Raw genomic sequence first — 212826 nt, 5'->3', positions numbered from 1 at the left:
TAGGATTCACATCGTTCTTCTTTCTGCAAGTCCTAGTACACCGCCAGACTTAGCCCCTCACCAACTGCGGTGCGTGGTACCTTACAGACACACGGTAGGAAATGGCCCAACGCACAGATGCAATGTTTCAAGGGAGGAAAACTTCACTTTGATCCAGGCAGTATTTGTGCCCCAAGACGTGAGTTCTGGTTATTCTGATTTCAGCTCCTACAACAGTGAGTGTTAGGACTGATTGGGCTAATAACTGATTTCAGGAGAAGAGAAGAGACTCCTGGAGCACACTGTGTCTGACTCCTAAGCAGGCCTTTGCTGACATATTATTTAAATAACTTAGGAAAAGTGAAGGGCTCGCCAATTCACCAGCGCCTCTGGTCTCCAGGCGTGTAAATGTATTTTTCAGCATCTCACATGTAATGTTCTGAGGCTTCAGGCCGACTTCTCTGGCAAATCATTTAACATCCATGTGTCTCAGGTTCTTCCACAATAAAATGTGAAAGCAAAGCTGGTCTCTAGGGCATCTGCCAGTTCCAGATTTCTGGGCTCCTGCAATTCCCTGTGTATGAACTCTTGTCTGTGGATGGAGTATTGGAGTCACACTTTTTTCTGCACCGGTGCAAAGATTTAAACACAGATTTTCATCACCATCATCATCACCCCAGTGATTTTTACAGAGTGTGCTAAGAATTATTCCTATTTCTATTCCTAATTCTCATTATAATTCTTAGAACAGGCATTATTATCTCCAAAATGCTGATGAAGAACTGGCACTAGTTTCAAGAGTGATCCAATACTGGTGACTAATTTGGGGTTGCTGTAGGAGCGCTGCAGTATGTAGAATATTTTCAGAGTTGATTCACTCAAAAAGGTTTTTGTTTGTTTGCTTGCTTTGCTTTTTGCTTAATTCTTTCTCTTTATTTAAGACTGCTTCCTCAGGCTAGATTCCCAAGAGAATAATTGTATTTTTTTTCAAAGACAGGAAGGTTCAACTCCTTTTCAAGGCAACACAAATCTCACTCCATCTTGCAGGTAGCTCCCGAACTTACCTTCCTACCCACAGAATGGGCCACTTACTCCTTGGTGTCATTTCTGGACCCTGTGCACATTCCTGTCACAGCACCTCTAACATTTTCTCAAATTGAATCACTACATGCCTATCTCTCCTTACCAGAGTCTACCTGTGAATCCCTAAGCCAATTACTTTTATATTTATCGAGAGAGAATTTTTAAATCTTTGTTCCATCAGTTCAATAGCACTTGATATATAATAAGCACATAAAAAATCTTGACTGAATGAATGAAGCGTTGATAAATTAGCTTTCACAGTATTGTGTAGATTTAAACTACAAGCAAAAAGTGTGTGTGTTCTATCTTTTCTACATTTGCATCAGAGTGGAGGGCTGCCGGGGAAAATTCCCTAAAGCATGCTTCCTTTTCCTGGGCACCACACTCTATGAAATATTCCTGTAAGTACTCTCACTTTTAGTTCAGGAAATTCTCTCTGGTCTACTTACTCTCAACCATCTAGCCCTGATGCGATTTCCAGGGTTTCTGCTTCATCCTGATCCTGTGTTCTCCTTCTTCACCTGTCTCCTCACTACTGACAGCTAGTTGGATGGTTAAGTATTGCTCTAGTTTCCACTGACAAGAGATGGAAATGGTTACCATGTTCTCTGGCTTTATACCATTGTATCTTGATTGATCAACATTAGCATTTGTTTAGTTATTGGTTCTAAAAATACTCCTCTTGTCCCTCCTTTTTCCTACCTACTTGTGATGGTTAATTTTACATGTTAACTTGATTGGGCTGTGGGATATCCAGGTATCTGAAGAAACGTTATTTCTGATTGTGTCTATGAGGGTGTTTCTGGGAGACATTAGCATTTGAGTTGGTGGATTGAGTAAAGCAGAAGGCCCTCCCCAGTGTGGGTGGCCATCATGCAACCTGTCAAGGGCCTGAACAGAACAAAAGGCAGAGGAAGGCTGGATGTGCCCTCCCTCTGCCTGAGTGCTTGAGTTGAGACATTGATTTTCTCCTGCTCTCAATGCTCCAGGTTCTCGGGACTTCAGACTATGCCACCAGCTTTCCTGGGTCTCCCACATGCAGACAGCAGATTATGGGACCTCTCACCCTCCATAATTGAGCCAGTTCCTCACAATAAATCTCTTTCTAGAAGATATATATATATATATATAATCTCAGAAACAGAACCAATGGGATTGTATATATAATCTGTTTCCCTGGAGAACCTCCATTAGAAGTAGAATACCTATTTTTATTTCCTCTATTGGATTCATCTAAACTTATCTTCCCATCAGTACTTTTTTCTTAGTTTATACCCTTCATTTGTTGAGGAGAACGTCTTCAAGTAACTTTATAAGAAGAGTACATGGGAGGCAGATTTTCAATATACTGGTATAGTTGAGTATGTTTATTATTGGGTTGAGCATTTGAATGAGCATTCCGTTCTAAATTGAAAATAATTTCCCTCATACTTCAAAAACATTGATCCACTTCCTTTTAGCATCACCGTTATTGTTGAAAATTTTGATGTCAAGCTGGGTCTCATCTATTTGCATGTGACCTCCCTCCTACTGCTCCAGTCATGCTCCCACTGCTGGAAACTTCATGATCTCACATCCAGAATTGCACATAAGAATATCATTCTGTGTACAACCTAAGTGTGTATAATGACTCACTAATCCTGTTTGGCAAACAATAGGCTCTTTTTTTATACGAAATTTGTGAGTCTGTGGTGTCTCAAATGTCACTATCTGAGTGACACTTTCCCTGACCACCCAGCTGAAGTTGCAGACCTGCCCCAGTATTCAGTCTGTCTTCCTTCCCTGCCTTGATTTTGTCCAGAGCGCATACCAGTCTCAAAAACACTGAATAATTACTTTACCTTTTTTCCCCTCTTCCATCACTAGAATGTAAACTCCAAGAGTGCACAGATTTTGCCTTTTTTTATTCACTACTATATGTCAAGAACTCTGCCCAGCATTGAGTGGGTATTTAATAAGCACTTGTTAAATAAATTGTTTCATATTTAAGAAAGAAGCAGTAAAAGCTGCATCTGCATGTGAAGGGCTTGTCAACTGGCTTCTTCAGTTTAGATTGGGTGTATGGGCTGCTGCCCATGAGGAGAGCCACCCATCACACTGGGAACTCTCAGGGGGGAGGTTAGAGAAGAAGTTACACTGGGGAGCAAATACCCAAGTTCTTTCCAGAGGGTTCGTTCTGAAAACCAATTGAGATACCAATTTTTATTTAGAGTTATGAATAAATATCTTTAAAAATATGTGGGAGGAGGCTGCACAGCAAGAAAGAGAGAATAGAAATCAGAAGTAACTCCACTTAAATAGATGGTAGGTTTATTGGTGATAATTTTTTCTTTGTATTTTTCAATACCTTTCAGATTTTTGTATATGTTATAGAACTTACAGAAATTAAAAAAAATACGTTGACAAGATGCCCTAGTAAGGTTTACCCCGTGATTGCTGTGTCATGTGAACTGCTTGTGTGTGTATCTATTCAGTACTTCCTCTTCATTCCAAGTTTCATTCCAAGCCGATCCCTCTTCCTTCCTCATTCCAAGCTGATTCTTCTCTTCAGCTCTCTTCATGTCCCTTTACCTCTTTAACCATTAGAAATACCATTTTAATTTAGACATAGGTTTATTTAGAACTCTTATATTTGATAGAGTTTTTAGCATTTCTGCTACTTAGGCAACAAAGCCTGATTTCTATCACTAACATTTTTTTCTTTTTTAGCAAAGTGAAATCTTAAACTCTCTTCATAAACTTGTAAAAATAAAAGCCAAACTTAAATATGTCCCTTTCTCTTAAAGAAAAAAAAAAATGGGGAGTGGGGATAAGTATAAACGACTGCATGTATGACTGTGTTTCTTGGAGAAAGGAGAACAAATTTGGAAACAGACAGAAGGGTGCATGTTTCAAAATGAAAGAAAAAACATCCTGAAATACCAATAAAATCCACTTTTAATTTCCAAAGTTTGATCAGTTTCTTTTTTTTTTTTTTAAACCTTTTACTTCTCTATCTTATTTATTATCCAACTCCCCCATTAGTATATAAGTACTATGAGGGCAGGGGTTTTTGACTGTTTTTTTAACTACTGTATCCCCAGTGCCCAGAACCGCATAGTAGATGTTCAATAAATACTTCTCAAATGTATAAAATAATTGTTTTTAAAAATTATTTTGATTGCTGGGTATGGAATAAACTGGAAGGTAACCAGAGTGGAGTGTAAAGGAGCCTAATGCAATAATCTGGGCAAGAGGTAACAGGGTTTAGACTAGAGTGATGGCAGGAGGACAGTTTGGGGGATGTGTCTTGGAGGGAGAGCTGACAGGTTAGACAATGAAGTTATTCTTACAGATTGGGAGAAGGGAGATCATCACTGTTTCTGGCTGAGCAATGGGTGTTGTCATTTACTGACAGAGAAGACTGGAGCAAACAGGTTGTGTGCGGAAGAAGAAAGGGGAGGTTACGAAAACTGGTAGTTACCTGTTTTCCTTGCTTTCTCTGTAGTGCTTAACATTCAGATAATACCTGTTCAGCTATGAAAATCTTAACACAGTGACAAGTCAATTCACCTACGACCAGAGCACCCAGAGCTCTTGGATACTGTTGGAGAGTCACTCAAGGAAACAGAAACTTCATCACAGGGTTTAAAAAATAAAAAAGATTAGTGAACTGATAATGAAAACAAATTCCAAAACACCAAATTCTGCCAGAGGCTCTACTAGCATGGTGGTTACAGCGAGACGTCGGTGTTACGTCTACACTTTGTGTCTTCAGCAGGGAAACATGAGTTAAAATCAGGGTGTGGGGAACCAGGCAGGCATAGACTGACTCACACGCCACCACTTCTTAGCTGTGTGGTCTTTGGTTAAGTTACTTAAACCTCTGCGGGTTCCTCAGCTGTTCAAGAGAAAGCATTCTATCTTAACTGAGGTAATTATTTTAACTCAGAGAGTTGTGAATGTTCAAAGAGAACGTGTAAAGTGAAGGGCTGAGCATCATCCCTGCCACACAACCCAGTAAGTGGTGGCAGCTACTACGACGCCCGTGGGTAAGCGCACGCGGATTTCAGAGGCAGCTCCAACTGAGAGGGCTACGAGCTTACGCTCTAGGCGTCTACCCTGGGAAGGCTTAGGGAACCCTAACTCACCGCAAAGACATTTCAGCCTTTCTAAGATCCAGGGCAAAGCTCTGGTCTAAGGGGATACAAAACCACGGAACTCTGAGGACACCAACTATTGAAGAAGTACCAGGCCCACGGCTTGGAGGACAGTCCCTCGCCCTGGCAAACTTCCCCACACCTCACCCAGACTGACAGAATCAGTCTGTTCCCAGGAAATGCAGCCCTGCCTCCCGACCCGGCGCCCAGGTACATCCTGAGTCCGTCGTTGTGCAAATGAAGCTCCCGGCGCAGACCGGGACCCTCCAGGTGACGGCGTCGCCGAGGGGACCCGCGGGAGTGCAGGGCCTTCGATGTGGGGACCCTGGCCTGCAGGCCTCGGGGCGCTTCTGGAAGCGGGGACCCCGGGCGAGGGGGCTGGTGGACGGACGGAGTCCTGGTCGAGGGGTGGGATTACCCGGATGCCACTGTCGCCTGGATGGTCCCTGCGGCGTCCCGGGCGGAGTCGGTGCAGGACTCCCCCCGGCCGCTGCCTCGGAAACCGGCGGAGCCCGGCGGGAAGGGTCGTCGGCCCCGCGTGGGGACGGGGAGCCGCGGCGACCCCGCGGCGGGGACGGCGAGGCCCGGCGGCCGCGGTGCCCTGAGGGCGAGCGGGGCCGGCGGGCCCGTGTCCGCGACGAGGAGGAGCCGGAGGACGGCGGAGAGCTGCGGCGACCGGGCTGAGGGCGAGCCGGGGCTGCGGCCGGTGCGCGGAGCCGGAGGGGCGGGCGCCGCGGCGGTACACGGCTCCGGGGGCCGCGGCCGCGGCGGCAGCTCGGACCCGGGGCACCCTGGGCGCGGTCCCCGGCGCTCCGCCGCCCCCGCAGCCGGAGCGGCCGCCTCCCTCTGCCCCGCGCCGCCTCCGGGGCCCGGCGGAGCGCGCCCCCGCGGCTGGCGGTCGGAGGGCGCGGGCACGCGCCTGGCACCTCCCCACCTCCCTCCGGGGCTCCCCGCGCCTCCTCTCAGGCGGCGGCCGCAAGAGCCGGAAGTGGGGGGGAGCGCGGAAGGCGGCGCGCGGCCCGGCGAGCGGAGCCAAAGTTGGATCAATTTCCTGAAGAGCGGACTGAACACTGCACCTCAAATACACGTAGACTCACACATATACAGTACATCTTATAAAAAACAAAAAAGTATTAAAGACGCAAATAATGATCCCAACTGAAATCCCCTGCCCTAAATTCTAGAGATACGTTCTCTAGGATGAATTCTATACTTTTACTGAAAAACTATATAGTGAACATTTACAAATCATTACATTTCTTTAAAATCAGATTTTTTCAGAATCATCAATGTACCATAATCTACCATTCCAATACAATTTTTCATGTAACTTATTTCCAGTTTTTGTTATTATAAATAGAAAGTAAAGAACATCTCTGTGCGAAAAGCATTGTTCACATATCTTTTTCATTTCTAATGACGGCTTTCCTGAAGAAAAATCCCTGGCCAATTGACCAGAGGTTTTTAGTCTCCAGAAACTTACCACCAAATACCTACCTAGGAAGCTAGTGACCGGACACTCCCCCCGCCCCCCCCAGTTATCTGACAGTAGCCACCACCTAAATACGGTTAAAGTGATGCTGAGATTTGTGAGATTATCAGAAATGTGAACTTTCCTCCATCTTTATTGACCATTGGTAATTTCTAAGTGACTTATGCCTTTTTATCCATTTTTTTCTATAGAAGTGTTAGTATTTTTCTTACAAATTTATTAAAACTCTAGGAAAAATGTTACTTCTTTGCCTATCAGTGGCAAACATTTTCCCAACCTTTTCATTTCAATGTTTCCCATGATATTCTTTTTACTTTAAGAAATGAGAGTTTTGATATAGTGTTTAAAACTTTATGTCATCAATTCTATCAATCTTGTCCTTTGCTCAAAGTTTCCTTCTAAACTGAAAAAGATGATATATATGTATATGTATAACTGAATCACTTTTCTGTACACTTGAAACATTGTACATCAACTATACTTCAATTAAAAAATAAAGAATTAAAAGACCCTTCTCCTGAGAGTCATTTTTATTTGTTTCTAATATTTGTGTTGTTCTATTTGCTATATACATTGTTTTATACAGAAATCACTGGAATTGCTTAGTGTGTGTGACATAGGGGATAAGCTAAGGACCTAGCCTCATGTTTTCGTATTCCATTTATTGTGTGATCCATTCCTTCCTTTGTTTTGTAACGTTGCCTTTACAGTATCTCCAGCCATTGTACCTTTGAGGGTGCTTTCTTTTTTGAGGGCTAGTCTCTTTTATTGATCCATACCTGTGCACATGCCACTCTTTACAGTTGCTTTGTGAGCTATCTTCTAATGAGTAGTAAAATAGTAAAATGAATTCACCCTCACCTGTCCTCATTAGCTTTCCTTTCCAAATTTTCTTTTGCTATTTTTATATATTTATTCTTTGAGCAAAACTCCCAAGAAAAATCCCATTGAGAGTAGCCTCCCAGAGGAGGGCCTAGGAGTTGAACAGATTTTCCACCAGTCAGTCGCCTGTTCCCAGCATGGGGCTTCCTCCCCACCTTCCACAGCCCCAGTGTCTCTCAGCACCCCTCTTCTTAGAGGTCTGCCAGGAAAATGAGTACATTTCTCAGTGGCATTTCCTCTGCTAGGACTTAGGGCACCACTCCATTGTCTCCTTTATCCTCCATCAACCAACAGTTTGCTGGCTTCTTTTGCTCACATTTTTATTTTTTCACTTTAGTGGGTTTCCTATAGTGAGATAAGATAACTTTGTACATTGAATCTACCACTTTAAACTGGAAATTGGATTTGTTTGCTTTGGGTGGGGTATACAGCATCCTCACTTACACTGTCTCATATATTTCTCACAAAAATTTTTTAAAGATGGCTCCTATGATTGGAATTTCACAGCTAAGCAAATGGGATTTCATGAGGGAAATTAACCTACCTACGATCACACAGCTGGTAAGTGGGGACCCCAGGATTTGAAGGCAAGTCTATAAGGAACATTAGTAATAATAAGAATAATTCAAGGAAGGCTAACACCTATCTAGCTCTAACATGTGGAAGGCAGGATAATGGCCCTCAAAGATGCCCGTATTCTAATCCCTGGAACTTGTGAATGTGTTATGACGTCTGGTGAAAAAGAATTAAGACTGCAGACGGATAGAATTATTTGCTAACCAAGTAATCAGCAAGGGGGATTATTGTGGGCTATTTGGGTGGGCCTAACTCTGCTTAGCTACAAAATGCCAGCTGTCCCTAAGCTCCAATTGCTTACTACTCAACAACAGTCCATGTACAAAATAGAACTATGCCCAGACTGGCAGAGAAGCCCTGGACAATACTGCAGATTCAAGAATTGTCAGGACTATTCTAATGCCTTTCAGCCAAAAATGCTTCAATTCGTTATAATTTCTGAGTATATACTTTTAGAATCAAAGTTTTAAATTTGTTTAGTTCTGTGTGCCTGTGTGTATTCACAGCAATCCAGGCTCTTTATCTACAGTCTGTAAAAACAATATTGAATTCTAATGCCTCAGTGATCTGCCAGTATGATTTGTAAAGCCAGGTCATGTCCCTCCTGGCAAAAAAGGCCCTGATAGCCACTCACTGAAAACTGTTTACCACGGAGGGAAAATTCTGACATGATCCCCCCACCGCCAGCCTCTTTCTCCTGATGTTGACATTCCCTTCACTGTCCTCCAGTCACAGAGGCCTTTATTAAGCACTTATTATGTGCTCTATGCCAAGTGCTTTAGATGCATTATCTTATTTAATATTCATAATAGTGCTAGGAAACAGATATTATTGTCATTTTATAGATAAATAAATTCATATTCAGAAATCATGAACCTTGATTGAGGTGACATAAACACTGAGTGTTGGCGCCACCTGTTTAACTCTCTATGTACTGATTCAACCCCAAGATACACATCTTCCCTGAATTCAACTATATGTTCAACTGCCTTATTGATCTCTCCACTTGAATGTCAAATAGGTATCTTAAATTTAACACACTCAATAATCCAAATCAGAAATTTTGTGTTGGTAAGGATGTGGAGAAAAGGAACTCCTTATGTACTCTTGGTAGGAATGTAAATTGGTGCAGCCACTGTAGAAAAAGGTATAGAGGTTCCTCAAAAAAATTAAAAATAGAACTATCATGATCCAGCAATTCCAGAAGAAACAAAAGCACTAATTTGAAAAGATACATGCACCCCAATTTCACAGTAGCACTATTGACAATAGCCAAGATATGGAAGCTACTCAAATGCCCATCAACAGACAAATGGATAAAGAAGAAGTGGTACATATATATAACGGAATATTACTCAGCCATAAAAAGGAATGAAATTTTACCATTTGTAGCAATGTGGATGGACCTAGAGAATATTATTCTTAAATATTGAAATAAGCCAGAGAAAGACAAATATGATATGATACCATTTATATATAGAATATAAAAATTAATGCAAATGAATATATATATAAAACTAAAACAGACTCATAGACATAGGGGGAAAAGACATATGATTACCAAAGGGGCAGAAGAGGGACAAATTAAGAGTATGGAATTAATGGATACAAACAGCTATACATAAAATAGACAAATACAAAGTTCTGCTGTGTAGCACAAAGAATGATACCCCATATTTTATAGTAACCTATAATGGACTATAATCTTCAAAAATCAACTAAACCACTTAGCTGTGCATCTGACATTAATGCAATATTGTAAATCAATCATACTTCAATATTTTACAAAAAGACATGGACCAAAAAAGAAAAAAAAGAAAAAAGAATTTTTTGTTTCCCCTTTTTATCCCCATCTTCCCAACATCAGTCAATGGCACCACCCAGTTGCCAAAAACAAAAGCTTGGGTGTCATCTTTCATTTCTCTCCTTTCCTCAAAACCAACATTCAGTTTCTCAGCACCTCCTGCCTGGCTTCAGTCCAAAACATAACCTCAATCTGCCCACTTCTCTCATCTCCATTGCTACTAGCCTAATCTGAGCCATCTTCAACTCCCACCTGAGATAAGAGCTTCCCCATCGGACTCCCTGTATCTACACAGCTGTCCATCCCATGGTGTCTGTCACCGTCTCTAGGAAAAGTCACCACTCACTCCTTAAACCCACCCCAGGACTTCTTCCTGTTACACTTAGAGCCAAAGTCCACCACAGCCTTCAAAATTATACTTGATCTGGCATCCCTGCCAGTGTTCTACCCTCATTGTTGTTGTCTTTGTTGTTATTGTTGCTGCTGTTGTTAGGGAAGGGGAACCCAACAACAGAGAGCTGTGTCACTCACACTCCTTAATACATGGTGCCAAATCATCTTTGTTACACATGATCCACACTTGTTTGTTAGTTGGTTGGCTTACTTCCTTTTGCCCAAATCCCCCTTTGCAATTCCTCTCCTTAAGGGAAGCAACTATTCTAATATGTTTTTTTCTGTGTTATTATAAATTGTATATTGCTGTTTTGTATACATATATTGTTAATTTATGTAAATGATACTGTGTAATAAGTCACATTCTGCTTCATACGTTTTTCACTCAGTGTCATGTTTGGAAGATCCATTTATGTTGCATGTTGCCTCTAGTCTGTGTCTTCTAACTGCTGTGTAGTAGTCTCTGGTGCATCTGTCACCTTTTGAAACATCATCCCCTGAGGAGTGGACCCCCAGGCTAGCCTGGCTCCTGCTCCCCAGCACCACAAACAGTAAACATCCCATTACTGGGAACTTACCTGAGAATTGCTTTGCAATAGATATCAGAGTGGAGTTGCTGGTAAACTGCACTGCCAAGTTGCTATCCAGAAGGCTCTCACTCTATGTTCCCCCCAGCAATGCATAACAGGGCCATAAATCCCCTGCCCTGTGTCCCTGCCAGCCTAGGTATAATCTTGCTTTCTGAATTTCATCCCTCAAATAGAGGAAAGTTTATGATAGCTAATGACTTTGAGCATCTTTTCTGTGTCATAGAACTTTAGGTTTCCTCTTCTGTAATTTGCCTGTACATAGCCTTCACCAATTTTTTTTCCACTAGGATTATGTTTTTCTTGCTAATTTTGCAAGAGCTCCCTGTAAATTCTGCGTATAGTCTCTTGATCAATGTTAGACAATGAAAATATTTTCTCCCAAACTATCATCTGTCTGTTAACTTTATCAGTGTCATTTCCTGTTGAATTAGTTCTTTACTTTGATAAAACTGAAGTTATCTTTTCTGTTTTTCTTTATGGTTTGTGCTTCTGAAGTTTTTAGGAACTCCTTTCTTACAGCCAAGATGCAAGTAATCAGGGCTTTTTGTTTTTCCCTTCCAACGCTTGCAGCTCTTTTTTCCTCTCTTATTCCTTGGAAACGACCTCCAGTTTATGTTACACAGTAGCAATGATAATGAGTATCCTTCTCGTGTTCCCAATTATAAAGACACTATATCTTCAGTTTTCCCAGAAGTACAGTGTTTGTTGTGGGTTTTCAGTTAAAGTGAGTCCCTTCAGTCCTTGTTTCCTGATAGGCTTACCATAAATGTGTATTGACTTCTTTATGTTTTATCAAGTGATTTTTCTTCATCAATTGAGATTAGTAATATTTGAATAAATATTTATAAATATTTTAACATTTTTATAGTATTCTGATGTGATGAATTAGGTTGATAAACTTTTCTCATGTTAAACCATCCTTTCACTCCAAGATAAAATGGATAATTAATCTTTCAAATAGAGTTTGGCATCTATCATCACAAGTGAAATAGACCTATCATTTACTTTTGAGTATTTTTTTAACATTTTTTTATTGAGTTATAGTCATTTTACAATGTTGTGTCAAATTCCAGTGTAGAGTACAATTTTTCAGTTATATATGAACATACATATATTCATTGTCACATTTTTTCACTGTGAGCTACCACAAGATTTTGTATGTATTTCCCTGTGCTATACAGTATAATCTTGTTTATCTATTCTACATATGCCTGTCAGTATCTACAAATTTTGAAATCCCAGTCTGTCCCTTCCCATCCCCTGCCCCCTTGGCAACCACAAGTTTGTATTTTATGTCTATGAAGCTATTTCTGTTTTGTATTCATGTTTCTTTTCTTTTTTTTTTTTTTTTGGTTCCACATATGAGCGATCTCATATGGTATTTTACTTTCTCTTTCTGGCTTACTTCACTTAGAGTGACATTCTCCAGGAGCGTCCATGTTGCTGCAGATGGCGTTATGGTGTCCTTTTTTTATGGCTGAATAGTATTCCATTGTATAAATATACCACTTCTTCTTCATCCAGTCATCTGTTGATGGACATTTAGGCTGTTTCCATGTCTTTGCTATTGTAAATAGTGCTGCTATGAACATCGAGGTGCAGGTATCTTTTTGAAGTAGGGTTCCTTCTGGATATATGCCCAGGAGTGAGATTCCTGAGTCATTCCTAGTCTTTTGAGGCATCTCCATACTGTTTTCCACAGTGGCTGCACCAAACTGCAGTCCCACCAGCAGTGTAGGAGGGTTCCCTTTTCTCCGCAGCCTCTCCAGCATTTGTCATTTGTGGACTTTTGAATGATGGCCATTCTCGCTGGTGTGAGGTGATACCTCATCGTAGTTTTGATTTGTCTTTTGAGTACTTTTTGTGTCATCCTTATCTGCCTGTGAAGTCATTGCAGTGGCCTCACAGAATAATCTGGGCAACTCATTTCCTGTGTTCTATAAGTACTTTTACAAGACAGAAATTGACTACTCCTTGAGATGTTAGTAACACTAATGTGTAAAACAGTCTGTACTTGAAATTTGAGGGGATGGTTTGTCTTTTAGAAACCATTTCAGCTAGTAATTACTGATATTTAAGTATTAAGTATTATTGGAATTTAACTGGAATAGTTAAGTTCTCCATTTCTTCTCTGCCAACTTTGACATCCTGTGATTTCTTGGCATCTGTCTATTATATATAGGTTTTCTAATGCTATTAGATATTACTCTTTATTTTTTAAAATCTTTGTTGAGGCTGACATTTTTGCTTTTTAGTTTTGATTCTTATTTATATTCTCTCTTTTATCTTGTATTAAGTAAACATTTTACTGAAGTAAAACATATGCACAGAAAATTATATATCAAAAGTGTGTAGCTCTATGAATTTTTGTGGGGTACATACCTAGGAATAGAAACGGTGGATCAAGCATACATATGTACAAAAAACACTTGTACAAAAATTATTACAGCAACATAATTTGTAACCACCAAAAGTGAAAATAACCTAAATATTAATCAATGATAGGCTAGATAAAGACACCTTAGTGTGCTTATACCATGGAATACTATGCAGCAATAAAAATGTAAACTCCTCCTACTCACACAAACATGGAAAAATACACAAACATAAGGTTCGACCAAATAAACCAAACCCAAAGGGGTACATATTATATGACTTCAGTTATGTAACATTTAAAATAGACAAAACTAAAGTACGGTTATGGGAGTCAGAATACTGGTTAGCTTTGGGGGGTCAGGGACTCGGAAGGGCTTCAGGTAGGACTCTGGGGTGCTGATAGTGTTCTGTATCTTTTTTTTTTTTTTTCTTTTTTTCCCCACCTACATCTTCCATTATTCTAAGTACCACAGAGGACTAAGAGAGAGGACTACGGCAGTCAGGAGTACCCAAAGCATGCATGTCAATTTAAAGACACTGTCAAAAGGCAAATGCCCTCAGCTGCGGGACCTGGTCATGCGCTGCACCACCCTACACGCAAGTCGTGCCCATGACCGCAGCAGCCGCTCGCAGCCACTCCAGCCTGCAGAATGAGCGGAGAGCGGGCCTGGCCGCCTTGGCCCTGTGCCCTGCCATCCACGCCTCCTCCCCAGGCACGTATCTCCCTAGCAGCCCCGCCCCCTGCCCGGCCTCCCGCCCGAGGGACTGATAACCTGCCCCCGCCCAGGACCCCCTTGGCCTCGGCCAGGAGCCCTAGGGGCTGCTCGTCGCTCGCAGCCCCTTCTCCACTGATCCCGTCGGCGGCGGTGGCGGCCGCCGCAACGAGGAGACCACAGGCGCCGAAGCGCTTCGCGCTGGGGGCCCCGCCGCCCTGTGCATCCGCCCGCCCTCCAGCGAAAGCAGCGGCGGTGGGGGCGGCCGCAGAGGCGGTGGCGGGTCCTCCGCCCCCTCCCCCGCCCCCGCCGGAACCCCCCACGCGTACATCACCCAACAATGGCCGCCGGGCAAGGCCGAGGGGGGCCTGCCTCGCCCACCGCCTCCGGCACCGCGGGGCGCACTCGGGCCCCATGTTCCGGCCCCGGCAGCCGCCCCTCTGCCTCCCAGCTGCGGCGGCAGCCCCGAACCCGACCCCGGAATCTAGGCCCCTGATCTGGCCTGGCCTCGGGCGGTGGCCTCCTCCCGGCCCCATCCAAGCCCCATCCAAGCCGGGAGGAACAAGACCTGCCGCCTCCTTCACCCTCTGCCAGTGACGAGGGACCGCAACCTCTGCCTGAGAACTACTGATCTATATCTTGATCTGGGTAGTATTTACAGACGTGTGTTCACTTTGTAAAATTCCGCGAACTATGTGCACTTATGATTTATGCACGTTTCTATGTGTAAAAGTGCTGAACGGGATACAGATGAATATAACGTGATGAATAAAAAGCACAATATTTATGAAGTTATAATACCATTAGCTTTCTTACACCTAATAAAGTAGGAGTTACATACAGCAAACCTTTTAGAACCTATTTAAAATGTAATTAGAGTGGGAGACATCAGTACACTTCTTTTAGACTCAGAGAACCTGGTACTCAAAAATAAAGACAAGGAGAGATTGAATAATGTATCAACAAATTCAAATTAATAAATCTTTAGAATAATTTTGGAAACCTCCAGTGGAAAAGACAGTCTTCATATACCAAAAAGTATTTACAGAAATCAGTAACAGACATATCCAAAAAGTAAACAGTATAAATTAAGGTTATTAATAACCCAATAAAATTAAGAATAAATAATAAAATTTTGACCAAAAGTAGAAAACATTAAGTACTTGGAAAGTAAGAAATATATTTCTAAATAGACATTAGGTCAAGAAGAGTTCAAACTAAAATGATAAACTCTATAGAAAGCAATGAAAAAGGAGGACACTTCCCACGTGAACTTATGGGCCAAAGATGTACTCCAAGCTAAAAAATAATCGTAATGGTCATAATGCTTTAATTTAAGTAAGAAAGGTAAAAGACAGAGGGAGGGTATAGCTCAAGTGGTAGAGTGCATACCTGGTTCAATCCCCAGGAACTCCATCAAAAAGTAATTAAGTAAATAAACCTAATTACCTCCACTCCCACCCCTAAAAAAAGAGATGAAAGATGAAGAAATTTGCTATCTATCTAGGAAATTTTAGAAAGATTAGTAAACTTTTTTTTTTTTTTTTGCAATTTAGGAAGAGAGAATTTATGGAGATAAAAATTGAACCTGACGAGAAAAAAAATTTAGTACAATAATTAGTGAATCCAAATGCTTGTATTTAAAAACAACAATAAAATACATAACCTAGTGCAAACTTGATTAAGAAAATAGAAGAAAAATGAAAAATATGAATACTTAGGAATGAGTAAAGAGACAAATTACAAAATAAGAGAGTTTTTTTTAATTGTAAGACAGAATTATATGAAGCTCCATGGCAACAAATTTGCAAATCTAGAGGAAATGGGTCATTTCTCAGTAAAATATAAATGACCAAAATTAACCTAGGAAGGAGATATGAAAAATTTTGAATAAACCAATTACCACGGAAGACATTGGAAAATTCAAAAAGACCTTTCACTAAAAATGTTACCTACTGGTTTTATAGCTGAAATCTAAATAACCTTTAAAGAGCATATAGTTACTATGTCATTTAAATGATTCTAAGCCAGAGAGAAAAATCCAGAAGCTCCTGATTCATTTGACAAAGCCCACTCAACTTTACTGCACAAAGTTTTACACCAGAACTTTGTAAAGAAGAAATAGATAACTGTAATCTCTTTTCCGAAAAGCAAATAGAATCTAGCAGTGTAACTAAAGAATAAAACAACACGGATAATTACGATTTATTCAAAGAGTGCAAAGGCTGCTGTGTATTAGGAAATCTATCAAAGTAATCTGTTAGAGCAACAGGGGAAAAATCGGATCATACAAAAGATGCTTAAAAAGACACAATGAATTCAGTAATCATTCCTATAATGAGCCAGGTAAGGGGTGTAACTTCCAGAATGCCCGAGTGAGCAGTTCAGAAAATACTATCCCCAGAAAACGGTGATAAAACTTGACAAAATTGTCAAGAAAAACTATTATTTCAAACTATACAAATTAACCAAAACACACAACAAATTAAAGAGTATGATTTACTCCTGTTCACAACATTCCATGTTGTGAAATCTCTTTAGTCTGATATTAATGTAGAATTCTTTACATCGGTGTTTTTTATCTTCTATCCTATTTGTAACTTTATATGCAAAGTGGATTGCTTGTAGAAACCTCTTATGTCATTTACATGTAATGCTATGAGTAATATTAGATTTAAACACACTCTTTTGCTGTTTGTTTTCTCTCTGCCCCATCTATCCTTTGTTCCATTTTTCTCCCTTTCTACTTAAAAATTTGTTAGTATTCCATTTTACCCACTATTAGCTTAGTAGATACAGCCCCTTTTTCTTTTGTAGCAGTTGTTCTACAATTTATAAGATACATATTTATCATTGTCTACCTTCAAATAATTTTATAACACTTCCTATATATTTTGAGAACCTTATAACAGGATACTTCTCCCCTCAAAAAACTGCATTATTGTCTCATATTTTAGTTCTACGTATGTTGTAAACCTAACAACATATGCTTGCTTTCTCTAAACAAATACCTTTTAAAGAGATTTTAAAAGTGCGGAAAATGTGTCTTATGTTTAATCACAGATTAGCATTTTCAGTGCTCTTTATTCTTTGGTGTAGATCCAAGTTTCTTCTGGTTTCACATTCTGTCTGAAGAATTTCTTTGTACATTTGAACATTATTTGTAGCATAGGCCTGCTGGCAATAAATTTTCTCAGTTTTTATTCACCTTTGAAAAGTCTGTACTTAAATTTCATTTTTGAAGATGTTTGTAGTTTATTGAATTCGAGATTGGCACTGTTTTCTTTCAGTGCTTTAAAGATACCACCTCATTGTCCTCTGGCTCTGACCAGAAGTCTGCTGTCTGCCGTATTTTTATTTTCCTCTCTGTTATTGTGTCCTCCCTCACCCCTACCTGCATTTATGATTTTCTTCTTATAGCTAGTTCTTTTCAACAATTTGATCATGATGTGTCTTGGTGTGATTTCTTTGTTCTTTCTTTGTGGTTCATTGGGCTTCTTACATTTGCAAGTTGAGAGTATTCATCAAATTCAGACTTTTTTTCAGCCATTATTTCTTCAAATATTTTTTCTCTCTCCTCTCCCATTCCAGGATTCCAGTTACACATATTTTAACTGCTTGATATGATCTCACAACATTGATGTTCCATTCAGTTTGTCCTCAGGTTTTTCCCCTTCTGCATTTTATTTGATGTTATGTCTTTTCCCTGTGGTGTCTCAGCTACTGTTAATCCCATTCAGTGTAATTTACAATTCAGGTATTGCACTGAGAAAAATAAAGTAGGGAAGGGAGATAGAATCCAGATGGATATTTTAACTATGGTCATCAGGGAAAATCTTATTATTATGGTGAGATTCAAGCAATGTCCTGAAGGAGGTGAGGTCAAGAGATTCAAGCCTTCAGCATCCTCCAAATCTTTTTCTATTATACCTTTAGCACTTTTTTCTACTTAACTTGTTCTTTTCCCTAATACAGTAAGGGTAGTTTTCCTCTGTCTTCTGTATGCTCCTTTTTGTCTCAGAGTCTGCTTAATTATTGTCTTTCACGTTTGTCTCTCTCTTGCCTTCTTTCCCTTATTATTGATTTCTTGTGGCTTCTGGTTCTATAATGGTTTTATTTTATTCTTTCATCCTTTCCAAAGCTTTGACTACTCACTCATCAGCTCCTTCCTTCATATTTTGAATACTTTCCTCTCCTTTAATTTCTTATTTCTAGGGACCACATTTTCTTTAACTTAGTTGATAATTAAGGGGAAACATATTCCATGGCATGTCTGCATCTGGTGAATATCCATCACCTGAGTTTTGCTTGTCAAGTACTTTTTATTTTCTTTGTGGCTGTTTTCTGATTATTACTCAATTTTGAATGGGACCAGTTCCTTCTGGATCAATTCATTAGGAAAGGCTGTGCAGGGAGGGTTCGTGAACTGAGTAGTGAACAAAAGGCAGCTTGGGCTTAGGACTTCCTCACTCTTTCATACCATATACATGTACACAGTGCATGTTCTCAAAGTCTAACGTTCTAGAACCACTTTTGGGATAAGCAGAAAGTTTGCTTGTCTCCTATATGCAATGTTGTTTTGGTATGGTAATTTAGTGTTTATTGTTCCTGATTATTTTCTTTATCTAGTATCAGCAGCAGCTGAGCTCATTTTCACTTATGCTCATTCACTCATTTACCCCATTAAACTGATAGCCTCTTGTAGCAATGGTAGGTCCACACAGACTTTCATTTAGCCTTGCATCTCCTGCCTCTCTATGGTGCTAGACCGGGTTTGGGATACTCCCAAAAGCCCACCTCCACCCTGCCAGACCTACTGATACAAGAAAGTAAATATGGTCTGGCCCTCAACGTGGCCAGCTTCTTAGAAGTCCGTGTGCTCCTCAAGACCTGCCAAGGCATGTGCCCATTCTGGCCAAGTCCCTGTGATTGGTCCACATATCACCACAGTTGACAGGTGTCCCTCATAGACTGTTGCTCCCTGGCATTGCTCCTCCCTTATCTGATGCTCTTCTCTGTGAGGTGCTATTGTTGTTTTGGACTTGCTGGTTTCTTTTTATTTTAATATTTTTAAATTGAGTTATAGTCATTTTACAATGTTGTGTCAAATTCCAGTGTAGAGCACAATTTTTCAGTTATACATGAACATACATATGTTCATTGTCACATTTTCTTCACTGTGAGCTACCACAAGATCTTGTATATATTTCCCTGTGCTGTACAGTGTAATCTTGTTTATCTATTCTGCATATGCTGGTCAGTATCTACAAATTTTGAATTCCAAGTCTGTCCCTCCCCCCCAACCCTTGGCAAGCACAAGTTTGTATTCCATGTCTATGAGTCTGTTTCTGTTTTGTATTTATGGTTTTTTGTTTTTTGTTTTTTTTAGACTCCACATATAAGCGATCTCATATGGTATTTTTCTTTCTCTTTCTGGCTTACTTCACTTAGAGTGACATTCTCCAGGGACATCCATGTTGCTGCAAATGGCATTATGTTGTCATTTTTATGGCTGAATAGTATTCCATTGTATAAATATACATCTTTATCCAGTCATCTGTCAATGGACATTTAGGCTGTTTCCATGTCTTGGCTATTGTAAATAGTGCTGCTCTGAACATTGGGGTGTAGGTGTCTTTTTGAAGTAGGGTTCCTTCTGGATATATGCCCACAAGCAGGATGACTGGGTCATATGTTAAGTCTATTCCTAGTCTTCTGAGGCATCTCCATACTGTTTTCCACAGTGGCTGCATCACTGTGAAGAGAAGAGTGAAACAGAAAAGCCTTGATCCCAATCTTTAATTGGTGGTCTCCAGATTTCAACTCAATAAATATTTACTGAACACCACAAGGAATAAGATGGTGTGTTTAATGCCAGGGAGGGTAAGAAGATGGAGGTAGAAAACCATAGCAAATGTCTGAAAAACACAAGCAATCCCATTCTTTTGGACACAAGCATAAGGAAACAAATCCGCATCTGTCCCTGTAGTGCGAATAGGAGCATTGCTTCAGCAGAAAAGTCTCTGCAACTTTGCTCTATGTGCAATAGTCCTATTCATGTGCAGGGCACCCTCAAGACTGCCCTAATATTACAATGCTTGGAATTATTAATAAATGATGCTGAACCATCCAAATAATTGTAGTAACTAATATTCAATGTGTTCTTTGGTCAGTGCTTTCATTCAGAACCATGTGGGTCACTTAACAAAATAGAATTTTATGACAAAAAAAGATCAAATTAGAAGAAACAGTTCTCTGAAGTGGCTCCTTGCCTAGCTAATAATGTGACTGTGCCCTGCAGACTTAAAGTAATTGTTCTGTGGTAATTACGCCAAAAAAGACTTGGTGTCTCTTCAGGATACCAGGTGAAAAATAAGTGGGATCAGGGGCTTTGGGGACCCTGATGCTCCTGTAGGGGAGAAGTGGATTTAAACACAACTAAGCAGGAAGTGGGGTTGGCCACTTTTATTCTCCTTAAATCTGGGGATACTGAAACCAAAAATTAAACTGCAAGATGTCATGAGGTTAAATTGCTTCTCTCTTCTTCCCCAAACCATGATAAAACCCCTTCACCTCAAAGAGTAAGTAAATGACTCTCAAAGCATTTGCTCATTCATTGCCCCCTCCAGCTGCCTGTCCATCCCCTTTTCTTTGACTCCTCTGTGTTTCCCCAGGAAGCATATTTTGCTCAGTCTCTGGGTTCTGGGGAGAAGCCAATGAAACGCTGACCTGCTATTTGTAAAACAGATCTTACAAGGTGAACAGTAGGCATTTTTCCTCTTTCTGAATCTTGTGGGGTGTCCTACAGATGGATTAGCCATGGGAGCCCTTGAATTGGAGAGGAACCTGGGATGAAAAGCCTTAAGCTCTGCTGGTCTAACATCAGATATTGGCTTTCAAAAATATAAGTAAACTTGGCAAAGTTGTGATAGATGGTTCTGGACTGGAAAAAGCTACATGTAAGCAGATTTCTAGAGAATATATTTGATTACATTAGCAATAATAGTTAGATGGATCTTACCGGGAGAGATGGAAGGAAGAGAATTATGGAGCTAAAGCCTCTTCTAGGAATAATGGTTCTCTGAAATGTGGTCCCCTGGCCAGCAGCATCAGCATCACCTGGAAACTTGTTAGAAATGCCAATTGTCAGTCCTCACTTCAGACCTGGTGAATCAGAAATTTTGCAGGTTGGACCCAAGAATCTGTTTTAACAAGCTATCCAGGTGATTCTGTTGTATGTTATAATTTGAGAATCAATGCACCAGGGGAAGAAAACGAACTCAAGGTGTAGATATGTAGTTTTCAAATTTCTTTATCTAGCATCCAAATCATCTGGGGAGCTCAAGGTGTAGATATGTAGTTTTCAAATTTCTTTATCTAGCATCCAAATCATCTGGGGAGCAAAGATTACCAGGCCCTACTCTAAACTAGAGTTCCTGATTCAGTAGGGCCAGTTGGGGTGGAAGATACTTTGCATGCTAACATGTTCCTAGGTGATGCTGATGCTGGTGGACCAGGAACCACACTTTGAGAACCACTGGTCTACATAAAAGATTTGAGTAAAGGCAAGACTTCAGGTTAGAAAAGGATTTTCTGGAGAGAAGATTTGAGGGTGGGTGGGGGATGGGAGAAGAGGTACGACTACATTCACGTGTCAATGATTTACACTGAGAATGGCTCTGTCTGCTTTGTGCTCTGGGGAGGCAGCAAAGCCTAGCGAGTCAGGGATTGTACTTTGCTCACCAAGTTTCCTGCTGCCCATGCTTGAGAATGGCAGGAAATTAGCAGAAAAGGCCAGCAGTCCAGAAAGCGCCAGGGAGACATTCTTCCAAGGGGCCTGCATGAATCAAGGCCCAAGCACCAACCATAGTGGTCACACGTCAGTAGACACCTGCGGGGAGAGATGAGTTCATCAGGCAGATTCCCCTCCTTGGACCCTGACAAGTTAGCACCTCAGAAGCCTCCAGAACTGAACCAGAATTGAGGGAAAGGGCTGACATGTCCAAATGGACTTAGATTGTTCTCACCACCACGTAGGAAGAGGGCCAGGGCCATCCCTGAAAGGGTGAGGGATCCTGGGAATAACAACAAAGACATGGCATTTGAAAGGGTCCATGCTGTTAGTGTCTTTCATAGGCTCTTTGAGAGACTGTTAAAGACAGAAAATTTGAAATTTAGTTTCAATGATGCTTCATCAACATGGGTAAGGGCTTGCCTGTGACAAGCCCTCAAGCTTGGGCCTGAAATGACCGCCTCAGTTGCCTGACCCAAGGGACTGGCCTGGTGGAGGCATAAAACAGAAATTAAGTTGGGTTCTGGGGCATAAAATGACTAATTATGAAGAAACAATTGATAAAACTCAAACTGAGGGACATTCTACCAAACAGCTGGCTTGTACATTCAAATGTGTATTGCACATTAGATTATGGAATTGTGACAACAGTTTCCTAAATTTGAACAAAAATGAATCTGAATTTGTCTATGGATGTAGCAGGTCCAAATCACAATCCACAGACCAGTATAGTGAAGTTCATAATTCATCACAAAGAACTTACACACCAAGAATAGAAATTGTTTCTTTTTCATTTTTAAAAATCATTTTAGAACTTTCAAGAGTCCATGGTTGAGTTCCTTCTCTGGGTGGCTGGCAGGCTGTTCTCAGAGTGGGCTGTGCTGGATCTGTCCAGGGCAGGTGTGGAATATCACACAGTCTTGATCTCAACTTTCCCCCGGGTGATAAGAGACACAGAGTTTACTGCTGACATCTGAGACAGGAAGAGCAGCTTCATGAAATACCTTTCAGAGTAACTGCTCTTTGATTTCTCTTCTTGTGTGATCTTTCTTGCTTCTGAAATTCTACAGTGCTTGCAATCTGAACCAAGCACCCGAACACTTGATTTTATCCAGCCTGGTGTTTTCCCCAGTTGTTTTGTGTATGTATCATTCATCTCCCAACACAGTAACCTCTTCAACGCAGGAACTGTGTCTTCCATTACTTTTTTATCCTGAATAGCATTGCCCTGTACCAGACTCCTGTAAGCACAGAAGGAATATTGGTCAGTTTATCCACAGAAAGAATGAATGAATAAATTAATGGCAGTGCACATTTCTCCTATTATGCTAATTAAATAATAAAAAACAGCTCCCCCCAGAAACATGTCTGTTGGATTTGAGAGAATTTGAGTAAATTATTTACTAAAAAACGTAAGAATTCTCCATCTGTATATAAGTTGTAATTTGCATAATTAATGGTTGTCTGTATATTCCTTTCAACTCCTAGTTAGACAATTACAGCGTGCCTCATTCTTAGGACCAGTGATGATGCATCTGTAAGCTTACTCACTGCTTATCTCAAGTGGGCTGTTGGACTAAGCCAGGCTAGACTGTGAAATAAGCAAAATCTAGCTCTGCCGCCCCTCCTTCCTCTGGCTGTGCACACCCTCCTAAAGTATCTCCTATCCCCACTCTCCATCTTCTTCCTAACTAGTAGTCAACCAATTAAATAGCTGGAAAGAGCTAAAGTATTACCCCTCTATAGGACTATTTGTCTTTTAGCAAAAAAGTCATTAAGCATTAGCTTTTAGAACCTAAAAAAGTTATCTCTAACTGTACACTTTCATATATTGAAAAGCCAGTGGGAGAGAGATTCAGGGATCAGGTTCCTTAAATCTCCCCTTCTAGGAAGAACCCCATTTTACCTATGCATGAAGCAGTGCCCATTTCTTTTTCTTTCTTTTTTTTTTTTTTTTTTGGTTCTCCATTGTAAGATTTCCTTTCCTTTTTTTTAAATTGAAGTATAATCAGTTACAATGTGTCAATTTTTGGTGTACAGCACGGTGTCCCAGTCATGCATATACATACATATATTTGTTTTCTATTTTATTTTTCATTAAAGTTTATTACATGATACTGAATATAGTTCCCTGTGCTATGCAGAAGTTTGTTCTTTATTTTTACATATAGTGGTTGATATCTGCAATTCTCAAACTCCCAAATTTATCTCCTCCCACCCTCTTTACCCCAGTAACCCATAAGATTGTTCACTATGTCTGCGACTCTGTTTTGTAGATGAGTTCATTAGTGTCTTCTTTTCTTTCTTTTTTTTTCAGATTCCACATGAGTGATAACATATGGCATTTTTCTTTCTCTTTCTGGCTTACTTCACTTAAAATGATGATCTCCAGGTCCATGCATGTTGCTGCAAATGGCATGATTTTGTTCTATTTTACTTACTTATTTTCTAATGGAGGCACTGGGGATTGAACACAGGACCTCGTGCATGTGAAGCACACACTCTATCAGTGAGCTTTACCCTCCCCTGAGGCTTGCTTCTTTTAGGGGCGGGTCCTGCTCTTCCTGGACCCTTCTGTAAAGATACCTGTTTTACTGGGATGATCCCCGGTAGAGCAACCTGGATGGGGGAAGGGATGCTAGAGGGTGGGCAGTAAACAGGAGGCAGGCTCCGAGCCCCCTGCTGCCCAGGCCTGTGTCCGTGAGACAGTCGTGCTCTGCCGGCACCTGCTGGGCTGGCGCTGTGTGCCCTTTGCTCTACTAGGTGTGGATGCTGCCAGGACCCCCTGCTGACTTACCCAGAGGAGCTGGGTGGGCAGGAGAGGGGGCCACAGCTAGAAGACTTCCTGCACTCACCTGAGGCTGTCTGTACCCATGTGAGAAAGGTCACCCCCAGGAATAACCTTGGACAGGGCTGCAAGTTAGCCTTGCCTGGGAGGGACAACCCAGCAGTGCACTGTCCCTGAGGACCACCGCCCACCATGAGTCTCGCCTCCAAGCCAGGGATGGTCTGCCTGCCCCTTCCCTGGAAGCTCCAGCTGGCTTCATTGGTGGTTGATTTGGAAATGGATGCTAGGCTTGCCTGCCCTGGGGTATGTTTGAATCAGGCAGGAGGCAGTGGCCGCCTGCCAGATTTTTGGCTTGATTCACTCGTCACCCACAGTCCTAATCCCAGAGGCCATGTCAGAAAGGGGCATGGGCGCTGCTGGGCGCCCTAGACCCACCCTGTGCCCCAGTCAGCCTGAGGGAAAGATCAAAGCTGGGCTTCAGCGGGTGCTTTTGTGCTGTCTCCTTTTGGAAGGAATCTTGGCAGAGATTGTGTGTTGCCTCCAGGCACCAGGATATGATTCACACCTTGATATAATTGTCTCACCGTTTGCCTGGATGGTTGCCTTTATTTTCATAGGAAAGATCAAGGGTGTCTGTGGCTCAGGAGTTGTCAGGTCAGAACATCGGGCCCAAGTGGGATGGGCTCCTTGGCGCCACCTAGTGTCAGGCACAGCCGTCGGTGAGGAGAATGCTCACAAACGGGGATTCGCCCACCTCCTACTTAAATTCTTGGGTCCTGGCACGATGGGAGTAGAGAGAGCACTTTTCTTTCTTCCTAAAGATAATAGTCAAGTGGCAGTGACTGAGCTGGCATGAGTGAAATAATGCTACATGGTAGTGAGCACGAAGAGCTCGTGTGGAACACACCGGATCATCCTGAGAGTTTAGAGCTGGGGCCATGGGTGTGAGAGGATGAACAAGACATGGACAGATGGAGGAGGAAATGCAGAGTGAGGGGGTGAGTGCAAGTGGGGTGATCAGTTTACAGCAGTGGCTGAAGGGGAAACCAAGATAAGACTGGAAAGGAAGATGGGCGCCTTGAATGCTGGAAGATATAGTTTGAAGTTCACCTTAAAGTTCTGGGGATACTTGAAAACTTTCAGCAGGGAAGTGACAGGTTGAAAAGGGTGGGTTGGAATATTGACATGGTCAGATCCCACCTGTGACAACCATGCAGGGCCAGCACTGCTCGAAGGAATGCAGAACAAACCAGGAGCAGAGACACATGTGAAACAGGCAGGCCAGGGAGCTGTTGAATGCCTTTCCAAGGCTGGGTGAGTTCAGGCTAAAACCCACCTCTCTGATTGTGGCAGCCAGCTCTCCTCCCTGGGGCCTGGAGGTTTCAACATCAGAGCTCTGCAGCCACACAGCCAGCCCAGCTTGGGGGTGAACTTCTTCAGAAGCTGGAGTTATTAGGCTGAGAATGGAACCAGGAGGCTGACTCCTGGATTTCTGGCTTGCCCTGGGGTGTTTTTGACCCTCCATCCCCAGAGGCAGCCTTCCAGGCCACAAGAGAGGCGCCCACAGCTTCCAGCCATCTCTAGTCTGGCAGGAGCTGCCCCAGGCTCTTGGCTTTACCCTTCCTCCCACAGGGCTTAGCTGGGTGCTGAGTTTGTGGAAAATGTGCTTCCTGAAGCTGGGGCTTCCCCGTGGAGCTTGACAGCAACAGGCACCCCCGGCCTCAGCCTGAGGGGTGACTCTGCGGGGGCGGCCATGTGTCTCAGGAACTCATGGCAGCTGCTCCCTCCTCAGGTGGGCAGTGAGGGGGCAGCTGTGTGGCCCCTTCCACTCCTTCAAGCATCACTCAGAGGAAGATGATTCCCCTCCAGTGGAAGGCAGGATAAAGAAGGGACTGCAGAGGGGGTCATACACGCCTCAGTACCCTCTGGGCGCTGAAGTCCTGGCCTAGCTCTGGGAACGGGGCTGCCACAGTCAGGGCGGCAGAAGGCAAAACAGAGGGCAGCATGTGGCCCCTGGCAAGGGGGATCCCAATCCCCTCACCGGAGGTCTCTGCCATATCTGCACAGGGAGAGGGTAGTGGCCCAGAGGGGAGTGTGGTGTGTGTGTGTGTGTGTGTGTGTGTGTGTGTGTGTGTGTGTGTGTGTGTGTGTGTGTGTGTGTGTGTGTGTGTGGTTTGAGCCTACATGGAGCCTCACGCTGAGACACTGCATTTCTGCTGGCAGAGTTTCCTGCTCCAGATGACTTCCTGCCCCAGATTCACCATGGAGACTGCTTGGAATTTGGTCCCACACTTTCCAAATTCAGGACGAGATCTGGCAAAGGTTCCCTCCCTTTACCTCCCATCCTCTCACTTCTCAGGGAGGAAGCCACCTGACCAGCCAGCCCTCCTCCCCTTCTCTCTAGGGAGACCCAGGCTGGGATCTGCATGACCTGTCAGATTTGAATTAAAGCAGTTTGCCCTCTGTACCTGGGAGAGGGGAATGGGGGGCAGCTGCTGCCCAGGAGGATAGGGTTGGGAAGGGGCAACCCAGAGGACTGGAGGCTGGCAGGGAAGGGTTTGGCCTGAAAATCAAGGTGTTAAAAATGGCTGGTAATTCATGCACTTGGCTCATTCTTCCCAAGGCTTGGCTGCAGGCCTCTGTTTCCTCAACTTAGAAAGTTAGAATCTTGCAGTTCCTGACTCTCTGACTGATGAGGGCTCCTGAGTTGGCTGTTGGAGGAAGGGTGGGAGGGAGCAGGAGATGGGCAGACTGCCTCCTCCCTCCCAGTTAATAGCCACTTGCTCCTCAGGCCTCCAGCTCCAGCCCCTCCCCCAGAGGCTCAGGTGCAAGTTTGCATGTCCACCAGCTCCCTTGTCTCCTCTAGGGAAGTTGGGTCCTGCTGGGATTTTTCCAGCCAGGTCACCTTACAGGCCACCAGCCCATCTGGTCACCAGGCTGCCTCCCTTTTAGCAGCTGTCAGGGCCCCCTTCAGGGTCAGGGGTGGTGGTATCCCAGGGACCGAAAGACAGCGGGGGTGGGGACAGGGAAGCCTTGATAAGTTCACCGCCTCTGGGCTGCTCCCCTGCCCCCCCACCCTACCCCCGGCTCACTTCCTCAGATCCTGAAGTCCCCCCCAGCTTTAGGGTACCCGAGTGAGGAAGAGATTTGGGCCAAGGCGGGATTGAGATCGGGCCCAGGACACAAGGCTCTCCGCAGTTGTTGGAAAGGGATTCCCTGTGCTGAGAATCACTTCCCGCTCCGATCTCACCAGGTTTCTGAGAGGCTGAGTGACTTGCCTCAAGGGACACAGCTGGGAGCGCGGGGACGCCGACGTCCCGGTCACCGCTGTTCCCACCGCCAGCACGTGCGGCTCCGCTTCCTTCCGCGCTCCTGTCTGGTTGCTGCCGCCCCCCACCCTCACCCTCCGCCCGGTTTCGTTTTGGCGGCGGGAGGGCAGACCGGCTGCTGGACCGAGGGCGGGACCTCCCCAGGCGGGGGTCCCCGCTCCTAGGCTGGGGGCGCGAAGGGCAGCTAAGCGGGGCCTCTTCCTGGTCGGCACTGGGGCCCCCCAGCCCCCCGCCCCCCGCTCACCTGCGCACCGCGCCCCCGGTCCCCCCTGCCCCTTCCCGACTCCGGCTCGGGGTGTCCCGGGGCCGCGCCCAGCCGCCCGCCCGCCTGCCCGGGAGCGGCGCGGCCGAGGCGGCGTGCAGGGGCCGGCCTGGGGCCACGCGGGGCTGGCGGGGCGTCTTCGCCGTGGAGCCGCTCGGCGGCCGGGGTGAGTCGCCCACCCCCGGGCCCACCGGGGCCTCTGCCCCGGCGCCGACTCCCGCGCCCCGGCCCGGGTCTGCGCTCCCCTCCCCGCCCCGCCCCCACAACAGCCCGCCCGAGGCCCCAGACCTCCCCGCGCCCCCCTCACCGCCTCCCTTCGGAAGGGCGGTTGGATCGCGCCTTGCACGTTGGGCACTCATGGCGTTAAACCGGCCATCGCCACTATCTCCCTTCCTCCGGGTCCACTCCCCTCTAATTCCCAGTCTGGATGCTTCCCGCCCCCCGGCCCCTGCCCCAGCCTGCAGTCCCGAAAAGTTCCCCCGGCGGCGGCGGACCCCTTGCCAAAGGAGCCGCGCAGGGCTGGGCTTCCTGGCCCACTTCCTTCCGCAGACGGGCCTGGTTTGGCACCCAGCTCTCCTCCCGCGGGCGGGCTGGCAGACGAAGGCAGCCCTCCATCCTCTCCAGGTTCAGTTTCTGCATGTTTACAATCGGGGCATCCAGATCGTAGCAGAGCCTGGGCAGGGGGCTTGTACTATTTTATTCTTTTTTTATCGCAGTTTAGGACCCCCCCCCCCTTTTTTTCTCCATTTCACGTAAATATAATCGTGCTTTGGAGAATGGATGTGGGCTGGTGAAACTTACAAGTCACTGGTTTATGTCAGAAAGTCATTAATTCACTTGTTTATGCTTTCTTGTCATTAGAATAGTCATGTATTCTACTTAAGACATAGATGTCAAACACCTGGTAGAAGCGCCAACAAGTTCTCCTAACATGCTCATCGCAGATGTTGCTAATCGAGCATGGCCCGCCTTTCCTTCTCCACACCAGGCTCCAGGCAGCCGTCGCCATCGCCCGGTGCTGGCATGCAAGATCAAACCCTCCCGCCACTGCTGTTCTTCCTAATAACAAAATACCTAGGAAGCAGTAATTTATCAGAATATTATTTGAAGTCAGAGCAAATGACCCGTTACCAAAAAATACAAGGAGGAAATAAAATAACACAAGTGAAAATAAATTAGAAGGAAGGACTTATAAAAAGAAGTGGGAAAGTCAAGGGGAGAGGATGGACAGGGTTCCATGTAGTTAATGTCAGAACTTAATTACATCAACCGCATTCAGTTGTTTAAAAAAAAAGGAAAAAGAAAGAAAGAAAGGAGGAGGGAAGGGAGGAAGAAATGGGGGACGTTTCTGGAGGGAGTGTCACATGAGGGAGGGATGAGTGATGTTAGACAGTGTCCTTATTTCTGTGACAGATGCAGCAATTAAATTCATAAGGCTGCCCCTCAGTAAACGCCGAGGGCATAAGCCTTAGGCATAATTCAACGAAGGCAGTTTTATAGTGGGTCAACATAATGTGTTCTAATTTGATACCAAAAAAAGAACCTAGACCACTGAGACACGTGAGTGGGTAATCCCAAAGGGAACTGAGTGGTTTTGCAGAATATTTCCTACATTTGGGATATTACTGCCAACCCATTACACAGTACATACAACTTTGCTAACTCACTACAGAGTATAACTTTCTAATGACTATAATACCACGAACTAGTATCATCCTTGGGTAAGCCCTGATAAAATATTACCCTTCCTCTCTCCCTTTTAAGTCACTTTTAGAGTGCACCAGAAACTTCTGTCACTGCCTTCCCTCACAACATTGCTATGTCCTACAATAAGGCATTTCTGAATTGGTTATATGTTAGAAGAGCTGCTTCTTGCAAACATGTGAAGCATATTAAACTGACAATGCCTTTCTTCGCCGTGGTGTGACACATGCTGGTGCTGTGTCCGCCAACATGGCAGCGGTAGTTCCAGTTGCTTCCCAATCAAGAACGGCTTCTGACATAACTCAGTGGATGGTGCTCCATGAATATGCCTTGAATAAATAAATATCAAAGACCCTCTTATGTTTTTTTAAATTTATTTTTATTGAGTTAGAGACAGTTTACAATGCTCTGTCAATTTCTGGCATACGGCACAATTTTTCAGTCATACATGAATATATACATATATATATTATTTTCATATTCTATTTCCCTGTGAACTACTACAAGGTCTTGAATTAATTTCCCTGTGCTGTACAGTATTCACTTGTTTATCTATTATGTATATACCTGTCAGTATCTACAAATCTTGAACTCATAGTCTGTCCCTTCCCACCCTCCTCCCTCCTGGCAACCGCAAGTTTGTATTCCATGTCTGTGAGTCTGTTTCTGTTTTACATTTAAGTTCATTTATCTTCTTTTGTTTTTTGTGTTTTTTTAGATTCCACAAATGAGTGATTATCATATGGCATTTTTCTTTCTCTTTCTGGCTTACTTCACTTAGAATGACATTCTCCAGGGACACCCATGTTGCTGCAAATGGCATTGGGTTGTCATTTTTATGGCTGAGTAATATTTCATTGTATAAGTATACCACCACTTCTTTATCCAGTCATCTGTCAGTGGACATTTAGGCTGTTTCCATGTCTTGGCCATTGTAAATGCTGCTGCTGTGAACATGGGGGTGCAGGTGTCATTTTGGATTAGGGTTCCCTCTGGATATGTGCCCAGGAGCGGGATTCCTGGGTTACATGGTAAGTCTATTCCTAGTCTTTTGAGGAATCGCCATACTGTTTTCCACAGTGGCTGCACCAAACTGCATTCCCACCAGCAGTGTAGGAGGGTTCCCCTTTCTCCACAGCCTCTCCAGCATGTCATTTGTGAACTTTTGAATGATGGCCATACTGACTGGTGTGAGGTGATACCTCATTGTAGTTTTGATTTGCATTCTCTGATAAATAGCATTGAGCATTTTTTCATATGCCTACTGGTCATTTGTATGTCTTCATTGGAGAATTGCTTGTTTAGGTCTTCTGCCCATTTTTGGATTTTTTTTTCTTATTAACTTATATGAGCTTTTTATATATTCTGGAGATCAAGCCTTTGTCAACTTTCATCTTTTGCAAAACTTTTCACCCTTTCTGTAGAGTGTTTTTGTTTTGCTTGTGGTTTCCTTTGCTGTGTAAAATCTTTTAAGTTTATTTAGGTCTCATTTTTTATTTTTGATTTTATTTCTCTTTCTTGAATAGACTGCCCTGGGAGATCATTGCTGAGATGTATGTGAGATAATGTTTTGCCTATGTTTTCTTCTAGGAGGTTTATTGTGTCTTATGTTTATGTCTTTAATCCATTTTGAGTTTATTTTAGTGTATGGTATGAAGAAGTGATCTAGCTTCACTGATTTATATTCTGCTGTCCAGTTTTCCCAACACCATTTTTTGAAGAGACTGTCTTTATTCCATTGTGTATGTTTTTGCCTCCTTTGTCAAATACTAATTGACCAAAAGTTTGTGGGTTCATTTCTGGGCTCTCTGTTCTGTTCCATTGATCCATATGTCTGTTTTTGTACCAGTCCCATGCTGTTTTGATGACTGTAGCTCTGTAGTATAGTCTGAAGTCTGGAAGGGTTATTCCTCCAGCCTCATTCTTTTTCTTCAGTAATGCTTTGGCAATTCTGGGTCTTTTGTGATTCCATATAAATTTCATTATGATTTGTTCTAGTTCTGTGAAATATGCCCTGGGTAATTTGACAGAGATTGCATTAAATCTGTAGATTGCCTTGGGAAGTATGACCATTTTATCAATATTGATTCTTCCAATCCAGGAGCAGAGGATATCTTTCCATTTTTAAAGTCTTCCTTAATTTCCTTAATCAATGTTTTGTAGTTCTCCATGTATAAGTCTTTTGCCTTCTTGGTTAGATTTATTCTTAGGTATTTTATTACTTTGGGTGCTATTTTAAAAGGGATTGTTTCTTTACTTTCTTTTCCCATTGATTTGTCATTAACATAAAGAAATGCAACTGATTTTTGTACATTAGTCTTGAATCCTGCTACCTTGCTGAATTCTTTTATTAGTTCTAGTAGTTTTTGTGTGGAACTTTTAGGGTTTTCTATATATAGTATCATGCAATCTGCATATAGACACAATTTTAACTCTTCTTTTCCAATTTGGATCCCCTTTATTTCTTTTTCTTCCCTGACTGCTGTGGCTTGGACTTCCAAGAGTAAGTTGAATAGAAGTGGTGAGAGTGGACAACCTGTCTTATCCCAGATTTTAGTGGGATGGTTTTCAGTTTTTCACCATTGAGTACTGTGCTGGCTGTACTTTGTCATAAATAGCTTTTATTATGTTGAGATACGTTCCCTCTATACCCACGTTAGTAAGAGTTTTTATCATGAATCGGTGTTGAATTTTATCAAATGTTTTTTCTACAGCTATTGAGATGATCACGTGGTTTTTGTCCTTTCTCTTGTTGATGTGGTGTAAACATTCATTGATTGTGTATGTTGAACCATCCTTGTATTCCTAGGTTGAACCCAACTTAAATGGATAAAGAACCTTTACAAAAAACCTACAATTAAAACCATTTCTTATGATCAAAGACTGAATGCTTTCTCCCTAAGACTGGGAGCAAGGCAAGGATGTTTACTCTTATAATGCTTATTCCTTATAGTACTGGAAATTATCGACGCTGCAAAAGGCAAGGAAAAGTCATACCAGTTCTAAAGGAAGAAATAAAATAAAATTATTGCTATTACAGGTGACGTGAGTATCTACGTAGATGGAGATAATCCAAAAAAATCTGCAAAAACTTCTAGAACTGATAAATGAGTTCAGTAACATTGCAATAATAGCATTCAGAAATCAACTGCACTTGTAAATAATAAAAACAAATATTCGTAACACATAGTTTAAAAATGAAACACCAGTTGTAATTACTGAACAAAAGGAAGTACTTAGGTGTAAATCTAATAAAATACTTACCGAATCTGTACGCTAGAAACTGTAAAGTGCCGATGAAAGAGACCAAGAGGTGCTAAAGAAATGAAAGTCACTGTTTTTATGATTTGGAAGCCTCAACACAGTAAAGATGCCTGTTTTCCTTAAACTACTCATAGATTCAAGGCAATTCTTTTGGAAATCTCAGCAAGCTTTCTCTTTTTGTTTTGTTTTGTTTATATGTATATTACTAATAGGATTTACTTTTTTAGAGCAGTTTCAGTTTCACACCAGCAGTGAGCAGAAAATACAGAGAGTCCCCACGTAGCCCTCCCCACCCACACGTGTATACTCCCCTCCCCTCAAGGTCCCCCATCAGTGTGGCATATTCAGTGCAATCGATGAGCCAACATGGGCACATTATTATCAACCAAAGTCCACAGTTTACAGTAGGGCTCACTCCTGATGGTGGACGTTCTATAGGTTTTGACAGATGCATAATGACACGTAGCCACCACTGTAGATCACACAGAATAATTCCATTGCCCTAGAAATCCCTTGTGCTCCACCTGTTCATCCCTCCCTCCCTCTCCCCAAAGTCCTGGAAACCGCCATCTTTTCATTGTTTCTGTATCTGTGCCATTTCCAGAATGTCATTTGGTTGGAATCGTACAGTTGGTAGCCTTTTCAGACTGGCTTCTTTCATTTAGTAATATGTCTTTTAAGTTTCTTCCATGTCTTCCATGGCTTGATAGCTCATTTCTTTTTTTTTTCCCTGCACATATATTTCTTTAATTTACATGTATGTACTGTTCATTGTTTCTAAGAATGTGTAGAGCTTTAGCTTTTCTAACTTACATAGTTATCAGAGAAATAAAGCCAACCAGAAAATAAGAATTAATTCAGAAAGATACATACACCCTACTATTACAGCAGCATTATTTATAGTTGCCAAGATGAGGAAGCATCTTAAGTGCACACCAATATTTGAACAGATAATGAAGATGCAGCATATATATATGTAATGGAATACAGCTCACCCATAAGTAAGAAGGATATTTTGCCATTTGTGGCCCTTCATTCCCTTTTTTTTTTTTTTTTTTTTTTGGTTCAAAAACCAGAATTTTATGACTGGCATAAACATTTCCATTACATCACAAACAATAAAATACCTAGAAATAAACTTAACCAAGGGGGTTACCTATACTCAAAAACTGAAATGACACAAGGAAATGTAAAGATTTCTTGTGCTCTTGGTTTGGAAGAATCAACACTATCTAAATGGCCACACTGCCCAAAGCAACCCACAGATTCAACGCAACCCCCATCAAAATACTCGTGACATTCCTCACAGAACTAGAACAAATAATTCCAAAATTTTTATGGAACCGCAAAATCCCTGAACAGACAAAGCAATCTTTTGTAGGTCTTTTTTTTTCTCTTTCTTTTTGTTCTCTTTTCTTATGGTTTGATGACTAGAGAAGGTCCTTTACCATTTTTTTGTAAAGTTGGTTTAGTGGTGCTGAAATGTTTTAGCTTTTGTTTATCTGTGAAGCTTGTGATTTCTCCATCAATGTACACCTTAAACTTTAAAAACTTAAAAAAAGAGAGAGAAAGAATGGACTTCAGTTAATAATGTATCACTATTGGCTCACCAGTTGCGACAAATGGGCCATAGTAATATAAGATCTTAATATTAGGGGAAACTGGTTGAGGGGGCTATGGGACCTCTTTGCATTGTCTTTGCAACTTTTTCATAAATGTAAAATGATTCTAAAATAAAAAGTTTATTTAAATAAAAATAAAAAATAAAATGTACTGAAAATCATTGAATTGTCCCTTGTAATAAGTGAACTTCATGGTATATAAATCATACCTCAATAAGCTGTTTAAAAAGTTAATAAAGTCACAATGGGATCAGGGCTGGGCTCAGGCAGGGTCAAAGCCAGGGTCAGGGAAGGGTCAGGGCCCAGGCTCAGGGGCCAGACTCAGGGCTGGGTCAGACCAGGGTCAGGCCAGGGTCAGGTGGGGGTCAGCAGCCTTGGAAATGGGCTTGGAGGCGTGGATCCCCAAAGGCTGAGGCCAACCTGGGGCCCTCCTCTGGCTGCTGCTGCTGCCGCCCACAGCCACCCTGGAGCTGTGAGGGCCCTCCCCCAGGGCCTCGGCTGCCCCGGCTGCCCCGGCCGCGCTCCAGATGTGGGGAGGCCGGTGGAGGGTGGTGCGCTGACTCCCGATGGGCAGCGCTGTGCTCCTGGAGCCGCAGGTGCATTGGGCCTTCAGGGTGGGGCTCAAACGGGCTACACAAGAGGGTCTCAGGGGGGCGTGGCTATGACCGGGGCCTGGGTGCCCTGAGTCACTGAATCTCATCTTCTCTCTGCCCTTCCCTCCAACCAGGCAGCCCAGAGACCCCCTCAACACAGGCGAGTCAGAGGCCCCCACCGTGGGGCCTCTGGGTGGGCACCTCCCCAGGACCTTCGTGGGGCTGTGGAATGGGGCAGGTAGCAGGGTCCGGCCCTGAGGCTGGGAGGCTGGCTGGAGGAAAGCACCAGGACTGCTGAATAAGTGGCCCTTAGTGTGGGCCTGGGGGTCTCACTTCCCTGGGAGCCCTGGGAGCACAGGCCCTAGGCCGGGAGGCCCACTCTCATGGGGCCGGGGCGCAGCCCTGCCCTCCCAAGTGTGGGTCCTAGAGCCAGGGCTGTCTTCATTAGCCCTCTCCCACTTTTAGAAATGGAGGGTCCTGAGTCAGAGAGGGGCAGTGACTTTCCTCAGGTCACACAGATACACAGACTTCTGCCTGTGAACCTATTTCCCTGAGATACTGGGATGACATGGAGGGGGCACGAGCCCTTAGCAGCCATGACCTTGAGCAAGTAATATTGGCAAGCTACGAGGCCTGTAGTTCTTTGACCTGCAGAGCAGGCCCTGAGGTGTGCTAAGTGAGGGATGCGATGGCTGTGATGGTCCAGCCCTTGGCAGGCTCACTCAGGGATGTCTGTCACCCTGGAGATGCTGCTGTCACCTGCTGTGGCTACCCTTGTTCCCCCTGCCCTGCCCACCGGGCCACTGAGCCCTCATCCCCACAGGGCTTGCTCAGTTGTGCTCTGATGTCCAGTTCTCAGTGGCACCCTGGCATTGTGGCCAGGCCTCTGGACACTTGGCCTTGGGTTCCCATCTACGAAGTGGACGGGACCTCCCTGGTAGTGGCACCTGGGGCACTACCGGTGTCTCTGTCATAGGAGACAGGGGCATCTCCACAGTGTGCGGGAAGCCCAAGGTGACAGGGAGGATGTACGGCAGCTGGGACACGGTGGCGGGCCCGAGGCCGTGGCAAGCCCGCCCGCTGGGCCAGGGCTCGCGTGTCTGTGGGGCCGCCCTCATCAGCTCCCGCTGGCTGTTTGCTGCTGCCCACTGCCTTCTCAAGTGCGTTCTCCTACGGTGCCAGCAGAGGTGCTGGCAGGGGAGGGGTGTGCAGGGGAAGGGGAGAAAGGGGGTGATGGGCATCCCACAGCAGTCCTCTGGGGCAGTCTGTGGCCTTCAAATGCACATCATCCCTGCCTTTGACCTGTGCGCCCTCCACCTGGACTGTCCTCCTCGCTCGCTTGTCTGATCCTCCTCATGCTGTGCCCTCAGCCCTCGTGCCCGTCCCCCCACACAGATGTGCCTGAGGAGAGTGGCAGTGTCGGTCCTGGCTGCCGTGTGGTGTGGACCAGCCTCAGACCACAGCTGCTTCTCAGTGTCCCCACATTCCTGGCTGTCAGCCTCTAGGCGGGGAACTGGAACTGCGTGTATGGCCAGCAGCTGGGCCACTCTTCTTACCTGTGCAAAGTGACTTCCCAGGAGGAGCTGTGGTCACTGGTGTGAGTGGGGGGGCCCCTGCTGCCAGGCTGCATAGGCGGGAGATGGGGCTCCCTGGAGTGACAGGAGTCTAACTCACTGCCCCTCCTGGGCCTGGCTCCGTGCTCAGCTTCTGAATGGATGAGGAGCGGTCTCCAGGGAGCAGGGGCATCATAGCCCAGGTCCAGGTGCTGGAGCTTTGACAACCCAGAGTCCTGTCATGCCTAGTCTGTGCCACGCCCCATGCACACCTCTCTGTGGCATCGGGGGCAGCAAGGCCCCACCTCACCCTGTCCCCACCCTGTCAGAAGAGAAAGCCCAACATGGGTGAGAAGGGCAGACTGCACGGTGGGGGGGGGGGGAGGTCAGGAGAAGCCCTGCGTGCCAGTGGAGAGGGAGGGGCTTGCTGGAAGGGGGCAGGGGGGAGGGTGTCCGGGTGGACGAGCCACGCATGCAAGCTCAGGGAGGTGGGAATTTTCACCACCTGTGTTCAGGGAACAAGGCAAGGTTCCATTTCCTGTCCTCATTTGCTCATTTAACAAATCTTTTGTGAGTGCTTATAACTAGTGGACAAGCAGCCCTTGGGCAGGAAGATGTTTAAAGAAAGGAGGGGTCGGGAAAAGTGCGGGGCCAGAAGGTGGAATGTGGGGAACCCTGGGAAGGGTGAAGTCAGAGCTGAGACTGAACCAGAACTCCTCCTGTGTACAAGCACAAGGCCTTCATTTGATGACCCCCCCTTCCCCGCCATCCAGCGCTAAGATTAAATGCTCCTCCAATTCTAGGGTGTGATGGAGAAGCCATATGCTGAGGTTGTAAGTAGAGTTTCAATTAGCCTCAGGAAAGAAGGGCTCCTGACCATTAAAAATGGGGAGGCAAAAGCTGCCTGGCATCATGTGGGTTAGAGGGGTCCAGAGGGATGTGGGCAGTTAGATGAGGATTCAGGGGAAGAGAATTAGCTCACACTCAGACATGATGGTGACAATGTGCCTTTCCTCCTCCAGAAAATCTCACATCCTGGAGAACTACCAGGGTTTGTTAGGAAACCCCCAGCTGTACCAGCACACCAGGCGCACCCAGAAGATATCTGTGAGCCATATTATCATATACCCAGACCCTGATAAGTGTCATCCCTCTGGGAGTGACATAGCCATGTTGCAGCTGCTCTTTCCTGTGAACTTCACCTCCTGCGTCATATATAGTACCGGAAGTCCTAGCCACAGCAATCAGACAAGAAAAGGAAAAGACATAGAAATTGAAAGGGAAGAAGTAAAACTGTCCTTATTTTCAAATGACATCACAATATATAGAGAAAACCCTAAAGTATCTATCAAAATATTAGAAGTAATAAACAAATTCAGTAAAGTTTTTAGGATACAAGATTAATATACAGAAATCTGTTGCTTTTCTATACACTAATAATGAGCTCTCAGGAAGAGAAATTAACGAAAATGTCCAATTACAGTTGCATTAAAAATAATAAAATACATAAGAATAAACTAGAAAAGTGAAAGACCTATGCTCTAAAAACTATAAAATATTGATGAAGGAATTTGAAAATGATAACAGAGAAATGGAAAGATATCCTATGCTCTTGGAATGGAAGAATTAGTATTGTTAAAATATCCATTCTACCCAAAGCAATCTACAGATTGAATGTAATCTCTATTTAAACACCCATGATATGTTTCCCATAACTAGAAGAAATAATTCTAAAATGTATAGAGAACCATAAAAGGTCACAAATTGCCAAAGCAATTTTGAAAAACAGAAAGTGCAAAGCTGGGGCTATCATTCTCCCCGACTTCAGACTATAATACAAAGCTACAGTAATCAAAAGAACATGGTACTGGCACAAAAACAGACACAAATCAATGAAACAGAAATAAATCCAGGCAGTGATGATCAATTAATCTACAACAAAGGAAGCAAGAATGTACAATGGAGAAAAGATAGTTTCTTCAATAAGTAGTGCTGGGGAAACTGGAAAGGGGCATATAAAGGAATGAGATTAGACCACTGCCCCCACACCATGTACAAAAAATAAACTCAAAATGGATTAAAGACCTAAATGTAAGAACTGAAATAATAAAATTCCTAAAAGAGAACATATGCAGCACATACTCTGAAATAAATTTAGAGCAATAATTTTTGGGATCTGTCTCCTAAGGCAAAATAAATAAAAGCAAAATAAACAAATGGGATCTAATCAAACTTGAAAGTTTTTGCACAGTAAAGAAAAATGTTAACAAAACATAAAAGACAACCTATTGAATGAGAGAAAATCTTTGCAAACAATTTGACTGATAAGGGGTTAATATCTAACATATATAAACAGCTCATAAAACCCAATATAAAAAAAACCCACTTAAAAAATGAGCAAAATATCTGAATATACTTTTTCCAAAGAAGAAATGCAGATGGCCAACAGGCACATGAAAAGATTCTCAGCATCACAGAGCATCAATCATCTGTCAGAATGGCTATCATCAAAAACAAAAAATTAATGCTGGTGAAGATGTGAAGAAAAGGGAACGTGTACACTCTTAGAAGGAATGTAAATTGGTGCAGCAACTGTGGAAAACAGCATGGAGGTTCCTCAGAAAACTGAAAATAGAACTAATGCACGGTCCAGCAATTCCACTCCTGGGTGTACGTCCAAAGAAAACAAAACAGCTAATTCCAGAAGATACATGCACCTCCATGTTTACAGCAGCATTACTTAAGGGAGCCAAGACACAGAAGCTCTCCAAACACCCCTCTACTCGTGACTGTGCGGAGAAGCCGTAACAGCAGTGCAGTTCTGCTGTTTGCAGCAACATGGACGGACCTAGGGAGTGTTACGCTTAGTGAGATAAGTCAGACAGAGAAACACGAATGCCCTATGTTATCACTTACATGTGGCATCTAAAAACCAAATGAATACATATAACAAAACAGAAATGGACTCAGATACATGGAGGATACACTAGTGGTCACCAGTGGGGTGAAGGAAGGCAGGTGAGGCAAGGTTGGAATATGAGATAAAGAGATACCAATTACTATGTATAAAATACATAAATAACAAGGTTATATTGATCACCACATGGAAATATATCCATTATTTTGTAATAATTCTTAATGGATATATTATGTAAAATATTGAATCACTATGCTGTACACTTTAATATAATATTGCAAATCAACTATATTTCAATTAAAAAATAAAACAAAGTTCACCTTAAAAAGGCAGGAAAACACAGGTTCTCTATTAGTTACCTAGGGTTGCTGTAGTAAAGTACCATCAACCAGGTGACTTTCAACAACAGAAATTTATTTTTTCACATTTCTGGAGGCTAGAAATCTGAAATTAGGATGTGCACATGGCCATGTTCTTGCTCTGAGGGCTCCGGGGGAGAGTTTTTTGCATCCTTTCTCTTAGGTTCTGTTGTAGCTGACAGTCCTTGGTCTTTTAGGCTTGTAGATATATCACTCCAAACTTTGCACCCATCTTGACATGGACTTCTCCCTGTGTGTCTGTGTCTCTTTTCTTTTCATAAGAACACCAGCCATAATGGATTAAAAGTCTGCTTTGCTTCAGCATAACTTCATCTTAACTAAACCTGCAATGGTCCTACTTCCAAATAAGGTCACATTCTGAGGTTCTGAGGACATGAACTTTGGCAGGATATTAAGAACAAGTTGTATCTCTCAACCTGTTCCTTGACTCAAAATCATTGAGAAAAGCAGGTACCACAAATTTAGTGGCTTAAAACAATACAATTCTATTGATCAGAAGTCAGCATGGGCTCAACAGGGTTTACTGTGTAGGGTCTCACAGACCAAATTCAAGTTGCCATCCAGTCCGGGCTATTATCTGGAGGGTCTGGGAAAGAATCTGCTTTCAAGTCATTCAGGTTGTTAGCAAATACTGCAGAGTAGTGGAAAGGAAATTCTCTCCTGGAATTAAAAAGGAAGATTAAACTTAATTTCACTTGGGGTATTGTCAAAAGCAGAGATTGAGTAAGAACACGTATATAGGTAATTTGCTGGAAAAAATCCCAGATAGTGGAAAGGAGGCCTCTGGGAGATCTGCTATGGAATGAATCTTTGTGTGCCCCCAAAATTCATATTCTAAAGCCTAATATCCAATGTGATACTATTTGCAGTTAGGTCCCCTGGGAGATGATTATGTCATAGGGCAGAACTCTCATGAGTGGGACCAATGTCCTCTTTAAAGAGACCCATGTTATCTCTCTGGTTCTTTTTCCACCACGTGAGGGCACAAGAGAAGATGATTATCAATGAAGCAGGAAGTGGGTCCTCACCAAACACAAAATCTTTGAGTGCCTTGATTTTTGGCCTTCCCGGCCTCCAGAGCTGTGAGAAATAAATGTTTGTCATTTAAGCCACCCAGCCTATGGCTGTTTGTTATACCAGCCGAATCAGACTTGCGACAAGAATGATGGAAGGAGTAAAGACTGAGGGCAACTAAAACTTGATCCCATGGGAACCTTCAGAGGAACTTATAGAGTGTCTCTTCCAGTTGCTTGTGTGAGAGCCACCAGGAGAGATGCTTACCCATTGGCTGTGATAGGGCTGCTTTTCAGGGAAGTAAATCTCCCCACAACCACTTCCAGATTGTGACGGTGCTTCTGTGCTTGACAGTGGGCTGCGGTCTCTGATATCAGTCTCTCTTTGCAATCTATTTTTGCATTTATCTTTGTTTCTAGCAATCTATCAATGTTTCTAGAAACATACAGTTTTATTAATCTATAAAATATTTAACCTTGGCTTTGTTATATTTTTCTAATTTTATTTTTAAAATGATGAATTCCTGTCTTTAGGACACTTTAAGGTCCACACAGGGAAAATGAGGAGAATGTACAGATACTGTCCATATACCCCCACAGATGCATAACATATTCTGTTATCAGTATTCACCACCAGAGTGGTACAATTGTTACTATTGATGAACCTGCACTGAAACATTAAAATCACTCAAAGTTCACAGTTCATATTACCATTTACTCTTGGTGTTGTATATTCTATGGCTTTGCACAAATGTATAGTGAAATATGTCATACAGAGTATTTCCAATGCCCTAAAAATCCTCTGTTCTCCACCTAGTCATCCCTCCCCTCTGCCGAGCCCTGGAGCCCACTGCTATTTTTACTCTCTCCATAGTTTTGCCTTTTCCAAAATGTCATATAGTTGGAATTGTGGGGTAAGTAGCCTTTTTAGATTGGCTTCTTTCACTTAGTAATATGCATTTAAGGTCCTTCCATGGCTTGGCATCTCATTTGTTTAGTGTTGAATAATATTCCACTGTCTGGATATACCATGATTTATTATTTACTCACCTATTAGAAGACATCTTGGTTGCTTCCAAGTTTTGGCAGTTATGAATAAAGCTGCTTTAAATGTCTGCATGTAAGTTTTTGTGTAGATATAAGTTTTCAAATTCTTTGGCTAAATACAATTTCTGGATTGGATAAGAGCGTTTAGTTTTATAAGAAATTGTCAGACTATCTTCCAAAGTGGCTACAGCATTTTATACTCCCACCAGCAATGGATGAGATTTCCTGTTACTCTGCATCATCTTTGTTAGTATTTAATATTTCCAGTGTTACAGATTTTGGCCATTTTAATAGCTGTGTAGTGTCTGTAACTGATGTTTTAATTTGCATTTTCATGATGACTTATGATGTGGAGCATCTTTTCATGTGTTTATTTGTCATCTGTTCATTTTCTTTAGTGAGTTATCTGTTCAGGTCTTTGGCCCATTTTAAAAATTGGGTTGTCTGTTTTTGTATTTTAGGATTTTAAGAGTTCTTTGTATATTTTGGATAACAGTCCTTTATCAGATGTGTCTTTTACAAATATTTTCTCCCAATCTGTTGCTTGTATCCTTGTTTTCTTGGCCTTGTCTATTGCAAAACAGAAGTCACTCAGCAATAGAAATTTAATACAAGTAGTTATCCAATTGAAACAAATATGCTTGTTGTTGAAATGAGGGATTTCTTCCCAATTCCTGATGCTTCTTTCTATGCAGTCTCCTGTAGTTGTAACACATTTCTTTCTTTCAACCTCATTCACTGCTCTCCCACAGAGGTGTGGGTTGGGGATGACCTATGTTATTGGTGAGTTTTGAAGGAAAAGCTGACAGGTATGTCCCAGTTCCTTTCTTTCCACTTCCTCTTAGAAGTGATCTGCCCCACGGTTCTTCTCTATTTCTCCAGTGGCAGGTCCCTACCATGCGGTCATTTGTCCCCCCAACTTCAAAGCAGTGCATTATGGGGCCCATTTTTCTGCACCCTCATCAGTACTGGATACTAGTGCACATCTGGGACTCTGCCATTGTATAGGCAACATCTGGGTCTTGCTCTTTTAAATGTATTAGAATGAATTGGATTTATCATGTGTATTTTTGATTGAAATTCTTCTTTCATCCTTATCTAGTCCTATCTTTTGACCATATTTCTTTCAGTGTTTATATTTTACTTGTTGACGTGGATGATCTATTTTACATATTAATAATATTATTTTTTCTCTCATATACTCCCAATAGTTTTTGATATACAGAAGTTGAACATTTTACATAGTTAAATGTATTATCTCACTATTTCTTCTTCTCCTTTACTTCCTTCTTCTTCTTTTTTGTATTCAAGTTATTTGCCGTTAAAAGATGAGTTAGTCATCATACTTTTCTGGGATTTTATTGTCCATATTTAACTCTTTAATTCAAGTAGAATTTATTTTATAATCTATTGTGAGCTAAGTAGGTATTTTTGTAAACACTTTAAGTAACAACACTTGTTTGTAAAGCTATATTTACTACATGTTAATTTATTAAATATTTAGAGTTTATTTCAAACCTGTTTTTTCTGTTCTGTTCAATTATAATACTTTTATTTGAAAATGTTAGCCAGATGATAAAGCCCAGTATATCAGCTTTTAAAATCATAGCCTTTATTTCAAAGGTAAAGTGGACAAACATGTGTTAGGCTCCTCTGCGGTTTCAAGCCACTTCACATGAGACAGACGTCAGAGGCAAAGCCAGTGAGCACAGTGACACAAATGCAAAAAGTGATAGAGTTGTCCTCAGTTGTCCTACTCCATACCCACTGCATCTCTCTGCCTCTCTGTACGGACACAGGGTCTCATAAAATTAACTCCAGCTCAGTTCAGTTTATCTCATCTCATCTCACTAACTTCATAGCATTTTCTCTGTCTTTCAGTTTTTCAAGGGGCCATGTCATCCTAATAGCCAGAGAAGTGGTGGAGAGAGATGGGAGATAAAGTAAGACAAATAAATGTTATATGAGAGTTGAGGAAGAAGGCCCTATAAACTCAAAAGATCCCCAATTAATCAACAGCGTGTACTCTAAGTCTGCAGACCAGCCTCTTGCCAAAGCCTGCTCACTAACCCGGGGCATCATTAGCACAAAGGCATATTGTTCCCCAAGCGGACAGTCCTCTGGGGCCTCCACTTCCCCTGGCATGCCCCCACTCCAGCCTGTAGATTTTCCTCTTAGTTATCATAATTCCCTTGGAACCCATCTGTCTCTGACCTACTATGGGAAGTTAACAAAGGCTCCTAAAATAATCTATGGCCAGAAGTGTTTCCTGAAAACTTGTTCCTGATCCTTCAAGCTCCCGATGAGCACTCACTGAGAGACCTGCTTCCATGAGATAAAAAGCCCGTAGAGACAGGCGGGTAATGGCCAAAGCCCAGGGTCCCTGAGGATGTTTCCAGGGCTCAGTCTCCATCTCCAAGTTCCAGAACCTTCTTTTTGCTTTTACCACAGACTTTCTGGGAGTAACTAATACACAGGAGAAAGATCGGAAAATTACTGAGCCAGAGTTCCAGGAGGTAGCCCTCCAGGGTGACTCCATTCTGGGCTGAGGAAGCACAGGCCCCTCCGCTAGACTGTCACGTCCGTCTCCGCTGTTTCCCTTGCTCCTTCTGCTGAGTGCTGTGCTGTGACAGACACCAAGTGCAGAGGATGACGTGTGAGGAATCAGAGTAGTGGACATGAAGTCCTCTTTTGGAAATCTTAGTGTTTCCACATTGCCATGTGTTTTAATATTGATAACTGATTGGCAAAGTGAATTTCTTATATATTAGCTTTCATCCCCACAATGGCCTCAGGAAATACACATCATGATCAACAATTTACTAGTGTGGACGCTGTGCCTGGGACACAAATCTTTGCACATAGATTCCTATGTACTGGGCCTTACGTTCTCTAGGAAGCATCTCCCAGGTGCGATTGCTCCATCTAAGGCTATGCCTGCTTTAAATGTCACTGGGTACTGTGCCAAGGTCTACTCTACTCTTACTTAGTGTAGACAACAATAAAACAGAGAGAGGACAACATGCGTGTGATGTCTTCCCTCCAGTGAGCAATCTCAGCAACACCCCTCCTCACCTCCCAGACGCAAGAGAATTCCAAAGGTCCTGACAGTATTTTTATACAGAGTCATCCTCAGCAGATCATAGACTCCATGGCTCTGGCCTTGAGAGCCGCTAGAGTCACAGAAGGAAACACTGGTGGGCAACGATAGGCCCACCTGTTCGGCTGCATCCCTTACCACTTTGCCTTTACCTCTTTCCTGTAGGAGATTCTCATCCCAGTTCTGGGTTTGCTCTCAGCTGTGGCAGATCTTTCCCATGCTTGTTTCCCACCTCAAGCACGTGCATCTCTTTCCTTCTCTACCCAAAGTCTTTCCCCGGTGTTCTAGGAACTTGCTCATCCCAATGTCAGGAGAAGTCTGTGAATGATTTAACACATCGCCACCCCGCCACGCCCCATGTCCAGGGAGCAACCCTCAATCAAGGAGGAATTGGAGTCAATCGATAAATATTGTATATCTAAGATCTCTCTGCCTAACCCTAAGAATTTAAGAATTTGTCCTTGGTTTTCCTCTAAAAGATTTATAGCTTTGCATTTACATTTCGATCGATAATCCATTTTGACTGATTTGAATTAGGTTTAAGGTTTTTTTTTCTTTTTCATATGGATACGCAGTTGCCTCAGTTCCATTTGTTGAAAGTTTATCCTTTCTCCATTAAACTGCTTTTGCAACTTTTCACAAAATCGATAGACCATATTTGAATGAGTCCATCTCTGGACTCACTATTCTGTTCCATTGATGTATGTCTATATCTTTACCAATACCATGATGTCTTTATTGCTCTGGTTTTTTAGTAATTCTTATAATCAAGTAGTATGTCCAATTTTATTTTCCTTTTTCAAAATTGTTTAAACTGTTCTAATCCTTTGCATTATAATGTTTTGCATTATAGAATCAGTCTATATCTAGCATAAATCTTGCTGAGATTTTTATTGAAATTGAATTAAATTTTAAGAATTGACACCTTCACAGTATTGATTCTTTCAATCCATGGACACAGTATTTATTTAGGTCTTCTTTTCTTTCATCATCAATTTGTGATTTTCAACAAACAAACCCTGCCCATATTATGTTGTATTTATTCCTGGGTATTTGATACTTTTGAAGTACTGTAAATGGCATTTTAAAAAATATCTGCTTCCAAATACATATTGCTAGTATGTAGAAATATGATTGATTTTTGTGTGTTGAACTTGTACCCTGTGGCTTGTTGAATGTATCAGTTCTAGGAAGCTTTCAGTAGGGTAGGTTCCTTGGGTTTTGTATGAATACATTCATGTCATCTGCTCATAGGCATAGTTTTATTTTTCCCTTTACAATCTGTGTGCCTTTCATTTATCTTTGTAACATTATTAATACTGGTGGCTGCTTATAGTATGATATTGAATAGGGTTGGTGAGAGAAGACATCCTTGATTTGTTGAACTCAATGAAAATATACTCAGCCTTTCACCATTAAATATGTCAAGTGAAAGTATTTTAAAATACCCTTTTTTATGTTGTGGAAGATTATTAAGAAATGTTCATCATGAATAGATGTCGAGTTCTATCATATCCTTGTTCTGCGTCACTTGGTGTTATGATGTGGCTTTTCTTTTGTCTGCTAATATTGTGCATTATGTTTATTGGTTTTCAATATTGAACTGTGTGAATTTCTTAGATAAACCCTGGTTTAATATTGTCTTAATATAGTTTTGGATTTAATTTGCTAATATTTTATTGAAGTTTTTGTATTTATATTCATGAAAGATATACATCTGTAGTTGTTTTAACACCTTTATTGTGGCATGATTCCTGTACAGGAAACTACACATATTTCAGATGTACAATTTGATGAATTTTGACAGAGGCAAACATCAATGAAGCCACTACCACAATCAAGATAGCTAACATTTCCATCACTCCCCAAGAGGTGCAAATTTTGAATTCCCAATATATCCCTTCCCAAAAGCTTTATCCTCTGATAACCATAAATTTGTTCTCTATGTCTGTGGGTCTGTTTCTGTTTTGTAGATGAGTTCATTTGGGTCCTTTAATATTCCACATATAAGTGCTATCATATGGCATTTTTCTTTCTGTTTCTGGCATACTTCACTTAGAGTGATGTTCTCCAGGTCCAGCCATGCTGCTACACATGGCATTATTTTATTCTTTATTATGGCTGAGTAGTATTCCATTGTGTGTATGTATGTATATGTATATAAATACCACATCTTCTTTATCCAGTCATCTGTCAATGGGTATTTGGGTTGTTTCCATGTCTTGGCTACTGTAAATAGTGCTGCTGTGAACATTGGGGGTGCATGCATCTTTTCAACATATACTTTTCTCCAGACATACGCCCGTGAGTGGGATTGCTTGATCATATGGCAAGTCTTTTTTAATTTTTTTGACTGCTCCCAATACTGTCCTCCATAATGGCTGCACCAATTTACATTCCCACCAACAGTATAAGAGGGTTCCTTTTTCTCCACTTCCTCTCCAGCATTTATCATTGGTGGAATTTTTAAAGGTGGTCATTCTGACTGACGTGAGGTGATATCTCATCGTAGTTTTGATTTGCATTTCTCTTACAATTAGTGATATTGAACATCTTTTCATGGGATTGTTGGCCATCTGGATGTCTTCTTTGGAGAAATGATTACTTAGGTCCTCTGTCCATTTTTTGATGGGGTTGCTTATTCTTTTATATTAAGCTGTATGTGTTGGTTGTATGTTTTGGAAATTAGTCCCTTGTCAGTCACAACATTTGCAAATATTTTCTTCCATTCTGTAGGTTGTCTTTTCATGTTATTTATGGTATCCTTAACTGTACAAAAGATTTTAAGTCTAATTAGATCCCATTTATTTATTTTTTGCTTTTATTTCCATTACTCTAGGAGCTGGTCATAAAAAATATTGCTGTGATTTGTGTCAAAGAGTGTTCTGCCTATGTTTTCCTCTAGAAATTGTATAGTATGCAGTGTTACATTCAAGTCTTTCATTCATTTTCAGTTTACTTTTGTACATGGTGAAGAGAATGTTCTAATTTCAGTCTTTTACAAGTAGCTGCCCAGTTTTCCCAGCACCACTTGTTGAAGAGACTGTCTTTTCTCCATTGTGTGTTGTTGCTTCCTTTGTCATAGATTGATTGACTGTAGGTGCAAGGGTTTATTTCTGGACTTTGTATTCTGTTCCATTGATCCAGGTGTCTGTTTTTGTGCCAGAACCATACTGTTTTGATTTCTGTAGCTTTGTATGATAGCCTGATGCCAGGGAGGGTGATTCTCCCAGCTCCATTCTCCTCTTTTAAGACTGTTTTGGCTATTTGGCATTTTTTGTGTTTCTTAACACAATTTATTTTTAACAATTTATTTTGCTCCAACTCTGTGAAAAATGTCATTCGTAATTTGATAGGGATTGCACTGAATCTGTATATTGCCTTGGGTATTATGGCCATTTTAACAATATTGATTTTTCCAATCCAAGAACATGCTATATCTTTCCATCACTTAAGTGAATTCAATTTCTTTCCTCAGTGTCTTATAGTTTTCAGAATACAGGTCCTTTGTCTACTTGGTTAGGTTTAGTCCTAAGTATTTTATATGTTTTAGTACAATGGTAAATGGTATTATTTCCTTAATTTGTTTTTTCCCATTTTTCAGTATTATTAGGTAGAATTGTTACAATTTGACTGCACATATACAATGTATTGCATGTAAATACATATACCCAAAATACTGCACCTTGTTTTTAAATTTACATATATGTATTTTTCATTGTTTGTAAGAAGGTTTAGAGCTTTAGCTATTTAAACTTACATAGTTATCAAAGGAATAAAGCCATCCACAAAATAAAAATTAATTGAAAAAGATAAATACACCTGCTATTGACAGCAACATTATTTTTATAATTGCCAATTATAATTACCAAGGTATGGAAGCGTTATAAATGCACATCAATAGATGAAGGGAAAAGAAGATGCGGCATATATATGTAATGGAATACAGATCACCCATAAGAATGAAAGGTATTTTGCCTTTTGCAGCCCTTCATTGACATTTTTTCCACTTCAAAAACCAGAATTTTATAACTGGCATAAACATTTCCATTGCATCAAAAGTACCTAGAAATAAACTTAACCAAGGAGGTTGCCTATACTTTGAAAACTATAAAACATTGATGAAGGGAGTTGAAGATGATACAAAGAAATGGAAATATATCTTATGCTTCTGGATTGGAAGAATCAACATTATCAAGATGGCTGTACTACCCTAAACAATCTACAGATTCAATGCAACCCCTGTCAAAGTACTCACAATATTTTTCACAGAACTAAAGCAAAAATTCCAAAATGTATATGAAACCATAAAAGACTCTAAACTGACAAGGCAATCTTTTGAAGGTCTTTTTTTCCCCCTTTCTTCTTTTTGTCCTTTTCTTATAGTTTGATGACAAGAGAAGTTTCTTTAACATTTGTTGTAAAGCTGGTTTGGTGCTGCTGAATTCTTTTAGCTTTTGTTTATCTGTGAAGCTTTTGAATTTGCCTTCAAAGCTGAATGAGAGCCTTGCTGGGCAGAGTATTCTTCGTTGTAGGTTTTTCTCTTTCACCACTTTACTTATATCTTGCCACTCTCTCCTGGCCTGTAGAGTTTCTGCTGAAAAATCAGCTGATGGCCTTATGGGAGTTCCCTTGTATATTATGTGTTGCTTTTCTCTTGCTAATTTTAATATTTTCTCTTTATCCTTAATTTTTGTCAGCTTGATGACTATGTGCCTTGGTGTATTCCTCTTTGGGTTTAGTATCTCTTCAAAAAATATCTCAGGTTCTTTCTCTCTCTCTTCTCTTTATGGTACCCCTATAATGTGAGTATTAGTAAGCGTCATGTTGTTCCAGAGTTCTCTTAAATAATTTCTTTTTCTGCTATTTTGTTGTTAGTGGATAGAAATGCCACTGATTTCTGTATATTAATTTTATATCCTGCAACATTACCAGATTCAGTGATGAGCTCTAGTAGTTTTCTGGTTGCTTCTTTAGGGTTGTCCATGTATAGTACCATGTCATCCACAAACAATGACAGTTTTACTTCTTCTTTATCGATTTGGATTCCCTTTATTTCTTTTTCTTCTCTGATAGCTATGGCTCGGGCTTCCAAAACTATGTTGAATATAAGTGGTGAGAGTGGGCATTGTTGTCCTGTTTCTGATGTTACAGGAAATGCTTTCAGCTTTTCATCATTAAGTATGATATTAGCTGTGTGTTTGTCATACATGGCCTTGATTATGTTGAGGTATGTTTCATCTGCACACCATTTCTGGATAGTTTTTATCACAAATGGATATTGACTTTTATCAAAAGCTTTTCTGCATCTATTGAGATAATCACACAGTTGTTATTCTTCAGTTTGTTAATGTGAGGTATCACATTGATTGATTTGTTGATATTGAAAAATCTTTGTATCCCAGGGATAAATCTCACTTAATCATGGCATATGATCCTTTTAGTGCATTGTTGGAGTCCATTTGTTAGTTTTTTGTTGAGGATTTTTGCATCTATACTCGTAAGTTATATTGGCCTGTGATTTTCTTGTTTTTTGGTATCTGTCTTGTTTTGGTATCAGGGTGAGTGTGGCCTCATAGAATGAATTTGGAATTGTTCCTTCCTCTTTAATTTTTTGGAATAGTTTCAGAAGGTTAGATGTTAACTCTTCTGTAAATTTATGTTAGAATTCACCTGTGAAGCCAGCTAGTCCTGGACCTTTGTTTGTGGATATTTTAAAATTACTGACTTAATTTGGTACCGGTAATTGGTCTACTCATATTTTCCATTTCTTTCTGATTCAGCCTTGGCAAATTGTACCTTTCTAAGAAATTGCCCATTTCTCCTAGGTTGTCCTTTTTGTTGGCATATAGTTGCTCATAGTAGCCTCTTACGAGCCCTTGTATTTCTGTGATATTGATTGTGACTTCTCCTTTTTTATTTTATTAATTTGGGCCCTCTCCCTTTTTTCTTGATGAGTCTAACTAAAGGTTTGTCAGTTTTATTCATCTTTTCAAAGAACCCATTTTAGTTTCATTGATTTTTTTTTTGTCTTTATTTCATTCATTTCTGCTCTGAATTTTATGATTTCTTTTCTTCTACTAACTTTGGGTTTTCTTTGCTCCTCTTTCTCTAGCTGCTTTACATTTAAGTTTAGGTTGTTTATTTGAGATTTTTCTTGTTTCCTGAGGTAGACTTGTATTGTTATAATCTTGCCTCTTAGAACTGCTTTTGCCGCATCTCAAAACCTGTGGATTGTTGTGTTTTCATTTTCATTGATCTCAAAGTATTTTCCAATTTTCTCTTTGATTTCTACAGTGATTCATTGATTGTGTAGTGGCATATTGTTTAGCCTCCACGTATTTGCAGTTTTTGCATTTTTTTTTCCTTGTAGTTGATTTCTGACCTTATAGCCTTGTGATCAGAAAAGGTTCTTAGTATGATTTTAATTTTCTTAAATTACTGAGGCTTCCTTTGTGATCCAATATGTGATTGATTCTGGAGTTTATTCCATGTGCATTTGAGAAGAATGTGTATTATGTTGCTTTCAATTAGAATGCTCTTAGATATTAATTAAGCCCATCTGGTCTAACGTGTCATTTGGGGTCTGTATTTCTTTACTGGCTTTCTGTCTGGATGTCCATTGATAAAAGTAGGTGTTAAGGTTCCTCACAATTATTGTGTTATTGTTGATTTCTCCTTTTATGTTCGTTAAAAATTGCCTTATATATTGAGGTGTTCCTTTGTTGGGTGCGTATATATTTACAGCTGTTATACCTTCTTGGATTGGTACCTTGAGTATTATGTAGAATCCTTTTGTGACTCTCATAACAGTCTTTATTTTAAGATCACTATTGTTAGATATAAGTATTGCTACTCCAGCTTTCTTTTGGTTTCCGTTTGTAAGGAATTTTTGTTTTCCCCTCCCCTCACTTTCAGCTTGCATGTGTCTCTAGGTCTGAAGCGGGTCTCTTGTACACAGCATACACATGCGTCTTCTTTTTGTATCCAGTCCGTCAGTCTATATTTTTTGGTCAGAGCAGTTAATCCCTTTATATTTAATGTAATTATCAATACGTATATTCTTATTACCATTTTGTTAATTGTGTTGGGTTAATCTCACAGATTCCACTCACATTAAAGTTTCTTAGGTCTTTTTCCCTTCAGTGAGGTTTTACATACCTTTGTATATAGTTAGATTCTTTAGTCACATTCTACATTCTATTCTGGGATACACTGATCTCCTAGCTATTTGTAACTTGTATACATCAATATTTGGTTTTTATGCTGTAAAGTTCTGTGGGTTTTGACATACATATAACATGTACCTGTTTTTAAAATATACAGATGGTTTCACCAAGCTAAAAAATCTTCAAAGCTTCACCTAGGAAACTGATCCCTTCCTCTTGTTCCCTGAACTCCTGGCAACCACTGATCTGTTTATAATATATATAGTTTTGCTTTATTCAGAATTCTATATAACTAGAATTGTACAGTATGTAGCCTTTTCCGATGGGTTTCTTTAACTTAGTGATATTCATTTAAGATACATTTGTGTATTTTCATGTCTTGATGGCTCATTCTCTTATTCAGTAATATTCCATTGTATGGATGTACCACTGTTTGCTTACCCATTCATGTACTCAAGGACATCCTGGTTGCTTTTAGTTTTTAATAGTATTGAGTAAAGCAGTTGTAAACGTTTAGGTGTTGAATTTTATATCTATATAGCTTTGAAATATTTAAATACCTAGGAGTGCAGTTGCTGGATTTTATGGTAATACAATGAACTTTGTAAAACACTGCTAAATTGTCTTCCAAAGTGGCTCTACCATTTTCCATTCCCAGCAGCATTGCATGAGAGTTCCTGTTACTCTGCATCCTCACCAACAACAGGTATTGTCAGTTTTTGGTTTAGTCTCTTTGAAAGCTGTGTAGAGGTAACCCATCAGTTTGTTAATTTTCATTCTCCTAATAACAAATGGTGTTGAACATCTTTTTACATGCTTATTTACTGTCTGAAAATCTTCAGTAGTTGTCTGTTCAGATCTCTTGTTCACTTTAAATCAGATTATGTTCTTATTGTTGAATTTTTTTGTAAATTTTGAATACAATATATATAATATATATTCTGCTATTGTTCAGTAAAGCATTCTGTAATTGTAAATTTTACCTTTTCAGTTAATGGTGATGCCCAGTTCTTCCACATCCCTGCTGGCTTTCTTTTTCTTAGTTGAATCCAGTAGTAATAGAGGAGAGTTGAAGTCTCTAATTATATTTGTAGGTTTGTTTATTTCTCCTTAACTCCACCCTCTTTATTCTGTGCATTTTAAAACTCTTTTGTTAGGTATATGTACATTTAGGGATCTACATTTTCTTGGTAAATTGATAAGTTTATTATGTAATGTTCTTATTCTTGGTAATTTTCATTCTTTGAAGTATACTTCTTTGTATTAATATATTCACTTCAGTTTTATTTTGATTAGTGTTTGTACGCTATATCATTTATCATTCTTTCATTTATAAACACTGATATTATATTTGACATTGGTTTCTTAAAAACCACATATAGTTTGACTATGTTTTATTTATTTGTAGGGATGTTTCTTTTATTTTGACAACTTCAGTATGTTTTATTGTGTTATAGATATATAAAGTTTATCCTCTTAACCATTTAAGTGTACAGTATAAAAGTGTTAACCAAATGCATATTGTTATGTAACACATCTCTAGAATTTTTTCATCCTACAAAACTCAAATTCTATACTCATTAGGAAGCTAACTTTCCTCTCCTGACAACCACCATTCTACTTTCTTTTTCTAAGAGTTTGGCTGCTCTAGATAACTCTTATAAGTAGAATCTTACTATATTTATTGTGAGAGTCTGTCTTTTAAATGGTGAGTTTAGGTCATTTAAAATTAATGTAATTATTGATATGTTTGGATTTAGATCTACCATTTTATTAAGTGATTTATGTGTTTTTCCTCTGTTTTTCCTTTGTTTCCCCAAATCCTGCCTTCATTTTGAGTTATTTGAATACTTTTATCATTCAACTTTATTGACTGTGTTTTTTTTATGTCTTGTATAAATAGTTTTTGATGGTTTCTTTGAAAATTACAGTTTACATATTTAACTTTTCACAGTCTCATTGAAATGAATACTTTTATCCTTAAGTGGAATTTTGTCTTAAAACCATGTGAATCTCTTTAACCCCTTTATTTTGTAGTTGTATTATATATTACAACTGTACACATTAAAAAACCTGCAGATAGTGTTGTTATTATTTTTTCTGCTTTCAACCATCAACTGCATTTCAAAGAACTTAAGAGAATAGCCTATTATATGTACCATGACAATGACCATTTCTCTTGCTTACTATCCCTAAGATACTATCATTTTCTGGTATCATTTCCCTTCAATCTGAAGAACTTCCTTTAGCAATTCCTTTAGGGCAAATCTGCTGGCAACAAATTCTCTTAGTTTTCCTTCATCTGAGAACACTTTCATTTCACCTTCATGCCTAGAGTCTTTTTTAATAAATATAGATTTTCAAGCTGACAGTTCTGTTCTTTCAGCAACTGAAAAATATGCCACTTCCTTCTGCAGTTTCTGGTTAGTCATTCAAATTGTTCTTCTCTTACAGGTAATATGCCATTTTTTCTGATTGATTTCAGTTTTTCTTTTACTTTAGTTTCAACAGTCTGATTATGATTGGTCTAAGCATGGAATTTCTTTGGGTTTATCCTGTTTAGGGATAGGTTTATGTGGTTTGCCACACTAAGGAAGTTTAGAGATGTTATATCTTGAATTATATTTTTTCAGTACTGAACTTGTTCTGCTGTCTTTCTGGGACTCTGATGGCAAGAATGTTATGCCTTTTGTTATTTTCTTACAGGTTCCTCTCGCTCTGTTAATTTGTCTTCAATATCTTTTTCCAGGTTAAATAGTTTCTATTGATCTATTTTTCAGTTTCACTGACAATTTCATCTGTTATGCACTTTATGCGTTTGAGCTCATTTAGTGAGTTTTATACTTCAGTTATTTTATTTTTCAGTTCAAATATTTCCTTTTGATTTTTTTTTTTAAAATTTAAGGAGCGATGAGAGCTTTGTTAGCACCCAGCAGACAGGCCAATGGGTGGGCTGACAGGCCAATGGTCAGGTGTTCGCACAGGCAGCAGGGGACACGTGGGAAGGTGAGCGTTCGTCAGGCAGGTAGGCAGGCAGGCAGGCAGCAAGCAGGAAGGATGCAGCTGGGGGCTGCCCTGTGAGGGGTGTGGCATTCCTCCAGCTGCTGCCTGCTGGGGCCTCAGTCTGTGGCTTAGAACTCGGTGTCCACCACTCAGGAAGCTGGCCTGCCTTAGTCAGGCATTGATGAAGACCGAAGCCTGGCCTCCTTTTGTAGCTGGATCTCCTTTAGTGCAAATATGGAAGAAGTGTCAGGAAGTTTGTGGATGCGCTTCCACAGGCTGAGGAAGAACAGAAGTTTCATGGCATCCTCTGCGGAGATACAATTGCGAACTTCAAGCTGCAGCAGCTTGGTGTGGAGGTAAGCCCCGCCTCTGTCAAGTCTGCAGCAAGGACAAGGGGACTGGGGATAGCAGTATGTCTTGAACTCTTCACTGGACAGGATGCCTGGCCACGTCTCCTCAGTTGGGGCTCCCAAGACGCGCAAGATGAACTGCAGCTGTTCCTCCACCGTGGAGCCCGGGAAGAAGGGCCGGCCCGTGGCCATCTCATAGAAGATGCAGCCCACACCCCACATGCCAGTCTGAGAGGAGTAGTCCGTGGACCTGAGCAGGATGTTGGGGGCCGGTACACAGCCTTACAACCTAATTGGAGTAGGTCCTCATTGGAACTGACTCGGCCCGGGCCAGCTTGAGCTCTCCTCTCTCGTTGATGAGCAGGTTCTGGGGCTTGACGTCTCGGTGTAGCACCTTCTGCCGGTGGCAGCAGGCCAGGCCGCGGATCAGCTGGAACAGGAAGAGTTTCGCATTGTGCCTGTTGATGACGTTCCCACAGCCATCTGGGTACTGCGTCAGGTCCCTGTCCGGGTACTCAAAGACAAGGGTGAGCGACTTCTCTGAGGATAATGTCGTGTGGCGGGATGATGCTGGCGTGTTTGAGGTCCTTGAGCAGGGACGCTTCCCAGAAGGCGGTGCAGGGCGCCCCCTCTTCGTGTTCAGTCTGATCTCCCTGGTGCCACAAGGTTGTCTGTGAGCTTGCTTTTGCCTTTGCAGACGGTGGCATATGTACCCTCTCCCATCTTGTCCAACTTGATGTAGGTCTCCAGTTTCCCAAAGTCGATCCCAGGCAGGCTGACACAGCGGAGGCGGCAGCCGAGGGGCTTGTCAAAGATGGGGATATTGGGGGTCAACTTCTCACGGTAGCCCTCGGGCAGCCGGGTGTCGGCTGGTAGTGATGGGCGCTTGTCGACGTTCTCCGTGGAGATCTTGCGCGGGAGTAGGGGGGTGGGGGATGGGGTGGGGGTTGCGCATGCGCACCCTCCCTGGTGACCGCACCTCATGCGAGGGCACGGCGGAAGCCTGGTCCCTCTCCCCGGCCGACCCCACCTTCCAGTCCTCGTGTATAATCTCTGGTGCGGAGCTGAGGGGCCCCGTCCAGAGCGAGGCTCCCCAGCGGCAGCTCGTGTGGGGGCCCCTCCACGTTCACCGCTGCCGCCGCCGCTCTCACCCAGGCCTGTCTGTTCAGGGGCACCATTGGCCTTGTCTACACCTCAGCGCCCTCGGAGTGTCACTGACAGCCGCCTTTTGATCTTCTTCAGCGGATCCGTGGCGACCGGCGGGGGCGCGCGAGCCACCTCAGCGCCGCGGGGCCGGCAGGGAGGCGCCTGGGGCGGCGGCCCGGGCTGAGGCCGCGCGACCTCCTTCTCCTGCTTCCCCTCCTGTTCGCCGCAGGCGCCCGTCCCAGGGGGTCTTCGGCCGTGGCTGCCGGGCCCGGGCCGCCGCCCGCTGAGGAGGAGGAGGAGGCGGCGGCAGCGGCGGCGGCGTCCCGCTCAGCCGGCCCTGAGCTCGGCCGCTGCGGGCGGCGGCCCCGGGCTCCTCGGCGCCGGCTCGAGTCGGAGAGCTCGCGGCGGCGCGCGGTTCAGGGCCGACCGCTGGCGGAGACGCGGCGGACCCCCTTCTGATCCTTCTTTATACCTCATTTCTGAGTCCTCCAACCTATGTATTAATTTTAGGAGTGCTTGCAATTTCTCGTTAGAATATTTTAAATAACTTACTATTTTAAAATCTTTGTCAGGTAATTCTAATAACTTTGTCATGTCAATGTTGATGTTTGTTGATCGTCTTTTCCCGTAAGAATTGAGAGTCTCCTGTTTCTTCAAATGCTGAGGAATTTTGGATTGCTATATCAGGCTTTCATACGCTGAGGGTTTTTTTTTTTTAATCCTTTGAATAAAGTTGGTATGTTTGTTTTGGCAAGAAATTTACCTGGTTAAATTCAGGCCACAGGTTTCAGCCCATCTTCCTTGGCTCTGGGTTGACTTTCAATTCAGTTTCAAAACCTTTGCAGAGCTATTCAGATCTGCCCCACTAGTGCACGTCCAGCGGCTGTCCGGGTCTGACCAGAAGTCTTTCTGATAATCAGGTTTTACAAGTCTTTATTACACTGATTAGCATCAGATCCAGCCATGCACACAAAGTTTGGGATTAAATTTCCTAAGATTATTTAAAAATTTACTGAGATTTCTTTCATGAGGTCTGCCCTCATCGTAACCTCCCCAGTACACTTCATGTCCCTGGAGTACTTCTCTCAGGTTCTGTATTCAGAAACACAGGGCCTTAGTTATTCTGTGCTGCTTACTTTTGGGACCAAGAGGTGACAGGACCAGAGGATGAAAAACAGGGTAACTTTACCAGGGATTTGGTGGTACTTTAAATTCTGGTCTTCTTTCCAATTCTCCTGATGTTATTCAGTTTGCAGGGTTCTCTAACAGCTGCTCTGTGCATTCTGTCTCAGAGCTGCACTCAGTGGTACAGACAGGGTGGAATGTGTTTTCTCCAGCTTACCTGGAACTGACTCCCACAATTATTTATTTACTTTTTATTTCTGCATATTACCTGCACCCAATCTTGGCCTTCTAGTTTCTGAATACTTCTGGTCTTGACTCATTTTCCTTCTTCCCCATTCAACGCCTAACACTCAGTCACTGTGTTATTAAATGACATTAATTCCTTTTATTTTGTAACTGCTTTGCCTAGCCTCACTCCAAGTGCAAAGGGCAGACTCACTGAGATTTGGGGGAAATGCCTGGTAACTACTGTCCTGCGTTGGTTAATTAGAACATCAACAAGATTACAAAGCAATATTTTATGATTTCCCATTGGCATGTTTCACAGAAAACATTTTCAAGTTGAAGTAAATAATGGAAAGAAGTACTCGCTAACAAATTAATTACCTGTTAATTTATCACTAGAGTGACTGGCAAGCTAGAAAATAAATTTATTACTTTTTATCTTAAGCTGAAGTACACAGAGAATTTCTGTGTGCAGCTCCTTACACGTGGTGTTCAAGGATGACAAGTTCCCTGTGTAGCAGCCCTGGGAAATTCTCTGGAAATGTTCCATCACAGTTTCCACTAGCTAGCTCTGCTTGTGGCCCTCAGAGCCAGCTACACACAAAGTAGGGAAATGTAAATAAACTTCCTCTTTCCTCTCTCTTCTGCCTCTTCAGGCTTTCTATCTGTGCTTCCTACAAACATCTCAATTCCAACAAGCCCCTCTCTTGAGCGTACTTCCTGCTAGATTTATTTAATTATATTCCACTTCATTTCTGGATGTAAAGCAGCTTATTATTTCCTCAGCTTCTTTTCCCTCACTGCTAATCTTCTTGAAAGACTGACATACTCCTCCCAGAAGAGAACTGGAATGATGTCAAAGGAATGAAATATTACATTGGTTCTCAAAGTGTGGTCCCTATACCAGTAGCAATACAGCACCTAGTAACTTGTTATAAAGGTAGATTCTTGAGTCCCACCTATAGAATCAGAAACTCTTCAGGTGCAGCCCCACAATCTGTGTTTTAACAAGCCCCCTAGGTGATACTGATGTACGCAAAATTTGGGAACCATTGTAAATAGGGAGTTAATAATTGCCTGGTACTGGTAGAATGAAGGGGAAGGGTGTGGTCCGCATGTGGGTTGCTTGTCAAATTGTGAGGACTTACTCAATTGGTTATTCCATGCTTGAAATAAGTCTTGTCACTAGCACCCAGAGTGGCTGTGCACAGTGCAGGAAGGGAAAGCGAAGTATAAATGGTGGGTGCGAAGGGCTGCCAGCGCCCCAAGTGTCTTTCACCTCTGCCTTCTCCATCTGGTGGCCTGCAGAGTGTTCTCCCCAGCTACTGTGAACACTTTGGCAATTATTCCAAGGGGCATTTTTCTAATAAAAACCCACTCATTGTTCCTCCAGGGTTTTTTTCTCCTTCAGTGGCCCTGGAAGCACTAGGCAAACACATTTTTAATGACCAGAATTCACAGATACGGTATTATCCTCCTCTCCATGTATGATTTCAGTAATCCACTGAGACTTCTTGGCTGGCTTTTTACAGTCCTTAACATCACATAAATTTTGATTCAGCCAAATAGGTTTCCTTAACATAATACAGTTATTTCAGTATTATAAGATAATCATAAATCTGAATCATTATGTCTTGTGACGGACACAGAATTATATGTTGCGCCATAATTTATAATTGAACAAAGTTGGTCCTTCTTAACAAAGCATTCTTTGATATCACTGAAATCATCAAGAGAAATAAGGAAATGGTGATTGGCTAAAGAAAACTTCTATTGTAAGAAAAAATCTTTCTTCAGAGAAATATTGAGCAAGTGGAATATATGTTCATGACAGTACTGACATTGATCCCAGCGATCCTACATTGGCGTTTCCATCTAAACATCATGAAAATACAGGATATAAAAGTGTGTGTGTGTGTGTGTGTGTGTATACACACATACACATATATAAATACATACACTACAATTCACTATCAATAGAAACACCAACCCCTGGAAAACACTCAATATTTTCTGGAAGTTTCCTCACTGTTATCAAACAAAAGATAAAGTTATTTGAACATTAGAGTCAGGGAGAAATTTCTGTAGTTAGCTTGTAAGTATCTATGCACTGTGCACTGTTCCTCCCATTAGAGTAGCAGGAAGAGTTTTACAATGGTTAATTTTTTTTCACAAATATATGCTCACAACTCAAAAGTTGATTATAATTGACCCTCAAATAATGCAGGAGTTAGGGGCACTAATCCTCCTTGCAGCCAAAAGTCTGTGTGTAACTCAGAGTTGGCCCTCCATATACTTGGTTCCTCCACATATGTGGTCCCGATTTGGTAGACTCAACCAACCTCAGGTCATTTGGTAATGTAGTATTTAACACTGAAAAAAAATCCCTGAATAAGTGGACTCATGCAGTTAAAATCCACAGTGTTCAAGGACTGACTGAATAATGCTTTGTTTTAGAAAATTGTCTTTATAAATAACAAACTTTGATTTCAGTTTTTGTAAGTACTTTATATTTTGAGAAAAATTATGTATTTGCTCATAATTTATATTAACATTTCCAGCTTGTTTTATCATTTATTTTTTCCATTTCTCTTTTTTGGGGGCTGTGATTTACCTTTACTGAAAAAACACAGTTGGTAAGTTTAAAGTTTGATGGGTTTGACAAATGTATACACCTATGTAACCACCACCTTAATTAAGATACACAGCATTTCTGCAACAAAAATTGTTTGCTTCTCTCTTTTCCCAGTTACTGCCTTTCACCCAGAGAGAAAAACCGCTGTTCTGGTTTTCATTATCTTATATTAATCTTGTCTTTCAAATTTTATATAACTGGAATTATATAATATGTACTCTTTGTGTCTAGCTTGTTTAACTCTCCACCTTTTGAGATTCCTCTGTGTTATTGTATATGTCAGTAGTTGATTTCACTTTATTACTAAGTAGCAATTAATTTCCACGACTAATGATTTTACCCACCTTTTCATATATATTTTGACATTCATTTATTTTCTATGTTGAAGTATTGATAGAAAAATATCCCCCATCTCTGTACTGGGCTGAGTGGTTTCTTACTGAATTATCAGTGTTCTTGATATGTTTTGGATATAAGTTCTGTATCAGATATGTGTTTTGGAAATATTCTCATGAAATCTCTGGCTTATCTTTATTTTCTTAAGAATTATTTGAAACAGGCTTAAAACAACAAAGATTAATTACTTCTCTATTCTGTGGTTTTGAAACCTTGGTGATTTTCCTCCTGGTCTTGCCTAGGGTCACTTCTGTGGCTCAACTGGAAATGAAACACCCAGAACAACCTCCTCACGTATCTAGAAGTTGACGCCATCACCATGTGTGCCCCAAGGAGGCCTCTCCTCTTCTAGAAAGCTAGTGCGAACTTCTGCAAAACTGGGAGGCCTCAAGATTCTAAGAGAGTGAAAACAGAAGGTATGATGCTTCTTAAGTCCCAGTATGAGAAGAAATGTAATATTAGTTGTGTTGCATTCCATATTTACTCCTTTTATGATTCCTTCTTCACTCCTGATATTTCAAGTTTCCTTCTGGTGTCACTTCCCTTCTGCCTGAAGAACTTCTTTTGGGAATTTTTAAGAGCAGGTCTACTGGCAACAAAATTTCTTAGTTTTCATTCATCTGAGAATGTCTTGATTTCACCTTTATTCTGGAAGGACAGCTTTGCTGGATGCAAAAATCTGGAGTAATATTTTTTTTTCTTTCATTGCTTTAAAAGTGTGCCACTTCCTTCTGGGTTCCATGGTTTCAATTGAGATAGCTACTGTTCTTCCTTGTAATTAGTTCATCTTTTCTCTTTTACTACTTTTGAGAGTTTCCCTTTATCTGTAGTTCTCAGTTTATTTCTGGTCTGTCTTGATAATGCATTTCTGTTTGGGGTTCACACAGCTCCTTGTACCTATAAATTTATGTTTTTTGCCAATGTGGGATGTTTTTAGCTATTATTTCTTTGAAAACTATTTCAGTCCCACATTTTTCTCTTTTCCTTTTGGGACTCTGCTGATACAAATGTTAATTTTTTTTTTTTCTTATTTTTCTATAGGTGAGTCCCTGTGATACTATTAACTTCTTTCAGTCTATTTTCTCTCTGTTTTTCAGTTTGGGTTATTTTCACTGTTCTGTTCTGTCTTCAAGTTCCGTTATTATTTTCCCTGTGATAGTAATTCTGAATATTGATTGTTGGCCTCTCTGGTGACTTTTTAATTTTGGTTAGTGTATTTTTCAGTTCTATAATTTCTATTTGGTTTTTTATATCCTCCATTTGTTTGCTTAGATTTTCTATGATAGATTAGAAAATCACTATTTATATTAATTGATTCAGGAAAGATCATCAGGAGATGCTAAAATTAATGGATAAATGCTTGAGGAAACAGGGTTTATACATAGTGTCAAAGTTTTGCCCCAGAAAACAATGGTTAATTACTTATTAATTGATAAAGTACTTACACATATCAATTAATAAATAAAAATACTTATTAATTAACTTCAAAGTGGAGTAACCTCGCTGACATCATCTTAGCCAAGTGATAAAAGTTAACATCATCAGTCAGAGACACATGAATATCATGGGTCTTTGTTATGTTGCACTGAAAAGACCACAGGTTGACTTCTCTAGTATTCTGGCCCAAAATGCATATGCTTAAACTGATCATACAATAATATAAAACAAACCTAAATCAAAGGAAATTATATGAGATGAATGACCAGAACTCTAAAAATGTTAAGATCATAAAAGATAATTAAATATCAGGGAAATCGTTCCAAATTAAAAGTAACTAAAAACTAAAAATAGATCAATATATGATCCTGAATTGGAGCCTGGAATGGAAACAGAAGGGTGAAAAGAGAAGCCCATGTTTGTTTGTTTTATTTGCTTTGTTTATTTGTTTTGTTTTTGCTATAAAGAACAAGGCTGGGAAATCAGAAAATCTGAATGCGTCTGGATTAGATGGTGGTATTGTATGAATACTAATAATGTCCTGATGTTAATGGCTGTGCTGTAAATAGGGGAGTGTGTTAGTCTCCTGGTACTGTCATAATTTACTGTCAAAATATTACAAATTGAGTGCCTTAAACAACAGAATTTTTTTTTCCAGAGGAAATGCTTCATTTTATTTTCACTCACAATTCCCCAAAAATGGTCAGTCCCTACCCCTCCCTCACCTTGATGTGGCCCCTCCTCCAACACCTTCACAAAACACTGACTTCCTCCCAGAGCTAAAATGAACACCTAGTCACCAATAACGGCTGTTCTCCACCCCGCCCACCGCCCCATCTGCCTGTATATCCACCTGCTCTGCGAACTTGGCCACCTTTTGGTTCCATCCCCCAAATGTAGTTCTCCAAGGTCACCTGGCTTGTTTGGCTTACATTTTATGGGCACCATTCTTAGAACTTTTCTTGGCTTAGTCCCCAGATGGTTCCCCTGTCCTCCTATGCATCGTCATTCTGCAGAGCTTCCTGGCCTCATTTCCCTGTTTGGGAGACTAAGTTTCCAAGCTCTCCCCTGCTCCCCAAATTCCATGTGGGGCTCTGTTCCTCAGCTGTTACATAAGGATGTACATGTTGACTGATGCCAAACATGCCTTGATTCTGGGGAGAGAAGAGGGGAGCCAATTCAGAATGGACAGGAGAGGAGACAAGGATCAAAGGGGAGAGAGAAAGGGGTGGTGGCAGGAGGGAGGGAGGGGTTTGATGGGAAGCTGGATGCAGTGGGATGACAGCGGGATGGACCCTCCCACCTCAGCCCCAGAAAGACTAGGGAGCCAGAGCGGAAGACCAGCGCCCCCTACCGCACAAAGCCCCTGCCTGGCTAGCTGTTCCGGGTCCCCTTGCTTCAAGCCTTGTACACTTAGATGAGCAGCCCCTTGACATACTGGATTTCCCACTCCGCCTACTCAGCCGTCTCCCTCAGCTCCCGGTTCCGCGCCTCCAGCCCCTGGCACCTGCCCTCCAGGGCCTCGCCCTCTGGGCGCTTCCTTGGCAGGCACCTCAGAGCCGCTGATGTGGTCTGGTTCCTCTCCTTTTGCTTGTGGTCCCCGTGGGCGGTGGCAGGATTGGGGTAGGGGGCTGGGCGAGAGGGTGGAGATGGACAAAGGGGTTGCGGGGATGGGGGCGGGGTTGCCAACCCAGAGTCCCCTGGCCCAGCCTCCCTGCAACAGTAGATGGCTAGCAAGTCAAGGGTATCCAGGGCTGGGGCCTGGGGGAGGTCAATGGTGAGAAGGGGAGGGGCGGTGGCAGCAGCGGTTTAGGACTTGGGGATGATGGTGGGAGGAGGAAGCATCAAGGAAGAAGTCTTCCATCTGCTCAAGTTCCATTATAGGAGGGAAGCGTAGCTTCCAGATCTGGGAAGATGAGGGCAAGGGGGCGCCAAAGGGGGAAGGGCTGTAAAGTCGACTAGCTTGGCCATCCAGTCAGAGAAGCCATCACCTACCAGGAGATCTCCCCCACCCGGAAGCCCGCCCTCCAGGGCTCCCCCAAGGACCTCATAGGGGCCCAGGTGGGGAGGGGCCGGGGAGTTTCCCATAGTATATGAGCCAGCCCAGCCCGCTTCCTGGGACCAGGGTCCTGTCCAGGTCCAGCCCCAGGGTCGCCAGGAGTGACATGGCTGTGGTGCGGGTGCTGGGCATGGATGGCAATGAAGGAGGCTGCGCCAAGAGCTGGGAGGAGATTCTGGAAGCTGCTCAGCTGGGCGAAAACAGGCACCAAGGCAAAAGTGGAGGACTCCATGGCTGCAGAAAGGAGAGGCAGCGGCGGCCTCAGGTGAAGAAAGAAGGCAGGATCCGCGAGCACAGGCACGCAAGCGTGGAGACTGGCCTGGGGCGCAGAGGGGCCGCCGCCGCAGAGCCATGGCCGGGGCTGTGCAGGCGGAGGCGGTGTCGTGGTAGCAGGAGGAGAGACCTTCATCTGAGGATGGGGAAGAGGCAGCCCCGGGGACTGGGGACAGATATAAACAACAGAAATTTTATTTTTCACGTTCTAGAGGCCAGAAGTCCAAGATTAAGTTCCCAGCAAGGCAGATTTCTCGTTGGACTTCTCTTCCTGTTTTGCAGACATTCACCTTCTTATTGTTCCCCCAACAAGGCCTTTCCTCAGTGAGCATGGACGCTCCTGCTCTCTTCCTCCTCTTATAAGGTGTCAGTCCTTTTGGATTCGGGTCCCACATTTATGCCCTCCTTTAATCTTAATCACCTTCTTAATGGCTGTGTTATCAAATGCAGGCACGCTGAGGGTTAGGGATTCAACATATGAACTTGGGGGAAACACAGTTGAACCCATTACAAAGTGTCCTTGGTTTTAGGAAATACACACTAAAATACTTATAAGTAAGAAGACAGCATGTTTGCTATATAATTTAGGGAAAAACTGGAGAGAATATTAAAATAAAAAGTGATAATACGTTAACAATTGGGGAACTGAGATGAACTGCATATACTTCTTTGTACAATACTTTCAACTTTACTGAAAGGTTTCAATTATTTCCACATAAAAAGGTAATGGAAAATGACACGCAGATTTCTCTCCATCCACTGCTTCTACCAAAAGTGATCCAATGAATTCAGATGCTCAGTCTTTTAGCTTTATTTTCATATACAAGCCATGAGCTTACAGAGGACAAGCAAGCCACAGTCTTACCAGTTTACCCCAGATTGCTGAGCAGAGAGTATAAAGCCAAGAGAATGGACTTAGTCTGGACTTAGTCATTGAACTCCTCCTCCCACAGTTACTTTTCTATCACAAATCAAACTTGGCTTTCTGAAGCTGGAGCAAACTAAAATGATACGATTTTCCATTGGGCTATTTCTCTGTTCTTGCACAAAATGCCCAGTCTTTTAACTTTGTAAGTCTTAGCTCGTGTGTATTCTCTAACTTCATGGTAATTTGTCAAGATTATCTTGGCCATTCTTGGTACTTAAACTTCTATACAAGTTTTAGAATCAGATTATTAATTTCCATAAAAAATACCTGCTGGAATTTTTATTGCAACTGCATTGAATCTGTAGATCAATTTAAAAAGAACTGACATCTTTACAATATTGAGTTTTTTTAATATGTGATTATACTGTGCTCTGCCACACTAATTGAGATAGTCTTTTATTTCAACAATGTGCTGCAGTGTTCTCTGTAGAGGTTTCACGTGTCTTTTACAGATTTATCCCTAGCTATTTGTTGTATTTTGATGAGACTATAACTAGTATTATTTGAAATTGTTATTTTGTAATTTTTTGTTGCTACATATAGAAATACAATTGGTTTCTGTATGTTATGTATCTGGCAACTTTGGTAAATTCATTCTTGGGTTTTCTTTATAAACAATAATATCATCTGTGGGGTTGAGAGTTTTATTTATTTCTGGTTTTATTACAGTGAGTAAGACCTTAATTATAAATTAAATAGAAGTGGTACTTGTCTCAGTCCTAATCTCAGGGGGAAGACTTCAGTATCTCATCATCAGATATGATGATTCCTTGAGATTTTTTTGTTATTGCTGTTACTATATTTCAGATTAAGGAAATTCACTTTTGTCCTTATTTTACTACGTGTTTCTTTAAAAAAATTTTTTTTATTGAGTTATAGTCAGTTTACACTGTTGTGTTGATTTCCAGTGCAGAGCACAATTTTTCAGTTAAACACGAACATACATATATTCACTGTCACATTCTTTTTCACTGTGAGCTACCACAAGATCTTGTATATATTTCCCTGTGCTATACAGTATAATCTTGTTTATCTATTCTACATATGCCTGCCAGTATCTACAAATTTCGAACTACCAGTCTGTCCCTTCCTACCCCCACCTCCCCGGTAACCACAAGTTTGTATTCTATGTCTATGAGTCTGTTTCTGTTTTGTATTTATGTTCATTTGTCTTTTTCTTTCTTTTTTCTTCTTCTTCACCTTCTTTTTTTTTTCTTTCTTTTTTTTTCTTTAGATTCCACATATAAGCGATCTCATATGGTATTTTTCTTTCTCTTTCTGGCTTACTTTACTTAGAATGACATTCTCTAGGAACATCCATGTTGCTGCAAATGGCATTATGTTGTCATTTTTATGGCTGAATAGTATTCCATTGTAGAAATATACCACATCTTCTTTATCCAGTCATCTGCTGATAGATATTTAGTCTGTTTCCATGTCTTGGCTATTGGAAGTAGTGCTGCTGTGAACATTGGGGTGCAGATGTCTTTTTGAAGTAGGGTTCCTTCTGGATATATGCCCAGGAGTGGGGTTCCTGGGTCATATGGTAAGTCTATTCCTAGTCTTTTGAGGAATCTCCATACTGTTTTCCACAGTGGCTGCACCAAGTGCATTCCCACCAGCAGCGTAGGAAGTTAGGGTTAGGGTTAGTCTTTTTATTAATGAAAAGGTGCTAAATTTTATGAGATTCTTCCCCCACATTTGCTATAATTATGTAGTTTTCTGCTCTTCTTTCTTAATATGGTAAATTATATTGATTGACTTTGAATCTTAAATCCACCTTTTACTCCTTGGACAAAGCTAACTTGTATTAATATTTAAAATATGCCTTTTTTGATATACCAATATTTTGTTTGAGGCTTTATGTTTCTATATTTATCACGTGGAGTATTTCATAATTTTCCTTTTTCTGGTAATATTCTTGTCAAGTCTGTTATTAAGACTACGATAAGACTTTTTTAAGGTCAGCATGTGATCAACTTTGGTAGATGTTCCATGTGCACTAGAGGATAAAACTACTCTATGACTGTTGGATGCAGTGTTCTATGTGTAAATGTTTAAATGTATGGTTTAAATATTCTATTGCATTACTGATATTTTTGTTCTGTCAGTTACTGAGAGAGATCTTTAAATCTCCATTTATGATTTTAGATTTAATTTTAACTTTGAGAGCTGTTGCTCAGTTTATTTTTAGGTAAATTTAGAATTTTATGTCTTCCTGTTAAATAAAATCAATAAATGGATTCACTGAAGTTGCAGGATACAAAATCAATATATGGAAATCTGCTGCATTACTATAGGCTAATGACAAAGTCAAATTGAGGGAAATTAAGAAAACAATCCCATTTACAATTTTATCAAAAAGGATAAAATACGTAGACTAAAATTATCCAAGGAGGTAAAAGACACTTTATATTTAAAACAATAAGACACTGATGAAAGAAACTAAAGAAGAGACAAGTAAATGAAAGTATATTTTGTGTCCATGGATTAGAAAATTACATTATTAAAATGTCCATAGTACTGAAAGCAATCTACATATTCAATGCAAACTTGATCAAAATCCCAATGGCATTTTTCACAGAAATAGAAAAAGCAATTCTAAACTTTGTGTGGAGCTATGAAAGACCTCAAATAATCAAAGTAGTCTTGACAAAGAAGAACAAAGCTGGAGGATCATGAGCCTTGATTTCAAATATACTATAAAGCTCTACTAATCAAAACAGTATGGAAAGGCAACCTACGGAATGAGAGAAAATAATTGGAAATCATGTATCTGATAAGGCGTTATATCCAAAATATATAAAGAACTCCTACAACTCAATAACAACAACAACAAACCCCCCAAATAATCAAATTTAAAGTGGGCAGAGGATCTGAACAGACATTTTGCCGAAGAATATGTACAATTAAACAACATGTACGTGAAAATATGCTCAACAACACTAATTATCAGGAAAATGCAAACCATAACCACAGTGAGATGCCACTCACACCTGTCAGAGTGGCTTTTATCAAAAAGACAGGAACTAGTATTGGCAACGATGTGGAAAAAAGGGAACACTTAGGCGCTGTTGGTGAGAACGTACATTGATACAACTACTATAAAAAACAGTATGGGGGTTCATTAAAAGATTAAAAATAAAATCACCATATGATCCAGGAATCCTACTTGTGGGTATATTTTCCAAAGAATTAAAATCAGGATCTAGAAGAGGTATCTGCAGCCCATGCTCACAGCAGCAGAATTCATGACAGCCCAGATATAGAAACCTCCTAAATGCCCATCCACAGAGGAATGAATAAAGAATGGGAGATATGTAGGTATGTGTAAATATACATGTAAATATGTGTATGTGTGTGTGTGTGTGTATGTGTATATATATATATATATACACAATGTGTATCTAATTGTGTATGTATGTATGTGTATATAAAGTGTATGTGTATATATATATGTGTAATATATAAAGTGTATGTGTGTGTGTGTGCATGTGTGTGTGTATGTGTGTGTGTTTATATATTTATATATATATATAAAATTAAGCCATGAAAAAGAATGAAATCTTGCCATTTGCAACAACATGAATGGACCTTAAGGAAATTATCCTAAGAAAAATTATTCAGATAGAGAAAAAAATCATATGATCTCACTTAAATGTATAATCTAAAATTTTAAAAAGAAGAAAAAACAAGCTTATAAATACAGAGTGGTGGTTGCCAGAAGCAGAGGGTAGGGGTGTGAGTGAAATGGCTTAAGGGAGTCAAAAGGTACAAACTTTCAAAACCTCCTACACTTTGATGGGAATGCAGTTTGGTGCAACCATTGTGGAAAACAGTATGGAGATTCCTCAAAAGACTCAAAATAGACTTACCATATGACCCAGCAAGGCAAGGCAATTTAAGACAAGACAAGACAAAAGACAAAACATCAACTGTAATGGCCAAGGTCAGTTCTGAGAAGTTGGACCTGCTTCCTTTGTTTGAGATTTCAGTGCAAAATAATAAATCATTTATGCCTGGTTGGAACAATTTACTTCCAAGTAAGAGTTTTGTTACAAAGTTCTGCTTTTCCTAAAGGAAGTAGGAGGGCTGACAAATGAAATGGAGGCAGAAGCTGCCACTCGCACCTTCACCAAACACCCCCTCCCCATGGTAAGTGTAACAAAAGCAGCAAAGTTGAATATTAAATAGTAAAGAAGAGCAGGGGCAGAGGTGGTCGATACGCACAGCCTCACTCGGGAAAGTGCCTGGTTCAACACCAGCCAAGATGCAGCAGCGTGCTCTCCTTGGTCCAAATTTCTTACGTCCATCCTTGCCACACAGTGCAGCTGTCACTCACGCTACAGCTCATGAAGCTTGACCTAAAAGCTCTGACAACCGGTCCTCGAATGCTGATCCTGTTGATGGAGAACCTTCCTGTCTTCTGGTTAAAATCCTACTCCACAGAGTTCCTGCTGAACTGCCGACAATAACATGACGACAGGATTCCCAAGGGCCAGCCTCCCACCTGACTCCCAGGGTAGTCTCCATTCCTGAAGCATCTCCAGCCACTGTCTATGTGCACTCACCCTGCAGGTCTCCAAAGATTCAGTTTTCCCCTAACCACTGAGGTCTCCTGGAGCACCTCCAAAGTAAACCCAGGACAAGACAGCACATCTGGGCCTAGGACAGCATCTCCAACATATCCTCCAGAATAATGGTTCCTCCTGGGCTGAAAGCTCACTGAGGAAGTACACTTGGGACGTCTGGCCACACTGACAGGATTTCCAACTTTGTAATTTTTTGAGCCTTTACTACACTTAACTTCATGTTAATATACAAAGTAAAGCAAAGCAAAACACAGTGCCTTTCATTAATTCAAGTGTTGTGTTTTGCTTTGTGGGTGTGATAACATGAACCCTCACGTCTCTGACACTTGTTGACAGACCAGACTGTGAAACCAACGTTTAGCGGCACACACTGTGGGAAATGCCGGTCTGACGGCAAGACGGTGGCCAAGAGGTCGAAGACCCAGGTCTGGCCCTATGTCTGAGTGTGTGACTTAGGGCAACTTTTATATGCTGTGTATCTCAGCTTTCTCATCTATAAAGTGGGGAAAATAACGCTTGTGCTAACTGCCTCATAGAGGAATTGCAATGGATAGAAATGCTTCAAAAAGCATAGAGTACACTTGTGAGATTTTAGGATGATGCCCAGGGTAGAAGGGCACGCTGCCTGAGAGCTGCAGGCTGCCCAAGCTTCCTAGCGAAGAACACAGCTGTCCCCGGTACCTTGGGAAGCCCAGGTGCTCTGTGAACCGTGAACTGTGCCCTCTTCTTCTCTGAAGGATGAAGGAGACGCAGGCTCTCCAAGCCAGGCCGGCTTACTCAGGACGAAGCAGGGCCTGTACAGGACCCTCTCCTGACATCTCACAGCAACAGCCCACATCAGTATCTTCAAAAATACACACGGCAGAGTTACTAGGGGAGAAGGGGCCCACTCAAATTTCATTCTCAGATCTCTTCCACCTCCTAAGTGCTTCTGGGAGAGGAAAGCAGGCAAGCAATGGACAGGAGGGAGAGAAGGGGAGGGGAAGATAGGAGAGTGTGGTAGGCTGATTTGCTCAGAAAACAGCAGAATGAAATAAATGACTATGTTTCCTGAGACACGGGTCAGGAAAACACTCCAGCCCTGGCCGTGACAGCACTACACTGTGTCAACTGCACTGTGAGTAGGGGGACAGTTTCCAGGGTCCTGGAAACAGAGCCTGGAGGACAGGAACCTGCACATGGGCTCTCCACATCAGCACATTGTGCAGCAGAACTAGTGCAGAACCAGACTGGGCAAAAATAGCATCAAGGACTGGACAGCTTATTTATATACAACATGTGACAATGAGTCTCAATTATGATGCCCCCCAAACCTCTGGTTCATTTTATTTGTAGCTAAAGTAAATAGTGACCTTTATTACCAGTTACGTGAAATCTACATGGTCAATTATTTCTTTAACAAGACAGTCTCAATGAATATAATGATGTCTCTTGATGGTGAAGGCACTGGGGTTTTTTATTTTCTAGCTGCATGTTGTCTTGTTTGCTGTTGTTAAAACAAAGAGCGTGTGTAACTTTTAAAATCAGAATGAAGCTGCTTCCCTGGTGGGGGGAGACCTATACTTACTCCTTTTTCATGCGTTCATTCAAAACATTGATTTCCTCCCAAGTGTGTGTAAGACACACACACACACACACATATAAATACTTACATAATCAAATAAGACGAAGTCACAAACGATATCCTAAGATTTTTGTTTTTCCAGGAAACAACAGCTCTTTTTCTTAAGCAGGAAGTGGAAAAAAACAATCATTTGATGGTAGTTTTACACAAAACCAGTAGAAAATAGTGGCTGAGGAACATGAGCCTGTTGTCAGACAAACCTGGATTCTAACCCACTGCTGGCACCTAGTGAACATGTGACCTTGGCTGCATCACAAACTCTCCATGATTTAATCACCTCCTCTGCAAAATGAGGATAATCATCATCACTTCAAAGGGGTTTTATAAGGATTAAAATGAGATAAACACACAAAGCACTTGCAAATACAAAATGTCAAGCCCACATCTAGCCTCTGACTCCAGGTAAGTCAAATGTCATGTGACCTCATGTTCCCACCCAGTACAAATTTGAAGAGAACACAGTTGTGGTATGTTTTTTAGGCAAAACACATCTAGGGTGCTGGGTCTTAATGCTTATCCAACCATTATTAGCAGAAGCAACAAGAGATGATGTCACTTGAAGGTGAAAGTCATCCAGGGCACAATCAAGCAAAATAAGTTCAGCCAGAAGCTCAAGGACCAGAGCAGGACTCAGCCATCTCACACACACACACACACACACACACACACACACACACACACACACACACACACACACACAGCGGTCTAGTTAGGCAACACAGGGGCCTTGCTGGGTTATGGCCTGAGCACCAACATTTTAGAGTCCATCAGGCGAGGGTGTTGGGAAAAATAAGAAAAAGATAGAAAATACAATCAAATCCTTGGGCACTTCCCTGGAGAAAGCAGAAAGGGAGCTGGGCTTTTCCAGGGTGTAGTAAATGGCTGGAGTGGACTGAGCACCACTGAAAACCTTAGCCGGGTTTTGTGACCCCCCTTCTTTATCTTGGGTAAACCCTGAAGACATAATGCTTGAAGGCAAAAAGGTGAACAAAAATAGAGTGCAACAGCCTTCACACTTGTTGCTGAAACACAGGTCCTTCACCTTTGAAAGACAATCATGAGAACTTGCGGAGGGCTGTCCTCGTATAATAGGACAAATTGTGTTTAAGTTGGGAAGCCAGCTGCTCCTTGATCAGTCATCCTTTTATCATCAACAGAACTTTAATTAGCCTCCCTCTGCTTCCTATGTTATGCCACAGATCTTAACTTTCACTTGTCTGGAACCAAACTGCAGTAAGTACACCCATAGTAAATAAAACAATGAGCTTTTCAGACAACATGCAACTAATTCTCATTAAGTTGACACTGGGCTATTCAAAATAGTGCCTAATTCACATCAACTATTTTCCCATAAATGACAATGTTCTATACTAAAATTTCAACAGAAACGGTCTCCCACCCACATCTTCTTGCATGTTTTCCAGTAAGAAGGTTTTCAATCTGTCTGGCTTCAATTTCCTGATTTTACTCACAAGTATGGGGCCATGTCAGGTCACGTGGTAACAATGCACAAATTTCAAAAACATAATGCTGACTTAAAAAAAAAAGTTGCTGAATGATACCCATTGACACCATTTACATAAATGTAAAGGGGATGTGACTATGTAGGATTTATGGACCCACACAGTAAGCCAAGCAGGGGGCAGGCTTCTCTAAGAAAAGGAGCCCCCAACACCCCACCTCTGGATCAGTGACTCTGGGAGGCAGGAAGGTTTCAAGCAAGATGGGGGATATTTGTTAAAACCACGTGGAGGCACGTGGTTACTCATTATATTCGCCTCTGTGCTTTTTAGATGTTGGGAATATTTCATAAAGTTGTTAAGAGAAAAACAAATGGAGGGTGACAGCAGCCAACAGGTGAGGAGAGTAGGCGCCCTATGCTTTCTGACCCCACCCAGGCACATGCCCACCTGAGAGCTGGGGTAGCAGGGCACATGCCACCCCCAAACTCATCCATTGAGAAAGGCTGAGTAACCGTACATGTGCCTCAAGGGCAGGGGCCCTGCTCCCTCATCTTGAATCTCCAAATGCTAAGGACCTGAAATGTGAATATTATTTGAGTCAATCAATATCTGTCAGAAGAGGATTTCTTGTGCTGCTATTTCCTAGCCCAATAATCAAGCACATTGGGTCAAGTTCCCTTTCCTGAAGGAATCTGAAAAGATGAGTGCGTTACCGCTCCAGACTAATGACCAGCCTGTTGAAAACTAAAACCCTAAAGCCCCTGGTGCAGAGGTTGGGATCCAGCAGGTAAGGAGTGGGGCCCAGACTCCCTGTATTAGGTCATAACAGTGAGAGGCACCAGGCTTGGGAACACTGGGACTAGCTCCACGCCCCACATTTCTTTCAGTTCTCATATTCTAAGAAAATCACTCACCTGTGTTATTCCATACAGATTCTGATTCAATACGAGGAGGGCAAAGTCCCAGAATATTCTTAACAAGTACCTCATCTGACAGGCAAGTTTGAGAAACGCTGTGTTAGGGTGTCTTGGGGTCATTAACACCAAATAATAAAAGGCAACTTATTAGTATGATTTTATTTAATAAGTAGTTAAGAAAGGATGTTTACAAATATAAGGCTATGGATAAGAGCCAGTTTGTTCTAAGATCAAACTTTAAATCATCATTGTTTTTCAGAAAGAAAAACAGAAGCATTGTTAGGGAATAAGGACGTGTCAACCTAACCTTTCAATTTTCTGGAACTTTCCACCCGTGCTTTCCTATTTAGTATGTAGCATTTCCTTTGGACACACACGCAGCCAACTTCACAATGCAGGCTTTACAAGATCACTGGCCCAGATACCAAAAAGCCAGCCAGAGACTCAGTGGGGGGAGCCCTGCTGCAGCCTGACTGCACCCACTTCCACGGCTCCTGCTTTGGCAGAGAAAGGGTAATCATGTCTTGTCAAAGACTGATGTCACCTCAAATTCCTTTACATTTCTAACAAGCCATCTGACGCAGGGTGGAGGTGGACTTCACACTTGCTCTGAAGAAATTAACAGTGGAATGTACTTTCATAGGATCAAAGGCTCTGCACACAGCGGAGCTGAGAGGAGGTCAAGTCAGCCTGACTCAGGTTAACGCAGAAGGAAAGGAGCGTGAAATCCCATCTGGCAAAACAGACCCCAGCAGCCAGTAGTTTCCAAGGGCTGAAGGCAAAATCTATATGACAGAGGTGCCTAGGTAAGTGTGAAACTATCCTGGCTGGTCCATCACATCAAGGTTCACACCACATCAAACATCTTTTGGAGGTGTTTAGTGCACACCTTTGACAAGTTCCATGTTTGAGATGAGGCCAATCCAAAAAGGGGCTCCTTTCAGGGTGTGCCCAAGTGATCTGTGAACTCTCCTCCGCATCCCACGGCCAAGGGCCAGTCTTCCACATATGCTGCATCCGCTTCTCCCCTAAATCCAAGGCTGCTGCTGTGATGTGAAGGTCTTTAAAGAATAAAAGTGGGAAAGCTCTCAGGATAAAAACTCAATTACAATCTATAAAGTTGTGAAATTAATCAATGAGGCCAGCTTTTTTTTTATCAATGAAATAGGAAACTTGTCTATTTTGTAAAACTGTCACACCTTGTGTGTGCACATGTACACGGAGTCATACTGGAAAATGGGTTTCTTACTAAGTATCAGGCTGGGGGAAAAAATAAGAAAGCCACGAAAACAGAAAGAAATGTAGTACTTCCCAGAGGACACGCTTCCCTCTCTAGGAAAGTCCTAATGATGAATCCGGTTAAAGCAGAGCACAGCTCTATCCCAGGGTCTCTGGAATCTCCCAAACCCTCAGGGAGCCCCCACTCTGCAGGCAACAGAGGGGCCTTCTTCCCTGCTCCTTGCAAGGTGGAATGAGTCATCGTCTGGACAGGGAAGACTATGGGCTGGGAAAGCGTGGTGTAGTAGCATGTTTTTTAACCAAGTAACTTCTGGGTGAGTTAGTTTCTTATCAAGAGAACAAACATGGTATGCCAAGCCTTCACAGAGTGTGATTTTAAAGAAATATTACTCAAGTCTCCATCTTTCCTTTGTGTGGGTGCAGAGTCAGCACAAGGAAACCGTGGCTCAGGCAAGTGAGAAAAAATGAATTTAGATTATGTTTACAAGCCAAGGAAAGGAGAAAAGAAGACATGCTGAACAAATCCTCTACTGGAAACATTGCTAAAGTGTTTTTAAACTGAAGATTATGCCACCACTTAGGATATTTTTCTTTACTATTTTGCCCAGCAGATTACAAAACTGCATCTAGGACTGAAATAGCAGATTGCCTCAAGAGCAAATGACAGTATTTGTACCAGAAGTGCTGGCAGCCAGCGGCACAGCTGGGTTTCTGCACAGCAATCTTCAAACTGGGGCTCCAAGAATAACCTCACCTACTGCACCAATGCTAAAGGGCTGAATCCAAAGTCAGAAGAGCTCATTATTCCATATTTTTTCCACCACCTCCTTCCCAAATGCACGTGTACCTGCCTGACCTCCTCTGCCTGGGGAAGGCTCAGAATGAAGAAGAAAAAGAGAGTGAGAGCAGGCCAGGGTGACAAGGGCCCCAGGCATTAGCAGGAGTGAATGGTCCATTATCCACAAGATGCAGAACACAAAAAAGATGGAAAACTCCAGATGAGCCAAACAGTTACTTATATGAATGGTTTTACTCTTCCCTGCAAATACAAATTAAAAAATATTTATCCAAATTTCATCTCCTCTCCAAGGCTGGGTGGGTACCTTCGTAAAATAACATCATTTTTATTAAAAGAGACTCAAGGATGGAGGGAGGAACTTGTAGTAACCTTAATAATTACTAGGATGGTCCCAAAGGCAGTCCTTCTGCACCTATAGCACAACTCACTAGACAAAAACCAAATCTCCTTTAAGTGCTTGAGGAAAACAGCCACCTTTAAACAAAGGTGCCAGCACTTCCTAGTCTGTACTCACTGACTGCCAATGACGATGCGCTGGTCTTCCCCGTGCCTCTGCAATTTCTACCAAACAGTCTGGAAAGGCAAATTAAACAGAAGTCTTTGCTTAAAGACACATTAATTATGAAACCCATCCAATTAAAGTGCTGTAGCGGGCATTCACGGCATCCCTTCCCTGTCTTTGAAAACGGCCAGGGCTTTGGCAGTGGAAATGGGTCTCTCTCTCTCTTTTTTAAAATTTTTTATTGAATTATAACAATTTTACAATGTTGCGTCAAATTCCAGTGTAGAGCACAATTTTTCTGTTATACATGAACATACACATATTCATTGCCACATTTTTTTTTGCTGTGAGCTACCACAAGATCTTGTATATATTTCCCTGTGCTGTACAGTGTAATCTTGTTTATCTATGCTGCATACGCCTGTCAGTATCTACAGATTTTGAACTCCCAGTCTCTGCCTCTGCTACGTAGGCTGACCTCCAAGCAAACCATAGGCTCTTCCATACCAAAGAGAATAAATGGACAAAGTTTTTCAGGTTAGGACAGTGCTTTTCAAACTACATAATGCAGAGTACAGAATACTGTATCATGTTCCATATCCCCACATCTCCCATGGCGCAGAAGGTCCAGAATCTCACAAACTAAATTCAATTAACAAAAGGCCAGGGGTTCAGGTAAACAGAAGCCTACATTCAAATAAATGTTAATTTAATCCTAGAGAAACCAAGAGTGGAGGATTAAGGGAACACTAACACTCCCACCCTTCCTCTCCAAACCATCAGTGTGCTCCTAAGACAGGCTCTGCTTATGACTCCCTGAACTATACTTCTCAGGAAGGTCAGGTGCGCCTGGAGAAAGGGCCTCTACCTTCATTACCACGCCTTGACTCAGCTGAATCTGGGTAAGCCAAGTGACGTCATGAGTAAAACAAAGCTCTCTGCCTTCCTTTTCATTTTTCACTGAGTTAGCTAAAATCCCAGTGAAAAATGAGCATGTTAAACCCTCCACAATCCTCACTAGCAGAAGCAAATAATGGTCACAGAATCCCAAAATCCAGGGGGAAAAAAACTTTTAAGCTTTGGAATAGATTTTCATCCTTATATTTGACTGAATGTACAAGATTTGGGGGGAAATTTACTCCAAGCCAGAAAGTCACCCCAAGAAGACCCCACTAAAAAAGACCTGGGAGGCAGTATGATTATTCCCATTAGTCATCAAATCTCCTCAACCCCCACTGGTAGAAGGCACCAGCCTAGTAAGAGCAGTCCTCAGCCAAACCCTCTCTGGAGAACTCAGAATGCACAAAGGAGCCTTCCTCAGTAAGACAAAGGGAGGCCCCTCATAGTGGAAATCCTGCTGATGCAAACAGCCCATCAGTCAGTCAGGGGAGATCATCAAGAAACCACTGCAAGAGTACCTGACACTAAAAGGAGCCTCAGACACTCCCATCCATTCTCAGAAACAGTTCCAGAGAAGTCTCATTAACTCTACACAAGAGACTGGCATGAAATTTACATTTTCTCCCCAGTCAAGGCCTTTCTCACCAACAAAGACGTGGAATAAAAAAAAAAAAATTACCTAAGCAGAGTTAGTATTATTTTTAGAAACAACTCTTCATTTCCATTTTAATTTACTTAAAATTCAAAACTTGCTAATAATAGAAAGTATTTCAGTATCATTAAAACTGGAAGTTGCTGCAAAATAAAATATGTATTTCAGAGTCAAACTCAAGGATCTTGTTGTAAAATATTTGGTCTTCATTACTCTCTCAGCATTCAAATTGTAAAAAGGAAACATGTTCCAGGCTGGTTAATTAACCAGTAACATAAGTCACATAACGAACGCTGCTGCGTCCTAAATAAATCAGAATAGATTAACAGAATCCTTTGAGTTTATTCTGTCTCAGAACACATTTCAAACCCACCAAGGTGGCTCTAACTGGAAGTTAAGAAAGAAGAAACGTGCTTCTGTGTGTCAGCAACAGAGGTTTGCAGGGGAGCCACTGTTCCCAGGTGAGGGGCCTGGCTGTTCTGAGCTGGCTGGAGTTGCTGCCAGACGCCTGGGGCTGGTCACCAGAGCATGACTGGACCAGACCAGAAGCAGAAGATGTTTGAGGGGAGCTTGGAAACAACAAGATGAGGACGCAAATACGAGCAATTTGGAAAGTGACAGGTCTTACTCTTTTGCTATAATCTGCAAGTGAGAAGTAAATTTTAGCAAAAGTCTGCAGTCCTGTCCCGTGGCAGCCTCTCTCCCCCTACTGCTTATGGCCCTTACCCAACTCCTCCTAGTGTCAGCGGTGTTCAACAACCCCTCCAGCAAGTCTGAAAATGTAACAGATTTGAAAACCATCATTTCTGTCCCAGAATGACTACTCGAGCACAGTGACAGAGAAGCAGCCTCCTCGGATAAACAAAAAACCTGTTTTCACAAAACAAGGGATTGGATTAGACTAGTAGCATCTAATAACATCTTAAGCTAAAAGATGCAAACTAAACACTATGAGAGGTATTTACACCAAGGCCTAAATGCCACAAACAGAGAAATCCTCTCCTTGCTGACTCCTGGGTCCCGTCTTACAAAATGACACCCGGCAGTTACTGTCCCTAAAAGAGCTTTCCTTCCAAAATGAACATTATCCAAATGCCCGCCACTTCCAGAGCAAAAGTAAAGCATTATGTCTAAAAAACAAAAAAAACCCTACATACCTTAATTTTAAAATAATGCTGTTGGAAAAACAGTGCCGACAGACTTGCTCCACACAGGATTTGCCAGCAACCTTCAGTTTGTGAGAAATGCGGTATACGCAAAGCACAGGAGAGCAAGGTGCACCTGTACTCCTCAGTGGGAACCTAGCAAGGGCTAGAACACAGAAACTCAAACCCAGAGGTAGTAAAATCTAAAGATGAACCAAAAGCAGCACAAACCCAGAACATTCAAAAGCCAAAGTTAAGTTTTCCACCTCCTCAGCAGAGGTTAATCCCAGCAGTCTCAAAGTCTAGATTTGTTACATTGGCTTAGATTTGCTGGGAATGAAGTGATGAGGATGAGGAGAGATGCTGAAATGCCAATCTAGTTTAAACACCACGCTGAGAACTGTACTAAGGCCTTCTGTGCAGTTTCTTTTTTTTTTTTTTTTAAAGAAAACCAAAGTGCTTTGGGGACTGGAATAGATTTAATTTAACTAAATGTTTTGCCTGGCATGTGACAATTTTTCATTTAACATTCCTCTTTATAAGTACTTAGCCCAGTAAAATCCTCTTTTACTTAATGTCCACTCCCTTCTTCCTTTTATTCCCTCTGGTTTTCACGGTGTTAGGTATTGCTAAAAACAGAATGCATAGATTCTAGAAGACCTCTGGAGGGCTGGAGCATGATTGGTGAAAGGAGGAAGAACAGAGGCCAAAAGGACTAGCAGTCTCAAGCAGAGAGCAGGACTACTCAGGGAGTTCATCAGAAGCCCACCACTTCCGCTCTGCAAATCCACTGAGGAGCACAGAGACCCTCTGCCAACAAGTAAGGAGAAGGGTTGCTGGTTCTATGTTCTTTCCTGAGGACAGCACGTAACTTAAAACTATGGAAAGGTTATTTGAAATGTTTGGTTGCGATAGCTCAGTAAATAAAGCTTTGCAAGCAGATTAAATGAAATAAAACATTAGCCTGAATTCTCACAAACTGGAATCTCCACCCACCACATTCACATGTGTTTCACCCCACCTCATGTAATTTTCACCCTGCTCCCATCTCCTCCTCCAACAGCCCTCAGATGACCAAACTGTGGACAAACTAATGTGAGAACCTGTGTACCTGCCATCCATTAAAAATATCTTTCTGTCTGTCTGTCTGTCTGTCTGTCTGTCTGTCTGTCTATCTATCTATCTATCTATCTATCTCAATCAAAACTCAGGTCACAGAGCTGCTTCCTGCCCACTGCACAATTTGTTTTGTGAACTAGACCTACATTGTCTTCCAGGGAGTTATCTTAATTTTTCTAAAGAAGCAGATCAATCTGTATTTCAAAGATCCATAACAAAGAACACTCTCTTTTAGAATGGCATTCAAAGCAGGGAAGAAGCAAGACTAAACCAGAAGCCTGCCCTGCTTACTACATTCCTCAGGAACATTTTCTGAATAGCTCCAATTCTGCAACTAGAACTGTAGCATCAGGTGACCCCTGCCTTGGATGTAAGTCCTAAAGGACTAAAACTCCGTTACTCTTGTTTGGCTTTCTGCAGTGCTTAGCACGGTCAAGAAACCAGACTTCTAATAACTGAAAAGAATCTAAGTTATTCCCTCCTTCTTCTCAATTTCAATAGTCCTATTTTCCAATTCCTTATATTACTTTACTGCTTAACAGGGATGGCAGACCCCTACTGTCTTGCCATGAAACATTAAATAAATATATAGGAGGCAATTCTGGGTCTCACATTATTAAACATAATAAAAGGCACATGGCTTATGATATTTCCAATCTAATAAGCAATCATGTCACAGCCTACATAGCAGCTATGTTTATAACACTTAACACTGATAAAATCCCAACTACACCTCAAGAAGAGAAGGCAGTATTTTGAATGAGATCATTTCAAATCCAAGACTCAAGGTGGAGAGGTACTGAACCTTGGGCCACACACATAACAGTGGTTAGAAAACAGTTTACTTCCAGGGTCTCAAACACCAGTGTACAAACATTCAAAGATGTTACTGTTTTCTGCCTAGGTAATAGTAAAAGGCTTATCAAGATGAGTAAACATCCTGCAAAGAAAAGCTATTACCACTGTACAGTGTGCTTTAAAAATATTTTAGTTCAAATCTGAACCCTAGCAATAAATAAGTAATACAAACTACTTGGACATTCCAACCTATGGGATGGTTCTAACTTAAACTACAGGTAAAGAAAACTGAAAATTTAACTTTTTGTTGTTTGCTACTTTTCCAAACAGCAATTTATTATATAAACAATCTTCTAGCATTCCAATAAAACTTACCTCAGTATAACAAAAATCCAGGATTTTGGATCCTTCTCTGACATCCTTATTTGCTCCTCAATTAGACGCTTCATAGGCTTTCAAGTGAAACTCAACAGTTGGTTCCGAGATCATTTACGCGTAGCTAGATCATTTACATGTGAGTGGCCCTGTCACCTTTATAGAGCACTGCCTATAATGAGGTCCCCTCAGACAAGGGCTCACTGGACAACAAGCCACAATTGGATAATACTAAAATGATCCAAGATTTCCTAATTCTCTGAATTTGGAGAGGATTTAGGGAAACCTCCTCCCTAAAAATGGGAGGATAATGAAAGGTAGTATTTCAAAAAGGAGCATCTTCTGTTTGAAGGGCCCCCAAGGAGCTGCACCATTATCAACCAAGCAGCAATATACATCCAAGTGCAGTCACAAGTTCACCTCCAAGTCCTTGGACGTGGAATCCGACTCCTCCTTGAACAGTTAATGACAGTGCACAAAAACCCCACGAGGGCCACCTCTATGCTCTTCTGGAGTTTCAGGAGGTCCATGAGGGCAGAAGGAGCTGAGCAGAAGGTAAGGCATAGGGTGGAGGAGGAAGAGAAGAAAGGGGGGTTGGTGCTAGAAGCAGGGGCAGAAGTGGCCCTGGGTCATGAAGAGCTGGTTGGAGAGGATGGAAATGGGCTGGGAGCATCTCTGGAGTGTTGGAATCCAGTGCCTTCATTTTGAGGGTGAGGAAACTGAGGCTGTGGTCACAAAGCCAGTAAGTGACAGGAATCAGGCCCAGGTTGCCTAAGCCCCACCGCTGAGAAGGCAAGATGCAAGGACAATAAATGAAGAGATTCGAACTGCATGGTGTGGAGCACCTTTCTCCGTGTTCACCTCACACTCCCCTCCAAGGAAGAACGCTGAATGAAAGCAGCAGAAAAGGGGTGCATGCTGGGGGAGGAGGAGGATATGATTAGTTAATGGGCTTCTATCTTCAATGATAGCTCCATCAGATGTATTTGTATTGGGCTCTGATTTTTATACTCTTAAGAGGCCAAGATCAATGCTTCTCCCCAGATAAAGGAACGCGCTACTAGCTTTGCATCACAAGTGGAGGAAACTGGAGTGATTACGAAGTTGAATAAGTAATAAGACACTGCTAGAAATGGTAAAAGACCCCTCTGATGCTACACAGCTGTGCTTGAGACTTCTGTTCTTTAGGGACTGGCTCTAAAAATATAAGATTATATCCTTGAAACAGGCTTTGCAGAGAAGGAAAAACCTCCATTCAGTAAGCTTAACCATTAACTTGGAGGGGGGTGAGTACCATAAAATCCAGTGCTTCTCATGTTAAACATGCACAGGAATCACCAGGGATCTCATCAAAATGCAGGTTCTGACTCCATATGCCTGGGATCAGGCCTGAGATTACAGCAAGCTCCCCAGCGATGCTGATACCACCAGCCCAGCCCATGGATCATACTTCAACCACAAGACCATTAAAAAAAAAAAAAGGTACAAAAGCCACATTTCAAGGTATGTTTATCTCACAACTTAGACTGCTGGCTACAAAAGAGTGACATGTGCGTCTTCTTCCTTCTGGTGAGTGACAGGCTCTGCAGAAATGGCAACATAACTTCTTTTCTGGGAGGGGGAGGGGTTCGAGTCTGCAGGTAAGCGTAACAGCACGCAGTACACGGCAGTGTGATTATTAAACGCAACAGGAGTTGCTCGGGGTTTGGGACCGGGAGGGGAAAAAACCTGTGCGTCTCACAACAAAGGGACAGTAAAGGCAGGAGTCAGGGAACCTGATGTAAGTCCTCTTGGGTGGCCAAATGGATGAAGTGTTCATTTTCATGAAAGCTAATCTTTCCCATTTGCACTCAAAATGGGCCCTGTGTTACTTTCCAGGAGTCCTGAGGCCTTTGTTCTGACAGCCCACAGGAAGGCCTGGAAAAGACCACGAGCAGGACTGCTCCAAGCCAGGCACACAATTATGTCTGCAATACCCGGCACCATTTCTTTCCACGGTCTCACATGCCTTAGTGGAAATGTAAGCTTTCTGAGGACTATCTTGTAGTCTTTCTGGGCTAGTCCAAATTTGAGGAATAAAATTTTAAAAACTAGCCTTAGGAAGCAATGTGGCTTTGAAAATCTTGACTCAAATACCTGACAGTCACTAGTGACATGACCTTGGATAAACTGCTTAAGATTTCTGCTTCCTTAAGTATAAAAGAGGATAACGGCCGCCTAGTGAGGGTCCAGTAAGCTCAGGTACTTTGAGTGCCTGGCAGCTCAGTGGCGGGCCCAGTAAGGTTCAACAGCAGGAGTATCACCCATACCATCAGGGCCACCTTCTCCAACTAAGCCAACCAACACCGGTCCTCACTACACTGAACAGACAGGCTACCGGGTAGGCCCTGTGCTCAGCAAGCCTACACTGCAAGCCAACAACACATAAAAGTCACACTCACTTTTTAAACATCGTTGATGAGTCTCAACTTCTACATACTCATCATCTAGGCACTGTGGTATTCAGGAGAGAAAGACCGTAATATACACAACCAGCCTCTTCACTATCCCCAGTGCCATCTCTTCACTAATCCTGTCTTCCCATCACATCTCCTCATCCTCATTCTGACAGCACAGCACCCCAAAGAGGAGGAAGAGAGCCTCACCTCTCATCCCATCTCCCCACTACATGTCCCTCCTGGGCCAACAGCAACTCATCTTCCCCAGCATAGTGTGAGAAGGAATGGCCTGCCCCCTCCCTGCCAGCTTAGTACCAACCACATGGAACGGCTACTTACCAAAAGCAAAACCCTGGAAGACCATTATTTACAAGTAAGTGCATATGATTAATGCTTTAATGTCCAGTCTTTCCATATATATTATTCCAATCAATCCCAACAATAACCCTGTGAAGTTTCTAGGGCTGCTATTCCTATTACCATCATTACAGATAAAGGCTCATGGAGTCTGATGTAGGACACAAGTTCATGGCCACTTTCTCTCATTATCTAAGACAGAGATCTCCCCAAGAAGTCGGTGGTGAGAACATTCCAGAATAATCCATGTAATTCAATTACACACATCTTTTTGATGGAGACCACTGGAGCCCATTTTATCAGCCTCAGCTGTTCTGCTCTAAGTTATCAGGATCTGTAAACCACACCCCACCATCGAGAGCCCTTCATCATACCCAGAACAAGGTCTTCTGTGTTGGAATGTAAATAGCAACGCTGAATCAAGGTTGAAGTCAAAACCCTACATTTTCCTCAGTGAAGGAAGGGTCCTGCACTAAGAAGAGCCTTCTCCTGAGCTTGGGAAAGTCTCTTTGGATGATTTAGAGCAAAGAGAAACTTGCCCAGGTGCTAGACACTAGGAGATCACACCAGGTGAAGTGCTGGACAGTTGTCCCTTTCCTTACCTACACCAGTGTGTTCTCAGCTCTCACTTAACCACGGTTTGTTTATCCATTAATCCAGTGACAGACATTTGAGTTGTATCCATTCTTGCTATGAGCACCTGTGTATGAGTTTTTGCATGGATCGTTGTTCTCATTTCTCTTTGGTGTATATCTAAAATTCAAAGTGATGTTAACTGTGTTAATGATATTTCAGCATTGCCAAACTTATTTCCAAAGAAGCCGCACCAATATGCATTCCCACCAGTGTAGAAGGGTGCCAATTTCTCCACATTCTTGCCAGAATCTGCTGCTTTCCATTTTAAAATTATAGTAATGACAGAAGGCGTGAAGTGGCATCTCACTTTGGTTTTGACTTGTATTTCCCTAATGACTAAAATCGCTGTGCACATTTTCATGTGCTTATTGGTTATTTGTGTATCATATTCAGAAAAATGTCCACTCGAGGCCTTTGCTCATTTCTATTTGGGTTATTTTCTATTATTCAGTTGTAAGTTACTTAACATTCCAGATATAAATTTCTTATCAGATTTACAATTTGCAAATATATTCTCCCACTTTGTGGATTATCTCTTCACTTTCTTGATTATGTCTTTGAAGCACAAAATGTTTAAATTTGATGTTCAATGTATTTGTTTTTCCTATCTTGCTTGGTCATGGTGTCATATATAAGGAGTCTTTGCCTAATGCAAGGTCACATAAATTGAACCCAATATTTTCTCCTAGGAGTTTTCTAATTTTATCTCTTAAACTTAGGTCTTTAATCCATTTTGAGATAATTTTTGTATATGCTGTGAGGTAGGGTACAAAATTATTTTTTTTTGCAAGGGGATTTTCATTGTCCCAGCACCAATGTTGAAAAAACTATATTTGCTCATTGAATTATCATGGTACTTTATTGAAGGCTGTTTGACTATAAATCTAAAGTCCTCTTTCTGGATTTTCAAATATGGAATCATTGAATAAAGATAATTTTACTTCTTCCTCTCTAATCTAATGTCTTTTATTTATTTTTCTTGCCTAATTTCTTTTGGGTTAAATCTTAAAAATAATTATGTTTTATGGTATATCTACCTAAAAACAGTTCCTCCAGATTTTGAGTAACATGAAAATTCAGAGTTCTGCTAAATCAAGTTAAATGATGGAAATTCACTGAATGTCTGGATCATTTTTAATGAAATAGAATAATGAAACATTAATTGCTATAGAAGTTATGTTTACCTACAAGAAGAGCAAAAGAGAGCAAGTGAGATAAAGAGGAGAGGGACAGAGACAGAGAACGAGAGAGAGGCTGTGACAAAGACAGAGATTGAGATCAAGAAAAGGAGAGACAAAGACAGGTGTAAGGAGAGACTTAGAGTTCAAGACAAAAAGACCAGCAAGGAAACTGCCAGGGTTGACAGTGAGAGGAAGCTGGAGAAACACGGTGCGTTAGCCAGCTCGTCCTGGCCTTGGGAAGGCCAGCATTGTCTCCCCAGTCCCAAGTACAGGGGAGATGCCTGCAGGAGAAATGACTCCTTTCTTTGACTGCAGATGGTGTATTTTCTGGCATTCTGTGTTCTTATTCAGAAAGAAAAGCATTATTCTTCATATAGACTAGAAACACCGCCAGAGGACAGCTGGAGCCTACCCCAAACTGGTGCTTGGTACCAGCACAGGTCTTTCTAATCCCACCAGCTTCTTGGTCTTTCTAGGTGGTTTGATGGGTTCTCCTGATATTGAGATGTCACTGCTTTAAATGATGTCCTAAACTTTATTGGAGTTGTTTTTGTTAGGATTTGAAGTCCTAAGAGGGTACTTGTGTATTTAACTAGGCAGGGACCCAGGGGGAAAATTGGGAGGAACTAGGTTGGCTGTCTTTTTGAACACTAAGCTTAAATTGGAAATATTATGTACATGTGATCAGAATGAACTTTTTGCTAGTGACATGAGAGATTGAGCCTGCTCATCTCTGAAGAAGAGGGACATTTGCTTTCTCCAGCCACAGGCATTCTCAGGCAATGGAGAACCTAGTGGAAGTGTCTGAGGATCAGTCCTCTTGATGGTTATTGGTTCTGCAGGGGATCCCACTATAGCAATTATGCTAATTCTGCTGGACAGTGGGCACCATAAGGTGGATTGCCTAGTGCTCTGAATCCCCATGCAGTTTCAGCCACAGAGAGGAACCAAGACAAGTAGGAGAGACCAACAGTGACTTCTTAGGGAACTAGACTCAGAAGCAGCACATTTGGATTCATCATTGGGCCCTGAGAACATTGTTCACATCATAACTGATTTAGGAGACAAAGTTAATAATTGGAAACTGTACCTCAAAGTTGGAACAGCTCCTGGAGAGGCTGGATCTCTGGCTGGCTTCCTGTGTGACTGCAATGAAGCCAGTTCTGGCAAGAGCTCAACTCTGAAATGCTAGGATGGAGTTTTTTTGACATTCCAAAACTGTAGATAAAACTGACTTGATAAGACATCTTTTCAAAATGCTGACCTTGAGAGAACAAAAGTATTCCTAGAAGAAAGACTGAAGTTATAACTCTTAACATGTCCTTGAAACGTACACACAGCCCCCTTCACTTGAGACTATAACCTTGGCTTAACTAGCATATAATGAAAGGGAAAGGGAGAAAAAAAAAAAAAAAAAAGAAGAAAAGAAGCTTTTTAAACTCAAGCAGGAAAACTGTAAGATCTCTGTTTGTGTCCACCTGGATGGATGTCTGTCTGTGCATGTGTTATAAATGATATGTCCCTACCTTCAGAGGGTGTCATCAAAAGTGAATTTGTAAAAGAACTTTATTTAATTGACTTAAAAAGTAAATGTTTACCAATCAAATATATATAAATGTCACTTAAGTCCAAATTTTGAAGGATCACATGATCTAAAATTAATCCTTAATGAGTAATAATTATATTTTAGACCAGATATTTTTTTAAAAAAAGGAAAAAAACCTATTGTGTCTGTTGGAGCTAAAATGTCCAAGCCTTGCATTAAATGCAGCCTCAGTATTTCCTTCATTAACTTTGACCCCATCTCTGTTCAAATGGTCAATTACTGCTCTGATTGACCAAGGAAGAGGCAATAGGCAAAGATGTTGGTTAAATCCAGTAGCGTCATTTTTTTATCTAGATATTGTCAGTTTTATAATTTGTTTGTCAAAGTAACATGCCGGTGTGCCTTCCACATTTAATATCCTCTCCAAGTCACTTTGATCAACTCTGACTCATAGATCACTTCCTAATTTTATTGAGACTTTGTTTCTCTGTTGGTTGGGTTGACAAGCCAGGGGGCATTTCTGAGAGTGGAGAGCTCAGACCTGAATGTTCTGTGGTCTTTACCAGAAAATAGACCCTCTGATTCTGCCAAACGCACATGTGCATCACCCATCAAGGTTCTCCCACTTGCTCAGTCAACGGGACAGCCCAGGCAGAGGTGGGAAAGAGAAAAAGAAAAGCAAACACAGGGATTCATCCAGAAACTCAGGCAGGAAACATGGTGATGCGAAAGGATGTTGAGGGGGTCTTTAAAGGTACCCTGGCAGAAAGGTGCAAGGCTTTGTGTTTGAGACTCCAAGTGAGTTTTACAACAGTAACATTTTTAACTGCCAATCAACAGCCTAGGGTAGTGGATCACAACTTTTGAGTTTCATGGATTTTAGGAATGTGGTTTGCATTGGGCAGTGACTTCTCCTCACCATTCTGGCCCAGCTCTCCCTTGAGGAGGAACAGAGAGAGGGAGCAGGGCAGACTCCTTCTAGTTGGTTTACTGGCTGGTGTCTCCTTTGCTGCTGCTGCCTGCTCCCTAAACTGCCCACCCAGCTGGACCACCAACCAGGGTGCCGTCATCCACATTGGCAACAGCTTCTGCCAGCCTTTCCTCCATGTCCTTCAGGTGCTGACTCGGTGGTGGCTGCACGTAGTCCTCGCTCAGACCTGGTCTCACGATCCCCACTCGCTGCTCCACTGCCCAGGACAGGTTCCGCTGGCACAAGTGGGTGGTGGCATGCCTGGCTCACCGGCTGGCAGATTCCTCATTTCTGAAATAGTCACTTCAACTCACCCGCAATCAAATATCAAATCTCTGCTCCTGAAGTAGGTACTCTGGAACCTGAAGCATATAGTTCATCACTCTGCCCATCACGCCATCCTGTTCTCCTGATTTGGTGCTGCCCCATTCTGATACAGGGAATGGGAAGAATGTAGAGATTGTCATTATTTTTTATGACACTAACAATACTAATAATAAAATTAAAATGTATAGGTATTTCTTTATTGAGATACACTGTTGGCTATAATATTTCTAAGCCAAGCTACCCAGCTCGTTCTAAAAATATCAACTCTTAAAAGCTCTTAAATCTATACATGAATAAGTGAATTATATGATGGCAATTTAAAAATGACGACATTAAGAAAAGAAGAAACAAGGGGATTAACTTGTTTTTACATGTAATGCAATCTTTCAGTGAGAATCTATATAGAAAATATGACTTATGTTTATCACTAGTTAAATTGAGCAGCACCCCAGTAATGGCCCTCATGCAGTCTTCCACTGCTTTGCCCATGTGATTCGTGATGTTCTGGTGAGGCAGAGGCTGACTGCCAGGTAAGTATTTTCTGTTCTCAGCACAGTTAAACTGCTTAATGAATTCTCCCTCTTTAAATATTCTAGGAAAATGTGAATTAGATAAATACATAAATAGAGCACCACTGCTTAAAATTTTCCTTCCTTCAGAACTTCCCTATATAAATGTTCTAGCTCTGGGGAATTTAAGTGGAATTACATATTTGGGGGGCCATTCTGTGCTAAATGAGTTTACAAAATATTTTTTCAGCTATGTATAATCCTATGTTAAAATACCCTTCACCCTGTGTTCTTTATGATACAGTAAACATCAAATTTCAGTTTTAAGTCAATAACTAAGTACAATAGTATAAATGTAAAATCTATATCAGAAACAGCTATTTTTTATGTAAAATAAACACAGCTGAGTTTGTGTCAATATATAAAGCTAGGATGCTCAAATCAGCACATTCAGACTCATTTCTTTACAATAAACCTATCAGGTCTGGCTGAAGCAAGTAATTTTTACAAAACCATTAATATAATATGCTCTCAAAATCATTCAGAGAAGGTAGAGTTAGGACACTCTGCTTATAATAAAATCTACACGTACTGAAGGTGATGTAGGTAAGCATTAATATAACAAAAAGGTCTGGGTTGGGATATTCTAACATGTGGGACATTCTGTACTTAACACTTATTTCAATGCACAGAAACAGAATTAACTATCTAAAGATTTAAGCTTTGAACCCTCAAAATTCTGACTAGGTAACTAAATGTTTACAGAGCAAAATATTTTGGGAAATTAAAATGCCATAGGCCTTGGGAGATTTCCTTGAACAAAAACATAATAAAGCCATCTGAAAATACCACTACTGATCATGATTAGTAATGTTTTTTTCTAACTTCAAAAAAGTTAAACCCAACTTTTATATGTATGCTTTACTTTTAAGAGAATGTGTCAAAGTCCTAATGAAAATGAGGAACTGATTCTTTTTCATCATGGGCTATGTCCTATATTCAGCATCCAGACACAATGTTAAAAAATTGTTAGTATCTTTTTACTTTTTTCTATGCTATTAATATCAAAAATTAGTAAAACATTTTTTCAGTAGTTTTTCATTACAGAGAATCAATACTTACAGAATTAAATCTCTGGTATGGGATGTGAGCTATGATAACTAAATAGCGTTTTAATAGTATAAACTGACAAGTTAAGAGAAGAAAGGTCATGAGAAAATAACCTTACATAATTTATTAAGAAAAAACTTCTGGCATTAAACTCTAAATATTTAGCAAGTAAGACTAACTCAACCCATAATTAGGAAATACTTACAGATGAAAGAAAGTATTTTTTAATAGCCAAATAAAGTAGGATTTTTAAATAATGCTTCTCAATCCCAGGAACTTCAATACCTGATGCTGCTGTGACTCATCCAAGGTTTTAAAGAACATAGCAGAAATAGAAGCAAGAATAAACAAATGGGACCTCATGGAACTTACAAGCTTCTGCACAGCAAAGGAAACCGTAAGTAAAACAAAAAGACAACCTACGGAATGGGAGAAAATTTTGGCAAATGAAACTGACAAAGGCTTGATCTCCAGAATATACAATCAGCTCATACGAGTTAATAAGAAAAAAACAAACACCCCAATCCAAAAATGGGCAGAAGACCTCAACAAGCAATTCTCCAAGGAAGACATACGAATGGTCAATTGGCACATGAAAAAATGTCCAATATTACTAATTATCAGAGAAATGCAAATCAAAACTACAATGAGGTATCACCTTACACCAGTCAGAATGGCCATCATTCAAAAGTCCACAAATGACAAATACTGGAGAGGCTGTGGAGAAAAGGGAACCCTCCTACACTGCTGGTGGGAATGCAGTTTGGTGCAGCCACTGTGGAAAACAGTATGGCGATTCCTCAAAAGGCTAGGAATAGACTTACCGTATGACCCAGGAATCCTGCTCCTGGGCGTATATCCAGAAGGAATCCTACTTCAAAAAGACACCTGCACCCCAATGTTCATAGCAGCAACAGCCTAAATGTCCATTGACAGATGACTGGATAAAGAAGATGTGGTATATTTATACAATGGACTACTATTCAGCCATAAATACCAACAACATAACGCCATTTGCAGCAACATGGATGTTCCTAGAGAATGTCATTCTAAGTGAAGCCAGAAAGAGAAAGAAAAATACCATATGATATCACTCACATGTGGAATCCAAAAAAAAAAAAAGCCAAATCATAAATACAAAAGAGAAACAGACTCATAGACATAGAATACAAATTTGTGGTTGCCAAGGGGGTGAGGGGTGGGAAGGGACAGACTGGGATTTCAAAATATAGAATGGATAAACAAGATTATACTGTATAGTACAGGGAAATATATACAAGATCTTATGGATGCTCACAGCGAAAAAAATGTGACAATGAATATATATATGTTCATGTATAGCTGAAAAATTGTGCTCTACACTGGAATTTGACACAAATTTGTAAAATGACTATAACTCAATTTTGAAAAGTTAAAAAAAATAAAGAACATAGCTAGCATTTCATGTGCTCTTGGGTACATTAAAAAACTGGGCATGGCACATTTAGTAGCCAAGCTCGTAACACTAGAAGAAAAGAGACTAAGTTAGGGGAACTAAAATACCTAGTGCATTCGTTTTTTGTTTGCGTAGTACCAAAACAAGCAAAAGGACACGCGGTGGGGTGGGGGTGGGTGGTGTCAAAGCATCGTCCATACAGATCACAATAAAAAAAAATGAGCAAACCAAATTATTAAAAACTTATTGATGCATAGTATGGGATTAGGCACAGTACATTAAAAATATAAATAAAACATGATCACTTTCAGTGTATTCCTTACATTATTACTAGTAAGCAAAAGTAATCTCAGCTACCTTTCATAATGCTTCTCATTCATAAAGGTTATAAATAATATCTAATTGGACATATTCCAAATGTCTAGATAATTCAGTCAAATCAAGATATTAAATCCATTATAGTATGTAAAAGACGATTCCAATCAAATCATACTACAATCAAATTTATCATTTGTACATGTAAAATTTGGGGTAAGAAAGAGCTGAAAAGATTCTTTAGCATAACACTCTTTTAAGCATCTGGAAGCTGAATCCTATTCTATCCTTATGAAAGACTACATCATCCAACTTCCCTCCATCCATGTATAATCAAGTCCCTTAAATAAATCAATCACATTTTAACTTATCACTGGCTATAACCTACACCGATGATAACAAAATCATAAATGTTTGGCTTTGCCAGTTAGAATTTTTTACTGAGAAAGAGGATGCATACGATTATCAAATACAAAAATAAGATCTTACCTAAGGCAAAGTGTGTTTAGAGGCCCGAGAGCTCTTCAAGCCACTTAACAAGTACTCAGTTTGACCAAATTCCACCACATCACTGAAGTGCTTCAAATCCTGAACAACAGTATATAACCACCAAGGAAACAGAAGTCCACTTCCTTGTAACTCTGAAGTAGCGTATTTAAATCTGTGGGCTTCCTGGGCTCTATTATCAGATGGCAACTGAAAGAAATGCTGTAAAACATTGGTAGTAGTAGGATAAGTTCGTGGTTCAAAATTGAGAACCAGGGTACTAATGTGTGTTCAGGACATTAAAAGGCTGGATAACACACAAAATTCTATCTAAGTGCAGTAAAACTGTACATAGCTGCCTACTTCTTTGTCTCCTTTTCCACATTTCAGTGCAGTAACTACATCTTGGTAGGGCTGAGTAGGTATTATCACAGTTTTTATCACTTGGGGTGGTGGTGCAGGAGCCTTAAAAACTCCATCATCTTTTTCATTTGGTTCCTTTGAAGACAGCCTCACCTATTAGTAAAGGTATTAAGTTAGCTGATCTAAATGAATATATAAAAATAGCAACATGTCATCTATTTGGTAAATTTAGCTTAATAATAATAACCCCCTCTCTCTGCTAAAGGTAGGAGGAGGCCTCTGAAAGGTCGTAAGGGATACTTTAAAAATTCCATGCACTACAAGGTAAGCCTCATGTATGTTTCATTCACAAAAGAACCACTCAGGAATTCCTTCTGGTCTTTTAAAACTTACATTTCATACAACTTGCTATTTGTCCCCAGGACCACTAGGAGGAATAAACAACCACAATTACACACATAAATAGCACTTATAAGCAGCTCAGGATGGACAGGAAAAGTACAACAAATGAACAAAAGAATTTTTAACTAGAGGCATCATAGTTTGGGCAGGAAAACATAGCCATCATATGCACAGTGATGGTTCTATACTAGCAACAGGAGTGTAATTTATCAACTTAAGAAGACAAGGAACTGTACATTATATTTTAGAATGATTTCTACCCCTATTTTGTTGTTAAACAGAACTCATTCTTTGACAGCTCCAGATGGCTGAGGTGTTACCATTAGTGAGAAGTATTAATGTATGGTCCTATCACTCATTCTGAAGAAAATAATTTGATAAGAATCTTTTTCAAATGTGTTTTGAATTGAAAGATATTACTGGAATGCAGGGGAAAGTTCTACTCTGAAAAGCAAATTAATCACTCAAAGCCACTTTAAGTTCAATGTAATTTATAATATAGCTCTTAATGTAAACATGAAATACACAATACTGCATTTCCATAAAGTGTGGGTTAGGAGTAAATACAGTCATTCAACATTTTTAAGGCTTTCATTTATAACCTAGTAATACCAGCATTTCTGTTATTCTGTCCACAATCTTCACTTTTCCAATGAATTAAACTAAAGCCACTAAATTTTAGAGAGGAAGTCAAAAATAAACTATTAGAAAAGCCAGAGACTCTCAAATTATGAGTGAAGAGAGCAACTGATTAATTAATTTACAATTCATTGCACAAACATGAAATTGTAAAGTACAGCTCACTTACTGTGACACTCTGAGGTTTTACTCTGGTGGCCCAGGTAGTTTTTCTAAGTCTGGATGGTTTCAATGTCCAACACTATACAGAGCTTTTGTAGGAGACTGGACAAATGAGAAAAAGATCAACTGTTTCCACCTTACTTTGCTTCCTGATAAAATTACTTCATTTTAAAAATTAAAAATTATAAAGAATAGTTGAAATACAGAAACACATGTCCTAGACAGAGGACAGACAGTACCTGGCCCCATAGCAGACATGGTGTCACTGGGCTTTTCTGCCACAAAATCAACATGAGCACTCGGCTAAAGGGATCCAGGTCCCAGCCTGTCTCCTAATGGCTTTATGTTCTGAGAATGTAGAAATGGTACAAACAAAACAGAGGGAAGGGGAAGGAGAGAACTGACATGTGATGCAACTAAAGTTTTAACTTTTCAGAAGTCACAGCTTCATCTATTTTATATTTATCTTAGGATACTGTAGCTTTTTTTTTTTTTTTGAGGTATAGTTGGCACACAACATTAGGTTAGTTTCAAATGTGCACCATAATTATTCCATACTTGTACAAATTGTGAAATAATCACCACAACAAGTCAGTTGAAGAGTCCAAGCTGGTACTGTTTGCCACTCAACAGGCCAATAATCGAGAGAGGAGTTGTTGGGACAAGGAATAGTGACTTTATCCAGAAAGCCAGCAGATGGAGATAATAGCAGACTAGTGTCCCCAAAAACCTTCTTACCCAAGTTTGAATTCAGGTTTCTTTTATACTGAAAGGGGAGGGGTTATGGTTGGTTGGGGCAAACCTCCTGGTGCCTGAATCCTTTGATCATTGCTGTAGATCTGGTCACAATATTCCTATAAATCTCCACAAGACAAATGTTATTCTCTCTTTTGCAGTTTTTTCCCCCTTTTTATATGAAAGGGAAGTTGTTCTTCTTTAAAGGTCAGAACCTTCAGAATAGGCTCTCCTGTACATTTCAAGCTGGAGGCAACATTCCTTCAGTGATTACTTTGTAGCAAAAGCAATAGAACACAAAGGTTAAAATCAAAGAAACAGATCAATATTGACTCAGGTTTGTTCTTTCCTATTTCAAATCTAGATGACAACTATCACCATACATACATAAACAATGTTTTTCTCTGATGAGAATTCTGAAGGTCAATTCTCAGCAAGTTTCAAATATGCAATCTATTATTATTAAGAATGGTCACCATGCTGCTTCTTACATCTCCATGAGTTATTTGTATTAAAACTGGAAGTTAGTGCTCCTCTTCACCTTCAAACAATTCACCACACTCACCTCCTGACTCTGGAATCACCAATCTGTTCTCTGTATCTATAAGCTTGGATCTTTTTTCTTAATTCCTCATATAAGTGAGATCCCCTAGTATTTGCCTTTTTCCAAGTTTTTTTTTTTTTTTTTTAGCATAATGCTCTCGAGGTCCTTCCTATTGTCACATGGCAAGATTTCATCCTTTTATTTGGCTGAATAATATTCCATTGTACACCTATATCACCATTTCTTTATCCACTTATCTGTCATTGAACACTTGGATAGTTTCTATACCTTAGCTGTTGTAAATAATGCTGCAGTGAGCATAGGGGTGCATATATCTTTTCAACTTAGTGTTTTCCTTATATGCATGACTGGGATATTGTATGGTACCCCAGCAACTGACACATTGTAACTGACTGTCATTCAATTTAAAAAAAAGTTAATGTTTTCCTTTTCTTTGGATAAACCCCAGAAGTGGATGGCTGCTTTGTATGGCAGTACTATTTTTAATTTTTTGAGAAAACTTCATTCTGTATTCCATAGTGACTGCATCAATTTACATTCCCATCAATAGTGCACAAGGCTTTCCTAACCTCAACATCCTCTCCAATATTTATTTTTTATATATCTAATAGCCATTGTATTTGGTGTGAGGTTATGTCTCATTGCAGTTTTCATTAGCATTTCCCTGATGATTAGTGATGTTGAGCTTCTTTTCATGTACCTATTGGCCACAGGTATATCTTAATATTTTTTTTTATAACACAGGGAAATATATTCAAGATCTTGTAGTAGCTCATGGTGAAAAAGAATATGAAAATGAATATATATATTCATGTATGACCGAAAAATTCTGCTGTACACCAGAAATTGACACAACATTGTAAACTGACTATAACTCAATAAAAAATTTATTTAGCCACTCTACCCATTTTTCATCATAGCACTTGTTTATTTTTTTGTTTTCTACTGACTTGTATGTTTTCTCATATATTTTGGATATTATCTGCATATCAGTTATGATTTTCAAACATTTTCTCCCTTTTGGATCAAGCTTTATTTATTTATTTATTTATTTATTTATTTATTTATTTATTTTCTTTATTTTTTAATTTATTTTTTTATTTATTTTTGATGGTTTCTTTGGCTGTGCAGAAGATTTTGCGTTTCATATAGTCCCATTTGTTTATTTTTGCTTTTGTTCCCTTTGCTCTGGAGGCAGATCCAAAAAAATTATTACCAATGCTCAGGTCAAGAAGCTGACTGCCTTTATTTTTCCCTAGGAGTTATATACTTTCAGATCTTACATTAAAGGCTTTAATCCATTTTCAGTAATTTTTGTGGATAGTGTAAGATGGTGGCCCTGTTTCCATTTTTTTGCTTGTGGCTGTCTAGCTTTCCCATCAGCATTTACTGAAGAGATTGTCCTTTCCCTATTGTATATTCTTAGCCATTATTTTGTAAATAGACTTAAGTAACTGATGATATATGCATAGGTTTATTCCTGAGCTCTGTATTCAGTTCCAGTCATCTGTGGGTTTGTGTTTATGCCAATGCCATACTGTTTTGATCACTATAGCTTTGTAATATACTTTGATATGAGGGAATGTGATGCCTCCAGCTTTGTTCTTCTTTCTCAAGATTGCTTTGGCTATTGGGTGTCTTTTGTGGTTCCATACAACTTTTAGGATGGTTTGTTCTATTTTTGTGAAGAATGTCATTGGATTTTATTAAAGATGGCATTAAGTCTATAGATTGCTTTGGGTATATGGGCAGTTTTAAAATATTAACTCTTCCAATCCATGTGGATGGAATATCTTCTGATTTATTCCAATTATTTTCAATTTCTCTCATTGATGACTTACATGTATTATGGATATTGTTCATCTGAACTTTAGTGCATTGTGCATCAGTTGAGATGAAACAAGTGACTGCTTGGATATTTTAATTCAATGGTTCCCTGTGTCCTTGAGAACCAGCTTTCCCAGTGAGGAAGAAAGGAGATATAGATGTAACAAAAAAGATTCAGTAAAAATCTTAGAGTTGACCAATTGAATTGATTGTACCTCTATCAACTATTGAGTATTTTATCACATATCTAACATCTGGCTCCAGCCAAAAGCAGGGGGGATTCCAATGTTCAGTAGTAAATATTCAATATCACTTCCCACTTTAAAAGAAACCAACATTTCTAGAGAAATGATTGATTCTAATCATGGGCAGGAAATATACAAGATAAGCTGGAAACATCTTAGCAAACCAGATATCAAGGGAGCATTCTGACAACTAGGGTCACATTAAAAGGACTTAAGAGTGAACCTGAAGAGGCCCCACCCGGTTGAAGATGAGTCAGTTTGAACATCAACAGATATAATAACTCAATGTATTAAACGCCATCAAATGTACTTTAAGCCTTGATTTCATCATGTTTTAAAAATTATTTCATCGTCTTTGCAGAATCATAGGAATCATCATTATCTTGATGATGGATAAATGAATGAAAATAAAGAACCATCTGACCTGCCTTTCCTCTATGAACTGTTTCAACGGGTGACCCAACAGTAGATGAAGGGAAATGTCTCTTTATAAAATTAAAGATGCTGACAAATGAAAAATAACTGGTGTGATCATTTTTCAGCTCCAAATGGATTGATGAATGTAAGCATAGAATATCATCCCTGCTCACATCTCAAAAAAGGCAAACAACCAGACGTTATGTGGCCCCTGATGAAGATGAAAGAGCACATATTACCTCGGGTCTCAGCAAACATCCTTACTCTGAGTCTGATCAAGCCTTGAAGACAGCTGGAAATCTGCAGGAAACGGAGAGAAGAGAGGGATGTGCTGAACTGTGTCATGAGTACACAGTCCGCAAAATCCATCCTGGAAAAAAACTATAGAGGGAAGGGCTTAGGATTTTCCATGGATACAGTTTTAGACAGAGAAAGGAATGGAGGAGGCACGTACAGACTAAAAGTGATTTAAAGACATCAACACAATGAGCAAGCCTCATCTATAGGGTCTAGAGAGGCACACTTGGGTGGTAAGAATAAAGAAACTCAAGGAGATTAATGACTGTAAAAATCAGGACAGTCAGTACTTTTGGAAATAGGGAGCTGGTTGAGATTGGGAAGGGGCAGAGGGAGGGTATTCAGGGTTGGCTAGAAAAGCACAATTTCTTGGCCTGGATGGAGGTTAAAAGAGTGTTCTTTTTTTGTGGCATACTTGATTTAACATATTATACTGGTTTCATGTGTATAAAATAGTTTCAAATTTTTATAGATTATACTCCATTTAAAGTTATTTAAAATTGGGGCATATTTCCTGTAGTATACAGTGTATCTCTGTAGTTGGCATACTTGTTCATTTATCTATCTGAAAATATTTATGCTGAGTGAAAGCAGCCAGTTACAGAAAGATGTCCCTCATATAAAACGCCGTGTTTTCTTTAGATGAACATTGTCAGGTTCCTACTGGACCATGTGTTGCAGAATAGAAATGATACGAATTCCTGGGCTAGAACCTAGGCATTGACCACATATTGTCTATCATCTTATCTGAATGCCTTTAGGCATGAAATGCATCATTTGGGGGAACTTGATTTTCTTATTTATCAAAATGAGAAGGATATCTATCTCAGTTTATTTCAAAAAAAAATGGGAATTTGATGAGATAATTAACATCAATGCCAGACAAAGAGTAGACAGTAAATGCTTAGGAAAACTTTTTTTGATGCAATATATAGAAAAAAACAAAAGCAACACACAAAAATTACTAGAGCTGATAAAAGAATATGGCTAGGTTGCAGGATACAGGAGTAACATACAGACATCAGTAACATTTCTTTACACTAATAATGAATTATTACAAAAAGAAAGTAAACAAACAATATCTTTTAAAATCACATTCAAAAACATAAAATACAACAAATAAATTTGACCAAGGAGGTGAAAGACTTAGATGCAGAGAACTAAAAAACATTGATTAAGGAAATTAAAGATGACTTAAAAATGGGAAAAATATCTCATGTTCTTGGATTGTAAGAAGCATTATTGTGAAAATGCCCATAGCACCCAAAGCAATGTACAGATTTAATGCAATCCCTATCAAATTACTCGTGACATTTTTCACAGAACTAGAACAAGTCATCCCTAAAAATCACATGGAATCACAAAAGACCCAGAATCACCAAAGCAATACTGAAGAAAAAGAACAAAGCTCAACAAATAAGTCTCCCTGCCTTTAGACAATACTACACAGCCACAGTAATCAAAAGAGCTGAGTATTGGGAGAAAACACAAATGGATCAATAGAACAAAATAGAGAGCCAGAAATAAACCCACAGAACTTTGGTCAATTAATCATTGACAAAAGAGACAGAAATACACAACAGAGGAAAAAAGACAGTCTCTTCAGCAAGTGGTGTTGGGAAAACTGAGTAGCAGAAGGGAAATCAATGAAGTTAGAACACTTCCTCACACCATACACAAAAATGAATTTAAAATGGCTTAAAGACTTCAATAAAAGACAAGACACAGCAAAAATCTTAGAAGAAAACATAGGCAAAATATTATCTGATGTACATCTCAGTAATGTTCTGCTAGGGCAGTCAACCCAAGCAATAGAAGTAAATGCAAAAATAAACAAATGGGACCTAATTAAACTTATAAGCTTTTGCACAAGCAAAGAAAACCATAAACAAAACTAAAAGACAACCTATAGAATGCGAGAAAATATTTGCAAGAGATGAGACTGACAAGGGCTTAATTTCCAGAATATATAAACAGCTCATACAACTTAATAATCAAAAACCAATAACCCGAACCCAAAGTGGACAGAATTCCTCACAAGCAGTTCTCCTATGAAGACATACAAATGGCCAATAAGCACATGAAAAAACGACAATGTTGCTAATTATCAGAGAAATACAAACCAAAACTACAGTGAGGTATCACCACAGCAGGCAGACTGATCATCATCCAAAAGTCCACAAATTATAAACACTGGAAAGGGTGTGGAGAAAATGGAACCTTCAAACCCTGCTGGTGTAGATGTAGTTTGGTGCAGCCATTGTGGAAAACAGTATGGAGATTCCTCAAAAACTAAAAATCGACTTACCATATGATCCAATAATCCCACTCCTGTGTATATATCTGGAGGGAATTATAATTTGCAAAGATATGCACCTCAGTGTTCATAAGAGCACTATATACAATAGTCAAGATATGGAAGCAATGTAAACGTTCATGGACAGATGACTGCATAAAGAAGTTGTGGTATTTATACAATGGAATACTACTCAGCCATAAAAAATAATGAAGTAATGTCATTTGCAGCAACATGGATAGACCTGGAAATTGTCATTCTAAGTGAAGTAAGCCACAAAGAAAGAGAACAATACCATAGGATATCATTTACATGTGGAATATAAAAAAAAGACAAATGAACTTATTTACAAAATAGAAACTGACTGACAGACATAGAAAACAAAATGGTTACCAAGGAGAGAATGGGATAGGGAGGGATAAATTAGGAGATTGAGATTTACAGATATTAACTAATATATATAAAATAGATAAATAATAAGTACATACTGTATAGTACAGGAAACTATATTCAATATCTTGGAGTAACTTATGGTTGAAAAGAATATGAAAATGAATATATGTATGTCCATGCATGACTGAAGTATTATGCTGTACACCAGAAATTGACACAACTTTGTAAACTGACTATATTTCAATTATACACACACACACACACACACACACATACAGAGAGACACACATACAAAAAATACACAAATGGGACCTAATTAAACTTAGAAGCCTTTGCATAGCAAAGGAAACCATAAATAAAACAGAACAACAACCTACAGAATGGGAGAAAATATTTGCAAATAATACAACTGACAAAGGTTTAGTTCAAGAATATATAAACCACTCATACAACTTAATAATAATAATAAAAAAACCTCACTCCACAAATGGGCAGAAGACCTAAAGAAGCAATTCTTCAGTGAAGACATAGAAATGAACAACAGGCACATAAAAATGCTCAGTAACACTAATTATCAGAGAAATACAAATCAAGACTACAATGAGGTATCACCTCACACCAGCCAGAGTGGCCATCATTCAAAAGTCCACAAACCATAAATTCTGGAGGGGGTGGGGAGAAAAGGGAACCCTCCTACAGTGTTGGTGGGAATAGAGTTTGGGGCAGCCATTATGGAAAACAAGATGGAGATTCCTCAGAAAACTAAAAATAGACTTACCACATGGAGGGAAATCTAATTCAAAAAGATGCATGCACCCCAAAGTTCATAACAGCACTACTTACAATAGCCAAGACATGGGAGCAACCTAAATGTCCATCCACAGATGATTGGATAAAGAAATTGTGGTATATTTATGCAATGGAACATAACTCAGCCATAGAAAGAATGCAATGCCATTTGCAGCAACACGGATGGACCTGAAAACTGTCACTGTAAGTAAGCTGGAAAGAGAAAGAAAAATACCATAGGGTATCACGCATATGTGGAATCTAAAAAAAGAAAAAGGAAGACACCAGTGAACACAGCTGTGAAACAAAAACAGACTCACAGATGTAGTAAACAATCCAATGGTTACCAGGTGGAAACTGGGTGGGAAGGGGTAAATGGGGAGTTGGAGATTTGCAAATGTTAACTACTACATATAGAAATAGATTTAAGAAAAAATCTTCTGTATGGCACAGGGAACAATACTCAATATCTTGTAGTTAAGTTTTATTGAAATGAATATGGAAACAAATAAATATATATATAACTGAAACATTATGCTTTACAACAAAAATGGATACATTGTAACTAACTATATTTGAATTAAATACATAAATGAATAAAATGCCATGTTATATACAGTGGAAGAAAGCAGATTGACTGAGGACAGGAGGAGGGAGGTATGGATTACAAATGGGCATGGAGAAACTTTGGAAGAAGATGGGTCTGTATTTTTCTCTTAATCAGGCTGATGCTTTTATAGGTATATACATATGTCAAAACTCATGGAAATGTACAGTTTAAATTAGTGCTGTGTTTTGTATCTCATCTGTCTACCCATGAAGCTGTGAATAAAGAATCACAGACTGAATGATTTGAAGCAGTATTTCCCCCACCTTTGCTGGTGTTAAGCAGCCCCAGTTGCCGTGGAAAATCCATATTCCTGGTCCTACTACTGAGCCCTCTGGAAAGCACCAGGTGAACTGTGCTTTCCACAAGAGTCCCAGGAACTCTCATGCTCAGAAAAGTCAGGAAACACCGGTGGAAACTAAGTGGTAGCAGAGAAGGAGCCTTCCTTGATCTTGACCAAATTATCATCAGGTGAAGCCAAATGAAGCTTTACCAGCAACAGCCAGGGGGAAACAGATCTTTGATTTCCTAGTGTTTCCCACAAGCACATGATCATTAACTACCATGTAACCAAGATTTGTCACCAGTCTCTCCTTGAAGGAAATTTCAAAGCGCCCCAGCATCTTATATCATTGGAGAACCTGGGAGAAAGCTAAGCCAATGGGGGAAGTGGCTCCCCCTGAGAACCAGGTTATTGCAATGATCCAATCAGGATCCCGCCTCCTATAGAAGAACATAAAGAGCTGTGCTTAACTTTTCATCTTGAAGGGTATTTGCTGGCTTCTGTTGTGAAAAAAGGTGACTTTAATGCCAGGTAAGGCAAACTAGAATTTTTTAATATTTATATAAATGTAGTGGTGTGATTGGAAGTCATTAAATTTTTTTTCTTAAAACTAGGTAGATTCAGGTATTTCTTTTGATATTCTTTTGAGTATTGCAGTTCCTCAGATGTGTTATGTATGCCCTATGTCAGTTTTTCTTTACATTTTAAATTAATTTGTGGTATTCTTTATATGAGATTGAGTTTAACTCTTTGTTTTATTGATGCTGAAAATGTATTCTTCTCTGTATCACTCAGTATAACTTTGTTGCTTATGTCTGTTTTCCTTTATGGCAGCTGTGCTTCCATTTTCTAAGAAAAAATATAAACACTTTTCTTTACTTAACAAGACTGAAATTACACAAAGCATGCACTCAACATAGGAACTGAAGTCAAATTTATGAACTTTGGAAATGGAGGAGAAATTTAATACACAAAACTTAAAATTACTAATTGGAAACAAACCAATTTTCTTGATGGGTACAAATAAATGTTGGTTTCTGCAAAAGGAATGTATTGTTTTTCTAACTGAAAATAGATGAACCCTGTAAAGGCAATCTTTAAAAGTTAGTTTATTATGACTAAGACAAGAAATACTGCAGCAAAAAAAAAAAAAAATCTAAAAAAGACAATGTACAATTTCATAGCTATAATTGGCCATGTTAGGCTATGTGAATAATTTTCTGGAAAACAAAAGTTACCAAAATTAAATCTAGAAAATATAAAAACTCTGTTAACAGTTCTCTTTCTTGAAAGAATTGTAAAAGTTGTCACACATTCACCTCAGGGTGGCCTGAGGAGCTGATGCCTTTGAGTTATTTGAAAGCTTGGCAACCATTTTACAAAGGTAGATTCTCCCCACCCCAGCATCCACTAGCTTCCCCAGGATCAAACTGGGGCTTGTTTAAGTTTAAAACATACAAGCAGAAATTCCTATAGACACAGAGCTTATTTAATTTATTTTTAGTAGTTTGTGTCCCTTAATATTTTACCCCTTCTTGTCCCACCCCCTTTCCTCTCACCACTAGTAACTAGTTTGTTCACTATATCTGTGAGGCTGTTTTGGTTTTACTATATATGTTCACTTGTTTTATATTTCTGATTCCACATATAAGTGATAACATCCAGTATTTATCTTCTCTGATCTATTTCTCTAAGCACAATATCATCTAGGTCATTCCACATCATTTCAAGTGGAAAAATGTCATGCTTTTTTATAACTGAGTAGTACTCAATCATTCATATACACACACACACACACACACAAATAAAATACATTATATATATGGTTTGTTTATTCATCTATTGCTGGACACTTAGGTTGCTTCCATTTTGGGGCTATTGTAAATAATGCTGTTATAAATATTGGGTTGCAACTATCTTTCTGAATTGGTGCTTTTCTAGTCTTCAAATATATATCCAGGTGTGGAATTTCTGGATCAAATGATTGTTACATATTTTGTTTTGAGGAAACTCCATGTTGTTTTGCATACAGGCTACAACAATTTAAATTCCCATCAACGCTGTACCAGGGCTCCCTTTACTCCACATCCTCATGAACATGTGTTTCTTGTGATCTTTTAAATGATGGCCATTCTAGCCAGTGTGAGGTGATACCTCATTGGGGTTTTGATGTGCATTTCTCAGATGATTAACAATGTTGAGCATCTTTCCATGTGCCTGTGGGCCATCTGTATGGCATCTTTGAAAAAAATGTCTATTCAGACCTTGTGCCCATTTTTTAATGAGACTGATATGTTTGTTTGTTTGGAATTGAGTTCTCTGAGTTCTTTACACATTTTGGATATTACCCCCAATCAGATGTGAATTGCAGTTATGTTCTCCCATTTGATACCCTGCCTTTTCTATTTGTGCATGGTTTCCTTTGCTTTGTAGAAGCATTCCAGTTTGATGTAGTCTCAGTTGTTAATTTTTACTTTAATTTCTCCTGCTTTTTGGACTCAGAGCCAACAATTAAAAACCAAATCTGATGTTAAGGAGCTCACTACCTAGTCTTTCTTGTTATATGGTTTCAGGCCTTCTATTCAAGGCTTGAACCCATTCTGACTTCTGTTCTCTGGATGATGTAACAGAGCAGTCCAGTGGGAGTCTTGTGCCTGTAGCCGTCCAGCTTTCCCCACGCTATTTATTGTAGAGACTGTCCTTTCAACTACTGTGCGTTTCAGGCTTCTTTATTGTAAATCTCTTGAACATACATGTGTGGGTTTATTTCCGGGCTCTGTATTCTGTTCCACTGATCTGTGCAACCGTTTCTATGCCAAAACCATACGGTTGAGTCACTACACTTTTGGTTCACTTTCTCCTTCTCTAAATTCCACCTGGAAAGCCAGCAGTGGGGCAGGGCTCCTGAGCACTTCAGGGGCCTCTTCCCATGGAGTCAACAGCAGGCTCTAGAGCCCTCTGGGCTCACCTACAAGGCAGCTGCAGGATGAGTCATGGGACTCGGGGCCTGGGGGCCTAGAGCCCCAGCTTCCTGCCACTTCCCAGGCAAGCACTGGGGCCCATGAGGCCTGGTCTCCTGGGGCTATGAAAAGGACCTTGGGGGAAGAAATGAGGGCCCAAGGCTGAGCAACCTCCAGCATTTGAGGGAAACCTGAAGGAGGGGACATCCAGGTAAAGAGCTCAATTGGTTCGGAGCCTATAGCTTTTGAAGGCTGGGCAGGGGGTGGTCCTTGGAAGAACAAACAGAGGCCAGTGTGGTTGACTGAGGGGCCAGGTGGGCTGCTGGCAGGAGGAGGGGCTTCAGGTCTGGCTGAGGATCAGGGCTTTTCTCCAAAGTGTCCCTGAGAGACTTCCTCTGTGTTAGCAGAGTGAGAGGAAGAGATGCTTTTTAAATACCCCTCCCTTGGATCAGAGGGTGTGATAAAGGGAAGCAAAGAACATGAATCTGGGACAGTGTCAGTGGTGGTCTGCACAGGGAGAGGGAGGGACATACAGAGGGGTGATGAATGCACTTGGTGTTGGGACCCAGGGACGGTGGAGGAGCTGACTGCATGTGGGGTAAGGAAGACCGAGGGGGCAGACACAGCCCTGGGTTCTGGTTTGAGCAGGTGGGGAGATGGAGTTCCTGCATGGATGGGGAAAGAGTGGGAAGAGAGTTCCAGAAGGCAGCTTGGGGCCACTTAAACCTTGGACACATGAGATTCAATCAGTTCTGATGCACTTCATTTATTTCATGGAAGTGTATTTGATTTACAATGCTGTAGAATAGCATACTGCTTCTGTTACACACATATACGTGCTTTCTCACATTCTTTTCCACTATAGGTTATTACAAGTTACTGGATACAGTTCCCTGTGCTCTGCAGTAGGTCCTTGTTGTTGATCAGTTTTGTATGTACTGCTGTGTATCTGTAATCCCACACTCCGGATTTCTCCCTCCCCACCACCATTCCCCCCAACCTCGGTAACCACAGATTGTTTTCTATGTCTGTGAGTCTGTTTCTGTTTCATAAATAACGGCATATTTATCACTTTTTTATATATTCCATATGTAAGTTATATATTTGCCTTTCACTGTCTGACTTACTTCCCTTAGTATGGTAACATCTACCTCTATTCCACTGAGTTGGAAATAACATTCTTCCATTCCCTGTTATGGCTGAGTAGCGTTCCATGGTGTATGTATACCACATTTTCCTCATCCATGCATCTGTTGGTAGACATTTACTTTGTTTCCAAGCCTTGGTTGTTGTAAATAGAGTTGCTATAAACATTGAGGTCTATGTCTGGGAAACCTAGAGATTATCATACTATGTGAATTAAGTCAGACAAAGACAAATATTATATGGTATAATTAGCATGAGGAATCTAAACAAATGACAAAAATGATACCATTTTATAATAAAGTCACTGGGAGAAACTGCTTCCCAGGGGGTTTCAAGCAAGCGGCGGTACACGGCTGATGAAAAATACTCTGCACCTGATGTCCTGGACTCTGTTTATATTGGGTTTGGACCTGGATAAAAGCTGACAGGCAGCCTACACCTTGGGGAGAGTCATTTAAGGACAGGAACATATAGGAAGCAGCAAATGACACTGACAAGCCTGTCTGGTGATGGCAGCCATTATCTGCCTGTCTGTCCCTGAGCCACTGTGCATCCAGCCAGAGAAGCCCAGCCTGCCAGGCTGTGTGCCCCATGAAGGGGACAGTCTCCCTGCCCCCAGCACTGCGGTACTGAGTGTGGGCAGTGGAGCCTGACTGTCTTTGAGTCTGTGATTCCATCTCCAGCCCCCGCTACTTGGATGGCCTTGACCTCCGAGCCAGGGGACTCAATACCTCTTATGGGGTTTGCTTTGGAAATTAGAAACTCAGACCTCAGGATGATCTTGTCCACCCCTCCCACATGCAGGCAGTTTTATCATGGCCACATAGAGAGTGAGCACTGGCTTAAAAGGCTGCACAAACACACACACACACAAACACATGAACATTGACATTAAATATGGGCTATGAGGTGGAACAAGAGAAAAACGTGCACAGGGGAGTTAGTAAAAGGAAGAAAAAGGGTGTTGGAGGCATCACCCACATGGGACACCTCTCCCCCATTTTTCAGGCCTTATTCCACATACGCCTGAGGACAGCCCTAGAAGTACCCGCTAGAATCACCCCCACTGTGCAGGGGGGGAGACAGACAGGCCTGGACAGACACCAGGACTTATCCAGGATGGAGAACAGGTAAGAATGAAGAGCTGAGTCTGGAAGACAGGTGATCTCCTCACCGCTGTGCACAGAGCCTCCCCGGGAGCCATGGGGAGGGCAGGGCTGCTGTAACTGTGGAAGAGGTGGGTTTGTGTGAAGGGGGTGAGCAGGCAGCAGCCCAGAGGGCTGTGTGTGGACGTGTTGTCTGAGGAGGGGTGTCAAGGAAGTGGGCCCCAGGAAGTGAAGTCACCTCTGTGACAAGAGACCCCCAACAGAAATGGAACCTGGTTACCAGGCACCCACATTCTAGTGATGGCCTCAGAGCCACCTCACTTGGCTGGAGACAGTTGACCGAGAAAGGTGTTCTCTGTGTCCTGATTTCCTGGGGCTTCTGTTTTAGGAAAACCTGGAGTGAGAGGTTTTTCAGATGCTGTAGACATTGGTTCAATCCTCAACCCAGATGCCTTTGTTTTTTAACCAGGAGGTCACCTAAGGTAACACAAGGTGGCCTGGAGCAGGCCAGTCCTGGCCTGGCCACCTCTGGGAGCCCTCCCTTGGCAGGCCCACTTGCCCTTGTCTCCATGTCAGGGAAGGGGGACTTGAGGGGAGGTGACCCCTCTGGGCTGGAACTGGTTGTTAAAGCCACTTGGAAACCTGGTGGTCCTGTCATGGCCACACCCAAGTACAGGGCTGGTGGGGGTAACAGAGGACTCCTGAGTGGCCTCTTATCTGTGCCAATGGGAATCCAAGGGCCTCAGTTCTCAGCTTTTTTGTCCCCGATAGAGGTCTGTGCAGAGAGTGGTGTGTGTGTGTCTGAAGTGGAGATGCCCTGTGGGTCTGAAAACCAGCCGAGAGAGCCAGACAGGGCTCTCAGGTTTCTGCCTGGCTGCTGGGCACTGTTTGCAGGACTCCACAGAGGAGATGGGACAGGACCTGGTCCATGGAGTCCCCTGCTCCATCTCCATGCAGGAGGGGCAGGTGCCCAACGACACCAACAAAGCCCAGGACGGGGTCAGGGTGAGTGTGAGGGAGCAGAGCTGCCCCGCTCCTCCCCTGGGCTCCCTCTTAGATACCTTTTGGCAAAGAAATCTGATTCCCCGTCTCTCTCACCCGCCCTCACAGCCCAGGCCCTGCCTTAGCAAGATGCGATGTCAATGTCCAAATATTAGTAGCAATCTCAGGAAGACACTCTAATAGAATTTCAGTTCATGTTAAGTCAACGTTGTTGCTACATTTCTCTACAGAATTTCCTGTTTTTACTTCATCCTCTCATGCCCATGTTGGGCTGACAATCCTGATCCCTCCCACCCCAGGATCTGCCTCTGTGTTCTCGTCTCTAGAATGGGATGCTTTCATAGTGGTCACAGGGATGATGTAGTTCATGCAGGGAGGTGCTGTCACTACTGTGCTGACATAATGTGAGAAACTGATGAATTTAATCATCACCCAATGGCACGTGGCCTGTTGATGCTGAGAACCTTTATTCTGCTGAGGGCTCTCCTCTCCCACCTCTTGGTCTAAGTTCCTGTAGCTTGGGAATTCAGTCTGAGCTGCAACCCCACCCCCTCTGAAGGTCCATGGAGCTGCCCTGACTCATGTCTCTCATCTTCTCCACACGAGAAGGAAGATCCGTCATCCAGGAGCAGGAATTTGCCCTGTACGGCATGGAGCAGCCACAGAGACAGGCTGGAAAAGCTTGTGGCAAACCTGGTGCCTGCTGTCCTGGGCGGTGACCTCTTCTACCTGCACATGTTCCTGGGCACCTATAGAGCTTTGGCCACAACCCAGGAGGTTCTGGACCTACTGTTCCAAAGGTGAGCATTGGGAAAATTGGGTGAGCAATGACCATGGGACATTGGTGATTCAAGCACCTACAAGCAGTGAAATGGGGTAATGTCACTCTACCAATCTGAGCCTGTTTGCCCCTATGTACACTGGGGTCAAGAGAGGATCAGGCCCTAGGAGAGTAGGAATAGAGGGGGTCCTTAATGGAACATGCTTTTGGGGGACCGGGCCCCTGGACAGGTCAGCTGGAGGGGCTGTGTTTGTGCTCATTGGTCATTTTCTGCTCCCCATGAGGAAGCCTCTGCCTCCTGTGTCACTGGGATTTTGGCTTAGGGTTGAAATGCTTTCCCATTTCAAAGATGACTTGTGAGTCCATTAGCTAGGAGAGTGAGAGCAGGGATCCCTGGGAGGAAGAAGTGGGGTCCCAGACCGACTCAGGCGTGTGTGATGTGGCTAGTTTGGGGTCATTAATTCCTCAAAAAAATAGCAAGGTCCACTAGGAACAGGAATTTTTCTAGGAACAACCATCACTTAATGGATCAAGTACACAAGAGCCCTGCCTCCAGGGCTTCCGTTCTCCCAGGAGTCACATGTCACACTAGACATCACATCTGGGTATTGTTCTCAGTACAGTCCTTGTGATGTCTTTCTGGCCTCATCTAGATATGGATGTGTCCTACCTTATAGTGATGAGGATGGTGGACCCCTGCACCAGCTGAAACAGTGAGTTTATCTGAATGAAGAGGGAGGGTCTCCCTTCCCCAAAACAATGTGGAGCTTTGGACTGTGAGGATGGGCAGGGCAGGCAGAACCATGGATCCCACACATTCTCTGATTCTGGCTTGAGAGCAGAAGTCTTAGGGCTTCTCCTAGCAAAGAAGAAAGACCCATAGAGCTGTGGATGGGGCTGTAGTGCTGTGAGGGGCATCTGAGAGGTCAGAGGTCAGAGTCAGCCCCTAAGTAAACCCACAGCCATCCCCTCTCCATCCCAGCCCTGCCCCCACCCCCTTCCTGGGACCCAGAACACAAGGGGTGGAGAGCATCCTGCCAACCATCTGGTGGAGCCTCAATGGTGAGGACTCAGCTGGTGTTCAGGGGACCCAGTGAGCCTCAGGGGACAGCTGAGCCCACCCTGTGGGAGGTGAGTGGCAGGGGCATGAGGGGACCCAGGCAGGGTCCCTGGAAGATTAGGCAGCAGGCAGGTGCAGGAGCTAAATTCTGGGGTGTGAGGAGGCCCACAGGAAGCCTGGGTGGCAGACACAACCTGTCTGTTCCCTCCTGGATCGGACACTCATAGAGCAGCTCCTGTGTTCCCAAGACGGCAGTGCCCAGAGCAGACAGCCTGCCTGTCCTCACAGAGGTGCCGTCCAGTGGGGAGGGGCTGGGAGATGGACAGAGCAGTGTGACAGGCATCCTCGAAAAGGTAGAGAGATAGTCATACCATTGACCAAAGGCTGTCCCTTCAGAAGGATTGTAGAAGCCCCTCTTCTGTGTCTAAGCCCACCTCTGCCCAGACTGCCAAGTGAGATGGGACATGGAGCAGAACTGGCCTCTGGATGGCCAGGAGCCAAGGGCAGAGTGGCCATGTCCCCGCAGGGCTGCCATGAAAGCACAGCATGGAAGGCAAGGCCAGGTCTGTCACTCTGCTTCCCCACTACTACCCCCAGGGCCATGTCCTCCATCCTGGGCACCTGGCTGCTCCAGCACCCAGAGGATTTCCACCAGCCTCCAGAATTTCCCTGCCTGAAGATGGTACTAGCTTACCTAGAGCTCAGCATGCCTGGCTCAGATCTGGAGCACCAGGCCCACCTTCTCCTGGCACAGCTGAAGCTCCCAGAGACAGAGGGTGATGGTGAGGAGGATGCAGGGTGAGTGATGTGGTGAGTGGAGAGGGGAAGGCTTTGGACCACGCAGGGCAGAGCCTCCCCAGGCTGGAACTGGCCCAGGAGCGATGTGGAGGCTCAGATCACTTTTCCCCTGGATTTCGGTCTGGGAAGTCTTCCTGGGAGTGGGACCCTGGTCTGAGACTTCACTGATTGGCAGTGAGAACTTTCCTGACTTTTGGGATACAAGTGAGAAAGCAGTCCAATTATTGATGAGAGTTTCCCTTCTCGGAGCCACAGCACCAGCTCAGAGCAAGCTCTGGAAGCACCTGGAGACGTAAAGCCTGCTGCACCTCTCCTGCCCAGGACAGCTCCAGAGCCAGAACAAGCTCAAGCCACAGCCCTTGCTCAAGTTTAAGGGCCAGATGAAGGGATATACCAACTCCAAATCCAGAGCCAGAGCCTGCTCCCGCCCCAGCTCTCATTTAAGTTCAAAGCCAGGAAAAGCACCTGCACAGGCTCCAATTCTAGAGGAGGTTCAGGCAACAGCTATCCTCCATCTCAGAGCCCGAAACATCAGGAAAAGCTGCTCGAGCACTTCCTCTACCACCTCAGCCAGCCGCCTGCCCGGCCTCACATCCAGAGCCTCAGCCAACCTCAGCAAGAGCTCCCCCACCGGCCCTGGGGCGCCACTGTGCTTTGGCCCAGCTGTGACCCCACAGGGTTATCCAGTTCTAGATCAGAGACCACAACACACCCAGTTCTCCTGGTTACTCAGGTGCTAGAGCCAGGTCCTCCCCGGATACACCTAGAGCTGCTACCCGATCAGCAAGGAGCTCCAGCACGCGCAGTGCCTTCGGGGCCGGGGGCTGAGCTGCCCCGGGTGCCAGCAGCAGCACTGGAGACGTCCTTCCCCTTCCCTGTAATTCCTTCTTTTTTAAAAAATAAATTTGTTTTTACCTTATATACACTAAATTATCCTGTGATACAAATTTACCTTTAACTTCGTATCTTTTAATATTTTAAATTCTACTTGTACATGGCATTAAGCATATTCACAATGTTATATAACCCCATTTAATATCTATTCCAGAACATTCTTATCAAAGAAAGAGCTGTAAGTATCAGTCTCTCCTGATTTCCCTCACCTTCAGTGCTGGGACAACCAATGTTCCTGATGTGTTTACGAATTTACAATCCCTGATTATTCTTATTGGTGATAACATATTGTTGTGGCCTGTTGTGTCTGACTGAGCAATATATGAGGAACCTGATTATCATGGTTTTTTGCTTTAAATACAAATTTTAAATATTAAAAATAAGGCTGGTCACCAAATTAAAGACAAGGCCTTGGATGTGTTCCTCCCAGCGGAATTTCCTAGCTGCAGCAGCGGCTCCCACTTGAGCTCATATGAGCAGAAAGAGTTGTAACAAAACATATCAGGTGCTCAAGGAAACTGCAGGAAGGTCAGAGCTTCAGGCCAGGTGGTTGGGAGCTGAGAACAGGCCCTCCCACCCCTCAGGCTTCCCTAGCAGTGACTCTGCCCCATCCCTGGTCCAGCCCCTTCAAGGAGGGCATCCCTGCCATTCAGCTTCTGCAGGGGAAGGAACTCTGCCTTTTGCTCCAAACCACAAATGGGATGGAAGGTGGGCCAACATGTCCATCAAAGTAACTTCAGGGGATCCCGTGGTCTGAGTAAGACAATGGTCAGCAACGTCCCTCCTCTCGCCCAGAGATGGAGCCCCCCATGCAGAGAACATAGGTCCTCACAAAAAGGAAATTCCAAGCTCTTCCTGGAGGAGGAAACACAGAAGCCCCTGATTAAACTGGGAGCAGATGAAGCAGAGATCCCAGGGCCCAGGGGAAGGGCTTCTTAGGCTGAGGCTCTACCCTGAGTCTTAGGAGCACAGGCTCTGTGTTGGTTTGTAGGAAGTGACAATGAATCATCACATCAGAGTCTCTTTGCAAAACCAAATCTGCCTCCAGAAAACTCCTTCAGTACAGATCCCCAAACATCCCTTTTCCACTTGGAGGCTGTGGACGTTTGAGATGTTGTGTAGCTCAGAAATAGGGAGAAGGATAGGGGAGGGGATATCTACAGAGCCAGGTCAGGGCAGCTCAGGTTGTCTGACTTCACAGGAGGAGACCACTCTAACTGGATGCCAATATTTCCCTAATAGAGCGGAAAACCGAGAATACCAGGGGCAATTGGGAGTTTTTTTCCTTTCTCATGGAAAAGAACTACGAGTGTAGATTTCATACTGTCAATAGCACATCACTGTAGCCAGAGATTATCTCTTTCTGCCCCTTTCAGCATTTTTAGCTGGTGTCCATCCTCAAGGCTGTCTCTTGGTCTGAAATGGCTGCTGGAGCACGGGACTTGATCCGCCACCATGCCTTCATCTCTGAGGCAGGAAGGAGGAAAGATGAAGGGCCAAACGACCAACTCAGATGTATCTACTCTATCTAAACAGCCTCCCCCAAGTCCACACAGTTCACACGATCCTTTTGCTCACTTCTAATCTGCCTGACGTTCATCTGGCCACTTTCAGTGACAAGAGACCTTAGGAAGTCAATCACTGACTTGGGAAAATTCTGTCCTCATTTAGACCATTTTTCTCTTAAGTAAAAAATGAAAGCCATGTGGTGATGACCAGGGCTGTTTGCTTACACTAAACACCAAGAAGAAGGGGAGGAGATGGAGTGATTTTCAAATGAGTTGGGTTTCAGTTACCCACCACAGAGGCCCTCTGCTTGGTGTTTCTTCATTCCCAGGGGAATTAGAGATGCAGTTTCTAACCAGGATTTTCTAGAGGCAAAGATGCTTTCATTTCCCAGGCAGGCGGCTGGAACCACAGTGGGGCTTTCATGTGCCTGTTCCTTGGAAGCAGCTCAGAGAAGATTCTCTTTTGTTCCCTGATGAGGTGGGCAGAGGTGAAGGATGGAAACTTTGGGGGAAGCAGTATGTCCAAATCGCTGGATCAAAATTGAGACCTGTCCAAAAAAATCTGTATCATCAAAAGTGGACCTATTTGACACCGACACTTTCAGCCTAGGGATATGTGGGCCATCAGGGTGATTATTAGTAAAAGTACTTCACACCCAATAAAACTCCACATGGTCAAATGTATTATTCACTGATAATTTATGCAAGGAAAATATACTACTGAACAATTTTGATATGTGCTGTTTGACTCAGGTCAGTTGACAGGGTCCAAATAATGATCACTAAGGAAATCTTACTAAGACAGACTCTATAGTCATTAAACTATGTTTTGGACAAGAAATCTTACCACGTATTTCCTTTATATTTGATCCCAAGTGAAATACTTTCAGTAAATGAAAAACATGGCTATCCCTGCAGCAGTTCTGAGGCTGGGAGCCGCCTCAGGCTCCCAGTTGCCAGTGCGCAGGCGGGAGCAGAGGCAGGTGTGAGGGCTGCGGAGAAGGGGATCAGCCGCTGAACTGTGTGGGTGCCTGGGAGGCCCTGGGTCCTGACAAGGGAAGATGAAGACTGAGTGGGTCACCAACTATGTGAGCCTTCCTGCGAGGGAGAAGCTCTGAGGCTTGTAAGGGCAGCTCTGCCTGTCGCTTCTCCCCACCCGCCTGCGCACCAGCAAGGGGCCCGACTCTCCAGCTACCAGGCCGTGATCCTACCCGGATTCTTGGTTCCGGGGCCGCTACCAGTCACAGCCCTTCCATCATCGGCAGGGTAAGGACCCCGGGCTGGGGCCACAAAGTCAGACATTGAGTGGAGGGCGCCCCACGCGCTCACAGCTCTCCCTCCAGGGTGCCCCTGGGGCATCCTGGGCAGCGGGACTGTCCTTGAGCGCACCTGCGGTGGACGTGCGGCGGGACCTGGCTCTGGTCTGCGGCTGCCTGGGGCCTGTATTCAGAGAGAACTTCTCAAAAGACTTAAGGAGTAGGATCAGCTCCAAAGGCTCCAGGTTACCTTTGAGCATTTTCCCTCTTTATTGACTGAAATGACAATTAACTGACTCTCAGAGCGCCCCCTGGAGGGAAATTGGTAGTGACATACTAACATCTAACCAAAATTAGAAAGACATTGGCAGCTTTTGATATTTTTGCATCTGGAGGGCCTCTTGAACTGTGTGTGTGTGTGTGTGTGTGTGTGTGTGTGTGTGTGTGTGTGTGTGTGTGTGTGTGTGTGTGTGTGTGTGTGTGTGTGTGTTACTCTTTTCCAGCAACAGGCCGTTTTTTGGTGAAGCAGGGTTGCTGTAAGTTCAATCAATGTTTAAAAATTCATTTTGAGCAGTTATCATAGACATTCAAATATTTGAAAATTCTAATTATTAAAATGCTTTGTAGCTTTTTGCTTTGAGGGGTCCTGTGGTAAATTATGCATGAGGAAGGGAAGCTTACGGAAGCAGGAGAAATGCTTATTTCATGACATTCTGCTGTGCACTGTTGCAATTTTGAATAACTAATTACAGGTGAATCTCAGATTGGCTCCAGAAAATGCATATTTTCTTTTGAGAATACTTTGCCATTTGTCCTCTGGATTTATATGTACTATTTTGTTGGTATAAATATGCCCAGTTAGCAGACTTCAAATTATAATAGCAGGTTGTTAAAACTAGGGATCTCTAATTTACAATGCTTTGTAAGACAGAGATTGGTTGTCTTTCTCTATTAAAATTTTTTCTTGAGGTACCAAACTTTCCACACAAAACACTCAGAAATGACTTTAAAAAAGAAAAAAAATGCACTGCCCTTTGTCTCTAGTAGTGAGGAAGCCAGCACATCATCTCACTGTTGAAGACAACGGCCTGCGATTGAAAGATGGGGATGGAGAACAGAAGAGTCTCCTGACCTAGAAGTGGCTGTGGCCTGTATTCACCAAGAGGTCACTCCCAGTCAATGAGTCTTTCCCAGGCAGCATGGGATTTTAATTACTGTCATCTGGGTTTAGTGAATTTTCAACAGAGGCACTTGCCAGTGATTGTGTTTTAGAAAGAGCCCTGCCTGTGAGGACCTAAGAGAGGCAGGGACATGTTCATCAGGCATTGACAACAGCAAAGGTGAGGCAAGAAGAACAAAAGAGAGCAAGTGAGAGAAAGAGGAGAGAGAGAAAAACAGAGAGACACTGTGACAAAGACAAAGACTGACAGGGAGCAAAAGAGACAAAGAGAGACTCAGAGATCAAGACAAAAAGACCAGCAAGGAAACTGCCAGGGTTGACAGTGAGAGGAAGGTGGAGAGAGAGAGTGTGTTAGCCAGCTCAATCTGGCCTTGGGAAGGCTAGCATTGTCTCCCCAGTCCTGGGTACAGGGGAGATGCCTGCAGAAGAAATGATTCCTTTCTTTGACTGCAGATGGTGTGTTTTCAAGAATTCTGTGTCCTTATTCAGAGAGAAAAGTATTATTCTTCAGATAGTGTAGAAACACCACCAGAGGACAGCTGGAGCCTACCCCAAACTGGAGCATGGTACCAGCACAGGTCTTTCTAACCTCACCTGCTTCTTTGTCTTTCTAGGTGCTTTGGTGAGTTCTCCTGATATCAAGATGTCATTGCTTTAAATAATGTCCTGAGTTATACTGGAGTTGTTTTTGTTGGGACTTGGAGACCTAAGAGGGTACTGGTATACTTCCTATGCAGGGACCTAGGGGGAAATTTGGAAGTGGGTTGGCTGTCCTTTTTCAGTATTAGGCTTAAACTGGAAAGATTATGTACATTTGGTCTGAACAAACTGTTTGCTAGTGACATGAGAGACTGAGACTGCTCGTCTCTGAAGAAAAGGGACATTTGCTTTTTCCAGCCACAAGGCGTTCTCAGCCAACTGAGAACCTACTGGAATGTCAGAGGGTTCATCCACTTAACGGTTAGTGGTTCTGCAGAGGATTCTGCTATAGCAATTATGTCAATTCTGCCAGACATAAGGTAGATCACCTCGTCCTCCAAATACCCCCAGCAGTTCCTGCCAGAGGGAGACAGATGAGAGAGTCCAACAGGCCCGAGTGAAACCTTGGGGAGCGAGATTCAGAAGCAGCACACTTTGGATCCATCACTTGACCCTCAGAAGGTTGTTCAGATCATAGCTGATTTAGGACAACAAGTTAATGACAGGAAACTATAGCTCAAAAGCTGAACAGCTCCTGGAGAGGCAGCCACTTGCTGGATCTCGGGCTGACTTCTTGTGTGATTGGAATGAAGCCAATGCTGGCAAAAACTCAACTCTGAAATGCCAGGATGAGTTCTTTTGACATCCCAAAACTGTTGAGAAAGCTGACATGGTAAGACATCTTTTCAAAATGCTGACCCTGAGAGAATAAAAGTATTCCTAAGGAGAAAAATTGAAGTTATAGCTCTTATCATGTCCTTGAAATTTATACACAGCCCCCATCACCTGAGATAACGGACTTGGCTTAATTAGCAGAACTTGGAAGGGGAAAGCAAAAACAAAAACAAAAAACAAAAGAAAGAGGCTTTTTAATTTTTTTCTTTTTATTGAGTTATAGTCAGTTTACAACGTTGTGTCAATTTCTGGTGTACAGCATAATTTTTCAGTTATACATTAATATACATATATCCATTTTCATATTCTTTTTCACCAAGAGCTACTAGAAGATCTTGAATATATTTCCCTGTGCTACACAGTATAAGCTTGTTTATCTATTTTATATATACCTCTCAGTATCTGCACATCTCAAACTCCCAGTCTATCCCTCCCACACCCCTCCCCCATGGCAACCACAAGTTTGTATCTATGTCTGTGAGTCTTTTTCTGTTTTATATTTGTCTTTTTTTTTTTTTTTTTTAGATTCCATATATGAGTGATATCATATGGTATTTTTCTTTCTCTGTCTGGCTTACTTCACTTAGAATGACATTCTCCAGAGACATCCATGTTGCCACAAATGGCATTATGTCATCATTTTTTATAACTGAATAGTATTCCATTATTTAAATATACCATGGTTTCCTTATCCAGTCATCTGTAGATGGACATTTAGGTTGTTTCCATGTCTTGGCTATTGTAAATAGTGCGTCTATGGACATTGGGTTGCAGATGTCTCTTTGAACTAGGATTCCTTCAGAATATATGCCCAGGAATGGGATTGCTGGGTCATATGGTAAGTCTATTTTTAATCTTTTCAGGAATCCCCATACTTTTTTCCCACAGTGGCTGCACCAAACTGCATTCCCACCAACAGTGTAGGAGCGTACTCTTTTCTCCAGACTTTCTCCAGCATTTATCATTTGTGGACTATTTAAAGAAGGCCATTCTGACTAGTGTGAGATAATACCTCATGGAAGTTTTCATTTGCATTTCTCTGGTAAGTATTGATATTGAGCATTTTTTCATGTGCTTATTGATCATTCATATGTCTTCATTGGAGAATTGCTTGTTTGGGTCTCCTGTCCATTTTTGAATTGGGTTGTTTGTTTTTTTTTCTTATTAAATCATATGAACTTTTTATATATTCTGGAGATCAAGCCCTTTTCATTTTCATCTTTTGCAAATATTTTCTCCCATTCTGGTTATCATTTTGTTTTGCTTACGGTTTCCTTTGCTGTGCAAAAGTTTGTAAGTTTAATTAGGTCCCATTTGTTTATTTTTGCTTTTATTTCTTTTGCTTGGGTAGAGTGCCCTAGGAGAACATTGCTGAGATAAATGTGAGATAATGCTTTGCCTAAGTTTTCTTCTAGGAGGTTTATTGTGTCTTGTCTTATCTTTAAGTCTTTAATCTATTTTGAGTTTATTTTTGTGAATGGTGTGAGGGAGTATTCTCACTTCATTGATTTACATGCTGCTGTCCAGTTTTCCCAAAACCATTTGCTGAAGAGACTGTCTTAATTCCACTAAATGTTCTTGCCTCCTTTGTCAAACATTATTTGACCAAAAGTTTGTGGGTTCATTTCTGGGCTCTCTATTCTGTTCCATTGATCCATATGTTTGTTTCTCAGATGTGCCAAAGGGACTCTTCTCCCCTGAACAGGAATTAGACTTGTGAGAAGAGGGACAAATCATGAGATTTCACACCACCTCACTAGGATGAGGGGTGATCACCTATGGGAGCCTGGGCGACTGCTGGCCTGAGAAGGGAAGCCACACAGACAGTAAAGAACAGCTTTTATTCTCAGGGATGCCACAGGAATTTTTCTCCCCTGAACCAAGGACTTAAGTCTTGTGAGAAAAGGTGCAAATCTTGCAAGATTTGACTCCAACTAAAGAGGATTCAGGGTGATCACCTGAGAGAAACTGGGCTGCAGCTGGCCTGAGAAGTGAAGGCATACAGACAGGAAAGGAAAGCTTTAACACTCAGGAGAGCCAAAGGGATTCCTCTTGCTTGAGTAGGGGACTCAGGCTCTCGAGAAAAGGGGCAGCTCTCCTGAGACCGCTGGGGCTTCTGAGAGGATGTGTGCTCACTGAGATGAGTCGGACTGGATTCACGATCATGTGAGAAGAAAATGCATCCTTACAAGATAGGTGCTGTCTCCGGAGCTATGAGTAACACCATCTGGGGATGGAGCCCTTTCATCCCTTCAGAAGAAGAACCGACCTGATTCCAATACGGGGAATGATTTTACGCCAAAGGAGAGGCCTGAATTCAGCAAGAAGAGGAGCAGATCTCACGAGACATGGCTTAACCTTAAGAGGCTTCAGGATGACCACCTGCGAGAGGCTGCGATACAGCGCGCACGAGAAGGGAAGATACACAGACAGTAAAGAAAAGCTTTTATTCTCCGGAGGGCCAAGGGATTACTCCCCCCTGGACAGGGGACTGGGTCTAGTGAGAAAAGGGGAAAATCTCGTGAAATTGCTGAGGCTTCTCTGAGACGATATGTGTTTACTGAGCCAAGGGAAGCTGGATTCACGCTCCTCTGAGTGAAAAGTCGTAGAGGATAGGATTTGGTCTCAGGAGTGAAAAAGGGCACCATCTGAAGATGGAGTCCGTTCTTCCCTCCAAATAAAGGACAGGCCTCATTTCCAATAAGGGACGTCACTTTCCCATATAGGAGCAGCAAGAATCCGTGTAAAAAGTGGCAACTCTCATGAGACTTGGCTCCACCTAAAGAGGATTCTTGGTGATCACCTGAGAGAGGCTGGGCTACTCCTCGCCCAAGTAGGTAAGGCATACAGACAGTAAAGAAAAGCTTTCATTCTAAGAGTGCCAAAGGGAGTTTATCTCCCATGATCTGGAGACTTACTCTCTTGAGAAAACTGGGGCCTCTGTCAAGATTTGGCTCCACACGATTAGGATTATTGGGGATCACCTGTCACAGACTGGGCTACTGCTCGCCTGAGAGGGCCAGCCATACAGAATGTAAAGAAATGCTATTATTCTCAAAAGGGCAGAAGGGATTCTCTCCCCAGATCAGGGGACACAGCCTCAGGAGAACAAGGGGCAAATCTCACGAGGTTTGGTTCCACCTAAAGATTATTCTTGGTGATCATCTGAGAGGCTAATTCTGGCCTGAGAAAGGAAGTCATACAGAGAGTGAAGTAAAGCTTTTATTCTCAGTGGCTCAAAAAGGTTTCTCTCTTCTGAACAGAAGACTCAGTCTTGAGAGAAAAGTGGAAAAACTCATGCAATTTTGCTCCACCTGATTAAGATTAGAGGCGATCACCTGTGAGATGCTGGGCTGCTTTTTGCTTGAGGAGGGACACCATACAGACAGTAAAGAAAATATTTTATTCTCAGGCAGGACAAAGGGAATTTTCTCCCCTGTACAGAGGACTTAGTCTCATGAGGAAAGGGGCAAATCTCAGGAGGTTTAGCTCCACTTGAAGATGATTCAGGGTCATAACCTAAGAGAGGCTGGGCTACTGCTCAGCTGACACTTTCCACTGCCGCCACTGAAACCTATGTACTGCTCTCCACAAAAGAGGCACATCAGTGTCACCCAGGGCTCTGTGACTTTTCTTCTGTCTGCCAGATTCTGTCAACCTGCCAGGCCTTGAGAGAATGCAGTACACCACCCCAGCCCTATTTCTTAAAATGTAGAAAGCTCTTGGTTTCCTCTACATAAAACCTCTTTTTAATGCCTTGATTGATTTAGAAAATGCCACAAAATGTGGAGAAGACAATGATGATCGCTTCTGACACCACCTCCACGTTGTCCCCCACCCTCCTGCAGCTAAAAGCTGCCACGTGGCCCTCTCTGAACAACTACATTGGCTGAAGCTCTGATCCCGGATGATAAAAAGATAAAGACCCCAGGAGAAAGACTTTTCCCTTCCCACTTCCCCATTCTTCCTTCAGACCTGGAATGTGGACAGCAGATCCAGAAGAAGCTGTGATGTGACCTTGAGAAGACAAGCATGAGACTGACAGCCTCACCCCAGATGGCAGTGCTGCCAGATGACAGCAGTCAGCATTTTCAGCCCTGGACACATGACACATGACACATGACACAGTTCAACCCTCTACTGGTTCAGCTCCTGCAGTAAACTTTTCAGTTATTAGTAACACAAATGCTAACTGTTAACCATCAATATGAAATGACTGTTTACCTTTTGATGTTTCTCTTCCTGTCATTTTCTCTATTCAGTTATAATTTTGACATACAAGCAGACAACAGGATCATACATGAAATTAATATTTTTTATTTTTTTATTATCTGTCTCCCCATAGAGGGATAAGACTCATGAAAACAAAGATAGGGTATATCTCATTTATGATTTTACTTCCTGTATCCAGAACAACGCTTGACACATCTCAGTGTTCAATAAATGTTAGTTAAATTAATGAATTAATTAGTAAATAAATGAACATTGTAATGTAAGCCCTTTCCTGGCTGTGAATTTATTTTCTGAAATCTTTTTTCCCCCCCTGATGACAGTTCTCTCCTATGCACACGTAATTATATATTTAACCAATCACTTGCTGGTAGATTTTTTAAGCTACTATAAAAGTACTCATATGTTCATTTTGGGTCTTATGCAATTATTTTTATGATAAATGATTAGAAAGTTATGCATAATTTAAATATTTTAATACATATTTCCAAGATTGTCTTTGAAAGCAGTTTTTTAGAACCAATTAATATTTCCAAGAGAAAACCATGACTGTTACTTTCTCTGTGTCTACACCAACATTAGGCATTATTAATTTCTAAAGTTTTTCATTTTGGTAAGTGAACAATTATGTCTCAAAGTTGTTTTAATGTGTGTTTCCTGATCACTGGAGTCACAGAGTGTTCTTTTGCCAGTCTGTGGCTCTTTGGCAGGGCTTTTCAGGTCCTAAGCTTCTAAAGGGGGGACCTGCATCTGCCATGGTCTATTGGAGGTGTGTGGCCACACATGGTTAAAGTGGGGTTGGCCAGTGTTCAGGGCCCTCGAAGAATTGTAGGGGAGGAAGCCAAGGGCTAGACCCCTGAAGCCCCTGAGATTCCAGGACTAGAACCACTGAGCTGGGACTCTTCTTTACTGGAAGCTGGACCACTTCCCTGGTCCCCTGCTAAGGGCCATGGTTGGACAGATACTTCTGGTGTGAGGTTCAGGCCCTAATGGCAGGAACTTGGGTAGCCCCAGATGGGGCTATGACTGCTGCTGGGGGCTGGCATGGGCCAGGGGAAGTTGATGTAAGGCCCTGAGCTACCTAGAAGGCTGTTAAGAACTTCTGAGAAGCCCAAGCAGGGTTAGAAGATGATGAAGGAGAAAGGGAGGGCCATTCCACGAAATAGAGGAAAAGGCACTGAGGCTCTTCAAGAATGAGGTGCGCTCATGCCCAGATCAGCCCTGTCTTCAGGACCACACAGCCAGCCACAGCCTGGAGCAGAGACCCCTGTGCACATCCTCATGGCCACACTCTACTTCAGCAGGTTACAAGTCCAGAAACACAACCCCCACACCCCATTTCCCCACTCCCCTAACACTCCCCCGAAACCCCACCAGATGACATCACCTCCCAGCCCAGCCCACTCCCTAAAGAAGGCCATGGTGGAACTTGTTAAAACATCTCCTGCACCCACCCTACGACCCTAAGCCAAGCCCTGCAACACAGCACAGTTGTTCCCATTTTACAGATGAGGAGATTGTGCACCAAGTCAAGACCATCTTCTAGTGCCTCCAGGCTGCACAAAGGGCAGTGAAAGAGCTACAGGAGCCCCACAGGGTTGGGAGCCTCCTGAAGGAGGATGCCAGGAGCTGTGCTGGCAGAGACAACAGTCTCCAGCCACCCATGCCCAGCATGCCAGGCCAGAGGGGATCCTGCCAGGGACACAGACCCAGACTTCCCAGGCTGGACCTACTACTCTGAGCAGGGACAGCATGGTGCAATGCTGCCCTATGCTGGCAGCCTGGGATCAGGCCCTGTTATGATGGGCATGAGAACCCCCAGGAGACAGGACCTGGTTGGGTAATACAGGCACCTTGACCTGGGTGGGGATTGCTGCAGGAAGCTGGGCAGTAGTTAGATCAGAAGCTGGGTAGGCCCTGATCTCAGTGAAAATGACAATACTGGTCATAATTTTCTATGAACTAGGCATGGCTTTAACACCTTACATACATTATTAACTCATTTATTCTTAATTCTTAATAGGGGAAACATGCTAATTATTCTCATTTGACAGAGGAGGAAACTGAGGTACTAGAAGTTTATGTAAGTTGCCCACCCAGGAAGTGACCAAGTAGGATTTGAACACAGGCAGTCTGACTCTACAACCCTTTGAACTATCTGCTTGTCAAAAATAGGAATAGGAGAGTCTTCTTTTATGTGTCCCAACATGGTGTCACTTTCTGTGATTTGTAGAGCCCACCTCACCCCCCAGCCACTGCTGCAGAAGAGCAGACATCCTATAGCCCTGATTATGAACCATTCTCTGCCTGGGTCACTTGGAAGGACCAAAACTCTGGATTTCACATGGGCCTGGGACTACTTTGAGCCTTCCATGGAAGTTAACAAGGTGAGGATCTTGGCAGAGCCCAGACTTTAAGGGAATGACCTAGATCTTCCTTGTCCAAGGCAACCCAAGATCCAGAGAAGGACAGCCAAGTGGGCCTTTGTGTAGAACACCTGTATGTGCAGTGTGCATCCTCTTAGCTGCAGACAGCTCTGGTCCTCCTCTACTCTTGCCCTGGTTACTGCAAAAGTTTCAAGCTCAGTCCTCTCCAAACCATAGGTCAAATGAGAATATTCTGCTTAAAGTCTTTACTGCAACTAAACAACACAAAAAAATCAGTGAATTAGAAATGGATGAAGAATATGTTCCAGCAATACCACTCCTGGGCATATATCCAGAGAAAACTCTAATTCAAAAAGACACACGCACCCCCAGAGAAAACTCTAATTCAAAATGACACATGCACCCCAATGTTCACACTAGCACTATTTACAATAACCAATATATGAAAGCAACTCAAATTTCCATCAAAAGATGAATGGATAAAGGTGTGGTACGTATATACAATGGAATACTACTCAGCCATGAAACAAGAATGAAGTGTTGAAATTTGCAGCAACATGGATGGATCTAGAGGTAATCATACTTAGTAAGTCAAGCAGAGAAAGATACATATTATACGGTTCCACTTATATGTGGGATCTTTAAAATTAAAACAAACGAACTTATTTACAAAACAGAAAGAGACTCATAGACATGGAAAACCAATGTAGAGTTACCAAAGGGGATGGAGCGGAGGGATAATTTAGGAATTTGGGATTAGTAGATACAAACAACTATATATAAAATAAACAAAAAATTTCCACTGTAGAGGACAGGGAACTGTATTCAATATCTTGAAACAACCTATAATGAAAAAGAATATATATTTATATGTATGTATAATTGAATCACTATGCTGTACACCAGAACAAACACTGTAAATCAACTAACATTCAATTAAAACAAATGAGTGAAGGATTTTAAAAGATATTTCTCCAAAAAAGATACACAAATAGCCAAAAAGCATATAAACAGAAAAAATTTTTTTAAACAAGTGTTGGCAAATATGTGAAAAAACTGGAAACTTTGTGTACTGTTGGTAGGAATATACAATGGTGCAGCCGTTATAGAAAACAGCATATCAATTCCTCAAGGAACTAAAAATAGTATCACCACACATGAAAAAATAAATTGTGTAACTACCTATGGTGGTGAATGTTAACTAGACTTATTATTGTGATCATCTCACAATGTATACAGATATTGAATCATGATGATGTACACCTGAAACTAATATAATGCTATTTGTCAATTCTATCACAATAAAAAAAACTAGCAATATACAGACTAAAAATTACATATGATCTAGCAATTCCACTTCTGAGTATATTCCCAATATAACTGAAAGCAGGATGTTGAAGAAATATTAGTACACCCATGTTCACAACATTCACAATAGCTAAAAGGCAGAAGCTACCCAACCATCCGTCAAAAAGATGAACTGACAAAAATGTGGTATATATGTACAATCTGACCTCATAATGGAAGGAAATTCTGACGTGCCACAACATGGATGAATCTTGAGGACCTAAGTCTTTGAGGACAATTAGGTCAAAAAAGATAAACACTCTATGATTCCATGTGTATGAGGTCCCTAGAGTAGTCAGGTTCATAGAGATGGAAGGTAGAATGCAGGCTGTAAAGAGCTAGGGTTGGGAGGGGAGGGAAAATGAGGGGTGGTGGTTTAATAGGTACAGAGTTTCAGTTAAGGAAGTTTATAAAAGTTCTGGGTCAATGTATAATTCTGTAATGTCTATTTTACTCAAAATTTATTCAAAAATTAATTTTGTTTAACTTTGTTACATTTAATCTTATAAAATGCTATTTAATGTATATAAATATGAAACATCTAACAGAATCATCTAAATAGTACTTCAGTATCTAATATGTTTAGGTAACACAGATATTTTGGATTAAAACTTATGCTGATGGCCTCCTGGAAGACCAGTTAGAATATAGATAAAAGGACTCCAGTTACCTTGCTATATCTCTTCATGTGAACACACTATGTATTATTAGATTAAGTAATTTGACAACTAAGGTTGAAAGTGACAGCAACATTACTCACTGAACCAGTGTGTATTTTATTACTAACTAATCAAGCTACGAAAATTATACATGCCAGATAAATACCAAGTTTTGTACCTTTAAGGGCATAGGTGGCCTTCCGTATTTTTTCCATGAGTAGTTAGATCCCCTCTGTATTCATAAGCAACACAGTAAGTTCTTAGTCTAGGACATCACTATATTCCCTGGGAATCCCCTCAGAGATTGACAAAAATAATAAATTAGCTGTTGATTCAAGATCTGTTCTTTTTCTTTTATATAATTTCATAAGAAGACTGAAAGACAGAATTCTACCATATAACTTGTAATAGAAAATATCCAAATCCACTCACAAACTGGTGCAGAGGGTGTGTAACTAAATAAGGTGGAAGAATTGATAAACAGTAAAAAAAATCATGCTGAGTAACTTATACCATTTACCACAAATAAGTCAAATAGAAACTTGCCTTTACAGCTCTGGAGATGGATGGTGAACATCAGCGTGAGTATACTTAAGTGTCGTTGAATCATTAGCTTAAAAATGGTTAAAATGACAAATTTTATGTTATGTGTATTTTATCACAATTAAAAATTTAATTAAAATTAATTAAATGAATCCTATACTGGCTCCTCTGCTAAACAAAGGTCAGACTGCTCAAGCTGCAATGAACACCTCCAGGACTGGCACCCAGTAACACCTCCTCCCCTGGGAACTACACCAGCACTCAGGGCTGCAGCAGTAACGGAGGTCTTGCAAGAGCCTGCCCCAGGCTACACACGATTGGTCTTGGGATGGCCACTCATCCAAACTAAGCCAATCAGCACCCTTCCCAAAGGCTTCCCCTCTCCCATCCGAACAATTCAGTACCACTAAAGAGCCATGCTCTTTCCCACCTTTCAGCCCTGGCTCATGCTCTTCTCTCTCCTACAAATGGCTTCTCTCCTGATTTGTCCAGTGAAAATTTACTCAACCTCTAAGATAAATTCAAGCCCCACCAACCAGGAAGTCTTTGTGACCCACACCCCGGATGGCACATAGAACCCACCATCCGGTACTGCCTTTGGCTGTAACGCTCCCCTCTGCACATGTCTGTTAACAAGCCTACTGGAACCCAACTTGCTGGAAGAGTCTCAGAAGCAGAGGCTCATCTTTTGTGTTCACACTCCCCAGGTCAGGATCTGGCACCTAGTGGACGCTCCAGGTATACAAAATAAATACATAAATTCCAAGTAAATATCACCAAACCTCTTTCATAGAACCAAAAACTGAGGCTCAAAGATGTGGAAATCCCAGTCTAAATTCCTACAAACTCTATTCATCTCTGTGTCTCATCCTATCCCCCAGGCCTCTCAACTGCAAAAACCCATCACTATGCACTTGGAACACCTGGTCAGTCACATAGTCAGTAAAAAGCCCACATGTTGATATAATGTAGAGCAACAACAGAAAACTAAGACAGAGAAAATTCTTTAAAGCAGGCTGAGAAAATAACAGACTCCTTAGACTGACAGTGGACTTCTCAACTGTGTGCACATACACACAGGGCAGAAAATAGTGGTATGAAACTGATGTACTAAAGAACATTTCTGACCTAGAATTCCAGACTAGGGGAAAAATAGCTTTTGAGGAAGAGGGTGAAATAATGATTTTCAGGCAAACAAAACTCAAAGAGTTTACTGAGAAGCAGGTTTGTACTAAAGGAAATGCTAAAGGAAGTATTTCATGCAAAAGGAAAGTGATCCCACGAGGAAGGACTGAGACACAAGAAGGAATGGAAAGGAAAGGGCATTTAATAGGTTGGTAGATATAAATGAGCACTGTCTACAACAGTGATGTCTGTGGAGTAAAGTAAAAGTAAAAGAATGAAAATACAAGGCAGCAGATGTGTTGTCCAGGAAAATAGTAAAAATGTTGGTTAACTGTAGAATTGGTAAATCAAGAATGCAGGTTGTAATTTAGGGGAAAACAACAGACACACACAAAGAGGGGCAGGGAGGAAAATTCAGTGGGGAAAATGGAGTGATAGATATAAACAAATCTAAGGAAGCAAGAAAGGAAAGGAAAGAAAAAGAAAGATAAAAGAGGATGATGAATAGAAAGAACAAAATAAGATGTTATTTTTAACATGAATACATTAATAACTATATCAAATGTAAGATAATTAAATGCTTTAGTTAAATGGCAAATAGTTGTAAATTGGACTTTTAAATATTTCAACTGTATCTTTACAAAGGTCACATCTAGAACATAAAGATACAGAAAGACTGTAAGTAAAAGGAATAAAAGAAATATGCTGTGTGAACACTAACCCAAAAAGAGCTAGTGTGGCTATGTTAGTATCAGACAAAATAGATTTTAAAGTAAAAAAGAATTACTAGAGATTAAGAGGGTTATTACATGGTAATACAAAGTTCAACTTACCAAGGAGATGTAACAATTTAAGGTTGATATGTACTTAAGAAAGGAATCTCAAAATATATAAAACTCAAAACTACAGATATGCAAAAACCAAAATATCATTGGAAGGATTTAACACAAGTCTCTCAGGAATAAATAGAAAAAGCAATCAAAAGCAGTTAAATTCAGTGAAGAAACAGACATTTGATCAATATAGCTATTAACACATTTGACCTAATGACACACCTTTAACTTGCACCCAATGAGAACAGAATACACATTCTTTTCAGGCCTATTAGAAACATTTAAAAAAAACACCATGCTTAATTGAAATAGTAGTAAACATGATTTACAACAATGTAATCAATAATGGCAAGACATGATGAAAAGATAATGAGAAAATCCCTGTGTATTTGAAAATGGAGAAATACATTCTTAAACAATGAAGTGGACAAAAAGGAAATACCAAATGGAAATCAGTGACTCTTTAGAACATAAGGATAACAAAAATTCCGCAAATAAAATTGGTGCAGCTACTATGGAGAACAGTATGGAGCTTCTTTTAAAAACTAAAAATAGAGTTACAATATGATCGAGGAATCCCACTGCTCGGCACATATCTATAGAAAACTCTCACTCAAAAAGACACATACAGCAGTATTGTTTACAACAGTCAAGACATGGAAGCAACCTAAATGTCCATCGACAGATGAATGTAGAAAGAAGATGTGGTATATAGGTGTGGAATACTGTATGAATTAATGCCATTTGAAGCTACATGGATGGACCTAGAGATGATTATCCTATGTGAAGTAAGCCAGACAGAGGAAAGGTAATATTATATGATATCACTTACATGTGGAATCTAAAAAAGTGACACAAGTGAATGTATTTACAAAACAGAAATGGACTCACAGACATAGAAGACAAAATTAAAGTCACGAAAGTGGAAAAGGGAGTGAGGAGGGATGAATCTGGAATTTGGGATTAACAGATACACATTACTATATATAAAATAGATAAATAATAGGAACCTACTGTACAGCATGGGGAACTATATTCAATAATTTGTAATAACCTATAATGAAAGATAATCTAAAATATATGTTTATATATGTATAACTGAGTCACTTTGCTACATATCTGAAACATTATAAATCAACTATCTGTCAATAAAGAAAATTTCAATGTTACCTGTCAAAGTTTGTGCTTCTAAGTAGATTTCTAGTTTTGAAGTAAGAAATGCAGCAAACTAATGAGAAAGCATCCATTTTAGACATTAGAAAAAGAAAAGTAAAATTACCCAAAAACATAGAATAAAGAAAATAATATGAGCGGAAATTAATAACATATAAAATAATGCAATATATACAATGGAGAGATCAAAACGAAACAAAAGAAAAATCAAGGTTCTTTGGAATGACTAGTAACGTTGAAAATCCCTGGCTGGCAAGAGTGATCAAAAACAGAGAAAGAGAGGAAGTAAAGAAAAAACAACCAAGATTTTAAAAAGAGAAATTAATTAAGGATCCTATATATATGGAAAATAATGACAAAATACTATGGATAGTATTTAAAAATTCAGATGAAATGGATATATTTCTTTCAAAATTACGATTACCAAAATTTATACCAAAAGAAATGTAAAATCTAAAGAGTCCTATAATTTACTGAAGAATATACATCTTCCAGTTCCAGTGGCTTCACTGATGAAGTCTACCAAACATTTAAGGAAGAAATACTGTCACTAGTACAGGAACTCCTAGGAGAGCAGAAAAAGAGGAAGCAAACCCCAGCTTGTCACAAAGCCAGCATAGCCTTAATACTAAAACTTTGCAAAGACAGAGAAATAAAAATTACAGGCCAATGGCCTTAAAGGAAGTAAATGCCAAAACTGTAAACATAACAGCGGCCAACCAAATACAACAATATATATAAGGAGGATAATACATTATGAGCAAACCAGTCTATTCTAGGAACAAAAGCAGTTTAACACTGGAAAATCAATCAGTGATATTCATTGCATTGTAATGGATTGAAAGAGAAAAAGAAATAGCATTTACACTGGTGTCAAAAACTATGAACAATGTATGGACTATATGGATTGAAAGTGTGCAGGAAGAAAACCTTACATTAGCCTTTTCTGGCAAGAATCAAAGAACACCTAAGTAGATGGAAAGATATGTGATGAATAAACACTGCAAAAGCAAGTATAGCATAGATGTCAATCCCAGTCAAAATCCCAAGAGATTTTGGTAGAAGATGTCAAAACATTCTAAAACTTGTAGGGAGTGTAGTGCCAAGATGGCCAAGACACTCTTAAAGAACGAGATGGGAAAATCTAGTCTACTAGACAGTAACACCTATTATAATGCAATAGACATTCAGACAGCATGCTGTTGATCTAAGGATAGAAAGACAGAATGGAACAGAACAGAGAGCTCAGAAAGGACTCTTACATACACCAACATTTGATATCTGGCAGAAATGCCTCAGCAGGACAGTAGGGAAACAGCATTCTTCTTAATAAATGGTACTTCAATATTCACATAGGAAAGAGACTACTCTTCACACCACACACCAAAGTAAATTCCAGGCAGATTAAAGACCTAAACAGGAAAGAAGCTAGAAAGCTTTTAGAATTTTAAAAAACTAGGAAGTTTTTTTATATGGCTAATTTTTATTCCAGTCATCACTAGTAACAGTAGGAAGCTCAATTCAGTTTAAATTTTAATATTGGAATCTACATTTTTCTACGCAATTATCTTGGTAAAGGAAGTGGTCAAATAACACTTCAAAAGAAAGAAAACCTTGCTTACTGACACCTGAACACTGCTAAATGTTGGGGTTTTTTTGTTTGGTTGGTTTTTGCCACCTTATTTTTAAAAATTGGTTTTTCCAGAAGGCTATTTTAAGTGACTCTTCTAGCCTCTAGGGAATCTCAAGCCCAGAGCCCCACAAGGACTCTAGTTACAGGCTGCACTAAACTTCCTAGTGCAGTTTTTTATTTCCTCTTCAAGGACTTCAGACTTGAATAACCTCAGCATTCCTTTAATCCTATAGAATTGTCTTTCCCAAGTTTTTCAAGTTAGTGTTGCAATTACTTTAGTGTTTGTATGTGGCCTTCACAACAAAGATGAGGTCAAAGTAATGAATATTGGGTGCAAAGTAATCAAATTTTGTGAAAGGAGATTCTCAAACCTTAAAGGCACTTTTTTTTTTTAATCCAGAGATTTTTGTGGGTTTAAATGTAAAAGTAAAATAAATGCAGCAGCTGCCTTAGTTCAGACCAGGAAGAAAAGCCTCCAAAGTAGAAGTTTGAATAAGTTTGCATCATGAATTCAGCAGATAACCAAGCAGCAGCATTAGGTAAATAACATTTCAAGCTGTGAGTAATATTTCTTAGGACAAAGACAAGTTAACATCAGTGATACTGAAAGGTACTGAACGTACACCAAATAGCAATAATGAAATGGCTTCCTAAATTCCAGACAAAATAGTTTATAACCAAGCAATCTGAAAAACATCAGCCCAGGCTTCAACAAAGGACAGCAGTCTCTTCAAGTTGCTGTCTGGTCTGAGCCACCGCTATTCATGGCACAAAGCTCTCATTTCACTAAAACCACTCCTGGATTTCCTTTTGCCAACCTCTGCATACCAGCAGGCCAGCCTCTCTTCATTCATTGCTCACAAACTGGGGGGGGGGGGGGGGGGGGGGCCACAGAAGTCTGGAAGATACAAAGTAGGAGGCAATGCTGTGCTCCCTCCCAGAGGGAACAGGAAACAAAGGAAACAGCTACACCCGACAGCCAAAGCTTCCAAGGTGACCGGATTCAGAAGAGGGCTGTGGGAACTTAACTTTGAAAATCTCCGTTCCCAGTCTCCCCAGACAAAACACGGACCGAAGCTGCAACACTGGAATCTCACTTGGGCAATTTCATAGCGAGGGATAAAAATCACTCCGCTGAAAAATGCTCTAAAAATCAAGAGTAGCCGCCACAAAATTATCTGAATAAATAATCCCTATGAACAGCATTCTCCAAGTAGTCAGAGCCCCTGGGTCACTTGATAAGGGCCAGTAAGCCAGTCGTCCTAGCCCTTATTTTTACTAGGGTCTAATACTCACCGCCAGGAATCCAAAACTCTCAGGACCTTGCAAGCCGCTTTCAGTCACTTGCACTGTTCAAGAAAATACAGGTGCAAGATACGGATTTTAAATGTGCAAACCTTCCTGGCGCATCGCACCATCAGTACTAACAGTTTGGATCCTCTAAGATTTAAAGTTGCTGGGAGTTACACAAGCGCCAGTGCCAAACTCACATAGGCCAGGCATTAAAAAAGACACTAACAATTCGTCCTTAAGAAGGAAGGAGGGAACCTGGAAGGAAAGTCCACTGGTCCCATCCTCATGGCAGACAGGACCTAGGGTGGCGTCCCAGGCCCAGGGCCCTTATCCCAACAGCCCGTGGAGGCTGGGAAGGTGGAGTTCCCTTCCCCACCCCGCCCCCACCCCGGCCCGGGCACATCCCGAGGTGCAGAGTCCCTCCCTCAGACTCCACCGCTGACTGAGCCCCGGACCGAAACCACAGGACCCCCAACCCCAACACCCTGCCCGCCAGCCCAGCTCCCCGATGCGCCATCGCAGCGCCCCCTTCCCGCAAGCCGAGCCCCCAGGGCCCCCGAAGAACACCGTGACCCGAACCCGTGCCCGGTCGCCGCCCTCCATGCCCCGGGCACGGCCAGCCCCCGCCGCCTCCTCGGCTCCCCCAGCCCGCACCCCCGGTCCCCACCCCAGGCCTCCGAGCTGCACCAGGCCAGCTACCCGCCGCCAGGACCGCGCGCCCGCGATGAAGTTTGGCTCCGAAGAGGGAGCAGAAGCAGCTCCGAAAGGGTAAGGAAAGGAGCGCCCCACCACTTCGGGGGATCGGGCTCCTCCCGCCCCGGGAGTCCGACTGCCCTTGGCCTGCGGTGGCGGCTCGGCGGTGACCGCAGCTGCTCCTCGGACCCTCCTCCGTCTCCCCCTCCCCTCGCTCTCCGCTCCCCTGGCGGGGCTAACGTGGCTGCCACAGACCCAGAGGCTTAAAAAACTAGAAAGCTTTTAAGAGAATAGTTTCATGACCTTGAGGGAGAGAAAACCTTCTTCAACAAGACTCAAAAAGCACTAGTCACTAAGGGGGAAAAGACGTAACAGAAGTGAGAGGAAGCCACGCTGGGAGAGGTCATTCCAAACCATGCAACTGACATTAGATTCACAAAGATTCTATAAGGAAATTCTGTAAATCAGTAAGGAAAAACTGGACAAGCAGGAGATGAAAAACGACTACAAATTGCTTGCTGGTCCTCTCACTGGAGGGTGGACTCTAATTTCCCTTCCCTTAAATCTGGGTTGGCCTCACAGACTTGCTTGATGAATAGACATGTCTGGAACATACACGATTAGATCAGAAGAAGCCTTGCAGCTCCCCACCCAGATGCACATATGCACAGTCTGTTCTCTGTTTCTGTGCAGGAGATGCACCTGCTCCTGGAAAATCAAGCTCTCCACCCGAGGACATCACTCCAGTAACTCCCTCCTCTCCTGCATGAGTGTGTTCACCTCTCTATGGGACCTGGACCCTCGTATCTCCATAAGCTGCTGCCCTATCCCTGCTTCCCTTTAAAGCAGACACTGTCAGAGGCTTGTCCAGACTCCCCTCCAAATGCTCTGCCTCTTCTTTCTAGAATCTACTCCAAGCCTCACACCCACCATTCACCCAATCACCCTGTCAAGGTCACTTGTGGCCTCCATGTTGCTAAATCCAGTGGTCACCCCTCAGTTCTCATTTTTCCCCATCAGCATTTGGTACAGCTGACATCCCCTTCTCCATGAAACAGTCACTTCACCTGGCCCTACTCTCCCTGCTCCACAGCCTCCTGATTCTTAACTCTGTGGCTTCTCCTGCTCAGTCTACTCCACTCCCCACCACCGCAACACACACACGTTTTGCTCTTTCCTTTTCACATTTGGTCTTGGAATGATCTCACCTAGTTCCAAGGCTCTAAGTGCTGTCTCTCCCTGACCCACAAACCTTGGTTTCCAGCCCAGACTTCCTTTGAATTCCTCTCCCTTATCATCAGCATCTAACCGGCATCAGCACTAGAGTTCCTGTGTTCAGCTCTAACTGGACTTGTCCACAGGTGAGCTCCTTTCTCCATCCCCAAGCCTGCTTCTCCAATAGCCTTCCCCCATCCCAGACAGTTCCAGCTTTTCTGATGTGGTGAAACTTGTGAGTTTCCCTCAAACCCCACATCCAATCCAACAGCAAACACTAACCTCTCTAGCTACAGCTGAGACCTGGAATCCAACCTCTTCTCACCCATCCACCAGCACCACCCTGGTCTCCTGAGAGCACAATCATCCCTGCCTGGACCCGGGACTCCTCTCTTGTCCCCTGCAGTCTGTTCTCAGCCACAGCAGCCACAGGGACTCAGTTACTGGGTGTCTATCCTGTCACTCCTGGGCCAAGAGCCCTCCTGCCTCCACCTCATGCAGAGCAGAAGCACACCTCTCTCTAGGGTTCCCTCCCAGGCCTCATCCCTGCTGCCCTGCCACCCACCCCAGCACCCTGGACTATCTGAATCCCTTGAACACCCCTGTGGCTTGCGGTTTACTCCACTCAGAATGCTCTTCTCACAGACAGATAATTCCATCAGAGCAGTCAGAGCAGAGTCTAGACAAGCCTCTGACAGTCTGCTTTAAAGGGAAGGAGAGATGGGGGAGCAGCTGGAGGGAGGGGGCAGGGGTCAGATCCAACAGAGATGTAAACATATTAATGATCACTCTCCCCACACTAGACTGTAAGCTCCAAGCAGGCAGGCTCTGTAGGTTTCATTCACTGCAGTATTCCCAGTGCCTGGGAGAGTGCCAGGCAAGTTGTACCAGCCACATCGTAAAACAAAAGAAGGGAGGACTGCACCCAGGTGACTAGGAACCCTGAGCCCTGGAAGACCAACCTAGGAAACTAAAGAGCTGGGCTTGTGATGAGCAGGTCAGGATCTGAAAGCCCCGCCCACCGCTCTGGCTTGCTCCTCCCTTTAATTCCCCTTGGAAAATGAGCAGGGAGGAGGGGCTCTGGAGGGCTGCAGGGCCTTTTCTCCAAGGTTGACAGGGGGCCACAGAGCCCTCTGGACTCAACTGCAAGCTAGTGGCAGGAGGAGTCACAGGGCTCTGGACGGGAGATTGTCCAGGATCCCAGGTTCCTGAAATTTCCCCAAACCAACCCTGGGGCTCAACAGACTACAATAACGACTCCCTGGTTGATGAAAAGAGCCCTGAGGGAGGAACTGAGGGCCCAGGGCAGACCAACATCCAGCATTTGAGCTAAACCTGAAGGAGGAGTCATCCAGGTAAAGTGCTCGATGTGCTCCCAGCTTAGGGCTTTTGAAGGTGGGGCAGGTGATGGTTCTCGGAAGAACAGACAGAGGCCAGAGTGGCTGGACTGAGGGGAGCAAGGCCAGGTGGGCTGCTGGCAGGAGGAGGGCCTTCAGGTCTGGCTGAGGATGGGGGCTTTTCCCCAAAGTGCCTCTGAGAGGTTCCCTGTGTGTTAGCAGAGTGACAGGAACAGATCTGTCTTTTAACCATCCCTCCCTTGGGTCAGAGGGAGTGAGAAAGGGAAGCAAAGAGCATGAATCCAGGATAGTGTCACTGGTGGCCTGGACAGGGAGGGGACAGAGATACAGAGAGGTGATGAATGCACTTGGAGTTGGGACCCAGGGACAGGGGAGGAGCTGGCTTCATGTGGGGGTGAGGAAGAAAGAGGGAGCAGACAGAGCCCCAGGTTCTGGTTTGAGCAGCTGGGGAGATGAAGCAGCTGCATGGACAGGGGAATGGGTGGGAAGAGAGTTCCAGAAGGCAGCTTGGGGCTAATTGAACCTTAGACACTTCTGAGATTAGATCAAATCTGATACACTTTCCTCATGAAAACATGGGAGAAGCTGATTAGCAGGGAATTTCCACTGAGACTGAGGGTCTTCTTACTCCAGCGGATAAAAATCCTGTTGTTCCTGGGGAAGGTGACGGTTTATACTGGGGTTGGAACCTGGGGAGAGGCATGTGAGGACAGGAACATAGAGGCAGCACCCAATGAGACTGTCAAATCTCTCTGGTGACAGCAACCCTTCAACTGCCCATCAGTCACTGGACCACTGTGTGTCCAGCCAGAGATGACCCTGCCAGGCTGTGTGCCCATGAAGGGGACAGTCTCCCTGCCCCCAGCACTGTGGTGCTGAGTGTGGACAGTGGAACCAGACTGTGTGAGTCTGTGATCCCTGCTCCAGCCCCTGCTGCCTGCATGGCCTGGGGTCACGGGGCTCTGACCTGCTGGCCAAGGCTTGAACACCTTTCCTCAGGTTTGCTGTGGAAATTAGAAACCCTCAGACCTCAGGAAGCTCTTGCCCAACCCTCCCACGTGGGGGGAGTTTTCTGCTGGCCACACAGAGAGTGAGCACTGGCTTGCACATGTGCACAAGCACACACACAGAAACACACACAGACACACGTGCACAGTGACATTACATAAGGACTGTGGGGCGGGATCAGGAGAGGAACAGATGTGAGGGTGGTAATAAGACAAAAAGTCATGGGTTTGGAAGCATCACCTACAAATCACACACTCCCACACTTTTCAGGTCTTACCTCACATGCGCCTGAGAACATCCCTAGAAGTATGAGCTAGAATCAGCCCCACTGTGCAGATGGGGGACCGTCCTGGAGAAACACCAGTATAAATCCAAGATGGAGGACAGGTAAGAATGAGTTGCTGAGTCTGGAAGCCAGGTCGTCTCCTCACAGCTGCACACAGAGCCTCCCCGGGAGCCATGGAGAGGGCAGGGCTGCTGTAACTGTGGAAAAGGTGGGTTTGCATGGAGAAGGGGGTGAGCAGAGGGCTGTGTGGGGGGGTGTTGTCTGAGGAGGGGGTTCAAGGAAGTGGACCCCAGGAAGTGACATCACTTCCTTGACCACAGACCCCAACAGAAATGGAACCTGGTTATCAAGCACCCACATTCTAGTGACAGTGCCAGAGCCAGCTCACGTGGCTGGAGACAATTCACAGAGAAACATGTTCTCTTCTGTTTCACAAACTCCCGGGGCTTCTCCTCCAGGAAACCCTGGAGTGAGAGGTTTCTGAGAGGCCGCAGGCATTGGCTGAATCCTCAACCCCTACATTTCTGGTCTATTATGAGGAGATCACCTAAGGTAACACAGGGTGCCCTGGCACAGGCCAGTCCTGGCCCAGCCTCCTCTGGGAGCCCTCCCTGGGCAGGCCCACTTCCCCTCGTCTCCATGTGGGGGAAGGGGGACTTGAGGGGAGGTGGCACCTCTGGGCAGGAATGAGTCATTGAACACATGGTAACCTCGTGGTCCTGTCATGGCCACACCCGAGGACAGGGCCATCAGGGTTAAAGAAGACTCCTGAGAGGCCTCTAATCTGTGCCAATGAGAATCCAAGGCCCTCAGGTTGTCAGCTTTTCTGTCCCTGATTGAGGTTTGTGCAGAGAGTTATGTCTGTGTCGGGACTGGAGATGCCTCATGGGTCTGAGAACCAGTCAGGACAAGCAGACAGGGCTCTGAGGTTTCTGCCTGGCTGCTCGGCACTGTGTTTGCAGGACTCCACACAGGAGATGGGACAGGACCTGGTCCATGGAGTCCCCCACTCCATCTTCCTGCAGGAAGGGCAGGTGCCCCACGACACCAGCAGAGCCCAGGACAGGCTCAGGGTGAGCGCGAGTGAGGATACTCCACACCCAGGAAGCCCCCGGTCCCAGAGCTGCCCCGCTCCTCCCCGGGCTCCCTCTTAAAAGACCTGCTGGCAAAGGAATTTGATTCCCCATCTCTCCCACCCAACCTCACAACCCAGGCCCTGCCTTGGCCAGATGCAAAGTCAGTGCCCTCATACGAGTCAGAATCTCAAGAGACTTTGACAGAATCTCAGTTCATGTTAAGTCAAGGAAGTTTATGCATTTTTCTACAGACTGTCCTGTTTCTCCTCCATCCCCACGTGTCCACGTTGGCCTGAGGACCCTGATCCCTCCCACCCAGGGATCAGCCTCTGTGTTCTCATCTCTAGAATGGGATGTTGTGGCAGCAGTCACAGGGATGAGGTGCAGGGAGGTGCTGTCACTGCTGTGCTGACACAATGATCTGAGACACTAATGCATTTAATCATTGCCCTCCACCCCTCATACTGGTGATGCTGAGAACTGTGAATCTGCTCAGGGCTCCCTTCTTCCACCTCTGGCACAAGACCTTGTGGCTTGAGCATTTGGTCTGAGCTCCAGCCCAAACCCCCTGGGGGTCCCTGGTGCTGCCTCTGACTCATGTCTCTCCTCTTTCCACCCCAGGGGGGGAGATGGACCATCAGGGAGCAGGGATGAGACCTACAGGGTGTGGAGCCTCCAGCGACACAGGCTGGAGAAGCTGGTGATGATCCTGGTGCCTCCTGTCCTTGGCAGCAACCCCTCCTACCTGCACACATTCCTGGGCAACTATAGAGCTTTCACCACTGCCCAGCAGGTGCTGGACCTTCTGTTCCAAAGGTGAGCACTCTGTCCTCATGGGACATTGGTGACTCAGCTACTTACTAGCAGTCACATGTGGGATTGTCACTCTACCTCTCAGAGCCTCAGTTTGCCCCTCTGCACATTGGGGTCAAGAGAGGATCAGGCCCTAGGAGGGTATGAACAGAGTGGGCCCTTCATGCAAAGTGCTTTCTGGGGTGCCCTGGCCCCTGGAAAGGTCAGCTGGAAGGGATGTGTTTGGGCTAATTGGTCATTGTCCTCCTGCCCATGAGGAGGCCTCTGCCTCCTGGGTCACTGGGACTTTGGCCTTGGGTGGAACTGTTTTCCCATCTCAAAAGGGACTTGTGGTCCAATAGCTGTCCCTGTCCTAGGAGAGTGGGAGCAGGGACCCCTGGGAGGGAGAAGTGGGGTCCCAGGTCCACTCAGATCTGTGTGCTGGGGCTGGTTGGGCTCATTCATTCCTCAAATAGGAAGGTCCACTAGGGACAGGTGCTTTCCTAGGAACAACCATCATTTAATGCCATCCAGCAGACAACAACCCTGCCCTCCAGGGCTTCCGTTCTCCCAGAAGTCACAGTCACATGACGTCACATCCAGGTAGTGCTCTCAGTACAGTCCACATGAATCCTTCCTGGTCTCCTCTCTAGGCCCTCCATGCAGGCCTGTTTCAATTCAGCAACCTGGGTCTATGCTATTGAACACCACCCAGCACTGGGAGGCAGGGGTGTCCCCAGATCTGGGATCTGCCCCAGGAGCAGCCCCTTGCTGGGGACAGTACCTCACAGGCCTCGACTGTCCCCAGCACAACCTCTTCTGATGCCTCCATCTCTGCTCCCTTGGTGGGCTGCAGAGCCCAGGCCTTTTTCTCAGCATGGCCTGTGCCTCCCTCATCCCTCAGGTTCATGGAGTTTGAGGCAAGGAAGGAGATGCAGATTCAGCAGGTGCAGTGGATGAAGGGGGTACAGGGCCTGCCTCTTCCAGCGCCACTAAAGCCGGACACTTGGGGGCCCCCAACCCGAAAATTGGGCCCTCAGCCAGGGACCCATATGCCCACGGGAGCTGAACACAAAGGTAACAAGGGCTAAGGGATGGCCATTGTCCCCACATCAGTCCTTTTCCTTCAAGGGGGTCACCTCAACAGCCATCAAGGGGGACTCAGCTGCCCTTTGTCACCCTGGGGTATTGATTTGGTCAGTTACAAAATTCCCACCTCCCTAAGGACAGTCAGTTACGAAATTCTCACCTCCCTGACTAAGGACACCCTGTAAAGTGTGCCTGAGAAGTGAGCTGGATGGGGAGATACTTGGAAAATTGGAAGTTCCACACTTCCTCACATGTGACTCTCTTAGAAGCTCCCCCTTGCCTCTCCCTCCTCATTCCCCATCACTGTGGGTGAAGATGCAGGCAGTCTTGACTCCAACCACACTCATGTCCGTGCCATACAAACACTGTCCAAACCAACATGTGTGCTGTATGGTCAGGAGCTGGACGCAGGGGCCCCTCACCTTTATTTCCTCCTCCTGCTCTGCCCCAGTGTGTGTGCCCAGGAAGCTACACACATCCCAGTGTCCCTGGGAGACCAGGGCACCTAAGGAGATGCCCCCTGAGGCTGTGAAAGAGCATGTGGACACTATGGAGGAGCTGGCGGGGCCTGTCCCCTCAGCCACTGGGGGGCTAGATGCAGAATTCCAAGAGGACAGAAATGAACTGAAGCAGGAAGAGAACGGGACCTGTATGGACCCAGATCTCCTGAGCTACTCTGACAAGCTGTGTTCCCAGGAAGCCTGCATCACCAAGGTGGGCTGGGCCTGGAGCCTGGGGGCTGCAAGATTCCAAGGACTGGCACTCTCAGCACCCAGGACTGGGGTTCTGCTGGGTCTTTGGGACTTAAATTCTGAACCTTGTCCCTGAGGGGGTTGTGTGTATGCGTGTGCATGCACGCGCACATGCAGCTGACTGCCTTGGTGGTTTAAAACATGCTACCTAATGGAGGACAATGGGGTGGGTCTCTTTTTCACTTTCCCTGCTGGTATTCTTGGCTCACAGATTACCCCAGGCCAAGGATACTCACAGCCTCTTCCTTCCTTCTTAGGGAGAGGCAGTCATTCACCCTCGATTCCTGGCAGACTTGCTTTCCCCAGGGCCATAGCTGGACCTCCTGGTCCTAGCTGAGGAGTTAGAACAGGAGGAAGAACTCACCCTTGAAGAGGTGAGCCAGAGGAGGCAGGGACACTCAGAGAGACAAGGGAGGGATGGACCCCAGGTAGAAGAGGGAAGGCAAGAGACACCCAGGTAACCAAGGGAGGCAAGTACCCAGGTCAGCCGGGGGAGGGATGGGACCGCAGAACAGGAGGCCCACATGGCTCTGTTCATCCCTCCCCTGCCTGGAAGGCCTGGCCTTGTGGAGGGCCTGCTAGGGACTGGGTGCAATGCAGGACCACAGGAAGGAGAGGATGGGGGCCAAGAGGGACAGGAAGGACACACAGCTGGGAATAAGGCCCAGGAGGACAGCAGGAGTGCTCTAGTGTCTGTACTTTGACTGGAGTCCTGGCGACATTCCCCCTTCTTGCTCCCCAATGCTATCACCCCCCTGCCCAGCCCTCCTTGCCCCCTCACCATGTATGTGGGGCCAGTCACTGTCCACCTCCCTCCTACCAGCTGGTGCAGAAAGGACTCCTGGACCTGAAGGAGAAGTTGGGTGTGTGGGCACCCACCAGTCACAGTGCATCCCATTTGGACACAAGTCCTCGTGAGTCTGATGTTGGCCTAGATGCCCAGACACGTGACCAAGGCACCCAGGTAGGGGTCAGTGATAAAGACAGCCCACCAGATGTTGATGTTGAGGAACTTCTAAGGCACTACCGAGCAGACAGTGGCCTGTTCAGCACCAAATGCTTTATTCTCTCCAGGACATCAGGGTTCCCTCCATTCCAGGCTGGACAGCCCCTCTCCTCCCTGGGGTCAAAAGCGCACTGCACGGAGCCTGGGACCCAGGGATGCCTCAGTTCTCAGAGAGACGTCTCCTATTAGGGAGGCCCCAGGGCCAGGGGATGGGCCCAGTGAGAAGGGGAGGCTCCCCAACCTCTCAGTCCAGCCTGTGGCCCTGGGCGATGTCCCAGAGCTCTGCCCCAGGGCCCTTGAGATTTGTCTGCCCTGGAGGTCGGGGGGCCCCCCAGGCCCCCTCCCCTCAGAGAAATGGTCTCAGCCCAGCACCTCCACCAGCTGCCAAGTCAAGGAAGCGGCCTCTAGTGGAGGCCCAGCACCTGCTGGGAAGCTGTCCCTGCCCAAGCCTGACCTCAGGGTCTCTGGGAGGCCAGCCTTAACTCTGGGGCTGGCTCACCCCTCACTGGGAAAAAAGAGGTGTGACCTGTTTGTCACAGGGAGGAGGAGGAGAAAGAGGCACTGCAGCCAGTAGGGAACAGCAGGCCAGCCCTCCACTGCCATCCCCCAGGGGGTCCCCCGGGGACCTTAGGGCTTCTTCTCATTCAGTGCTGACCCCAGCTGATGTGGGGGTTAGGGAGGAAGGACAAGGAAGGAGGGGGGACCATCAGGGCCCGGGTGGTGTAGGGTGGAGGGGAGTTAAGAGGCTGGGGGGTGGATCTGGATGGCTGTGGGTGGGAGCAGCACCTTGGGGTGATGTATGTAAAATGTGAATAATGACACTTTTGTCTGGAAATGATCTCAGACCACTGTAGTCTTATTCCTGTCTGTGCTGCTCTACAGAGAGGGGTCCTGAGAAGGAGGCTGAGGAGGTCCCAGGAGCTACAGATCCACAGGGGGCTTACTAGCTCTTCCTCTGCATTGACACGAGGTCCTCACACTGCTCCTGGCAGCCTGCAGCTCTCACTTTCCCCAGGGACCCCTGCATTGTCCTTTTCCCTCGAGCCTGATTGGCCACGGGCCTGTGGGGCATCCCATCATCTGCATCCCTGAGCAGACTAGGGATGGAGAGCTGTTTTCATGCCTTTCAGCCCTCTGGAAACGAACCAGTTCTCTAGAATGGAGCCTGGAGGCAGCCCTTGTCTTTGGGGAGCTTCAGTCAGCTTTCCTGAGGGGGCCAGATGACAGGCCAGGGTTTCCTGTCTGGGTGTCCTGACCAGAGGGGAAGACCTGGCCTGAAAGATAGGGCTTTCTGCCTCTCTGCACCATTGTAGAGGGAGCCTCTTCTAGCCTCCTGGGATTATTGCAATGTGGGGAGTGGTGGAGGCAGCTTCCTCTTAATCCCAAGGACACAAGGGGAAAGGGCTGAGAGGAAGTTCATGGGGTGTCTGTTAAAGGTGTGTAAAAGGGGAATGACAGTCAGCATCGCTGTGGGATTTGTGGGATTTCTGTGCGGGAGCATCTTGTCCAGGTGAGGGAGGATGACCCATCTTGCTGTGGCCTTAGGGGCTAACGAGTCTGCAAATGCGCCCCACAATTACTATTTGTTCCTTTCCCACACACAGCTGGAACTGTGTGTGGACTGGTGTCAACACAGATTTGTATTTGCGTATGAAACAGTTTCTCCTATAAGGGACCCCCCTACACTGTTTTTGGGAATGCAGTTTGGTGCAGCCATTACGGAAAACAGTATGGAGATTCCTCAAACAACTAAAAAGACTTACCCAATGATCCAGCAATTCCCTTCTTGTGCATATATCCAGAGAAAACTCTAAATGGAAAAGATACATGCACCCCAATGTTCACAGCAGCACTATTTACAATAGCCAAGACATAGAAACAACCTACATGTCTAACGACAGATGACTGGATAAATAAGTTGTGGTATATTTACACAATGGAATACGACTCAAGCCATAAACAAGAATAAAATAATGCCATTTGCAACAACATGGATAGACTTGAAGATGGTCATTCTAAGTGACGTTAGCCAGAAAGTGAAATATAAATGCCATGTGATATCACTTAAATGTGGAATCTAAAGGAGAAGACACAAATGGACTTATTTACAAAACAGAAACAGACTCACAGACAGAGAAAACAAACTTATGGTTACCAGAGGGGAAGGGAGTGAGAATGGATAAATTGGGAGTTTGAGATTTGCAGATACTAACTACAATATATAAAATAGATAAACAACAGGTTTATACTGTAAAGCACAGGGAACTATATTCAACATCTTGCAGTAACCTTTAATGAAATAGAATATGAAAGCAAATATATGTATGTTCATTTATGACTAAAGCATTACACTGCACACCAGAAATTGACACAACATTGTAAACTGACTACACTTTAAAAAAAAATCACACACACAGGGAAAAGAAACATGAAATGGGTAAATTCCTTGAAAACCACAAACGTTTACAGAGAATAATATGAATTCCACAAAATCTGTTTCAGTAGGTAAAAGCAAAGTGATTATGTCCCAACTTATTTTATGAGGCCAGCATAACATAACACCAAAAGCTGACAATGACAGCTCAAAAAAGGAAATTTCTGACAAATACACCCAGGAATATGGATACACACCCAGACAAATTCTCAACAAAATATAAGTGTGTTCATTTTCTCTGGCTGTTATGACAAATTATTATAAAGTATTAAAAATTACAAACTGTATCATTAAATTACAAATTACTATTTAGTAGCTTAAAATATCTCAAATTTATTACAGTAATGTTTTGCAGGTCAGTAGTCTGACATCAGTCAAGGTGTCAGCAGGGCTAATTCCTTTTGAGGCCTTACAGGAGAATCTGTTCCCTTTCCCTTTCTGGCTTCCAGAGGATGCCTGCCTGCCTTGCAGTTGGTCCCTTCTTTCATCGTCAAAGTGCATCACATTAGTCTCTACTTTTAACACCTCATGGTCTCTCTGACTCAGTTCCTGTGTACCTCCTTTTATATCAAGTAAGCCCAGAAAATTTGATAACCTCATCTCAAGATTTTTAACTTAGTTCCTTCTGCAAACTCCCTTCTGCCATACAAGTTAACATTCACACATTGTCATAGAAGTGATTAGACATGGACCCCTTTGGGGAACCATAATTTAGCCTACAGCAAGAAATCCACAAGAACACCTACCATAAGAATCCACATGAATAGATGATCACCAAGTGGAATTTATTCCAGGAATGCAAGCCTGGTTCAATAGTCAAAAATCAACACTGTAACCTACCCTATGAAGAGTCTAAAGAAGAGAACCCATGCAGTCACATCAATTAATACAGAAAAAGCATTAAACAAAATTTAACACCCACTTACATAAAAAATGCTCAGAAACAGGAGCAGAAGGGCACTACCTCAACCTAACAAAGAACATCCGCAAAACACCCACATCCCACATCATAATGGTGAAAGAATAAGTGCTTTTCCTGAGTTCGAAAACAATGTTAGGATGTCTGCTCTCTTCTGTCAGTTTGCAACTTAGCACTACAGGTTCTAGTCAGTGCAGTGCAGCAAGAGAGGAAATAAAGTCATACCAACTAGAAAAGAAGAAATCTAATCGTCATTATTTACAGATGACATCATTGTCTGTGGAGAAAACTCCAAGGAATCGATAAGAAAACTCATAATAAATTATAATAAATGGCTTTAGCAAGATCCCAGAATATGAGATCCATACATAAACATGAATACACAGCATTAATCATACTTCCATATACTAGCAGTGACCTGAGCAATTGGAAACCAAAGTTTAAAACACATACAATAGGTTTCAGTTCAAGGTGGGGCCATGGAAACATCCTGAACTCACCTCCTCCCACAAACACACCAAATCTACAGCTACATGTGGAACAATTTCCTCTGGAAAAGCCTAACAAATGGTGGAGCAACCCCTTCACATCAGGCAAACAAGAGGGAAACCACAACAAAGCAGGTGGGAAAGGCTGAGACACAGTTTCACCAGAAACCCCACCCCTGGTGTGCACACACTCAGGAGGGAGCTCAAAACATGGAACTTCTCCCTGAGGTGTGAATGGTTTGTACCCCCACACTGGGGACTCATACTTTTAAGACTGACAACTGAGAGAAACCCCCAAAGCATCTGACTTGCAAGACCCTCAGGACACATGGCTGTGAGACCCACTAGGATGTGGTGAATTCAGGAACCCCTCTTAAAGGGCCTGTGCTCGTGGTCCCAGGGCCAAGTGCAGAAGCAGCCCTTTGCAAAGCACCCAGACTTTGTCTGAAAGAGACTCATTTCCTAACTTTGAAGCATTGGTCTGAGGGGCAGGGGCTGCTGGGCTACTCCACAGGGACTGAGGCTGGTGGTGGTGCCATCTTCCTGCTCTCCCTCTGCCTTAATAAAACCGGCAAGTCCCATCTATTTTTCCTTCCCTTCCCTTTGGGTGCCAACTGCATGCTCCAGCCAGCAGGTGCCATCTTCCCCGCTCTCCCTCTGTCTTGCTGTATTTATTCTTCTTTTTTTGTTCTTCTGCTCCCCTTTATTCAGAAGGTGCCGTCTTTGCAACCTCCCACTGCCTCACTCCAGCCATCTTCGCTCTCTCCCTCTGATGGGCTCCAGAGTGCCAGTATCTCCAAGCGGGGAATGTCTACACACTGATGACCCAGTTTTCATGGCTTCCACTCAGGGGTTGCTCCTTGATCACCTGGTCTTGGAGCAGGACTGATTGCATGTCTGGGTCCCAAGGGACTGGAGACACACTTCTTCGCAGCCTACCACTTTCAGGGCACTGCACATTGGACTGAGACACACCCCCAGCCTTTATGTGAAAAAAGGCCTTCTTCCTAGCTTTAGAGTTTTGGACTTGGAGGCAGGCTTCAGGTTTGGCACACATCAGGAGGCTACCGAGGTGCTCTCAGGGAAGGTAGGCTGGGGATGCCATCATTACACTCTCAGTCTGCCTTGCTACAGCTCACTGACATTTCCCAGAAAGGAGCTTGTACACCTATTTGAAGCCCTGTGATTTGTGACTGTTCTCCAGGGGACACCAGACTTCCTGGCTCTGGGGGCCAGCAGGGCCTACAATTACAGTCCCGAGACTCAGTATATTTGTATTCTTTAAAAGTTCTTACTGGGGGGTTTGGATTCCAATCAGCCTGAATCTTGGTGCTGACTGAGAGCCTCCCCTTTGGGATACTGACTGGACTTGGCACACCCTCAACTGCTGGGAGCTGGTAAAATAAAAAAAAGCTGCTTGGATAATCACAGTTTCATTGACAACCAAGCGTAGGCAGGGTTAACTGACAAAGTTCATCTCCCACACAACTCTTCAAGACTGGGAGAGGTGGCTGTTTTACTTAATGCATAGAAGCCAACACAGAGAGTCAAGTGTAATGAAGAAACAGCAGACTATGGACAATGTTCCAAATCAGAGAACAAGATAAAACCCCATGAGAAAACCTTAATGAAATGAAGATAAGTACTTTGCCTGATGAAGAATTCAAAGTACACTCACAAAAAAGCCCACTGAACTCAGAAGAAAAATGGATGAACACAGTGAGAACTTCAACAGTTAAAAAATATAAGAAAGTTCCAAACAGAAGTCACAGAACTAAAGAATACAATAATTGAACTTAAAAATACACTAGATGAAGGACAAGAAAGAATCCGTGAACTCAAGGATAGGTGAACGGAACTCCCTAAAACATAGAAGCAAAAAGGGAAAGGAAGGAAAAAAAAGTGAAGGCAGCTTACAAGATTAATGGCACAACTTCAAGCAGAGTAACATTCTCATTATAGGAGCTCCAGAAGGAGAAGAGAAAAGGGGCAGAAAACATATTTGAAGAAATGAGGTTTGAAAACTTTTCCTAACCTGGGAAAGGAAACAGACACTCAGTTACAGGAAGCCCAGAGAGCTCCAAAGCAGACTGATAACTAGTAAGGGGATTTGCTGAATCAGGAAATTTTGAAACTTCCTGCAAACAAAAATCCAGGATCACCAATACCATACAAATATAAAATATCATACGAGGATACTCTGAACAACTATATAGAAACAAATGCATAACCTAGAAGAAATGGACAAGTTTATGGAAATATACAGTCCACCAAGACTGAATCAAGAAAAAGATTATACTGTATAGCACAGGGAAATATATACAAGATTTTATGGTAGCTCACAGAGAAAAAAATGTGACAATCAATATATATATATGTTCATGTATAACTGAAAATCTGTTCTCTACACTGGAATTTGATACAACATTGTAAAATGATTATAAATCAATAAAAAAAAGTTAAAAAAAATAGAGAGAAATTGACTACGTGAACAAACCGATCACTAGTAATAAAATCAAATAAGCAATAAGAAAAACCTCCCTACAAATAAAGTCCAGACCTGATGGCTTCACTGGAGAATTCTACCAAACATACAAAGAAGAACTCCTATCAGTCCTTCTCAAACTCTTCCAGAAGACTGAAAAAGAGGGAGTATTCCCAAACTCATTCTATGAAGTCACCATCACCCTGATACCAAAACCAGGCAAAGACAAAGAAAATCACAGACCAGTATCAATGAACATAGATGCAAAAATCCTCAAGAAAATATTAGCGAACAGAATCCAACAGCCCTTAAAAAAGATCATACACTATGATCAAGTTGGACTCTTCCCAGGAACACAAGGATGGTTCAACATAAGCAAATCCATCAATATAATACACCACATCAACAACAGAAAGGACAAAAACCACATGATCAACTCAATAGATGCAGGAAAAGCATGTGATAAAATTCAACACCAATTTATGATAAAAACTCTCACCAAGGTGGTATAGAGGGAACAGATATGAAAATAATAAAAACTATTTATGACAAACCTACAGTCAGCTTAGTACTCAATGGTAAAAAACTAAAAACTTTCCCACTAAAATCTGGGACTATCAAGGTTGCCCACTCTCACCACTCCTATTCAACATAGTCTTGGAAGTCCTAGCCACAGCAATCAAGCAAGGAAAAAGAAATAAAAGGGATCCAAATTGGAAAACAAGAGGTAAAAGTGTCACTATATGCAGATGACATGGTACTATATATAGAAAAACCTAAAAGATCCACACAAAACTACCAGAACTAATCAAATAACTCAGCAAGGTAGCAGGATGCAAGATTAATGTACAAAAATCAGTTGCACTTATATACACTAACAATGAATCAACAGGAAAAGAAAGTAAAGAAACAGTCCCTTTTTAAACAGCACCCAAAGTAATAAAATACCTAGGAATAAATCTAGCCAAGGAGGTGAGAGACTTATACATGGAGAACTAGAAAACATTGATTAAGGAAATTAAAGAATACTTTAAAAAATGGAAAGATATCCTATGCTCCTGGATTGGAAGAATCAATATTGTTAAAGTGGTCATACTGCCTGAGGTAACATACAGATTTAATGCAACCTCAATCAAATTACCCAGGGCATATTTCACAGAACTAGAACAAATCATAGTAAAATTTGTATGGAATCACAAAGACCCAGAATTGCCATAGCAGTACTGAAGAAAAAGAATGAGGCTGGAGAATAACCCTCCCAGACTTCAGACAATACTACAGAGCTACAGTCATCAAAACAGCATGGCATGGGTACAAAAACAGACCTACTGACCAATGGAACAGAATGGAGAGCCCAGAAATGAACCCACAAACTTTTGGTCAATTATCTTTGACAAAGGAGGTAAGAACATACAATGGAATAAAGCCAGTTGCTTCAGCAAATGGTGTTGGGGAAACTGAACAGCAGCATGTAAATCAATGAAGTGAGAATACTCCCTCACACCATATACAAAAATAAACTCAAAATCAATTAAAGACTTGAACGTAAGACAAGACACAATAAACTTCCTAGAAGTAACATAGGCAAAACATTATCTCACATATATCTCAGCAAAGTTCTCCTAGTGCAGTCTCATCAAGAAATAGAAATAAAAGCAAAAACAAACAAATGGGACCTAATTAAACTTACAAGCTTTTGCACAGCAGAGGAAAACATAAGCAAAACCAAACAACCACCTATGGAATGGGCTCACTCTAAGCCAGGCATCCACCGTCCATGAGCTGCCTGGGGACTAGGTGTTTTATTCACTGAAGTAGATGAACAACTAGTACGTGTCCTAGTGTATTCTGACACCACTTGCTGAATTAATTAGAAACTGGGAAGTCCAGGTGGAGTTAGCGGTTCTGTCCAGAATTATCTCCTGTCAGTGTTTTCACCAAGTGACACAGTAATCTATTTCCTTATCAGTCTGTCTCCTACACCACCTGCAGCACTCCTTAGGGTGGGTGGGAACATGGACCAGGGCCAGGCAGAGAAGATTCTCTAAGTGATAAATCCCACCAGGAAAGGATGTTGCCCTAGACCACACAACCCTGTGACCCAAGTCTGACAGTCTCACTTCCACAGGCTCTGCTTCACACTCCAGGACGATGTCCAAGAGACTGAGGGGAGGGAGGACACTGGTCTCACCAGGCCTGCTCACTTCCAGGGAGTAACAACCAGAGCACTAACCCGAGGCCAAGGGCTCAGCGCTTACCTATGTGTTTCATTCAATCCTCCCAACCCTGAGATGGGTATCGCTACCCCCTCACTACAGGAGAGAAAAACAAGCTCAGGTCACATACAGGTGTCCAGAGCGCACACTCTTCCCCGCTCTACTGTACAGACTCACAGCCAGAGATCAGAACGTGGGCCTCCGACAATCTGGTGTGAAGTCAGTCAGTGGGTGGTGGGTTCCTGGGTGTTTACGGTTAGGCTGCATAACTCACACATTAGATATGTATCAAATATTAAATACACTGTAAAGAACGCCACCCAGTTTGGCTGCCACCCCCATACTACCAGAGATAGGAAATCAGAAGCACCCTAAAGGCAGCCCAAAGCCCCTCTCCTGCCTAAATTACTTTCCCCTCCCCTCTTCTCCCCACCCCCCGGCCCCCATCAGCAGGCCTCAGCCCAGCACAAGAGCAGGGGAAGCAGCACCAAGAGCTACCCTGGTAAGTGTCAGAGGTCAGCGGGACACATCTCATGACCACCCCCACCTCACTGCACCACCTTAGAGAGGTTCAGCCTTATCAGATGACTCCACCTGGGCCTCAGCTGCCCAGACCAGTGTGGACATTAGTCTAAGCTGGATCACATTCTCTCCCCCAGGAGTCGGAGTGCTCTGAAGGCACATATTCCTGGGAAGCTAAGGTCAGCTCTCTTCTGCCAAGTGCATGGGGATGTGGTAAAAATGAAAAGAGAAGAAACAAATAAAATAAACCAGCTATGCAGAGATGCAGGGTACAAGATTTTGTAAATGTACAGAGGGTGGGGAGTAGCTGCCTTGATCTAGTTTTTAGTTCCTACCTTTCTACCATCTTTTAGTTCCTACGATCTAGTTTTAGAGCCATAACTGAAGCTTTAACTGCTCCTTCTGTCTGTGCAACACCAAGAGAAATATTCCTGGATCTTAATCACAAACTCCCCAATTTCTACAACCTATTTGCCACAAGTAGTGCCTGAAACACTTTAACACCCTTCCCTCTCTTTCACTCAGCTAGCTCTAAGTCATTCTCCAGGTCCCAGCTTAGACAGCACTTCCTCTAGGAAACCCTCCTGGACTACTCCTCAAAGCTTTGCTCCACTTTTTATGGGTATAAAGGGTAGCGCTCTGCACCTCATCATTTTCAGTAAATGTGATTACTTTTCTGTGAGACTGTAAACACCAAAAAGTAAAAACCACTTCGATCCTACTGCTTAGCACACAGGTCAAAAACATGCTCAGTATCATTCCTAAATGAATGAAAATCAAGAAACAGGTGGAGGTACATAGCAGGAGTCAGAAGGATCAACACTGATAAACACGTTTCTGATAAAAAATAAAGCTGCTTTGACCCTACCTTACTCACCCCTTCCAAGTTTCTACTTCCTCCTTCTTCCATCTCCACAACAGGCCCACATTTGCCATGACAATCATCACTTTATACTTTGGTGCCAGTACCTTCAGGAACCCAGGCTGGAAGAAGCACGTTTCCAGGTAACTTGCCACAACAGAGGAAAGTATACAGTAGTTTAGGGAAAAAAAGAATAATGACAAGTTTTGAGGTCTAGACAAATCCCAGTTCTGCTACACATTGTCTATGAACCCTGGACAAGTTACCTGAGACATGCTTTCCTCATCTGTACAGTGTAAAAACTAATACCTCCAAGGTGAGGATGAAAAGGACTCTGAAACCACAGCACCGAAGGCAAGCTTGCAACTAATGTCAGTCAGCTGGTCATGGTGAAGTCCCACAGACCTCACCCCTACACCCCAGCCCCAGTTCCTACCAGCCACGGATGGGTTCAGAGTCCAGAGCCTGCCCTAAGACTGCGCATCTGAGAGACCCTGGAGACCATCTATCCTGTTGGCTTTCCAATGCATGGGAGACTTAAGAAGCGAAAGAGAAAAGAGAAGCAAAAAAGGAAGAAACAGCATCTCAGGGTCAGGCAGGTGGGTGGGCAGAGCAGGCTGGATGTGTGGTGGGGTCGCTTGAGATGTTTTTGAGGGAATCGCTTGATTTTTACTTAGTAGGTACACAACTGCAAGCAAGGTGAGGAATAAGCTGTGCATAGTTCCTGGAAAACTCAACTAGGATGCTTTTCATTAAAGTATTTTTATTAATACTTGAGAATTGAGAACATACAAATTAAATTCATCAGAAGTGGCATATAAATTATAGCTAACTACCAGGAGAACATTATTAGGAATGCTATTAACATCAAAATGAATTTTGTTTGCATTTTACTTGCATTCAAAACTGTTCAGAAGCTCTGGGTTTTCTGTTGCTCATGTAAGATGGTCTCCTCCCATCTTTGAGCTCCAAAAACCATACAAGAGACTTCTTTATTAAAAGTTAAATTAACAGCTAAACCAGCACAACTAGGAATCTGGCCTGGAGCCTCTGTACATGATTTATACCACTGCTGGTCCTGCCTTTCAAACAGGTGGTACCAATACCCAGCAAAGTCCCAGGGAGGGATGGAGGGAGGGCTAGAGCTGAAAGTAATAAGGACAAGTTGATGGAGGAGATGAATCTCAGAGGAACGCAGGACCTGACTAGGGTCCAGCCCTTCTTGGGGATGGGCTGGAGGGAAACTCCACTGGCATCTAAACAGGATGCTCCTCTGGTGCAGGGACTGAACGTGCTGTGTGCAAACTGCATGCAGGTCATTTGGCACATCCACCTCCACCACATACACACCGAAGGCCAAAAACACCTCCAGTCAATGCAACAACAAAAAGCAAAACAAAACCCAGGTACATTTCAATGCCCCTGGAGACTGGATAAAAATCACACCCGCTGAGTAGCCCTAAGTAAGTAGACATAAAAGACAAGTGCAGTAGGTAGAGAGTCAAAGAGAGACAAAGAGAGAAACACAAAATCTGACAAGGAACCAGCAGAAAAGGGGCATCTTTCAGGGACTTTCCCCGACCAAATCGAGTCCCAAATCTTCAGAAAACAAAGCCCTTCAGAACTCGGCCCCACTCACCCCAGCTGCCTCCACTCCAGCTTTCTCCCCAAGGCACCCACCCACAGCCTCACTTCTCAGACAACTCCTGGTTTTCCTGACCAGCTGTGCCGTGTTCAGACTGCTGTGCCTCGGCGTGTGCACTCTCCTCTACCCGGAGTGCACGTCTCACGGCAAACTCCCAGTCAGACACCAACACCCAGCGCGAAGGTTTGTGAAGCCAGACATGGACAGCCGCACGCCACTCAGGCCTTTGTCACCCACAGCACTCTACAGGGGCTTCTGTGTTCCCACCCAACTGCACCCCATGGTCTGGAACAAGAGCTACTGAAGGGCAGGTGCCACGTGAGTCCTTGCAGAGAACTGGTACTGAATGAATTCTAAGTGAATGACCTTGCATGAAAGGTTTTTAAAAGGCTAAAAAGCAAACCATGCAAAAAGCAGACAATAGATATTTTCTGCTATTGAAAGCATGTATTTTCTCAACTCTAATCTTTGGCTGAGTATCACTTAGGAAGCAGACACAGATGCTCTACCACTTCCTAATTGGGTATCTGTGGGTAAATCAAGCAACCTCGTTGTGTCTCAGACTCCCACTTACTGAAAGGAACCACCGCTGCAGTGTGGTTAAGAGGACTGATGAACATATGCTTTAAAAAATACCAGAAAACATTGACTAAATGGTAGTTCTTACCAGCCTGCTGTGATCACAGAAACATTAACAGGACCAGATACTGTACCATCAAGAGTATGAGCACGACAAAATTTTTGTTAAAACTATGTTTTTTGAGGACAGCTGAAAGTCAACAAATCCAACAGCTTGTCTTCCAGCCGCACCCTGCTCTCTACAGTCCTCAGTACCGATCCCTAGTGACCACTATGTCCCCGGCTCCTCCGACAATGCAGACTACCAGGTCTCTGGTCTCTGACCACACCTCCTCCTCCTCTTCTGTAGCTTGCCCTCTAAGGACACCTAAAGTCAGGCATTCCTTAGGCTCAGCTCACAGATTTTTTCTCATCTTGTCTCCTCTCAAGCCTTCAATTATCAGATTTATGGAGATGACCCCACGACCTCTCAGTCACATTCAGAAAATGTTTCAAGCTGAATTTATCCAACATAGATGGTTACCTTAATTAGATGATGAAGCATACAGCTTCAACTTCTCTCTTTCATACCATTTTTTTTTTCTTTTCTCCTGAGTCTTTTACATCTCACCAGTCCTAAGCTTCCTCTTCCTTTGCCCACCTCTTAAAACTGCTTGCTTGCCAAGGATTCTTCTTCGGTCTTTCTGTTCTGTCTCACTGGTTCCTAACTTCTCTGGGATAATGAACCCTTTGAAAATCTACCAGATGATACAGATTGTTTACTAAAAAGATAAACACACAGAATATATGTATGTGATTTCACCTAACCAACGATCTCAAATAAGACTCTGTGTTCCTGTACAACAGACTACCTACCACTTATACAAATTTTCTTCTCCAGATTCTATGTCCCTCTTATTTTCAGGATGCCTTGTGGATACAACCTAAAGGACCTACTGGCATCATAAACTTAACAAGTCCAAACCAGAACTCACTATTTCTCCTTAACAAACCTCCTCTGCCTACAGTATTCCTCCTCTAATAATGGCACCACCATGTCCCCAAGCTAGAAGCCTTGCAATTAACAACCTTCCCAATACCACATCACCAGGTCCTGTCTCAGAATCTCTCCCAAATCCAAATCCCACCTCTTAAGCCTCTCACACTGCAAGACCTCATCATCCTTTGCATCCCATACCTGCCATGATGAAAAGTCCACCACTCCTCTGACAAGAGCCCATTATTGACTCTAACATCTCCATCCTCCACACCGCTACCTCACTTCACCTTTAGAAGGTCACTAGCCTAGCTGATTCCCCACCTCAGTTTCCTCCTGTCATTTCCACCTGTGTCAATCTAGATTCTCCCAAAATTTCAAAACTGATCATGTGCCTGCCTCTTTTCAAAAACTCTGATGCTTCTCCATTGCACAAACTTAAAATCAAACTCCTTTCTGCCTACAGAGTCCTCCACAATTTGCCACCTAAGTCCTTTTCCAGGATTGGATTCCATAGCTTAGATTGTCACTTGCACCTATTATCTTTCTATCAAAATCACACCACTCAGAAAGGCTCAATTCCAACTCCACACTTTATATCCCCTACATAATGTTTAGGAAAGGACTTTTCATGGAAAAGGCAAAATTCCTAATGAACAGATTCAGAAAACTAAACAAAAATTTTTTTTCATTAAAATTTTAAGTCCTGGAAACATTAAGCTTTTAAAAATATCAGTTCTTCAAATACTATTAATATTTCAATCAAGAAATCCTTCAAAACCCAGCATTGTTAACCAACATTTACTAAATATTAATAATGTACAATGTAAATTAAACATATGAAATATCATCAACCTGAAGATACAAAATTATAATCTAGACCCAGGATTCTAATTCCAATATTATTTGTACTTGGATCTTACTTAAGAAAGGAAAAATAAATTGTAGTAAGTGGACTTGACATTTCACCTAATAGAGACTTAAGTCACGTAAGTCCACAGCCGAGATAGAAAGTTACCAGATCTAAATCGTCTTCAGGCTAGTAAAAATTCTTATCAGATTAAAAAAAAAAACTTTTGACTGAGATGTCATAAAATTAGACTTTTTCAGTACACATTTAAGCGTTAATTTTTTCTAAGGGCCCAAGGATGTGATGGGCAATTCTGAGCCCCTCACAATGAGACCTGGTGACTAGCACATATACCCGCAGGTGCACAGCAATCAGACCTACTCCAGATAAGTGATGTCGTGGGTAGTACCCTCTTTCTGTTACCTTCTAGGACCTTATTTCTTTTAGGCCTGACTTAATTTAATTTCTCTTATGGCTCCTAACCTACTGAGTTCACGAGAATCTTCACAGCTGTGTACGGTGAAGCACTCTGCTCCTGAAGAGAATGCAAATATTCAAGTATTTTTTTAAAGAATTTTAACTAGTCTTTGTACCTAGCTAGCGTATGTGGTAAAATATTCCCTCTACGTATTTCTAAAATTATGACCATTCAAATTTGAATACGTTTCTGAAAGAAATTTGCATGTAAGAGTAAAACATGCTAAAATTTCAAAATTATTAATAATACTAATTAAGGAAAATAGGGGGTAATGAAAAGAGCTCTGGCAACTGAAATAGGATCTCAGGCTACAGTCTCAAGACTGACTCTTTAGTTGTGCGACCTTAGGAACTGGCTTCACCTCAAAACACTTTCTCATCTGAAATAGAGCTAGCCCTGCCCTTCCCTCTCTGCAGGCGGCTGTTCAGGTAACATGAGATAAGGTACCTAGCAGAGTACCTGACAGGAAGTGTTCATAAATAGTCTGCTTCCTTCATTCAACACAAAAGACACACTCATATGAAGGTTTAGATGTAAGGGAGCCCACACTTCCACAAGTCTCTGTCAGCACAAAATACCACAGGTAATTGGTTCTAATAAAAAAACAAAAAACAACAAACAAAAAACACCATCACCCCCATCCCACGAACACTTCTGAGGGACCTGGAGCCAGACAAGGGAGCCTGCATGTGGTTCTGCAAGAACTCCATCAGGGCGGCATACGCACTGGCTACTAAAGCTTTAACAGGAAAAGTCCACAGTCATTGTGCTAAAACCTCTGGATGCCTTTATGCTAGTATGAGAGCTCACGGGTGGGGGGGGGGTGTAAAAGAGGGAAAAAGTCAATTTAGGCCCAACTCCAAAAGACTCCTTAAATAAATCACAACAGCCATGCTGACTTATCCTTCCTGAAACGCGAACAGTACCATGCCCACATTCACTTAAACACTTGAAGATGGAGACATTCCACACCCACACTGGTGCCACTACATGTCTTTTAGAAAGCCAGCGCAGCGAAGCACCCCTGGCACCATGGAAGGTGCTGAACCAAAGCCGACCGCGGAAAAGGCAGGGGAGGGAGGCAAACAAGATGATGACTTCGAAGTTGTGCACACCCGCCGCTGAGAACCGTTGCCCAGACCACAGCCACCTCTTCAAGCATCTTAAGTAATTTGCGGCTTCACTATAGGGACGTCAAGGGAAGGCCGCTAGGCGAGCACCCTGGGGCTGGGGGCTGTTCCCGTCCCGAGGGTCCCGGGGTCCCGGGGTCCCCGGGTCCCGGCCTCCGCCCCCCGCGCTCCTCCCCAACTCCGCGTGCCAACGAGGGCCGCCCGGGAAGAGCCGCGAGTAACGCCCCGGCCGGAGCGGCCCGGCCCCGCCCGAGACCCCCGGCGCGCGGATGGCGGGCAGCCCGACTGCGGTCCGGCCAGGGTCGGGGTCGCGAGTCGGGCCCGACGCCACTGCCGCAGCCAACGAGGCCGAGCGGGAGGCCGGGAAGGGGCCGCCGGCAAGCGGGGCGCGGACACTCACCACACCACGTGGTAGGAGCCCTCGCGGATGAGGCTGCTGGAGCGCGGCCCCACGTCCAACACCTGCCCGCGGACCAGCTCGGGGCCCGCGCCCGCCGCCGCTGCCGCCGTTGCCGTCGCCGGCGCGTTGCGCTCAACGTTCCACGGCAGCCGTTCGGCCCGCGCCGTGCCTCCCGGAAGGACCGCGCTGCCGCCGCCGCCGCCGCCACAGCAGCCGCCTCGGGAGAGCTGCGGGGCTTCGGAACCGCCGGCCACTCAGACCAACTGCCTACTGCTGCTTCCCTGCCTGACCAACCGGCGGGCCGGTAGGCGGAGGGAGGGGCGCAGCTGAGGAGTGCTCTGGGGCGGGGCCTGTCCTGGCAGCAGCGCGCGGATTGGCTCCTGTAGTCTGGGGGCGGGGCTGCGCCTCAAGATGGTGACTCGTATGTGAACTGGTGCCCTCGCAATTTGTATTCTTTTTTTTTTTTTTTTTAATTAGGAATAATTTGGCTGTGAACATTTCTATACCAGTTTTTTTGGGATCTATGTTTTATTTCTCACAGCTGCATACCTGAGGTTGTCATGGCTGGGTTATAAGGAAACTACGGTTGGCCTTTTTAGAAACTCCAGACTGCTTCCAAAGTGGCTGCACCGTTTTACATATTTCCACTAGCAGACTATGAGAGTTCCAATTTACCTCTACATTATAGCCAACACCTGTCATCGTCTGTCTTTTTGATGATAGTCATCCTCATGGTTCTGAAGTGGCATCTCCTTGTGGTTTTGGATTGCGCTTCCCTGATATTCAGCTTCTTTCATATGCTTGTTGGCCATTTGTATATCTTCTTTGGAGCAGTATGTATTAGCAATTATGTATTCTAGATAAAAGGCTCTTTTCAGAAATATGATTTGTGGAAAATAGTCTCTCATTCTGTGTATTGTCCATTACTTTCTTGAGAATATGCTGCCCCAGGGCCTGGCATTAGCTCTTCCCTCTGCGTTGAATCCACCCTGGACACATACGTGGTGGTCTCCCTCCTTCCTTCAGATCTTGGCTCAAATACCTGCTTGTCAGTAAGATCTCGCAGGATCCCTTGTAGTGATCACCCAGTAAGAACAATGATGACAGCTCCATGCATCACCATCCGTCCCACCTCCCTGCCTCATTTCCCTTCAGACTTTTATTACCATTTCCATGTAAAGTACAGTCTTTTGTGAATTGTCTAATTCTTAACAGAATTGGATATTTCATAAGTATTTTTTAAACCAGTTTGTTACTGCTTTATCCCAAATGTAATTCACTTTATGTAATGCAGTATGAATGCACATGAAAGAATAAATGAATTGCATAAGGGACAATAGTATATTTCACATTATTTTAATAAACCTATAACTTTTTCCAAATCTGCATGTGAATGTATATGCCAGCATAGTTCAGTCATTCTTTAGTCGGCTGATACAAAACTAATTTCTTTATTTCTCTTGGGAAGTAACCTTTGGCTTTGGAAGATTTAATAGAAAATAATAGAGGAAAAGCTAAAATAAATAAATTACTACTTAATAAAGACTTAAATGTGGCTACCAGTGGTACAACTTGAGCTGATTGAAGCTTGAGGATGGGTAGCTCCTGGGAAGGGTCATCATCTGCCACTGTGTCTCCCCTCTGAGTGTGAGGAAGCTTGCATTTCCATGGATGCATGTGTGACCAGGCTGGGAGATCACAGGTCTGGAAACTTTCAGTACCAGCTTCTGCTCTTTCCTGGCCTGGCCTTGTGTAGATTGACAATTAGGTTCAGTCCTTGGGAGTTTTCTGGGAGTGTTTGTATTTCCCTGGGACACAACTAAATAATTACAGCCTAATGTGGTAAGTGCTAGGCTAGAGTTCTATGGAAAGAACAGGATAGTTGCTGAGGAGGCCACGATTTCTTGATCTTGGGGGACCTGGGGTAATCTTCATGGTGAGGCAATATTTGGGGCTGTTCTTATAAACTTGAGAAGAGGTGTTCTTATAAACTTAAGAGAAGAGATGTGAGACTTTCGCAGCACATGGAGCAGTTTGATCAAAGGCATAGATATGGAAAGCTGTAATGTATTTGGGGTGAGGAATTCTGAGTTGGAGGAAGGTAATACACGGCAGAATTGGAATCGGATTTGGGTAGGGGTTGAGACTTGCAGAGATGGATGTGGCCATAGCATTCTGGAGTGGCAGTGAGATTGGAGAGGGAGAAATCTGCTTCTGAGACTTTTTTTCAGAGCCGACCTAGATAGGAAGTGTTGCCTAACTGGATGTGGAGGGGCGAAACTGGACGAAGATTTCTTGCTTGGGTGTTTGGACCGGATTGGAATAAGCCAAGGTTGGATATTCAGAGGATGGACACTGGGGACATAAAGGAACAGATGATCAATTGGTCACATTGATTTTTTTTCCTTTAAGTTTTTATTTTGAAATAATTATAGCATAACTAGTACACTAAGATCCTAGGTAGCCTTCACCCAGTTTTCCTGAATGATAACACTTACAAAAGTGTAGTACAGTGTTAAAATCTGGACATTGATGTTGGTATGATCCATAGACCTATTTGCGATTTTGCTGGTTTCCTGTGCACCCGTGTGTGTGCATGCGCATGTATGCCTGTATGTATCTGTGCAGTTTTATTACATGTTTATTTGTGTAACCATCACTACAATCAAGATACAGAATTGTTCCACATCTGCAAAATCTCTCACACTGTTTCCCTTTTCCTTTTCCTGACCCCTTGCAGTCACAAATGTGTTTTCCATATCTCTAATTCTTGTCATTTTTGAGAGTATGAAATAAATGCAGTCATATAGTATGTAACCTTTTGATATTGGCTTTTTTTCACACACTATAATTAATTCCCTTGAGATCTAGCAAATTGTTGAGTGTATCAAAAGTTCACTTCTTTGCATTGTTGAGTAGTAGTGTTCCGTGGTATGAATGCACCAAAATTTGTTCCATACATTGAGGGACATTTGAGTTGTGTTGAAGTTTTGGCTATTACAAATCAAACTGTTATGGATATTCATATGTACTAACTTTTGTGTGTGGATACGTTTTCATATCTTTGTGATAAGTGACCGGCATTGCATCGGCTGTGGTGTATATTAAATGTATATTTAGAATGTATTTTTAGAAGATGCCAAACTATTTTACATAATGACTGTATCATTTTAACATTCTCAGAAGCAATATATGAGATATTGAATTTTGCCGCATCCTTGGTATTATCACCATTTAAAACAGTTTTAGCTATTCTAATAGATAGGTACAGAGTAATATCTCATTGTGACTTTAATTTGCAGTTTCCTAATGGCAAATGTTTCATGTGTTTGTCTTCTGTGTATTCTCTTTGATAAAAAATATCTATGTCTTTGCCCATGTCCTAGTTAGATGGCAGTGCTCAGTATCACCACTGTGAGCTACCTTGTTCTGCCTCGTTGCTGCTGGCGGGGAGGAAGTGCCTGCTGACCCCCCAGAACCTGGGGGAAGGCTGAGTGAAGCAGGTTGCTGAGTACCATTGCCTCCCACTAACCACATTTACCTCAACACTGCCAGGTCAGGCGGCAGGTTCAGTTCTGCATGTGGCCACACTGATTCTACAAGGGTTCAGTTTTTCTTTCAGTTTTTGGCTGGAGTAGGGCCAGCATTAAGAACAAGGTTTTTATCTGCCAGACATCCCTTTCCCTGTCCCTGGATTGAGGGAGGGAGAGGCTTTATTTACAACCCTTATCTTCTGGTGGTTCAAGGTCCAGGCTTCTCCAGCACCTCGTCAGGGATGAAGGAGGAAAGAAAACCCAGGGAGCTTCACCACTCCTCGTGTTGTCAGCTTCCTGGCCAGTCAGCCTTCGCTCCATTTTTCATAGCTTTCCTGTGTTTGTTTGTGGTCTTAGTGCCAGGATTTTTAGTCACAAGAAGGACTTTCCAGCAATGGAGTGACTCCATCTTAGCCCCATGTTGCTTTTTAAGGACCTGAGCTGCTCCAGGAGGCGGTCTAGACTCAGTAGAGCTTTGTGAAGAGATCTGATTGTAGGGCCATTGACACCAGGAGATGAGGGATGAGGGCTTGGGAGCCACTCCAACTTTGTCTGAACCTTGGCACCTGTGCTTACTAGTTGGGACTTAAGACCCAGCTTTCTCATCGTTCAAGTGGAGATGATGCTGTTGCTACTAATAATGCCTGTGTCTGTGACATTATACATGTAGAGTGAGTTGCAGGATACCTGATCGTTACTAAGGGCCCAGTAAAACTGAGCTCTTGCTTTATCTGTAGATGAGATTCTTGGCTCTAAGAAGATCATTTTTGGGCTTAGTGAGAGTGATTTAATGAGAACAAAAGCCAGATTACAGGGATTCAAAAACCAAGCAAAAGATGAGGAAAGAAGTCGGTGTACCTTCAAGGTATTTTGCTGGAGAAGTAGAGAGAGGGTTGTGAAGGGATTCAGGGAAGTGACTGGGGGAGAAAGGAGTGTGAAGTTTAGATAGGAAAGAATAAAGGACTGAAGAGGGAGATATAAACAGGTAAGTTACAGAAAGAGCCAGGTTGCTGCTGATGCTGGATTTAATACCTGGTATAAAGAAAAGAAAACTATTCCAAAAACAGGCACACTCTGCCCTGAACCCCCGTCCAGCACAGAGCCCAGTTCCTGGCTGTCATCACTGATGCCACCAAGTATGTTGACCTTTACCACTTCCAAATCAGACACCCACTGGAACTGTCACCCACCACTTCAGCTCCTGGTAGTCTGCAGCTCCTGTTGCAGAAAGGAGAGAAACAGAGGAAAGGTGAGACTGAATGAGGAGCTGGGGCATCAGGAATTTTTATATAATAAACTCCAGTCATTTATTATTATACCATCAGACATTTATTAAGCATCTGCTTTATTTCAGGCGTGTGCTCTGGTTATGATGATGACAAAACAGACATTATCCTTGTGCTTATGGAGCTTTCCTTCGAATGTGGGAGTCAAGCCTTACGTGTTCATGCACAGTTGTGACACGTGCTCTGAGGGGAAGGGAATTTGTACAGTGGGGTTATATTACCAGGGGGATTCTGCATGGATGTGGAGGGTAAGGAAGGCCTCCCCAAGGTAGAGAGATTGGAGCTGAAATGAGGTAGTGGGTACTGTGGAAGCTGAGGAGCGTGGGGAATGTTCTAGACACAGGGCACAGCATCTATGAAAGAGGAATGTGAAATGTTTGTGGAACTGAATGAAAGCCACCAAGACCAGTGTGTTCAGCAAGTAGAAGCAAGACCTGAGATGGGAGGTGGAGGAAGGCGGGCCATGCTGGCATCGTAGGCACCCAAGGTCTAGGGTGTTATTCTAAGAATGGCGGTTAGCTGTTACACAGTCATAAGTAGAGTGACATAGAGTACATGTTCTGGTCCACATCTTTAAGAAATGACACTGTGTGCCCTGTAGGACTTATATTAGAGAGAGCCACGGATGGGTATGAGGAGACCAAGCCCAGTATCAAAGAGGCAAATTGAGAGAGGAGGTAGTTTGGACAAGGGTTATGGCCGTGGAAATGGAGGGAGGTAAGTGAACTGGAGACTTAGTGATGCATCAGATACGGAGGCAAAGTAGGGAGAGATGTTCAGACGACTCTCAGCTTTGTGGCTGGGTGACTAGTTTCCAGTTTCCAGTAATCAGGATCACTGAATATTTGGGGGAAGAAAACATGAGTTTATTTTTAGATTTTCATTTGATCCAAGATGCTTCTTGGAAGTGTTGAGAAAGTAGTTGCCTGTGTGGATATGAAGGGAAAACAAAGGCTTATGATGGAAACAGGGGCTTCAGCCTGGGCAGTGAAGACTGAGGAGGTCGGCAGAGGGGTGGGAGGAAATCCAGGACAGAGGGTATAGTACTGTCATCAAAGGGGACAGCATTAGGAGGCAAGCCCAAGAGTGAGAGGCATGGCAGTGTCTGAGGAGAGAGGCAAAGATTTAAAGATTAGATTTAGAATAGAAATAGTATGAACATTGTAGAAACTGAATGAAGAAAGTGGTAAAAGGCTGGCCTGGCACAGTGTTTTCACCCATATCCCTTAGAGCACTGGGTCCTTGGGAGTGTTACTGTCATGTTCTCTCTGTGTCTCTCTCTCTCTGTCTCTGTCTCTCTGTCTCTGTCTTTCTCTTTTTCTGTCTCTCACACACAAACATGTTTCATGATAGAGTAAGTATGGGGATCGCTGTTAAGATGAAACAGTTTGTCAACAACATAACTTCTAAGAGTGTTTGTCTACGATTGTGTCTCAAGGTGGATGGCCCATGCAGCAATACTTACCGACTCTCAGGGATCCAAGTCCGCGTTCTCTGGAACAGCACTGGAGAGACACCTGCTGGGTGTCATTAACAGACTCGGCCACAGAACTGTGCATCCGTCCCTCTCAACATCCTCCCCTCCCTCTCCACCCCTGCTCCCCAACCCCCTCTCTGGGAAAGGTACAGTTTTTCTCAGGCGTTGAAATAGCAGGGTTCAGTGTCAGGGTGTTGTGGGTTTAGGGCAGTGGAGGTCAAAATATTTGGTGAAATCAGGGATGACAGCCAGGAATCTGGATTCATTCTGTCCAGTGGTTGGGTGAATAGTGTGTCTGGATGTTGGGTGGGATGAATTTTTGGTAACCAGTGAAAGCCTCCGACTTAGCAGCAGGGCTCTAGTTCATTTACAGGCAAACAGGAAACCTTGAGAAAAGGATATTCTGGAAGAAATGTTCTGCAGATAATCGGGGTGGGGGTGGGAAGGGGTGAACAGTAAAAGAAAGGAAGTAACCAAAAGATAACCCCTGTCCTGGAGCCTGAAATGATTTAAACTTAGAAGGTATGTGCCTGGGATTTGGAGAGTGAAAGTTTGTTATTTAAATGTTTATAACCTGGAGGTTCCTTTATGTTGGTAATTGATGTGTTAGTGTGTAGTTACTTTGCACATAGCTTTGGCCATAAGGAAAAATGAACCTATTTCAATAAGTAACTCTCATCACCACAGGTATGGCAATGAGATCACCAACATCCTCTTCATACAGGGTTATATAGAGTTTTAAAAAGCAGAGGAAGAAGATCACTATAGAAGGTTTAAGCAAACAAGAGTGATATTATGAGTAACTGGGTGTTTTGTGAGGTGGGATTTTGCTGGGATCTGAAGCCCAGCATTTATCTTGTTATCTCCAGTGCCTAGTGTAATGCCTGGTAAACAGTCAGCTTTTGATTGAATAGGTGGATGAATAAATAATCCCTAAAATTCATTTTTTTAAAAGAAGAACCAGGGGAGAACACTTGAGTCTATATTAACTTTGGAGGTCAGACAAAGCCAAAATTATCAAGATGACCTCTAAGTTCTGGTATGAATTTGTAGCACTGGTTTGACATAGTTGATAGTTGCTGATAAGAATGAGAAACTGGGGTTTTTAACAGGTAGAAAAATACTGACTTTTGCTTGATCCTACATGTTTTGCAAGGAAAAAACCAAGATGTCAGGCAAGAAGAAACAGTTGGTCTTGCTATAGCAATGAATAGCGGAATATTGCAGATTTGATTAACATTAAGTTTTAGTTCTAATTTTTGTAACTTCCTACACATACGTATTCCTGCATAAGAGATGAATGATATGTACACGAGAACATTGTGTTGAATGAATGTATAGATGAGTGAATTCACATGTACCTTTGCTGGATGCAGCCTTCTTATTTTTTTAATCTATCTATTTGTATCTTAGTGTTTGACATGAGCAGTTCTGTCTGAAGCATGCATAGGTAACTATTTGGGTTTCAAATTACCTCATAAGGACCCTCATTTTACTGTAGGATGATGGTAAACAGTTGACATTATCTGTATATCATTATATCCTCAATATTTCTTATTTTGATTGTCTTGTCATTAACTTTCCTCCTCTTACCTGTCCCTTCTCCCAGGATGGAGACCTTCTTTTTTCCTATTCAATTACTGATTTAATTTTTCTGTCTTTAAAAACAATTAATGACTTCTAACTACATACAGTCCATCCCTCAGTATCTGCAAGGGATTGCTACCAAAATCCCTAGAGGCTCAATCCCTTAAATAAAATTGTTCATATTTTGCATATAACCCACACACATCCTCCTGTATACTTGAAATCACCTCTTGATTATGTATAATTTCTAATACAACATAAATGCTATCTAAATTGTTACTGGAGCTAGAAAATTCAAGTTTGCTTTTTGGAACTTTATGGAATTTTTTGCCCTGAGTATTTTGGACCTGTGTTTGGTTGAATCCACAAATGCAGACCCTGTGGATACAGAGGGCTGACTGTACCGTGAATCATACTGGTCACTAGGACCACAGAGATACACAGGACATAGCCCTTCTCTCCAATAAGCTCCAGTCAGTAGAAGAAGTAGACATACATGTGTAGCACCAGTAAGACATTGTAGTAAGCACAGAACAGAACAAATATAAGGTTCTGTGTTATTCTGGACAGAGACTTGTTATAATGAGGATCAAGGTGGGCAAGGCAGGCTTTTTAGTGGAGGTTATACTGAAGCCAAACCATCTCCTTTACTTCTCTGTATCCTTTTGTTGTATTATCTTCCAAAAGCCAAATGGATCAAGCCCCTCAGAAGATCTACTGGTCTGTCATTAAATCTTTCCCTGCTGAAAGAATCTTCCTTTGAGGAGCTAGTCTTTGCTAGGTAATCCCATTAACAGAAAAGTCTGCATTTCAAATCAGTCAGTGAATAGAAAACACAAAATAGCTTTGTTAGAAATCTCTCAGGTTCTATCATTTACAGCAGTTTATGGCTGAGCTGCCTTTATGTTCCAACAACAAAAAATGTTGAAGGGATTTTAACTTCTGGGGACTAGACTCAAACCCAAGTTATGGTGGTCTACTGACTTCTTAATGCACTTAGAAAATGTAGAAAATATTTTGAAACATCTTTGTGAATTATAGAGATAAGACTGAAAATAAAAATCATCTAAATTCTGTATTAAGAATAAAATTTGTTGTTTGAAACCTATAAAATATTCTGCTTTATGTTAAAATGCAGAGGATCCTCTCCTATAAAGAATCGAACTTAGGACAACAAATTTTTAGCTTGGGTTTTAAAGGGTGAAATAGGACAGTTAAAAAGAAAAGAAGCCTGGAGCCATTTTTGTGTTGGAAAAATTTTTGAAAGAATCAAAATCTTTTATTTTTGTTCCATGACTTAATAATTAAATTGTACTTTTCCCAAAACAAAGAGGCAGAAAGAATGATTGCAATAGTTCAATATATATTTTTTTCTTTAAAAATGTTATAACACCTTTAGGATCAAATTACTTTCAAATTTAACTTGATTACTTTCTGAGAGAAATACCACTTTAAAATGAAAGTCTTGCATTCCAGAGAGCATTATAAACAGCTAAAAACAAGGGAGGAAAACTGTACTGTTTTAAAGCATGCTGTAATAAATAAAAATATGTATTATTTATATGGGAACGTCACTAATAGCCAATAGCATTTGGAAGATTTGGAGATGATCTGGTTTGCATTAAACATATTTAAACATTTTAAAATGTGTCATGAATTAAGTCAAATTTTACCTCAAACAGATGTTAAAAATATCAAAATATATAGAATTTTCCTGTATTTTAGATCATGATTATCTAACAACCACTTGGCTTTTGTTTTTCCACAGAGCACAATGAGATGAACTGGAAATAATGGAAAAGCATGGCCAGTCCTCCAAAGACAAGGAAAATGCCAGGTTTCTGGACAAACCTGAGCAGTGAGCATATCATAGCAGCCTGTAGATGGCATCCAGGCTATGGGTGGGCTCTTTCCATTCGGAAAATGCAGTATCTTCTGTGCACACATGTCATGAATAAATGTGAGGATAACTGTGCTTTTCTGCATTGTATTTTACCTCTTAACTTGGCTTTCATCGGGCTTCTATGAAATGCCAGACAGTGGGCTTTCCCAAAATTGGGGAAGACGTCATCTTTGCTTAGAACACCAACAGCATGCACTTTTTGTGATTTTTTATGGTTGTATTTGTTCAAATGCTGTTTATTTGTATGATGCACATTTTCATAGGAACCTCCACTTTGGCAACCTGATAAATCACATTTCTTCAAAAAAAAAAGCCACTTTCTTCTAAACATATGCTAGCTTTTGAATAGTTTTTAACAACTGATTTTTGGAATGAAACAAATCATTTTTTGTAAATGTTACTTATAAAAATGAATCTGAAACAGAGTCTGAGAATGATAACTGTATATGAATAAGAGATTTTTTTGTATTGGTAAATATATCTTATTCAATCCTCCAATAAGTTAAATTTCATTAATTTAAATAATTAAGAAGTAATCTGGATAAAAAGCAATGAAGCAAGAAGCAAGATTCTTTTATAATTTCACAAGAGCTATGCAAAGTCTTCCTGATTTCATTCTTTCTCTATAAAACACATAAAACTATATTTGTATAGTTATACATGTATATAGTTAGTCCTATTTGTATACCCATGTGGATCCGATCACTCGGAATTAATTTTGCTCAGCGTGCCTATCAGCAGGCATTTACTACATGTTCTGTTAATTGATTCAGGTATTGCTAGTCATTTCACTGATGTACAAGTTAGGAAAGACAAACGAATCAAGTTGCTTACATCATTTTACAGACAATCCTGTTTCTTATAAATATATCACTTTCATTATCATAACTGTGCATATTCTGTATATAGATATGTTAGTAGTATAGAATATATTACTATATGGGTAATCTAATAGGTACATTATAATGTCATGTCAAACTTGATTATAAAGCGATGTTGCTCTTTTTATCAATGGGGGAAAAAGTCCTGACTGATTGAATATTATAGAAAACAAAGCTTGTATTACAGAGGGTGTTTTAAAATATATATTAGGTTTCACACATCCAGATTTTGAGCAATGAAAAAAAATAAAAATTAATATCTCTAAATGTGCCAGAAAGAAGGTGAACATCTTCTTCTTTGCTAGATACGAAACAATTTTACTTTTTTTCTTTAGAACTACACACATTTTGCATTAATGTTAATTTTGGATGCCTGGATGTTAATTTTGACATCTCAGTTGCTAACATGATTAATAATATGTATTTGCATTTTTTAAATCTCCAGCTTATTTGAAATAATACTTAACTTTAAAATTTTCTTAATCCACATACTAACAAGCCTCGGTCAGACTCACTGTTGGAGTGGCACTGTTGGTCCAGCTGTGCAGAAATGCTGGAGAGAGTTTGCCTTTTCAGTTTAGATGGTAGTTATATTTTTAATAATAAAACATAAAAATTAATGAGCTAATTTTCTGATCAAAGAGGGTGAAAACAATAAAGTGTACACAGTTGAGACCCCACCCTGAAACCGCTGTGCATCCACTTGGAGATTAGGTTGGAACAGTGGGGAACACAAGGTCTTCTGTGCTATTAAGCTAAAGTAACGTGAAACACAGAATTTCACCTTTCATTCTAAATATTCTCATCTAAATATGTGGATTTACTGGAATTAATTTTATTTGACACTGTATATGTAATAATTTGTAAAATCTATTTCTAATTACTTTGGTCTTTCTGCCTAGGACAATAGCAGAGGCCTTTTGTCGTATGTTGTTTCCTATTATCTGCGTAATTTTGATGAGGTCAGACGGTTTTCACAGAGTCATGTTGTGTTGTTCTTTACTGGTAAGCAATTTGACAGTGTGTGTCATTGTTTTGTCACTGCTGCTGTTGTATTCTTCTCAGTTATATGAACACTTTGTTCTTCTTGCTGATCAGAATGCTGGAAAGGAACAGTGTGTGTTTCCACTGCCTGAACCCCAGGACCTCCTTCAGACCTCACAGATGAAGTTTGAAGATTTTCAAAAAGACCTCAGAAAACTAAAGAGAGACCTGAGAGGTAATGTACAGTCTTAAAGCAACTCATGATTGATATTTGTGCATTTTCAGTGAGAGGACAGACTTCTGTCACATCGTTGTTAAAAGATAAATATTCCCCCCCCCACCCCGCCCTTGGTGCACCTGCCCAAGATTTTGTGGCTTGTGAACTTGCCTGGGAAGAAAATGTTTTTTTTCACATATTTGATCAAAAAACACATATATGTGTAATGCTTTATTGTTAGTTGACAAGCCTTATATCAAATCATTTTGAAGAGAGTTTGAAATTCTTTGAATTTGTAAATTGAAAGTAATACATAAAAGCAAATTGTTTACAATTTTTTTTTTTGGTGAAAAAACTCCCTTTCATCCCCTCCCTGCTTTTGATGAAGTACACTTGGCTTACAATATTATATTAGTTTCAGGTGCACAACTTAGTGATTCAGTTTTTTCATATATTACATACCATACAAAGTTATTACAATATTATTAACTGTATTCCCTATGCTGTACCTTACATCCCTGTGACTTATTAATTTTATAACTGGCAGATTGTACCTCTTAATTCCCTTCACCTTTTTTATTCATCCCTTTTACCTTCTTTTCATGAGGCTTCTTCTTGTTATGGAGTTGAGACACCTCACCTATTTAAGCCTTTTTCTATCTTTTTAAGTACAGACAGGGAGTGACTAAGTTTATGTGAGATTTTCATTTCATGTCTCACTAGATGAGAAGAAGAGGCTTGGTTACTGCTGCCCAGAAACCAAAAAGATGATAAAAAATTTTAAGAGATACAGTCTCAGTGCTAAAGTGTTTATCCAAAGATACTGATCTATAATCAAATTTATGGAGTTGTTATATTCCAGTTACAGATGCTTTTATATGGATTTAAATCAAAGTAGTAACATTGTGTAGTTTGCCTGTAGTTCTTAAACACTAAGCATTTATTATGGGCCTGATGCAGGATAGGCATCTGCTAGGTGATGTGGGTACCCAAAGTTACAGTCAACTGTCCAGGGAGGGTGAAGACTTGTCATTAAGATACTCTTCCTTAAAGCCTCTAATACAAGTGCTCATTGATTGAGTCCAGGAATGACTGCCTTGTTTTTTTTAAAAGTAACAATTAAAACTGTGTTATGTTTATGTAATGCTACATTACTATGCATTTAAGTATGATTTCTTAAAGCAATACACATCTCAACCATTCATGTATAGTATTTATCATACCACAAAATTTTGCCAGTTATCTTGATTTCCTTCTGAAATTCCTCTCTCTCCCTCTCTCTCTCTTCCCGCACCACCACCTCTGATGTAGTGCTGGACATTTCAGGGCTATCTGGAGAATATTTAACACTTTAATCAATTCAGTCTTGCAAAGCAGGATTTCATAGTTCACAAATGATTTTATAAACAAGTGTCATGGTGAGCTCATTAACAGGGGATTTATGTTTACTTTGGTTGCTGCTGCACTTTGGAATGTTACCTCATTTACTTTTCATATCTACATGCTTTCTTGCTATAGTTACATAAAGTCATGAAAACGCTCACATTTCTAACTCTCAAGACTCAGAGTTAAAAAGGGAGAACTAACACACACTGGGAAATGGATTTGTAAAGGACAAGTAGGCAGTACCGATGAGAACTACTTCCTCCTGCACATCTGTCTTCTCGAGCAATGACTGCTTATTGAAGGAGCATCTTAGCAATTTCTGAGCGTCTCAGAGGGTTAAGAAGGTGATGATTTTAACCCCAAGAGTTTATACTTTATATTGGGATAAGAAGAACTATTCTGAATGGTCTGTTCCCTCAACTAGCACCTGCTACATGTACTCAGCACCACATTTCTCAAGTTTGTCCATAGGCTGTTACAATTTGGTGCCCTAGAAATGCGGGATTTCATGGCTAAATGAGTATGAGAACTGCTGGGCTAAGATAAGCTTGAAGGCATTTCCAGGGCCCTCTGGACAAAGGGTAGCAGCAGTTCCCAGCTCACTTGACCACAGAGCGCTTTTCCCAGTATGTCTAGTAGGTGCTGTACTCGGAGGAACTCGCTTCAAGAAATGCAGGCCTGCTGCCCTGTGAGTAACAGAAGCATGGCGTGTGCCTCAGAGGGGCTTACAGTAAAGGTGGGGAAATGAAACTAGGTCATGTATAGTCTCATTACATGTTACTGTTCTTGTAAAATGAGAGCAGCTTGAATGGCTGTTGACAAGGCTGTCAAACTCTGAGGGATCTTTTGAAAAACTGACAAAAATCAGAACCAATTATGCCTTTTATTTTTTGCTTTTCCAAAATGTTTTTGTTTTTGTTTTTTCATAAAAATAAGATGTTTTGTGACACAAGGAAGGAAATCTTGTGATCTGGAATTTAAATCCCATTTCTAGGAAGGATCTAGCATGAAGGCATCATTCCATATCAACAAGGTGTAGAATAAAACTGCCTCATGTCCCTTTATGGAATTAGATGGGTATAAATATACATTGATTTGACTAAATAGGAGTCAAATAGGAGGTTATTTTGGATACAGTTACTTTACATTAATATCTACCTTGATAAATGTACCCTAATAATGATCCCTTTTAAGTGATCAAATTAGATAATTCATTTCCGAAGATTCAAATAGCCTGACCATTCTTTTTTTCAGAAGCAACATTTTTAAAGAAGATTTAGAAAATTAGATGATATATGTAGAGAAGTTATCCCAATATTTTCCGTATAATAAATATCTCAAAGACATTGGCTATTTATGATAAGGAAAATAGAATAAAGAGTGTGATTAGTTTGATAAAGACAGATAAGCTGTCAGCCCTAAGTCACCCATCTTCTGGCTCTGTCACTGTTTCTGCTTCCAGACTTAATTTTTATTTATAAGGAAAGACCGAGAAATAATGTGTCATGGCTCTGGCATTTTAATAAGACAACTGAATCTCATTTTAGCGCTTTATACGAGCATCCGCTGTGTTTGGTATGTATATTGTTGCCATGCTTTCTCCGGCCCCTCAGGGAGCTCCCTGGCTTCCCGAGCTCAGTGACGTGTAGTTGGTTTACCAGCCTGGTCAGCTTGTGCCCTGTTCTGACTGTGAGCAGCTCTTCTTGATGCCGTCGTGCCCCATGATGGCTTCTGTTCCCTTTCCTTTCTTGGGTAGAAATCGTTCCACTTGCCACATGACTTAACATGAACAGAGCACTGAGTAATTAAGTTACTGGAACTGGGCATGAATGTTCTCATGCACATACTTCCCTGTATCCTCTGCCCTCCCCCACCTTCAGTATCTGACTTGAAAATATTTAAAATTCATTACCTGTATGTTCAAGTTGAAATAATGTCTTTGCCCAGACATATACAGGAAAAATCAGCCATAGATTTATTTGTATTGTTTTATATTTGTTTGGAACACTTACATTTATAATTGTAGATGTCTGATTTTATTCATTTTTGTTTGAGAAAAGAAAAAATGATGTTATAAACTTAATTCAAATGCAACCAGTAGCTTTTTTTAAAATAATTTTTTATTATGATTTTAGAATCAGTAACATTTTAGTATGGAACATCAGACAACATGGAAAAATGTAGAGAAGAAAATATATTTATTTTTATCAATGGAAATAATCAATAAACTATTTGCAGTAGGAACAGAGAACAGTTTTATTTGAGCCAATCTGAGGATTGTATCCTGGGAGACAAAGAGTCAAGAGGCACTTGGATTGTATTCTGCCAAACCACAAATGGGGAAGGATTATAAAGGCAAAAACTGCAAAATTACATATGTTGTTTGTCAAGAATTAGAATTGGAGCTGGCAAGAAGTAAAGGTATTTGTTAAGCAAAGATTGGTCCAAAATAGTTGCATAATTACAAGGGGAGACCTTGAGACCATGAGGTAACAGCTAGCAACTACTAGCAGATATTGTTCTGAGAGTGACCGCTGGTGTCCTTGAGTTTGCTACAGTGCAGAAAATTCAAGTTTTTGGTAATACAGGAACATATCTACAATGACACTGATGAAAGAAGTTGAAGACAACACAAATGGGTGGAAAGGTATACCATGTTCTGGGATTGGAAGAATTAGTATTGTTAAAATGACCATACTACACAAGGCGGTCTACAGATTCAATGCAATCCCTATCAAAATACCAAGGGCATTTTTCACAGACCTAGAATAAATTATTAAAATTTGTGTGGAAACACAAAAGAATACAAGTAGACAAAACAATCTTAAGAAAGAGGAACAAAACTAAGGGAATCATGCTCCCAGAGTATACTACAAAGCTATAGTAATTAAAACAGTATGGTACTGATCCATTTTGATTCTTGAATGCACTTTTTTCTTTAATAGTTAAAGCAGATGTACAGTGCATGTTTGAAAGCCTCAAAACAGTCTGTTGTAGCTAGCATAAACTTTAAGCCAAATCATGTATAAGCCAGAATGACTTATCCATATTTCAGTATGTGAAAATTTCTTCCATCATCTGTCATCCTGTAGTCCAATATCATAAGGTTAATATTTTGGTATGTTTTTATCTAGTATGTGTATATGTTGCACATGCATGAATTATTCCAGTGACACCATGATGCATACAATTTTTGTAATTTTTGTCCATTCTTACATTTTCTGCTCTATAGTTGGATAATATATTTATGTTTACATTATGTCTTTTTTCTGGCTTTCTATTATCTTAAAATTTTGTCAACATTCTCTCCCTGACTCCTGTAATACATTTTGAAAGCTATAGACAGTATTACTATTAATTTGTTGGCTGATCTTAATTATTAACATATTTTCTGAATGTGTATAATTTTAAAACATGTCATAAATTTATTCATGATATTTATCTTCCCAAATAAGATGAAACTTTTAGAACATTCTAACTAATAATTACTCTTTTCTTTCTTCTGATGTTTTTCCTGACTTTTACTACTATCATTTTTCTTTTAAAAATTACTGATCCTTAAATAATAATATTTACCAATATATTTAGTGACTCTACCACAAATGTTGTATCCTATTTTTCCCTTCTCATTTGGTTATTTGCTCAGTGAGGCTTGGTAGGTATTAAGTTCTGATTCTGGAAATAACTGTAAAAAATTTTCTTTCTTATTTTTGAATGATTAGTCTGCTGGACATGGAATTGTAGACTGACAACATTTTCATCAATATTTTGAAGATACTTTTTTTCTTCTGCCATCTCTTATCACTGATAAATCTGTGTTGAATCTGCTTTAGATAATCTGTCTTTGATTTTTGTTGACTTTTGTAATTTTCTCATCCTTACTCATCTTTGGCTCTGCTTTAGTATATGTAGTATGAATTTATTTGTTTATTTATCTGTTTATTTATTTATTTATTTATTATCTTGCGCTGTACTTAGAACTTTTGATTTAAAGACTGATGTCTACCTAAATGTTTTTAAGAATTCTTGACAATTACCTTTTCTTGTATTCATCACTTTCTCTGCTTTTCCTGAAATTCCTCTTAGATGTATATTGGAGCCACTTGGTTCAACACGCTATGTCTCCCAAATTGTCTTTTATATTTTTAAAATCTACCCCACTCCTTTTGTTATAACCTTCATGCATTTCTCCACAGTGTCTTCCAGTTCATTAGCTCTCTCTCTGACTCTGTCCAACCTGGTGTTTATATTATCAATGCAATTGTCTTAAAATCATGATAATTTTTTTGTTTCTTATGATTTATAATATGGTTTTACCATATCTTTACTTTTAAAATTTCTTTTTCTTATTTTGAATATTATCTTTTCTTTATCTCTTTGATGTTTATAAAAATACATTAAAATTTTATTTGGATTTTCTATAATTTTTGTTTCATCTTTCATTTGTTAATAGCTGTAAGCTTTGTTTCTACTCATTAGTTTTCTTTAAGGTATTAAAATGTAGATTTAAAACAGGTGTCAGATGTCAGAAGTTTACAGCCTGCAGGCTGTTTGTAAAGTTCAATTGGAACATAGCCATATACATCCAATCATTTATAAATTATCTATGATTGCTTTTGTGTTACAACTGAAGAGTTGAGGAGTTTTGACAGATACTGTCTGTCAATCTGTTTGTCCCTTGCTCTCTCCTGTCCCCTGACCCCACACATCTGCACTCTCTTAATTTTTTCAATTATTTTGACTTAGCCTGCCTGAAAGTCCTGCCATGTGGACATGTTAGGTTATTGCAGATTCAGACATCAAGTTAGTGAATGACTTGGCTCAGGACTTGCCTGGAAAGCTTATCTGTCTGCTGTTGCTGCTCTAGACACACAGCTGTGTATGGACCATATCTCTTTTCACCCTCCTTTCATGAGTGGAGCCCAGTCACAGCTCTGGGTTTCCAGTAGTGAGACCAGTTCCATTCCCTGCTGTGTGACGTCTCACCCCACCAGTTTCCATGTAAGCCAAGATCTTTACCTTCTCCTCCATGTGCACACTCCAGTGACCTCTCACCTCCACATTATTTATTAACTTAGGCTTTTCTGCTATTTCTGGTCCAAAGAGATATTAACATTTTTTGTAAAGCACATTGTGTTGGTTTGATTTTCTCTTTTATGTTCCCATTCATTGCTATGTGTTTTCAGCAGAAGAAAGGCTCAGCCTATGAATTCATCATTCCTTTTGACTGGACATCTGTATTCACCTTTATACATGTTTTCCCACTGAAAATTATACCATGAGCATTTCCTATGTCATTTACTATAATTCAAAAACTGTTTAAGATAGTTTCATAATAATCCATCTTATCATTGTGCTGTAATTTAGTAAGTCATTAGATTGTTATAAGAAATTAGACTCCAATTTTCCCTGCTGTTAAGAAATATTGTGTTGAACATCCTATTGATAGCTTTTTTTTTTACTATATTTCTGATTATTTCCTTAATATAGATTATTTGAATTATAAATACTGGATCAGATTTGATGGGCATTTTTTAAGATTCCTGGTACTTTTATTACCAAAATGCTTTCTATAAAGGCAACTTAAGAATTTAAAGGGTGGTTTGTCTCCTAAAATAGAATTGAATAATAAAAATTTATGACATTTATATCAGTAAGGAATCTCAGAGATATTATTGTCTAACATCTATCATTCAATAAGTGTTTTATTAAATTAATAGAAAATAAAAAATAAAAACATAGACCCTTCCTTCATAGTTCATAGACTAGTAGAGACTGATGGCTATATGAGTAACCAGTACCCAGTATAAAGGTATTTCGTTAGTGATATAAATAAAATACTATAGAAACACAGGAGAAGAATGATTAAATATACTTGTAGAATTATATTTAAATTGGATTTTGAAAAGTAACCAATAAAGTGACAAGAAATGGATGGTGAAACCTGATACAGCTAGAACATAAGGTGCTGAGGGACATGGAATCAGAAGATGGCAAGCCATCTTTGCAAAGGGTCTTAAGGGCCTGCTGAAGAGTTTGGACTCCATTGGGCAGTCACTGCTTAGCCACGGGAATGCTTCTAGGCCAGGATGCAGTGCACTCAGATAGGCTTTTCTGAAAGGCCATCATGAGGCACTTGTGAATGATGGTTTAGAGGGGAGACTTGAAGCTGGAGACCTGCTAGTCAGATATTCTGGTGCAAGCTAAGGACCCTGGGTTAGGATGAAGAGGAGAAGGGGATCTGGGAGTCCTTGGAGATGTACTGAAGCAAGATTCTAACCAAACAGATACCCAGGGTAAGGAAGAAGGAGAGGTAAGATGACTCTTTAATAGCCCGTATAGCTGGTTGGATTTCCCAGAAGGGAATCCAGGAGGAATGAATAGTCCAGATATACCCCTGTATTCATGGAATGCAGTAAACATAAGATGAGAAGGTTTTCTGATCATGCAAACCACACAAGTTTATATACTTTAGAAGGGGTTAACATTTTATTCCAAATCAATATCCAGCCACTGAGGAATTCTGTTCAGGGAATTGGAGTGATATGATTTGTGTCTTGAAAATATTGCTTTGACAAGCATAGAATTTCAGAGACCAGTTAGTAATGAACTCAAATAAAAGATGATAGTGAAAAAAAAAAAAGATGATAGTGATTTTGACAAAGAAGGGAGACAAAAGTGATGCAAAGAACTTTAAAAAAAAAAAAGATTCTAATTTGAGGGCCAGTGAGGTTGATATAAAGTAACTATTTAAATGTACAAGGTAATATATTAGTACTTCTTAAAAATTTTTTTATCACTCCATAATTTCCTCCAGGTGAAAGACTTTAGGTTACTATAAAGTTTTTCTGTTTGAGATGTTTAAATAACTTTAAATAGGCTTTGAAAGATACATTTTAATTTGTCATACTTTTTCCAAAGTTAGTAAACTTTAATCATCTTTCTCTCTCTCCTGAATTTCCCTCCCCTTCCCTGTACCAATATGCACATGTTCTCAATTCAGATAAACATTTTCTGGATGTTTAGACTTTTCATGCTGTAAATCTCTTGACTCTCCATTGCTTTCAGTGGTAACTTTGCTAGTAGAAGGGAGAGTTAATGAGAAGAAAATCAAGTCATTGGTCATTTACTTTTAAGATTTATGCCATTTATTCCCATTAGAAAAAAATAGTAAAGTTGCATTTCCTCATTTTCACTAACCACTTGCTTTTCTGACCTGACTGCCTTGAGAAAACCACAGTAATTAAAGGTGGTTATTTGACATTTCAAGTGAAGATTTATTTTATTTTAGAAATTATCCCTGATTGTGTTACAGTGTGTACTTTGCAAAAATGTTTTCTTTTCATGCAATAATCAACTTAGATTAATTCATAGCCATAAGATGCTGTCTCACACAGGAACGCAATAAACAAATTATCAGGTGAATATAGTCTTCACATATGTAGTAAACTGTCACCATGGGATTCAAGTCATTTACAGTAATCTCTTTGTGAATGTTTCATTCTCTGTGACTGAGGTGCTGTGATGATTTCTTTTTCCATTTTCAATTTGTAAACCCCTGTTCACCCTTTGTACTCAGCTAGAGAGACTCTTCAGTAAAGCTGTCTGGATGAACTTGCCCTGCAGGAGAACATTGATAAAAATACACTGGTTGCTTTATAAGTAGACATTTACAGAGGTAAATGACAGCATGTTAAAAGTGAGGGTGTAAGTATCAATACCTTTTCAAATTACACCAAAATACTACCGATTAATATCTTTTTAAAAAATTTAAAAAGTCAGAGAATGTGAAATATTTTAAAAAATATGGATTAGTGAGATCTCTTTTACATTGATAGTGGAAATATAAATTAACACACTTTCTTGGAAAAATATCTGGCAATATTTCACTAACTTTTTAAAATCCACATTCTCTGACCCAGCTTTTGGTCCCTAGATGTATATACCAGTGCAGAGGTGACCAGGCTAACTACATTTATAGCAGCAGCAACCAAACCCCTCAGATATTTTTCAATAAAATAATTGCTGAGTAAATTAGTATCTTCTCTCAAAAAGCATCTGTTGAAGAGTGAAACTAATTGCACTACATTTATCTGCATTAAAAATATATAACTCTTATTAATACAATCTTAAGAAAAAACAAGGCATGGAAAATACAAACAGTATGATTTCAATTTTCAAAGTTTATATATCTATATAACTTATTTAGGGATAGCAAGGGGATGAAAAAGACAACCTTGAAGGTAGTGGTTGCCTCTGGGCCTGAGGGTGGAATGTAAGGAGCATATGGGACTCTTCCAAAATACTAGTTCTGTGTCTTAAGTTGGAAATTGGGTATATGTTATATACATGTTATATATGCTCCTCTGTTCATATATATCTTTAATCATTGTATTTAAGAAGAAATAAAAATAGGTAACCATCCAAGAATCTATCTGAATTAGAGTTGAGATGTAATCATCTGGTCTTACTAATTTAAAATGTGTGACAATACAGCCTTTTTTTATTGTTTATGATGAAATTATATAGCTTAGCAAATTCAAGCGTAAACACAATTAAGGACCATGTGAAATTTAATTAAAAGAACAAACTATGTTTAAGAAGACTTCAAATATATGTTTGCAGATGAACAGTACTATATATAAAACCATTTTTGGGGAAAGAGTAACTTGAAAAACTAGCAAGTTATCTGGTGAACAGTTAAAACAGATATTCTGAATAAGCAATAAATAAAAATAAATTAAATACTAGTACCAGAAAGCTGTTAAGTACTTAGAAAAATATAATCCATTAAATTAATAGATTATTGTTTTTACTAGTTCTGAGTGAAGTCAGAGAAACAGAAACCATATTTGTTAGTGTAATGGAAATCATTTTACACAGGTAATTTTGTTACCACATGTTAGAGCAAAAAGGGACTCTCAGGTAAATATTGGGAGCAGCCATCATGCCTAGGGCTAGAGGAATGACATGAAGAGGTTGGAGTTGTCCAGCAACCTAGCACGTGAGGGAGAGCGTTCTGTGGGGCTCAGACCCAGACGTCTGTGGAGATGATGCTGCCTGTGCAAACAGTGCCCGAGGAGCTCAGAGAATGAGCCTCGCAGAGCTGAGCCTGGGAGCTTTGAGGAGGTGGTACTGACTGGGCTGGTACTTTGGAGGGTGCTTTGATGCTGGGTTTGGGCCTGTAAAACCAAGCCGGAACGGGAGCCACCTGCTGATTCGTGAGAAGTGTCTGGGAGCAGAGCTCACCAGAGCAGCAAATCCCCTAGCTTCCCGTCCCCTCCTCCAACCCCTCTCTTCCCTTCTCCTCAGTGAAACCTGTCAGGGAGCCAGATGGCAAAGGACAAAGGTAATTGTTTGACTCCCAGCACCAGCATCCCAAGCCTTAGGAGTTTGGGACTAAGAGGCAAAATCTTAATAACTTACTACTTATTTCATTCTTTTTTTCTTTTTTATTGAAGTGTAGTTGATTTACAATGTTGGGTTTGTTTCTAGTGTACAGCATAGTGATTCAGTTATATACACACACACGTATATATGTTCTTTTTCATTAGAGGTTACTGCAAATTATTGAATATAGCTCCCTGTGCTCTACAGTAGGACTATGTTGTTCATTTATTCTGTATATAGTTGTTTGTATCTGCTAATCCCAAACTCCCAATGGATCCATTCTCCCTCCCTTTCCTCTTTGGTAACCATAAGTTTGTTTTCTATGTCTGTGAGTCTCTTTCTATTTTTAATTCTTTAATTTACATTTTTATTTCCATTATTCTAATGTAACCCCACCTGTCTCTCTTATGGTTCTTAAAGTTAAGAATAAATGGAAGAAATGCATCACTTGTGGAGATACTTAAACCATACTGTACCTTGTCTTCTCCTGGTTAACATTTCTTCGTGTTATTTTTACACTTTATTTAGTCCTTTCATTGTTGCTTTGTAGACAGCCTCACAGATGACCATACCCATTGCTAAAACTCTGAAAAGTAAAAGTCAGAACAGAGCACGGATGGAGGATTCTGACCAGTGTCTGGAGCAGTAGAAAGGCGTTGAGCTTGTTTGAGTAGCACACCTCACGTAGCCATAATCCACATCCTCTTCGGTTTTAATAATAGTTACTTGTTAAGTCAATTATCCATGTGATTTGCAGGTCATTCTTATTATACCTCTGCCACCTTCCTGTGATACCTGTGGTCTTGGTTTCTGTATCTTAAAACTGTGACACAACATTGTAAAATGACTGTAACTCAATTAAACTGTTAAAAAAAAACCCTCTGAATGTATATACGTTGGAACTCATGGTTTCTGATAAGCCTTATCAATTTTCCTAAGAAATCGATAATTTCACAAAAACATCTAAAGTTCTTGTGCAGTGTTCTGAAAGTTGCAACTTCACTGAGATTTCTTTTTTCAAATTTTTTACTCAATAAACATTGGTCTATAACATTATATAAGTTTCATGTGTACAACATTGTACTTCTAATTCTTGGTGCCCTACAGTGACCTCGTCACCAAAAATACTTTCCATGTGTCACTATCCAGTTGTCCCACCATTACCCATTTTGTCCTTCCCCTCTGGTAACCACTACTCTGTTCTCAGTAGCTACATGTTTATTTTTAGTAGGTTTGGTTTATTCATATATTTTGCTTTTTTGTTTGCTAGTTTCTTTTTTATATTCCACATATGAGTGAAATCATACAGTATTTGTTTTTCTGCACTGACTTATTTCACTTCACAGAACACCCTCAGGATGCATCCATGTTGTTGACTAGGGTGAAATTTCATCTTTTTATGGCTGAGTAATACTGCATTGTGTATATATGTACCATATCTTCTATATCCATTCATATATTGATGGGCAATTAGGTTGCATCCATATCTTGGCCGTTATAAGTAATGCTAGTGAACTAAGGGTGCATGTATCTTTTTGAATTAGTGTTTTAGTATTCTTAGGTTAAAGACCCAGAAGTAGAAAAGGTGAGTCATATGGTAATTCTATTCTTAATTTTTTGAAGAATCTCCCCGCTGTTTTCCGTAGCAGCTGCATGAATTTACATTCCCAGAAACAGTGCGTGAGGTTTCTCTTTTCTCCACATTCTTACCAACACTTGTTATTTCCTATTTATTTGGTAATAGCCATTCCGATAGGAGTGAGGCAATTGTGGTTTTGATTTTCATTTCCCTAATAATTAGTGATGTTGAATATCTTTTGAAGAGTCCATTGGCCTACTGTATCTTTTCTTTGGAAAAATGTCTGTTCAGGTCTTCTGCCCATTTTTAATTGGGTTGTTTGGTTTTTTATGTCGAGTTGTATGAATTCTTTGTATATTTTGGATACTAACCCCTTATCAGATATGTCATTTGCAAATATATCCTGCCATTCAGTAAGCTGCTTTTTGTTTTATTAATATTTTTCTTTATTGTGCAAAAGCTTTTGAGTTTAATGAAGTCCAATTCATTTATTTTTGCTTTTGTTTCCCTTTCTTGGTATTACCAAAAGAATGTTGGTAATAGCAATGCTCAAAGCATAGTGCCTGTGCTTTCTTTTAGCAGTTGATGGTTTCAGGTCTTACATTGAAGTTTTTAACCCATTTTGGGTTGATTTTTGTGTATGGTGTGAGATAGTGGTCTGGCTTTCTTTCTTTTTTTTTTTTTTAAACCTGGCTTTCCAGTTTTTCCAACACCATTTATTGAAGAGACTCTGCTTTCTCTCCATTGTATGTTCTTTTCTTCTTTGTCAGAAATTAATTGCACATACATGTGTGAGTTTCACTGTGGGCTTTCAATTCTGTTACACTGATGTATGTTTCCATTTTTCTGCCAATACCATGCTCTTTTGATTACTATGTTTTTGTAATACAGTTTGAAATCAGGGCACGTGAAGCAAATAACAGTGGTGTCTCTTTCAGTTGATGGGTGTTGCTCATTGCCATTTGCTTGTGTGGAACATTCACTAAACTCCTTCATGTCGGTGAAAACCCGCTGGATCCAATACTTATTCCAGTTCCAGCATTGGTGCATTTCAGAATTGGAAGACTTTGGGAACTGTAGTGACAGAACTACTCCAGAAGCTCTGAAGGAGTCTCTGAGGTTTCTAGGCCAGTCAGAGATGCCTGCATTTACACTTCAAGGCATTATTTAATGACTTTTAGGGGCAGTATGTGGTCTAGCCCCTGGCCAGTATTATAATGATCCTGTGAAAGCTTCTGGGATAGTCATGTCTGCCTTTGGTAAGCATTATCACCTAGTCCTAGAAGTATGATTTTACTATACCCTTAGAAAATGTCAGAAGCTTCACTTTGAATAAGTTAATATTTGTAGTGTATTGGTGTACATTGCATAATATTTTCAGTTTTATGTAAATTGAAACTTTGATACTCAAGGCATAGTACTATTTTATGTGTAGATTTTAATCAAAGAATTCATTTGTACAAGTCCTAAATGTTAAAGGAACCTTTTAATTTTTAAAAATATTATGGTTAAGGATGGACATATTTAAAGAATTCTAGAACCATATGTGAAATATTATGAGCATTTTCGTGGTAAGAATGTTTTAATTTTATTGTAAGATGTTGTGTCTGTCATCTTAAATATGGCTTAAATCAGTGAAGGAATAACTTTTTACAACCACTTTAGGAAAGTTGAATGTTTTTACTTATTTAGAAGAGTTGAGCTTGTAAATAATCTTTCATAATATGCCTTCCCAGTGTGTCTGCTGTCACTCTGAAGTGGCAGCCACACCATCAGTTAAAGAGATACTTGTCTCCGCAGCTACAGAACCTTCAGCCTGTAAAACTTACATCAGAAGCAGATGAAAGCCAAGCCTTACAATGTCTGTGAGGCGTGTTTGACCGTCCTTAACTCTAAACCAGGAGTTCTGTAGCAGCGCCCTGGCCTCGGGTCCTTTGGTTAGAATTAGTACAATTCCAGATTAGACAAACTGGGACTTCTTGTTATTTACTATTGTTATTGTTTGTATATTCCGTTTTATTTTGATGTAACTCAAGCTTAGAGGAAAGTTGCAAATGGGACTTGGAAATCCTACATTTGGTTTACCTGGACAACCAGTTGCCTAATTTTCCTATTTCCCATTTTTTCTGCCATTCCCTCCCTCCTGCCCCTCACATACAGACCTGTATGTATGTGTGCTTGTATGTACATATGCAGGTGTGCATGACTTTTTTCCTGAACCAACCGCCAGCAAGTCAGAGATATCACAGTCCTTTACCCCAAATACTTTAGTGCATATGTTCTGAGAACGGGGATGTCCTTTGACATGTACACAGTATAATGATCAAATTGGACAAATTTGACATCGATCAATTATCTAATCCACAGCCCACATTTAGAAGTGTTCTTTATAGCTGTTTTTGCAGATCTAAGATCACACATCGCGTTTAGTTGTCACGTCTCCTGAGGCCTCTTGAACCTGTGGCAGCTCCACAGTCTTTGTCTTTCTGACGGTGCCATCGGGGCGCGCACAGCGGCTTGTTTTGTACACACACGTCTCTTCTTCTGGGTTTGTCTGCCGAGCGATCCGTGTCCTGTCTGTTGGCTGACTTGTGTCCGAGGGCTGTCGGTCTCATTCCTGCTAATGAGGATAAACACTTTGGTCACTTTGTCTAGGTGGTGTCTGCCTGTTCCTCCACTATGAAGTTATGTTTTTTTCCATTTAGAATCAGTAAATCACTTGTGTGGTGATTCTTTGAGGGTATCTAAATACCCTGTCCTCATCCTCCTTCACCCACTAGACTGAGCATCTGTTAAAACTTCTAACTTCCTTATTCCTTCTCTGTTGGTTGAAGCTTGTCATTCCTGTGTATACATTTCTTTAAAACAAGCTTGGTATACCTTTAATTCCATTTTAAGCTACTTTGGTCTTTAATGTTTTATGAGAGGCATTCATCAGTATTAACTAATTAATTATAGTTATAGCTTATAGGAAAGGTTAAGTTTATAGGAAAACCCAGTTTACCTTTCCTTGTAGTCTCTAAGTCTCATCTTTAGAATTCCTGTAAACTTCTACAATTTATTTTGCCTTCCTATGAAAAGTTCTGAGCTCATGGTAATGTTTATTTAACAATTTGTTTATTCTCGGAAATCAAAAGTTGTTCCCATGAAGAGCCATATGATTTGGAAAGGGAAATGGCTAGAAATAGTCCTATCCTATTTTCAGTAGGAAACAGTCTTTAGTAAGTGACACATTATGTCATGATTCATCACATTAATGTATTCAAAAAGCAGCATTATTTTGAAAAATTAAGTTGGATTTATGCATGGACTTAGGTATAGAGCTCTATTGTTGAGTATCAAAATTCCTTAAGACCTTTCCTTTGGCTACTTTGCTGATGGTTGTAATTCAGAACAGGCACAGTGATGGAAATATAAATAGAACATTTTTGATTTTGTAGATACTTTTTTTCATTTCTTTTCTCATAGTATAGGTGACGCATGATCCATTTTAGTGGCAGAAGTATGTGAATATCTTATATATGTACCTTAGAAGGAAACATGTGGCAAAACATCTATTTTCAAGCGGGACCACGTTGCCTTCTGAAGTTAGGGGAAAGCAAATGTCCAACACCGAGAAGTGTTGTGTTTTGTGATGCTTTTACCTTTTTTGATTGCATTGTTGACCATTAAAAAGATAAATATTTAGAAAATGGGAGAATATACATATTTTTTATTGAAGTATACTCGATTTACAATGTTGTATTAATTTTTGATATACAGCATAATGATTCATTTACATGTGTGGTATATATATAAATATATATATAAAATCCTTACCATATTCTTTTCCAGTATACATTACTACAAGATATTGAATATAGCTCCCTGTGCTATACAGAAGAAATGTGTTGTTTATCTACTTTATATATAGTACTTAGTGAGTGCAAACCTCGAACTCCCAATTTATCCCTTCTTTTACCCCCTGGTAATCATAAATATGTCTGAATCTGTTTCTGTTTTGTAAATAAGTTTATTTGTATCTTTTTTAAAGATTCTACATATAAGCGATATCATGTGGTATTTTTCTTTCTCTTTCTGGCTTACGTCACTTCGAATTACAATCTCCAAGTCCATCCATATTGCGGCAAATGGCATTTTATTCTTTTTATTGCTAAGAAGTATTCCATTGTATAAATATACCACAAATTCTTTATCCATTCATCTGTCAAGGACATTTAGGTTGTTTTCATGTCTTGGCTATTGTAAAGAGTGCTGCTATGAACATTGGGGTGCATGTATATTTTCAAATTAGAGTTCCCTCTGTATGTATGTCCAGGACTGGGATTGCTGGATCATGTGGTAAGTCTATTTTTACTCTTTTGAGGAATCTCTATACTATTTTCCATGGTTGCACCAAACTACATTCCCACCAACAGGGTAGGAGGGTTCCCTTTTCTCCACACCCTCTCCAGCATATATCATTTGTGGACTTTTGAATGGTGGCCATTCTGACTGGTGTGAGTTGATACCTCATTGTAGTTTTGATTTGCATTTCTCTGATCGTTAGCAATACTGAGTATTTTTTCATGTGCCTATTGGCCATTTTATGTCTTCATTGGAGAATTGCTTGTTTAGGTCTTCTGCCCATGTTTGGATTGGGTTGTTTGTTTTTTCCTTATTAGGTTGTATGAGCTCTTTATATATTATGAAAATTAAGCCCTTGTCAGTCTCCTCTTTTGCAAGTATTTTCTCTGAATCCATATGTTGTCTTTTTGTTTTGCTTATGTTTTCCTTTGCTGTGCAAAAGCTTATTAAGTTTAATTAGGTTCCATTTGTTTATTTTTGCTTTTATTTCTATTGCCTGGGTAGACTGCCCTAGGAGAACATTGCTGAGATTTATGTTGAGAATGTTTTGCCAAAGTTTTCTTCTAGGAGATTTACGGTGTCTTATGTTTTCATCTTTAAGCTGTTTTGAGTTTATTTGTGTGTATGGAGTGAGGGAGTGTTCTTACTTCATTGATTTACATGCAGTTGCCCAGCTTTCCCAATACCACTTCTCAGGAGATGATTTTCACTGAATTTGCCCCCTTTGTGGAAGATTCATTGACCATAAGTCTATGGATTTATTTCTGGGCTCTCTATTCTGTTCCATTGATCCATATGTCTGTTTTTGTGCCAGTACCACACTGTTTTGATTACTGTAGCTCTGTAGTATTATACGAAGTCCGGGAGGGTTATTTCTCCAGCTCCGTTCTTTTTCTTCTGTACTGTTTTGGCAATTCTGTCTCTTCTGTGATTCCATATGAATTTTAGGATAATCTGCCCTAGTTCTGTGAAATCTGTCCTGGGTAATTTGTCAGGGATCACATGAAATCTATACATTGCTTTGGGCAGTATGGCCATTTTAACAAAAATTCTTCTAATCTAAGAGCATGGGGGTATCTTTCCATTCCTTTAAGTACTCTTTAATTTCCTAATCAATGTTTTGTAGTTCTCTGTGTACAAGTCTTTCACCACCCTGATCAAACTTGTTCCTAAAGTATTTTATTTTTGGGGTATGATTTTAAAAGGATTGTTTCTTTTCTTTTGTGTTGTTTCATTGTAAGTGTAAAGAAATGTGACTGATTTGTGTATGTTACTCTTGTGTCCTGCTACCTTGACAAATTCTTTTATTAGCTCTAGTAGTTTCTGTGTGGCGCCTTGAGGGTTATTTATATATAGTATCATGTCATCTGCATATAGTGGCAGTTTTACTTCTTCTCTTCCAATTTGGATCCCTTTTATTTCTTTTTTTGTCTGGCTACTATGCCTAGGAATTCCAGGGCTGTGTTGAATAGAAGCAGTGAGAATGGGCATCCTCTTCTTGTGCAGATTTTAATGGGAAAACTTTGAACTTTTCACCATCGAGTATTATGTTGCCTGTCAGTTTGTCATAAATAACTTATATTATGTTGAGATATGTTCTCTTTATACATACTTTGGTAAGAGTTTTTATCATAAACAGGTGTTGAATTTTACCAAATGCTTTTTCCACATCGATTTAGATGATCATGAAAATTTTCCCTTTTCTTTTGTTGATGTGGTGTGTCATGGGGATTGATTTGCATAAGTTGAACCAGGCTTGTGTCCCTTAGATGAATCCAACTTAATCATAGTGTGTGATATTTTTAGGTGTTGTTGGATTCTCTTTGCTGATATTTTGTTGAAAAGTTTTGCATCTGTGTTCACCAATAATACTGGTTTATAGTTTTCTTTTTTGGTAGAGTCTTTGTCTGGTTTTGGTATCAGGGTGACGGTGGCTTCATAGAATGAGTTTGGCAGTTTTCCCTCCTTCAGTCTTTTGGAAGAGCTTGAGAAGGATTGGTATGAGTTCTTTGTATGTTTGGTAGAACTCCCCAGTGAATCCATCTGGTCCTGGACTTTTGTTTGCAGGGAGGTTTTTTTATTGTTGATTCGATTTCCCCTCTAGTGATCTGTCTGTTCAAATTATCCTATAACTATTTTGGTGAGAATAATCATTATGATTTTTTTAAATTGATGTATATTTAATTTAGAATGATGTATTAGTTTCTGGTATAGAGCAAAGGGGTTCAAGTATATATATACACACTCTAATATATATGTATATATATATTCTTTTTCAAATCTTTTCCATTATAGGTTATTACAATATATTTAACATTGTTCCATATGCTATACAGCAGGCCCTTTTGTTTATATATTTTATTTACCGTAGTGTGTATATATTAATCCCAAAATTCTAGTTTATTCCTCCCCCCACCATTTTTCCCTTTGGTAACCATTATTTTTTTCTGTGTCTGTGAGTTTAATTCTGATTTGTAAACAAGTTCACTTTTGTCATTTTGTTTTAGACAGCACTAATCATATCATGATATAACATTTGTCTTTCTCTGTCAGACTTATTTCATTTAATATAATAATCTCTAGGTCCACTTGTGTTGCTGCAAATGGCATAATCTCATTCTTTTTATGCTTGAGTAATATTCCATTGTGTGTGTGTTTGTGTATATATATATATATATAACATCTTTATCCACTCATCTGTTGATGGACATTTAGGTTGCCCCCATATCTTGGCTATTGTAAAGAGCGATGCTGTGAACACTGGGGGGCATGTGTCCATTTGGGTTATAGTTTTACCCAGATACATCCCCAGGAGTGGGATTGCTCAGTCATATATTAACTCTGTTTTCAGTTTTTTCAGGAACCTCTGTACTCATCTCCAAAATGACTGCACCAATTTACATTACCACCAACAGTGTAGGAGGGTCCCCTTTTCTCCACACTCTCTCCAGCATTTATTCTTTGTAGACATTTTAATAATGGCCATTCTGACTGGTGTGAGGTGACACCTCATTGTGGTTTTGATATGTAGTTCCCTAATAATTAGCGATATTTTGAATCTTTTCATGTGCCTGTTGGCCATCTGTGTGTCTTCTTAGTGAACTGTCTATTTAGGTCTTCTACCCATTTTTTGATTGGGTTGGTTGTTTCCTTTTATATTAAGTTGTATGAGCTGCTCATATATTTTGGATTTAATCCCTTGTCAGCCTCATCATTTGCAAATGTTTTCTCCCATTCTGTCCGTTGTCTTTTCACTTTGTTTATGGTTTCCTTTGCTATGCAAAGCTTTTAGGTTTAATTAGGTCCCATTTGCTTATGTTTGCTTTTATTTCCATTACGCTAGGCACTGTTGGGGAAAAAAAAGTTATTGCTGTGATTTACGTGCCTATGCTTTCCTCTAGGAATTTTAGAGCATCTTGTCTTATGCTTAGGTCTTTAATCCATTTTGAGTTTATTTTTGTTTATGGTGTTAAGAGATGCTCTAGTTTCATTTTTTACAGGGAGCTGTCCAGTTTTCCCAGCATAGCATTTATTAAAGAGACTGTCTTTTCTCCATAATATATTCTTACCTCCTTTGTCATAGGTTAATTGATCAAATGTGTGCACTTATTCCTGGGCTTTCTCTTCCATTCCATTGGTTTTTGTGTCTGATTGTGTACCATTATCATCCTATTTGATTGGTGACAATTATTTTTTGAATGTTTTGAGACTTCATCCATGAACGTTATGGACCTGGGCTTTTCTTGTTAGGAAGTTTTTTATTCTGATTTCAATCTTCTTCTTTCTTATTGGGCTGTTTAGCCTCTCTATTTTTCTTTATTCAGAAAAAAAGGTAGGATGGTAGGATGTATGAGACTAAGAACTTACCCATTTCTTGTAGGTTCTCTAATTTGTTGTTGCATAACTGTTCACTTTTTGAGGCATCTGTTGTAATTTCTCTTTTTTTTTTAATTTCTGATTTTATTTATTTGAGACTTTTCACTTTTTCACAGTCTAGCTAAAGTTTTCTCTGTGTTGTTTATTTAAAAAAAAAAAAACCAAAACCTCAATTTTGTTGATTTTTTTGACATTTTGATTTCTCTATTTTCTTTGTCTCTGCTCTAGTCTTTAGATTTTCCTTGCTTCTAACTTCAGGTATATTTTGTTCTCATTTTCTAGTGTCTAAGTGTAAAGCTTGGTCATTTATTTGAGACATTTCTTCTTTTTATAATATAAGAAATTATCCATATAAACATCCTGCTTTTGCTGCATCCCATAACTTTTGGTAAGTAGTGTTTTCATCTTTTTTAGTCTGTGGGCATTTTTAACTTTCCCTTTTGATTTTGTCTTTGACACTTTGTTGTTCAAGGGTGTGTTATTTAGCTTCCATGTTTTGATAATTTTTTATCAGTTTCCTTGCTGCTATCAATTTCTGCTTTGTCTCTGTTGTGGCCAAAATAGATATTTGGAATGTTTTTAAACTTCTTAAAATGGTTACGTCTCATTTTGTGACCTGGCATATATTTTATCATGGGGAACATTCTGTGTGTGCTTGATAAACATGTGTATTTTTCTGCTATTGGGCAGAAACTTCTGTATATGTTAGTCAGTCTTGTTTGCACTACAGTGTATTCAAGTCCACTGTTTCTTTATGAACTTGCTATCTGGATAAACTATCAATGACTCAAAAGTCAGGCATTGAAGTCTCCTATTACTGTTATATAGCAGACGGTTTTTCCTTTCTAATTTGCCAGCATTTGTTTTAAATATGTATTTGCTCTGATATTTGGTGTATATATATATGTACAACTGTTTATCTTCCTGTAGAATTGACCCATTTATCTTTATGTAATGGCATTATTTTCTTTTAGAGGCAGTTTTTCATGTAAAGCTGATATTTTCTGATATAAATATATCCACTTCTGCTTTCTCTCAGTTACGTATGCATAGTATATAAATTTCCATTGCTTCACTTTTGGTCTGTTTGTCCCTAAATCTAAAGTGAGTTTCTTGAAGACAGGATTCAGTTGGCTTTATCTTTCTATTGGGGAGTTTCATTCACTTCCATTTAAAGTAAGTACTTATAGGAAAGGTTTTGAGCTTGCTGTTTTGCTAACTGTTCCCTGTCCTGCATTCTTTATACCTCTTCTTTTTTGCTGTCTTATTTTGTGTTTAATGACTGTTTTTGCATGGATAAGTTTTGATTCCTGTATCTTTTTCAGTTGTAAAAATGATGTAGGCAGTTATATTGGAATTACCAAGGTTCTTAAATAAAATGTCTTATAACATTTTATATAAGAAATGGCTTATTTTAAGCTGGTAACAACTGAACTTCACTTGTATAAAATAATGATAAAGTTTACCTTTTCACCGCTCATATTATATGATATTGCATATATATTTTAAATATCTATGTTATATATAATACATTTATATCTGTTTTCATGATGTTTCCATTATTCTACATATGAGTGATCTTATATACCAGTTGTCTTTTATTTCCAAATTATCTCATTTACATAATGTGCTTAAACTCCATTTCTGTTTTAGCAAATTGGAGAATATCCTTTCTCTTGGATGCATACTGTCCAATTGTGCACATTCCACATACTTTTATTCATTCATCTGCTGATGAATGGCATTTGGGTTTCCGTAATTTTGGCTGTTGTACATAATGCTGTAAACATGGGCATGCATACACTTCACCAAAATTCACATCGAAGTTCTCATATCCTTTGGGTATATATATGCAGAAATGGAAACGTTAGATTGTATGGTGATTTATTCTTAATTTTTTCGCTAAAGTCGTATTGTTTTCCAAAGTGTTTAGACTATTTTACAGTATAAACAACAATTTGTAAGGTTCTCTTTTCACCACATTCTTGCCCCACCTGTTGTGTCTTCTTGATGATAGATATTCTAACAGGTGTGAAGTCATATCCCATTTTGGCTTTGGTTTGCATTTCTCTGATCAATAGAGATATTGAGCATCTTTTCATGTGACTTTTGGAGCTCTTTGCAAAAATATCTATTTATTTATTCTGTTTTTTTTAATTGAATTGGTTGGGTTTGTTCCTTGGTCTTGTTTTTATGTTGTATGAGTTTTTACATATTTTGGATATTAATCTATTCTTGAATACACATTTTCAAAAATTTTCTCAAATTCTGTAGTTTATCTTTTTTGAATTTTTAATTGTTCTTTTGTGGTGCAAAACCTTTTGAGTTTGATGTGGTCCCATGTGTTGATTTTTGCTTTTGCTATTTGTGTTTTTGTCATTATGTCAAGACAAATCCTTGCAAAAAGCAATATCAATGCAGTTGTTTAGGATGTGTTCTAGGAGTTTTATGATACCGGTGTTTAATCCATTTTGAGTTAATTGTTTGCGAATGGTGTGAGACAGGCATTCAATATTTTTATTGCATGCATTTGTGTAGTTTTCCCCTGCACCTTTGTTGAAGTGCCTATCTTGCCTCATTGGGTGTTCTGGGTTTTCCTGTCTAATATTAGTTGACCATATATAGCCAGATTTAATTCTGGCATCTCCTATTCCATTTGTCCATGTGACAATTTTTTTTGACAGTACCATATTGTTTTTAGTAGTGTGGGTTTGTAGTATAGTTTGAAGTCAGGAAGCATGATACCTCCATGCTTCCTTTCCTTCTAAGGACTGCTCTGGCTCCTGAGGGACTTACGTATTTACACACAAATTTTAAAACTCTGCTATTTCTGTAATGATTGCCTTTTCTATGTTGATTTGGATTGCAGTGAATTTATAGATAGCTTTGGGTAGTATGGCCATTTTAATAGTATTAATTCTCCAGATCTACATACATAAAGGGTGTTTTTTTTTTTTTTACTTTTTTTTGTACTTATTTCAGAAAGTTTGTAGTTTTTGTTGTATAAATCTTTCACTTCCTTGATTAAATTTACCCCTATGATATTTAATTTCTTAAAGTAATCTCTCTACTCATTATTGGTTTTGTTCATTTGTTTTGTTTTCTTTTCATTTGCTGTTCTGAATGAGGTCATTTCCTTTATGTCTTTTTCAGCTGCTGCATTATTAATACGAAACAATATATCTGGTTTCTGTATGTTGATGTTTGTATCCAGCCGCTTTTTTGAACTCATTAGGCAATTCCAACAGTGCTTTATTTGGCTCATTGGGATGTAAGATCATATCAGCAAATAGTGATGATTTTATTTCTTTGTTTCTGACTTGGATGCCTTTTATTTCTTCATCTTGCCTAATTACTCTGTTTAGGACTTTCAGTACTATATCTATTGATTAGAAGTGGTGAGAGTAGGCATCCTTTTTTTTTCATGTTATTAGAGGACCCACTTTCAATTTTTCTTCACTGAGTATATTGCTACCTCTGCTTTTGATATATATTCCCTTTATGATTTTGAGGTATTCTTAATTTGTTAAGGGTTTTTATTATGAAAGGCTGTTGCATTTTATCAAATGCTTTTTCTGCATCAACTGAGATGGTTTTTTTAACTCTTCAGTTATTGATACACTATTTTACATTTATTGATTTGCATATGTGGAACCATCCCTGGATCCCAGGGTGAAATCCCACTTGGGTAATGTGTATAATCCTATTAAGATGTACTTGAATTTGATTTGCTACTATTTTGTTAAGAAATTTTGTATCTACATTCCTCAGTGATACTGCTCTATAGTTTACTTGTGGTACCCTTATTTACTTTTGGTATTCAAGTAATTCTTGCTTTGTAGAATTAGTTTGGATGTGTTCCTTGTCCCTTGATATTTTTGAGGAATTTGAGAAGAATGTGTATTAATTCTTCTTTAAATGTTTGGAAGAATTCTCCAGTGAAGCCGTCTGATACTGGGATTTTGTGTTCTGGTAATGAGTAGTTCCCCCCACCTTTTTTCCCAAAGTCTCACTGTAGCATACATTTTTGGCTTCTCTTACTAGAAGTGATTTGTTACTAAGAGTGGGAACATGTAAAAAAAAAACAAAAAGCTCATGGAGGGAAACAAAAGGGGGTGCTACTCAGTAGTAGGAAGATGTGTGTTTGGGGCTTGGGTTTTGGATGTGCCCACATACCAATAGGTAAATCCTAGTTTGGGGATGTGGTCCCAGAAGCCAATGGGATGACCTTTGGGATCATCCAAGGGTGAACAGGAGGGTATTCATTCAGTTTTTTTGTCTGCCTTCTTCCCTTTCATTCCTCTCCCAGTGTGGTGCAATCTCTCCTATGGAGAGAAACAGATCCTTCCAGCTGCAGCATGCACAGCTGACCTCTGACTCCCCAGCTTCCCCTTCCACCTGCTTTCCCAGAAAGGCTGAGCTGTCTGTCCCACTGCCGCCTGCTGCTTCCACTTGTGCTGCTGCCACTGTCACTGCCACGCCCCTTCTCTCCAGTACATGCTGAGGTCCCGTCCAACTCTTTGAGGATCTGTAGGTGAGTGGCTCCCTTGTATGCTGTGTAGAGGAACTTTTTTTGGTTATGGATGTACCATTCTTTTTGTATCGTAGGAGAAAAAACAAAATGTACAAATCTCACTGCCGTGATGCTTATGTAACTTTTCAGTTTGGTCTTTTAAAAGTATTTTCTTTCTACATTTGAACTTCTCATTTTGCTTATGTGTTGATCTCATGATTCTGATGAACATCTTTATGACCATTATGTTGAATTCTCTTTTGGATAAATCAGTTATCACCACTTTTATTAGAATTGGGTTCTGAAGATTGACTTCATGCTTTTCTTTGGGCCATATTTCCTTGTTTCTTCATTTTCCATAAATCTCTGTTTTGGTTTCTGTACATTTGACAAGTAACCACCTCTCAAATGTTCACGGACTGGCCTCGTATGGCAGATAAACCTCACTAATCAGCTAGTCCATAAATTTTGCTTTCCTCAAAGCTTTGTGCTTGTCCAAATGGCCACCTATGTTCATAGTGTGCACAGGGTACTAGGTTGTGCCAAGTCCTGCCAGTATCCTTAGCAAACGAGATAGAAACCTCTCTCTTCAGTAGCAGCCAGAAAAGTTGATATCCTGTGTGCCGTCCATCTTCTCTCCTCAGGTAGAGGCAGGGAACTGGGATTTTTCTCCTATACATTCTACAATAAATTGGGGGCAGGACCTATGGAAAATGCCTGCACTTTTGTTCAGACCACATACTCTTTCAAAACATTTCTGTGCGGTTTGTCACTGCCAGGAATCTGGTGGCTGCTGGGTTCTGTGGGCTCTCAGAGGTGGGCGGGGCAGCTGGAGGTTTGAGTCTTTCTCTGGAGCTGGGTGGGGAAGGAGCTGCGTTAAGTATTCACCTGCCCATAAAAATTACCAGAGGCTGGGGATTGTCTTTTTCCTCATTTGCAGAGAGAGACAAGTTAGGAGAGACCCCTTTGTTCAGTAGCTGGAAACGCTGCTGCCGCAGTGGTGAAGGGAAACTTCTTCCCGGAAAGGACTGTGATCTTGCAGTTACTTCAGACATGAGTTGGGGAAGGGAGTCACAGGAGAGGGCATGAGGCTAATAGAGACCGCTGACTTGTTCTCTGTACTCACTGAGCAGCCTAGTGAGTGCAGGGCCTCATAATCTCACGGTGAAAAAAAATAGCTGAGTTAGAAATCAGACCCTCAGGTGGCAGCCAAAACAATCAGAGTAATATATAGTTCTCCTCCTAGGGAAATCTGAAAGCCTGATCCCAGCCTGTACAACACACAAACGCACATGCACACACGCACACACACACACACGTACACACGCGCACACACGCACGCGCACACACACGTACAGACACATACACACACACTGGAGGAAGGATTGACAGGAAGCGCTCCCATGTGCAAGGTCATTTGATGTCTGACTTTCAGGCAGCATTTCTAAACATTGCACTTAAGTGTGTAGTCTACACCCTGCACTGGAGAAAATGGGAGCTGTGTTTTTGCCCGCTTCCTCTGTTCTCAGATAGGAGAAATAACCCCTGAAGGACGTTGCGCACCTGTTTTCAATCACCGCTTTATTATCTGTGGTCCCTGGGTGACTCATGAATATTGAGCCCTCTGACCTCCAAGAACAAGGTGATCTAGGGACCTCAGAAGGCACCTATAAATGTTGGTGCCCTAGATGTCTTGTCCGAATCCTGTGTTTCTTAGAATGAAGTTGAGAGCCAGGGTTTACATCCTGAATGCAAGGGCCACTGCTGGCATTGGGTTTATGGCCCTCGTGTATGTTGGCTTTTCCTAACATGTGAGTATTTTGTCCGTCATCCCTTGTGTAGGAGAACCAACCCATTTTTAGATTCCTCTCACAGGAAATTGATTCTTGTGTAGCAGTTTATTTATTACATCATGGGAGAAGGGAGTCAGGAGACTCCAGTTATGCTTTTGCCTTGATGTCCAAATTGAATACTTTAAAATAGTCATATATTGAATTTTATCAAAAAAATAATAATTAAAAAAAAACCTTGAAACCATTTTTGCCAGTAATGGACATGAGCTTATTGCCTCTAAATGTAGCAAAACCCCAGAAACAGTAATTTAGCAGCGAAGAGTAAAATTAAGAAGACAGAGAGTCAACCAATTGCTTTTTGTTCTTTGGACTCACCTTGAAGAACCAAAAAGTAACTCATCTGGGCTTCAACCCTGCTCATGGGGCACTTTCTTGTCATCAAGACTTCCCTGATCCCGGTAGATGAATCAATGGGCAGTATTTTTTCTTGAGGAAAACACAATAAAAACAAAAGTAACATACTCATTTTTATGTTAAATAAGACTAACAACATGATTCATTATAACAGCTAAGAAGGAAAAACACCAAGCATTGGGAATGGTATGGAGCAATTTGAGTTTTTGTATTGGTGATGAGACGTTTTAATGGTACAAACATGTTGGAAAAAATCAATTTAAGCGCACAAACTCCGCATCAACAGGCAACTCTGCCCCCAGGATTTTGCTCAAGGAAAAAGTAGGTAAACAAAAAATGTGTCCATAGATATTTATAGTAGATAATTTTTTCATTCCCTCCAAAACTGGAGACAGACTAAATATCCTACGATGGGAGAATACATAGACGTTGTACAACCATCTAAAGTTTTAAACTGGAATACACATGATTAATATGTTCACAGCTTTATAATACAACAAAATGGTACAATCTCATTAAAATCATGCTGAGAGCAATGGTGAGGTGGCAGGACATGCTGTCCTGTTGAAAATAAGAGCCTCCATTACAGATTGTAACCTGAATCCTCATCTCCCCTTTCCGTGGTCAGCTTCCAGAATCCTGGCAGACTCTCCCGACACTGCCGCAGAAGATCACGGACCACTTGTTGAGACATCGGGGGCCATCCAAGGCAAAGCCTCACAGTTGCATGTGCAGCCCGTAAGTAACGCAGGGAGGAACACTGAGAGACGCAGGCACACAGAAGTCATGTGCAGCTGATTTCTATGCATCTCTTAACATGTAAGGGCAGGGTAGGACTATGTGATATGAGAGCATGTCTTCTAGCATGAAAAATGGAGGAAAAAACTTCATTGAAGTGAGGTAACAAAGGAACAGAAAAGAATGAAAAGATCATAGGAAAACATGAAATAAATGATCTGTTAATATATCTCAAGAAAATAGAGAAGGTATTTTATACAATGACACTGTTGTTTACATACAAAACTCTATATATTACATATATGTGTGTATATATTCATGTACAGATATATATATACACATAATATGTATATGAATAAGGTTGCCCAATCACCCAGAAATTTCCACCAACAGACTTGTTACACTCAGTTGCAGCTCTCCATCCCTGCATTGAAAGAAATGTCCTGGCCTATTGGGAGAATTTGAACAGAACAACCTGGATTTACGCTCCCTAAAAGGATTCCCCAAATGCACTCTTCAGTACATATATCAGTTTCAGTTACCCAATCAACATAATCACAAATGCTTCTAATGCCAACTTTACTTTTCAAGGTAGTTTAGAAAATCTCTCACCGCTTCTAATTCCATCGGCTCCCACTGGATACGTGAGTTCAGAATTCACATGCAGAGTATTCATCACACAGCCCTGTGAATATCAGCCCTTTCTTGGCGAGTTAGGAATGAGTGAACTTTCCTGTATCTCAGTTTCCACCAGGGTGTTATGAGGCCACAGCAGATACTGCCTTGTTTTGTCCTCACGAGGGTGGAGTGGGATAATGCAAATAATGAGTATGTTTCTAATCTGTTCTCACAGCAAGGCTAGGCAGTTTCTGTCGGCAGATGTGGCGGACTCCTGTGGCCTGCATGGGCTCTGACTTTCTAGCCAAAGAGCACTGAACCCCAGCTCTGAAGTGGGAGGTGATGGTGTCAATGGTTCATAGGATGACAGTGCCTGAATTCACTCTCCTGAAGCACAAGAGTAGTTAGGATCTCTTAGGATCTGAAGTTCACTTGATAGAGAGGGGAACAGGGTACCTGGAGGCAGATCCCAGAGTTCAAAACCCAATCACAGGCTGAGCCTCCAGCTCAAAAACAGGTTGGCATCATTTTACAAGAGCCAAAGACAAGAGAAGCACTCTGTGTACCATGACTCTTGTGTGATGGTTCCAGCCAGGTTCCTCATTTCTCTTTAGAGCCCTGTGACTACGTGAGGTGTCCCATCCCTTGTGGTGGAAAGGGACCAGTTTGGGGACCAGGTTATGCACAACTCAAGCCCCAACATGTGTACAGACTGAAGAAGACCACCACTGTGATCACTGGTTTATTTTTGATCCTGGGAAACCTAATTTGACCTGTGAACACAAACAGGCCCATGGAGTTTATCCAGTGACGTCAACCCAGTACTTGGACTCCATCTCTGCTAAAGTAACTTCACACACCAATGACCCTTCATATTTATAGCTGCCTCTCTGGTTACGCTGTAACCCCAAGACCCTTGCATCCCCATTAGAACATCTTATTTCTACTCTGCTGTCATGGAACCTTGTCAAAAGTCTCCTTCCAAACTCTCACATTTCAATTTCCCTTCCCAATACACCCCTCTGAATTCATCTGCATTTCACTGGAAGACACTGGTTCTGATCTTGATGCTCAGATAAGAATTCTGTCTTCATCCCCACTCCTTTCTTCCCTCAAACCCACAACCATCATCTATCACATTTTCCCTGCCTGCAGGGCCCCTGGTTGATTTGATTCCATCTCTCCATCTCCACTTCTTTTGCTTCCACTGGGTCCAGTCATCTCTGTCCTCAGCCTCAAATCACTGTCACCTTCTCACACTCGGTTTATCCTCTTTCCAGAGTGGCAGCCAAAGACCAATTTACTTGAAATCAAGCTATTTATTGTGGTGACAGTTCCCTCCATCTTCTGATGCCTGGTGGCATTTACCCCCTTTTCTGCCATTCACTCACTGCATTCTGGCCAGGCTAGATTTTGACAGGTCTTCACGCCCAGCATGATCAGCACTGTATCTCCTGTTTGTGCCTTCATCCCACAGGGTGTCTCTCCAGGTGTCTGCCATGCTGAGGTGTCCCCTCCTCGGAGGGGCCTTCCAGTCCCACTTCTGCCAAGACCACCAGCCCCCACTCCACCGCTGCCTCTTTCCCTGTTTCTATTTCTTACACAACTTATGCCATCCTGACAGGCAATATCTTCTCTTTAATTTTCCTCTTTAGAATCTTTCTTTCCTCCTTTCAGTGTCAGTACCACGAAGAAATCGACATAGTTTTTAATTTTAATTAATCTTCCCCAGCCCAAGCACCATACATTTATCAATTTTAGGAAATGTGACATATCTTATGATACTACCTCTATCATTTATTCATGTGATTCCCTCCAGTTACAAAAGTATTGTGTCTCCTTCACTTCTGACATAGTAAAAACCAATTTGTGCTCATTGCCTTATAAGAGTGCATGATGTGTAAACAAAGATAGTAATTGTGGGCCTCAGACTAAATTTTGTATGAAAAAAACCTCCCTGCCCTAGTTTTCCACCAAAGTTTGAGTGCAGGATGGTGAATGAGAGAGGAGGGGCAGGGATGTGATGATTTTTCCAAATTGTCCAGTTGAAATTCTTCTTGATCAGAAACTCATGTTGCAGATTTCTTGCAGGGAGAGAAATGAAACAATCTCACATAATTATCAAATTCAGTTTTAATATGGATACTGTTATAGCAGAATATAAAACTTGAATTATAAAATTTCTTCTAAGAGTACAATTTAACTTCATCTTAAAGACGTTTGTTTTTTTAAAACTATACATACTCGTGAAAAAAAGGCTCTTCGACTTAAACTTATGAATTCAGAATTAAACTCTAGAAATAAATGCTATGGCCATCTAAAAGTTTATATTGACAAGTTGCATGCAGTTTCAAATTATAATGTAACATTTGTGCACAGAATAACTCTATGTGTACTTCTCTTACATGGCTGATATATAATAGTTACCCAAACTGTCTTGAGAAATGAGGCTTAATGTAGATTCCAACTAAGCAGAAGATCAGTCTCGGTTACAGCATTTCTTTCAAATGAATAAGAGAGAATCCACACATTTGCTGAATATAGAAAAAGCCCCATACTTCGTGCTGTGTTCTGGGAATTCCAGTATATTTTAGATGAGAGATGTTGACCATGAAGGAGTTCACTGCTGTGCTCACTTTTAAAGTTGGAGGGACTCTGGTCCGAAGGAGGGGATTCTCCTCCATCCACTGGCCTCCGTGCAGCTCAGGTGGAGATCTGACCGAGTGAGTGCATGCAGCCCGGCAGCTTGGGAGGCCTGGGTGGAGCGGAGGGCACAGCATGGCTTTAACACGAGGGCCCACTCCTGGGAAAGGGACCAGCAAGGCTTGGTGCTCAGTCCCCTGGCTGGTTTGTAACAGCCCCTTGTGATGTGCTGATTCTCGTGACCTCCTCCAGGAACGTGCGCCCTTTCAGCATCTCCGCCACCTCTGCTTGAATAGACTGCAGGGCTCTCTCTTTCCTCAGTTCTTCAACGAGAAAACTGATTTCCTTCCTCGAACTCAGGTTGACCGTCATCAACTGTCTGTAAGCGTTAGCGACACTGGGTATGTTTACTGGCTCCTTCTCTAGCCGGCGTTCTTTAAAGTCGTCTCCATGCCGGCACACTCCTGTTTAGCCGCATACAGCTGGTCGGTGAGGTGGCACTTCACTTCGATCTGGGCAGCCAGTGTTTCAGCCTGCTGCTTTTCATAGCTTTGATAAAGGTGACTTCTAACACACTGAATAAGTCTGCAGGTAAATTAGACACCCACCAAAGAGGTGAAGACTGGGAAACTCAACACTGCCTCCCACTGGAGGCTCTGGAAGATGAACTGAGAACACAGGCCATCAGGGAGCAGGGACACCAGTACCGCAATTAGCTCCCTCAGGATCAGCCCAAAACCAAGCTCCACAGAAGACAGCAGCCCCTCCATGGCACTGACCCACCCAGGCCGCTGCCCAGTTACTGTGGACCCAACAGCCACAACAAGCCCAGAGGGACACCCCAACATTCCACCTGGAACCCAACCAGCAACTGACATCCTGGATTGGTCAGTTACCCAGTGTGTGGGGGAGGGGCTGTGTCAGAGGGGAGGGTTGTAACCAAAGTGTCATTCTCTCCATTACTGTCCAATGGTATTTTTCTTACCTCTTTCTTCTGTGTTTAGATCTATATAAAGTAAAAAATAGTGAAATGTATCGATGTTAAGTTTTAGATTTTACAAATCTTTCATTTTCCTAACCCTCAACAGAATATACACCCTCTGTCACATTTCAATTGAAGTACACACACTCTCGCAACATGCATCCATCAGTTTGATGATGGCTGAACTTGACAAAAAAAAAAATCTCAATGTATACATCGATGTCTGTATCCTTTGCTCTAAGTAATGTTTTTAGAGCTACATATTTGTATTTGAATATGCCATTCATTCTGTTTGTAGGACTGAATAATGTGACCTTATATGACTGTATCACAAAATATTTATCCATTCTCTTAATAATAGACATTTGGTTTAGTTCAAGCGTGGGTTATTATGAATAAATATTTTTGTGTATATATGCATGCATCTTTTTTCTAAATATCTGTTTTTATTTACCCTGTGAAATGAGTACCTGGGAGCAGCTCTGCTGGGTAGATATGTGCTAAGTGTTCCTTCATTTTCAAGGAGATTTCTTGGGGGATATTTTACATGCCATAAATTCACTCATTTAAGCACAAAATTTTTTGGCTTTTGTGTGTGTAAATGTGCAGAGTTGTGTCTCCCTCACAATCCCATTTTAGAACAATCCTATCACAGGAAAAATTTTCTCAATCCACACTTTTCTTTATCGGCTTCATTTGACAGAGTCAGTCTCTCTCCCTCTTTGAAATGCTTCCATGATATAGATTCCAGTTCAATACATTCTACCATTTTTATAATTTTTTTGTTGTTGTTTTCTGCATTTTTTATTTTAAGAACTCAGTGGCCTTTCCTTCTGTGACTCCGCTGATGGTTTCTACTTTTCTTTCAAACCCTTTAGCATTAGTTTGACCCAGGAATTAGGTCTTGATTCAGTTTCCTCTCCCAGCCACTCATCTCCTTGCTGACCTCATCCAGACTTGTGGCATCCATGACATCTAGACTGTCATGATTTGAAATTCACTTCTTCATTCCAAACCTTCCCAGACATTCTAGATTTATGCCCACCCAGCTGTCTCCACACCATCTGCCGGTGGACATCTAACAAGCCAAAAACAGATTAACCATCTCCTCTGAACCTGCTCTCCCTCATTCTCCCCATTTTGTGACAGTAACTCCATCCTGACAGGAGCTCAAACCCCGGTTTTGTGGTCTTTCTTGACTTCTCCCCTCTCTCCACCTCATCTCCTCCCCATCAGCAAGGCCTTCATGTTCAATTTCAGACTGTGTCCCTCATTGGCCTCCCCCTATTCTACCTGAGCAGAGCTGCCACCACCTGCCACTAACCACGCTCCTTCCCGGGCCCTCACTCCTGTAGGCTGTTCTCCACCCAGCACCAGAGGATCCAGTCAGGTCACTGCTCAGCTCCTTCTGCCCAAAGCTTTCCATTCCTCACAGATGAAGCCAACATGCACACAGCACCCGTGAGTCCCACGTCATCTGTCAGGTGGTTCCCTCTCTGCTCTAACTCAACAGCCTGGCCGGACCGCACTCTGCTCCAGCCTCACAGGCCTCCTTGCTGCTCCTTGATTGTGACGGGGTGCTCCTGCCCCAGGGCCTGGCATTAGCTCTTCCCTCTGCCTTGAATCCTCCCTGGACACACATGTGGTGGTCTCCCTCCTTCCTTCAGGTCTCAGCTCAAATGCCTGCTTGTCTGTAAGATCCTCCCCAGTAGGAAGAGTGATGACTGCCCCATGCGTCACCATCCGTCCCACCTCCGTGCCTCATTTCCCGTCAAGGTTTTCTTACCATTTCCATGTAAAGTACAGGCTTGTGAATTGTCTAAATATTAACTGAATTGGAAGTTTCACAGGGGAAGGTTTTTTTAAACTGCTTTGTTGCTGCTTTATCCTGAATGTCATGTTCATTACATAATAAATACAGTATAAATGCAAATGAAAGGATGTCTCAATTGCATGGGAATAAAATATATGTTTCATTGTACTTTAATGAATTTCTCAGTTTTTCCAAACTGCGTGTGGACACACATGCCAGCAGAGTTCAGGCGCTCTGCAGTCCACTGATGTAAAGTTAATTTCTTCAAGATCTTCTTGGGAAGTAACTGTAGGGTCTGGAAAATTTAATGAAAATATTTGAGGAAAATCTAAATGAAATGAATAAATGATTAATAAAGACTAAAGACGATTTTTAAATAACAATAGAGTTAATAAGCCACTAGCTAACTATTTATATTTAAGTATATAAACTTAATAATATAAAATAATGTTTACTGCAGCACAACAGGCACTAACTCTGGGTCAGGAGTTGGAACTAAATTCTCTACAAAACAGAAACAGACTCACAGACACAGAGAACAAACTGATGGTATCCAGTGGGTAAATGTGGTGGGAAGGGGTAAATTGGGAATTTGAAAATTGCACCTCTTGGGGAGCGATGGGAATGTCAGCTGTCCTGACCGTGGTGGTGGTTCATGGGTGTGTACATCTATCACACTTCATCAAATTGTACATGTGAAATATGTGTGATTTACTGCACAGGACTCGTGCCACAATAAAGCAGCTTAAAATACAGAAACAAACTTGGAAAAAAAAAGAGCTGCAGCTGACGCAGTGCGGGAGCTGAGGTCCGGTGCTGAGATGGCGCAGGTGGTTGCTGCAGCCCAGGCCTGACGAGAGCTGTGATGTGCGCATGCTCTGTCCCTGGACCTGGAGCTGCCACATGCGCTCATCCTACTTGCTGAGCTGGATCAAGAGCCCTGACTTGCGCCTGCCTTTGCACTGGAGCTGGGTTTGGTGCAGGTGGTTGTTCTAGCTCTTGACATTAAACAAGAGATCTTGCTGGAACCTGTGTTGGCTCTGAATCTGAAGCTGGTGTAGGTGGTTGTTCCATGTCTTGAGTTTGCATGGAAGCTGTGGCGTGAGCCCACTCTGGGTCTGGAGGAGCTGATGCTGGTGCCTGTTCTGGCCACTGAGACTGAACGGGACCTGTGGCTGCAGCCTGCCGTGGGTCTGCAGCTGTCAGGGGCACTAGAGTTGGAGCTGGTGGTAGCTCCTGAGGTGGTTCTACATCTTGCTTTGGAACTGGTGCTGCAGCTCCAAGACAAGAAACTATCATCGACGTGAGTGCCTTTGCATGTGCCTGCCAAGTACATTCATTCCAGTCAATGAAGTGTGAGGCCAAGATCCCACCCCTAGGAAGTCTTCCAAGACTGCAGTCCATGGGAACAGTGATCTGAGCCTGCTCACTGCTCCTGACCCCACCCCAGCCTCTGGAGGCTGGAGAACAGCCCTGTATCCCCAACACATGCCCACAGCACCCACCCTGATTTCCTCACCCTCATTCTCTGCCTCAGCAAGTTTGAGTTGCTCCATCAGTGCCAGAAGACTGTGGACATGGTGTTCCAGTCCCAAGTTGGGAACTTTGAGACCTGAGGGCCATGTAGGACAATGGCAATGTTCTCATGGGGAAATTGGGGAGCTGGTGAAAATCCACAGGAAACTGGTATGGCCAGGATGGAGGAAATGGCCCTGGGGCAGAGAGGTGGGCAACAGAGTCAGAGTCCAGGCCTTTCTTTCTTCACTAAACTTCCAGGGCCTGTTGGGGCCAGGGCAACTGTGCTTCTTGTTCCTGCCCATCCAGGGGCCAGTCGTACCCCTTGTCCACCTCTCACCTGGCAGTCCTGGCAGAGGCAAGCCTGGTCACCAAGGAGGTGATGGCAAAAAGCCTCCATTGAAGGGAGGCTTTGATCAATGGAGTGAGGGCCTCTCCCCTTCTTCAGGGAAGCCTGGCACACTGCTGTCTGTCTCCCTGGTCTCCTTCCCACTGGAGTGTCGCCTCTGGTGTCGGCTCTGTTCCTGGCTCTCACTGGCACGCTGGAGGTGCTCCATGAAGATCTGATGGGTGAGGGCACAAATGGTCTCTTTCTCCTGCCCAGGCTCCCAGGTGCTACCTGAACACCTGCAACTTTAACTCCTGTGTCTGCATGTTGCTGACCCCACTAGGTTCCCCATGCGGGGCTTCTCCTCCTCCCACTGACACTCATCTCCCACAGGGAGGGCTCAGCCAGCCCCTGAGCCCACTGAGCCCTTGCTGTGGAAGTTCCACCAGATTAGTGAGAAGGACGCTCTCCACTTCCCCTGTTATAGCTCCCAGGATGGGGAGGCAGGCTGCGATGGGAAAGGATGGGTATGGCCCTCCAGCCCATCTCTGCTTTCCCAATGCAACCACAGTCCCAGTTACAGCTTTGACTCCCTTCCTCAGACCTTGCCCTCTTACAAGATCCATGATGTGTGGGATCCAGGATTCTGCCAGCATGTCTGATCCACAGTCCTCACGCTCCTCTCCCAGTTCTGTGGAGAAGGGAGCCTCTCCTGTTGGATCCAAAGCTCACTCACATGGCAGCTGGTCCAGGGCTCTGCTGCCCTCATCAGAATGCATCAGGATGCACCCACGTCTGGAGGAGGCCAGCTGGGGGCACACGGACTGCACCGTGGGCACTACCTGCTGGTAATGTGTCCTGGGACTGTCTGAATCCCGACTAGGATGAAGCCCTGAGGGCAGGGTTGTCTGCTCTGTGCATGGGATTATGGTTTGTGTCTGGAAAAGGGCTTGTGCCTGGTAGCTTCCTATACATTTGATGAATGAATGAGGCCCAGCCGGTCCCATCAGAGCTGTCTGAGTTGGCCTGAGGCCTCTCGATATGTTCTCAGGGATCCCTGACGGCTTCATCCAGGACAGGAACACCCCAGATAAAATCTCAACTCTCCTCCTCAATAGGGACAAACAACTCATTCCAACAGCCATGGAGGTAGTGATGGATGAGGCCAAGCCCTGGGGAAGGAGGAAACACACTAGCACAAGAGCTCCTCCAGCAGGCCTACCTCAGGGCCAGGAACCCAGACAGCACTTTCACGGAGGACGTCACAGTCCCCACAGTAACCCTGTGAGGTTAACCCTCTATTCACTCCACTGTTCAGAGGAGCAGCCTGAGGCTCAGAGAAGTGTAGTGACCGTCTGAAGACTCACAGCTGGCAGGTGCCCGAGTCCCCACCCTGCTGTGGAGGGGCAGGGCCCTCACCTTTGGAACAGCAGGTGCAGGACCGGTTGGGTGATGGCAGATGCTCGGTAAGTGCAGGGAATGTGGGGACACAGGGGGGTCATTTCCCACGAAATTGGGTACCAGGTGCTCCATTAGCTTTTCCACCCTGCCTGGCTGGATGGTCCACACCATGCAGGCTTCATTCCTATTCACTGTTGATCCACTTTTGCCCTGGGATGGTGCAGAGGAGGGACATGGTGTCAGGGAGAGCACCATGGGCCACCAGGAAGGAGGGTTAGGGGCTGGAGCTCAGGCTCAACCCCCAAACCTCATGCCTTGTGACAAGAAGTGGGTGAATGAAAAAAAATTCCTAGTATTAAAGGTAGAATTTGAGGTGGAGAATGACTGAAAATGTTAGTCTTGAGGTCATTTTGTTAACTGAGTAATGACAGCACCTCCCTGTATCAAGCGCATCATTTCAGTGAGTCCTGATGAAACATCGCATTGTGGAGATGAGAACCCAGAGGCTTGTCCTGGGGAGGCATCTGGTATCAGGACATGCAGGACACTCAGGGCAGCACTGCTGAGATGGCAACAGAAGGAACCACATCACGGCCCCACATCAGGGAAGGGCAGGATGTAGTGGTAACTGATCTCCCTTCTGGAATCTTGTGCAGCTCACTGAGGCCCCAGATATCATTGGGTCTTTTAACCCTCTGAAAGTTCTTGGAGTATTGTTTAAGTAGAAATAAACTTTGATGTCTAAAAAACAAACAAAATATACAAAATATAAAAACAAACAAAAAACAGGATGTGTTCCTCAGGTTAGCAAGATGCAGAGAAACAAACATAGTACCATGATCTCCATGTCCTTCTGGGTAAAAGCATCCCCACCAGTCACAATGATGTGTAAAAGTTGGAGAAGTGGAAGGATTGTCTGGCCAACATGGACACCCGGGTATAAGTCTTAAAAGAAGAAAATCCATAGAAAAATGCAAAAATACTCTTGACTTAATGTGAGATGACATCATATGAAAGTCTCTTTTCTGATATTTGTACAAACATGTGGGCAGTGACTTTCCATCTGGCTAAGGGGGGGGCTGGGCGGTGAGGGCGGGTTTGGGGAGGAGGTGGGGCCCTAGGGCCCTTTCGGTAGAAGATTCTAGGAGGTAGTCCTGGGGAGCACAGGGCTGTCTGAGGCCTGGGGCCCCCTTTGCTGGTATCTGAACCCTGGGTGTTGGGTCCCCTCAGCACCAGCACGCACCCTGAGCCAGCGCTGGACTCTGGGGGGCGGGGATGGGCACCTGCCCCTGTGGCAGGAGGATGGAGCAGGTGAGCAGGAGGCAACATGGACCAGGTCCTGTCCAGTCTCCTGTGTGGATCCCAGTAAACCCAGTGCCCAGCAGCCAAGCAGAAAGCCTCAGAGCCCTGCCTGGCTGTCTTTGCTGGTTCTCAGACCCACAAGATATGTCCATCCAGACACGAGCACACCGCTGACTGCACAAACGTCCACCAAGGAGGGAGAAAGTTGACAGCCTGATGATGACAGGGCCTGGGTTCCCACTGGTACAGATAGGAAGCCCCTTAAGAATCCTCCTTCCCCCACGCCAGCCTGTCCTGGGGGGTGAACATGACAGGACCACCCGCTTATCAGCTGCCCACCTACCTCTTCCTACCTTGAGGGGACCCTCCCGTCCTGTCGTTATTCCTGCCACATGAAGAGGAGGGGGAAGGGGATCCATGGAGGGCTCCCAGAAGTGCCCTAGGCCACCCTTTGTTACCTCAGGAGACCTCTTGGTAAATGACCAGAGGCATCGTGGGTGAGGGTTGAGTGAACATCTGCAGCTCTGCAGCATCTGGAAAGCCTTTCACTCCAGGGTTCCCTGAAGCCAGAGCCCTGGTAATTTGTGACACAGCAGGAGAAACCCTTTCACTATGCAGTGTCTCTGGCCCTGTGAGCTGGGAATGAGGCTGTTGCTAGAATGTGGGTGCCTGTTAACAAGGATTTCAAATTCCGTTAGGGTCCATTGTGAAGAAGGTGTCTTCCCTTCTGGGGTCCCCTTACCTGAGGCCTCTCCTTGGGCAACATCAGTCCTAACAGTGCTCTCCACGCAACACCACATCCATGCAGTTACAGAGAACACTTCTCCCCACAGCCCCCTGGGAAAGTCTGGGTGCCCCCAGGGCCCTGGCTTGAGACAGAACTGGGTTCAGACTCAGCTCCCCATTCTTACCTCCTCTTGGTCCTGGAGAAGCCACCGTGCCTCCCAGGGCCTGTCTCCTCACCCGCAAAATGCGGACCGTTCCAGCGATACTTCCCAGGGATGTCTTCTCATGTATGTGGGACAAGACCTATAAACCTGGAGGAGTTGTGTCACTTGGAGGTCGGAGCCTCCAACCTCTTTTCTTCCTCTTGTCACCTCCCCTGTGTCTGCCCCTTTTCTGACCCAAGGCCACAGTCCTTACATCTAATGTCGTCTAGTGTGTGCGTGTGTGTGTGTGGGTGTGTGTGTGTGTGGGCGCGCACATGCCAGTGCTCCTGTTCTGGGTGCCTGAAAGAAAACGGCCCCACATGGGGAGGAAAGGGCAAGTGCTTTCAAGATGTTAAGCCTTCTACTTTCCAAGCAAACCCTATAGAAGCGGGTGGAGCCTTGACTTAGGAGGGCAGAGCATCCCATTACCTTGGGGTTCTGCCTGTTGTGCGCCCTGGGCCAGTCCCTGCCTCTCTATGGGCTTTTGTTTCTGAATTATCCAACAAGGGAGGAGATTCAGAGCTGCAGGAGTGTGACCTCAGCATAAAGGTGGCCCCAGGGCCCTCCCCTCTGGGTGGGGTGTGGGTAGGAACGCACTGAGGAGGCTCCCCTCACCTGGGCTCCTCAGAAGAGAGCTGGTCAAATGCCCATCTGGGCTGCTGGAGGCTCATCGTCCCCCACAAGGCCGTCTGCACGTCTGAACCCAGTTACAAGAGCCCCAGCGACAGCCTGGATGCAGCCAGGGCCCAGCTGGAGGACACAGAGTTGGGGTCATACCTGGCTCCACCTGCCTACCAGCTGTCATTCTGAGCAAGGCCTCTCTCAGGGTCTTCCCTTCTCCCCTCAGTGACTCCCCTCAGTTCCCACCTCCGAGCACGCACATCCCTGTGCAATGCCTTCCCCTCGGGTGTCGACTGGACTTACAACTCCATGGAGGACGGCAGAGTGAGCCAGCGCTACTGCCAAGACTGGGGCTCCAAACAAGTGAATAAGCACTTTTCTGGGTGGTTCTTGTGGGCTGGGGCTGGGCACAAAAGGGCACCACAACAGCACCCACAATCCACGTTCCTTGGAGCAGCTCCACCAGCCACTGAATTTCCGCCAAACCTGAAACCTGTCCCTCCGGTAGAAGCTCCAAGATGGGAGGCCTCCTTCACAGACAAATGGGAGTGTGACTCAGCCCACTGTTGTGCCATGCCCTCGGGGAGGTAGCCTGGCAGTAACCAGGCCCTGATGCCGTAGGTCCTGGGGGCTCAGGAATGCAGCCCCGCCCTGCTCCAGAGCTAGGTTACCGAGCGGTGTCACCGCTGCCTGTCACGGAAACAAGAGCACCAGGCGTAAAATCCAGGACACTCGGCACATGTAATGTGCCCCTCGGGAAGGCACCGCTGCTCTGGAGCATGGCGGGGAGGGGGGAGATGGCGCTCCTGCCCTCTGAGGCCTCAGAAACGCCGTGTGCCCAGCCCCCAGCTGTGTGTTCGGTTAGAAACTGGCCCCTCAGGCCACAGTCATGCTGAGCAGCTAACAGGCCCCCTTCAGATAAAGCCCGAGCTCCTGGGTCTGTTGCCTCCTGATGTAACACTTTGTTTAATCCTTTCTCCATTAGTTATAGTCCTGTGTGGCCAAAATTCTCATATCTAGTAAACAAAGGACTAAAAACCAGTAATGCTTTAGGTAAAAAAGTCATAAAAAATAGAATTATATTGATCAGTTCATTCAGTCCCATGTACTTAATTCTCATTCTGCTCAAGTTCGGTTTTTCCATTATCTCTGTGTACTTCGCCTGCTGATTGTGGGTGATGGGGCAGTGATAATTCCAAGAAGTCTGTAAGGTTTTGTTTGGTTTTGTTTTTTTTCCCTTAAGGCCTGTAAGATTTGCCCTGTGAAGTGGGGGTCTCGGTCACTGAAGGCTGTGGAAACATATTTTCTAATGGCTTCTTTGCCATTCGGAGGGCAACATCCTTGCAGCATAGAGACATTTTAACCCATCAAGTGAAACATGGAGTTTGCCAGGGACCTGGGAGGAGCCCAGCGGCCTTCATGGGATTCCAATCGCTCCTGCTGTGTGTGTAATTCACAGTTGTTTACCCACCTTAATATCTCTGATTTAGGAGCAGACTGCTGTTCTGTTACAAGGACATCAGGATGGAAAATTCTTACAATGAGGGGTCAATTTTTTTTTTTAAAGAAGCAGAGTGGGTTTTACCTACACAGGCCATTATCCTTACAGATTCTGCTACAGCTGCTTTGCC

The 212826-nt window shown here is 41.9% G+C and overlaps 1 protein-coding gene and 2 pseudogenes across 2 annotated transcripts; all 3 read right to left on the bottom strand.

Moving 5' to 3' along the window:
• Positions 1–7457: 7457 nt before the first annotated feature.
• On the bottom strand, positions 7458–159432 carry LOC141579018 (uncharacterized). Of its 2 annotated transcripts, none has more exons than XM_074373131.1 (4): positions 159140–159432; positions 22824–23060; positions 21771–21918; positions 7458–19782 (listed from the first exon to the last, which is right to left on the bottom strand). In XM_074373131.1, the coding sequence occupies exon 4, from the start codon at positions 14561–14563 to the stop codon at positions 13889–13891; it is 675 nt and encodes a 224-aa protein (XP_074229232.1). In that variant the 5' UTR covers positions 14564–19782; positions 21771–21918; positions 22824–23060; positions 159140–159432; the 3' UTR covers positions 7458–13888. The 2 variants fall into 2 exon arrangements, with proteins under 2 accessions (XP_074229232.1, XP_074229233.1); XM_074373132.1 differs by lacking the exon at positions 159140–159432 and adding an exon at positions 25192–27561.
• On the bottom strand, positions 43618–57133 carry LOC123612112 (cyclin-dependent kinase 16 pseudogene; annotated as a pseudogene).
• Positions 57327–99160, bottom strand: LOC141579017 (cyclic AMP-dependent transcription factor ATF-5 pseudogene; annotated as a pseudogene).
• Positions 159433–212826: the final 53394 nt, after the last annotated feature.

This window comes from Camelus bactrianus, chromosome 11 (genome assembly GCF_048773025.1).
Source record: "Camelus bactrianus isolate YW-2024 breed Bactrian camel chromosome 11, ASM4877302v1, whole genome shotgun sequence".
NCBI lineage: Eukaryota > Metazoa > Chordata > Mammalia > Artiodactyla > Camelidae > Camelus > Camelus bactrianus.
Note: the sequence above shows the minus strand (reverse complement) of the source record. Positions and strands in the feature narration are given on the sequence as shown.

Excerpts from the sequence above, each read along its gene's own strand:
- LOC141579018 (XM_074373131.1), bottom strand. The coding sequence starts at position 14,563 with ATGGGGCCGGGAGGAGGCCACCGCCCGAGGCCAGGCCAGATCAGGGGC.